The sequence below is a fragment of the Ranitomeya variabilis genome, chromosome 4 (assembly GCF_051348905.1).
Source record: "Ranitomeya variabilis isolate aRanVar5 chromosome 4, aRanVar5.hap1, whole genome shotgun sequence".
Lineage (NCBI taxonomy): Eukaryota > Metazoa > Chordata > Amphibia > Anura > Dendrobatidae > Ranitomeya > Ranitomeya variabilis.
The window spans coordinates 338,686,524-338,974,881 of NC_135235.1; the positions used below are offsets into that span (position 1 = coordinate 338,686,524).

General features: G+C 46.4%; 1 protein-coding gene across 12 annotated transcripts; it reads left to right on the forward strand.

Annotated features, from left to right (window-relative positions):
- The first annotated feature begins 16,436 nt into the window (after positions 1–16,436).
- LOC143764741 (myosin-10-like) lies at positions 16,437–241,921 on the forward strand. 12 transcript variants are annotated; one of them, XM_077250655.1, is made up of 44 exons: positions 16,437–16,593; positions 156,320–156,687; positions 166,468–166,624; positions 170,211–170,238; positions 171,913–172,015; positions 180,026–180,046; positions 182,518–182,610; positions 184,544–184,607; positions 185,720–185,818; positions 187,503–187,646; positions 188,205–188,300; positions 191,972–192,090; positions 192,165–192,317; positions 193,614–193,787; positions 193,929–194,102; positions 194,768–194,882; positions 198,419–198,487; positions 199,258–199,451; positions 200,270–200,391; positions 202,528–202,597; positions 202,779–202,939; positions 203,050–203,158; positions 204,295–204,426; positions 212,940–213,146; positions 213,317–213,454; positions 213,686–213,809; positions 213,938–214,109; positions 214,192–214,404; positions 216,179–216,323; positions 217,434–217,640; positions 218,531–218,635; positions 218,745–218,897; positions 218,987–219,235; positions 220,030–220,242; positions 220,667–220,879; positions 220,968–221,129; positions 222,057–222,185; positions 224,236–224,324; positions 225,061–225,184; positions 225,648–225,856; positions 228,131–228,239; positions 230,782–230,954; positions 236,919–236,942; positions 240,672–240,951. In XM_077250655.1, exons 2-44 carry the CDS (start codon positions 156,340–156,342, stop codon positions 240,805–240,807), a joined length of 6,039 nt encoding a protein of 2,012 aa, XP_077106770.1. In that variant the 5' UTR covers positions 16,437–16,593; positions 156,320–156,339; the 3' UTR covers positions 240,808–240,951. The 12 variants fall into 12 exon arrangements, with proteins under 12 accessions (XP_077106770.1, XP_077106776.1, XP_077106772.1 ...); XM_077250666.1 differs by lacking the exons at positions 16,437–16,593; positions 180,026–180,046 and adding exons at positions 119,172–119,310; positions 175,979–176,008; XM_077250654.1 differs by lacking the exon at positions 16,437–16,593 and adding an exon at positions 119,172–119,310.
- The last annotated feature ends 46,437 nt before the right edge of the window (positions 241,922–288,358 follow it).

The following is a 288,358-nucleotide window of genomic DNA, read 5'->3' on the forward strand; positions in this document are numbered from 1 at the left end:
ACTGCACCCCTAGATGAATTCATTGTAGTTTGTAAAATGAGTTCATATATAGGGGGTTTCTGTTGTTCTGGCACCTCAGGGGCTCTGTCAATGTAACATGGCACCCTCCAACCATTCCAGCAAAATCTGAACTCCAATACGGCGCCTCTTCCCTTCTGAGCTTTGCACTGTGCCTAAAAAGTAGTTTCCCCCACATATGGGGTATTAGCTCAGGAGAAATTGCACAACAAATTGTATGGCGTAATTTCTCCTGTTACCCTTATGAAAATGCAATATTTTGTGCTAAAAATATATTTGTGGGGAAAATGTGATTTTTATTTTTTTTTATTTTTTCACAGCATAACGTTATAAACTTCTGTGAAGCACCTGTGGCTTCAAGGTGCTCAACATGCATCTAAGTACATTTCTTGAGGGGTCTACTTTCCAAAATGGGGTCACTTGTGGAGGGTTTCCACTGTTTAGGCACATCTGGGGATCTCCAAATGGGACATGATGCCCGCTAATGATTCCAGGAAATTTTCAAAAAGTCAAATAACGCTCCTTCCCTTCTGAGCCCCGCCATGCGCCCAAACAATAGTTTTCTCCCTCGTATGGGGTATCAGTTTACACAGGAGAAATTGCACTACAAATTGTATGGTGCAATTTCTCCTGTCATTCTTATGAAAATGCAAAATTTGGGGCTAAAGTAACATTTTTGTGAGGAGAATGTGATTTTATTATTTTCACAGCTCAATGTTATAAACTTCTGTGAATAGCCTTGTTGCTCATATGAACTCGAGCGTGGGAACTTTTCCAAGGCTCCAGTTCATGAGTTCATCCACCAGAGGGCGCCTCACCGCAACTCAATGTAAGTACAGATCATCCTGCTTTCCTTTCAGCACCCGGGGTTACAGGCACGAGCGAGTGCTTTAGCGCAGCTCCTGCCTGTAAAATGAGTTAACCCCTTCAGATGGATTTACTTCGTGGGACCTGACAGTTCATCAGAAGGTATGTATATTGTTGGTTTATTATTTTGCCAAGCGAGGGTCTTCTGGTGGATTGAGAGAGCAATAAAATATTAAAACAACCTGTGTGTTTATTTCATTAAAATACTTTTTAATAATGTGTGTGTGTGTGTGTGTGTGTGTGTGTGTGTTTTTTAACCCTTTCATACAATTGGATTAATAATGGATAGGTGTCATAATTGACGCCTCTGCATTATTAATCTGGCTTAATGTCACCTTACAATAGCAAGGTGACATTAACCCTTCATTACCCCATATCCCACCGCTACACGCGAGTGGGAAGAGAGTGGCCAAGTGCCAGAATAGGCACATCTTCCAGAGTTGCCTTTTCTGGGGTGGCTGGGGGCAGATGTTTGTAGCCAGGGGGGGCCAATAACCATGGACCCTCTCTAGGCTATTAATATCTGCCCTCAGTCACTGGCTTTACCACTCTGGCGGAGAAAATTGCGCGGGAGCCCACGCCAATTTTTTCCGCCATTTAACCCTTTATTTTAGCAGCTACAGCATCCAAATTTTGCACATACACACTACTAACATTAGTAGTGTGGAATATGCAAAAAAAGGGGGATATGAGATGGTTTACTGTATGTAAACCATGTCTCATATCATGTCGGGTTTGGGAAGGAGAAATGAAAAGCAGGCAATTGAATTACCGGCTTTTCACTAACACCAGTGCGTATTTCTCGCAAGTCACACTGCTGGTCCGTGTGGAATCCGTATTTTTCTCGCCCCCATAGACTTTCATTGGCGATTGTTTTGCGCAATACGGTGACAAACGCAGCATGCTGCGATTTTCTACAGCCGTACAAGACCGTATATTACGGATGCGTAATATACGGCAGATAGGAGCTGGGACATAGGGAATCATTGGGCCGTGTGTAATGCGAATTTTACGGATGTAGTTTATGCGCTCATACGTCCGTAAAACTCGCTAGTGTGAGGCCGGCCATATGGGGTATTCACATGCTCAGGAGAAATTTCAAAACAAATTTGGGGGTCCATTTTTTCCTGTTACTATTGTCAAAATAAAAAACTTGTACCTGAAGGGTTAATATTCTTCTTGAATGTGGTTTTGAGCACCTTGAGGAGTGCAGTTTTTAGAATGGTGTCACTTTTGGGTATCTTCTATTATATAGACCCCTCAAAGTGACTTCATATGTGAGGTGGTCCCTATAAAATGGTTTTCTAAATTTTGTTGTAAAAAAGAGAAATCGCTGGTCGATTTTTAACCCTTATAACTCCCTAACAAAAAAATGTTTTAGTTCCAAAATTGTGCTGATGTAAAGTAGACATGTGGGAAATGTTACCTATTAAGTATTTTGTGTGATATATCTCTGTGATTTAATGGCATGAAAATTCAAATTTGGAAGATTGCAAAATTTTCGCCAAATTTCCGTTTTTTTCACAAAGAAACACAAGTCATATCAAAGAAATTTTTACCACTAAACATAAAACATAAAAACACCTGCGCTTCCAATGGTCGCTGTTTCTCTTATAACCACCCAATATGGTTAACAAAAGAAATATGTGAATGAAGAATCATATACTAAGAACCTATGGAACACACCTATAGGGAAACCAAAAAAATATATAGTGTGTGAGGAGGTAAAAACTTACATTTGTTCACTAGATGTGCAGAAATGGCTGCAGACTGGATTAGTTTGCAGTTTGCGCTTCACAAGGTGCCCTCAGTCGATAATTGCGCCGCTCAGCTGGAGGTGTAAGTCCGGTGGAACACCAGGGAGCATCCTCCCTGGTTGATGGATCAAGCCTCCGTGATTGCAGAGCAGCTAGATGTAACGACCAGAACTCTGGGGCACTGCACCCCCCCCCCCACGTTAACCTCTTTCTGACCTCGGACGGGATAGTACATCCGAGGTCAGATACCGCGCCTTGATGCAGGGCTCCGGCGGTGAGCCCACATCAAAGCCGGGACATGTCTAACTACTCAAGGCAACATTATCACTCTTAGGCAAAGTGCAACAAGTAAACATTCCCTTTAAGGGTAAACCCAAGTCTTTTCCTGAAGTAAGGCAAACAATCACATCATCAATATTCAAGTCAGTTCAAAGGTGACGTGATGTGATATGAGGGACCCGTTACGAACCCCCGAACTTTGGTCTTGGGTGGGCTACAAGACGTGTAATTCTGACCCGGAATTCTGCCGCACCAACGGGTTTTTCTTCAGGTCTGAAAGGCAAAGTTATTTTTACAGCATAATTAACAGCAGTTTCTGTTAAGAGGCAGTCTTTGTAAAAGCCTCCTTTGTAAAACTAGTAGGAAGCACCCTTAAGAAGGTGCAAACTATGTACAAGGACAGTTTGTGATCATGCAACAGTCCATGATTCTGCAGTTCTTTGATAAAATAGAGAACTTGTGCAAAGCAGGTGCAACCAAAACATAGGATCCCTTTAAACAGGGGATCCCTTAAGCGTTAACCCTGGACTGGTTTAAGCAGCAAAGAAACAGGAAATGTTTTTAAACTATGTACAGTCTTTTCGGATTTTTCGAGGTTTATTCAGGTGGTTTCCACCAGGGCTTTACCTGTCACGTAGCCCTTTTTGGCCTAGGGTAGGTAGAGTCCAAGATTATACCTGGCGCTGGGTAAACACCATTAGCCTGTCTTCCATGCACGGTCAGGTCGTGCGCAGCGATGAAAGTTTGGGTGGCTTGGTGGTGGTGAGCATCGATTACAGTGGGAACTGCTGCAGCTGCATCAGCAGTGAGTTCGTTCTCCTGGGTCTTAGGTACCGCCATGAGGGCTGCACACCTCTGCACATCCCGAGCCCACCAACTGTTCCCTTTCCGGTACCGGATGTAGGTCACAGCATCTCTGGGGTACAAGTCAGGGTCCGCGTTGTCTCCTCGGAGGCAGGATTCCACTTCATCCCGGGTGACGTGGACTCTCACCGGTAACCCAATCTCCTGGATGAAGCCTTTTCCCTTTTGGGGGTGGAAGATTACAACAACACCCCACTTTGGTGGAAAGTCGTCCAGCGGTTCGCCCCGAGCCTCCTGTTCCACTTCCTCTTTATACTCTGCGATCAGATGTCGCCGGTATTCTCCCCAGGGAAAGGCCCCGAGATCATGCCCTTGTGGTCCAGGGCCTGGCCGCGGGGTTGCCGGGGCTCCTGCGGTTGAGAAAGGGGCAGGTGTAGGGGGTAGACAGATCCCCGGAATGCCGCTGTACCGAGTACCTGCACGCGAGGTGGCTCTGCCGACGCCATTCCGCTCCTCCGAGGGAGGCGCCAGGTGCAGACAGTGGATCCCCCGTGAACAGCTCCCAGGGATCTATTCTCTCCAGTGGCGGCATGCCTGTGTAATCCTCCGGTGACGTGGGTCTGTGCTGGGCCATTTTCTTTCTTGGGTCTCCACCAATCTTCATCTCCACTTCTCCTGGAGAATGGCTTCGTTTTCTTGGTCTCCACCCGCCATTGAAGATCAGGAGGCGGATCTCGGTTGCTGACGGACACGTCCTCAAGGTACAGAGGTATTTGGACTGGGCGGCCATTGTTTTTCGTGCTCCTTGATAGTTCACGCCCACGACGACACACCCTTCTTCTCCTGCGCTCCTCGTGGCACTGTAATGGCGGCAGTTTTGGCGGGAATTTTGGCGGCAAATGGAAATACACAGTCTTTAAGCAAATCACAGTTCAAATACAGTTCTGGCACAGTTCTTAGGTGCACATGACCTGATTTTCAGGCTAAAGTAGATCCTGTTCGTGATACCAAGATGGAGCGCCCCCCAGTAGGGCAATGGGGTACTCGGTACCGGGTCCTTCAGTTCAGGGGATGTCACGGTGGCTGACCCGGTCCGCGGCCCTAGGGACGTCCGTTGTAAATGGGGAACGGTCTTTAAAGGGATGATGTTCGTGACGCCACCTGTGGTATTCGGACAGGGTGACCGACGCTGCTTAGGGGTGATGTGATGGCAGCCAGATGGTATACCTTTCCACAGGTGAAGTATATCCCCAGGGCTTCCCAAAAGTGTAGGTGGTGATGGTGGATGATGTAAGGCACAGTGAATAACGAGGACACAAGGTTGCAGTCTCTTTACCTTTACTGAAGGCTTCAGCATCCACAGTCCAGGGTACAGACCACAGGGTAGGCAGAGTCCGGCCGGTCTGAAGGCAAATCCAGAACCCGCTTATCCAGGTGGAAATCAGTAGCCTTCCTCTAGCGCCTGTGTGTTGTAGTACCTCCCTGCTGAGCTTCTCGGTAAGGTCCTCACAACTGTTGTAGATGTTCTAGATGTTATGTCTTCCTCTCTGTCCCCCAGATGGTATGGATAGGACAAACCCGTATGACTGGTGGCCTGAGGCTTTTTACAGGGACCCTACGACGCCCCAGCCCCCACAAGTTGCCACCGTGCCTCCTGGGTATATGGTCGGGCAGCCAACGTGGAATTGACTGTCCTGCCGGTCTCTGAAGCAAGGCTTGGAGACGATTGCTCCCTCTGTGTTCTGGCTACCGGATTCTGCGCCTCAGAAGGAGGCAGCCTTTTGCAGGGCAGAACTCCTTCTAGATTCCTCTCCTTGTGCTATGACTTAGTTTCTCACCCTCTACAATACAATTCTCTTTCGTGTCCTTCCTTAGGATGCTGCCGCACGTGGGGCAGGCGCAGCTCCGTGGCCTTCTATAGGCCTCTGACAGGATCCCACCCCTGTCAGGGACCTCTCTGTCTGCAGCTCTGATGTTCCTCCGTCCCCTCTGTCTGCCTAACAGGAACTGCCTGGGAGAAACCCAGTCAGCATCTGACTAACTTTCTATCCAGCCCACCAGTTTTACCTAATTGTGAGGAGTGCCCTAGTAGATAGGAGCAAGGCTCCCCCTGGTGGACTGGAGTGTGAAGTGTGGTGTATGGTTTGTGATACCTGGTAGGAAGATCTCCTTTATTGCCTTCAGACGTAACATCACTCTCCCTGGTGGAAGAATGACATTACTGCAACGACCAGAACTCTGGGTCGCTGCACTTGCAATACACTGTCCATCTACATAATGTCCCTCTATACACACTGCTCCTCTCCATAATGTCACCCCACACTATCCTTATCCTTAATATCTCCCCACATTGCCCTTCTCCATAATATAATATCCATTATTGCCTCTCACCATAATATTCCACCCTACACACTGCCCTTTTCCATAATATCCCCTCACACGTACCGCCCCTCGTAATACTATGCCCGCTTTCACAAATTCCCCAAATTGCCCCATAATGTGCCCTCACAGTAACACCTTACACAATAGCTCCTTCCCTCATATCCCATCTACAGTACTTAACGATGAAGCTGTAGGAGAAATCAGCGCAAAATAGGGTCTTATTTGATGGACAAATTGAGTTGTTACTCAGATTATACTAACCTGATGTATCCTTTGTTAGGGCAAAAATATATATACATCAGTATCCGCTGCAGCAGATCCACAGGTCAGCAAGAGACCGTTTTAGTACCAGAAAAAAGGGATATCTGTGGATGTTATCTACGTTGCTCAATGTAATAAATAATAATCTTTATTTTTATATAGCGCTAACATATTCCGCAGCACTTTACAGTTTGCACACATCAACATCACTGTCCCCAATGGGGCTCACAATCTAAATTTCCTATCAGTATGTCTTTTTGAATGTGGGAGGAAACCAGAGTACCCGGAGGAAACCCACGCAAACACGGAGAGAACATACAAACTCTTTGCAGATGTTGTCCTTGGTGGGGTTTGAACCCAGGACTCCAGCGCTGCAAGGGTGCTGTGCTATCCACTGTGCCACCGTGCTGCCCATGTAGCATACATGTGGCCGTATCCTAATGAAGAAGTAACTCTGTACTTCAAAATGCGTTGAATAAGCCACCATCTTTTATTTCATCATACCTGGATTTACGTCTCAGTTCTATTCAGCAGTGCGAATAACGTCCAGATATCCTATTATTCTGCTATCTACATTAAAGGGAATCTGTCACCCCAAAAATCGTATATGAACTAAGGCCACCAGCATCAGGGGCTTATCATTCTGGAATGCTGTAGATAAGCCCCCGATGTAACCTGAAAGGTAACAAAAAGAGGTTATATTATACTCACCCAAGGGCGGTCCCGCTGCGGTCCGGTCTTATGGGCGTCGCGGTCCGGGGCCTCCCATCTTCATACGATGACGTCCTCTTCTTTTCTTCCTGCCGCGGCTCCGGTACAGGCGTACGTTGTCTGTCCTGTTGAGGGCAGCGTAAAGTACTGCAGTGCGCAGGTGCCGGGCCTCTCTGACCTTTCCTGGCGCCTGCGCACTGCAATACTTTGCTCTGCCCTCAACAGGACAGACAAAGTACGCCTGCGCTGGAGCCGTGACAGGAAGACAAGAAAAGGACGTCATCGTATGAAGATAGGAGGCCCCGGACCGGACCGTGACGCCCATCAGACCTGAACCGCACCGGAACCGCCCCTGGATGAGTATAGTCTAACCTGTTTTTCTTACCTTTCAGGTTACATCAGGGGCTTAACTACAGCATTACAGAATGCATTACAGAATGCTGTAGATAAGCCCCTGATGCCGGTGGCCTTAGCTCATATACAATTTTAGGGGTGACAGATTCCCTTTAATTGTTAGGTTCAGGACATGAAATCTTCGACTCCTTTATGGCGCACTTACATTCCCCACTTCACCCTTGCCCCCTCTGTGTCGCACTGCAGTGATACCAGCAGTGTGAGGAGCTTAGCAATGTGACCTGATCACGCTGCTGTTTGTCGGGGCCGGGGCTGATGAGTGCTCTTCTGGCCCTGCACCCATGTATTCAAATATATTTGTGTTTCAGAGATGTGAATACATTTAAATATAGGAAGATGACAACTGGAGTCTCATGATTCTCTGCAGGCCGCCAGGAAACCTTTGGTGAGCCACATGCGGCCCATAGCCTGTATGTTGTGCAGGCCTGCACTAGAGACTCTCTTCCTCGCTGAAGGGACTACTTGTCAATTTTATTTCATAGGGATCATTGTATGGCCTATAAGTCTCCCTATGCCAGTTTGACGGGCTGCTTAAGGATAAATTTTACCCCCTAGCCCACCCATATACAGCCTCTCATCCTGCGTACCAGTCTCCTACTTTGCACTGATGAGGGGCAAGAACTCAGAAACATCTGTATGTAGATGGTGATTCCAGTTTGGCCTTACATCGAAAGTCACGTGGCAAGGTCCTTTAAAAGGTAGATACTGACATGGGATTGCTCCAATAGACGGCACTAAAGTGCCTGTTGTGAAAAGGCTTTATACATATCCGTTTTTCACACACAGACAGAAATGGAAGGCGGTTTCCAAGTATCTTCTAATAATCTGTCCATAAAAACAGACAGAACAAGAAAGCCGCTCATGCGCATAACATTTTTTTTAAGATCAATCAACTGGATAGATAAGTTTAGTCCACAAAACAGGCCAGAGTTGGGTATATCTCCATTTTTTTATACAGCTCATCAAATAAGTGAATTTTCTCATAGAATGTACCGGTAATGTGTTTATGTGCTCTTCATGGAAAAAACGGGCAGCACACAGGGACAAATAATGATGCATGAATAAAGCCTGAACTGTCTGCAAACTGACAGTCTGTAGATATATGCAAGAGACCAGCAATTCAAGTAGCATCAGGAAAAATATAGTAGTACAGAATGCAGAGCAGTAACGTTAATAGCAGCAGACCACGAGACGGTTCCATCCGTCGAATGTCACAGTTTTACCTGTACCTGCGCCCTCGGGATGGAGAGACAGCAGTATAGATTGGTGGACACAATGTAGTCAGCTCTCAGTTCCACCGTTCAGCTTGTGAGTGTTGGCACAACCGACGGGATTATGTCACCAGACCGTGCAAAGCCTCAGTGTGCACACAGCACAGACCGGAGCAGCACACCTATATCAGAAGAAAGTACCAATAATATTTCAACATATTCACCAGTCAATGCCAAAGAATATAAATATCCACCAAAAACAATGCATTCCAAAAGAGGCAAAATATATTGATTAAACAAAATAACTTTATTACTATAAAAGGCAGCAATAAAAACGCTAAACATAGAAGACACAAAAAGTGGGTGTATCCTGCACAGATTTAAGACACCCTGCGTCAGATGCAGCAAAGCAGCCCCAGAACATAACTGTTTCACAGTAGGTAAATGTTCTTTTCTTCGTATGTTACATTTTTGTGTTTGTGAACAGAGTTGATGTGACTTGCCAAAAAGCTAAAGTTTTGTCTCATCGATCTAAAGGACATTCTCTCAGAAGCTTTGTGGCTTGTCAATATGCATTTTGTCAAATTCCAGTCTCTCTTTTTAATGATTTGCTTTCAACAGTGGTGTCCTCCTTGGTCGTTTTCCATGAAGTCTACTTTAAGCCGAGACAGTGAGGACTGGTGCGATTCGACACTGATGGACCTTGACCTTGGAGTTCACCTCTAATCTCTGTGAGAGTTGTTTTGGTCTCTTTGGTTACCATTTGTTTCTGACTCTTCAGTTTGTCATCAATTTTACCTTATATTTCTGAATAATGTGTAACTGTAGTAAGAGGAACACAGGGCCACCATCAGGGCATTACTGCCCTTCCTGCTGTATGGGGGACTGGGTCCGGGCCACCCCTTTGTACTTCTGCTCACCAGGCCCTAGGGTGTAATAAAGTGCTGTGCACCGCGGCACTAGGAGCTTTCCCAGGGCTCCATGGCCGTCAAACCTGAATAGCTGTGCAGCTCCAGCTACCTCCACCTGTTCTGGACACCTGGTGACAGTGCATACGCATGCGCATCGGCATTTATGTGCACTACTGGCTGATGCCAGGACACCATAAGTGGACCTGCCCCTCCAGAGGATCATCAGTGAGATAAGTATGAACATTTTTTTTAAATTTAAATGAATTACATGGGGGAGGGATGAGGGAGGGGGGACTGGAAATTATGAAGGGGGGAGGGGGAATGCAATTGATGAAGTGAGGGGGGATGGGGGACTGCAAATGATGAAGTGAGGGGGAGGTGAACTGCAAATGATGAAGTGAGGGGGATGGGGGACTGCAAATGATGAAGTGAGGGGGATAGGGGACTGCAAATGATGAAGTGGGGGAGGGGAACAGCATATGATGAAGTCAGGGAGACTATAAATGATGATGTGAGGGGGTAACGGGGGACTGCAAATGATGAAATGAGGGGGAAGGGCATATGATGAAATTAGGGAGACTGCAAATGATGAAGTGAGTGGGGGCAGGGGGACTGCAAGTGATGAAGAGAGGGGGAGTGGGAATACGAATGATAAAATAAGGGGGAGGGGGACTGCAAATTATGAAGTGAGGGGGGATGGGGGACTGCAAATGATGAAGTAGAGGGGGGACAGAGCAACCATCATCGCAATGGAGGGACAAATGGAGCATGATTAGTGCACAGACATCAACCCTACTAATGAATAAGGGACATTGATATCGGTGTCTCTTTGCTGCACAAGGCATCTAGACGAAATGAAAATTATCTCTTTTGACACCCCCGTATAATGGAAATGTCGGTGTGCAGCGTTCCTACAAATGATGGCTTGGAAGGGGCTGGGGGAGAGCAAATAATGATGAATTTTGAGGGTGGTGGAAGTAAATTATGACATATTGAGACTGGAGGATAGGGACAGTAAATGGTGATGAATTGAGGGTGGGGGAGAATAAATGATGGACTGAATGTGGGGGAGAGCAGTTGATAATGAACTGAGGCTGGGGGTCGGAGAGAGAGAAGACATGACATAATGAAGCACACAGAGCGTGAAATGGCCGATGTCCATGAAGTGTCCAAGCCATTCTCTCGCTGCAATATTTTACATGAACGGTGAGTGCCACCTTTCTTTTCTTATTATGGACATTTGTTATCTTTTTTCTGGTGTGCACCTCAGTTCCCCTTTTTATCAGTGTTTTTTTTCGGTCCCATGAGGTGAAACTAAGTGGCAGCATTAAGGGATTTGGTGCCAGTTTTCTCCTCTATAAGTTTTTGCTTAGTTTCACATGTCCCCATGGTCAGATTATTTCAAGCTTTCCTAAGTACCATTGTTTTTCTCCAGACCATTTTCATTATTTTTTTTTATTTTCTGTGGAACCACAATTCTAAAGCAATGTCTGCTATTCATTAGTTGCTATTCAGTAATTGTAAATGACTTTGGTCAGTGACCATTGTGGGTTCTCTTACTGTAACACACGGTGTCCACATGCGTGTGATAGGCCATAGGATCAGCTTGGAACGGCCAGTGTATGGAGATGATCTCAAGGACGAGCGCGGTCGCCATTCTCATGTTTCTTATCATTTGGACAATTCTGGACGCTTCAAAACAAATCTGAGGCATCCTTGTAAAATAAGAAATGACAAGTGATAGTGTGGAAAGAATGCCGAGAATCATGGGAGAGAATGGACAATAATACATAGTAGCTGGTAACAATGCAATAAGAGTGCACTGTATATGTACCCAACTGTATATAACACTACAGTTATCACACGACATATGGCGTATACAACCCCTGGCAAAAATTATGGAATCACCGGCCTTGGAGGATGTTCATTCAGTTGTTTAATTCTGTAGAAAAAAATCAGATCACAGACATGGCACAAAACTAAAGTCATTTCAAATAGCAACTTTCTGGCTTTAAGAAACACTAAAAGAAATCAAGAACAAAAATGTGGCAGTCAGTCATGGTTACTTTTTTAAACCAAGCGTAGGGGAAAAATTATGGAATCACTCAATTCTGAGGAAAAAATTATGGAATCACCCTGTAAATTTTCATACCCAAAAATAACATCTGCATCAAATTAGATCTGCTCGTTATTCTGCATCTAACAAGGACTGATCACACCTTGGAGAGCTGTTGCACCAAGTGGACTGACATGAATCATGGCTCCAACATGAGAGATGTCAATTGAAACAAAGGAGAGGATTATCAAACTCTTAAAAGAGGGTAAATCATTACACAATGTTGCAAAAAATGTTGGTTGTTCACAGGTGTGTCTAAAATCTGGACCAAATACAAACAACATGGGAAGGTTGTTAAAGGCAAACATACTGGTAGACCAAGGAAGACATCAAAGCGTTCAAGACCGGAAACTTCAAGCAATATGTCTCCAAAACAGGAAATGCACAACAAAACTAATGAGGAACGAATGGGTGGAAACTGGAGTCAACGTCTGTGACCGAACTGTAAGAAGCTGATTAAAGGTAATGGGATTTACATACAGAAAAGCTAAACGGAAGCCATCATTAACACCTAAACAGAGAAAAACAAGGTTACAATGGGCTAAAGAAAAGCAACCATGGACTGTGGATGACTGGATGAAAGTCATATACAGTGATGAATCACGAATCTGCATTGGGCAAGGTGATGATGCTGGAACTTTTGTTAGGCGCCGTTTCAATGAGATTTATAAAGATGACTGCCTGAAGAGAACATGCAAATTTCCACAGTCATTGATGATATGGGGCTGCAGGTCAGGTAAAGGCACTGGGGAGATGGCTGTCATTACATCTTCAATAAATGCACAAGTTTATGTTGATATTTTGGACACTTTTCTTATCCCATCAATTGAAAAGATGTTTGGGGATGATGATAATGCATTCTGCCTTAGAGCAAAAACTGTGAAAACATTCCTTGAAAAAAGACACATAAGGTCAATGTCATGGTCTGCAAATAGTCCGGATCTCAATCCAATTGAAAATCTTTGTTGGAAGTTGAAGAAAATGGTCCATGACAAGGCTCCAACCTGCAAAGCTGATCTGGCAACAGCAATCAGAGAAAGTTGGAGCCAGATTGATGAAGAGTACTGTTTCACACTCATTAAGTCCATGCCTCAGAGACTGCAAGCTCTTATAAAAGCCTGAGGTGGTGCAACAAAATACTAGTGATGTTTTTGGAGTGTTTTTTGTTTGTTTTCCATGATTCCATAATTTTTTCCTCACAATTGAGTGATTCCATAATTTTTCCTCTGTGCTTGGTTAAAAAAAGTAACCATTACTGACTACCATATTTTGTGCTCTTGATTTCTTTTAGTGTTTCTTAAAGCCAGAAAGTTGCCATTTGAAATGACTTTAGTTTTGTGCCATGTCTGTGATCTGCTTTTTTTTCTACAAAATTAAACAACTGAATGAACATCCTCCAAGGCCGGTGATTCCATAATTTTTGGGTTGTATAATCACAAGCACACACCCCATATAACCAAACACCAACCCCCCCGTGTCCCCGCTCCCCTTGTACTTGAGGTGCTCTCATCCATTAAATTAGATTCATAATCGTTTCCAGGCTGCCTGGACTTTACCGTCACCTGTTACTGGTACCCTGGACTGTGGCTGTTCACCACCAGTAAAAGGTAAAGAGACTGCAACCTTGTGTCCTCTTTCTGGCACCACACTGGAGTACTGGGGACCCAGCTTCACCTGTGGGAAGCCATACCATCCCAGCTGCCATAAGATCACCCCAGTGGACCCCTTTAAGCAGCGTCGGTCATCCCTGACCGAATACCACAGGTGGTGTTACACTCTTTTTTTCCAAATAAACCCTTTAAAGACCTTCCCTTTAATTTGGATGCCCAGGGCCACGGACCGGGTCGCTGCTGCCGTGACCACCCCTTTAATGATGACCAGACCCGTTACTGAGTACCCCTAGGCCCTGGCGGGTGCTCCAGATACACCTCCCGCATCACTGTGCAGGCTATGAAGGAGGAAGAGGACACTGCTTGTTGTGGAAGTGAAGGCATGTGAGAACAATTGTTTATTTTTAAAGTGATCGAGAAGACCACAAAGATGGGGACATTATGACAGGATGGGGCCTGGATGGGGGTACATTATTACAGGATGGGGCCTGGATGGGGGGACATTATTACAGGATGGGGGGCCCTTATTACAGGATGGGGCCATGATGGGGGGACATTATTACAGGATGGGGCGGACATTATTACAGGATGTGGCCAGGATGGGGCACACTATTACAGGATGGGGCCAGGATGGGGGACACTATTACAGGATGGGGCCAGGATTTGGTGACATTATTTCAGGATGGGGTGACAGTATTACAGGATGGGGCCAGGATGGGGGGGACATTATTACAGGATGGGTGGACATTATTACAGGATGGGGGGACATTATTACAGGATGGGGCAATGACAGGGTTAGATTATTACAGGATGGGGGAGGACATTATTACAGGATGGGTGGACATTATTACAGGATGGGGGGACATTATTACAGGATGGGGAGACATTATTACAGGATGGGGCAATGACGGGGTTAGATTATTACAGGATGGGGGAGGACAGTATTACAAGATGGGGACATTATTACAGGATGGGGGTGACAGTATTACAGGATGGGGCCAGGATGGGGGACATTATTACAGGATGGGGGTGACATTATTACCGGATGGGGCCAGGATGGGTGGACATTATTACAGGATGGGGGAGGACATTATCACAGGATGGGGACATTATTACAGGATGGGTCAGGAAGGGGGACATTACTACAGGATGGAGTGACATTATTACAGGATGGGGCCAGGATTTGGTGACATTATTCCAGGATTTGGTGACATTATTACAGGATGGAGCCATGACGGGGTGACATTATTACAGGATGGGGCCATGACGGGGTGACATTATTACAGGATGGAGGGCATTATTACAGGGCATCGTACATCATAGCATGTTAGTGGGGACAGAAGTCCAAATGCTGCACTTGATCCCATAGGACTCTAGTTATGGCACAGTACAGGTGGGCCTGTTATCATGGTGGTAAGGGTGAGGTGCCCTTTGCCGTTGCCAGGCCCCTCTCAGCAGCCTGATACGCGCGCAGCTCCTCCACACGGCAGTCCCCATGTTACTGCGCCCCTGCGCCACGCACAGTCCGCCCTGCACCTGATGCCGTACATTCATCCTTCAGGCTCCTGAAGTGCTACCACATGGCCGCCAGCAGGGGACGCTGTTACTGGTACCCTGGACTGTGGCTGTTCACCACCAGTAAAAGGTAAAGAGACTGCAACCTTGTGTCCTCTGATTCTTTCTGGCACCACACCATTGACTATCTTCATCTACTACACCGGGAGCCCTGGGGACCCAGCTTCACCTGTGGGAAGCCATACCATCCCAGCTGCCATAACATCACCCCAGTGGACCCCTTTGAGCAGTGTTGGTCACCCCTGACCGAATACCACAGGTGGTGTTACACTCTTTATTCCAAATAAACCCTTTAAAGACCTTCCCTTTAATTTGGACGCCCAGGGCCACAGCCTGGGTCGCTGCTGCCGTGACCACCCCTTTAATGATGACCAGACCCGTTACTGAGTACCCCTAGGCCCTGGCGGGCGCTCCAGGTACACCTCCTGCATCACTGTGCAGGCTATGAAGGAGGAAGAGGACACTGCTTGTTGTGGAAGTGAAGGCATGTGAGAACAGTTGTTTATTTTTAAAGTGATGGAGAAGACCACAAAGATGGGGACATTATGACAGGATGGGGCCTGGATGGGGGTACATTATTACAGGATGGGGGGCCCTTATTACAGGATGGGGCCATGATGGGGGGACATTATTACAGGATGAGGCGGACATTATTACAGGATGTGGCCAGGATGGGGCACACTATTACAGGATGGGGCCAGGATGGGGGATACTATTACAGGATGGGGCCAGGATTTGGTGACATTATTTCAGGATGGGGCGACAGTATTTCTGGATGGGGCGACAGTATTTCTGGATGGGGCCAGAATGAGGGGGACAATATTACAGGATGGGTGGACATTATTACAGGAGGGGGGGGACATTATTACAGGATGGGGCCATGACGGGGTGACATTATTACAGGATGGGGGTGACAGTATTATAGGATGGAGGGAATTATTACAGGGCACCGTACATCTTAGGCTACATTCACATTTGCGTTGTTGGGCGCGGCGTCGGCGACGCAACGCAAAACGCATGCACAACACAGCGTTTTGTGACGCATGTGTCCGACGTTTACATGAAATTTGACGCTCAAAAAACTGCATAATGTAGCGTCGGCTGCGGCCTGACTGTTGCGCCCAAATGACGCATGCATCACAAAATGCTTGACAACGCATACCCATGTCCATGCGCCCCCCATGTTAAAGATAGGGGCGCATGACGCATGCGTCGGTATCCGTCGACGACGCTGCGCTCAACAACGCAAATGTGAACGTTACCATAGCATGTTGGTGCACTTGGTCCCATAGGACTCTAGTTATGGCACAGTACAGGTGGGCCTATGTCACCATGGTGGTAAGGGTGAGGTGCCCTTTGCCGTTGCCAGGCCCCTCTCAGCAGCCTGATACGCGCGCAGCTCCTCCACACGGCAGTCCCCATGTTACTGCGCCCCTGAGCCGCGCACAGTCCGCCCTGCGCCTGATGCCGCACACTCATCATCCTCCAGGCTCCTGCAGTGCTACCACACGGCCGCCAGCAGGGGGCGCTGTGACGTGCGGCTGCCGGGATCCTTTGCCTGGCTCCCTGCTCTGCTGTGTCCACCCTCCCGGATCACGGGACGCCGATGCTTCACCGTCTGCTGTTTCAGTGCAGGGAAGCCGCTGGCCAGACGGCAGGACTCGGCGCAGCGAGCAGGTAACGCATCACGTGATCCCGCCGCACTGTTCTGTACAGGATGATGCGATAGTAATGTGCTACCCGGAGCCCGCACAGATGCTGCACGGTGGGCACCTCCTCATCAACCGGCCGCAGTGTGGCCCTGGGGCAGACGGGGGCGCTGTGCGGGAATGTTGAGGCCAGGCCTGGTCAGGTGGCAGAGATGGCTGCAGCCTCGGGCACTGTGCTGTCACCCGGAGCCGTCACCCGGAGCTCCTGCAGACAGTGCCGGGCCGCCAGTGCCAGGTGCTGCGCGCGGTACCGCTGCGTCTGTGTGTGCCCGCCCGGTGATCTGTGCCCGTTATCTCCTGGCCCCGCGAGGCCCGGACGTGTGCGGCTCGGGATACCGGGACGGGCTGTGTTCATATCACCGTACACGGGAGAGCCCATGGTAACGGGCGGCTCTGCGATGTGTGGTGGGTGTCATTAGATGTAACCCCTTCCTGACCGCCGATACGTCTCGTTACTGACCTGAGATATAAAGACACTAGCCTCCCCATACAGGTGACCATCCAGCAGCTGTCGGCTGGACACTATAGCTGGCAACCTGCTGCATCAGCCGCGGTCAGTGTTGGCACCGTCCATACCTGTTTAACCCCTTAGCTGCTGCTGTCAGTGACTACATCATTATAAATGGGTAACAGTGTGACTTCTCCCTCTTTATCCCATCGGTGCCCTGAGATCATGATTGTGCGGCCCTGATGTTTGCCATGGCAATTCACAGCCAAATAGCGGCCTTACAGTCTGCCGGTTATAGCGGCATTTTAGGTGGTAAAAATAAACTTCTTCAATCCTGTCATGTCATTTGCATTAATTCCTGAAAATCACCTTAAGGGTTAATAAACTACCAGACTGCAGTTTTCAATGTGTGAGGAGGTGCCGTTTATAAAATGATATCACTGTTGGGGGTTTTCCAATATATAGGACCCCAAAGTCCCTTCAAACGTGGATAGGTCACTAAAAAAATTAATTTTGTAAATTTCCTTGAAAAAATAAAAAATTGCTGCTACATTTTTAAGCCTCCTAAAATGCTAACACAATAAAAGAACATTTTACAAATGGTGCTGATGTAAAGCCGACATGAGGGAAATGTTATTAATGTTTCTCTGTGGTATGACGATCTGGATTAGGGCAGAGACAGACACCCTATTTCTCCTGTGAGAATCGCGTGGTAACCCTCGGACTGTCTGCCACGTCTCCTGACCTCAGCGTGACCTCTGCATAGACAGCTGCTCGGGTCAGGAGAGGGGCCAGTCCGTGCAGTGAGATGTGATCCTTCCACGACTTGTATGGCCGTCTGACTCAGCCCTTAGGCCACGTTCACACTTTGCGGTTTTTACCGTGGAACCGCAGCAATTTTGATGCTGCGGGTCCGCAGCAGTTTCCATTGCGTTTACAGTAAACATGTAAACCAATGGGAAACCGCAAACCGCTGTGCACATGCTGCAGGAAAAACCATGCAGAAACGCAGCGGTTTACAACCCGCAGCATGTCACTTCTTTGTGCAGAATCGCAGCGATTCTGCACCCATAGGAATGCATTGATTGGCTTAGTTCCCGCATGTTGCTGTGCCCACGTTGCGGGAAGTAAGCGGATAATGTGCGGTTGCTACCCGGGGTGGAGGAGAGGAGACTCTCCTCCAGGCCCTGGGAACCATATTTGTGGTAAAAAAAAAGAAGTAAAATAAAAAATAATGATATACTCACCTCTCAGCGCTGCACGCGGCCGTCCGGTTGCAGGGTTGCTGTGCGAGCAGGACCTGCGGTGACGTCGTGGTCACATGACCGTGACGTCACGAAGGTCCTTCTCGCACAGCATCTTTGGAACCGGACCGCCGCGTGCAGCGCCGAGGAGATCCGGACGTTAGAGGGTGAGTATAAACCATTTTTTATTATTTTTAACATTACTATTGATGCTGCATATTGCTGCATATGCAGCATCAATAGTATAGGAGTAATCCCCACAGCGGAAACCGCGGAACAAACCGCGATAAATCTGCAGGGATAACCGCAGCGGTTTTGCTCTGCAGATTTATCAAATCCGCTGCGGGAGAACCTACGTGTGCACATGGCCTTAAAGGGATAATTATTGAGTTTGAAAATAGCACATTTTTTAACATTTTTCTCAAATTTCTGATTTTTTTTTGTAAATAAACACAAAACATATCAGCCTAAATTTACCATTATCATAATTTATAATGTGCCACAAAAAACAGTCTCAGAAACACTGGGATTTGTTGAAGTGTTCCAGAGTTATTACCTCATAAAGGGACACTGGTCAGATGTCAGGCTGTGTGCACACGATGCGGATTCGTAGCGTTTTTTTTCCACGCAGAAACGCTGCAGATCTGCACTGTGATGTACAGTACAATGTAAATCAATGTAAAAAAAAAAAAAGCTGTGCACATGGTGCGGAAAAATCAGTGCAGAAACGCTGCGGTTTTCAAAGAAGTGCATGTCACTTCTTTTGTGCGGATCTGCAGCGTTTCTGCACCCCTCCATTATAGAAATCCGCATTGGGAAAAACTGCAGAAAATCTGCATCAAATCCGCACAAAAACCGCACTAAATCCGCATAAAAACCGAGGCAAATCCGCAGCTGCGGATTATATGCAGAAAATTCTGCACCTCTTTTCTTACGTGTGCACAAAATATTTGGCCCGGTCACTAAGGAGTTAACAAAAAAAATTACTATTGTGAAAAAATAAATAGGTTTGTGTTGCCATTTCCTGAAATCTGACAACTTTTTTCTATTTCAGTCACTTGACTGTGAGGCTTTTTGGGCTGTGTAGTGCTCTGCGTGCGCTGTGTAGTGCTCTGCGTGCGCTGTGTAGTGCTCTGCGTGCGCTGTGTAGTGCTCTGCGCGTGCTGTGCAGTGCTCCGCGCGCTGTGCAGTGCTCTGCGCACCCTGTGTAGTGCTCTGCGCGCCCTGTGTAGTGCTCTGCGCGCCCTGTGTAGTGCTCTGCGCGCCCTGTGTAGTGCTCTGCGCGCCCTGTGTAGTGCTCTGCGCGCCCTGTGTAGTGCTCTGCGCGCCCTGTGTAGTGCTCTGCGCGCCCTGTGTAGTGCTCTGCGCGCCCTGTGAAGTGCTCTGCGCGCGCCGTGTCGTGCTCTGCGCGCGCCGTGTCGTGCTCTGCGCGCGCCGTGTCGTGCTCTGCGCGCGCCGTGTCGTGCTCTGCGCGCGCCGTGTCGTGCTCTGCGCGCGCCGTGTCGTGCTCTGCGCGCGCCGTGTCGTGCTCTGCGCGCGCCGTGTCGTGCTCTGCGCGCGCCGTGTCGTGCTCTGCGCGCGCCGTGTCGTGCTCTGCGCGCGCCGTGTCGTGCTCTGCGCGCGCCGTGTCGTGCTCTGCGCGCGCCGTGTACTTTGATGATATTACATTTTATGTTTAGAGGAAAACCAACCATTCTGGGGTCTTAGTTCCTTATCTAATGTTATAATACACATCAGACTTTTATAGACGCACCAAAGATTCTCATTTTTAGTGACTTTTTGATGAAGAATAGGTTTCCACAAGGTTCTGTTTTACCCTTCGCCATGACAGCACCCACTGGAGAGATGGGGATCTGCCCCAAGGAACAGGAAACCTACAGAGAAATAAAAGGGGCAGTCCCCCTCTCCTCCTCAGTTTAGGTTTCCTGTTCCCAGGGGACAGGATCTCTGGATTCTCCAAATACAGGAACCATACCTGGGCCAAGAGCATCCGCCTGTGCGGTCTCTGCGGGAACGGCAGGGGATGCGGTCCAGAAGCACCGTCGGGGGAGACTCCGTTAGACGGCTCCACCCTCGTCTGTCCGGCATGTGGGATGGCTGGGTCCGGAAGAGGCCGCCCGATCTCACGGAGCAACGCTGCAGGTGTCCGGCCTGGAAGGAGGCTCCGGACGCGGACCGGCATATAAAGGTCCGGGATCTGTGGCACCGCAGCAGCAGCAGCCGGTACACCGCTCCATTGCGCGGGCCGAGGTAAGATCGCGGCCGCGCATGCGCAGAGCGGTGTAAGAATCCCCATACTCGCCCGGAAGTGTTTGGTAGCACTTCCGGGTCACTCATACAGCGGTGAGGGAAAGCGCGGTTTCGCGCATGCACAGTACACCGCTGAGAGAGAAAAAAAAATAAAAAATCCAGATGTCGGCCTATAAAAGGGGGATGGTTGCAAGCGCACAGGCGATGCAACATGTCATCCCCAGGCAAGACGGTGGACCGAGCAGGTGACCCAGCCAGCAGGAGGTCCTCGGATGCCAGCCGCAGGAGCGATGCCACGGATTCAAGATCCAGGAAGGCGCTTCGGCCACCTGATCCGGTACCGTACAGCTTCACTGGGTGAGTGTTAAAACCCTCTGCCTATAAAGCTGACACTCTTTTCCACAATATCTTCTTCACCCAGGCCAAAAAGAAACAAAAATCCAAGCACAAACAGTGCATTGTGTGATGAACCTCTCCCAGATTCCTACCCTAAAAAACTCTGCAACCAGTGTGTTACTGAAACCATGCAGAGTCCATCTATGTCTGTTATGGATATATGGGCCATAATCAGGGAAGAGTTACAGGCCATTACACAAGCCAGCGCACCCCCTAAGAAATCCAGTAAAGAAAAAGTAGTATCCAGCTCTGAGTCCGATGATGAAGGCGTCATCCACTCAGACTCCTCGCATACATCATCCTCTTCTTCAGTACCGTCTGACATTGAAGGTCGGCCTTGCTTTTCCCTTGATGGGGTTGACAACCTAGTAAAATCCATCAGGAATACAATAGGTTGTGAGGATACAAAAGATGACCAAACTGCACAAGACATCATGTTTGCAGGGTTAGCAGAGAGAAAAAGAAGAGCCTTTCCAGTAATTCCTGCCGTTAAGGCATTGATAAAGAGGGAATGGGAAAAACAAGACCAGAGAGGTTTTCTCCCGTCAGCCTCCAAAAGGAAGTACCCCTTTAGTGACGATGAGCTAATATCATGGACTAAGATTCCTAAAGTGGACGCAGCGGTCGCCTCCACTTCAAAACAATCAGCTCTACCGGTTGAAGATGCAGGCCTCTGGATCAGAAAGCGGAATCGTCATTAAAAACATCATGAGAAGCTTCCACAGGCATATTCAAACCAACAATTGCCAGTACGTGCACTGCTAGATCCATGCTTGTCTGGATTGATCAGTTAGATCAACAGATCGAACAGGGAGTCTCTAGATTAAAATTGCGGGATGCGATACCATTAATTAGAGGAGCAGCAGCATTCATGGCCGATGCATCAGCTGACTCTCTACGCCTCGCGGCAAGATCAGCAGGTCTGGTTAATAATGCCAGACGTGCGTTGTGGATGAAGAGTTGGAAGGGGGATACACAATCAAAGGCCAAGATCTGTGCTATTCCATGTGAGGGTGAGTTTCTATTTGGAAAAGCTTTGAATGAGATCCTCAAAAAAGCAAAAGAAAGGAAAAAAGCCTTCCCTGATCCCTCAATTCCTTTCTATAGGAAGACTTTTAGGAGGAGACCGTTCGGAAAGAGAAGGCAAAATGAAAGACCGTCGCGGTGGGCCACAAGAGAGGGAAAACAGAGTGGTACTATGTTTAAAGGCCCCCCCTTCCGTAGAGACAATAAATATTAAGACACCAGTCACCCCAGTAGGGGGTAGGTTAAAATTTTTCTTTCCCCAATGGCAAAAGATTACGTCAAATTCCTGGGTTCTAAATATTATTAAAGAAGGAATTCAAATAGAATTCCTCCAAATTCCCCATGATTTTTTTGTTTTAACAGCCCTTAGCTCACCAATACAACAAAGGGCCCTTGAGCTAGAGATCCAAAGTCTCATAAATAAAAATGTCTTAGTTAAAGTACCAAAGGGACAGGAGGGTAGTGGGTTCTACTCTCCATTATTTTGAATCCCTAAACTCTATGGTTCATTCCGAACAATTATAAACCTTAAAAAACTCAATACGTTTATTAAAAATTATACGTTTAAAATGGAATCTATTAGATCTACCATTAAGCTCCTTTATCCAAATTGTAAAATGGGCGGCATTGATTTGAAAGATGCCTACTACTATCTCCTTATCCATAACAGATATCAAAAATACTTCAGAGTCGCAGTAAAACTCGATTGGGAGATTCATCATTTCCAGTACACGGCCATGCCCTTTGGTCTTTCCACAGCACCAAGAATCTTCACCAAAGTAATGTTAGAGGTGATGGCCTACCTTCGCCAAAAGGACACTTTAATCATCCCCTATTTGGATGATTTTTTAGTTGTAGGAAATTCGTCCCTTCAGTGTGCTGAACGTTTAGCTCACACTGTCTCATCTTTACAAAACCTAGGCTGGATCATCAACTCCGAAAAATCCAGACTTATCCCACTTTCTCTCCAGATATTTCTAGGGTTCCATCTAGATTCCACAAAACAAAAATGTCTACTCCCTCAGGAAAAAATATCTCTAATAGAGGGGAAAGTAGCGGCTGCCATTCACAAACCCCGAATGTCCCTGAGGGAAGGAATGTCCTAAAGGTACTGTCACACTCAGCGACGCTGCGGCGATATAGACAATGAGCCGACTTAAACTAGATCGCTGGAGCGTCGCTGTTTAGGTCGCTGTAGAGACGTCAAACACAGCAACTCCAGAACGATGCAGGAGCGATCCAGTGACGTAACGGCGACTCACTTCTCGTTCTCGCTGGTTGTTAGCTCCATGTCAAACAGCCGGAGTGTACCGACTGGCTAGAAGGAGACGCTGCGACGCCCCCTATGCTCGTTGCTGGCGTAGTTGCTTTTGATGTCAAACATGACGATACACGCCGACCTGGCGACGAAATAAAGTTCTGGACTTCTAGCTCCGACCAGCGATGGCACAGCGGGATCCAGATCGCTGCTGTGTGTCAAACACAACGAGATCGCTATCCTGGATGCTGCAACGTCACGGATTGTTGTTGTTCTCTTTGCAAAGTTGCTGAGTGTGACGGTACCTTTATTAGGATCCCTTTCTTCCTGTACTCCAGCCGTCCAGTGGGCACAACTCCATACCTGAACATTGCAACACCAAATTCTTCGGGAACAGGGAAAATTCCTAGGGCACCTCAAATCAAAAATAACGTTATCACAGGAGGTCCTAGCTTCCTTGGTGTGGTGGCTAGATAATAAGAATTTAACGGGGGGTGTCCCTTGGGTGATAACGCCATCCCACACTGTGACTACTGATGCTAGTCCCCATGGGTGGGGCGCACATATGGGAGATGATTTCTGCCAAGGAATGAGGAAGAGATCTTATATTCATCTAATTTAAAAGAGTTGAATGCAGTAAACTATGCACTGTGTCAATTTCTCCCACAGCTTCGAGGAAATCACGTCAGAGTCTGTTCAGACAACACTACGACGGTGGCTTATTTTAAACAAATAAGGCGGTACTCGATCAGATGCTCTAATGTCTTCCGCAAAGAATACCTTGATCCTGGCCGAAAAGCATCTGTTGTCCCTCTCCGCGGACCACATCAAAGGAGAGAGCAATCAACAGGCAGACTTTCTAAGTCAACACACTCTACATCAAGGAGAATGGTGTCTAAATCCTCACATTTTTCACAAAATAAAATTATTATGGGGCAGGCCCCAGATAGACCTGTTTGCTATGAAACAGAACAGACAAGTGCAGAAATTTGCATCTCGGTCCCGTGCAGACCACCCGGACATTCTAGATGCTCTTCAAATACCCTGGCAATTCAAGCTGGCATATGCCTTCCCTCTGATAATTCTGCTTCCACAAATAATACGGAAAATAAGGGAAGAACAGGCCAGGATAATATTGATAGCACCATTCTGGCCTAAGAGACCATGGTTCTCGTGCCTACAATCAATGTCGGTGACAGATCCATGGGTCCTTCCCTCAATCCCAGATCTACTCTCTCAGGGACCTTTCTTCCACCCCCAAGTGGACAGCCTCCACTTGACCGCCTGGAATTTGAAAGGCAGATATTAAATTCCAGAGGGTTTTCAAAAGGTCTAATTGATACACTCCTGCTTAGCAGGAAACCATCTACTACAAAGATTTATACTAAAATATGGAAGAAGTTTCTTCAGTTCCATACAGGTTCAAACCCCTCAGAAGTCCCAATAAAATCTATCCTAGAATTTCTACAGAAAGGGAAAGAGTTAGGTCTGTCGGTTAATACACTAAAATTCCAGGTGTCCGCTCTGGGTGCCCTCTATGGCCATAATATTGCTGGTAATAAATGGGTGTCCCGCTTCATCACGGCCTGTGAACGGGTTACTCCTGTCCACATACCTAGAGTAGCTCCTTGGGATCTAAACCTAGTCCTAGACTCTTTAACAGAACCTCCATTTGAGCCTATAGATACGGTATCTCTAAAACACTTGTCGCTAAAAACAGCCTTCTTAGTAGTGTTAACATCGGCTAGAAGAGTCAGCGACATTCAGGCCTTATCCATAGATCCACCTTTCCTTCTAACATTTCAGGACAGATTAATTTTAAAACCAGATCCCTTATATCTCCCTAAAGTTGCAGGGAAATTCCATAGATCACAAGAGATACATCTTCTCACTTTTTTTAAAGACCCCTCCACTCCTGGAGAACAAAAATTTCACACTCTTGATGTCAGGAGAATAGTTTTACAATATATTGAAAGAACTAGTAGTTGGAGGCAGAGTAGGGCTCTGTTCATATCCTTCCTGGGCAAAAAGAAGGGATATGGAGCTACAAGAGCCACATTATCCCGTTGGATTAGAGACACGATCCGACTGGCCTACTCCGTGAAAAATAAAGAACCTTCGGAGGGCATTAAAGCACACTCCACCAGAGCCATGGCTTCTTCCTGGGCCGAAAGGGGAAACGTTCCAATTGAGGACATATGTAAGGCGGCAACTTGGTTGGCTCCTTCTACTTTCTATAATCACTACAGGCTTGGTCTTTCATCAACTTCTGACCTACACTTTGGCAGGACTATCCTCAGCACGGTGGTCCCCCCCTAGGTGTTGGTCTCTGGAAATCTCTCCAGTGGGTGCTGTCATGGCGAAGGTTAAATAGCCGGATAACTTACCGGTAATGCTCTTTTAATGAGTCCATGACAGCACCCAGTCACATCCCTCCCTAATAAATTAAAAATTCAGTTGAATTACTTCTATAGAGTATGTAAGTTTAAAATATATTGTAAATATTTGACTAATACTGGCGGTCCTCCGGGTACTCTGAAAATTAAACTGAGGAGGAGAGGGGGACCGCCCCTTTTATTTCTCTGTAGGTTTCCTGTTCCTTGGGGCGGATCCCTATCTCTCCAGTGGGTGCTGTCATGGACTCATTAAAAGAGCATTACCGGTAAGTAATCCGGCTATTTTTAACTATTTTTTTTTTTTAAAAAAAAGTTTTTTTCTATTATATTTCACTTGTTTAGTAGATCTGGTAAATGATAGAAATGGGAGTGCACCAGTGGCAGTGGTCTTTTTGGTCCGTTCACAGCCCCCCGCATAGGCTCTTCCTCATCTGTTGGAGCCCCTCAGGGATTGACTGCAACACCTAAGTGGATAAAAAGCAGCACTGCTGGCAATCACTTGCTGGCCTTCAGATGAGACCGGTAATTGAACTATATACTGTAGTCCGCCTGTATTGCAGTATATAGTATAAGCGATCAATCACAGGTCTCAAAGTGAACAAAAGTAAAAGATGTTGAAAATAAGTTTACATTCCCCCACTTTTCTCAGCTCACAAATACAGAGAAAAACAGTCTATTACAATCTAAAATGATTTTAATCATACGTTAAATGGCATAAAGACAAAAAATCAAAGCTCAAGAATTGCTGTTTTTTGTTTTCCACACTTTCTAAATAAGTGCAATAAATAGCTCTAAAAAAGTGAAAAACATTACTGGTCTGAGAAATGGCAACAAGAAACTTTAGTTTAAACAGTTCAGTTTTTTTTTAACCACTAAACTATAAAAAAATTAACTTTTAATTTGGTAACACCAAAATCTTATTATTGATAACCGTGTTTCCAGGTCATTTGTACTGCACAATGTTAACATTTTTTTCCCATTGAGTCAATCAAAAACTACAAGGTGTTCTGCCAATAATAAGCCCTCACACAGCAATATCGATAATAAATAATAAATGTCATCTGGTGTCAAAGACAGCAATCAAGATGAAGAGGCCTCTATTATTTCTGCGTGCTACGTCCTCAGTGGTGTAGAGCAGGGATGGTGGCTGCCTGCACTTTCTACAGAGGCGCACTGTCTATACCACGGGCAGCGTGGGTCACTGTCCGCGCCGTCATGTCAGGCATTTAATAGACGGGTAAGGACCTTGCGTCTCATGTGACTTATCTAAATGGCCGGACCCCAGAGACATTTTCCCACCCTCATTGAGTGTCATCTGCCATATCCAGGTGGCCATACACACACATGTAGGGAGAGACCGGTCAATCAGGGGCAGCAGGGTAGGGAGGAGCCGTCCCAGACTAGCCTCTTGGATTGGTCACTCGGGCAGCAGGGTGGGGAGGAGCCGCCCCAGGCTAGCCTCTTAGACCGGTCACTCAGGGGCAGCAGGGTGGGGAGGAGCCGCCCCTGTCTAGCCTCTTAGACCGGTCACTCAGGGGGAGCAGGGCGGGGAGGAGCCGCCCCAGACTAGCCTCTTAGAATGGTCACTCAGGGGCAGCAGGTCGGGGAGGAGCCGCCCCAGACTAGCCTCTTAGACCGGTCACTCAGGGGCAGCAGGGTGGGGAGGAGCCGCCCCAGACTAGCCTCTTAGACCGGTCACTCGGGGAGCAGGGCGGGGAGGAGCCGCCCCAGACTAGTCTCTTAGACCGGTCACTCAGGGGCAGCAGGGTGGGGAGGAGCCACCCCAGACTAGCCTCTTAGATTGGTCACCCGTGCTCCAGTGCATTTCTGCCTTGTGATCCGTTTTATTCCTTTATCTGTATAATAGTTTTGTATTACTCCCTCTCTATGCAGGAGGCCGAGTCTCCCCCTTCTCTGGATTTTTCTGATATTTGGCCTTTTGTGTCTTTGATAATATATGTATGTATAATATTTTTATTATTTTAGTATTGTGTTCTTTTAAATTGATTAATGAAATCTTGGTGTTATTTGTAGAGGTCTAGCATTGATCCCGTCTTGTGATATTCACAGTATAATAGGCAGTGCAATAACCACAATCTTTGTCTCCACTTTGGAGTCTTTATCAGTAGCATAGTACCATATTTTTCGGACTATAAGACGCACCGTACCATAAGACGCACCCCAAATTTGGGGTGAAAATTGCAGAAAAAAAGATTTTTTTATAAGATGGGGGTCCATCTTATTGTCCGAATTTAAGATCTCTTACCTGAGGGCAGGCAGTGGCAGAGCAGGGTCACAGGAAGCATGGTGGTGGCAGAGGTGAGGTGATGCTGAGGTGCGGTGGGCGCACCTGCTTAGGTGGGCGACGCCATGGCCTGGTGTCCATGGGGAGGTTGTGGCAGTGCTGTGGCGGCGGCAGATGTGCGGTCACTTCCTCAGGTGGTGGCGGCCAGGGTCCCTTCCACATTTGAGGTGACGCCGCGGCCCGGTATTGAAGGAGAGCAGCAGAGCTGGGTGAGTCACGGTTTTCCCGGTGGCGGTGGCCATCTTCCTGAGGCCGCGCGTGCGCAGATTCAGTACTCTGCTTCCCAGGGCTTCAGGAAAATGGCCGCGCGTGCGCAGATGGAGATCGCGGTGGCCATTTTCCAGAAGCCGAGATCTCAATCTGCGAACTCGGCTTCAGGAAAATGGCCGCCGCGATCTCAATCTGCGCACGCGCGGCCTTCCGCGGCCATTTTCCTGAAGCCCCAGGAAGCAGAAAACTCAATCTGCGCATGCGCGGCCTCAGGAAGATGGCCGCCGCCACCGGAAAAGCCGTAACTCACCCAGCTCTGCTGCTCTCCTTCAATACCGGGCCGCGGCGTCACTGCAAATGTGAAAGGGACTCTGCTCACACCATATCGCTCACCGCGCCACATCATCCCCGCACCTCTGTCGCTGCCACAATGCCGGTAAGCCTGCATTCCAACTATAAGACGCACCCCCCATTTTCCTCACAATTTTTTTGGGGAAAAAATGCGTCTTCTAGTCGGAAAAATACGGTAAGTGGTAAGTACACAGGGAGCATTGCATCCGCAATCAATAACATAGAGGGTGGTAAGTACACAGAGGGCATTACATCCGCAATCAATAACATAGAGGGTGGTAAGTACACAGAGGGCATTACATCCGCAATCAATAACATAGAGGGTGGTAAGTACACAGGGGGCATTACATCCCTAATCAATAACAGAGGGTGGTAAGTACACAGAGGGCATTACATCTGCAATCAATAACATAGAGGGTGGTAAGTACACAGAGGGCATTACATCCGCAATCAATAACATAGAGGGTGGTAAGTACACAGGGGGCATTACATCCCTAATCAATAACAGAGGGTGGTAAGTACACAGAGGGCATTACATCTGCAATCAATAACATAGAGGGTGGTAAGCACACAAGGGGCATTAAATCCGTAATGACTCCGTAGTGTACTGAGTGGGATCATACCCCTGACATAAAATGCCCATACACATCGTATGTATGTTTTCTACAGTTGTTCACACCATAATACGTGATAACCATCTTCTCTGATTCATGCATTTTTAATTTTTGCTGCGTTTTCCTCTTTATTTGCTGCATTTTTGGTGGAGATTTGAAGCAGTGATTTTTTTAAGTGCATTTTCCGTGCAGGAAAACATTGGTTCTGGAATTACACAGGCTCCCCACAGTGTCAGGAGTTGTCATGTAACCACATCTACATAGGACAGTTAAACCGCAGAATTTTTCATGTGTAAAAAAACCACATTGGAAAAAATGCGGTATTGGTTCAATAAGGGAAGATGGCCTAAGGCTGTGTGCACATGATGCGGATTTAGTGCGGATCCGCAGCGGATTTTTCCGCGCAGAAACGCTGCAGATCCGCACTGTGATTTACAGTACAATGTAAATCAATGTAAAAAAAAAGCTGTGCAGATGGTGCGGAAAAATCAGTGCGGAATTGCTGCGGATTCAAAAGTGCATGTCACTTCTTTTGTGCGGATCTGCAGCGTTTCTGCACCACTCCATTATAGAAATCCCCAGTGGGAAAAACTGCAGAAAATCCGCATCAATTCCGCACAAAAACCGCACTAAATCCGCATAAAAACCGCGGCAAATCCGCAGCTGCAGATTCTGCCAGGGGATGCGGATTTTGTGCAGAAAATTCTGCACCCCTTTCGCTACGTGTGCACATAGCCTTAGTGTCCTGAATACAGCCGGGACGGGTGTACAGAACTAGGCCAAGCGAGAAGGACAGCAGGGACCATGGGGCACCCTACAGCAGGGTCTGATCGCTGGGGACTCGTGGACAGCCCCTGCCGCCATGTCCCCACACTTGGAGCCAGCAATGGACGGAATTTAGTGTCCCTCTAGCTGCAGCGTGTACCGCACCCAACATGTGCAAGGAGCGGGCACGTCTGAGGAGGCATTGCTAGGCACTGATACCGGATTGTGGCATACATTTACATACTGAATGGGGCACTCGTTGACTGGTTACATCCGACCACTGTTACAATGGGAGCTGTATTTCTGTACAGTCAGGCACAGGAGCGCTGTGATTTTGGATTACTTGGTGATGGAAGCTGCCGGTATATTTACGACCTTGCGGCCAGAGACTGTGAATCAGAGCGAAAATATTGCTGGTCTGATATGGGTGAATAAGACGCCTCCTGAAGTGCTGCCTACTGCTGTTTGTAGATCAGCAGGTAGGGGGGGCTGTAGTCCTGGCTTTCCACACCATGTGTAATACAGGAAACACTAGCCCTGTTATTGGATCATCTGGCCAGTTCAGGAAACACTAGTGCTGAGATCGATGACCCGGCGGCATGTCTGTAAGACTGCTACATACAAGGCTGCTCAGCCTGTGCAGTCATTGAGCGTTGTATCAACTGTCATATTTTTTGTTATATTTTTAAGATTTAAATAACTGCTGAAACGTACTTTTTATGTCTTCTATTGAGTCAATGGCCCATTTAGTGTGAACCTGACCGATCCACGGGCAGCATGTATCAGACACTGGCTGCATCATATAGTTTATCTCTGTAACGCTGCTGTGCTGCAGAGAGATGCATATATTAATAGTGTGTTTATAGGGAGAGATCTGTCAGCCCAGGGCAGCGGGCGAGGAGAAGCCGTCGGCACCCGCCTGTCTGACCGGTCTCACCCGCAGCGCGGTCCCCGTGGCTATCAAGCTATGGTGAAGTCACACCGTCAGTTCTCCTGCAGCGAGGTACTGATAATGATGAACTCTGATCTCCTACTTCAGGGGGTCTTCACATCTTTAGCTCTGCTGCAGCGAAATACCTAATAACGTGCTTTCCTCTGCTGTGCCTGCTACTGATCCCTCTGCTTTACAATTATAGTGATAAGCTCCATGTGTACATAGGTAGAAACCTGACCATTACCTTCACCAGCGTTGAGAAGAGTTGGCCACAGGCGGTGACGGCCTAGTCTCATTTTCTGCTGATTGGTTCCTTTTTGTGCTCCCTGATGTATATATCTGCTGTGAGTGCTTGTTAGTTAGCGCTCCTTGATAGGGTAGACACATCTTGGCGATTGCACATGCACCGCCTGTACATGTGTGCCGAGGTACGGCAGCGTAGGACCTGGTGAGACTGCTCCGGTGTCGCTAAGCAGATGGTGTGGTCCCTGTATCTCTGTACATGTGTGCCGAGGTGCGGCGGCGGAGAACCTGCTGAGACTGCTCCGGTGTCGCTGAGTAGATGGTGTGGTCCCTGCATCTCTGTACATGTGTGCCGAGGTGCGGTGGCGGAGGACCTGCTGAGACTGCTTTGGTGTCGCTGAGTAGATGGTGTGGTCCCTGTATCTTTGTACATGTGTGCCGAGGTGCGGTGAGACTGCTCCGGTGTCGCTGAGTAGATGGTGTGGTCCCTGTATCTCTGTACATGTGTGGCGGCAGGGGATCTGCTGAGACGGCTCCAGTGTCGCTGAGTAGATGGTGTGGTCCCTGTATCTCTGTACATGTGTGCCGAGGTGCGGAGGACCTGCTGAGACTGCTCTGGTGTCGCTGAGTAGATGGTGTGGTCCCTGTATCTCTGTACATGTGTGCCGAGGTGCGGAGGACCTGCTGAGACTGCTCTGGTGTCGCTGAGTAGATGGTGTGGTCCCTGTATCTCTGTACATGTGTGCCGAGGTGCGGCGGCGGAGGACCTGCTGAGACTGCTTTGGTGTCGCTGAGTAGATTGTGTGGTCTCTGTACATGTGTGCCGAGGTGCGGCGGCGGAGGACCTGCTGAGACTGCTTTGGTGTCGCTGAGTAGATGGTGTGGTCCCTGTATCTCTGTACATGTGTGCCGAGGTGCGTCAGTGTAGGACCTGCTGAGACTGCTCCGGTGTTGCTGAGTAGATGGTGTGGTCCCTGTATCTCTGTACATGTGTGGCGGCAGAGGACCTGCTGAGACAGCTCCAGTGTCGCTGAGTAGATGGTGTGGTCCCTGTATCTCTGTACATGTGTGCCGAGGTGCGTAGGACCTGCTGAGACTGCTCCGGTGTCGCTGAGTAGATGGTGTGGTCCCTGTATCTCTGTACATGTGTGCCCAGGTGCGGCGGCGGAGGAAATGCTGAACCTGCTCCAGTGTCGCTGAGTAGATGGTGTGGTCCCTGTATCTCTGTACATGTGTGCCGAGGTGCGGCGGCGGAGGACCTGCAGAGACTGCTCCGCTGTTGCTGAGTAGATGGTGTGGTCCCTGTATCCCTGTACATGTGTGCCGAGGTGCGGCGGCGGAGGACCTGCTGAGACTGCTTTGGTGTCGCTAAGTAGATGGTGTGGTCCCTGTATCTCTGTACATGTGTGCCGAGGTGCGGCAGCGGAGGACCTGCTGAGACTGCTCTGCTGTCGCTGAGTAGATTGTGTGGTCCCTGTATCTCTGTACATGTGTGCCGAGGTGTGGCGGCGGAGGACCTTCTGAGACTGCTTCGGTGTCGCTGAGTAGATGATGTGGTCCCTGTATCTCTGTACATGTGTGGCGGCAGAGGATCTGCTGAGACGGCTCCAGTGTCGCTGAGTAGATGGTGTGGTCCCTGTATCTCTGTACATGTGTGCCGAGGTGCGGAGGACCTGCTGAGACTGCTCTGGTGTCGCTGGGTAGATGGTGTGGTCCCTGTATCTCTGTACATGTGTGCCGAGGTGCAGCGGCGGAGGACCTGCTGAGACTGCTCCGGTGTCGCTGAGTAGATGGTGTGGTCCCTGTATCTCTGTACATGTGTGGCGGCAGAGGATCTGCTGAGACGGCTCCAGTGTCGCTGAGTAGATGGTGTGGTCCCTGTACCTCTGTACATGTATGCCGAGATGCAGCAGCGGAGGACCTGCTGAGACTGCTTTGGTGTCGCTGAGTAGATGGTGTGGTCCCTGTACCTCTGTATATGTGTGCCGAGGTGCGGCGGCGGAGGACCTGCGGAGCCTGCTCCGGTGTCGCTGAGTAGATGGTGTGGTCCCTGTATCCCTGTACATGTGGGCCGAGGTGCGGTGGCGGAGGACCAGCTGAGACTGCTTTGGTGTCGCTGAGTAGATGGTGTGGTCCCTGTATCTCTGTACATGTGTGCCGAGTTGCGGTGAGACTGCTCCGGTGTCGCTGAGTAGATGGTGTGGTCCCTGTATCTCTGTACATGTGTGCCCATGTGCGCGGCACCTGGGCACACATGTACAGAGATACATGTGTGCACCTGGGCACACATGTATCTCTGTACATGTGTGCCCAGGTGCGGCGACGAAGGACCTGCTGAGACTGCTCCAGTGTTGCTGAGTAGATGGTGTGGTCCCTGTATCCCTGTACATGTGTGCCGAGGTGTGGTGGCGGAGGACCTACTGAGCCTGCTCCGGTGTCGCTGAGTAGATGGTGTGGTCCCTGTATCTCTGTACATGTGTGCCGAGGTGCGTCAGCGGAGGACCTGCTGAGACTGCTCCGGTGTTGCTGAGTAGATTATGTGGTCCCTGTATCTCTGTACATGTGTGGCGGCAGAGGATCTGCTGAGACGGCTCCAGTGTCGCTGAGTAGATGGTGTGGTCCATGTATCTCTGTACATGTGTGCCGAGGTGCGGAGGACCTGCTGAGACTGCTCTGGTGTCGCTGAGTAGATGGTGTGGTCCCTGTATCTCTGTACATGTGTGCCGAGGTGCGGCGGTGGAGGACCTTCTGAGACTGCTCTGGTGTCGCTGAGTAGATGGTGTGGTCCCTGTATCTCTGTACATGTGTGCCGAGGTGCGGCGGCGGAGGACCTGCTGAGACTGCTCCGCTGTCGCTGAGTAGATGGTGTGGTCCCTGTATCCCTGTAGATGTGTGCCGAGGTGCGGCGGCGGAGGACCTGCTGAGACTGCTTTGGTGTCGCTGAGTAGATGGTGTGGTCCCTGTATCTCTGTACATGTGTGCGGAGGACCTGCTGAGACTGCTCTGGTGTCGCTGAGTAGATGGTGTGGTCCCTGTATCTCTGTACATGTGTGGTGGCGGAGGACCTGCTGAGACTGCTCCAGTGTTGCTGAGTTAATGGTTGTATGTGCAGGAGGAATCCCGCAGTGCTGGATCTCTGTCCTCTGGACACACTGTCATTGTTGGCCGTTCTGATGAATATTACCTGCAGGTTTTATGGCGTCATCAGTCTTCAGACACAGATGAAATTAAGAAAAACTTTTACATGTTCCTCCAGAATCTGTCATGTCACCTCTGAGAGAAAAGCAAACCTGCACCGTGCATACTGCAAAGTAGACTTCAGACATTCTAGGCTCGTCCGACGTATATCGGCCACATAGGCTGCTGTGCCGCTCACTACCAGAAATACCGGACATGCCGCAGTAAAGGAAGCTGTTCTTTCTTCCATTTGAACCACTCCCCGAATGTTAGTGAGCTAACAGATAATTGTATCTTTAGTTTTGTTCTTTCCTGACCTTGTTCACACAGTCCAGTTTGACGCTTTCTTTTTAGCAGAAAACAAGGAGTGGCTTCTAATAGGAGAGTACATCTTATATATCTGTTTTTAGAATTCCTTTTCTGGCTATAATAAAGTAATGGAAAATGTTAAAGCCCAAGCTGTGCTGTGTGAACCGGGCCCTAGAGGTTTGTATCAGGCATATCCTTTCTGTAAAACAATTGATACTGTTATTTTTCTAGTTAAATGTTAACGGGAGAAGGGCAAAGGTTATTTTTCCCATGTCATTGATAAGATTAACTATAGTAAAGAATACAAGATGTTGCATGGTAACATCATTACAGGTCAACAGTCAGATACTTAGCCGAAACCTGGAAAGAAACATATATTTGTTCCTCATTTTTCTGCCCCTATGCACATTGGTACTTCAGTGGGTGTCTGATTAACACAGGTTATTGTCTGATTGGGGATAGGGGATAACTTGCTGATTGGGCTGGGGGTCTAATGCTGGGACCAGTCAAGCAAAAAAGGCAGCACACTGCAGCGCTAACACATGAAAAAATGAAACACAGAAATTGAACTGCATTACTGCACTAAAAATATGAAAAATGAGAGCGTTTAGCGCATAAAAAAGGCCAATTTTATGTGTACCTGGTAGCCACTTTACGGCATCTCTCTTATACCAGGTCCTGCGCTATCCTTCCTCGCTGAGAATAAACGTCTCCATGTGAATGGGCACCTATGAAAACCTCTCATGAGACTAACATTCTCCTTCTCTGTTGGAGGGGTACTGGACCTGCTGCAATTAAGACACTTGTGACTAGGAGACGGAGTGCTCAGTCAGAAGGCTAGACAATACATTTGAAAAAACTGAAACACAGAAATTGAACTGCATTACTGCACTAAAAATATGAAAAATGAGAGCGTTTAGCGCATAAAAAAGGCCAATTTTATGTGTACCTGGTAGCCACTTTACGGCATCTCTCTTATACCAGGTCCTGCGTAGCCGTAAAGTGGCTACCAGGTACACATAAAATTGGCCTTTTTTATGTGCTAAACGCTCTCATTTTTAATATTTTTAGTGCAGTAATGCAGTTCAATTTCTGGGTTTCATTTTTTCATGTGTTAGCGCTGCAGTGTGCTGCCTTTTTTGCTTGACTGTATAGGAGTTGGTGACTCTAAGGTTCAGCACCTGTTCACACTTGATCTATGTTTGGATGTGACGGTCAGTTTTTTCAAATGTATTGTCTAGCCTTCTGACTGAGCACTCCGTCTCCTAGTCACAAGTGTCTTAATTGCAGCAGGTCCAGTACCCCTCCACAGAAAAGGAGAATGTTAGTCTCATGAGAGGTTTTCATAGGTGCCCATTCACATGGAGATGTTTATTCTCAGCGAGGAAGGATAGCGCAGGACCTGGTATAAGAGAGATGCCATAAAGTGGCTACCAGGTACACATAAAATTGGCCTTTTTTATGCGCTAAACGCTCTCATTTTTCATATTTTTAGTGCAGTAATGCAGTTCAATTTCTGTGTTTCATTTTTTCATGTGTTAGCGCTGCAGTGTGCTGCCTTTTTTGCTTGACTGTATAGGAGTTGGTGACTCTAAGGTTCAGCACCTGTTCACACTTGATCTATGTTTGGATGTGACGGTCAGTTTTTTCAAATGTAATGCTGGGACCAGACTGATGAACAGATCGGCACACATTGGTGCGGCAGTGCTTAAAACACAACCTGCCCTCCATTCTTTGGGGTCTGCAGAGTGCTACGCTCGCCTTTTGTGAGCGTAGCTTTGATCGGTTCTCCAATCTGCCACGCCATCTTGTAACAGGGTTAAAAGATCCCTGTCGGAGAAAAAAGGTGGGACACCCAACTGATTGTCAAGTTATCACCTATCCAACTTATCCTATCTAATGCAAGATTCACTAAACCATCTCAGATAGAAGCGTGTCCAGCCTCTGTTTGAAGGCTTCCATTAAAGGAGAACTCGCCACCTCTCATGGCAGCCTGTTCCACTCATTGATCACTGTCACTGTCAAAAAGTTTTTCTAATATCTAATCTGTATCTTCTCCCTTTCAGTTTCATTCCATTACTTCTCTTGTTTTCATGTGCAAATAAGAATAATGATTCTTAATAATCCCTCTACACTGTGACATCCCCTCAGATATTTGTAGACATCTATTAAGTCTCCTCTTAGCCTTGATTTTTGCAAGCTAAACATTTCCAGATCCTTTAACTGTTCCTCATAGGACATACTTTGCATTCCGCTCACCATTCTGATAGCTGTTCTCTAAACTTGCTCCAGTTTTTCAATGTCTTTTTTTAAAATGTAGTGCCCAGAACTGGACACAGTATTCCAAATGAGACCAGACCAAGGAGGAGTAGTGGGGGATAATTACTTCACATGATCTAGACCAGGGGTGTCACACTGAATTCCTCGAGGGCCGCAAACAGGTCATGTTTTCAGGATTTTCTTAGCATTCCACAAGGTGCTGGAATCATTCTGTGCAGGTGAATAAATTATCACCTGTGCAATACAAGGAAATCCTGAAAACATGACCTGTTTGCGGCCCTCGAAGAATGCAGTTTGACACCTCTGATCTAGACCATGATCCTCTTAATAAATCCTAGAACGGTTTGCCTTTTTTTGCTGCTGCATCACACTGTTGACTCTGTGCAGTCTGTGATCTATTGGTATACTCAAGTCTTTTTCACACGTGCTGTTGCTTAGTTCTGTTCCTCCAGTTCTGTTGGTGAAATGTTTGTTTCTCTTGCCCAGATGTAGAATCTTGCATTTCTCCCTGTAAAATACTATTCTACTAGTCACTGTCCATTGTTCAAATTATCTAGATCTTTCTGAATCCTTTCTCTGTCTTCTGTACTGTTAGCTCTCCCTCATAGCTTTGCATCACCTGCAAATTTAATTAGTTTACCTTCCATTCCTTTATCTAGATCGGTGCTGCATCCTGTCAGCATCTACCGGCAGCCACGTGACATTATGTCTTGTGATTGCTCCATCCTGTCAGCATCTACCATCGGGTACGTGACATTATGTCTTGTGAGTGCTCCATCCGGTCAGCATCTACTGGCGTTCACATGACATTATGTCTTGTGAGTGCTGCATCCTGTCAGCATCTACCGGCAGCCACGTGACATTATGTCTTGTGAGTGCTGCATCCTGTCAGCATCTACCGGCAGCCACGTGACATTATGTCTTGTGAGTGCTGCATCCTGTCAGCATCTACCGGCAGCCACGTGACATTATGTCTTGTGAGTGCTGCATCCTGTCAGCATCTACTGGCGGCCATGTGACATTGTGTCTTGTGAGTGCTGCATCCTGTCAGCATCTACCGGTGGCCACTTGACATTGTGTCTTGTGAGTGCTGCATCCTGTCAGCATCTACTGGCGGCCATGTGACATTGTGTCTTGTGAGTGCTCCATCCTGTCAGCATCTACCGGCGGCCACGTGACATTGTGTCTTGTGAGTGCTGCATCCTGTCAGCATCTACCGGCGGCCATGTGACATTGTGTGTTGTGAGTGCTGCATCCTGTCAGCGGCTTATGGTTTGCTACAAAGTCCCTTGAAACAAAACTCCAGAGCAAAGTACTGCTGTGTGCAGGCGCCGGACATCTCTGACCTTTCCCGGCGCCTGCGCACTGCAGTACTTTGCTCTGCCCTCAACAGGGCAGGCAAAGTACGCCTGCGCCGGAGCCGCAGCGTGAAGACAAGAAGAGGACGTCATCGTAAAAAGATGGGAGGCCCCCGACCGGACCGCGACACCCATCGGACCAGAACAGAACCGGGACCACCCCTGGGTGATTATAACCTAACATCTTTTTCTCATCTTTCAGGATACATTGGGGGCTTATCTGCAGCATTACAGAATGCTGTAGATAAGCCCCTGATGCCGGTGGGCTTAGCTCACCTTCGATTTTGGGGGTTACAGGTTCCCTTTAACCCCTTCACCCCCAAGGGTGGTTTGCACGTTAATGACCGGGCCAATTTTTACAATTCTGACCACTGTCCCTTTATGAGGTTATAACTCTGGAACGCTTCAACGGATCTTGGCGATTCTGACATTGTTTTCTCGTGACATATTGTACTTCATGATAGTGGTAAAATTTCTTCGATATAACTTGCGTTTATTTGTGAAAAAAATGAATATTTGGCGAAAATTTTGAAAATTTCGCAATTTTCCAACTTTGAATTTTTATGCCCTTAAATCACAGACATATGTCACGCAAAATACTTAATAAGTAACATTTCCCACATATCTACTTTACATCAGCACAATTTTGGAACCAAAATTTTTTTTTGTTAGGGAGTTATAAGGGTTAAAAGTTGACCAGCAATTTCTCATTTTTACAACACCATTTTTTTTTAGGGACCACATCTCATTTGAAGTCATTTTGAGGGGTCTATATGATAGAAAATACCCAAGTGTGACACCATTCTAAAAACTGCACCCCTCAAGGTACTCAAAACCACTTTCAAGAAGTTTATTAACCCTTCAGGTGTTTCAGAGGAATTTTTGGAATGTTTAAATAAAAATGAACATTTAACTTTTTTTCACACAAAATTTATTTCAGCTCCAATTTGTTTTATTTTACCAAGGGTAACAGGAGAAAATAGACCCCAAAATTTGTTGTACAATTTGTCCTGAGTACGCTGATACCCCATATGTGGGGGTAAACCACTGTTTGGGCGCATGGCAGAGCTCGGAAGGAAAGGAGCGCCATTTGACTTTTCAATGCAAAATTGACTGGAATTGAGATGGGACGCCATGTTGCATTTGGAGAGCCCCTGATGTGCCTAAACATTGAAACCCCCCACAAGTGACACCATTTTGGAAAGTAGACCCCCTAAGGAACTTATCTAGATGTGTGGTGAGCACTTTGACCCAACAAGTGCTTCACAGAAGTTTATAATGCAGAGCCGTAAAAATAAAAAATCATATTTTTTCACAAAAATGATCTTTTCGCCCCCAATTTTTTATTTTCCCAAGGGTAAGAGAAGAAATTGGACCCCAAAAATTGTTGTGCAATTTGTCCTGAGTACGCTGATACCTCATATGTGGGTGTAAACCATTGTTTGGGCGCAGGGCAGAGCTTGGAAGGGAAGGAGCGCCATTTGACTTTTCAATGCAAAATTGACTGGAATTAAGATGGGACGCCATGTTGCGTTTGGAGAGCCCCTGATATGCCTAAACATTGAAACCCCCCACAATTGACACCATTTTGGAAAGTAGACCCCTTAAGGAACTTATCTAGATGTGTGTTGAGCACTTTGACCCAACAAGTGCTTCACAGAAGTTTATAATGCAGAGCCGTAAAAATAAAAAATCATATTTTTTCACAAAAATGATCTTTTCGCCCCCATTTTTTTATTTCCCCAAGGGTAAGAGAAGAAATTAGACCACAAAAGTTGTTGTGCAATTTGTCCTGAGTACGACGATACCCCATATGTGGGGGTAAACCACTGTTTGGGCGCATAGCAGAGCTCGGAAGGGAAGGAGCGCTATTTTACTTTTCAATGCAAAATTGACTGGAATTAAGATGGGATGCCATGTTGCGTTTGGAGGGCCCTTGATGTGCCTAAACATTAAAAAACCCCACAAGTGACACCATTTTGGAAAGTAGACCCCCTAAGGAACTTATCTAGATGTGTTTTGAGAGCTTTGAACCCCCAAGTGTTTCACTACAGTTTATAACGCAGAGCCGTGAAAATAAAAATTCTTTTTTTTTTCACAAAAATGATTTTTTAGCCCCCAGTTTTGTATTTTCACAAGCGTATCAGGATAAATTGGACCCCAAAAGTTGTTGTCCAATTTGTCTTGAGTACGCTGATACCCCATATGTGGTGGGGAACCACTGTTTGGGCGCATGACAGAGCTCGGAAGGGAAGGAGCGCCATTTGGAATGCAGACTTAAATGGATTGGTCTGCAGACGTCATGTTGCATTTGCAGAGCCCCTGATGTACCCAAACAGTACAAACCCCCCACAAGTGACCCCATATCGGAAACTAGACCCCTGTTATGATCCTTAGTGGTTGAGGATCACAAATTACTCCAGCTAAGTAACAAACATAGGACAAGCTCTAGGGAGGTGGCAAACTGGACTGACCGCAAATCTGAACCTATCCAAACACACTAGAAGTAGCCGGTGAACGTGCCTAAAAATCCTAGACGTCTCGAGCCAGCCTGAGGAACTAACTACCCCTAGAGAGAAAGAAAGACCTCTCTTGCCTCCAGAGAAATAATCCCCAAAGATATAGAAGCCCCCAACAGATAATAACGGTGAGGTAAGAGGAAGGCACATACACAGGGGTGAAAGCAGATTCAGCAAATGAGGCCCACTAATACTAGATAGCAGAAAATGGAAAAGGGAATCTATGCGGTCAGTAAAAAACCCTTACAAAATATCCACTCTGAGATTTCAAGAACCCCCACACCAACTCACAGTGTGGGGGGAGAAACTCAGTCCCCTAGAGCAACCAGCAAGCGAGGAAATCACATTTTAGCGAGCTGGACTAAAAACATAATGAACACTGATAATCAAAAAATGATCAAACAAAAATTTAGCTTGTCTTGGAGAGACTGGGAGCAAGGTAGACACAAGGAATCTGAAGAGCACTGAATACATTGATAGCAGGCAAGGAACTGAGTCTCCAGGTGAGCTAAATAGGAAACCAACCAAGGATAACAAACCAGCTGATGCAGCCAACCTGCAGAAAGACAACACTACACAGTACCGCTTGTGACCACTAGAGGGAGCCCAAAAATAGAATTCACAACAGTACCCCCCCCTTGAGGAGGGGTCACCGAACCCTCATCAAGACCCCCAGGGCGATCAGGATGAGCCACGTGGAAGGCACGAACCAAATCGGCCGCATGAACATCAGAGGCGACAACCCAGGAATTATCCTCCTGACCATAGCCCTTCCACTTAACCAAATACTGAAGCCTCCGTCTAGAGATACGAGAATCCAAAATCTTCTCCACCACGTACTCCAATTCGCCCTCGACCAGCACCGGAGCAGGAGGCTCAACAGAAGGAACCACAGGTACCACATACCTCCACAACAAAGACCTATGGAACACATTATGAATGGCAAACGATGCTGGGAGATCCAAACGAAAAGAAACCGGGTTAAGGATTTCCAAGATCTTATAAGGACCGATGAAGCGAGGCTTGAATTTAGGAGAGGAGACCTTCATAGGAACATACCGAGAAGACAGCCACACCAAATCCCCAACACAAAGTCGGGGACCCACACCGCGGCGGCGGTTGGCAAAGTGCAGAGCCTTCTCCTGTGACAACCTCAAATTGTCCATCACATGGTTCCAAATCTGCTGCAACCTATCCACCACAGAATCCACCCCAGGACAGTCAGAAGGCTCAACCTGACCCAAGGAAAAACGAGGATGGAAACCAGAATTGCAGAAAAAAGGCGAAGCCAAAGTAGCAGAACTAGCCCGATTATTAAGGGCAAACTCGGCCAATGGCAAAAAAGTCACCCAATCATCCTGATCAGCAGAAACAAAACATCTCAAATAAGTTTCCAATGTCTGATTAGTTCGCTCGGTTTGGCCATTAGTCTGAGGATGGAAGGCCGACGAAAAAGACAAATCAATGCCCATCTTAGCACAAAAAGTCCGCCAAAGCCTGGACACAAACTGGGATCCTCTATCCGACACAATATTTTCAGGAATGCCGTGCAAGCAAACCACATTCTGAAAAAATAGAGGAACCAAATCAGAGGAAGAAGGCAACTTAGGCAAGGGCACCAAATGGACCATCTTGGAAAAACGATCACACACCATCCAGGTGACAGACATTTTCTGAGATATTGGAAGATCCGAAATAAAATCCATGGAAATGTGCGTCCAAGGCCTTTTCGGAACAGGCAAAGGCAAAAGCAAACCGCTGGCACGAGAACAGCAAGGCTTAGCCCGAGCACAAATCCCACAAGACTGCACAAAGGAACGCACATCCCGTGACAAGGAAGGCCACCAGAAGGACCTAGCCACCAAATCTCTGGTACCAAAAATCCCAGGATGACCCGCCAACACCGAAGAATGAACCTCGGAAATAACTCTGCTGGTCCATCTATCCGGGACAAACAGTCTCTCTGGTGGACAACGGTCAGGTCTATCCGCCTGAAATTTCTTCAGCACTCGTCGCAAATCTGGGGAAATGGCAGACAAAATCACTCCCTCTCTGAGAATACCAGCCGGCTCAGAAACTCCCGGAGAGTCAGGCACAAAACTCCTAGAAAGTGCATCAGCTTTCACGTTTTTCGAACCAGGCAGGTATGAGACCACGAAGTTGAAACGGGAGAAAAACAACGACCAACGAGCCTGTCTAGGATTCAGGCGCTTGGCAGATTCAAGGTAAATCAGATTTTTGTGATCAGTCAAGACCACCACACGATGTTTAGCTCCTTCGAGCCAATGTCGCCACTCCTCAAATGCCCACTTCATAGCCAACAACTCCCGATTACCAACATCATAATTCCGCTCGGCAGGCGAAAACTTTCTTGAAAAGAAAGCACATGGCTTCATCACAGAGCCATCAGAGCTTCTCTGCGACAAAACAGCCCCTGCTCCAATCTCAGAAGCATCAACCTCGACCTGGAAGGGGAGAGAGACATCTGGCTGACATAAGACTGGAGCTGAAGAAAACCGGTGCTTCAGCTCCCGAAAGGCCTCCACGGCCGCAGGAGACCAATTAGTCACATCAGAACCCTTCTTGGTCAAATCCGTCAAAGGTTTAACCACGCTAGAAAAATTAGCGATGAAACGACGGTAAAAATTAGCAAAACCCAAGAACTTCTGAAGACTCTTAACAGACATGACATGAGCTGGACTTAAAAACATAATGAACACTGATAATCAAAAAATTATCAAACAAAAACTTAGCTTGTCTTGGAGAGACTGGGAGCAAGGTAGACACAAGGAATCTAAAGAGCACTGAATACATTGATAGCAGGCAAGGAACTGAGTCTCCAGGTGAGCTAAATAGGAAACCAACCAAGGATAACGAACCAGCTGATGCAGCCAACCTGCAGAAAGACAACACTACACAGTACCACTTGTGACCACTAGAGGGAGCCCAAAAATAGAATTCACAACAGCTGACAGAGAGCTCACCGCTGCCAGGCTGCTCACTGCTGACAGGCTACTCACTGCTGCCAGAGTGCTCACTGCTGACAGGCTACTCACCGCTGCCAGTGTGCTCACTGCTGACAGGCTACTCACCGCTGCCAGGCTGCTCACTACTGCCAGGCTGCTCACCGCTGCCAGGCTGCTCACTACTGCCAGGCTGCTCACCGCTGCCAGGCTGCTCACTGCTGACAGGCTACTCACTGCTGCTCACTACTGCCAGGCTGCTCACTGCTGCCAGGCTGATCACTGTCCTTGGCCTCTGGGCTGTGCTTCAGCTTACACAAACAATCCTGCGCTCCCGGCTCACTCCAGGGACACACAATACTGGATATTATCTTATACACCACAATTGCCACTCAAGCAAATACTCACCATTTATTATTCTTTTATGCTAATGTGTCAAGGAGGAAAATCATGTTTTCTCAAGTCTAAGACAATAAGGTGAGACACACTGGCTCCATAAATGTATAAATATGATTACTTCAATTCACTGTCTTGGAGAGACTGGGAGCAAGGTAGACACAAGGAATCTGAAGAGCACTGAATACATTGATAGCAGGCAAGGAACTGAGTCTCCAGGTGAGCTAAATAGGAAACCAACCAAGGATAACGAACCAGCTGATGCAGCCAACCTGCAGAAAGACAACACTACACAGTACCGCTTGTGACCACTAGAGGGAGCCCAAAAATAGAATTCACAACAGACCCCCCAAGGAACTTATCTAGATGTGTTGTGAGAACTTTGAACCCCCAAGTGTTTCACTACAGTTTACAACGCAGAGCCGTGAAAATAAAAAATCTTTTTTTTCCCACAAAACTTATTTTTTGGCCCCCAGTTTTGTATTTTCCCAAGGGTAGCAGGAGAAATTGGACCCCAAAAGATGATGTCCAATTTGTCCTGAGTATGCTGATACCCCATATGTTGGGGTAAACCCCTGTTTGGGCACACGGGAGAGCTCTGAAGGGAAGGAGCACTGTTTTCCTTTTTCAACGCAGAATTGGCTGGAATTCAGATCGGATGCCATGTCCCGTTTGGAGAGCCCCTGATGTGCCTAACCAGTGGAAACCCCCCAATTATAACTGAAACCCTAATCCAAACACACCCCTTACCCTAATCCCAACAGTAACCCTAACCACTCCTCTAACCCAGACACACCCAACCCTATTCCCAACCGTAAATGTAATCCAAACCCTAACCCTAACCCTAGCCCCAACCCTAGCCCCAACCCTAGCCCTAACCCTAGCCCTAACCCTAGCCCTATCACTAGCCCTAACACTAGCCGTAACACTAGCCCTAACCCTAGCCCCAACCCTAGCCCCAACCCTAGCCCTAACCCTAGCCCCAACCCTAGCCCCAACCCTAACCCTAGCCCTAACCCTTGCCCTCACCCTAACCCTAGCCCTAACTCTAGTCCTAACTCTAGCCCTAACCCTAACCCTAATGGGAAAATGGAAATAAATACATTTTTTTATTTTTTTATTTTTCCCTAACTAAGGGGGTGATGAAGGGGGGTTTGATTTACTTTTATAGCGGGTTATTTAGCGGATTTTTATGATTGGCAGCCGTCACACACTGAAAGACGCTTTTCATTGCAAAAAATATTTTTTGCGTTACCACATTTTGAGAGCTATAATTTTTCCATATTTGAGTTCACAGAGTCATGTGAGATCTTGTTTTTTGCGGGACGAGTTGACGTTTTTATTGGTAACATTTTCGGACTCGTGACATTTTTTGATCGCTTTTTATTCCGATTTTTGTGAGGCAGAGTGATAAAAAACCAGCTATTCATGAATTTCTTTTGGGGGAGGCGTTTATACCGTTCCGCGTTTGGTAAAATTGATAAAGCAGTTTTATTCGTCGGGTCAGTACGATTACAGCGATATCTCATTTATATCATTTTTTTAATGTTTTGGCGCTTTTATACGATAAAAACTATTTTATAGAAAAAATTATTATTTTGGTATCGCTTTATTCTCAGGACTATAACTTTTTATTTTTTTGCTGATGATGCTGAATGGCGGCTCGTTTTTGCGGTACCATGGTTATTTATATCAGTCTTTTTGATCGCGTGTTATTCCACTTTTTGTTCGGCGGTATGATAATAAAACGTTTTTTGCCTCGTTTTTTTTTTTTTCTTACGGTGTTTACTGAAGGGGTTAACTAGTGGGGCAGTTTTATAGGTTGGGTCGTTACGGACGCGGCGATACTAAATATGTGTACTTTTATTGTTTTTTTTTTTAATTTAGCTAAAGAAATGTATTTATGGGAATAATAAATTTTTTTTATTATTATTTATTTAGGATTTTTTTTTTTTTTACACACGTGGAGAATTTTTTTTTTACTTTTTTACTTTGTCCCAGGGGGGGACATTACAGATCGGTGATCTGACAGTGTGCACAGCACTCTGTCAGATCTGCGATCTGCTGTGCAGGGCTGCAGGCTTACCAGCGCCTGCTCTGAGCAGGCACTCGGTAAGCCACCTCCCTCCCTGCAGGACCCGGATGCCGCGGCCATCTTGGATCCGGGACCTGCGGCGAGGAGGGAGGTAGGAGACCCTCGGAGCAACGCGATCACAGGGGTCTCAGGGAAGCCCGCAGGGAGCCCCCTCCCTGCGCGATGCTTCCCTATACATGTTTGATCGCGGTGTGCCGGGGGTTAATGTGCCGGGGGCGGTCCGTGACCACTCCTGGCACATAGTGCCGGATGTCAGCTGCGATATGCAGCTGACACTCAGCCGCGATCGGCCGCGCTCCCCCCGTGAGCGCGGCCGATCGCGTATGACGTACTATCCCGTCAGTGGTCATACGGGCCCACCCCACCTCGACGGGATAGTATTTCAGATGTCAGAAAGGGGTTAAAGCATTCCAGAATACATTTCTTGCTATGTAGTGCACTATAGCAGCATAGGCTATTATGAAGACTATTAGAGGGGTTATTCTGTAGCCCCTGTAGATTGTGAGCCCTCTCGGGCAAAGTCCTCTCTCCTCCTCTACCACTTGGTCAGTTGTATAGTTAATGATTATTGTATTTGTTTTTTATTATGTATACACCTTTTTACATGTAAAGCACCATGGAATAAATGGCGCTATAATAATGTTTTATAGTTAATGTGCCATGTCCACGTTGTCTGCCATTTTGATTCTTTCTCCACCCCCCCCTCCGATATGGTTTCCCTAATGTAGAGTATATTTCCATATTTCCAGAATCCCATCATATTGTTTTTCTCCTAATGGCAGTCAGTGATAAGAGACATAGAGTTGCTGTCCCTGATATATACAGCAGAATCTTAGTATCCTATGTGATGAATATACAGAAATCTCAGATTATCGTATGTTATGTATATGGCAGAATCTGTGTGTCTTACGTGATGTATACAGTAGTCTCAGTGTATCTTCTGTGATGTTTACAGCAGTTTCAGTGTATCCCATGTGATTTATACAGTAGTCTGTATTTTAAGTGATGTATATAGCAGTCTGTGTAGCCTATATGATGTATAAGACAGAGTATCAGTGTATCCTATCAGTAGTCTGTGTATCCTATGTGATGTATACAGCAGAGTCTGAGTATCATATGTGATTTATACAGCAGTCTCACTGTATCCTATGTGATGGATACGGCAGAGTGTCAGTTTATCCTATGTGATTTATACAGTAGTCTCAGTGTAGTGTATTCTAAGTGATGTATACAGCAGGCTCAGTGTATCTTATATGATGTATACAGCAGTAATAGAGTCTCCTATGTCAGGTATATACAACACATATAAAAGAAAAGGACGCATTGCCAATGTAAATACCAAAAATAAGTAAGGGTGTCGCACAAGTATTGAGAATGATACTAACCAAAAAAAAATACTATATATATATATATATATATATTCAGACATATATAGAAAATTTATTTATTAACAATTTAAAAAGACAATCCATCATTCAACCTAAAAGGAAATGTATTCCCCTACAGTCACCATGATTAAATATGATACACATAGTGCTTTCCAGTATGAATATGTGCACAATGTTATATATATATACACACACACAATGTATGCACAATAGAGATCAAGAAAATCAAGTACACAGTATATGTATTGGATGATGTATAGTATACAGTATGTTTGTGATGGCATATGGTATATATATGACCGTATGTAGTATACAGTATATGTATGTGACGTATATGGTGTACGGTCTATGTATGTGAAGGTGTATTGTATATGGTATATGTATGTGATGGTATACGGTATATGTATGTGACAGTATGTAGTATATGTTGTATGTACAGGGTGGGCCATGTATATGGATACACCTAAATAAAATGGGAATGGTTTGTGATATCAGCTTCCTGTTTGTGCTACATTAGCATATGGAAGGGGGGAACTAAACTCATCTGTCAAATTCAGCACGCCGATCTGGCATCAGTCGATCATCCCTTCGGCGGATATTAGCTACTCACAAATGGCACCCTTACAAAATCCAGCTGCTGCAGCATCTCCATGAGGATGACCCAGATCGCCACGCTGAACTTTTTCAGTGATTACTTGACCCCACACATACAAATAATACACCATTTGAAAGGTAAACTTGCCCCCTTCATCAAGAAAAGACACAAACAAACCACACATTTCACGGTTTGATCAATAAATACAGTTTAAACATTCATTTTCAGAAACCTGCAGAAAAAAAACAATAACCTGCAGGTGGCACCACAACCTTAAGGCATTTTTTTTAGCCTCTACTTATCAAACCAATTTATTGTATTACCAATCTACATATATAAATACCTCTCTGTGTTCATCATCTCATTATAAATACATTAACATTTGACCAGGTTGATTTTCCTGAAATTGCCTGCGCCCCCGACAACCAATGTGTGAACATTTCGCACGGGCCAACTAGTTTGCAGAATGGGCAAAAAAAAAAATTGGAACAGGACCCTCAGTTTACACAGAACATTATGCTCAGTGATGAGTCAAACTTTTTTGGGTGGGCCATTTATATAGATGCACCTAAATAACGTGGGAATGGTGACAATTTTCTTGAGTAGGGTGTCTTGCAATCTGCTGCAATGACCCGGGCACTGCGATCACCAGACATCAACGCAATGTCTATCCTCTCCTCATGTGTTAAAGGGAACCTGTCCCCCGTCGGGAACGTCTGCAAGTGTTGGCTCCAGTTTCCATACCTGAAACCTCCCTGGATTCATTAGTGGAGGACAGGCTGGAACCTGTAGTGCTTGTCAATAAGGATGTTACTGCGGTGACTTAAGAACTATTTATAACATGATCTTTTCTGAAACTCCCCCTTTAACCCTGTAAAGTCTGCTGTGTAGGTGGGAGCTATTGCACACAATGTGCAGCACAGACCACCCAGCGGGAACATTTTAGGACTTGTGTTACAAGTAATGAGTTTCAGGCTGTGTCTATGGGGAAAGTGAATGCTATTTTGATTTTATCGTTCCAGACATTTGTTAGCCAAAAAAGTGTTTTATTTGTAAGGCGTAGTTTTGTGCCTTTTGTACTCACATTCCTGAGGATTTCTTTGCGGTGTTGTAATGTCAGCTCGGGTGTCAGGTTTGTGTTGGCAGCACATTCTCGCAGGTGTGCCCACCTCATTCTGCAGCACCATGGATTAGGTCGTATTCACATGTGAGCTTGAGTTGCGGTTCCACTTTTATGACAATATACTGTATGTTTCTGGGACATACTCTTCATCGTGAGATTAAAATACTGACCAATTTGATATTTCTGGGAGCTTTATGGAGAAGAACAACAAGTCCCAGTAAGGGGAAATGCATAGGATATGGAAACTGGAGCCAACACTTGCAGACGTATGACAGTAGTTTTCTGCTTCTCTCACGGTGTTCAGATTCACCTATTTTATAGATTTGGCCATTGTGGTATTAACTGCAGTGGAAAGTCCATAGAGACTCTATATACCGCCACATACATATACTATACACCGTCACATACATATACCGTATACTATACACCGCCACATACATATACCGTATACTATATACCTCCACATACATATACTATACACTGTCACATACATATACCGTATACTCTATACCACCACATACATATAATATACACTGTCACATACATATACCGTATACTATATACCGCCACATACATATACTATACACTGTCACATACATATACCGTATACTGCCACATACATATACTATACACTGTCACATACATATACCGTATACTATCATAGTATCATAGTTATTAAGGTTGAAGGAAGACTTTAAGTCCATCTAGTTCAACCCATAGCCTAACCTAACATGCCCTAACATGTTGATCCAGGGGAAGGCAAAAAAAACCCATGTGGTAAGAGTAAGCTCCATCATGGGGAAAAAAATTCCTTCCCGACCCCACATACGGCAATCAGACTAGTTCCCTGGATCAACGCCTTATCAAGGAATCTAGTGTATATACCCTGTAACATTATACTTTTCCAGAAAGGCATCCAGTCCCCTCTTAAATTTAAGTAATGAATCACTCATTACAACATCATACGGCAGAGAGTTCCATAGTCTCACTGCTCTTACAGTAAAGAATCCGCGTCTGTTATTATGCTTAAACCTTCTTTCCTCCAGATGTAGAGCATGCCCCCTTGTCTCTGTCACCGGTCTATGATTAAAAAGATCATCAGAAAGGTCTTTGTACTGTCCCCTCATATATTTATACATTAACATAAGATCACCCCTTAGCCTTCGTTTTTCCAAACTAAATAGCCCCAAGTGTAATAACCTATCTTGGTATTGCAGACCCCCCAGTCCTCTAATAACCTTGGTTGCTCTTCTCTGCACCCGCTCCAGTTCAGCTATGTCTTTCTTATATACCGGAGACCAGAACTGTGCACAGTATTCTAAGTGTGGTCGCACTAGTGACTTGTATAGAGGTAAAATTATGTTCTCCTCATGAGCATCTATGCCTCTTTTAATGCATCCCATTATTTTATTTGCCTTTGTAGCAGCTGCCTGACACTGGCCACTGAATATGAGTTTGTCATCCACCCATACACCCAGGTCCTTTTCATTGACAGTTTTACCCAGAGTTTTAGAATTAAGCACATAGTTATACATCTTATTACTTCTACCCAAGTGCATGACCTTACATTTATCCCCGTTAAAGCTCATTTGCCATTTATCAGCCCAAGCTTCTAGTTTACATAAATCATCCTGTAATACAAAAATTGTCCTCCTCTGTCTTGATTACCCTGCAGAGTTTAGTGTCATCTGCAAATATTGAAATTCTACTCTGAATGCCCCCTACAAGGTCATTAATAAATATGTTAAAAAGAAGAGGGCCCAATACTGACCCCTGTGGTACCCCACTGCTAACCGCGACCCAGTCCGAGAGTGCTCCATTAATAACCACCCTTTGTTTCCTATCCCTGAGCCAGCTCTCAACCCACTTGCACATATTTTCCCCTATCCCCATTATTCTCATTTTATGTATCAACCTTTTGTGTGGCACCGTATCAAAAGCTTTTGAAAAGTCCATATACACTACATCCACTGGGCTCCCTTGGTTCAGTCCGGAACTTACCTCTTCATAGAAGCTGATCAAATTAGTCTGACATGAACGGTCCCTAGTAAACCCGTGCTGATACTGGGTCATGAGGTTATTCCTCTTCAGATTCTCCAGCATAGCATCCCTTAGACTGCCCTCCAGGATTTTACCCACAGTAGAGGTTAAGCTTACTGGCCTATAATTACCGAGTTCAGTTTTTGTCCCCTTTTTGAATATTGGCACCACATTTGCTATACGCCAGTCCTTTGGTACAGACCCTGTTATTATGGACTCTTTAAAGATTAAAAATAACGGTCTATCAATGACTGTACTTAGTTCCTGCAGTACTAGTGGGTGTATCCCATCCAGGCCCAGGGATTTGTCAATTTTAGTGATTTTTAGACGCCGCCGTACTTCCTGCTGGGTTAAGCAGGTAACATTTAATTGGGAATTTTTATCACTAGTCATATTGGCTGCCATGGGATTTTCTTTTGTAAATACTGATGAAAAAAAGTCATTTAGCATATTGGCTTTTTCCTCATCCTCATCCACCATTTCACCCCGACTATTTTTAAGGGGGCCAACACTGTCATTTTTTAGTTTCTTACTATTTATGTAGTTAAAGAATATTTTGGGGTTATTTTTGCTCTCTCTAGCAATGAGTCTCTCTGTCTCAATCTTTGCTACCTTGATTTGCTTTTTACAGAATTTATTTAATTTTCTATATTTATTTAATGCCTCATCACTACCTACTTCCTTTAATTCTCTAAATGCTTTCTTTTTGTCACTTATTGTGCCCCTTACAGCTCTATTTAGCCATATTGGTTTCCTCCTATTTCTAGTATGTTTATTCCCATACGGTATATACTGTGCACATGTTCTATCCAGGATGCTAATAAACGTCTCCCATTTTCTTTGTGTATTTTTGTGTCTCAGGATATCGTCCCAGTTAATTGCACCAAGATCCTCTCTCATCCGTTGGAAATTTGCCCTCCTGAAGTTTAGTGTCCTTGTCACCCCTCTACTACACATCTTATTAAAGGAGACCTGAAAACTTATTATTTTGTGATCACTATTCCCCAAGTGACCCCCAACCCTTATATTTGATATGCGGTCTGGCCTGTTGGTTAATATTAGGTCTAGCAGTGCCCCCCTCCTTGTTGGGTCCTGAACCAGTTGTGAAAGGTAATTGTCTCTCATAGTTGTCAAAAACCGATTACCTTTACTGGAACTGCAGGTTTCTGTTCCCCAATCTATTTCAGGGTAGTTGAAGTCCCCCATAATAATGACTTCTCCTTGAGTCGCAGCTTCATCTATTTGCTTTACGAGGATATTCTCCATTGCTTCCATTATTTTTGGAGATTTATAACAAACCCCTATCAGTAATTTATTATTTTTTCCCCCTCCCCTTATCTCCACCCACAGGGACTCTACATTTTCATTAGATTCACCTATATTATCACGCAGGATGGGTTTTAAGGTGGATTTTACATACAGACACACCCCTCCCCCTCGCTTATCTGTACGGTCATTTCTGAAAAGGCTATAGCCCTGCAAGTTAACAGCCCAGTCATGGCTCTCATCCAGCCACGTCTCAGATATCCCCACCATGTCATAATTATGCTCCAACAACATTAGTTCTAATTCATCCATTTTGTTGGCGAGGCTTCTGGCATTAGTATACATGCACTTGATGTTCCTCTCTGTACCTCTATTCTTTCTTAAATTACTAACTGTTCTAACCTCACCCCCCATGCCACCGCCACCCCCAACTTCCTTATTTGTGCCCAGGTCTCTATCTGCACTATCTTCCCCTCCTATAAAATGAATACCCTCCCCCCCAATCCCTAGTTTAAACACTCCTCCAACCTTCTAGCCATTTTCTCCCCCAGCACAGCTGCACCTTCCCCATTGAGGTGCAGCCCGTCCCTAGCGTAGAGCTTGTAGCCAACTGAGAAGTCGGCCCAGTTCTGCAGGAACCCAACTATATACCGCCACATACATATACCGTATACTATATATCGTCACATACATATACCGTATACTATATACCGCCACATGCATATACCATATATCAGATTCACCTATTTTATAGATTTGGCCATTGTGGTATTAACTGCAGTGGAAAGTCCATAGAGACTCTATATACCGCCACATACATATACTATACACTGTCACATACATATACCGTATACTATACACCGCCACATACATATACCGTATACTGTATACCGCCACATACATATACTATACACTGTCACATACATATACCGTATACTATATACCGCCACATACATGTACTAAACACTGCCACATACATATACCGTATACTATATACCACCACATACATGTACTAAACACTGCCACATAGATATACCGTATACTATATACCACCACATACATGTACTAAACATTGTCACATACATATACCGTATACTGTATACCGCCACATACATATACTATACACTGTCACATACATATACCGTATACTATATACCGCCACATACATATACCGCATACTATATACCGTCACATACATATACCGTATACTATATACCGCCACATGCATATACTATACACTCACATACAGATACCATATACTATATACCGCCACATACATATACCGTATACAATATACCACCACATACATATACTATACACTGTCACATACATATTCCGTATACTATATACCGCCACATATATACTATACACTTTACATACATATACCGTATACTATATACCGCCACATAAATATATAATACTGTCACATACATATACCGTATACTATATACCGCTACATAAATGTAATATACACTGTCACATACATATACTGTATACCGTCACATACATATACTATGCACTGTCACATACATATACCGTATATTCTATACCGTCACATACATATACTATGCACTGTCACATACATATACCGTATATTCTATACCGCCACATACATATACTATACACTGTCACATACATATACCATATACTATATACCACCACATACATGTACTATACACTATATAACACAAAAGGGAAAGTTCTATTAAGAAGAAACCCAAATATACAGGTCGTCATATTTTCTTTATACTACCAGATAATCTTATTTGTAGCTTTATCTAGGCCATTGCATATTTTCTATAATTTGTTTCAGACGCTATTGAATGCATCACGCAGCTTCAGAGTTGATCTAATTGCCCAATTCTACATATACTAATGTGTATATTATTGCTTGTTGCTTCAGATGCTAGTTTATGAGAGTTACACGTAGCATTATCTATGTCACTGCATTTCTTACTCAACCCTTTTTTAGGTATTGTTTTTAAGCTACAGCGCAGCGTCAGAGTTGATCTAACCAAGTTTATATGTAGCAATATTTACGAGAAATCATACCATACTTATTGCATTTAAGTTTCAGCTATTGTGTTCATACCAAAGTATTATATGTTTGCCTGTCTCCCCTATTACCATAGGGGTTTATTTTTCCCACCTTCATATCCCATCCCTTCCCTTCCCTCCCCTCCTTGTCTATCCTTCCCGGTTAAAATTTAAAATCCCAATAAAATGTTTGGAAAAAGAAGAAACCCAAATAGAGTGTAATTTTTACCTTGATTTGGTGTTTATTGTTTATGCAGATGCCATCATTTGTTACCATGTGGTGAATAGCTACCTCCCCCACCTTGCTTGGTCAGCTTTACCTTACCATACTAATTGTATTTTAATGTTTAAATAGATTTGTATATTTTCGTAAAAACACTCTATTTGGGTTTCTTCTTAATAGAACTTTCCCTTTTGTGTTATATATATTATTGGAGTTGTAGAATTATGGTAGAACAATTGGTGGAATTTTGTGGTTCTATGTACTATACACTGTCACATACATATACCGTATACTATATACCACCACATATATATACTATACACTGTCACATACATATACCGTATACTATATACCGCCACATACATATACTATACACTGTCACATACAGTTATATGAAAAAGTTTGGGCACCCCTATTAATCTTAAGCTTAATGTTTTATAAAAATTGTTTTTTTTGCAACAGCTATTTCAGTTTCATATATCTAATAACTGTTGGACACAGTAATGTTTCTGCCTTGAAATGAGGTTTATTGTACTAACAGAAAATGTGCAATCTGCATTCAAACAAAATTTGACAGGTGCATAAGTATGGGCACCCTTATCATTTTCTTGTTTTAAATACTCCTACCTACTTTTTACTGACTTACTAAAGCACTTTTTTGGGTTTTGTAACCTCACTGAGCTTTGAACTTCATAGCCAGGTGTATGCAATCATGAGAAAAGCTACTTAACGTGGCCACTTGCAAATTGTTCTCCTGTTTGAATCTCCTCTGACGAGTGGCATCATGGGCTCCTCAAAACAACTGTCAAATGATCTGAAAACAAAGATTATTCAACATAGTTGTTCAGGGGAAGGATACAAAAAGCTGTCTCAGAGATTTAACCTGTCAATTTCCACTGTGAGGAACATAGTAAGGAAATAGAAGAACACAGGTACAGTTCTTGTTAAGGCCAGAAGTGGCAGGCCAAGAAAAACATCAGAAAGGCAGAGAAGAAGAATGGTGAGATCAGTCAAGGACAATCCTCAGACCACATCCAGAGAGCTGCAGCATCAACTTGCTGCAGATGGTGTCACTGTGCATCGGTCAACTATACAATGCACTTTGCACAAGGAGAAGCTGTATGGGAGAGTGATGCGAAAGAAACCATTTCTGCAAGCACGCCACAAACAGAGTCGGCTGAGGTATGCAAAAGCACATTTGGAGAAGCCAATTTCTTTTTGGAAGAAGGTCCCGAGGACTGATGAAACCAAGATTGAGTTGTTTGGTCATACAAAAAGGCGTTATGCATGGCGGCAAAAAAACACAGTGCGTTGTATAGTTGACCGATGCACAGTGACACCATCTGCAGCAAGTTGATGCTGCAGCTCTCTGGAGGTGGTCTGAGGATTGTCCTTGACTGATCTCACCATTCTTCTTCTCTGCCTTTCTGATGTTTTTCTTGGCCTGCCACTTCTGGCCTTAACAAGAACTGTACCTGTGTTCTTCCATTTCCTTACTATGTTCCTCACAGTGGAAATTGACAGGTTAAATCTCTGAGACAGCTTTTTGTATCCTTCCCCTGAACAGCTATGTTGAATAATCTTTGTTTTCAGATCATTTGACAGTTGTTTTGAGGAGCCCATGATGCCACTCTTCAGAGGAGATTCAAACAGGAGAACAACTTGCAAGTGGCCACTTTAAGTAGCTTTTCTCATGATTGGATACACCTGGCTATGAAGTTCAAAGCTCAATGAGGTTACAAAACCCAAAAAAAGTCCTTTAGTAAGTCAGCAAAAAGTAGGTAGGAGTATTTAAAACAAGAAAATGATAAGGGTGCCCATACTTATGCGCCTGTCAAATTTTGTTTGAATGCAGATTGCACATTTTCTGTTAGTACAATAAACCTCATTTCAATGCAGAAACATTACTGTGTCCAACAGTTATTAGATATATGAAACTGAAATAGCTGTTGCAAAATTTTTTTTTTTTTTATAAAACATTAAGCTTAAGATTAATAGGGGCGCCCAAACTTTTTCATATAACTGTACATATACCATATACTATTTACCTCACTTACATATACCGTATACTATATACGTCATATACATATACCGCATACTATATACTGCCCTTTTTTATACTATACACTGTCACATACATACACCGTATACTATATACCTCACATATACTGTATACTATATACTGTTACATACATATACCGTATACTATATACCTGACATATAACATATACTATACACTGTTACATACATCTACCGTATACTATATACGTCATATATATATACCGTATACTATACAGGTTGTATACAAATAACATATAGTATATACGTCATATATCATATACTATATACCATCGTGTACATATTTCGTATACAATATACTGTCACTTACATATACTATTTACCGTCACTTACATATACCATATTGTTGTGAATTTGGATTCTGGGCTCCCCCGGTGGCTACTGGTGGAATTGAACTTGTGACATCATCTTCCCTGTTCACCTGTTCTGATTAGATCTGGGTGTCGCTATATAACCTGGTTTCTCTGTTAGATGCTTGCCGGTCAACAATGTTATCAGAAGCCTCTCTGTGCTTGTTCCTGCTCCCAGACATCTACTAGATAAGTTGGACATTCGTCCATGTTTTGTTTTTGTATTTTGGTTCCAGTTCACAGCTGCAGTTTTGTTACTGTGTCTGGAAAGCTCTTGTTGATCAGGAATTGCCACTCTGGTATTATGAGTTAATGTCAGAGTCCTAAAGTAATTTCTGGATGTGTTTTGTTAGGGTTTTCTACTGACCATGAAAGTATGCTTTCTGTCTTCTGCTATCTAGCAAGCGGACCTCAAATTTGCTAAAACTATTTTCCTGCTGCGTTTGTTGTTTCATCTCATTTCACCGCCAATATATGTGGGGGGCTTCTGTCTCCTTTTGGGGGCATCTCTCTAGAGGTGAGTCAGGTCTTATATTTCCCTCTGCTAGCATTATTTAGTTCTCCGGCCGGCGCTGGGCATATAGGGATAAAAAGTAGGACATGCTACCTGGCTACTTCTAGATGATGCGGTAGTTTTAGTTCATGGTCAGTACAGTTACATCTTCCAAGAGCTTGTTCCTATAAAGGCTTTTGCTAGTTCTCTGGCCATGGAGATCATGACAGTTTGACCGGCCTACTAAAGGGTTAAAATCCTTGGCTGAGAAAGGAGAGAAATAAGAAGTCTGCTGAGAATTTTTTTTTTTTTTTTTTTTCTCTAGTTGTGAGTGTGCTCTTAATTGGATCACTTGCCAGTCTGTCTATGCTGCAGTCTTTCTTTTTTTTTTTCTCTCTCCTTCTAATCTTTGAATGGCTCTATGTTCACCTGTCTATAATGGATCTACAGAGTGTAACTGCAGGTTTGAATAATCTCGCCACGAAAGTACAAAGTTTGCAAGATTTTGTTGTTCATGCTCCGGTATCAGAGCCGAGAATTCCTTTGCCGGAATTCTTCTCAGGGAATAGATCTAGCTTTCAGAATTTTAGAAATAATTGTAAGTTATTTTTGTCCCTGAAATCTCGTTCTGCTGGAGACCCTGCACAGCAGGTTGGGATTGTGATTTCCTTGCTCCGCGGCGACCCTCAAGATTGGGCTTTTGCATTGGCACCAGGGGATCCTGCGTTGCGCAATGTGGATGCGTTTTTTCTGGCCTTGGGCTTGCTTTATGAGGAACCTCATTTGGAACTTCAGGCAGAAAAAACTTTGATGTCCCTATCGCAGGGGCAAGATGAAGCTGAAATTTACTGCCAAAGATTCCGTAAATGGTCTGTGCTTACTCAGTGGAATGAGTGCGCCTTGGCGGCTACTTTCAGAGAGGGTCTTTCTGATGCCATTAAGGATGTTATGGTGGGGTTCCCTGTGCCTGCAAGTCTGAATGAGTCCATGACAATGGCCATTCAGATCGATAGGCGTCTGCGGGAGCGCAAACCAGTGCACCATCTGGCGGTGTCCACTGAGAAGACGCCAGAAAACACGCAGTGTGATAGAATTCTGTCCAGAAGCGAGCGGCAGAATTTTAGACGGAAAAATGGGTTGTGTTTCTATTGTGGGGATTCTACTCATGTTATATCAGCATGCTCTAAGCGTACTAAAAAGCTTGATAAATCCGTTTCCATTGGCACTTTACAGTCTAAATTTATTTTGTCTGTGACCCTGATTTGCTCTTTGTCATCTATTACTACGGACGCCTATATCGACTCTGGCGCCGCTTTGAGTCTTATGGATTGGTCCTTTGCCAATCGTTGTGGGTATGATTTAGAGCCTTTGGAAACTCTTATTCCTCTGAAGGGGATTGACTCCACCCCATTGGCTAATAATAAACCACAATACTGGACACAAGTGACTATGTGTATTAATCCGGATCACCAGGAGACTATTCGTTTTCTGGTGCTGTATAATCTATATGATGATTTGGTGCTGGGATTGCCATGGCTGCAGTCTCACAACCCAGTCCTTGACTGGAGAGCTATGTCTGTGTTGAGCTGGGGATGTAAGGGGACTCATGGGGACGTACCTTTGGTGTCCATTTCATCATCTATTCCCTCTGAAATCCCTGAGTTCCTGTCTGATTATCGTGACGTCTTTGAAGAACCCAAGCTGGGTTCATTACCTCCGCACCGGGAGTGCGATTGTGCTATAGATTTAATTCCGGGTAGTAAATACCCAAAGGGTCGTTTATTTAATCTGTCTGTGCCTGAACATACTGCTATGCGAGAATATATAAAGGAGTCCTTGGAAAAGGGACATATTCGTCCATCGTCATCTCCCTTAGGAGCCGGTTTTTTCTTTGTGTCAAAAAAAGACGGCTCTTTGAGACCATGTATTGATTATCGGCTTTTGAATAAAATCACGGTTAAATATCAATACCCATTGCCGTTGCTGACTGATTTGTTTGCTCGCATAAAGGGGGCCAAGTGGTTCTCTAAGATTGATCTCCGTGGGGCGTATAATTTGGTGCGGATCAGGCAGGGGGATGAGTGGAAAACCGCATTTAATACGCCCGAGGGCCACTTTGAGTATTTGGTGATGCCTTTTGGTCTTTCTAATGCCCCTTCAGTCTTCCAGTCCTTTATGCATGATATTTTCCGCGATTTTTTGGATAAATTTATGATAGTGTATCTGGATGATATTCTGATTTTTTCGGATGACTGGGACTCTCATGTCCGGCAAGTTAAGAGGGTTTTTCAGGTTTTGCGGTCTAATTCTCTGTGTGTCAAGGGTTCTAAGTGCGTTTTTGGGGTTCAGAGAATTTCCTTTTTGGGATATATTTTTTCTCCCTCTTCCATTGAGATGGATCCTGTCAAGGTTCAAGCTATTTGTGATTGGACGCAGCCCTCTTCTCTTAAAAGTCTTCAGAAATTTTTGGGCTTTGCCAACTTTTATCGTCGATTTATTTCTGGTTTTTCGGATGTCGTTAAGCCATTGACCGATTTGACTAGACAGGGTGCTGATGTTGCTAATTGGTCCCCTGATGCTGTGGAGGCCTTTCAGGAGCTTAAGCGCCGTTTTTCTTCTGCCCCTGTGTTGCGTCAGCCTGATGTGACTCTTCCTTTTCAGGTTGAGGTCGACGCTTCTGAGATCGGGGCTGGGGCAGTGTTGTCGCAGAAAAGTTCTGACTGCGCCGTGATGAGGCCTTGTGCCTTCTTTTCCCGTAAATTTTCGCCCGCTGAGCGGAATTATGATGTTGGGAATCGGGAGCTTTTGGCCATGAAGTGGGCGTTTGAGGAGTGGCGCCATTGGCTCGAGGGGGCCAGACATCAGGTGGTGGTATTGACTGACCACAAAAATTTGATCTATCTTGAGACCGCCAGGCGCCTGAATCCTAGACAGGCGCGCTGGTCATTATTTTTCTCTCGGTTTAATTTTGTGGTATCGTACCTACCGGGTTCTAAGAATGTTAAGGCGGATGCCCTTTCTAGGAGTTTTGAGCCTGATTCACCCGGCAACTCTGACCCCACAGGTATTCTTAAGGAGGGAGTTATCTTGTCAGCCGTTTCTCCAGACCTGCGGCGGGCCTTGCAGGAGTTTCAGGCGGATAGACCGGATCGTTGTCCGCCTGATAGGTTGTTTGTTCCTGATGATTGGACCAGTAGAGTCATCTCTGAGGTACATTCTTCTGCATTGGCAGGTCATCCTGGAATTTTTGGTACCAGGGATTTGGTGGCAAGATCCTTCTGGTGGCCTTCCCTGTCACGAGATGTGCGAGGCTTTGTGCTGTCTTGTGACGTTTGTGCTCGGGCCAAGCCTTGTTGTTCTCGGGCTAGTGGATTATTGTTGCCCTTGCCTATTCCTAAGAGGCCTTGGACACACATCTCGATGGATTTTATTTCAGATCTGCCTGTTTCTCAGAAGATGTCTGTCATCTGGGTGGTGTGTGACCGTTTTTCTAAGATGGTCCATTTGGTTCCCCTGCCCAAATTGCCTTCTTCTTCCGAGTTGGTGCCCCTGTTTTTTCAAAATGTTGTTCGTTTGCATGGTATTCCTGAGAATATCGTTTCTGACAGAGGAACCCAATTTGTGTCTAGATTTTGGCGGGCATTCTGTGCTAGGATGGGCATAGATTTGTCTTTTTCGTCTGCTTTTCACCCTCAGACTAATGGCCAGACCGAGCGGACTAATCAGACCCTGGAGACATATCTGAGGTGTTTTGTGTCTGCTGACCAGGATGATTGGGTTGCTTTTTTGCCATTGGCGGAGTTCGCCCTCAATAATCGGGCCAGCTCTGCCACTTTGGTGTCCCCGTTTTTCTGTAATTCGGGGTTCCACCCTCGATTTTCCTCCGGTCAGATGGAATCCTCGGATTGTCCTGGAGTGGATGCGGTGGTGGAGAGATTGCATCATATCTGGGGGCAGGTGATGGACAATTTAAAGTTGTCCCAGGAGAAGACTCAGCTTTTTGCCAACCGTCACCGTCGTGTTGGTCCTCGGCTTTGTGTTGGAGATTTGGTGTGGTTGTCTTCTCGTTTTGTCCCTATGAGGGTCTCATCTCCTAAGTTTAAGCCTCGGTTCATCGGTCCGTATAAAATATTGGAGATTCTTAACCCTGTTTCCTTCCGTTTGGACCTCCCTGCATCCTTTTCTATTCATAACGTTTTTCATCGGTCGTTATTGCGCAGGTATGAGGCACCGGTTGTGCCTTCCGTTGAGCCTCCTGCTCCGGTGTTGGTTGAGGGTGAGTTGGAGTACGTTGTGGAAAAAATCCTAGACTCCCGTGTTTCCAGACGGAGACTCCAGTATCTGGTCAAGTGGAAGGGATACGGCCAGGAGGATAATTCTTGGGTCACTGCATCTGATGTTCATGCCTCTGATCTGGTTCGTGCCTTTCATAGGGCCCATCCTGATCGCCCTGGTGGTTCTGGTGAGGGTTCGGTGCCCCCTCCTTGAGGGGGGGGTACTGTTGTGAATTTGGATTCTGGGCTCCCCCGGTGGCTACTGGTGGAATTGAACTTGTGACATCATCTTCCCTGTTCACCTGTTCTGATTAGATCTGGGTGTCGCTATATAACCTGGTTTCTCTGTTAGATGCTTGCCGGTCAACAATGTTATCAGAAGCCTCTCTGTGCTTGTTCCTGCTCCCAGACATCTACTAGATAAGTTGGACATTCGTCCATGTTTTGTTTTTGTATTTTGGTTCCAGTTCACAGCTGCAGTTTTGTTACTGTGTCTGGAAAGCTCTTGTTGATCAGGAATTGCCACTCTGGTATTATGAGTTAATGTCAGAGTCCTAAAGTAATTTCTGGATGTGTTTTGTTAGGGTTTTCTACTGACCATGAAAGTATGCTTTCTGTCTTCTGCTATCTAGCAAGCGGACCTCAAATTTGCTAAAACTATTTTCCTGCTGCGTTTGTTGTTTCATCTCATTTCACCGCCAATATATGTGGGGGGCTTCTGTCTCCTTTTGGGGGCATCTCTCTAGAGGTGAGTCAGGTCTTATATTTCCCTCTGCTAGCATTATTTAGTTCTCCGGCCGGCGCTGGGCATATAGGGATAAAAAGTAGGACATGCTACCTGGCTACTTCTAGATGATGCGGTAGTTTTAGTTCATGGTCAGTACAGTTACATCTTCCAAGAGCTTGTTCCTATAAAGGCTTTTGCTAGTTCTCTGGCCATGGAGATCATGACACCATATACTATACACTGTCACATACATATACCGTATACTATATACGTCATTTACATATACTATATACCACCACATACTTATACTATATACCCTCACATACATATACCGTATACTATACACTGTCACATACATATACCATATACTATATACCGTCACTTACATATACCGTATACTATATACCCTCACATACATATACCATATACTATATACCATCACTTATATATACCGTATACTATATACCATCACATACATATACCGTATACTATATACTATCACTTACATATTCCATATACTATATACCATCACTTATATACCGTATACTATTTACCATCACATACATATACCGTTTACTATATACCGTCACTTACATATACCGTATACTATATACAGTCACTTACATATACCATATACTATATACCCTCACATACATATACCGTATACTATACACGTCACATATACTGTATACAGTCACTTACATATACCGTGTACTATATACCCTCACACACATATACCGAATACTATACACCGTCACATACATATACCGAATACTATACACCGTCACTTACATATACCGTATACTATATACCGTCACATACAGATACCGTATATTATACACAGTCACATACATATACCGTATACTATATACCGTCACTTACATATACCGAATACCATACACCTTCACGTACATATACCGTATACTACATACCGTCACTTACTGTCATGAATCCACACCGCTGCCACCAATTCTCATGATTCCCACCGTGACCGTCACCCTTATGTCATGGATCGGGGTGACTTTAGGCCAACAGACGGCTATCACATGCGCAGGGGGTCACTAGTAAAAGTGAAAAGCAGAACGGCACTAGAGCTGTACAAATTCCAATAGACCGGACTGAAGGTGGACAGCTGGTAATCAGGCGTCACGAATGCTTGAGGGTTATTTGGTGCTCTGCATGAAACTGTGAAGCGAATATCCAAGTACATGAAGAAAAGAATATGCGGCACTCACCCCAAAGTAACAGTGAAGATCGTGGACTTAATTGGAAAAGAAAGTGGAATGTATCCATCAGGACATCAAAAATACAGGCATACAGGAGGGTGCAGTATTGGAGTACGGACGACGGCCGTTTCGCACACAAATGTGCTTCAACGGGTCCAGAAGCAAGGGGGGCTTATCATACACTGCTACAATGTGATGAAAAAACACACAAGGCTATTGACCTCTTAGTTTACAGCAGGGGCTTATTTTAGTTATCCCACTGCTCTTCAATATACCACAAACTGCAGGGATTTATGTATATCCTGCTTACAGTTCCACTTGAGAACTTGCAGCTCTCTGGTGCCCCCTTACCCTCAGGTCAGATTAGGTACTGCACCGAGAGTAACTAGTCGCCAGAAAGGCTGCCTGCTATGTACTGGCTATTGGGCACGCTGCAGCGAGGCGATATAACTACTCCCACTCAGGCAGGAACAATAACTATCAACGCCGCAGTCGCTACAACGACTCCCAAAGGCCCCGCACACGGTATGCTGCCACCAGCTTTGATTAAACGGGTCCAAAGCTAACCCAAAACAGTAGCGTAATTCCCTTCAGAAGACTTGGGGTACGTTTTAGAACAGGAAGAAAGAACTAGTAATTTATATATTTTGCTCCGAAAGTTTAAGGCAGTGTTTACAAAAAGGCATATAAAGATGTTACAGTATGAGACAATTGAAAATGTACAAGGTAATTATAAAATAAAGGGATTAAATGAGAAAAGGTAACACTCACATGTTCTCATCACATTGCAGGCAAAACCAGGCTGGTGGGCGGGACCCCAAATGTCCCAGTGCATCAGGAGGTCTGGATAGGAACAGCTCCTCAAGTAAGACTCTGGAGGCTGGGTAAAGTGGAGTCACTTAAATAACCACAGCCTTGTGACATCACGAACATTGCTGGCTTCCTCAGACCCTCCTATCTCTTCAGTCTTAGTAAATTTAACACAAGTTTGTCTAATGCCTGTATCTCCGCTACAGAACATGTCAGAATCATAACACACCCAGCATTCATCTTGTATTAACATTGGCATTCTAATGAGACCAAATTTGGGTTTGATGGGATGCGTAGTTCCAGAGAAATCCATACTCTGTCCCGGTTGGAACTGGAAGCCCGTGTTTACCGTGGCCGATAGATCCGCCGATGGAGATTCAGAAACTGGATGTATTATTTTCCTAGCTTAAACCGTTGGCCCAATATCTTATCATATTAGAACATAGACCCTCATGGATTTTGGAGAACTTCTATACCAGTTCTAGCTGGAGGAAAGTTTGAGCCACACAAGCGATCGTAAAAATTCTTTTGGGAGGGGCATGAAGAGTGAGTTGCTCAAAGTCAGGAATTTGCAGCAAGAAACAGTAAAAGCTCTTCTACCCCCCTTGAAAAGAAAAGCTAAATCCTGAAGTGAAGGGGGGTCAACAACCACCCTATAGGTGCTGGCAATGAGAGACTAAAACTTATATTATATTTCATACAATATCGTGACACCTCCCCCTTTTGGTCTGCGCTACGGAGGCAGAACCCCTCGGTATGCCTCCATGCACACCTCAGTAGGTTCACCCTGGAGGTCAGTCCATCTGCATTGCCATGCTCCCTGCCCGTCTTGTGTTCAATGGTGAAGTCAAACTGCTGAAGGGCAAGGCTCCAGCGTAGCAACCTGCCGTTGGTTCCACACATGGCGTTTAGCCAGCGCAGAGGGTTGTGTTCGGTCACCACAGTGAAGATGCGACCGTACAAGTAGGGCTGCAAGCGCTGCAGGGCCCAGACTATGGCCAGGCACTCCTTCTCGATGGTGGGGTAGGCCACTTCCCTCGGCAAAAGTTTCCGGCTCAGGTACAACACGGGGTGCTCTTGGTCCTCCGAGTCAACCTGGCTGAGCACAGCACTAAGGCCAAACTCGCTGGCGTCAGTCTGTACCAAGAACAGTCAACTGCTGTCGACTGCTTTGAACACAGGGGCGTTGCACAGTGCTGTTTTGAACGCCTGGAAGGCCCCCTCACAGCCGTCGGTCCAGTTGACAATGTGCGGTAGCTTCTTCCTGGTGAGGTCCGTCAAGGGTTTTGCCAGGCTACTATAGTGCTGTACGAAGCGCCTATAGTACTCTGTGGTGCCCAGGAAGGACATCACCTGTTTCTTGGTCCTGGGAGTGGGCCAGTCCACGATCGCTCCCACTTTCTCAGGCTCTGGCTTTAGGGTGCCTCCGCCTACCCGGTGTCCCAGGTAGTGGACCTCCCTCATGCCCACCTGGCACTTTCCGGGCTTGATAGTCAGTCCAGCTTGGTGAATTCGCCTGAGCACCTCCTCGAGATGCTGCAGGTGTTCCTTCCAGGAGGAACTGAAGATGGCAATGTCATCCAAGTACGCCACGGCGTACTCCTCCAGTCCCTGTAGCAGGAGGTTGACCATCTGCTGGAAAGTGGCAGGGGCATTCTTCATGCCGAAGGGCATGACCGTGGACTCGTACAGTCCAAAGGGTGTGATAAAGGCGGACTTCTGCGCCTCGGGGCTCAGGGGAATCTGCCAGTATCCTTGACTCAGATCCATTATTGTCAGGTATTTTGTGCCAGCTAACCTCTCAAGCAGCTCTTGGATGCGCGGCATTGGGTGCGCGTCAGAGGCTGTGATGGCGTTGAGCCCCCTGTAGTCCACGCAGAACCGGGTGGTCCGATCCTTCTTTGGCACGAGAACTACAGGTGAGGCCCACGCGCTCTTTGACAGTCGAATCACCCCCAGCTGTAACATCTCATCGATCTCCTGGCGCATAACCTGCTGTACCTGGTCGGAGATTCGATAGGGTGTTCGCCGTAGTGGGGCATGATTCCTGGTGTCCACCTCGTGGACTGCTAACTCAGTCCTTCCAGGTCGGTTAGAGAACCATCCGCTGATGGAGATTCAGAAACTGGATGTATTATTTTCCTAGCTTAAACCGTTGGCCCAATATCTTATCATATTAGAACAAAGACCCTCATGGATTTTGGAGTACTTCTATACCAGTTCTAGTTTCTCAACGCAAGCAATGAATAGCCAGATCTTTCACCGGGAAGGAACAACCACGGGAAGGGCAGCATCCAATAAAGGAAAACCACCTGTTCCAAAACATGGTATCCATCCACAGACTGCTGTTTCGGGGTATTTGCCCCTCATCAGTGTTGAGTAGGAAACTGGCTATTAGGAGCAGTGCCTAGTGAAAAGTTTTGATCTCCCCGAGGTCATTCATCCTTATGTTCATTGCCTCTACGTGATGTCTCCAGGAAAATGGTCACGGATACGGCGCAGATGGAGATCTCGGCACCAAGATCTCCATCTGTGCATGCGCTGCCCCGGCAGCCATTTTCACGGAGTCCACTGCATAGTAAACAATGCGGGGGCTCTGGGCTTTCACATAATGTCGGCAGAGCCCCCACACCATCGGACACCCGCAGCACCACTCTTGCCTCCTCCAGCAGCGTTTTTTGGTGCTTTTTTGCCCTGCATTTTTGACTGATTGAAGTGAAGTCCGTGGTGAAAAATGTCGGCAAAAACACAGAGAATTGACACGCTGCAGATTATTTTCTGCGCCAAATCTGCAAGTCACAAATAAGCAACGTGTGCATGACACATCAGGTTTCTCACTCGCTTTGCTGGTATCAGGTTTTGCTAACAAATCTGCAATGTGCACACAAGCTCTTAGTGTTCAGTTGGGTTCAGATTCACGCTCCTTCTAATTTTTCGTGTTTTGCTACCATACAACGTGGAATTTCACAGTTTTTTTTTTTTTTTTGAGGATTTGCATCAGTTCATATAAAGCACATGCCTACAACTGTGAAGATTTGGTTTTCTTTTTATTGAAAACAAACATCAAATAGGAGAAAATAACTGAAACCGTCAGTATGCATAACTCTTCGCCCCCTAAAGTCAGTACTTTGTGGAGCCTCCTTTTGTGGCAATAATGGCTGTAAGTTGCTTTGGATAAGTCTCTATGAGCTTTCCACATCTTGCCACTGTGTTTTTTACCCATTCCTCAAGGCAAAACTGCTCCAGCTCCTTCAAGTTAGGTGATTTCCTCTGCTGAACCGTAATCTTCAAGTCTGACCTCAGATTCTCAATTGGATTAAGGTCTGGGCTGTGACAAGACCACTCCAGACCATTTACATATCTCCCCTTAAACGACTTGAGTTTGTTTTAGCAGTATGTTTTGGGTCATTGTCTTGTTGTATAAGGTGAACCTCGGTCCCAGTCTCAAATCACTGACAGACTGAAACAGGTTTTGCTCAAGAATATCCCTGTATTTCGCACCATCCATCTTCCCCCTGACTCTGACCATATTTCCTGTCCATGCTGCCACAAAACATCCCTGCAGTATGATGCTGCCACCACGTTTCACTGTGGGGATGGTGTTCTCGGGGTATTTAATTGTGTTAGTTTGGTGCAAGACATAGGGTTTACTTTTGTGGCTAGCAATTTCAATTTTGGTTTCCTCTGACCACAGCACATTCCTCCATACATCTGGGGACTCTCTCACGTGTTTTTTGGCAAGCTCAAATCCAGCCTTACAATGTGTGTAAGTACAGGTTTTTTTTCTGGCCACTCTTCCATAAAGGCCACTTCTATGGAATGTACGGCTTATTGTGGCTGTATGAACAGATACTCCAGTCTCTGCTTGGGAACTCTGCAGCTCCTTCAGGTCTCTGTGCTGCCTCTCTGAATAATGCTCTCTTTGCTCAGGCTGAGAGTTTTGGTGGGTGGCCCTCTCATGGCAGCTTTGTTGTGGTACCGTAATTCTTTCAATGATGGATTTGATGGTGCTTCTTGGGGATGAGAGATTGGGATATTTTTTATAACCCAACCCTGACTTGGACTTCTCAACAACTTTGTCCCTGAGCTGTTTGGAGATCTCCTTGGTCTTCATGGTGTTGTTTGGATAGTGGTGCCTCTTGTTAATGGTGTTGCAGCCTCTGTGGCCTTTCAGAAAAAGTAAAGTGTATATGCTGACAGACCATGGGACACTTAGATTGCACACAGAAGGACTGCCGGTCACTAACCATGGGACTTAAGAAGGTAATTGCTTGCACGTTTTAGGGGCTTCATAGCAAAAGTGGAGAATACATATGCACATGCCAATTTTTATTTATTTGATCTTATACATTTTATTTATGCTTACATTTTTCTCACTTAGCCAACTTAGACTATTTAGTGCTGATGTATCACACAGAAATCTGATTACAAAAGTATGTAAGCACAGGTTGTGTTGTAAAATAGGTAACAAGCTAGAGGGAGTGGGGGGAGTGATGGCAGCAGCTTCTCTTTCAATATAGAATAGTACAGCCCCACATAAGGACGCTGCCCCTACCATGCTTCACTGTAGGCAACATGCTTTTTTCTAAATTCATTTTTCTAATTGTTTGATTATAATTTGGGAAATTGTTCTCGTGTTCAGTGAGATATTGATTATAGTCTTACTTTTCAAAGGAGGTGTACTTATTTATGCTAAAACTGTGTAAATGTATGTGAACTTAATTTTTCAAAATGGAACGTGTGGTTCATGAATTCTGCACAAAGAAAATGCCCTTTATTTTTATGTTTTACCTGTTTTGCAATTTTTTTTATCATGCAAAGTTGTCTGTTCTGTTAAAATGTTGCAAAATTTGAAAAAAAAAAAAAAGTTTTAATTACTTTCATGGGGTCTGGAATATGTTTTTGCAAAAAATGTTGACTTTAAAGGAGGTAAAACCATCTAAAAACCACAAACCCCGAGCACCGTGACAAACAAAAAAGAGGCAAACACATATAACATAGACTTAACCCCTTAGGGACAGGGACCGTTTTTTTTAAATCTGACCAGTGTCACTTTGTGATAATACTGGAACACTTCAACAAATCCCCGTGATTTTGAGATTGTTTTTTCGTGACACATTGTACTTTATGATAATGGTAAATGTAGGTCAATATGTTTTGTGTTTATTTATTAAAAAAGATCAGAAATTTGACAAAAATGCAAAAAATTGCAATTTTCAAACTCTGAATGATAATCCTTTTACTCTAGATAGTCATACCCTAGCAAAACATTAATAAGTAACATTTCCCTCATGTCGGCTTTACATCAGCACCATTTGTAAAATGTTATTTTATTTTGTTAGCATTTTAGGAGGTTTAAAAATGTAGCTGCATTTTTTCCTTTTTCCAAGGAAATTTTAAAATAATTTTATTTTGGGACTTATCAGGTCCTATATATTGAAAAAGAAACAAAAGTGATACCATTTTATAAACAGCACCCCCTGACATATTGAAAACTGTTGTTTATTAGCCCTTCAGGTGCTTTTCAGGAATTAATGCAAAGTGACATAACAGGAATGAAGAAATATAGTTTTACCACCTAAATGTCGCTAACGTCTGAACAGGCCTCTATAACCGGCAGACTGTAAGGCCGCTATTTGTCTGTGAATTGCCATGACAAACATCAGGACCGCACAATCATGATCACAGGGCACCGATGGGATAAAGGCCCCGTCTCACATAGCGATTTACCAACGATCACGACCAGCGATACGACCTGGCCGTGATCGTTGGTAAGTCGCTGTGTGGTCGCTGGGGAGCTGTCACACAGACCGCTCTCTCCAGCGACCAACGATCAGGGGAACGACTTCGGCATCGTTGAAACTGTCTTCAACGATGCCGAAGTTCCCCTGCAGCACCCGGGTAACCAGGGTAAACATCGGGTTACTAAGTGCAGGGCCGCGCTTAGTAACCCGATGTTTACCCTGGTTACCAAAAAAAACAAACAGTACATACTCGCCTTTCGGTGTCCGTCAGGTCCCTTGCCGTCTGCTTCCTGCTCTGACTGAGCCGCCGTACAGTGAGAGCAGAGCGCAGCGGTGACGTCACTGCTGCGCTCTGCTCTCACTGTACGGCGGCACTCAGAACAGGAAGCAGACGGCAAGGGACCTGACGGACATCAGATGGTGAGTATGTACTGTTTGTTTTTTTTACTTTTACGCTGGTAACCAGGGTAAACATCGGGTCACTAAGCGCGGCCCTGCGCTTAGTAACCCGATGTTTACCCTGGTTACCAGTGAAGACATCGCTGGATCGGTGTCACACACACCGATTCAGCGATGTCAGCGGGACCTCAACGACCAAAAAAAGGTCCAGGCCATTCCGACACGACCAGCGATCTCACAGCAGGGGCCGGGTCGCTGGTACGTGTCACACATAGCGAGATCGCTACTGAGGTCGCTGTTGCGTCACAAAACTAGTGACTCAGCAGCGATCTCGCTATGTGAGACGGAGCCTTAAAAAGGGAGAAGCCACACTGTGATAGCCATTTACATGACATAGTCACTATTGACAGCAGCAGCTAAGGGGTTAAAGAAAAATGGATGGTGCCAACACTGACCGTGGCTGATGCAGCAAGGTGCCAGCTATAGTGTACAGCCGACAGCTGCTGGATTGTCACCTGTGTGGGGAGGCTAGTCTCTAAGGCTATGTGCACACGATACGGATTTAGTGCGGATCCGCAGCGTTTTTTTCCGCGCAGAAACGCTGCAGATCCACACTGTGATGTACAGTACAATGTAAATCAATGTAAAAAACAAAAAAGCTGTGCACATGGTGCGGAAAAATCAGTGCGGAATTACTGTGGATTTAAAAGAAGTGCATGTCACTTCTTTTGTGCAGATCTGCAGCGTTTTTGCACCCTTCCATAATAGAAATCCGCAGTGGCAAAACTGCAGAAAATCCGCACAAAAACCGCACTAAATCTGCATAAAAACCGCAGCAAATCCGCAGCTGCGGATTCTGCCAGGAGATGCGGATTTTGTGCAGAAAATTCTGCACCACATTTCCTACGTGTGCACACAGCCTTATATCTCAGGTCAGTTAAAAGACGTATTAGCGGTCATTAAGAGGTTAAAAAAAGAGGCCAATGAATACATACCGTGCATATATACCGGTAAATGCAGCTGACACTCTGCCGTGGAGTTGTCTGGCCTTGGTCTAATAATACGTTTGATATTTTGTAAATGATTACTTTGCTTTTGGTTAGATAACTGTAGGTGTTTTGTTCTTCTTTCGGGGAGAGTGATTCTTGCATATTGTTAACCTTTAACTGCATTGGTCGTCTGCCAGACTATGTGTGCACACAATGACATCTACCAAGGAAAAGAATGACCTCATTCATGTGCGGGATTAACGATCGCTCATTAACCGAAGCAAACTGTGGTGTCAGCAAGGGCCTTAGCTCGCGATCATTAGTATGAATGAGCATGTTATAGCACTAATAATGACCAGAACTAGGATGTAATAGTAATGTAAGATGTCTCCAAGGAGCCCAAGCCTAGTAATGAATAGTGATGACATATTGTAGGCCGCCTGGTTAGGTGCTGATAGTGTGCAGCGTGGTCCTTACACTTGATTCATGCTGTTAGGCCATGTGCACACGTTCAGGATTGTTAGCGTTTTTTTCGCGTTTTTTCGCTATAAAAACGTGATAAAAACGCGAAAAAAAACGCTTACATAAGCCTCCTATTATTTACAGGGTATTCCGCATTTTTGGTGCAAATGTTGCGATTTTTTCCGCGAAAAAATCGCATAGCGGAAAAAAAAGCAACATGTTCATTAAAAATGCGGAATTGCAGGGATTCCGCACACCTAGGGGTCCATTGATCTGCTTACTTCCCGCACGGGGCTGTGCACACCATGCGGGAAGTAAGCAGATTATATGCGGTTGGTACCCAGGGTGGAGGAGAGGAGACTCTCCTCCACGCACTGGGCACCATATAAGTGGTCAAAAAATAAGAAATAAAATAATAAACAGTCCTATACTCACCCTCGATGTCTTGCCACCTCCTCGCACGCTGCCGTTCGGTTTCTGTACCTGGTGTGCGCTGAAGGACCTCGCCGAATGACGTCACTGTCCTGTGATTGGTCGTGAGCGGTCATGTGACCGCTCACGTGACCGTGACGTCACGGGAGGTCCTGTGCGCACAGACCAGCTATACGGAACGGACGCCGGTGAGATGTCTGGGTGAGTATAAGCATTTTTTTATTTTTTTTATTATTTTTAAACATTCTATCTTTTACTATAGATGCTGCATAGGCAGCATCTATAGTAAAAAGTTGGTCACACTTGTCAAACGCTATGTTTGACAAGTGTGACCAACCTGTCAGTCAGTTTTCCAAGCGATGCTACAGATCGCAGGGAAAACTTTAGCATTCTGCAAGCTAATTACGCTTGCAGAATGCTAAAAAAACGCGAAAAAAACGGAAAAAAAACGCAAAAAAAAAAATGCGGATTTCTTGCAGAAAATTTCCGGTTTTCTTCAGGAACTTTCTGCAAGAAATCCGCAACGTGTGCACATACCCTAAGTCTTATTATTCGTTTTATTAATCTCCTGATTGGATGTATCCAATAGTCAACAGCTGGTATTGCAGCAGGAGATGGAAATAATAGTGTGTCTGGGTCCACATACCAACCCCAGACTAGGATGTGGCAGACCGTTAGATAAGGGGAGCTGAGGAGGAGGGAGAGAGGAGTCACCACCAGCCAGAAAGCAGTGTTGGGTGGAGGGGTGTGAGCACATCATGTAGAGCATGTTATGTCTCGGCTCCAGCCCTGGCTCCGCTTCCTTCCCCTACAACCACTGACCTTTGCTGTACTTCATGTCCTTGTGTTTCACAAGTTCCCTGTGAATTCCAATGAACTCTTCACTCAAGGGCTTTTAAGACAGATTCAGGGTATGTGCACACGTCAGGATTTCTTGCAGAAATTTTCCTGACAAAAACCAGACATTTCTGCCAGAAATCCGCATGTGTTTTTTCGCGTTTTTTCATGCGTTTTTGACGCGTTTTTTGGGGTTTTTTTACGTTTTTTTTAGCGTTTTTTGTGCGTTTTTTCAAACACATAAAGTTGGTTGAAAAAAAAAAGGCTCCCATGAGGTTATTTCCTGTGTGTAAGAAAAAATATTCAAGTGAACGTTTTTTTGCCCGTCGCGTCCGACATTTTCCACTGTGCATGCGAGGCCGGCATCACACTAGCGAGTTTTACGGACGTATGAGAGGTGCAGAAAATACTGATTGCACACGGTACAATGATTCTCTATGGCCCAGCTCCTATCTGCCGTATTTTACTGATCCGTATTATACGCTCTTGTACGGCCGTAGAAAATCGCAGCATGCTGCGTTTGTCACCGTATTGCGCCCAAAAATCGCCAATGAAAGTCTATGGGGGCGAGAAAAATACAGATTACACACGGACCATGCATGTGACTTGCGAGAAATACGCAGCGGTGTTCTATAGAAAAGCCGGCAATTCAGTTCGGTGTACAGTAAAATCACACCGACAGGTTAGAATAGAATAGTGAAAATAAATGTCTACACATAGTATAGGGGGGTATATATATATATATATATATAATCAATATACAAGAGATACAAAAAGCGGCACCAACCCACATATGACTTCCACCACACACTATTTGTTGCGGGTATAACAGATGGTTTCTACGCTGCAAACCATCACATGAAACCGGGGTGCTCCTTCATAGAAACAAAGTCTTTAAATGCACATAATGTTCATAAGAAGAGATGAGGGCACTCACCGGACTGAAGTAAAAAATGGTTCCTTTATTGAAAACAATACATCCAGAAGACGATTAAGGCCGGGGGAGAGGGAGCTCGTGCGAGCAGGGGAGGACGAGCTCGCACGAGCTCCCTCTCCCCCGGCCTTAATCGTCTTCTGGATGTATTGTTTTCAATAAAGGAACCATTTTTTACTTCAGTCCGGTGAGTGCCCTCATCTCTTCTTATGAACATATATATATATATATATATGTATATATTTTAATATTTCATACAGCGCTAGATAGCAGAAAAGCCGGTAATTAAATTCCCGGCTTTTGCTATGTCCTTCCAAAACCCGACATGATTTACATACAGTAAACCATCTCATATCATTTTTTTTTTTGCATATTCCACACTACTAATGTTAGTAGTGTGTTTGTGCAAAATGTGGACGCTCTAGCTATTAAATTAAAGGGTTAAATCACGGAAAAAATGTCGTGAGCTCCCGCGCAATTTTCTCCGCCAGAGTGGTAAAGCCAGTGACTGAGAGCAGATATTAATAGCCTAGAGAGGGTCCATGGTTATTGGCCCCCCCTGGCTAAAAACATCTGCCCCCAGCCACCCCAGAAAAGGCACATCTGGAAGATGCGCCTATTCTGGCACTTGGCCTCTCTCTTCCCACTCCCATGTAGCCGTGGGATATGGGGTAATGAAGGGTTAATGTCACCTTGCTACTGTAAGGTGACATTAAGCCAGGTTAATAATGGAGAGGCGTCAATAAGACACCTATCCATTGTTAACCCTTGCACATATAAAAGGTTTAATAAAGAGACACACACATGATTTTAAATATTTTAATTAAATAATGACACCTAGATTTTGACCACATTTTATTGAACTGGTAATCCAAGGGTTAAAAAAAAAATAAATAAAAAAAAATAGCATTGGTTAACAATGGAACCGGTGCAAATGCACCAGCCCCCTTGTAAACATCACTGTAGATGACATATATCATCTCTGCACAGCCTCACCGGCTGACCGGAGATGAACTGATAGCATGGGAAAAATTTCCCACGCTCCAGAGTTCACCTCTGGTCAGCTGGGGAGTCCGCGCAGCCGCTGTGAGTACCAAACGAGTTCCCCCGAACAGCGCGAGCTGCATTCGGGAGAACTCGGTATACAGTGAACGGGATCGCTTTACGATCCCGTTCATTGTATCGGCGGCCGCGGTTTAGAGCAGCCGCATGTTATGTGGCTGCTCTAAACTGTAGATCATCGTGGGACACTCGTTTAATTGGATGCTGCGGAGGGTAGGTATACATTGTGGTTTGTTTTTTTACTTTTTTTCTGACGAGGGATTTGTGGAATTGGGTGTTTAGGTGAGTACGGGTTTGTTTTTTTTATTTATTTTAGGTGGCGATCGGCAGGGACAGGTATATATAATTTATTTCCACTGGTAACCACTGGCCATCAATGAAAATGAATTAAATGGACTATATTAAAAAATAGGGACGTGACAGGGGGAAAAATTAATTAATTTATTTTTACCACTGGCCACCAATATAAATTACTACACACTGGCCACCAATGTAAACACTGGCCACCAATGTGAATTACTACACACTGGCCACCAATGTAAACACTGGCCACCAATGTGAATTACTACACACTGGCCACCAATGTAAACACTGGCCACCAATGTGAATTACTACACACTGGCCACCAATGTAAACACTGGCCACCAATGTGAATTACTACACACTGGCCACCAATGTGAATTACTACACACTGGCCACCAATGTACACACTGGCCACCAATGTAAACACTGGCCACCAATGTAAATTACTACACACTGGCCACCAATGTAAACACTGGCCACCAATGTAAACACTGGCCACCAATGTAAATTACTACACACTGGCCACCAATGTACACACTGGCCACCAATGTGAATTACTACACACTGGCCACCAATGTAAACACTGGCCACCAATGTGAATTACTACACACTGGCCACCAATGTAAACACTGGCCACCAATGTGAATTACTACACACTGGCCACCAATGTACACACTGGCCACCAATGTACACACTGACCACCAATGTACACACTGGCCACCAATGTGAATTACTACACACTGGCCACCAATGTACACACTGGCCACCAATGTGAATTACTACACACTGGCCACCAATGTACACACTGGCCACCAATGTAAACACTGGCCACCAATGTGAATTACTACACACTGGCCACCAATGTGAATTACTACACACTGGCCACCAATGTACACACTGGCCACCAATGTAAACACTGGCCACCAATGTAAATTACTACACACTGGCCACCAATGTAAACACTGGCCGCCAATGTAAATTACTACACACTGGCCACCAATGTAAACACTGGCCACCAATGTAAACACTGGCCACCAATGTTTTTTAAGGGGACATTTTGTGGGGGAAATTTTGTTACATTTTATTAGGAAATTTAGGGTGAAGGGGCCACAACAACATTCGGGGACGTACATAACTGCAGGGACAGTTCGATGGGAAAACTGCTCCCATCGAGCTGAGCCTGCTGCCGCGACTTGGCGGTAACAGACATGGGCCGATGGGAGTAGTAGTCTCATCGGCCTATGTCCGAACACACACACACACACACTTATCATCTGCAGCACATCCAGGCTCATCCGATCATACCACTCCATGTCGGCAGCCATAATACAGGAAGACGGGAATGATCTGGGAGTTTCCTCTTCCTGGATTATGGGATGTGCATGCATGGCATGATGGGATAGCCATTATGGGATGGACATTGTGTTATCACTTCCTGTTTTACCCCATTTTTACCGCAAAAATAACACTAGAAATCCGCAAATTTTTATATGTTTGCGGATTTCTAGCGTTTCAATGCAAGCCTATGTGTGCGGGAAATCAGCGATTCCGCAAAATTAATGAACATGTTGCTTTTTTTTCCGCGATTCGTTTTTTTCGCGGAAAAAATCGCAACATTTGCACAAGTTTTGCGGAATACATAGAAACGATTGGGAACCATATGTAAGCGTTTTTTTTCACGTTTTTATCGTGAAAAAAACGCGAAAAATACTGAACGTGTGCACATAGCCTCAGACACACACATGTCTGAGTATTAAATAAGCCTTGGGTTTTTGGAGATTATCTCACTAAGGATGCTTTCACTGCATTTTTGCACCTGTTTGCTGTTCCTGTTTGAGTTTATGTCCAATCCCCCTAAAACAGGATTCGGGTATATGCACCGACAGGACCAGAGACCTTAACAGTGCGGACAGTGTGAATGTGCACTCTATTGTGCATAATTTTCTGGTGTACTCTGTTGCAGATGCCATCCAGCAAATCCTCTTTGTGCCATCGCCTTTATGTTGTTCAATCTCAGCCAGGTTATCCAGGCTAGGCGTGACCTCAGTCCTAATAAACACACTGCCTCAAACTCTTGTGGTTAAACCTCAGGACGCTCAACATGTGTCACAGCCTAATTCCTACCCCAGACAATCTGCTTTGGGAACATCTCCACATTTGTCTGTCAATGCCCATGTTGTTGGGTATCGTATCACTAGCCAGGGCTTTGTGAACCACTGCATCCTATACTTTGAAGCTTGTCCCCAGCAATTTTTTTTGATCAGTTGATTGTGACATTTATTTTTGTTCTATTTAGATGGTTTAGCTTGTGAATGGTCCGATCCTATGATGCAGTCTCTACCATCCTTTCCTTTCGCCCTGGAACCGTGACGCTCCTGGCTATCTTCTATGCTGGGCCATCCAGTCAGATCAAATATGAGCTTGCTGGCAGAGTTTTGTCATTTTTCTATGATTATCTAATTTTCCCTGCAATCCAAGTGAACTTGCAATATAAAGAAAGGTCAAAATGAAAAGCTCATGATTGCCATTTCCTATATTCTAGAGATTCTTCGAAACCTCCTCCCAGAGAGGCTTTTCTGAAGCAAAACTTTTTGGGACTTTCGTGGCTAAGGCTATAGTCTCCAGTCATTCATAGATCGTCTCCAAGTTCACACAGTGGAGATAGTCTTGTTTTCAAAATTACCTCAAAGCTCTACCTGAACCACCACCTCTGAAACTCTTCTTCCATTGTCTCCAATTTGCCTGCTCCGTAGCAGGACTTTAGAGATGTCTTTTTTAAACAGAAGGCTTAGTGTGGTTTCACATTTGCGGATGAGGGCTTTGCGGAGGGCTGCGTAGTTCCTCCGTGAAGCCCCACCCACTGCCGCACCTCTTCCTTCAGCTCCACCTATATCGGCATACGTCCTGCATACCCTATCTTTAACATTGGGTACGCAGGCCATACGGATGTATTCGGATGCCTCCGCATGCGTCGTTTTTACGCTGCGCTGACCTGCATGGAACGCAACATGTTGCATTTTTTTTGCAGTCGGCGCAGCGTGTAAACGACACGTGCGGAGGCATCCGAATACATCCACATGGCCTGCGTACCCAATGTTAAAGATAGGGTATGCAGGACCCATGCCGACGTAGACGGAGCTAAATGTAGAGGCGTGGCAGTGGGCAGGGCTTAACAGAGGAACTACGCAGTCCTCCGGAAAGCCCCCGTCCGCAAATGTGAAACTAGCCTTAGACACTATCTCCACATCATCCTATTGATTGTGTTTCCATTCTTCCAGATACTGAACCATCAAATGGAAGAGTATATCCACTATCTCTCCCTGAGACTGAGGCGATATCTGCTTACATTAAAGATTATCAAGAAAGGGGGTCCATCCAAAAATGTATATCTGCAGCCAGGCAGACTTCGCAAAAAAGAAAGACCGGTCTCTGATACCGTGTTTAGACGTTCGAGGACTGAATAAAATCACACTAAAACACCATTATCCATTTCCCATCATACAGAACTGTTTGACAGGATTAAAGCTGCCACCATCTTCACAAGATTAGGCCTGCATGGAAATTAATAACCTACTAGATGGAGGCCCGATGCTATCGCATCGGAAGGGCGGTAATGTCGCCATAGGGGCAGGCTTTGCAGCGTTGAAAATCTCACCCCCGCACCCGTGTGCTCACCCACCAATCGGCAGTTATATAAATGAGATATACACACCGCCATCCCCTGTATTATATATATAAATCTAGAATCCATATATACTTTATTTATTCAAATGTAAGAATAATACAATTAATAAATAATAGTAAGAAAGAACAAAAAATGGCTGCACTCACCAGCTCTTGACAATTCTTGACAGTACGGCACATTTCTGATTGGTCGCTCGCGGCAGGCGGCAACCAATCAGAAAAGTGCCGCGCACCACGAAGGCATATATCTTTGTCCACCCTGAGCGGGTGTAGGACGCTGGTGACGTCACTTATCTCCGGACAAAGCCACGGAAGTTGGCACAAATTGCCGGAAGTAGTATTCTAGGCAATTATATATTGGATTTTAATGTTATCAGTGTTTACCTTTGAACGTTTATATTGTATTGTCCTGTCACCAGCCATGTGTACGATTATCGGCCGAAAGCCTCTCTGGAACCAATAATCACCCCATGTAAAGGTATCTTTATAAGTTAAAGATTCAGAATACTATGACTTTTATCATATCCTGAACAGTCAAGTTTTTTTATGAACCGTTAAGGTTTTCTGGTTGAAGTAAAAAAAACTCTGAGTGTTTACAGTTTGAAACCATAAAATGTTGAAAAATTATGTAATTCTTGAGTATATCACTCAATGGTGCTCATAAACGTGTCAAATTTGATCTATAATATACTTTAATATACGTTACTTTAATCTTTAATATACTTAAGAACAGGGCCCCAGACATCACACAGGGGGTCTGAAACACCGCACAGTGGTCCAAAATATCGCTGTGCTCTGCCTGGGGCCCCATATGCTGCCTGGGGCCCCTGTGCTCTGCCTGGGGCCACTGTGCTCTGCCTGGGGCCCCATATGCTGCCTGGGGCCCCTGTGCTCTGCCTGGGGCCCCATATGCTGCCTGGGGCCCCTGTGCTCTGCCTGGGGCCCCTGTGCTCTACCTGGGACCACTGTGCTCTGCCTGGGGCCCCTGTGCTCTGCCTGGGGCCCCTGTGCTTTGCCTGGGGCCCCATGTTCTGCCTGGGGCCACTGTGCTCTGCCTGGGGCCCCATAGGCTGCCTGGGGCCCCATAGGCTGCCTGGGGCCCCTGTGCTCTGCCTGGGACCACTGTGCTCTGCCTGGGGCCCCATATGCTGCATGGGGCCCCTGTGCTCTGCCTGGGGCCACTGTGCTCTGCCTGGGGCCCCATATGCTGCCTGGGGCCCCTGTGCTCTGCCTGGGGCCCCTGTGCTCTGCCTGGGGCCACTGTGCTCTGCCTGGGGCCCCATGTTCTGCCTGGGGCCACTGTGCTCTGCCTGGGGCCCCATAAGCTGCCTGGGGCCCCTGTGCTCTGCCTGGGACCACTGTGCTCTGCCTGGGGCCCCATATGCTGCCTGGGGCCCCTGTGCTCTGCCTGGGGCCACTGTGCTCTGCCTGGGGCCCCATATGCTGCCTGGGGCCACTGTGCTCTGCCTGGGGCCCCATATGCTGCCTGGGGCCCCTGTGCTCTGCCTGGGGCCCCATATGCTGCCTGGGGCCCCTGTGCTCTGCCTGGGGCCCCTGTGCTCTGCCTGGGGCCTCATATGCTGCCTGGGGCCCCTGTGCTCTGCCTGGGGCCCCTGTGCTCTGCCTGGGGCCCCTGTGCTCTGCCTGGGGCCCCTGTGCTCTGCCTGGGGCCCCTGTGCTCTGCCTGGGCCCCATATGCTGCCTGGGGCCCCTGTGCTCTGCCTGGGGCCACTGTGCTCTGCCTGGGGCCCCATAGGCTGCCTGGGGCCCCTGTGCTCTGCCTGGGACCACTGTGCTCTGCCTGGGGCCCCATAAGCTGCCTGGGGCCCCTGTGCTCTGCCTGGGGCCACTGTGCTCTGCCTGTGGCCCCATATGCTGCCTGGGGCCCCTGTGCTCTGTCTGGGTGTAGGACACTGGTGACGTCACTTAGCTCCGGACATTAGCTCCGGACAAAGCCACGGAAGTTGGCACAAATTGCAGGAAGTAGTATTCTAGGCAATTATATATTAGATGGGCATTTCCTGAAGGAAATACATGGTGCTTGAACAGCGCTACCAGCTTTACAGCAGCACTTTTCACACACGGGACTGGGGGGCGCGCTTACTTTTGCACCCAGGGCCGGGGGCGCGCTTACTTTTGCACCCGGGGGCGCGCTTACTTTTGCACCCGGGGGCGCACTTACTTTTGCACCCGGGGGCGCACTTACTTTTGCACCCGGGGGCGCACTTACTTTTGCACCCGGGGGCGCACTTACTTTTGCACCCGGGGGCGCACTTACTTTTGGGGCCGCACTTACTTTTGGTGGGCGGGGCTCCTCGGCCTCCGATTTGGTTGGTGGGGCCCCTCGTCCTCCGATTTGGTGGGCGGGGCCCCTCGGCCTCCGATTTGGTTGGTGGGGCCCCTCGGCCTCCGATTTGGTGGGCGGGGCCCCTCGGCCTCCGATTTGGTGGGTGGGGCCCCTCGGCCTCCGATTTGGTGGGTGGGGCCCCTCGGCCTCCGATTTGGTGGGCGGGGACCCTCGGCCTCCGATTTGGTGGGCGGGGACCCTCGGCCTCCGATTTGGTGGGCGGGGACCCTCGGCCTCCGATTTGGTGAGCGGGGACCCTCGGCCTCCGATTTGGTGGGCGGGGACCCTCGGCCTCCGATTTGGTGGGCGGGGACCCTCGGCCTCCGATTTGGTGGGCGGGGACCCTCGGCCTCCGATGTGGTGGGCGGGGACCCTCGGCCTCCGATTTGGAGGGCGGGGACCCCCGGCCTCCGATTTGGTGGGCGGGGACCCTCGGCCTCCGATTTGGTGGGCGGGGACCCTCGGCCTCCGATTTGGTGGGCGGGGACCCTCGGCCTCCGATGTGGTGGGCGGGGACCCTCGGCCTCCGATTTGGTGGGTGGGGACCCTCGGCCTCCGATTTGGTGGGCGGGGACCCTCGGCCTCCGATTTGGTGGGCGGGGACCCTCGGCCTCCGATTTGGTGGGCGGGGACCCTCGGCCTCCGATTTGGTGAGCGGGGACCCTCGGCCTCCGATTTGGTGGGCGGGGACCCTCGGCCTCCGATTTGGTGGGCGGGGACCCTCGGCCTCCGATTTGGTGGGCGGGGACCCTCGGCCTCCGATGTGGTGGGCGGGGACCCTCGGCCTCCGATTTGGAGGGCGGGGACCCCCGGCCTCCGATTTGGTGGGCGGGGACCCTCGGCCTCCGATTTGGTGGGCGGGGACCCTCGGCCTCCGATTTGGTGGGCGGGGACCCTCGGCCTCCGATGTGGTGGGCGGGGACCCTCGGCCTCCGATGTGGTGGGCGGGGACCCTCGGCTTCCGATGTGGTGGGCGGGGCCCCTCGGCCTCCGATTTGGAGGGCGGGGACCCCGGCCTCCGATTTGGTGGGCGGGGACCCTCGGCCTCCGATTTGGTGGGCGGGGACCCTCGGCCTCCGATTTGGTGGGCGGGGACCCTCGGCCTCCGATTTGGTGGGCGGGGACCCTCGGCCTCCGATTTGGTGGGCGGGGACCCTCGGCCTCCGATTTGGTGGTCGGGGCCCCTCGGCTTCCGATGTGGTGGTCGGGGCCCCTCGGCCTCCGCTTTGGTGGTCGGGGCCGGGCCCCTCGGCATCCGCTTTGGTGGGCGGGGCCGCTTGGCCTTCGATTTGGTGGGCGGGGCTCCTCGGCCTCCGATTTGGTTGGCGGGGCCCCTCGGCCTCCGATTTGGTGTGTGCTCTGCCTGGGGCCACTGTGCTCTGCCTGGGGCCCCATATGCTGCCTGGGGCCCCTGTGCTCTGCCTGGGGCCCCATATGCTGCCTGGGGCCCCTGTGCTCTGCCTGGGGCCCCATATGCTGCCTGGGGCCCCATATGCTGCCTGGGGCCCCTGTGCTCTGCCTGGGTGTAGGACACTGGTGACGTCACTTAGCTCCGGACATTAGCTCCGGACAAAGCCACGGAAGTTGGCACAAATTGCAGGAAGTAGTATTCTAGGCAATTATATATTAGATGGGCATTTCCTGAAGGAAATACATGGTGCTTGAACAGCGCTACCAGCTTTACAGCAGCACTTTTCACACACGGGACTGGGGGGCGCGCTTACTTTTGCACCCAGGGCCGGGGGCGCGCTTACTTTTGCACCCGGGGGCGCACTTACTTTTGCACCCGGGGGCGCACTTACTTTTGCACCCGGGGGCGCACTTACTTTTGCACCCGGGGGCGCACTTACTTTTGCACCCGGGGGCGCACTTACTTTTGCACCCGGGGGCGCACTTACTTTTGCACCCGGGGGCGCACTTACTTTTGGGGCCGCACTTACTTTTGGTGGGCGGGGCTCCTCGGCCTCCGATTTGATTGGTGGGGCCCCTCGTCCTCCGATTTGGTGGGCGGGGCCCCTCGGCCTCCGATTTGGTTGGTGGGGCCCCTCGGCCTCCGATTTGGTGGGCGGGGCCCCTCGGCCTCCGATTTGGTGGGTGGGGCCCCTCGGCCTCCGATTTGGTGGGCGGGGACCCTCGGCCTCCGATTTGGTGGGCGGGGACCCTCGGCCTCCGATTTGGTGGGCGGGGACCCTCGGCCTCCGATTTGGTGGGCGGGGACCCTCGGCCTCCGATTTGGTGAGCGGGGACCCTCGGCCTCCGATTTGGTGGGCGGGGACCCTCGGCCTCCGATTTGGTGGGCGGGGACCCTCGGCCTCCGATTTGGTGGGCGGGGACCCTCGGCCTCCGATGTGGTGGGCGGGGACCCTCGGCCTCCGATTTGGAGGGCGGGGACCCCCGGCCTCCGATTTGGTGGGCGGGGACCCTCGGCCTCCGATTTGGTGGGCGGGGACCCTCGGCCTCCGATTTGGTGGGCGGGGACCCTCGGCCTCCGATGTGGTGGGCGGGGACCCTCGGCCTCCGATTTGGTGGGCGGGGCCCCTCGGCCTCCGATGTGGTGGGCGGGGCCCCTCGGCCTCCGATTTGGAGGGCGGGGACCCCCGGCCTCCGATTTGGTGGGCGGGGACCCTCGGCCTCCGATTTGGTGGGCGGGGACCCTCGGCCTCCGATTTGGTGGGCGGGGACCCTCGGCCTCCGATTTGGTGGGCGGGGACCCTCGGCCTCCGATTTGGTGGGCGGGGACCCTCGGCCTCCGATTTGGTGGGCGGGGACCCTCGGCCTCCGATTTGGTGGTCGGGGCCCCTTGGCTTCCGATGTGGTGGTCGGGGCCCCTCGGCCTCCGCTTTGGTGGTCGGGGACGGGCCCCTCGGCATCCGCTTTGGTGGGCGGGGCCGCTTGGCCTTCGATTTGGTGGGCGGGGCTCCTCGGCCTCCGATTTGGTTGGCGGGGCCCCTCGGCCTCCGATTTGGTGTGTGCTCTGCCTGGGGCCACTGTGCTCTGCCTGGGGCCCCATATGCTGCCTGGGGCCCCTGTGCTCTGCCTGGGGCCCCATATGCTGCCTGGGGCCCCTGTGCTCTGCCTGGGGCCCCATATGCTGCCTGGGGCCCCTGTGCTCTGCCTGGGGCCCCATATGCTGCCTGGGGCCCCATATGCTGCCTGGGGCCCCTGTGCTCTGCCTGGGGCCCCTGTGCTCTGCCTGGGGCCCCATGTTCTGCCTGGGGCCCCTGTGCTTTGCCTGGGGCCACTGTGCTCTGCCTGGGTGTAGGACACTGGTGACGTCACTTATCTCCGGACATTAGCTCCGGACATTAGCTCCGGACATTAGCTCCGGACAAAGCCACGGAAGTTGGCACAAATTCCAGGAAGTAGTATTCTAGGCAATTATATATTAGATAGTATATGGTATTTCCGCCTCTCCACAGAGGACACGCCCTGTTACAGCCGGTGATTCCTGGAGCCCCTCCTCCCTCTGGAGCCCCGCCTCTCACCGTCTCCGCCGGTCTCCGCTCCTTGCACCTCAGGAGCCCCGAGATCAGCAGCGTGGAGAGCAGCATCTTCGGGATCCATCTGCCACGCCTGCTCTCATCCATGTGATCGACGATCTGCACTCTGTCCCGCCAACATGGCCACCGCCGCTGGGATTGACGGAAGTTGTAGTTTTTCACTCAGTTTTTTTTCCCTGCCGTCAGCGGGGTGGGCAGTGTGAGGTGTGTGCGCGGTGTCCCAGCAGCGGGGGGTCCGGCGATGACCCGCTGGTGGTACTACGCAAGGGTCTGGTACCACCAGCGGGTGCCATATTGGAATGCCCATCACTTGGGTATTCCAATATGGCGGTCGGCGTAGTTTCGGTGCGGCGCGGTGGATTGTGGGATTTGAGGACGTCCAGACGGAAGTGGATGACAGACAATTTAAGGTAATTATATAAATAGATTCCACATTAAAGAGGGTGATGAATGGAAGACCATATTCAACACCTGTGAGGGTCGCTATGATTATCTAGTTATTCCTTTTGGATTATGCAATGCTGGCTGCTTTCCGGAAGGTCTTTAATGAGATCTTTCATGTTGCCCTGTACCTGTACATCCTATTCTATCTCGACATCATCCTAATCTTCTTTAGATATTTGGACTTCGTCATCTTCATGTCTGCTCCATTCTGAAGAGACTGTGATATGAAGAAATGATCTCTGCATATTATTGTCAAATAAATTCTCTCTGGCAGAATGGAATTGTTCAATTGGTGAACTTTTAGTTATAAAACTAGCTCTGGAGGAATGGAGACCTCTACATGAAGGCGCTGAATTCCCAATGATCATCCACTGTATATAGACCGCAAAAATCTGGATTATCTTCTGAATGCTAGAGACTGAATCCCCAACTGTCATAACTCTTGACAGGTGTCCCGAGACTAGGGCCTCCTTCCCTGTCCCTAACGATAGGGGCGTCCTGTTCCCCAGATTACTTCTGATGGTGAAGACGCTGGGGCCACATACGTTGACTTAGCTCCTGAATCCGCCCTCAGTCTGTACCCTTCCACCACCCAGGGAAGAGGGAAGTAGTAGTGTACCGTAATACACCACCCAGACTAACAAGGTAATGCGAATAGGGGTAACGAATAATATCAAACATACAAATATACACACATACAACAAAGGAATGCATGAGGGAGTGGAGGATGGGGTTAAACCAAAGTGGGAGAAGAAGGGGACTTATCACACACTCAAAACCAAGCAACTGTCACAGATAAATCCACCAAACGCCTTCTCCAATAACCACCAACAGCAACCTCTCACAATGAGTTCCAGCCAGGACCCAGATTATATAGGAGATGGGAGTAGCTAACAGTAGACTGCTGAGAGCCTTAGCCCCAGGAGCTCTCAACTGGGCAGATTAACCCCTGCACTGGCAAAAGAAACTTACACTATTTAATAAGAAGGTGAAGTGCTTTTAATCCATGCAGGAAAGGGAGAAATCAGACGCTGCGGTCTTCTAGCTCCTCAGTGTCGCAGTTACATAATTAAACAGATCTCTTAGACCTGATAAGCCTGGTGTATTTACTATGAAAATCCATGTCAAATTGGCAGTACAATCTTACAGTTAAAGTGATCATTTTTATGAGTCAAGCTCTAACATACATTTTTAACGTTTGCAGCATTATTGGAGTTCATGCATGTATGTATATGACTCATAATATGCTCATTTTAATATGACTTTCACAAAGGATTGTATAACTATGCTAACATATATTTAAAGAAAGCGCACCAGGCTAATCAAATCAAAGGGAACTATTTTATAATGTATGCCGTTTTGTATTGTGAACTGTGCTGACAGGTTAAGATTGAAAATATTGGACACAATTCACATAACCAAACTGAAAATGTTTGACTGTGACAAGAGTGAAAAATTGTAAAACACTTTATAATTAAAATAGCTAATTACCGCATGCATCATTTTGTTTTCAGATCTACTCGAAAAACGTTTCTGCAGTGATAAATCTTTAGTGAAATCTACTATATAATTGTCTAAGGGTCACTTCCGTCTGTCTGTCTGTCCTTCTGTCTGTCGCGGTTATTAGTTCGCTGATTGGTCTCGCCAGCTGACTGTCATGGCTGCCGCGACCAATCAGCGATGCGTACAGTCCAGAAAAAAATGGCCGCTCCTTACTCCCCGCACTCACTGCCCGGCGCCTGCATACACCCCTCCGCTCACCGCTCACACAGGGTTAATGCCGGCGGTAACGGACCGCGTTATGCCGCGGGTAACGCACTCCATTACCGCCGCTATTAACCCTGTGTGTCCCCAACTTTGTACTATTGACGCTGCCTATGCGGCATCAATAGTACAAAATGTAATGTTAAAAAAAAAATAAATAAAAAACCCCCCCCTGCTATACTCACCCTCTGTAGTCCGCTGCGCCGCCCGCCATCTTCCGTTGCAGGTTGCGGTGGCAAAGATGGTATGGCAGAAGGACCTGCCGTTACGTCACGGTCATGTGCGCTACACGGTCATGTGACCGCGACGTCATCACAGGTCCTGCGCTCAGACCAACCCTGGGACCGAAATCTGCCGTGGACTACAAAGGGCCCTCGGAAAGGTGAGTATATGTTTATTTTTTATTTTTTAACCTGTGACAAACGTGGCTGGGCAATATACTACGTGACTGGCCAATATACTACGTGGCTCTGTGCTGTATACTACTTCGCTGTGCAATATACTACGTGGCTCTGTGCTGTATACTATGTCACTGGGCAATATACTACGTCGCTGGGCAATATACTACGTCACTGGGCAATATACTACGTAACTGGGCAATATACTACGTCGCTGGGCAATATACTACGTCGCTGGGCAATATACTACGTAACTGGGCAATATACTACGGCGCTGAGCAATATACTATGTCGCTGGGCAATATACTACGTGACTTGGCAATATACTACGTGGCTGGGCAATATACTACTTGGCTGGGCAATATACTACTTGGCTGGGCAATATACTACGTGGCTGGGCAATATACTACGTGACTGGGCAATATACTACGTGGCTGGGCAGTATACTACGTGGACATGCATATTCTAGAATACCCGATGCGTTAGAATCGGGCCACCATCTAGTAGCTATATAACATGCTGCAGATGTCCACTAGTGTTTGGGGGGAATTCACTGTCCACCATGTGATGATTAGAGTGATCCCCCACAGTTACTTTTCAAGACCAATAGGAACTCATATAGTGACCAACACAAACCTTGTGGTATTACAAATGCACTCAATTATGTTAAATAAAAGTAAATTTTTAGTTATATTATAGAATATTTAGTTGTAAATAAACTTCTGGATAGAAAGATACTGCTGAACAGAGGCCAGACGGAGTCCAGAGAAACTCTGCTGCCTCACTATAGTGAATGTCTCTCTCGGGGGTTTCATCTGTTACATCACTCAGAGATTTAGATGTAAACCCCGATGTAAGTGCTCAGCGTAGAGCGCAGGATAAATGTGATCCCAAATGTTATGTAAAATGTTCCCAGCAAAAGCTTTAACTCAATCCACAAAAAAAGCAAGTCCCCACTCAGGTCCGTCATCTGTTGACGGAAATATAAGGGGCTTCCATGTTATTGGTAGTACAAAGACCCTGTAAAAGTGCTACGGCTCCTGGCCTCCCAAAAGAAATTCAGCAAATTCTGTTCTCCCACATCCAAATGTCTCCCTCCCTCCCTTCTGAGCCCCATAGTGTGCCTAAATCACATTTAGCGTCCACATGTTTTTGGCGATGAAAGCTCTCCCAATTTACGGGTGCATGTCTTCAGAAGCATGAGCTGGGCACTAGAACATACTGGTCACTACAGCGTACTGGTCACTACTACGGCAGTTTGCAATTTTCACTCCGCAATATCCAATACTGCCTGTTTCTGGAAAAACACCCTTGGAGTTAAAATCATCATTACACTTGTAGATCAATTACTAAAGGGGTATAATTTCCAAGATGGGGTAATTTGAGGGGGGTCTGTTTTTCTAGCACTTAAGGGCTCTGTATATGGAGTCTGCAAACTATTCTAGGAAAATATGTGCTCCAGGAGGCAAATAGCGCTCAATCCCTCCAGAGTCTTGCTGTGTGACTAAGCAGTGTCATTTTTACTCATTTCCCAGTGGGAAAATGTAAAATCTGGGGCTAAAACAAAAATTGTGCTGATGTAAAGTAGACAAGCGGGAAATGTTTTTTGTTACATACTGAACACGGAAAAACCTTCTCAGAATCAGGGGGATGCGTTGAAGCGTTCCAGGGTTATTACCCCATAAAGTGACAGTGGTCAGAATTGTAGAATTTGGCCTGGCCAGGAAGGTGAAAACAGGTTTTGGGGTGAAGGGGTTAATATTTCATGACAATCTTTTGTTTGTTAATCAGCAAACTGATGATGGCCTGCAGAAATAAGAGTGCCCTAATTTGCATGACAGTGTATTTTGTAGCCCAGTCATATATGCAGGTGTTTTTCCTAAGAATGCCCAGACGTGTATAGTGTCAGGAGCACAGGGGCAGATTGTGCCTTTCACCCATTAGAGCTTTTTTTTTTGTAGGGGAAGTGCTGGTGTTGTACATTGTTTGGTACAATTCTACCCTTCAGTTTCCCAGCACACAGCTTTATCTGATAGTACCTGCTGTGATTGTATCCACTCTGCCCCTGTGCCGCCCTATGTAGTTCGCTGTGCAAACAATGGTCATATGCTATCATTTCAGCAGCCATTTTTCCTAGGTACTTTGGCTCCCTGGCTCCAGGGATTTGCTCCATCGGGTGAGTATCATGGGCAGGATATATGTACATGAGACCTTTGGCCCTAACCATGATACTGCAAGCGGTTTATGTTGTTTTCTCATTATATTTCCTTGTAAAAATTCCAACCTTATCTGCAGTGACCCAGGAAGGAGATTCTTCAGATTCAACCCAGGATGGCAAAGTACAAAGATCTCATTTAGCGCAAGCGTGCACAGTGTTACCCTTTGTGGCTCATCAGAAGTCACTATATACCAGTATAAAAGTTCAGGAGCATAGTGTCCGTCAGTCCTGCCAGAGCCGACGGGTAATTGGCCGATGAAATGGAGACATTAACATGTGATGATCTGCAGCCGGGGATCAGACCGCAGTGCATGAGATGGCAGTGTTGTGTGGGTGTGGACAGGCCTGGTACAGCAGTGCTCGCGGCTAGGATGACCTCCTGATGCCTCCATCACTGACGAAGCATAGCCAGCCATGTCGTCTCATCACATCTGTTTGACGAACGCTTCCATGTGATGATTTAGCCAAAAGAAAAATAACTCCATGTCCTATTCATCCAAGAGGGGGAAACTGATAGAAAACTCCATAAATTCTGAAAACCAAGAGACCCTGATATTAAATAATTTGATAAACCCATTATCAAGTGTTTATTATTGCAAAGCCGTAATTCAGTATTTTTGCACATTTTTTGTTTGCTGTCATTTTGTATAAAATCCATTTTTTCTGCTGCAGATCTTGCAGCTCTCTAATGCAGAGCTCTGTATAACCCCGCCCACACCGCTTATTGTCTGCTTTCAGTGTACACTGTGCATAGGCAGAAAGTGGCCCATCAGGGGTGAGGACGAGGTTATACACAGCTCATGAATCTACAGGACTACTTGGTAGTAGGCTTACATGATGTCTAATGATAATCTGCTGATAAAGCATCAAAACTACACAGTGACACATCGCTGGAATCAGGGGCTCTGTCTTCACATTATGCTGTTGTCTGATTAGGTGGCAAAGACCTGGTGACAGATTTCCTTTAAATAGGGCTCCCTGGGCACATAATGGCAGCAGATTGGTCTTCTGACTGGTTTTGGTGATTGACCGGCCAGCAGAACTGACAGTAAAGCATAGCGAAAGGCCAGGAACAGAGCAGCGGGATCCGGCGGCTGTGACTGATGCTGGGGCGGGTGGATCGCTGTGATTACAGCTCTGAGTGGTGCGGCCGCCTGCCTGTCATCAGTATCTGGGCACTCACCATGTACCTGAACATCCCATGATAATAAGAATTGGCCAACACTTGGGCACAGGTCGCCGGCCTCCGGTAAGAACTTCTACTGTCATTTAATGCACTTGAGAAAGCAAAAAAAGGATGATCTAACCATTGCGTAACCTGCCCCAACAAGTAAAAGCAGTAAGTAGTGAGTAATTATTTCTGTAGTGTAGGTGTAATGTGTACATACATGTGAAAACCAGGGATCATTACGTCAGTCATCTTATTGTTGGGATAGTAGTGGAGAGATGATGGAATGATTGGAGTGGTTGTTTAGCGTTGTGGAAAGCCGCTATGTGTTGGTATTGTCAGTGGGGACAACCACGGTGATAATGGGCCGATCACATGAACATTCTTACTTACTTACATACTTCATTTATATTTGTTTGCTGCACTTAAAGATGTAGAAAGCCTAAAGGAAGGTGTCTGTTATTAGCATCGGTGGAGATGAGCTGGCATCTCTTCTGATAGAACCAGGGCAGATCCCCTAAACAGGGTTGTTAACGATAATTAAACAACTAAAAACAATAATGTGTAACTTATTCGCCACGGTTTAAATCTCGTGATCCACTGTTGTCCTATGCGAAGAGGACCAATGAATGGGCAGGATGGCTGATATTACTTGTTGTAAGTTTTGTGTATGAGGCATGACGGGCTTGGACAAGCCCACTGGAGCATGGGGTGGGCAGCTGTATAGGAGGGGGCCACCACCCTGCTATATCAGCAGTATTTGGCACTATATGCTTGGATCTCTATGTAGACAGAGGGGGCATCTTATTCATTTACATTCTGTCCAGTCCATTGTTATATAAATTAATGACTGAGGATAATGTCACGTTTATATGTAGTTGAAAAGTGGGGCCCTGGATTTGGTTACTGGTGGGCCCCGGGCACCCCAGTCTGACACTGGGCACAAATTACTGTTTGGGGGCATTTGGATCATTAATACTTTGGCACTAATATTTTAGGGTCACTGTTCTTTTCAGAAGCGCTGTCTTGTGATACTTTTTATTGGAGGTAGATTTCACAACATTACATGTCAAATACAGTATTTGGGGGCACTGTGCACACAACTGGTACAGCAGCAGGCACATAATTGGGGAAAATAGCAAGATGGGGAGTTTGTGATGGTTGGGAAACAACTGTAAGGATGCAGGAAAGTCAGTAGTCAAAGATGTGTGGACAGATAGAGGTCGGAAAAAGAGCACGACTCCAATCCAATAATACACAAAGTAAAGTGTGAGTCATTGGATTTAGCTGGACTGTGTCAATTCAAATGATCTGCAGAATGTCTGTGTATAACTAATATCTACCACTACATGCCACTGTACATACACACTCACATATACACAGTCCACATATATGTGGACACACAGTGTATACACTCGCACATACTGTAGGCACATAGTATATACACACACATACTGTAGACACAGTGTATACAGAGTCACACTTATTGTAACCACACACAGACACACTCACATATACATGCACACTCACATATACACAGTCCACATATATACATGCACACAGTGTATACACTCACACATACTGTAGACACTGTATACACTCGCACATACTGTAGGCACATAGTATATACACACACATACTGTAGACACAGTGTATACACAGTCACACTTCTGTAACCACACAGACACACTGTATACATACACACTCACATATACACAGTCCACATATATACATGCACACAGTGTATACACTCGCACATACTGTAGACACATAGTATATACACAAACATACTGTAGACAGTGTATACAGTCACACATACTGTAACCACACACACACAGACACACACACTGTATACATACACACTCACATATACACAGTCCACATATATACATGCACACAGTGTATACACCAACAAATACTGTAGACAGTGTATACACTCACACATACTGTAGACACAGTATGTACACTCACACATACTGTAGACACACAGTATATACAATCACACATACTGTAGACACACAGTATATACAGTCACACGTACTGTAGACACACAGTATATACAGTCACACATACTGTAGACACACAGTATATACAGTCACACATACTGTAGACACACAGTATATACAGTCACACATACTGTAGACACACAGTATATACAGTCACACATACTGTAGACACACAGTATACAGTCACACATACTGTAGACACAGTATATACAGTCACACATACTGTAGACACACAGTATATACAGTCACACATACTGTAGACACAGTATATACAGTCACACATACTGTAGACACACAGTATATACAGTCACACATACTGTACACACAGTATATACACTCACACATACTGTAGACACACAGTATATACACTCACACATACTGTAGACACACAGTATATACACTCACACATACTGTAGACACAGTATATACACTCACACATACTGTAGACACACAGTATATACACTCACACATACTGTAGACACACAGTATATACACTCACACATACTGTAGACACACAGTATATACACTCACACATACTGTAGACACACAGTATATACACACACACATACTGTAGACACGCAGTATATACACTCACACATACTGTAGACACACAGTATATACACACACATACTGTAGACACACAGTATATACATACACATACTGTAGACACACAGTATATACACTCACACATACTGTAGACACACAGTATATACACTCACACATACTGTAGACACACAGTATATACACTCACACATACTGTAGACACAGTATATACACTCACACATACTGTAGACACAGTATATACACTCACACATACTGTAGACACAGTATATACACTCACACATACTGTAGACACACAGTATATACACTCACACATACTGTAGACACAGTATATACACTCACACATACTGTAGACACACAGTATATACACTCACACATACTGTAGACACACAGTATATACACTCACACATACTGTAGACACAGTATATACACTCACACATACTGTAGACACACAGTATATACACTCACACATACTGTAGACACACAGTATATACACTCACACATACTGTAGACACACAGTATATACACTCACACATACTGTAGACACACAGTATATACACTCACACATACTGTAGACACACAGTATATACACTCACACATACTGTAGACACACAGTATATACACTCACACATACTGTAGACACACAGTATATACACTCACACATACTGTAGACACACAGTATATACACTCACACATACTGTAGACACACAGTATATACACTCACACATACTGTAGACACAGTATATACACTCACACATACTGTAGACACACAGTATATACACTCACACATACTGTAGACACACACACTGTATACACACAGTATTTTTTTGGCCGGCGAGTGATGGCCTGTACTGATTGGCTCCATTATTGCATTCTTGTATGTAACTAGGATGACTAGTCACAGAGGTATGACCCCGCCACATTCTCCTCGCCCCGCTAGACTGACAGGTCTCTCCCTATATACACACATACAAAGGAACAGACCTGTTCGTGTAGGTGAGCAGGCGAGGAGATTCCGGCATATCTCTGTGACTAGTCATTCTCGTACTCGGCCCCCATTTTAAGTACGCTTTCACAGAATCGGCACAGCATTTTAGTATTGAGCATAAATGTCATCAAAAACGGAGCAAGTTCAAGCCAGCTGAAAGGATCTGTTTAAGACCACACTTCTTTCTGGAGGAGAGAGCGCAGTTACTCCACAATTTGTGCAGTGTAAAATGCATCTGCAGCTTGAAGATACCGTGACCAGTGATCCTGCACGGTATCTGTATGTGGGAAACAAATCAGGAACGACCTAGTGATGAAGAAGCGGTCAGCACTGCAAACCCGAGCTCAGTAGCAAAAGGATTAGGCCCCTTTCACACATCAGTTTTTTGCCATCAGTCGCAATCTGTCGAATTTTGAAAAAAACCGGATCTAGCGACTGATGCTGCCGGATCCTTTTTTTTCTCATAGACTTGTATTAGTGACAGATTGTGACAGATGGCCTCATGTTTCATCCGTCGAAAATTGTTTGTCCGGCGGCCGGAGAAGACAGACAAAGTAATGTTTTTTATGTACGTCGAAAAAACGGACAGCGACGTCCGTCGTTTGCTACAATGGAAGCCTAAGGTTCCAGATCCGTCAAATGACAGAATCCAGCTCCGGATTCCGGTTTTTTTTAACTGAGCATGCTCCGATCCAATTAGCCAGATCCGCTAGTCGGATCCGTCTAAAAAACGGATCTGTCGCATCAGTTTTTCACAATCTGCGACAGATCCATCGAGCCAACGAATTGTGACTGACGGCAAAAAACTGAAGTGTGAAAGGAGCCTTAGCATACTGTAGGTGTTCAACTTTTACATCTACACGTTGCGTTTTTGCAGCGTTTTTTATGCAAATTTTTGGCAGTGTTACAGTATTTGGAAAACTACCATGATTTTGTAAACTGCAGCATGTCACGTCTTTCAGCGTTTTTTTTTCTGTGAATTTGCAGTGTTACTTTCACCCATAAGAAGCAATGGGTAAGTAAGTACAAAAGATTTTGCTGCGTTTTTGGTACAAAAACCTTAAGGAAGTTGCATTATGATGTTTTGGAGGCATTAAACTTTATCAGCATATACAAGAGACAACAAAAACCGCAAAAACGCAGCAAAAAAACGCAGCAAAACACGCTTTTTTTGTAGCACCTTCGAGTAGGTTTTGCCTGCAGAAAGAAAAAATGCCTCAAACGCAACGCGTGAACATAGACTAAGACTCCTGTGAAGACCTGTATTTTTTACTAGAGGTAAAGACCTTTCTCTGTAAGCAGCCGTCCTCAGCTGTTGCTTGGTTTCTTTGCTTCTATTCTTGCAGATGTATAATTCATTGTGTGATTGCACAAAATGTGACTTTGCCCTTTGACCAATACGATTCTGCACTTGGCATGTAGTCTACTAAAATACCACATTTTACATGCCAGATGCTGAGTCAGATATGAAAATCAGCAACATTAAACAATCACACATCTACTGTGGATATAAAAAGTCATCAGGTTTTAGTCATGTAAAAAAAAAACATACCAAGAAGAATCATTTCAGAGCTTTTTACACCTTTAATGTCACCCATAATCTGTACCATTCAATTGAGAAAAATAATTTTGAATGGGAAAATAAAAATAACACTAAAATAATGGGGCTGCATAAGTGTGATCACCCGTTGGGTATGTGGCATCGGGAAAGGTCAGAGAGGCCCAGCGCCTGTGCACTGCAGTACTTCACTCTGCCCTCAACAGGACAGACAAAGTACGCCGGAGCCGCAGCAGGAAGACAAGAAGAGGACGTCATCGCATGAAGATGGGAGGCCCCGGACCGGACCACGACGCCCATCGGACCAGACGCCAGCGGGGACTGCCCCTGGGTGAGTATAATATAACCTGTTTTTCTTACCTTCCAGGATACATTGGGGGCTTATCTACAGCATTACAGAATGCTGTAGATAAGCCACTGATGCCGGTGGCCTTAGTTTATAGGCTATTTTTGGGGTGACAGATTCCCTTTAATTTGCCACAGCTATATATGATGTTAATTGGTGGCCTGGCAAGTGTAGCCTAAAGCCAGTTTCAAACGTTTGCAATCATCATATTAAATAGCATTGTGCACTTACAATTGCTCATTTTGCCTTTCTACCCAGTTAATTCTTCTCTTTTCACTGCTCTATATAGAAACAGGAAGTCTCTTTTTCCTTGCATTTATCATTTCCCTCTTCACCTCCTGACCCAGCTGCCCCTCCTTCTCCCTGCCAGCTATTTTTGCAGTGACTCATAACTCATACAGGGAAAATTCAAAAAAGGATTCAGCTCCTCAGTTATTAAAGGGAATCTGTCACCCCCAAAATGGAAGATGAGCTAAGCCCACCAGCATCAGGGGCTTATCTACAGCATTCTGTAATGCTTTAGATAAGCCCCAGATGTATCCTGAAAGATGAGAAAAAGAGGTTAGATTATACTCACCCAGGGGTGGTCCCGCTGTGGTCTGGTCCGATGGGCGTCGCGGTCCGGGGCCTCCCATCTTCATACGATGACGTCCTCTTCTTGTCTTCATGCTCCGGCGCAGGCGTACTTTGTCTGACCTGTTGAGGGCAGAGCAAAGTACTTCAGTGCACAGGTGCCGGGAAAGGTCAGAGAGGCCTGGTGCCTGCGCACTGCAGTATCTCCTGACGAAGGCATTAGCGCCGAAACGCGCGTTGGAGTGGACGCTGTCCTGGAGTTTGGGTCCCACTAAATACACTGTAAGTTGCTTCGTACTTCTGATACTTAATTACTATCACATTTTTGACCCTCTGACTGCTACTTTTACTGCACTATTCCATTAGTATATCATGCACATTTGGCAGCATAATTCATTTTATATATATATAAAAAAATATATACATTTTGTGCCTGATTTTTCACAGTGTGAATCGTTTTTACAAGTTACACTTTGTTTTAAATTTTTTTTGGTGTGTCACTAAATTTTCGGAGACACTTTATTTGCTGTTTCACTTCCATTTATATTATTATGTTACTCAGGTTTTTTAACAGCAATATATATATAAAAAAAGCAGGCTTAATTTTATATATATCATTCACTGTGTCTTTTAGATATATATATTCAACCTTGGTCAGCGTCCTTTTTTGACATCCTGTAGTTTTCCCTTTACTCTAATATTTAAATTATTTTATTTTACATAATAAAATTGTATTTTAGTGGATTTTATGGTCGGTTTTGGTGCTTTTTTTAGGTGTTCAATTGAATTATTGTCCGATTGTCCACGTTATCACTTACAGGTCCAGTCTCAAGGGCACTGATCACTTTTATATCACTTTGAGTTATATATATTTCCACGTGAGCATTCTCTTTGCAATTCCTTTATTGATCGCAGGCGTACTTTGTCTGACCTGTTAAGGGCAGAGCAAAGTACTTCAGTGCGCAGGTGCAGGAAAGGTCAGAGAGGCCCGGCACCTGCGCACTGCAGTACTTTGCTCTGCCCTCAACAGGACAGACAAAGTACGCCTGTACCGGAGCCGCAGCAGGAAGACAAGAAGAGGACGTCATCGTAAAAAGATGGAAGGCCCCGGACCGGATAAAGGTCCTTCGCGGCGCGCAATGCATCCCTGGGAACGGAAGCCGCTGTATGCACCGCTGAGAGACGGGAGAACTCCGGGGGCCGTCGGAAGGTAAGTATATCCAAATTTTTTATTTTTATTTTTAATTTTTTACACGAATATGGATCCCAGGGCCTGAAGGAGAGTCTCCTCTCCTCCAGACTCTGGGAACCATCCGGGACCGCTCCCTGCACACGCCGTATAAGACGACACCCAATGTATAAGAGAACCCCCGAAAAGTTGGGGGTCGTCTTACACGCCCAGTCGTCTTATACGCTGAAAAATACGGTATATATGTAATGTAATGTATATGTGCTAATATCCTCCCTTTTCTGCCTTCTCTGGGATCCAGTGCCGCTCCTCGTCTCGGTGACATCACTGCTCGGCAGGCTCTCTGGGTCACACTGCGCTCTGTGTGAGGCGTAAGTGGCTTTTAGGCTACAGTCACACATTCAGTGTTTATTCCACTCCTGGTTTTGGCTTACAAATACTGAGGTAAAATACTGACCAAATACTGAGCGTGTGACCGTAGCCTTACAGTATAACCCTGCGGAGCATCAGAACAAGGCTCAGAAGAAGGCTCCATAGGCTTATGTTGTAAAAGCCACTTCTGGCTCACACATAGTGATCCAGCTAGTCTAAAGAGTAGTGACGTCACTGAGGAGAGGAGCAGATCGGCTCTGGATCCTGGAGAAGGCAAGTATATTACACTGCGCTATATACACAGATTTATTTAAAAAAAAAAAAAAAAACACTTCATGGGAAGGCTTCTTTAACATCAGCTCAAACACTGTGCTTTGTGACGTGTTTCCAAGGCCAAACGGCTACAGGCAACCTTACATCAGCAAGCACAATGCCAAACGTCAGATGAAGCGGTGTAAATCAGCTGGCTCTGGAGCAGAAGTGTGTTTGTGGAGCAAGGGCTCACACTTCTTTAGCAGGCGTCTTATGGAAGCATTTGGGACAGGTGAATGTCGGGAGAACGTTACAATTTAACAAGTGTAAAGCATTATACAAGGGGGAAATATTGTGACAGTTCATGTAAACACTCTGCATATCTATATATAATCTATAAACACACACTCTTCACCTAGACCACATATGTCAAACTCTGACCCGCAGGGTGAGGGCGTTTGTCCCTCAAAGCAGGGCGTTCCCCCACCCGGCATTGCACTTTCAACTGTATCAACATACTGTATGGAGGACTATGTGAAGCTCCCCAATACTGTAATGAGGACTATGTGCGGCCCCATCATACTGTAATGAGGACTATGTGAGGCCCCATCATACTCTATGGAGGACTATGGGAGGACCCAGTGGCGTAACTACAAAGTGAGGGTCCCCGATGCGAACTTTCAAATGGGGCCCCCCCCGCGCCAAAATATTTCCCACCGAAATTCACATTTTCCCTATTAATTTCGCACACTATATTTTTGTTGCTTTGTTGTATAGTCTGACCTAATACTGCCCTGTAATCGCTGAGAAAAATGATTTTAAAACTAACAAATACCTATACTAATTATGGTGATGTCTTCGGAAGTGCAGACCCTGGGCGTTCATGTCCTTCCTCGCTCTAATTCCAAGCGCACTGAAATCTGTGTGCTGTTTCTTCCTGGTATGACGCTGCAGTGCGTCATTTCCGGGCCTGTGCAGTGTGGGGGTGTATTGGGTGTACTGGTCGGCTCCGGAGCATACGCACTGCACATTCTGACACTGGCGAGTACACCCAATACTCCCCCACAGTGCACATGCTGGGCTCTGCCCACAGCCGTGTACCATTCTTCCCGACTCGGAAATTTACAGCCCGTACACACACGGCTTCGCTCCGTGAACCCCGTACACACGCGGCTCTACTCCTTACACCCGCGGATCTGCTCCGTACACCTCATACACACGCGGATCCACTCCGTACACCTCACACACACAGCTCCGCTCCATACACATGCGGCTCCGCACCGTACATACGCGGCTCCGCTTCGTACACTCCATACACACACGGCTCCGCTCTGTCCACCCCGTACACATGCGGCTCCGCTCCATACACCTCATAAACACGCAGCACCACTCCATACACCCCATACCTACACGACTCCGCTCACCTCTTTCACACTCGGCTCAGCTTTGTACACCTCGTACACACCTGACTCCGCTCCCTACACCTCGTACACATTGCTCCACTACACACATACACGGCTCCGCTCTGTACACCTTATACACACACGGCTCTGCTACATCCACACTATAAACCCCTCCTGACCCCACACAAACTTCCCCTCATTCAGCACCATGACAATCAGCACAGCAGAGTCCTGCATACAATTAATTGAGACATCAGTAGGTTAAGTGTTTTTGAATATCCATATTGAATCAGGAGCCCCATATAATGCTCCATAAAGGTTAATAATGGCCCCATAAGATGCTCTGTAGACACATTTGCCCAATATAGTGCTGCAGAAACGTTGATTATGGCCCCATAAGATGCTCCATAAAGATATTTGCCCCATATAGTGCTGCAGAAACATTGATTATGGCCCCAAAAGATGCTCCATAGAGACACTTGCCCCTTATAGTGCTGCACAAACGTTATGGCCCCATACAGACACTTGCCCCTTATAGTGCTGCACAAACATTATGGCCCCATAAGATGCTCTATACAGACGCTTGCCCTATATAGTGCTGCACAAACGTTATGGCCCCATAAGATGCTCTATACAGACACTTGCCCCATATAATGCTGCACAAATGTTATGGCTCCATAGATGCTCCATACAGACACTTGCCCCATTATAGTGCTGCACAAACATTATGGCCCCATAGATGCTCCATACAGGCACTTGCCCCATATAATGCTGCACAGATGTTATGGCCCCATAAGATGCTCTATACAGACACTTGCCCCATTACACTGTGTTCCAAATTATTATGCACAAAGAGTTTAGGAGTGATAAGGTTAGATTTTTTTGTTTGTCATTTAAACTCCTTGATGGTGATGTGTCAGGGCTCTTTATATCACTGAAAGCAATTGCAGATACCTGTGCAAATTAGTTTGGCAGGTGTGTCCAAATAAAGGCAAGACTACTTAAGAAGGCTGTTCCACATTATTAAGCAGCCTACATTTTTTGCCAAAATGGGAAAGAAAAAGGATGTGTCGGCTGCTGAGAAGCAACAAATTGTGGAGTATTTAGATCAAGGCATGACTACAATCAACATTGCCAAGACACTTCATCGTGATCATCGCACAATCAAGAAGTATGTAGCTGATTCCCAGCACGCACGTGTGCGTGCTGATAAGGAAAAATTGAGGACTCTTTCCAACAGGCAATTGCGTAAGGTTAAAAGAGCAGCTGCAAAAATGCCTTGTCATAGCAGCAAACAAGTTTTTGAAGCTGCTGGTGCCTCCAACATCCCCAGAACAACAAGATGCAGGGTCCTTCAGAGGTTTGCAGCTGTGCATAAGCCATCCTGTTGACCATCTCTATCCACTGCACCCAAGCAGAAACGGCTCCAGTGGGCCAAACGATACATGAAGACTGACTTCCAAACTGTTTTGTTCACCGATGAGTGCCGTACAACGCTCGATGGTCCAGATGGATGCAGTGGAGGATGGCTGGTTGATGGACACCCCATGAAAACACGGCTAAAGCGCCAACAAGGAGGAGGTGGAGTAATGTTTTGGGCTGGAATCATGGGGAGAGAGATTGTCGGCCCGTTTATGATCCCTGAAGGGGTAAAGATGAACTCCATAATCTATGTGGAGTTTCTAAAACAATACTTACTGCCATGGTTCAAGAGGAAGAACCGTGCTTTCCGCAGCAAGATCATTTTCATGCATGATAATGAATTGTCTCATGCTGCAAAAAACACATCTGCATCTCTGGCTGCTATGGGCATAAAAGAGGACAAACTTATGGTGTGGCCACCATCTTCCCCTGACCTCAGCCCCATTGAGAACCTCTGGAGCATCATCAAAAGGAGTGTCTATGATGGCGGGAGGCAGTTCACATCTAAGCAACAGCTCTGGGAGGGTATTCTGTCCACATGCAAAACAATTGAAGCAGAAACCATCCAAAAACTGACAAATTCAATGGACGAGAGAGTTCAGAAGCTTCTTTCGAACAAGGGGTCCTATGTGCAAATGTAACATCACCTAGAATAAAGTTTTCACTTGAAAACTGTTTGATTTCATTTTGTAATAAGCTGATAATGCTTATAACTTCACAATTGACGATTTTTTTTGTTCAAAATAAAAAAAAAAAAAGGTTGAAAACTCTGCTGTGCATAATAATTTGGAACATGCATTTTGAGTGTTTATTTTTTTTAAAAGATACTGTTTTCATAGGCAATTTGTTCCAAAACATTGCAATTATACTAGAATAGTAGATGACTGGAAAATAACAATGACTGCAATTCAGATAGGTAATTTAGAGAAAATATGAGGAAATATTATTTGCATAATAATTTGGAACACAGTGTATAGTGCTGCACAAATGTTATGGCCCCACAGATGCTCCATACAGGCACTTGCCCCATATAATGCTGCACAAATGTTATGGCCCCATAAGATGCTCCACACAGCCACTTGCCCCATTTGCTGTTGCTGCGATAAAAAAAAAAAAAACCACATACTCACCTCTCCGTCGCTCAGGCCCCCGACCATTTCAATATTCACCTGCTCCTAGTTCCAGCCGCCGCTCCATCTTCCGCCTCCTCCGCACTGACGCTCAGGCAGAGGCGCGCACTAACTACGTCGCCGCGCCCTCTGACCTCAGCGTCACTGCAGAAGATGGAGCGGCGGCTGGAACGAGGAGAGGTGAATATCGCGCAGCGCTCCCCTCCCTGGAATACTCACCTGCTCCTGGTGCGGTGCAGTCCCTGGTTTCCCAGCGCTGCTGCTTCCTGTTCTGAGCGGTCACCGTTACCGCTCATTACACTAATGAATATGGGGCTCCACCCCTATGGGAGGTGGAGCCGCATATTCATTACTGTAATGAACGGTACCATGTGACCGCTCAGTACAGGAAGAAGCTGGGGCGACGGGCAGCCAGGGACCTGCAGGGACCGCGCCAGGAGTAGGTGAGTATAATTAGACAGCCCCCCGCTCCCTGGCCCTGAAAACCCCTGGATACGCCACTGGGCGGGCCCCTAAGCACTCCGGGCCCGATCACAGCTGCGACCCTCGACCGCGGTTGTTACGCCCCTGGGAGGACCCATCATACTGTATGGAGGACTGCTGTATTGAGGACTATATGAGGCCCCATCATACTTTATGGGGGACTATGTGAGGCCCCATCCTACTGTATGGAGGACTATATGAGGCCCAGCCATACTGTATGGAGGACTATGTGAGGCCCCATCATACTGTGTGGAGGACTATGTGAGGCCCCATCATGCTGTATGGAACGCTAAGTGGGGCCCCACCATACTGTATGGAGGACTATGTGAGGCCCCATCATACTGTGTGGAGGACTGTGTGAGGCCCCACCATACTGTATGGAGGACTATGTGAGGCCCCATCATACTGTGTGGAGGACTATGTGAGGCCCCATCATGCTGTATGGAACACTAAGTGGGGCCCCACCATACTGTATGGAGGACTATGTGAGGCCCCATCATACTGTGTGGAGGACTGTGTGAGGCCCCATCATGCTGTATGGAACACTAAGTGGGGCCCCTTTGTATTGTATGGAGGAATTATACTGTATGGAGCACTGTGAGGCCATTATACTGTATGGAGGGATGTGTGGGGATTACAGTTGATGGGGTCACCCCACTGTACGTTTGTAGGCTACCGAGGAAGAATTTACTGTGGGGGTATCTTACTGTTATTCTAAGATCTATTTCCGTATTTTTCAGACTATAAGATGCACTGGTCCACAAGACACACCTAGGTTTTAGAGGAGGAAATTAGGAAAAATTGAAGCAAAAAATGAGGTCAATTCTGTACTTAATATCCCCTACCTTGGTATATATGGTCCCCTCATCCCCATCCTGGTATGCATGGCCCCCTCATCCCTACCCTGGTATGCATGGCCCCCTCATCCCAACCCTAGTATGCATGGCTCTCTTATCCCTATCCTGGTATGCATGGCTCCTCTCATCCCTACCCTGGTATGCATGGCCCCCTCATCCCTATCCTGGTATGCATGGGCCCCTTATCCCTATCCTGGTATGCATGGCCCCCTTATCCCTACCCCCTGGTATGCATGGCCCCCTCATTCCCATCCTGGTATGCATGGCCGCCTCATCCCCATCCTGCTATGCATGGCCCCCTCATGCCTATCCTGGTAGGAATGGTCCCCCTCATCCCTATCTTAGTGTGCAGGGCCCCCATCTCCGTCCTGGTAGGCATGGCCCCCTCATCCCTAGCCTGGTATGCATGGCCCCCTCATCCCTATCTTAGTATGCATGGCCCCCTCATCCCTATTTTAGTATGCAGGGCCCCTATCTCCATCCTGGTATGCATGCACCCCTCATCCCTATCCTGGTATGCATGGCCCCCTCATCCCCATCCTGGTGTGCATGGCCCCCTCATCCCCATCCTGGTGTGCATGGCCCCCTCATCCCCATCCTGGTATGCATGCACCCCTCATCCCTATCCTGGTATGCATGGCCCCCTCATCCCCATCCTGGTGTGCATGGCCTCCTCATCCCTATCCTGGTGTGCATGGCCCCCTCATGCCTATCCTGCTAGGCATGGCCCCCTCATCCCTATCTTAGTATGCAGGGCCCTCATCTCCATCCTGGTATGCATGCACCCCTCATCCCTATCCTGGTATGCATGGCCCCTTCATCCCCATCCTGGTGTGCATGGCACCCTCATCCCCATCAGGGCCAGACTGGGACTAAATTTCAGCCCTGGCATTTGAAGGTACACAGGCCCACTTGTCACATGGTGGCTGTATAATATCTTTGTACACTTGTAGGTTACAAGAAGTGAGGGGAGTGTAACACAGCTCAGTCCTATTTATGGCTTTTAGTTGCAGTACCAAGAAAAGCCGCTACTTTACCTACATAACTGGATCTCGCAGATAATGAAGGGATTGAGACGACGAAGGCTATGGAACCTCATTCTGATGCTCCACATACTTTGCCTACAGCCACTTTTGGTTCCGCTGCGTAGCACGAGACCCGGTGACTCTGAAGAGCGGTGACATCAGTAACGTCACCGCTCTTCAGATATTCCGGGTCTTGCGCTGAGCTCGGCGACTGTGAAGAGCGGTATTGTTACTACCGTCACCGCTCTTCAGAGTCGCTGGGTCTCACCAGGTCTGGGCTAGTAGTGGGGGTATCTGATAGACACATCTCCATTACTTACACCAGGGATTGATAGCTGACATTACGCAGCTGACATCAACCCTAAAAATCATTACACATACCAGAATTAAATACTTTGGTGGCTGGGAAAAGCAGTAGAGTTAGCGCTATTCCCAGGCGCCGGGTGCTAACTACAGCTGTCATCATCCTTGCCTGGTCTCCCTTCGAAGCATTTCTGTTGTATTTACATGCGCTGATCTCAGGCCACTAAACAAGTGTGATCGACAATACTGAAGTCGTTCGCTTGTTTCCCGGCCTCTTTACAGCAACTGAGAAAGAATGAAGGGAACAGAACAATCACAATTAGATCAATCTGTCCCCATACAGTATCATGTTATCAGCAGCACAACTACAGTTTACACCGGTGATGTGCTGCTGAGATCAAGGATTTCTGTCCCCACATAAACAATCCAATCATTCGATGAATAGGCAGCATTTTGCTTGTTTAGTGTAATACACCCCATAGTCCTCCATATATTATAATCTGCACCTCAGTCCTCCATATAGTATAATACACTCCTCAGTCCTCCATATTGTATAATACACTCCTCAGTCCTCCATATAGTATAATACACTCCTCAGTCCTCCATATAGTATAATACACTCCTCAGTCCTCCATATAGTATAATACACTCCTCATAGAGCTCCATATAGTATAATGCACCGCCATAGTCATCCATATAGTATAATGCACCGCCATAGTCATCCATGTAGTACAATTCACTTCCCATAGTATAATGCACCCCATAGTTCTTCATATAGTATAATGTATTCCCCATAGTCCTCGATACAGTATAATGCAGCCCACATATAGTGTAATGATGCCACCCCAGAGTATAACGGAGCCACCCCACAGAATATATTGTAGCCCCGAGTATAATGTAACCATTGAATACATAGAATACATTTAATATAGAATATAATACAGCCTACCTCCCCATAGAATATAATGTAGCCCCATAAAAGAGTATGATGCAATCCTCCCTCATAGAATGTAATACAGCCCCCCATAGAATGTAATACAGCTCCCCCCCATATAATATAATACAGCCCCCCAGAGAATATAATACAACCCCCCATAGCCTGTAATACAGCCCCCCATAGAATGTAATATAGCCCCCCATAGAATGTAATGTAGTGCCCCCGTCCCCCAATAGCCCCACAATCCAGTTATCACTCATTGATATATTTAAAAAAACCAAAACACTCTCCTCGTGCCTCGCGCTGCTCCTGGCTCCGGTCTCAGCAGCTGCAGTCTGTCCCGCACACAGCAGGTACGTGATGATATGACGTCATCGTGCACCCATAGTGTCAGCGCCAGGCAGAGCGGGGAATGATGGGAGAGGGAGTGTCAGCAGACGCTCTCTCCTCCATCATTGCATTCAACTGTACCGGCGTCATAGACGCGCTGATATAGTTGAATGCGGCGGCGCTGGCGGGAGGGAGGCGGCGCTGGCGCCGCTGACAGCGTGCTCGGATCGAGCGGCCCACTACTGGCATCGGCCCTTCTGGCATTTGCCAGAAGTGCCCGATGGCCAGTCCGGCCCTGATCCCCATCCTGGTATGCATGGCCCCCTCATCCCCATCCTGGTGTGCATGGCCCCCTCATCCCCATCCTGGTATGCATGGCCCCCTCTTCCCCATCCTGGTGTGCATGGCCCCCTCATCCCTATTCTGGTGTGCATGGCCCCCTCATCCCCATCCTGGTGTGCATGGACCCCTCATCCCCATCCTGGTGTGCATGGACCCCTCATCCCCATCCTGGTGTGCATGGCCCCCTCATCCCTATTCTGGTGTGCAATGCCCCCTCATCCCTATTCTGGTGTGCATGGCCCCCTCATCCCTATTCTGGTGTGCATGGCCCCCTCATCCCCATCCTGGTGTGCATGGCCCCCTCATCCCCATTCTGGTGTGCATGGCCCCCTCATCCCCATCCTGGTGTGCATGGACCCCTCATCCCCATCCTGGTGTGCATGGCCCCCTCATCCCTATTCTGGTGTGCATGGCCCCCTCATCCCTATTCTGGTGTGCATGGCCCCCTCATCCCTATTCTGGTGTGCATGGCCCCCTCATCCCTATTCTGGTATGCATGGCCCCCTCATCCCCATTCTGGTGTGCATGGCCCCCTCATCCCCATCCTGGTGTGCATGGACCCCTCATCCCCATCCTGGTGTGCATGTCCCCCTCATCCCTATTCTGGTGTGCATGGCCCCCTCATCCCTATTCTGGTGTGCATGGCCCCCTCATCCCCATCCTGGTGTGCATGGCTCCCTCATCCCCATCCTGGTGTGCATGGCCCCCTCATCCCCATCCTGGTGTGCATGGCCCCCTCATCCCCATTCTGGTGTGCATGGCCCCCTCATCCCCATTCAGGTGTGCATGGCCCCCTCATCCCCATTCAGGTGTGCATGGCCCCCTCATCCCCATTCTGGTATGCAGGGCCCCTCATCCCGATCCTGGTGTGCATGGTCCCCTCATCCCCATCCTGGTATGCATGGCCCCGTCATCCCCATCCTGGTGTGCATGGACCCCTCATCCCCATCCTGGTGTGCATGGCCCCCTCATCCCTATTCTGGTGTGCATGGCCCCCTCATCCCCATCCTGGTGTGCATGGCCCCCTCATCCCCATCCTGGTGTGCATGGCCCCCTCATCCCCATCCTGGTGTGCATGGCCCGCCCCCTCATCCCCATTCTGGTGTGCATGGCCCCCTCATCCCCATCCTGGTATGCATGGCCCCCTCATCCCCATCCTGGTGTGCATGGCCCCCTCATCCCCATCCTGGTGTGCATGGCCCCCTCATCCCCATCCTGGTGTGCATGGCCCCCTCATCCCCATCCTGGTATGCAGGGCCCCCTCATCCCCATTCTGGTGTGCATGGCCCCCTCATCCCCATTCTGGTGTGCATGGCCCCCTCATCCCCATCCTGGTATGCATGGCCCCCTCATCCCCATCCTTGTGTGCATGGCCCCCTCATCCCCATCCTGGTGTGCATGGCCCCCTCATCCCCATCCTGGTGTGCATGGCCCCCTCATCCCCATCCTGGTATGCAGGGCCCCCTCATCCCCATTCTGGTGTGCATGGCCCCCTCATCCCCATTCAGGTGTGCATGGCCCCCTCATCCCGATCCTGGTGTGCATGGCCCCCTCATCCCTATCCTGGTATGCGTGGCCCCCTCATCCCTATCCTGGTGTGCATGGCCCTCTCATCCGCAGGGCCCCCATCTCCGGCCTGGTATGCATGGCCCCCTCATCCCCATCCTGGTGTGCATGGCCCCCTCATCCCCATTCTGGTGTGCATGGCCCCCTCATCCCCATCCTGGTGTGCATGGACCCCTCATCCCCATCCTGGTGTGCATGGCCCCCTCATCCCTATTCTGGTGTGCATGGCCCCCTCATCCCTATTCTGGTGTGCATGGCCCCCTCATCCCCATCCTGGTGTGCATGGCCCCCTCATCCCCATTCTGGTGTGCATGGCCCCCTCATCCCCATCCTGGTGTGCATGGACCCCTCATCCCCATCCTGGTGTGCATGGCCCCCTCATCCCTATTCTGGTGTGCATGGCCCCCTCATCCCTATTCTGGTGTGCATGGCCGGCCCCCTCATCCCTATTCTGGTATGCATGGCCCCTTCATCCCTATCCTGGTGTGCATGGCCCTCTCATCCGCAGGGCCCCCATCTCCGGCCTGGTATGCATGGCCCCCTCCTTATCCAGGTATGATAATGTGGAAAACCGTGAGGGCCAAACAATGGCATCCACTCTGGTCACATGAGGCGCATTGCTAGGGACCTAGGCCCACTGCATCCTGGTCCTAACAGCAGTCAGGGTACTGTGAGGTAACGTGAGGTTGGGGCGCCCCTGTGAAGAATATACCTCCTTGTAAAGCTGGACAATGTTACAGGCAACTTAACATTCTCGATTTCTGTCACATCTTTTCTGTGTGAACAGTAGCCGGTGTCGCCAGCACCTGGGGCAAGGCAAGAATTTTGCACCCCCCTCTAACCCATGTACCTTTAGCACTCTCTGTGTCACTTCCAGCCCAATATTGAACTCCTTCTTCCATAAATATATGAATTATATATCAAGAAAATACTGATGTTACAGTTTGCCCTTTGGCTCTATATTTTCTCAGATTTTTTTTGTGAAATCTGGCATAAAATTTGAAAAGCAAAAACGTAGACGTTGTTACAATATTTTTTTCCTTTTTAAAAACTTTTTGTATATTACAATTTGAGTGTATTTTGGGTAACTCGAAACCTTTTTCATTGGCAATGAATAAGCATTAGGCCATGTACACACGATGCGGATTTAGACTATGTGCACACGTAAGAAAAGAGGTGCAGAATTTTCTGCACAAAATCTGCATCTCCTGGCAGAATCCGCAGCTGCGTTTTTTATGCGTTTTTTGTGCATTTTTAGTGCGTTTTTTGTGCAGATTTTATTTCTATAATGGAGGGGTGCAGAAACGCTGCAGAACTGCACAAAAGAAGTGACATGCACTTCTTTGAAATCTGCAGCGTTTCTGCACAGATTTTTCTGCACCATGTGCACAGCTTTTTTTTTCACATTGATTTACATTGTACTGTACATCACAGTGCAGTTCTGCAGTGTTTCTGCTGCAGAAAAATCTGCTGCAGATCTGCACCAATTCTGCACTAAATCTGCATCGTGTGCACATACCCTTACTGCGGATCCGCAGCGGATTTTTCCGTGCAGAAACGCTGCAGATCCGCACTGTGATGTACAGTATAATGTTAATCAATGGGGTAAAAAAATAGCTGTGCAGATGGTGCGGAGAAATCAGTGCGGAATTGCTGCGGATTTCAATGAAGTGCATGTCACTTCTTTTGTGCGGATCTGCAGCGTTTCTGCATCCCTCCATGTTAAAAATCCGCAGTGGTAAAAAACGCAGACAATCCGCATCAATTCCGCATAAAGAACGCACAAAATCCGCATAAAAACTGTGGCAAATCCGCGGCTGCGGATTTTGTGCAGAAAATTCTGCTTCTCTTTTCTTACGTGTGCACATAGCCTTACAATCCAAAACGTGTTTGCTGATTTTGCTGATTTATGTCACCCCATGCACAGAGCTGCAACATTTATGGATTTTTATACTGACTAATAAAGTTTCTATTTTTACTGAAGACCTATACGCTGGATTTTTCTCCAATTTTTGTCAGCGCTCAGATGTCACCCAACTGCAGTGTGATATTTCCCAGGCACCCATAGACTTGTATGGTCAAGTATGATCCGAATATTGAGCATGTGCACGACCCCATAAAATATCATTGGTCTGTGTGATCCAATGTTGTGTCGGAGAGTACGCTGCCGAAAATACGCTGGTGTGCCCCTGCCCTTACACTGTGATGTGCCCCTGCCCTTACACTGTGATGTGCCCCTGCCCTTACACTGTGATGTGCCCCTGCCCTTACACTGTGATGTGCCCCTGCCCTTACACTGTGATGTGCCCCTGCCCTTACACTGTGATGTGCAGGCGGTCCCTTCATTTCCTCAGCAGTGTGGATCTCTCCCACTCATGAGGGGACAGTTCTTCTGATACCTGGCAGGGCGTTGCTGTGGTGCAGGCTCCGTATGGAGCACTCAGCGCTGATCTCTTGCCTTATATCAGTGTGTGCTCTTTTATAGCCATATAATGACAGCGCAGGATCCTGCTATTTTATATATATACTGTAGATTTATAGCATCTTTTAATAAGAAATTAAATAAAACCCTGTGTAAACACCCCAAATAAAAGATCTCAGGTGAGACTCAGGAGCCGTTGCTATTAGAGACAGTCTGTACTCTGCGCTCCTGTTTGATATGGAGCTGCTCAGTATCTCCAGCTCTGTAAATCCGCATCATTTAACCCCTGATTTTCCTTCCGTAAAGGTGAATTCCTGCGCCATTGTGCATAAGGTGTGACTTCTGGCAGACGGTTGCTACCATCCTGCCCCACCCTGCAGATTGTCTCTGTCATTGTCCAGGTATTTGAGTGCACATACAGAACACACCCTACCTGAGTGACGGCACCTCCTGTTCCTGGCATGGGGCCATGGGGTGGTGAGCTGCTGCGCTGCATTTTCTGCCCTTTTTTGGAAGTGGGTAAAACCTGTGTTTTTGCTCTCCTCCTCCTCCTCGCAGTCCCATTTAGAAGGCTTGCGTGAGCTGAGGGTGTGGGTGAAGGAGTGTCATCGGTATACTTCACCTCTTTGTATCATTTTATTTGGATTTTAAGGGTTTAAAAAAAAATGGCAATTTTGCATCAAACTCTGGGCAATGCTGAGCAGCTCCTATAGTTAATCTCTTATGTCCGCTCAGCAACCTCCGAAATATTGGACGTGCCAATTCCAAACTGGTTTTTGTTTATGTTAATAAATGAGATAATGTATTCACACCCAAATAGTGTGGCAAATGGAGCCGGGCAAGGTGACTTTATAGATCCTCACAAATAAAATCTGAATTTGTGTAGAATATGACTTGGAGTCAATCCTCCGCAGATGGATCCGCTTATCTGTAGTCTTTTATGGCCTTCTGTAGATTGGGGCAGGCCAAGCGTAACCCAAGGTGGTACCCTGCAGACCCCTCTAAAGGGAGCACATTCCCTCAATGATCTGTAAAATGTGAGAACCTGGCGTTACCACATATCTGCTTTCTGCTGTCATGTCTCCTCTCGGCGGTGATTGATCAGTTTTCCGTTCATACTGTTGACTTAGGTAAGCAGTGTTTGCTCTGGAGCCTCTGCATATGGGTGCAATGGTTAGTACAATAGTCTGCCGGCCATATAACGCCGCTGTGTGTGTGATAATGGATCAGTAGTCCTGTGCTATAGACTGTACAGATGGACTGCAGTCAATGCTATCGTCATCATATGGCGATTAGGGACTATGCGCACACCCTTGGGCTGTGTACTCTCCAGGGCATACAGTCTAATGTTACACAACTTAGTGCGGAAAGCCAGGAAGTATTGGAGCCTTCCACAGCTCTCATCTCACCCCAGTATTCTTAATGACCCCTTTAAAGGAGGCCTTTAGTTTGTGAAATTTGTTGCTTTTAGTATGATTTAAAGGGAATGTTTCATCAGGTTTATGTTCCCTCTCTGGGGAGGGCAGCAGTATGAGACCCCGATCCCAGAGCCGTATTACTGGCCTGCGAACAGTAACGCAATTTTCCCTGCTGCAGCTCTGCTAGTCCTCTCAGTGAGGAGCGCAGTGTATCTCTGCCCACATCAGTGATTGACAGATTTATCCTACGCTGTGCATAGGATACAAAAACTGGGGGCAGCACTCCACATAATCATGGGGAAGCGAGTGGTTTATTAGCCCATAGTGGCCATGTTTCGGCTCTGAAGTGCTAACCTTCAGACCTGCAGAACCGAAATGTGGCCACTATGGCCTAATAAAGCACTCTCTTTCCCATCATTTTTTTGAGTACTGCCCCCAGTTTTTGCTTTTGATCTGGATGGTGTGGTTTTTGCCAGAAGCTGTGCAGCCACACTTCTCTGGTGCTGCTCCTATTTATCTACACTGTGCATAGATAGGAAACTGCTCGCTACCCGTGGGGCAGAACAGACAAATCTCGTGAATATCAAGAACTACATAGCGCCGTCATTGAAAGGACTAGCAGAGCTGTAGCAGATTAATCAGTGTTGTATCAAAACTACAGCAAGTAGCCCAGTTTTTTTAAGTCCATAGCTCCTCAGTAATTGTCATTGTTGAAATCACCGGACAGATTGGGAAGCAGTGATTTGATGATCTGCCACGAAGCTGAGCATTGGGAGCAGCACGGCGGCCTTCTGCATGATGGCTGTCAGTCAGTGGTGGACTGCGGAGGGGAATGCAGACTGTTATGTGAATAATGGAAGGTATGCAGCTATGTGATGGATGCCTGGCCACTGTGCTGCACCTTGCCATCCTAGAGGTTTCTGATGACAGCTTGGCCCAGGTTTTTTATCTACCGCTGGTAGGAATGATATTGACTGCTGCAGTGTTACTGGGACTGTATAATCACTACACCTGCTTGGTGTAAAGCTAGAGCATGTCGTCACACTGCAACCAGCAACTTGATAAGACCGCTGCATACAACTCACCAAAAATCTAAGGATGGTATTATGGTCGCAGCAAAATGCCGATCACTGAATAGCCACATTCACTTACACTGAGCTTCATTGTAGCAAGCGCCATAGTCCGGTATTTGGACATGTGGCGCAGCTCCACTCTTAAAGGGGTTGTCCCAGACCTAAACATTGATAGCCTATTCTTAGGAAAGGTCATCAGCGTCTGATCAGTAGGGGTCTGATTCAAATCAATAGGGAGCGAATGTGCAGTACCCAGCTGCGGCCACTATTCCATCGATGGAGCTGTGCAGCTCTGCAACTGACCGTGCCAGACACTTAAAACAACAAGAAAAGAAGCCGACCGATAGTCCAAATTTCAGAATAATAAAATATATTTATTAGTATAACAGGTTTAAAATTGAGGTATGGTCAAATAATACAAAATAGTAAAATGTCTATACATATCTGTATGCCATCAAAAAAAGTTCCGGACACTGCAGATGCCAAGAATTGGCCCTGATTGGCAGGGAAGCTGGATGTCGCATCCTCTCCAGTCTGACATTGATGACCCATCCTAAGGCTACGTCATCAATGCTAAAGTTCTGGACAACCCCTCTTAATATTTCTACTCAAAGATAATATTAAAATATCTTGAAAATAATAAACTGAAGTACCGAGTAAGGCCATGTTCACACATTCAGTATTTGGTCAGTATTTCACATCAGTATCTGTAAGCCAAAACCAGGAGTGGGTGATAAATACATTAGTGATGACGTGTTTCTATTAGGGTATGTGCACACGCTGCGGATTTTGCTGCGGATCCGCAGCGGTTTTGACGCTGCGGATCTGCAGCTGTTTTCCATGTGTTGTACAGTACCATGTAAACCTATGGAAAACAAAATCCGCAGTGCACATGCTGCGGGAAAAAACACGCGGAAACGCAGCGGTTTACATTCCGCAGCATGTCAATTCTTTGTGCGGATTTCGCTGCGGTTTACACCTGCTCCGTAATAGGAATCCGCATTTGTAAAACTGTAGGTGGAATCCGCACAAAAACCATGGTAAATCTAATTCCGCAGTGAATCCGCAGGTAATCTGCAGTGTGGTTTAGCTGCAGATTTACAAAAACAGGTGCGGAAAAATCCGCAGACATCCCACCTACGTGTGCTCATACCCTTATACTTTTCCTGTGATTGTTCCACTCCTGGTTTTGGCTTACAAATACGGAGGTAAAATACTGACCCAATACTGAACGTGTGACCGTGGCATAAGGGCTCATTCAGAGGTCCATTTTACTAGTACAAGTGCTAGCCATGTTTTTCATGTTTGATATTCTATGGGGCTGTTCCCATGTCTGAATATTCCTTGGACAAAGTGGTCCGACTCCTCACAAAACCATGGAGTCTTTTCCAATATTGATCGAAGTGTTGGATCAAACTCGCCAGTGCAAGTCTGTGGATCTGGGAGCAAATCGAACAGCATTCAGAAGCCAACTGTCTCCTCTTAGTTTTTCACGGACTGTTTGATAGGAGATGCTTGGGAAACCTTCATCAGTTCTTTTTTCATCCAAGTAAAACTGATCAAACTCTGATGACACTCTAATCGAGAACACTGATGACACTCTGATCAAGAACACTGATGACACTCTGATCAAGAACACTGATGACACTGATCAAGAACATTGATAACACTCTGACCGAGAACACAAATTACACTGATCAAGAACACTGGTGACACTTTGATCGAGAACACTGATGACACTCTGACGAGAACACAAATGACACTGATCAAGAACATTGATAACACTGATTGAGACCACTGGTGGCACTCTGATCGAGACCACTGGTGACACTCTGATCGAGGACACTGGTGACACTCTGATCGAGAACACTGGTGACACTTTGATCGAGAACACTGATGACACTGATCGAGAACACAAATGACTCTGATTAAGAACACTGATAACACTGATCGAGACCACTGGTGACACTCTGATCGAGAACACTGGTGACACACTGATCGAGAACACTGGTGACACTGATCGAGAACACGGATGACACTCTGATTGAGAACACGGATGACACTCTGATGAACTCTGATGACACTCTGAGAACACGGATGACACTCTGAGAACACGGATGACACTGTGACCGAGAACACTAGTGACACTGATCGAGAACACTGATGACACTCTGATCAAGAACACTGATGACACTCTGATCGAGAACATTAATGACACTGATCGAGAACACGGATGACGCTCTGAGAACACGGATTACTCTCTGATCGAGAACACTGGTGACACTCTGATCGAGAACACGGATAACACTCTGAGAGCACGGATTACTCTCTGATCAAGAACACGAATTACACTGATCAAGAACATTGATAACACTGATCGAGACCACTGGTGACACTTTAATCGAGAACACTGATGACACTCTGATCGAGAACACAAATTACACTGATCAAGAACACTGGTGACACTTTGATCGAGAACACTGATGACACTCTGATCGAGAACACAAATGACACTTATCAAGAACATTGATAACACTGATCGAGAACACTGGTGACACTGAGAACACGGATGACACTCTGAGAACACGGATGACACTGATGAGCTCTGATGACACTGATCGAGAACACGGATGACACTCTGAGAACATGGATGACACTGTGACCGAGAAAATAGATAATGGCTGCACTCAAGTTTATTGTGCTAAAGCAAGGAAATGTGCAATACATGAAATGTGAACAGCATAATGGCTTGTGAAATTTATGAAAAAACACATGAGATTTTTAGCACAAAATTTGGCCAAATGTTGTGAGCCCATTCACCAAACGTCAAGGTAATCTCAGATCGAATGGGTAACTAACCTGTCTGCCTAGTGTGAACACTTACCTATGGCTAATAAAATGGTAAAGCCTGTATTTATAGAGGAGGTTAGAACCAACTGTGTTTGGATGTAATTAAAAGCAATTTGCTATGTAAGACTTTTTGGTTATGCACCAGTTCAGACTAGATGGCTGTTCAGTCAGTTTTTCTATATTTACTATGTATTGCTTTTTCTGACTTGAACGCCCCGCCCTTCACCATGCTGTGATTTTAACTACATCCAAACACAGTTGGTTCTAACCTCCTCTATAAATACAGGCTTTACCATTTTATTAGCCATAGGTAAGTGTTCACACTAGGCAGACAGGTTAGTTACCCATTCGATCTGAGATTACCTTGACGTTTGGTGAATGGGCTCACAACATTTGGACAAATTTTGTGCTAAAAATCTCATGTGTTTTTTCATAAATTTCACAAGCCATTATGCTGTTCACATTTCATGTATTGCACATTTCCTTGCTTTAGCACAATAAACTTGAGTGCAGCCATTATCTATTTGCTATGTAAGACTTTTTGGTTATGCACCAGTTCAGACTAGATGGCTGTTCAGTCATTTTTTCTATATTTACTGTGACCGAGAACACTGGTGACACTCTGATCGAGAACATGGATGACACTCTGAGAACACGGATTACTCTCTGATCGAGAACACGGATGACACTGATGAACTCAGATGACACTCTGAAACGAATGACACTGATCAAGAACACGGATGACACTGATCGAGAACATGGATGACACTGATCGAGAACACAGATGGCACTCTGATCGAGAACATGGATGACACTGATCGAGAACACGGATGACACTGATCGAGAACACGGATGACACTCTGAGACAGATGACACTGATCGAAAACAGGGATGACAGTCTGATCGAGAACACAACACGGATGACACTCTGATCGTGAACACGGATGATAATCTGAGAACATGGATGACACTCTGATCGAGAACATGGTTGAAATTCTGATTTATTTTTTTTTACGTATGTCTATCTCCGCAAGGAGAAACGATACTTCTTGGATATTTTAAGTATGATAAAATTCTTGTTTGAATGAGGCCATTAGAAAGCTACAGAACCTTTCCCCTATGATTGCTCATCACATAAAACCAGAATACTTCTTTAACATAAACCCAAGAAGGTTCTCTGTGCGGAGTAGACCACATGTGATGTGCGCAGAGCTGGGATCGGGTCAGTCCCAGTTTAGCATCTGTTCTCTATCACAATACACAAAGGTGAAATAAATGAAGGAAAGGAGAAAACTAGGAGCAAATAGGTGTTTACGTGATACAAAATACTTTATTAAATAACATACAGATTACATGCTTAGTAGCAAAATACATAAAAGCATATTATAAATAGATACAGTGCCCAAGGATGTAAAAAAGAGAGGGAGAAACCCCCGGTGTGCGCTGTCAGAGGAGACCACCGACTACATATATACAGTGTATACGGTCTGCTGCTATGAGTACCAGGCTACCTATGATAGCAAAAAGACGCCATGTGGCTTAAAGATGAGAATTTAGGCTAGCAGCACTTACCGATAAGAGTCTCCAAGGCAGGGCACACCGGATGGGATCCACAGAACGCGTTGCGGGGTTGCGGGGGTTGCGTTCTGTGGATCCCATCCGGTGTGCCCTGCCTTGGAGACTCTTATCGGTAAGTGCTGCTAGCCTAAATTCTCATCTTTAAGCCACATGGCGTCTTTTTGCTATCATAGGTAGCCTGGTACTCATAGCAGCAGACCGTATACACTGTATATATGTAGTCGGTGGTCTCCTCTGACAGCGCACACCGGTGGTTTCTCCCTCTCTTTTTTACATCCTTGGGCACTGTATCTATTTATAATATGCTTTTATGTATTTTGCTACTAAGCATGTAATCTGTATGTTATTTAATAAAGTATTTTGTATCACGTAAACACCTATTTGCTCCTAGTTTTCTCCTTTCCTTCATGTGTGTCATGGAGTTGGTTTTTCTTTTAGGTGGGGGGTCGTCTTGCACTATTTAGCGCTCTCACCCCCTCCCTGTATCTGATATGTTGCCTGGTTTTGTTACCAAAGGTGAAATAAATGTAGAAAGTTTTATTTGGCAGAAAGTAGTGGAACAAAGTAACAATGAGGAAGCATTTGACACCTTTGTCAGAGTAGGTTGGCAGTGTGTTGAGCCTATCCCTTAGTGTAGGTATGATGTGTGGCTACATGGAGCAGAGCCTGCCCCTCCTGGCAGTGACATCAGGGACTGCTGCCTCCTCTTCTCCTTCCGGACATGCAGTGACAGTGGTGTCTAGATGCACTGCGGGGCACTTTGGAGTTAACTACCTGCTCTGCGGCCGGGGGAGTAGATTTCTTCTTTTTCTGGTTCTGCAGGAAAGCTGCACATTCCGTGAGAACAGGTAGGATTCCTAATCCGCAGGCTGGCTGTAGGGTGGTGTTTAGGCTCCAGATTGTGGAGGATTTCCTAACGTTCTGATATATTCCGATATTATTATTATTATTTATTGTTATAGCGCCATTTATTCCATGGCGCTTTACATGGGAGGAGGGGTATACATAATAAAAAGAAGTACAATAATCTTAAACAATACAAGTCATAAGTGGTACAGGAGGAGAGAGGACCCTGCCCGCAAAGGCTCACAATCTACAAGATATAACATTTCCCGTGAGCAGAGGTTATATCTGTAAGTTACCGTTTCTCGCCATATAGTCCTGGGGTACAGGTGTACTAATATTCATTTCTTCCGATGGTTGGTTACCAAATGTAATGCTGTAAGACGAAATTCACATTATACCAGTACCAGTAGTTACCTTCTGATCTGTTCTGCACAGGATCTATAATTGTACTTATCATATTGGTTTTATGTAGAGCAGTGGCTCTTCAACGGTTGTGGAACTACAGGTACCAGCATTCCCTAAGACTTACCCCTAGTTTACAGGCTGGGAACCACAGATGTGGAGGGTAGCTCAATGATGATAATACGTTTAGCCTATTGTGTAAAGATCGTTTTGTAAACTAATTGATTTTTTACTTTATATGATTATCGCTGGATATTATCAGAATTTTTGCAATCACACAATCTTTCTAGTCGATATCTATTTTGCACTCGTTTGTAGAGTAAATCGCACTCGGTCAGAGAAATGCAGTGGACAGCAGCTCTTTACATTGTTTCATGATACAGATAGCGGCTGGTCACTATGGCGCGTCCATGGTACAGATAGCGGCTGGTCACTATGGCGCATCCATGGTACAGATAGCGGCTGGTCACTATGGCGCATCCATGGTACAGATAGAGGCTGGTCACTATGGAGCATCCATGGTACAGATAGCGGCTGGTCACTTTGGAGCGTCCATGGTACAGATAGCGGCTGGTCACTATGGAGCGTCCATGGTGCAGATAGAGGCTGGTCAGTGTGGAGCCTCCATGGTACAGATAGAAGCTAGTCACTATGGCTCGTCCATGGTACAGATAGAGGCTGGTCACTATGGAGCGTCCATGGTACAGATAGCAGCTGGTCACTATGGAGCGTCCATGGTACAGATAGCGGCTGGTCACTATGGTGCATCCATGATACAGATAGCGGCTGGTCACTATGGCGCATCCATGGTACAGATAGAAGCTGGTCACTATGGAGCGTCCATGGTACAGATAGCAGCTGGTCACTATGGTGCATCCATGGTACAGATAGCGGCTGGTCACTATGGCGCATCCATGGTACAGATAGAAGCTGGTCACTATGGAGCATCCATGGTACAGATAGCAGCTGGTCACTATGGAGCGTCCACGGTACAGATAGCGGCTGGTCACTATGGTGCATCCATGGTGCAGATAGCGGCTGGTCAGTGTGGAGCGTCCATGGTACAGATAGAAGCTGGTCACTATGGCTCGTCCATGGTACAGATAGCGGCTGGTCACTATGGCGCATCCATGGTACAGATAGAGGCTGGTCACTATGGAGCATCCATGGTACAGATAGCGGCTGGTCACTTTGGAGCGTCCATGGTACAGATAGCGGCTGGTCACTATGGAGCGTCCATGGTGCAGATAGAGGCTGGTCAGTGTGGAGCCTCCATGGTACAGATAGAAGCTAGTCACTATGGCTCGTCCATGGTACAGATAGCGGCTGGTCACTATGGAGCGTCCATGGTACAGATAGCGGCTGGTCACTATGGAGCGTCCATGGTACAGATAGCGGCTGGTCACTATGGCGCATCCATGGTACAGAAAGAGGCTGCTCACTATGGCGCATCCATGGTACAGAGAGAGGCTGGTCACTATGGAGCGTCCATGATACACATAGAAGTGTCCCGGGGCCGTACACGAGACGTCTGAGGAGTCGTTATAGTCAGTGCCTCTTGCTGCAGCACCTTTATGAGCGTTTCTCCGAGTTGCCTGGAGTGTGAGGCTGGGACAGTGATGTGGGTGCACATAAAATCATGGCCAATTCATTGGCATGAACATGTTTCCTTGGCACATTGTGTAAAAAGAAAACTAATAAACCCATGTGAGTGCGACTAACTGATGTTTTTCTTGGCGGAGCGGTGAATACTTTATTATTTGATAGTAATAGATTACAACTATTTAACATAAGGCAGACAATAGGGTGTTTATGAAGCCCATAAACATGACGCCCCGTCACACGAGTTCCGACCTGAGCGTCACCTCCGTAAGTGGTTACTGACAATGCTGCATGCGGGGAGCACATTAATGGCTGCTGGACTGGGCCTTATGGCTATTTACCTACCATACGGATGACAGGTGGGAAAGGCATGGGCTGTGCACTGCCAGCAGGGGTGGACAGGCCTTCTGTCTTAAGACATTGTGCATTTTCTTCATATAGTTTCTTCACATATTGCAGTGAATGAAAGGTAACTGAAGGGGGATATGATGGATCTGTAGCTGAAATGGGCTTTAGTCTGGATATTGCATCAAGTAATTTATTTGCTTTTCTCCAAGCTGTTAGAAGGTCATGGGTGTCTCTTGGCTCTAGTGTGAGGGTCCATCACTTTTATGGCCTCAGTGGCATAACTCGGATAACCTGGGTTATAAAATGCATTTATCACCTTTTCACAGGTGATAAAGGTCTGATCGCTGGCTGTGAAACCCCCACCAACATCAAGATTTTTGCTCCCACAGTCCTCTCTATGAATGGAGCAGCAGTGCTTACTTTTCTATTCACTTATGTTAGACTTATGGAGGAGTTATCTACATCCGTATCATAGAATGATGGTCATGCACATGTGCTAGAGCTCCATTCACACAAGAGTCTTTGGACCGCCAAGTCACAGAATTGTTGAGTGTCCTAACAGTTGGACCCTCAGCAATCATACTTTTATCACCTGTCCTGTTGAGAGGTGATTAATGGGTTTAGTAGGAAATCCAAGCTGCATGAACCATAGGAACAGCTGAACAGTTGAGGAGGAGACCTCCATAGTGCTCCGGCCGCAGTGGAGGAGACCCTCCGTGGCTGTGCTACCCATGGGCCTCTCGCTAGTCCTGGGAAGCAGTGGAGGAGACCCTCTGTGGCTGTGTTACCCGTAGGCCTCTTGCTAGTCCTGGGAAGCAGTGGAGGAGATCCTCTGTGGCTGTGTTACCTGTAGGCCTCTCGCTAGTCCTGGGAAGCAGTGGAGGAGACACTCTGTGGCTGTGTACCCCGTGGGCCTCTCACTAGTCCTGGGAAGCAGTGGAGGAGACCCTCTGTGGCTGTGTACCCCGTGGGCCTCTCGCTAGTCCTGGGAAGCAGTGGAGGAGACCCTCCTTGGCTGTGCTACCCGTGGGCCTCTCGCTAGTCCTGGCAAGCAGTGGAGGAGACCCTCTGTGGCTGTGTTACCCGTAGGCCTCTTGCTAGTCCTGGGAAGCAGTGGAGGAGACCCTCTGTGGCTGTGTTACCTGTAGGCCTCTCGCTAGTCCTGGGAAGCAGTGGAGGAGACACTCTGTGGCTGTGTACCCCGTGGGCCTCTCACTAGTCCTGGGAAGCAGTGGAGGAGACACTCTGTGGCTGTGTACCCCGTGGGCCTCTCGCTAGTCCTGGGAAGCAGTGGAGGAGACACTCTGTGGCTGTGTACCCCGTGGGCCTCTCGCTAGTCCTGGGAAGCAGTGGAGGAGACACTCTGTGGCTGTGTACCCCGTGGGCCTCTCGCTAGTCCTGGGAAGCAGTGGAGGAGACACTCTGTGGCTGTGTACCCCGTGGGCCTCTCGCTAGTCCTGGGAAGCAGTGGAGGAGACACTCTGTGGCTGTGTACCCCGTGGGCCTCTCACTAGTCCTGGGAAGCAGTGGAGGAGACCCTCTGTGGCTGTGTACCCCGTGGGCCTCTCGCTAGTCCTGGGAAGCAGTGGAGGAGACACTCTGTGGCTGTGTACCCCGTGGGCCTCTCGCTAGTCCTGGGAAGCAGTGGAGGAGACCCTCTGTGGCTGTGTACCCCGTGGGCCTCTCGCTAGTCCTGGGAAGCAGTGGAGGAGACACTCTGTGGCTGTGTACCCCGTGGGCCTCTCGCTAGTCCTGGGAAGCAGTGGAGGAGACCCTCCGTGGCTGTGCTACCCGTAGGCCTCTCGCTAGTCCTGGGAAGCAGTGGAGGAGACCCTCTGTGGCTGTGTTACCCATAGGCTTCTCGCTAGTCCTGGGAAACGTGTAGGTTATGGTTGACGTCACACTTAGAGATGAGGCTCCAGCTGTAGGGTGGGGCAGAGCTGTGCGTGACTTTGTACTTGAAAGATCAGAAAGCACATTACAAAAGGCGTCTTCACACCATTTTGAAGTTATTTTCCCATTTTTGTCTATATGCACCAAAGCTTGCAGAAGACATTTTTACTTCTAAAACAGATAGTAATAAAATGGAATGGTTTAGCTGGAGAAACAGATTGGACTCTTCAGGCTGTCACTACCACAAAGACTGTGCCAACTCTTGCAAGCAACAATTTTGTATTGCTCCAATGCAAAAAAAACCCATTTTGGAAATATCACAAGTTACTCTGCGTTCCTTGCGTTGCCGCCTGTAGTCATTGAATGTCCTCAAATATGAACAGTTTCTTCTATACGTCACGCGGTGAGGCAATTTTCCTTCACTCTCTTGGATTAGCAATTTTGGGCAATAATACTATTATGGCTGCAGGGTCTGACTACACCAGCTTCAGCCATAATCTTCAGGATTTTTAATAAAGATTATTTTTACTATTTATTAAGGTTCAGTGTCAGAGACATGTGGCAATTACCTGGGATGGAGCCGCTTGTGATAATGTCCACTGCAGGTGACGTCTAGTGTTACGTTCCAGCCCTTCAGATAAATGCCCAGACCAGGCTCCCAGAAAGAGCCGTGCTCACGGCTAGTGGCCCTCTATTCTGGATAACAGAGGGTCCTTTGCAGGAGACACCATCTTTGATGTCCAAATGCCCCAGAGAAAACCACTCTGAGTATAATGGTCTTAGTTTTGCTAATAAAACTTTTTTTTCTGCACTATACAGCTGTTTTATAGAAATGATAGTTTGTAAGAAACTAAGACATTATTATTTTACAGTATTTCTATTTAAGCTGTAAAGATAGACACCTGTTAGGAACCAGAAAGCTATGGCCAACACGGCGGCTCAGTGGTTAGCACTGTGTTAGCACTTTGCATTGCTGGGGCCCTGGGTCTAAATTCCACCAATGACAACATGAACAAGGAGTTTGTATGTTCCTTCTGTGTTTGCGTGGGTTTTCTCCAGTTTACTTCAGTTTGCTCCCATACCAATAGCGAATTTAGATTGTGAGCCCAATGGGGACAGTGATGATGTCTGTAAAGTGCTGTGAGATTAATGATGCTATATAAGTATTATATTTTAGGCAACGTGCCCATTATCCGGAATAGCAGCTTTTTGGACACGGCGTATTTTCTTGAATTACTGTAAATGTTTGGCCCCAATAAAATAATAAAGCTTCTACTCACCTCCCGTCCTGTTGTTGTTCCATCGGTGTCAGCAGTCAGTCCCAGTGTCAGCAGTCACAGTGCCAGTGTCAGCAGTCACAGTGCCAGTGTCGGCAGTCACAGTGCCAGTGTCGGCAGTCACAGTGCCAGTGTCGGCAGTCACAGTGCCAGTGTCGGCAGTCCCATTCCCAGTGTCGGCAGTCCCATTCCCAGTGTCGGCAGTCCCATTCCCAGTGTCGGCAGTCCCATTCCCAGTGTCGGCAGTCCCATTCCCAGTGTCGGCAGTCCCAGTGTCGGCAGTCCCAGTCCCAGTGTCGGCAGTCCCAGTCCCAGTGTCGGCAGTCCCAGTCCCAGTGTCGGCAGTCCCAGTCCCAGTGTCGGCAGTCCCAGTCCCAGTGTCGGCAGTCCCAGTGTCGGCAGTCACAGTCCCAGTGTCAGCACGCACAGTCCCCGTGTCGGCACGCACAGTCCCCGTGTCGGCACGCACAGTCCCAGTGTCGGCACGCACAGTCCCAGTGTCGGCAGTCACAGTCCCAGTGTCAGCACGCACAGTCCCCGTGTCGGCACGCACAGTCCCCGTGTCGGCACGCACAGTCCCCGTGTCGGCACGCACAGTCCTCATGCGGTATTGTGACAATCAGGGCTGGCCTCACTGTCCCCGCCTTCTTACGGATTGAACATGAAGAGGAAGCCAGGGTTGCAGCTGATCTCTGGTTTCCTCTTCATGTTCAATTTGTATGAAGCTGGGGACAGTGAGGCCAGCCCTGATTGGGCTTCGCGCATCACATGTCACATCATCGCTGGAACGGCATTGGCACGGGAGGTCACTATGGGATTTTTATTATTTTATCGGGGCCAAACATTTAGTTCAAGAAGGGTTCATCCTTGTATTGGACAACCCCTTTGGAGAAAAAAAAATGATGCTGCAGGAACTTGTACGTTTTTTGTGTGGCTTTTAACGACCGATACAGATCACATATAATCTTTATAATTTATTTTGGGCTTTCTAATACTTTTTTTTTATACTTTCTCCCTCCCCAAAAAATTATATAATTAGGTTGGCCTGTTTTAATTAATTGGGTCTCTATTAGTGATGAGCGAATATACTCGTTGCTTGGGTTTTCCAGAGCATGCTCGGGGGTCCTCCGAGTATTTTTTAGTGCTCGGAGATTTAGTTTTCATCGCCGCATCTGAATGATTTACAGCTATTAGTCAGCATAAGTACATGTGGGGGTTGCCTGGTTGCTAGGGAATCCCCACATGTAATCAAGCTGGCTAATAGCTGTAAATCATTCAGCTGCGGTGAAGAAAACTAAATTTCCGAGCACTAAAAAATACTCGGAGGTTACCTGAGCGTGCTCGAGAAATCTCGAGTAACGAGTATATTCTCTCATCACTAGTCTCTATAGTTACACTGAGATGAGAGTTTGTAAAGTTGCTCATTCCCAGTTACTAAAACATGCTGTTCGTTCAGGAAACAGATTGCATAAAATCTTATGTATCAGCAGTACATTGTGTGAGCTGGAGCTGTGCTGCCGATAACATGACACCGTGTGGAGACAGAATGGTCGTATTAATGTTTCTTTTCCCATCGCTTTCATGGCGTCCTGTGTAAACAAGCGCTGATGGACTTATACATGGTCAATTGGCTGATGTAAATGGGCCGTATACTGTGCGTTGTGCACACAGGTGGAGTCTGCATGTACCATCCTGTAGACTGGCTGCATGGACGTACGTCTGAACGCACAGCATAAATGGACATGCTGCGGACTGGAGATCTGCAGGCACAGATCACTTCCCATTGTGGATGAGATTTCCTCAGATCTCTACTTCGCTGGTACTATGATATGCCTGACATTGTATATATAATATAAGGTGGAAGATCTGCAGTTCTGTGTGAACACAATCTTTAGAGGAATCTGTCACAAGGCTTTTGCCACCTAATCTCAGAGCAGCCACCCTGATTCCAGCGATATGTCACTTACTCAGCTGTTTTATGCAGTTTTTATAAAATCAATGTTTTATCATCAGCAGATTATTACTAAAGAGCTAGTAAACCTACTGCTATGAAGCTCTTAATATTCATGAACTCAGTATAACCCGCCTCCACCACTGATTAGCAGCTTTCTGCCTATGCAGAATGTACACAGAAAGCTGTCAATCAGTGGTGTGGGTGGAGTTATATAGAGCTCAGCATTCAGAGCACTGCTAAATCTGCAGCAGAGAAAATGGGGATTTTATCAGTACTGTAGCAAGCAGCCCAGTGAGTGATAAATCATTGGAATCAGGGCCTCCTCCCCTGCGTGGTGCTGGTCTGCTGTTGATACATTTCAGATGACATATTCCCATTAAGTAAATTGTCTCCTTGAGGTGTTTCTGGCCATGAGGGAATGCAGGTGGCGAATGTCTCACTAGTGTAAAGCTGCTCACTTTCACCGCACTCTTGTCATGTTGATGGCAATAACAAACACGTACGTTCCAGTCTGCTTCATGTGTCACAAAGCTCCCGTGCTTACATTTGGTGCAGCACAGAGCGGCGTTAGTAACCACACCTGTCCCCGACTGACAGCCGACCCAATGTAGAGCCAGTGTCAGTCAGCAGTGACTGAACCTGCACCGTCAGTCAGGGACAGGTGTGGTTACTAACGCCGCTCTGTTTACTCAGCGGTGACTGAACCTGCACCGGCACAGCACCCGTGACTGACACTGGCTCTACATTGGGGCGGCTGTCAGTCGGGGACAGGTGTGGTTACTGACACCGCTCTGTATACTCAGCAGTGACTGAACCTGCATCCGCACAGCACCCCTGAGTATACAGAGCGGCGTTAGTAACCACACCTGTCCCCGACTGACAGCCGACCCAATGTAGAGCCAGTGTCAGTCACGGGTGCTGTGCCGATGCGGGTTCAGTCACTGCTGAGTATACAGAGTGGCGTCAGTAACCACAACTGTCCCCGACTGACAGCCGCCCCAATGTAGAGCCAGTGTCGGTCACTGTGAGGGTATGTGTCCACGTTCAGGAAACGCTGCGTTTTTGACGCAGCGCTGAGCCGCAGCGTCAAAAACGCAGCGTCCAGATGTTACAACATAGTGGAGGGGATTTAATGAAATCCCGTCTCCACTGTGCATTATAAAATGCATGCGTTTTTTTCAGAACGCAGCATGTTGCTACAATGAGCAAAACACGCAGGAACACCGCAGGTGACCTGCCAGTGACCTCAGGTGCATTTTTGGTCAGGATTTTACCTGCATAAAATCCTGACCAAAGCCTGAAGCAAACCTGACCGTGGACACATACCCTAAAGGTGCCGGTGCTGAGTATAAAGAGCGGCCACTGTAGCTGCACCCCCGGCCCTGACTGACAGCCGCCCCAATGTAGAGCCAGTGTCGGTCACTGTAACGGTGCCGGTGCGGGTTCAATCACCGCTGAGTATAAAGAGCGGCCACTGTAGCTGCACCCCCGGCCCTGACTGACAGCCGCCCCAATGTAGAGCCAGTGTTGGTCACTGTAACGGTGCGGGTTCAATTACCGCTGAGTATAAAGAGCGGCCACTGTAGCTGCACCCCCGGCCCTGACTGACAGCTGGCCCCAATGTAGATCCAGTGTCGGTCACTGTGCCGCTGCAGGTTCAATCACCGCTGAGTATAAAGAGCGGCCACTGTAGCTGCGCCCCCAGCCCTGACTGACAGCCGGCTGGAATGTAGATTTAGTGTCTGTCAGGGCCGGGGGAGCGGTTACAGCGGCTGCTCCGAATACTCAGAGCAATGACTGAACCAGTGTCTGCCCTGCCCCCTGGGGAGCCGTTTGGCTTAGGCTACTTTCACACTAGCGTCGTATGACGAACGTCGCAATGCGACGTGCCGACGTACCGACGCATACTGTGCAAAACAAACACAACCGGGGCAGCGAATGCAGTTTTACAACGCATCCGCTGCCCCTTTGTGATGTCCGGGGAGGCGGGGGCGGAGTTCTGGCCGTACATGCGCGGTCGGAAATGGCAGACATGATGCACAAAAAATGTTACATGTAACGTTTTTTGTGCCGACGGTGCGCCACAACACAACGCATCCGTCGCACGACGGATGCAACGTGTGGCAATCCGTCGCAATGCGTCGCTAATACAAGTCTATGGAGAAAAACGCATCCTGCAAAATTGCTTGCTTGTTTTTTCTCCAAAACGACGCAGTGCGTCGTATGACGCTAGTGTGAAAGCAGCCTTATCCAAACAGTAACATATCAGTTTGCTGTCAGTGCCCCCTAGTGGTGACTTCAGGAAGGAACAGCATGTAGTTGGCCTTTCATTCTTCCGATAATAACTCATGAATATGAATTTAATTAATACTTACAGGAATTTGCTCCAAGTATTTAGGTCTAAGGCTGCTTTCACACATCAGGATCACAGATGAGATATATATATATATATATACACAGGAGACGTTTTCGGATCCAGCACAAAACGGATGAAATGCATGTACTTCAGGCACAATCCGGCGCTAATACAACTCTATGGGAAAAAAACGGATCAGTTTTTTGCCGGATTGTGCCTGAAACAAAAAACCTGATGTGTGAAAGCAGCCTAAGGCTGCGTGTCCACGATCAGGATGGCCGGCGGTATCGCCGCAGCGGCGAAGCCCCGCCCCCTTTCTGGGACGCAATGATGCCGGATGTGTACTGTACACATCCGGGATCATCGCACCCCACGCCATAGGGCCCTGTGATATTACCTGCGTCGCCGCAGGTAGCACGGACATGCTGCGATCTGAAAAGACGCGCAGCATGTCCGGAGTCGCAGGCCCGCCGCGTGCGGGTTTCCACGCATAGTGGACACGGGATTTCAAAAAATCCCCTCCACTATGCTGGAACATCTGGACGCTGCGTGTTTGACGCTGCAGCGTCAAACACGCAGCGTTTACTTACCATGGACACTCACCCTTAGGGTTATATTCAGATAGTGATTTCTCCATACGAGCTGCAGTGAAACTAACACCCATGAGGAAATCTCTGGCTAGATGCCTCCAGAAGGTGTGGCGGTAATTGGTTGTACAGCAAGGCTTTGTATTTTCTAGCATCAAAGAAAGGCATCTCTTGATGTTCTCAAGCTCTGGGGAAGAAAAGTCGATTGCACACAAGTTTTAGCTCCTCTCTGGAAAAAAATGTATGCAAATAGGTTTTAATTTACTAAAAGGGAATCTGTCCGTAGTATCCATCCTCCTAAGATGTCTATATGGGCATGTTGGTCATAGGCAGCTGAATAAAATGGTACCTTGATATCTGATGTTTTATTCCAGAGAAGTCCATGTTTTTTTTATATGTAAATGAGCTGGTCAGGGCTATGGGCCGGAGATGGATCTGTATGAGACTTCGCCTCCAGAGATTATGGATGTCGTGCTCTGCTTACATATGCATTTGTATGGCTTATGATAGGTCACTGATCCCTCACTGACCTGCCTCCTATTTTACATAATGCATAGAATAATGTTGATAATGCATATAATACTGTTTTCTATAGTAAGGCTTAGAAAAAAAATACCTCCTATTATTCATACTGCATAGAATATGATTTGAAAAAAAAAAAATCACATTCATCATACAGCAGGCCTTTGGCAGCGCCTGTGCTGTAGCATGATGCGGTGGATAATATGACTGTTCTCATGTTATTTAGACATATAGTTTTGTTGTTAAAAAAAATAAAAAATAAACATTTCTTAATCAAAATGGTGGCGGTGCCTGCACAGTAGCCTCTATTGCGTTCTGACAGATGCTACTGCACAGGTGCCGGCGTCATTTTGCTAGAGGAAAAAAAAATTAGGCTTCATGAAGATGACGCTGGTGCCATTTGGCTGGATGTAAATTTGTTTTTCTAAGCTTCACTATAGCCAACAATACTCTATGCATTATCAACATTATTCTATGCAGTATGTAAAATAGGAAGGTCAGGGAGGGATCAGTGACCTGTGATAAACCATAATGATGAATAGCTAATCCGAGCACCACATGGAGACCCCCACAGGCCGCCCCTGGAGCACGGGAATGTCATTAACTGAAAACTGAAAATAAAGATTACACAACAACCACAGGACGGATTTCATCCCCAGGTCTCATTAATCAGTATAACGGCGCCGACTTGACACAGTCTGTGGGTTACTGTGCACAATCCCGCTGACAGAGGCACATTAAGGGTATGTGTCCATGGTCAGGATGGCTGGCGGTATCGCCGCAGCGGCGAAGCCGCTTGGCGCTAAGCCCCGCCCCCTTTCGGGGACGTGATGATGCCGGATGTGTTAACTGTACACATCCGGGATCATCGCTCTCTCCCATAGCGCCCTGTGATGGCGCTGCGTCCCCGCAAGGTGTACGGACATGCTGCGATCTGAAAAGACGCGCAGCATGTCCGGAGTTGCAGGGAAGACGGATGCGGGTTTCCACGCATAGTGGAGACGGGATTTCCTAAAATCCCCTCCACTATGCTGGAAAATCTGGACGCTGCGTGTTTGACGCTGCAGCTCTGCGCAGCGTCAAACACGCAGCGTTTACTGACCGTGGAAACTCACCCTAAAGGGACTCTGTCAGCACAGAATGACTGTTCACACCAAATACAGGCGCTCGGTGCGTCACGGCGGAGCCAATCCTTTATATACACCTTCCCACCTGCTTGATTCCCTCTATCTCCATCCTTCTCTGACTCTATGAAGCCAGAGCTGTTGATCAATGCTGACGCGGACAAATATATTTAGGGCAAACAATAAACAAGCGTGTGGGAACGTGTATATAAAGAATCAGCCCCACCATGAAGCACAGAGCGGTTGGGCTTACACACCAGTCATCCTGTGCTGACACTGTCCCTTTAATAACCGCTTGTGACATTCTGATTGATGAGGAATGGGTGACGTCCTGGCTGTAGCCCACAGCACTGCTGCGTCAGTTGCCTGTAATATTAATGGAAGCATTGGAAGAGCAAGATAATGGATCTGTCTATATGGAATATTGATATCTGAAATATAACCCTTACGTCTGTGCTTGATGCTATAAAATCAGCAATGAAGATAAAAGAGCCATCATAACTCAGTTTCTGGACAAATGGGGAAAATATGATTTTAGAAGTAGTTGCCATGTGGTGTGACAAACAGTTGATTTTAGGGCCTATCCCCATGTATTCCTCAAAGCATTGTATCCCCTGTCATTAGTTTATATTGTCCTGTTAGTTATTTATTACTAACATTTAGGGGCTGTGTCAGGATTGCGTTCAGAAGCACACTGCTCCCCAACCTCCCATCTTCCTGTTTATGATGGGTGGACGCTGTGCTCCTGAATGACTGACCATTCCATCAGCATGGCTGCACAAAACTGTGTTCCCCCATGCTGACAACACAGGCAGGTTTGCCTCTGTAGCATCGGAGGAGTACAGGGGTACTGAAGCTGGCTGGATCCGGGCTTTGGAGAACACTTACAAGTTCTATAGGAAAGAGCTTGTAAGCACTGCACTCCTTAGCTAGGAGAACCGCCACTGCTGACAGCCCGAAGAGGAGGCTGGTAACCTAGACAGCAAGCAGCAAACAATATAATCCAAATCCCTCCTTTCTTGAGAATAAGAATGAATTGCAAAGTTGCTTTCATAGGAAGTAAATTCCAACACTGCGTGTTTTTTGCAAGCACTTTGCAATTTTACCTTTAAGCACTTGAGAATAACCGTGAAAATATTTAATTTTATGTCAATTGTTGTAACTTATTCTGGAAAGCTCTTGGGTAGAGAAGTGTGCAGGATTACCGTGAGCAGACAGGGATGGACACAGTGATTCATGGCAAAGTGACTGTGGCCGTAAGATCGAGAACTCTGCTGGCAGGAATTGGTGCTATACTGTATGTGGCTAGGCATGTGTCTGTGCGGCTGTCGGGTAGAATATGGTTGTGTTCCACATCTAGTCCTGGTTGTTCTCGTGATCCCTTCTTGCTGTCAGTGAATTGAAGTAATCATATTTATACATTTATGGAGCCAGTGTGTCTCACCTTATTGTCTTAGACTTGAGAAAACATGATTTTCCTCCTTGACACATTAGCATAAAAGAATAATAAATGGTATTTGCTTGAGTGGCAATTGTGGTGTATAAGATAATATCCAGTATTGTGTGTCCCTGGAGTGAGCCGGGAGCGCAGGATTGTTTGTGTAAGCTGAAGCACAGCCCAGAGGCCAAGGACAGTGATCAGCCTGGCAGCAGTGAGCAGCCTGGCAGTAGTGAGCAGCAGTGAGTAGCCTGTCAGCAGTGAGCAGCCTGGCAGCGGTGAGCAGCCTGGCAGTAGTGAGCAGCCTGGCAGCGGTGAGCAGCCTGGCAGTAGTGAGCAGCCTGGCAGCGGTGAGCAGCCTGGCAGTAGTGAGCAGCCTGGCAGCGGTGAGTAGCCTGTCAGCAGTGAGCACACTGGCAGCGGTGAGTAGCCTGTCAGCAGTGAGCACTCGGCAGCAGTGAGTAGCCTGTCAGCAGTGAGCAGCCTGGCAGCGGTGAGCTCTCTGTCAGCTGTTGTGAATTCTATTTTTGGGCTCCCTCTAGTGGTCACAAGTGGTACTGTGTAGTGTTGTCTTTCTGCAGGTTGGCTGCATCAGCTGGTTCGTTATCCTTGGTTGGTTTCCTATTTAGCTCACCTGGAGACTCAGTTCCTTGCCTGCTATCAATGTATTCAGTGCTCTTCAGATTCCTTGTGGCTACCTTGCTCCCTGTCTCTCCAAGACAAGCTAAGTTTTTGTTTGATCATTTTTTGATTATCAGTGTTCATTATGTTTTTTAGTCCAGCTCGCTAAAATGTGATTTCCTCGCTTGCTGGTTGCTCTAGGGGACTGAGTTTCTCTCCCCACACCGTTAGTTGGTGTGGGGGTTCTTGAAATCTCAGAGTGGATATTTTGTAAGGGTTTTTTACTGACCGCATAGATTCCCTTTTCTATTTTCTGCTATCTAGTATTAGTGGGCCTCATTTGCTGAATCTGCTTTCACCCCTGTGTATGTGCCTTCCTCTTACCTCACCGTTATTATCTGTTGGGGGCTTCTATATCTTTGGGGATTATTTCTCTGGAGGCAAGAGAGGTCTTTCTTTCTCTCTAGGGGTAGTTAGTTCCTCAGGCTGGCTCAAGACGTCTAGGATTTTTAGGCACGTTCACCGGCTACTTCTAGTGTGTTTGGATAGGTTCAGATTTGCGGTCAGTCCAGTTTGCCACCTCCCTAGAGCTTGTCCTATGTTTGTTACTTAGCTGGAGTAATTTGTGATCCTCAACCACTAAGGATCATAACAGTATAGCAGGCCGAAAGTGTTTAATGCATCGCAGAAGTGGGATAAAAAGAAGACCTGAGTACATTTTTTTTTTTTCCTCCCGCTTTTCCTTTGCTGCAGTCTGTTTAGCTTCTTTCATCCCCTTGAACTCTGGGTGGTTTTGAGCTCAGCTGCAGACATGAATGTTCAGACTCTGACTTCTAGTGTGGATCATCTTACTGCACGGGTGCAAAGTATTCAGGATTTTGTTATTCGTAGCCCTATGTCAGAACCAAAGATACCCATTCCTGAGTTGTTTTCTGGAGATAGATCTAGGTTTCAAAATTTTAAGAATAATTGTAAGTTATTTCTATCTCTGAGACCTCGTTCCTCTGGTGATTCCGCTCAGCAAGTTAAAATTGTTATCTCCTTGTTGCGTGGCGACCCTCAAGATTGGGCTTTCTCTCTGGCGCCAGGAGATCCTGCTTTGCTTAATGTAGATGCATTTTTTCTGGCTCTTGGACTGCTTTATGAGGAGCCTAATCTTGAGAATCAGGCAGAAAAAGCGTTGTTGGCTATCTCTCAAGGTCAGGATGAAGCAGAGGTGTATTGTCAAAAATTTCGGAAATGGTCGGTGCTTACTCAGTGGAATGAGTGTGCCCTGGCTGCAAATTTCAGAGAAGGTCTTTCTGAGGCCGTTAAGAATGTTATGGTGGGGTTTCCCACCCCTACAATTCTGAGTGATTCTATGGCTTTAGCCATTCAGGTTGATCGGCGTTTGCGGGAGCGCAAATCTGCTCATCCTTTGGCGGTATTTTCTGGACAGAGACCTGAGTCTATGCAATGTGACCGAACTCTGACCAGAATTGAGCGACAAAGTCATAGACGTCAAAATGGGTTGTGCTTCTACTGTGGTGATTCTACTCATGTTATCTCAGCATGCTCTAAACGCTTAAAAAAAATCGCTAAACCTGTCACCATTGGTACTATACAGCCTAAATTTATTTTGTCTGTTACTCTGATTTGTTCTTTGTCGTCTTACCCGGTTATGGCTTTTGTGGATTCGGGTGCTGCCCTGAATCTGATGGATTTGTCGTTTGCCAGGCGCTGTGGTTTTGTCCTGGAGCCTTTGGAATTTCCTATTCCTCTGAGGGGAATTGATGCTACGCCATTGGCTGAGAATAAGCCTCAGTATTGGACGCAAATGACCATGTGCATGACTCCCGTACATCAGGAGGTGATTCGCTTTCTCGTTCTGCATAATTTGCATGATGTTGTCGTTTTGGGTCTGCCATGGCTGCAAGCTCATAATCCAGTTTTGGATTGGAAAGCTATGTCTGTGTCAAGTTGGGGTTGTCCGGGAATTCATGGCGATACTCCGTTGGTGTCTATTGCTTCTTCCACTCCTTCTGAGGTCCCTGAGTTTTTGTCTGACTACCAGGATGTATTTGATGAGCCCAGGTCCAGTGCCCTGCCCCCTCATAGGGATTGTGACTGTGCTATAAATTTAATTCCTGGTAGTAAATTCCCTAAGGGACGACTTTTTAATTTGTCTATACCAGAGCATGCCGCGATGCGGAGTTATATAAAGGAGTCGTTGGAGAAGGGACATATTCGCCCATCCTCTTCCCCTCTTGGTGCAGGATTTTTTTTTTGTGGCCAAGAAGGACGGTTCTTTGAGACCTTGTACAGATTATCGTCTTCTGAATAAAGTTACAGTCAAATTTCAGTATCCTTTGCCACTATTGTCTTATTTGTTTGCTCGAATTAAGGGTGCCAGTTGGTTCACCAAGATAGATCTCCGTGGTGCGTATAACCTTGTGCGCATTAAGCAGGGAGATGAATGGAAAACAGCGTTTAATACGTCCGAAGGCCATTTTGAGTACTTAGTGATGCCTTTTGGACTCTCTAATGCTCCTTCTGTGTTTCAGTCCTTCATGCATGACATCTTCCGAGAATATCTGGATAAGTTTATGATTGTTTATTTGGATTACATTTTGGTCTTTTCTGATGATTGGGAGTCCCATGTGAAGCAGGTCAGGATGGTGTTTCAGGTCCTGCGTGCTAATGCTTTATTTGTGAAGGGTTCAAAATGCCTCTTCGGAGTACAGAAGGTCTCCTTTTTGGGTTTTATTTTTTCTCCTTCTACTGTGGAGATGGACCCAGTCAAGGTCCAGGCTATTCATGACTGGACTCAGCCCACGTCTGTTAAGAGTCTTCAGAAGTTCTTGGGGTTTGCTAATTTTTACCGTCGTTTCATCGCTAATTTTTCTAGCGTGGTTAAACCTTTGACGGATTTGACCAAGAAGGGTTCTGATGTGACTAATTGGTCTCCTGCGGCCGTGGAGGCCTTTCGGGAGCTGAAGCACCGGTTTTCTTCAGCTCCAGTCTTATGTCAGCCAGATGTCTCTCTCCCCTTCCAGGTCGAGGTTGATGCTTCTGAGATTGGAGCAGGGGCTGTTTTGTCGCAGAGAAGCTCTGATGGCTCTGTGATGAAGCCATGTGCTTTCTTTTCAAGAAAGTTTTCGCCTGCCGAGCGGAATTATGATGTTGGTAATCGGGAGTTGTTGGCTATGAAGTGGGCATTTGAGGAGTGGCGACATTGGCTCGAAGGAGCTAAACATCGTGTGGTGGTCTTGACTGATCACAAAAATCTGATTTACCTTGAATCTGCCAAGTGCCTGAATCCTAGACAGGCTCGTTGGTCGTTGTTTTTCTCCTGTTTCAACTTCGTGGTCTCATACCTGCCTGGTCCGAAGAACGTGAAAGCTGATGCACTTTCTAGGAGTTTTGTGCCTGACTCTCCGGGAGTTTCTGAGCCGGCTGGTATTCTCAGAGAGGGAGTGATTTTGTCTGCCATTTCCCCAGATTTGCGACGAGTGCTGCAGAAATTTCAGGCGGATAGACCTGACCGTTGTCCACCAGAGAGACTGTTTGTCCCAGATAGATGGACCAGCAGAGTTATTTCCGAGGTTCATTCTTCGGTGTTGGCGGGTCATCCTGGGATTTTTGGTACCAGAGATTTGGTGGCTAGGTCCTTCTGGTGGCCTTCCTTGTCGCGGGATGTGCTTTCCTTTGTGCAGTCTTGTGGGATTTGTGCTCGGGCTAAGCCTTGCTGTTCTCGTGCCAGCGGTTTGCTTTTGCCTTTTCCGAAAAGGCCTTGGACACACATTTCCATGGATTTTATTTCGGATCTTCCAGTATCTCAGAAAATGTCTGTCATCTGGGTGGTGTGTGATCGTTTTTCCAAGATGGTCCATTTGGTGCCCTTGCCTAAGTTGCCTTCTTCCTCCGATTTGGTTCCTCTATTTTTTCAGAATGTGGTTCGCTTGCACGGCATTCCTGAAAATATTGTGTCTGATAGAGGATCCCAGTTTGTGTCCAGGTTTTGGCGGACTTTTTGTGCTAAGATGGGCATTGATTTGTCTTTTTCGTCGGCCTTCCATCCTCAGACTAATGGCCAAACCGAACGAACTAATCAGACGTTGGAAACTTATTTGAGATGTTTTGTTTCTGCTGATCAGGATGATTGGGTGACTTTTTTGCCTTTGGCCGAGTTTGCCCTTAATAATTGGGCTAGTTCTGCTACTTTGGTTTCACCTTTTTTCTGCAATTCTGGTTTCCATCCTCGTTTTTCCTCGGGTCAGGTTGAGTCTTCTGACTGTCCTGGGGTGGATTCCGTGGTGGATAGGTTGCAGCAGATTTGGAACCATGTGGTGGACAATTTGAGGTTGTCACAGGAGAAGGCTCAGCGCTTTGCCAACCGCCACCGCGGTGTGGGTCCCCGACTTCGTGTTGGGGATTTGGTGTGGCTGTCTTCTCGGTATGTTCCTATGAAGGTCTCCTCTCCTAAATTCAAGCCTCGCTTCATCGGTCCTTATAAGATCTTGGAAATCCTTAACCCGATGTCTTTTCGTTTGGATTTCCCAGCATCGTTTGCCATTCATAATGTGTTCCATAGGTCTTTGTTGCGGAGGTATATGGTACCTGTGGTTCCTTCTGTTGAGCCTCCTGCTCCGGTGCTGGTCGAGGGCGAATTGGAGTACTTGGTGGAGAAGATTTTGGATTCTCGTATCTCTAGAGGGAGGCTTCAGTATTTGGTTAAGTGGAAGGGCTATGGTCAGGAAGATAATTCCTGGGTTGTCGCCTCTGATGTTCATGCGACCGATTTGGTTCGTGCCTTCCACGCGGCTCATCCTGATCGCCCTGGGGGTCTTGATGAGGGTTCGGTGACCCCTCCTCAAGGGGGGGGGTACTGTTGTGAATTCTATTTTTGGGCTCCCTCTAGTGGTCACAAGTGGTACTGTGTAGTGTTGTCTTTCTGCAGGTTGGCTGCATCAGCTGGTTCGTTATCCTTGGTTGGTTTCCTATTTAGCTCACCTGGAGACTCAGTTCCTTGCCTGCTATCAATGTATTCAGTGCTCTTCAGATTCCTTGTGTCTACCTTGCTCCCAGTCTCTCCAAGACAAGCTAAGTTTTTGTTTGATCATTTTTTGATTATCAGTGTTCATTATGTTTTTTAGTCCAGCTCGCTAAAATGTGATTTCCTCGCTTGCTGGTTGCTCTAGGGGACTGAGTTTCTCCCCCCACACCGTTAGTTGGTGTGGGGGTTCTTGAAATCTCAGAGTGGATATTTTGTAAGGGTTTTTTACTGACCGCATAGATTCCCTTTTCTATTTTCTGCTATCTAGTATTAGTGGGCCTCATTTGCTGAATCTGCTTTCACCCCTGTGTATGTGCCTTCCTCTTACCTCACCGTTATTATCTGTTGGGGGCTTCTATATCTTTGGGGATTATTTCTCTGGAGGCAAGAGAGGTCTTTCTTTCTCTCTAGGGGTAGTTAGTTCCTCAGGCTGGCTCGAGACGTCTAGGATTTTTAGGCACGTTCACCGGCTACTTCTAGTGTGTTTGGATAGGTTCAGATTTGCGGTCAGTCCAGTTTGCCACCTCCCTAGAGCTTGTCCTATGTTTGTTACTTAGCTGGAGTAATTTGTGATCCTCAACCACTAAGGATCATAACAGTCAGCAGTGAGCTCTCTGTCAGCAGTGAGCTCTCTGTCAGCAGTGAGCACTCTGGCAGCAGTGAGCAGCCTGTCAGTAGTCAGCAGCCTGGCAGCAGTGAGCAGCCTGGCAGCGGTGAGTAGCCTGTCAGCAGTGAGCTCTCTGTTAGCAGTGAGTAGCCTGTCAGCAGTGAGCAGCCTGACAGTAGTGAGTAGCCTGTCAGCAGTGAGCAGCCTGTCAGCAGTGAGCACTCTGGCAGCAGTGAGTAGCCTGTCAGCAGTGAGCACTCTGGCAGCAGTGAGTAGCCTGTCAGCAGTGAGCACTCTGGCAACAGTGAGTAGCCTGTCAGCAGTGAGCACTCTGGCAGCAGTGAGTAGCCTGTCAGCAGTGAGCAGCCTGGCAGCGGTGAGTAGCCTGTCAGCAGTGAGCTCTCTGGCAGCAGTGAGCTCTCTGGCAGCAGTGAGCACTCTGGCAGCAGTGAGCAGCCTGGAAGCGGTGAGCACCCTGGCAGCGGTGAGCACCCTGGCAGAGGTGAGCACCCTGGCAGCATTGAGCACCCTGGCAGCAGTGAGCACCCTGGCAGCAGTGAGCAGCCTGGCAGCAGTGAGTAGCCTGTCAGCAGTGAGCACTCTGGCAGCAGTGAGTAGCCTGTCAGCAGTGAGCACTCTGGCAGCAGTGAGTAGCCTGTCAGCAGTGAGCACTCTGGCAGCAGTGAGTAGCCTGTCAGCAGTGAGCACTCTGGCAGCAGTGAGTAGCCTGTCAGCAGTGAGCACTCTGGCAGCAGTGAGTAGCCTGTCAGCAGTGAGTAGCCTGTCAGCAGTGAGTAGCCTGTCAGCAGTGAGTAGCCTGTCAGCAGTGAGCACTCTGGCAGCAGTGAGTAGCCTGTCAGCGGTGAGCACTCTGGCAGCAGTGAGCAGCCTGGCAGCAGTGAGCACTCTGGCAGCAGTGAGTAGCCTGTCAGCAGTGAGCACTCTGGCAGCAGTGAGTAGCCTGTCAGCAGTGAGCACTCTGGCAACAGTGAGTAGCCTGTCAGCAGTGAGCACTCTGGCAGCAGTGAGTAGCCTGTCAGCAGTGAGCAGCCTGGCAGCGGTGAGTAGCCTGTCAGCAGTGAGCTCTCTGGCAGCAGTGAGCTCTCTGGCAGCAGTGAGCACTCTGGCAGCAGTGAGCAGCCTGGCAGCGGTGAGCACCCTGGCAGCGGTGAGCACCCTGGCAGAGGTGAGCACCCTGGCAGCATTGAGCACCCTGGCAGCAGTGAGCACCCTGGCAGCAGTGAGCAGCCTGGCAGCAGTGAGTAGCCTGTCAGCAGTGAGCACTCTGGCAGCAGTGAGTAGCCTGTCAGCAGTGAGCACTCTGGCAGCAGTGAGTAGCCTGTCAGCAGTGAGCACTCTGGCAGCAGTGAGTAGCCTGTCAGCAGTGAGCACTCTGGCAGCAGTGAGTAGCCTGTCAGCAGTGAGCACTCTGGCAGCAGTGAGTAGCCTGTCAGCAGTGAGTAGCCTGTCAGCAGTGAGTAGACTGTCAGCAGTGAGTAGCCTGTCAGCAGTGAGTAGCCTGTCAGCAGTGAGCACTCTGGCAGCAGTGAGTAGCCTGTCAGCGGTGAGCACTCTGGCAGCAGTGAGCAGCCTGGCAGCAGTGAGCACTATGGCAGCAGTGAGCAGCCTGGCAGGAGTGAGTAGCCTGTCAGCGGTGAGCACTCTGGCAGCGGTGAGCACTCTGGCAGCGGTGAGCACTCTGGCAGCAGTGAGCACTCTGGCAGCAGTGAGCACTCTGGCAGCAGTAAGCAGCCTGGCAGCAGTGAGTAGCCTGTCAGCAGTGAGCACTCTGGCAGCAGTGAGTAGCCTGTCAACAGTGAGCACTCTGGCAGCAGTGAGCACTCTGGCAGCAGTGAGTAGCCTGTCAGCAGTGAGCACTCTGGCAGCAGTGAGTAGCCTGTCAGCAGTGAGTACTCTGGCAGCAGTGAGTAGCCTGTCAGCAGTGAGTAGCCTGTCAGCGGTGAGCACTCTGGCAGCAGTGAGCAGCCTGGCAGCAGTGAGCACTATGGCAGCAGTGAGCAGCCTGGCAGGAGTGAGTAGCCTGTCAGCAGTGAGCACTCTGGCAGCAGTGAGCATTCTGGCAGCAGTGAGTAGCCTGTCAGCGGTGAGCACTCTGGCAGCAGTGAGCGCACTGGCAGCAGTGAGCATTCTGGCAGCAGTGGGCAGTCTGGCAGCAGTGAGCAGCCTGGCAGCAGTGAGCAGCCTGGCAGCAGTGAGTAGCCTGGCAGCGGTGAGCACTCTGGCAGCAGTGAGCATTCTGGCAGCAGTGAGTAGCCTGTCAGCGGTGAGCACTCTGGCAGCAGTGAGCACTCTGGCAGCAGTGAGCATTCTGGCAGCAGTGAGTAGCCTGTCAGCGGTGAGCACTCTGGCAGCAGTGAGCGCACTGGCAGCAGTGAGCATTCTGGCAGCAGTGGGCAGCCTGGCAGCAGTGAGCAGCCTGGCAGCAGTGAGCAGCCTGGCAGCAGTGAGTAGCCTGGCAGCGGTGAGCACTCTGGCAGCAGTGAGCACTCTGGCAGCAGTGAGCACTCTGGCAGCAGTGAGCACTCTGGCAGCAGTGGGCAGTCTGGCAGCAGTAAGTAGCCTGGCAGCAGTGAGTAGCCTGTCAGCGGTGAGCACTCTGGCAGCAGTGAGCGCACTGGCAGCAGTGGGCAGTCTGGCAGCAGTGAGTAGCCTGGCAGCAGTGAGTAGCCTGTCAGCGGTGAGCACTCTGGCAGCAGTGAGCACTCTGGCAGCAGTGAGTAGCCTGGCAGCAGTGAGCACTCAGGCAGCAGTGAGCATTCTGGCAGCAGTGGGCAGTCTGGCAGCAGTGAGTAGCCTGTCAGCGGTGAGCACCCTGGCAGCAGTGGGCAGTCTGGCAGCAGTGAGTAGCCTGTCAGCAGTGAGTAGCCTGTCAGCGGGGAGCACTCTGGCAGCAGTGAGCACTCTGGCAGCAGTGAGCATTCTGGCAGCAGTGAGTAGCCTGGCAGCAGTGAGTAGCCTGTCAGCGGTGAGCACTCTGGCAGCAGTGAGCACTCTGGCAGCAGTGAGTAGCCTGGCAGCAGTGAGCATTCAGGCAGCAGTGAGCATTCTGGCAGCAGTGGGCAGTCTGGCAGCAGTGAGTAGCCTGTCAGCGGTGAGCACCCTGGCAGCAGTGGGCAGTCTGGCAGCAGTGAGTAGCCTGTCAGCAGTGAGTAGCCTGTCAGCAGTGAGTAGCCTGTCAGCAGTGAGCAGTCTGGCAGCAGTGAGTAGCCTGGCAGCAGTGAGCACTCAGGCAGCAGTGAGCATTCTGGCAGCAGTGGGCAGTCTGGCAGCAGTGAGTAGCCTGTCAGCGGTGAGCACCTTGGCAGCAGTGGGCAGTCTGGCAGCAGTGAGTAGCCTGTCAGCAGTGAGCACTCTGGCAGTAGTGAGCAGCAGTAAGTAGCCTGGCAGTAGTGAGCAGCCTGTCAGCAATGAGCAGCCTGTCAGCAGTGAGCAGCCTGGCAGTAGTGGGCAGCCTGTCAGCAGTGAGCAGCCTGGCAGCCGGCCATCGTTCCGTGGGCTGGATTGTGCGGCTGCCGTAGCCGGTGCATGCCAGGCTGGCCCTCCGGCACTGTCAGGCTTTATCCCACCAAGCATTTGTAGACAGTTTTTTTCTTATTATTTTTATGAACAATACACTCTTCATAACATTCCATTGGGTTTAATAAAAAACTCACTTTGTGCATTTTGGCTTTTATATATTTAATGAAATTAGTAGTGGGAATGAATAGTTGGGATATTTCTTGTGGGCTGCACTGTGTTCTCCAGGAGATAAATACATCGCTGGTGAGGAATGAATTCTGTTGCCATGAAAATACTGTATCCTTTGTCTTCACCACATTTGCAGAAGCAAAACTGAGGCTTCATTCAAATGCTAATGTGGTAAATCACAGGCGGCATGAGGAATCCTGGCACACTGCTGCATATACTGTACGTCAGGACGGGTGCAGGATATGTCCTCTACACATATCTGCTCTCACTATAAGGCTGTGTGCACACAATGCTTTTTTGATGTTTCTTTTTTCCATGTGGAATTGGTCCAAAATGCTATGGAACCCTTATGCCAGCAAAGTCTATGACAATCCGGAAGTGCTGTGCGCATGATCAGTATTTTTCCTTTCAGGATTTCCTGTGTGTTTAAATCCGCAGCATGTCAATTCTTTGTGTGTTTTCGCATGCATTTTTGACCCATTGAATGCACAGGAAAAAAACGCATGCAAAAACGCCTCGGAATTTTCCTCAGCGTTTTTGCTGCCAAGACATGCAGAATCCTTGCAGAAATTTCTGAAAGAAATTACTCAATGTGCACGCAGAGCTTAAGGCAGTATTTCCATCTCCGTCATTCATGGCCAACATATGAATAAGCCAAGTGGGCGTTGTTATTCTGCTTCTGTAACCTCCTTGTGAATTGGTGCTAAGGAAACAATGTAGCATGGTGAGCTGCCCCAAGACGGGAAGAAGCATTAAGCCGGGGTCACACTTGCGTGTGCAATGCAAGAAACTTGCGCAAATCTCACATCAGTACCCGGCACTGCCGCCAGCACTCGGGACCGGAGCGTGTGGCTGCATGTATGTCTGTACAGCTGAGCGCTCCGGTCCGGACCGCCGGTGGCTGTGCCGGTATTGATGCGAGAGATTCGCTTGAGTTTCTCGCATTGCACACGCAAGTGTGACCCTGGGCTTAGGGTGTCTCTCCATATTGAATGAATGTCCGCTGAAACCCCCCAGCAGATGTCCGGGAAGTGAAGGGTGAGGCATGTTGAACTTGTACATGCCCGATCTTTTTGATGTGAGATAATCTGCCCCCCGAGCTGTCTGTCAGCAGTTTAGTTCCCATATGCGAGCATGTATGTGTGATGCAGGAAGCATGGCCGTCACATATAGCAAACTTTACTTATCATGGAATAAAAATTACCAGATCAATTATAAAATGTGTGAGATTAAACTCCCCCCCCCCCCCCCCCCCGGATCAAGGTGCTGACCTTAATAGTAGACCCCCACAATGGCGATTACTCTCGGATCTTACTCCACACCTGTGGTCACCAGATCCTGAGACAGACACTGCTCTATTGGAATCTGGCGGAGCAGCACTTATGGTGCAGAGCTTTCCCAGACCTGCTAACCTCTGGGGAAAAATTGGTCTCCAGTATCTCTCCCAAGTACTTGGACACCATTTTCCTGAAGACCACCGGAGGTTGATCTGCACATGCGCCGGTGCCATTTTCATGAAGACCGCCATCTGGTAAATCTGTGAGAGCAGCGCCCACTGCTAAGATGACGCCAGCCCAGAATATAAATGACAAAGATGATGAATACAACAGGGGCAGCAGAGGGGCGATGGCTGAGCCCTCTGAGCCGAAGACCCTACCCACAGCCCTGCCCACAAGTCCCGCCACGGGGAACTGAGGAAACCGAAATTTATCATGATGACTTAATGAGAACCAGGCTGCAGATATTTACACTAAAAGTTTTTATTAAATCAGTATGAGCGCCATTCTGCCCATGCATTTAATGTAACATATATAGCATATTCCTTCTGACAGGTTCTCTTTAACAAAATGCAAATTGAATGAGCAAAATAGAAACCTAAATCACATTGATATGTGACCGCCCATTGGCTTCAAAACAGCATCAGTTCTAACGTTTATTTGAAGGAACTCGTCAGGGAGATTGTTCTAAACATCTTGGACATCTAACCACAGATCTGTGGGTGTCGTTTGTGTAATGTAATCCCAGACAGCCTGGACTGTGAGTCCTTTAGCCTTCTTTCCATGATCACGGTGTGTCTTTTTGGACACAATTCTTCCGTGCAGACCACTTCTGGACAGCTTTCTCCTAACAGTAGATGGGTGTAGCTTGGTACCATTGGTTGCTGACGGTTCTGAGCTGATGACACTGCTGGACATCTTCCAATTTGAAGGGAAGTAATAAACATGATCTGTCTTTTTTCAGCTGCACTAAGTTTCCTTGGCCGATCACTGCTTCTACTATTCCCAACGTTGTGAATTTCTTGTTGCTTCCGCAATAGAGCTTGGACAGCACATCTTGTAACCCCAGTCTGCTTTGGAATGTTTGCCTGGGAGAGACCTTGCTGATGCAGTGTAACTACCTTGTGTGTTGTTGCAGTGCTCGGTCTTGCCATGATGAATGACCTGTGACATAAAACAGTCTTTGTCTAAATCACTTTTGTGGTAGTCTGGTTGATCCTCACAAATTGTTAAGCCTTATACAGTTTGTTTCTGTTTTAACTAATGTCTGTGTTGCACTGTACATTTGAAGATGATCTTTATCACCTATTTGGTGTCATTGGTTACTCATACACCTGACTATAATTTTGCAAAACCACTGACATTTTCCCTTTACTCCAGAAACAAGGAAACCCCTATTTCAATGTGTAGAGTGACTGCTTGACTGTGCACACTTATGCTTTAGGCTCTGCCCACAGTAGGGCGCAAGCACATTTATGTTTTACGCATTGCCCACAGTAGGGTGCATGCACACTTATTAGCTGTCGGCGCTCATAGCAAGTGAGCATTTCTGCTACACACAGGTGATCTGATCATCGCCTGTGTGTAGCAGAGGTGATTGGATTATTGCAGCTTCTAGTCTCCCATGGACTATTGAATTAATTGAAAGTAAAAAAAAAAGTTTTTAAGAATATTTAAAAAAAATATATAAAATTTCTAATCACCTCCCATTCGCCCCATTCAAAATAAAACAATTTAAAAAAAAATACATATTTGGTATTGCAGCATTCAGAACTGCCCTATCTATCAAGATATAAAAAGAATTAAATTGATTAATAAACGGTGTAGCGAAAATAACTAAACGCCAGTATTACGTTTTTTTGGTCGTTGCTACATTTCATTAAAATGCAATAACAGGCGATCAAAAGAATGTATCCACACCAAAATGGTACCATTAAAAACGTCAGCTCCGCACACAAAAAATAAGCCTTCACCCAACCCCAGATCACGAAAAATGGAGACGCTATGGGTATCGGAAAATGACGCTTTTTTTTTTTCCTTTAACAACCTAGATTTTTTCCACCACTTAAATAAAAAACAACCTAGACATGTTAGGTGTCTATGAACTCGAAATGACCTGGAGAATCATAGTGACAGGTCAGTTGTAACATTTAGTGAATATGATAAAAAAAAAAAAGAAACAATTATGGGATTGCACTTTTTTTTACAATTTCACTGCACTTGGATTTTTTTCCCCGCTTTCCAGTACACGACATGGTAAAAACCAATGGTGCTGTTCAAAAGTACAACTCGTCCCGCAAAAAAACAAGCCCTCACATGGCCATATTGACGGAAAATTTAAAAGTTATGGATCTGGGAAGGAGGGGAGCAAAAATCAGAAAAACTGGGCTGCGGCGTGAAGAGATTAAGGTTCTGTTATGATAACTTGTATGGCCCACTCATTGTTAAGGTGTTTAGATATTACTACAGAATTGCCCACACAGGGCGACAATAGTGGGAATATGCAGACACATCTGTACTATGTGGTGTATTTGTAAAGTGTAAAGACCCTGAGCACAGCCGTCATGGGTGTACACGCTGCAGCACAATTCTGGCTTTTGAGCACAAATAATATACAGTGGGGCAAAAAAGTATTTAGTCAGTCAGCAATAGTGCAAGTTCCACCACTTAAAAAGATGAGAGGCGTCTGTAATTTACATCATAGGTAGACCTCAACTATGGGAGACAAACTAAGAAAAAAAAATCCAGAAAATCACATTGTCTGTTTTTTTATCATTTTATTTGCATATTCTGGTGGAAAATAAGTATTTGGTCAGAAACAAAATTTCATCTCAATACTTTGTAATATATCCTTTGTTGGCATTGACAGAGGTCAAACGTTTTCTGTAAGTCTTCACAAGGTTGCCACACACTGTTGTTGGTATGTTGGCCCATTCCTCCATGCAGATCTCCTCTAGAGCAGTGATGTTTTTGGCTTTTCGCTTGGCAACACGGACTTTCAACTCCCTCCAAAGGTTTTCTATAGGGTTGAGATCTGGAGATTGGCTAGGCCACTCCAGGACCTTGAAATGCTTCTTACGAAGCCACTCCTTCGTTGCCCTGGCGGTGTGCTTTGGATCATTGTCATGTTGAAAGACCCAGCCACGTTTCATCTTCAATGCCCTTGCTGATGGAAGGAGGTTTGCACTCAAAATCTCACGATACATGGCCCCATTCATTCTTTCATGTACCCGGATCAGTCGTCCTGGCCCCTTTGCAGAGAAACAGCCCCAAAGCATGATGTTTCCACCACCATGCTTTACAGTAGGTATGGTGTTTGATGGATGCAACTCAGTATTCTTTTTCCTCCAAACACGACAACTTGTGTTTCTACCAAACAGTTCCAGTTTGGTTTCATCAGACCACAGGACATTCTCCCAAAACTCCTCTGGATCATCCAAATGCTCTCTAGCAAACTTCAGACGGGCCCGGACATGTACTCGCTTAAGCAGTAGGACACGTCTGGCACTGCAGGATCTGAGTCCATGGTGGCGTAGTATGTTACTTATGGTAGGCCTTGTTACATTGGTCCCAGCTCTCTGCAGTTCATTCACTAGGTCCCCCCGCGTGGTTCTGGGATTTTTGCTCACCGTTCTTGTGATCATTCTGACCCCACGGGGTGGGATTTTGCGTGGAGCCCCAGATCGAGGGAGATTATCAGTGGTCTTGAATGTCTTCCATTTTCTAATTATTGCTCCCACTGTTGATTTCTTCACTCCAAGCTGGTTGGCTATTGCAGATTCAGTCTTCCCAGCCTGGTGCAGGGCTACAATTTTGTTTCTGGTGTCCTTTGACAGCTCTTTGGTCTTCACCATAGTGGAGTTTGGAGTCAGACTGTTTGAGGGTGTGCACAGGTGTCTTTTTATACTGATAACAAGTTTAAACAGGTGCCATTACTACAGGTAATGAGTGGAGGAAAGAGGAGACTCTTAAAGAAGAAGTTACAGGTCTGTGAGAGCCAGAAATCTTGATTGGTTGTTTCTGACTAAATACTTATTTTCCACCATAAAATGCAAATAAAATGATAAAAAAACAGACAAAGTGATTTTCTGGATTTTTTTTTCTCAGTTTGTCTCCCATAGTTGAGGTCTACCTATAATGTAAATTACAGACGCCTCTCATCTTTTTAAGTGGTGGAACTTGCACTATTGCTGACTGACGAAATACTTTTTTGCCCCACTGTATATCCTTTCTGAAAGAAGTATATGAAGTTACCTCAAAATGTTTAACACTCTTAATGCAGTCAAGTTATCATCCAAAACATTTTAGATGGAAAACCACATTGTGCTGAGGGCTCGTACAGTATATGTGAAGCTTTATGTCTTACAATTAAAGGGCCACTGTCACCCCCTCCAGCCGTTATAAACTAAAAGAGCCACCTTGTGCAGCAGTAATGCTGCATTCTAACAAGGTGGCTCTTTTAGTTTTAGGTTCAAGTATACCCCAAATAAAGCGTTTTTATACTTAGCCACAATTCCTGTCTCTAGCCAGGGAGGCGGGTCCTCACTCCCCAGCTTGACCAGCTCCTCTGCTGTCACTCCAATCTTCCTGCGCTTTCGGCGCCGCCCCCTCAGCGCTGTTATCGTTTCAAAACCGGCACCTGCGCTGTGTACTGGTGTCCTGCGCAGACGCAGTAAGCTCTGGCCATCTGACGTCCCAGCCAGGCTTGCACACTGCGCCTGCGCCAGCCACCTTTGGAATCCCCGCCCCGCACTGTGCATAATGCATAACACATAGTGCGGGGCTGGGATTCCAAAGGTGGGTGGCCGCAATGCCCGCGCAGGCGCAGTGTGCAAGCAGAGGAGCTGGTGAAGCTGGGGAGTGAGGACCCGCCTACCTGGCTAGAGACAGGAATTGTGGCTAAGTATAAAAACGCTTTATTTGGGGTATACTTGAACCAAAAACTAAAAGAGCCACCTTGTTAGAATGCAGCATTACTGCTGCACAAGGTGGCTCTTTTAGTTCATAACGGCTGGAGGGGGGTGACAGTGGCCCTTTAAGGCTACTTTCACACTAGCGTCGTACTCGGCCCATCGCAGAGCGTCGGGCCGACGTACCGATGCTAGCGTTGTTTGCGCCGCACAACGGGTGCAGCGGATGCTGTTTTTCCACGCATCCGCTGCCCTATTGTGAGGTGCGGGGAGGAGGGGGCGGAGTTCCGGCCACGCATGCGCGGTCGGAAAAGACATTCCCGACGTACCAAAAAACGTTGCAAGCAACGTTTTCTGCTGCCGACGGTCCGCCACAACATGACGCAACCGTGGCACGACGGTTGCGACGTGTGTCAATGCGTCGCAATGCGTCGCCAATATTAGTCTATGGAGAAAAAACGCATCCTGCAAGCACTTTTGCAGGATGCGTTTTTTGACCAAAATGACGCATTGGAACGGAGGACAAAAAACGCCAGTGTGAAAGTACCCTAACAGATACCAGCAAACGATAACGTGTAGGCAATCACTAAGGATGAGGCCATGACTGCGCCTGACGACACGGGGTAATAATGGGTAAGGAATCGCTGCTCTCCCTCTGTTACAGGATAACTGCTCATAAAGAGAACCTGTCCCCTCATCCATGCCGCCCTAACCACAGGCTGTGCGGGTACAGTCGTGTATAGTTTACTCTGAAATAATGTGGTGTTTCGGAGAAAGCATACTTTGAAAAAGTCAGCCGGGTGCTATGGCCCTCACCAGCCAGCTCCATGTGATTGACAGGTCCCTGTGTATGTGTAGGGGGAGACTTGTCAGCCATAAGGATTCGTTCAGAGAGAGGCTGATGGGACTATTCAGCCAAGACACACAGTCACAGGATGGCTCTTCAGAGTGCGTCTTCCCTGTAATGCTGTCTAGTCATGCTGCTCACAGTTCAGACAGCGCTGATCAGATGACCGGTCCCCTGCTGACCAGCTATGCGCCTCTCCCTGCAAGGCACGCTGCCCTGATGTGTGCAGAGGACATGGCTTCTTGCAGCCCAGGCGTGGTGGAAGCTGCGAGGCTCGTACGTCTCACTCCTGTCTGGATGTTTTGCACTGTAGTCATTTACTTTCCAAACTTCATTTGTTCTTGGTCAGACATCATTCATCTCTCCACACTGTTGGTTTTTCACTATGCAGCATTCTCCAGCGAATCCAGTGTTGGCTGAAAAAAAAAGTGTAAATGTTTTGCACATATTAACCTGTATGTGTGTGCAATTTAGTGGGTGTGAAAGGTAAAGGGTGTAGGTAAAGAAAAATAATCATCTGGCAATGTTCACACTGAGGTTTTAGACTCCTACTGCCTTCATGCTTCCGCTGATCAGCACTGCCCCATAGAACATGATGGTCCTAGTGTGGTCCCATAACCATCAGGCCCTCAGTGATACTGCCAGAGCGGTCCCCCCAGGCTTAGCGCCACTCATCCTGCAGCCTGCAGGCCCCGATCACTGGGGTGTGCTGGAGCCTGGTGGTGCGGTAGTGGCCCCACATCCAGGCTCTAATGAAGCCTGGACCCAAACACCTGGTAGGTAAGATACACGGTGACTGGTATCATCACTGGTCCAGGACTTACACCTCAGAGCGGCCTCAGTGCCACATATGGTACCTGCCGTCCGCCATCTTACCTCCTGACTACATAAAGCCGCACTGTGTGGTCACGGTGATACAATATCTTACCAGTAAGTATTCTTCATATTTATGATGTGACTGAAACCAATGTTGAACTTTTATCAGCGATATTGAAAGCAAATGCCACCATATTGTGTAATGATTAACCTGTGAAGTCCCGGACAGTGTTGAGGAATGTGAATTACCCGCACTATAGTCTTCTACGCTACCTGTTAGCTGTGTGAATGCACCCTGTGGCGGCAGGTGTGCTCTGGGCAATGTGTAGATGATAGGAGAGCGTAGCCAGACGTGGACAGTCCAGCACGTCTAGTGGACAGCACTCACCGTATTCCTAGTGGGATTAGGCAGACTGACCCCACAGAAGAATATGGAAACGTGGCCTAAGTACAGATGGCAATGTGTGGCCCAGCCGTGACTATACAGGTCCTTCTCAAAAAATTAGCATATAGTGTTAAATTTCATTATTTACCATAATGTAATGATTACAATTAAACTTTCATATATTATAGATTCATTATCCACCAACTGAAATTTGTCAGGTCTTTTATTGTTTTAATACTGATGATTTTGGCCTACAACTCCTGATAACCCAAAAAACCTGTCTCAATAAATTAGCATATCAAGAAAAGGTTCTCTAAATGACCTATTACCCTAATCTTCTGAATCAACTAATTAACTCTAAACACATGCAAAAGATACCTGAGGCTTTTAAAAACTCCCTGCCTGGTTCATTACTTAAAACCCCCATCATGGGTAAGACTAGCGACCTGACAGATGTCAAGAAGGCCATCATTGACACCCTCAAGCAAGAGGGTAAGACCCAGAAAGAAATTTCTCAACAAATAGGCTGTTCCCAGAGTGCTGTATCAAGGCACCTCAATGGTAAGTCTGTTGGAAGGAAACAATGTGGCAGAAAACGCTGTACAACGAGAAGAGGTGACCGGACCCTGAGGAAGATTGTGGAGAAGGACCGATTCCAGACCTTGGGGAACCTGAGGAAGCAGTGGACTGAGTCTGGTGTGGAAAGGCGTGTGCAGGAAATGGGCTACAGGTGCCGCATTCCCCAGGTAAAGCCACTTTTGAACCATAAACAGCGGCAGAAGCGCCTGACCTGGGCTACAGAGAAGCAGCACTGGACTGTTGCTAAGTGGTTCCAAGTACTTTTTTCTGATGAAAGCAAATTTTGCATGTCATTCGGAAATCAAGGTGCCAGAGTCTGGAGGAAGACTGGGGAGAAGGAAATGCCAAAATGCCTGAAGTCCAGTGTCAAGTACCCACAGTCAGTGATGGTGTGGGGTGCCATGTCAGCTGCTGGTGTTGGTCCACTGTGTTTCATCAAGGGCAGGGTCAATGCAGCTAGCTATCAGGAGATTTTGGAGCACTTCATGCTTCCATCGGCTGAAATGCTTTATGGAGATGAAGATTTCATTTTTCAGCACGACCTGGCACCTGCTCACAGTGCCAAAACCACTGGTAAATGGTTTACTGACCATGGTATTACTGTGCTCAATTGGCCAGCCAACTCTCCTGACCTGAACCCCATAGAGAATCTGTGGGATATTGTGAAGAGAAAGTTGAGAGACGCAAGACCCAACACTCTGGATGAGCTTAAGGCCGCTATTGAAGCATCCTGGGCCTCCATAACATCTCAGCAGTGTCACAGGCTGATTGCCTCCATGCCACGCCGCATTGAAGCAGTCATTTCTGCCAAAGGATTCCCGACAAAGTATTGAGTGCATAACTGAACATTATTATTTGATGGTTTTTTTGTTTTGATTTTTTTATTTGATTGGACGGGTGAAATATGCTAATATGCTAATTTATTGAGACAGGTTTTTTGGGTTATCAGGAGTTGTAGGCCAAAATCATCAGTATTAAAACAATAAAAGACCTGACAAATTTCAGTTGGTGGATAATGAATCTATAATATATGAAAGTTTAATTGTAATCATTACATTATGGTAAATAATGAAATTTAACACTATATGCTAATTTTTTGAGAAGGACCTGTACACAGATATGGGTGCTGAGTTGGGGCCAGTAGACCCGCAGCCAGTTTACACATTGCACTCCATACTTGGACCATGGTTCATGGATTTCTGTATTTGGGATTAGACACCTATAGCCATTGGAAGATGGCCAACAATTAACATACTTGGGAACAATGGCAGAATCTTCACTTCTCTGTACTAAGATGTTAAAGGCAGCCTGCTAAAAGGTGTTTGCTCTGCAATGCCCCACAATTACCTCGTAGTTTTCTCCTGCAGTCTTTAGAGGTGTCCTTGGTAGCTTGAGTCCATGTGTCTTTTTGCTAGCCCAATCTGTGCCATGTGTTTATTAGGTCTCTCACACACTGAAGTCCAGTGGACTCCATCTTATTCAGAGTCTTAATAGCCTGAACAGTTTCCTAAGATCATGTAGAGGGAATGCACCGCACCTAATTTAACACTTGTGTGTTTGACCCAGTAATGACCATGCTCCATGAATTTAGGGCACTTGGTCCTAGACTTCAGTCTTGCGCTGTTGTAAACTTACTGCTAACAATTGAAGCTCCTTTCCTGCCATCTAGAAGGAGCAGGTCTGGTCCCTGATCCTCTGGGAATCTGGGGAGAAGGCAGAAGCGGTTCATTGTCACTTCTGGCTTCTATTTCACAAAGCCGATGCTTCTGGAAGACATGGCCATTACATGATGGTTGTCTGAACACAGACAATGGCGGCAGGTGCACTGTGGGGCAATGTGTGGGTGACAGATGTGTCGTTGGCAGACTGAAGAGTATAGTGAGACACTCACATTAAAGTCTAGTGTTACATACCGGTAATAAGAAAAAACTTACACATATTAGATATCCACATGACCTTAATAACCTGGAGCATTCATTCAATGGCTTATTTGTTGTGAAACTTGAGCAGGAAAAAAATGAAAGAACTGAAAAAAAAAAATTTCGTATAAAAATATTATTTAAATTTTATATGTCCAGTACCCCAAAACAGCGCTTATAACCCAAAATATTTCAGGGGCCCTAACGTGATTAAGTGGGGGTTGGCCAGTAGTGGACAGCCCCTGTGAGGGGTAAAGAAATATGTATCATTTTGCTCTGTACTCTTATTGATTGTGCAGCCGCTTCCTTCTCTGACGCCCTCCGCACTTCTACCGCTATAAATGCCTGCATACGTCACGTGCTGATGTGTGATTCCAGCCTGATACTTCTACCTTCTGTTCTGCAGAGAGTTGTCCTGTACAAATAAACCGCCGGTAATGTATGTGAACAGCGCCCACACACCCCACGCTTCTACCACTGAACTCAGGCTTATTGCAATATTTGGCACTGATATATATGAGTGGTAATAACGTGACCTGGAACTGGGATCTGTTGGAAAACTGTAAATTTAGCGGCTCAGTGAGTGTTATGGGACCACTAAACTTCAAATATGTTTTCAGGGGAATGTGTCATGTATATATGTCATTCATTAAATGTAAATCCTCAGTTGAGAAATAATGTACAATTAATTATTTCATGCATTTATATTTTTGTTTTACATTTTAATTTTTTTATGCTTTCCTTTGGGGCGGCCTTATTTCAGATGATAACTTCTTTCCTGCATTCTCTGCACATCAGCATGTGCTATATGTCAGCAGTGATGAATGGGAGATAATGGTCAGAACATGTTCATAGACTTAGGGTATGTGCACATGCGGCGGATTTTGCTGCGGATCCGTTGCGGATTCGCAGCTGTTTTCCCTGAGTTTACAGTACCATGTAAACCTAAGGAAAACAAAATCCGCAGTGCACATTGTTTACTCCGCAGCATGTCAATTCTTTGTGTGGATTCCTGAGCGGTTTACACCTGCTCCTCAATAGGAATCTGCAGGTGGAATCCGCACAAAAACCGTGGTAATTCCGCAGGAAATCCGCAGTGCGGATTTCCTGCGGATTTGCCAAAATCAGTGAGAAAAAATCCGCACACCTTTCCGCAACATGTTCACATACCCTTAGGCCCCCATTCATCGAAAGACCGCCATTGTTCTTGATGAGGGGAGTGTTGAAATCAGAACTAGAGTAACATTTGTGGGCCGCCGCTGCTCATCATGAATTTGATGGGGGTTGCCACTCCCTGTCCACCCACCTTGCCTGACCTAGGCGATAATGGTGTGAACCTGTCAAGAGTCGCTAGAGTCTAGCTTAGCCTCATGTTGCTTCAAAATTTTGCAACTTCTCAAATATTTTTACAACAGAATTCTGGTACAAAAGCTTTGATAAATAAGGGCTTATGACTTTCCAGGAAAAAAAACAGGAGCACCCTGGTAGGAGTGTTTGGGGAATATTCAGGATCTCCATGCTTAGTTATCATCCATAGAGCAGTGTGGGGACTTTCTTGCAGTGTAGTGAGTGGACTTTTTATTACCATTTGTGATGCACGTATGATGTTCTGAAAGCCTTTCATTGCATTTATTAGAGGGCCTGAAAAGCGCTACATCTGGCATTTTTGTTGTACACAGTATTTACCCCACTGATTTATGTAAAAAGATTTTATATTTTGACAGATGTGATTTTTACTTATTTTACTTCTTTATTTTTTGTAATCTTTAGGGGGTGATTAGACTTTTTATACATAATATTATAAGTTGAGACACAGTAATGTGCAGCTTTTTTTTTATAACAGAATATTGCTGTAGCTGGAAGTAATGTGCAATATACAAAATAATTATTGATTCTGAACATAGGGCAGCATGGTGGCTCAGTGGTTAGCACTGCAGCCTTGAAGCTCTGGGGTCCTGGGCTGAAATCCCACCAAGGATAACATCTGCAAGGAGTCTGTATGTTCCACCCATGTTTGCGTGGGCTTTCTCCGGGGTCTCCGGTTTCCTCACACACTCCAAAGACATACTGATAGGGAATGTAGATTGTGAGCCCCAATGGGGACAGTGAAGTTATCTGTAAAGTGCTGTGGGATTACTGGTGTTACGTAAGGGAACATAATTATATAATGTCACACACTTCAGCCTAGAAAGGTCTTCCCAAGCGAGCGGTATAATGCTTGTGAGCTAATTATACTAGAGCTTGATTCATCGCCCCTACAATATTCCGATGTCTCGGAGGTTTGTCATAGAGGCGCCTAACGTATGGAACGTGCTACGGTAATGACTAGAAACTGGAGAAAGCCAATCATTACTGGGAGCTGCTATTCTCCTGGAAGGTTTCTCTTTACATTGCCGGTCCTGGTGCCATGGTGGGTGGGCACCCTGCAGATGTAGCCGCTTTTCCATCATGTAATGCCAGCTTGCTGTATCTTGTATTTGATCTCCGCACACATCGGTCATTGTTACAGGAGGGAACGGGCACTTTCCTGCTCATAACAGACTGACTTAGATTTTCCATGAAGTTTCCATTCATTTTCCAAGACTTTTTTTTATCACTTCCCTTACTCATGTAGTACTACTGGCAGAAAACCAAATGCAGTTTATTGCCTTTCTGACTGCACTGTAGCATCATGTCATAGCAGAAATCCTGGGATTTTTCAGACGGGCTGGCATGACCTATTTGTAATGAAGAGTTAATGGCAGAAACATATACTTCAATGGTACCATATTCTGCATATATTGATTGTTATCTTTTTATTCTAGGGCCCTGATCAGCTTCCAAGATGTCATCTCGAAATTCACATAGAGATGATGCTGAACGCTACCTTTTTGTCGACCGTAACCCTGTGAGTATCACTGCCACACAGGCTGACTGGACAGCGAAGAAGCAGGTCTGGGTACCCTCTGAAAAGCATGGCTTCGAAGCGGCCAGCATCAAAGAAGAGCGGGGTGATGAGGTGGTGTTGGAACTAGCAGAAAATGGCAAAAAAGTAGTGGTCAACAAGGATGACATCCAGAAAATGAACCCACCCAAGTTTACCAAGGTGGAGGACATGGCTGAATTAACGTGTCTGAACGAGGCATCTGTCCTGCACAACCTGAAGGATCGCTACTACTCTGGACTCATCTATGTGAGTAACGCTGACATTAAGTTGTGTTGTTTAGCATTGTTGTGGAGATGAGCAGATAACCTTGCTGAACTTTAGCCCAAAGGACAGGTTAGTAATCTGTGGCTGCTAGATCGGAGCCCTGCTGACCACCTCATACCTCCTGGCATCTACAGCTCCGCTTTAGATTAGACGGCCTGCAGAAACTTTGTGTGTCAGTCTGCCATGATGTCATGCCAGGCCGGCTGATCAACAGGAGCAGCTAATGAGGCGGTGTGCTGAGCTCCTGTCCAGTGGCTGCAAAACACTGACACGTCCTCTGGACCAGGGTCCTGCAAATCAATTCGTTCATCTCTAAAAGTAAGTTATTGTTACATGCGTGAAAAATGCAAAGGAAGCCAATGTATTTCATGCTACCCTCTAGCAGTATGTGTGCGTGTGTATGTATGTGTATGCCGAGCCTCTCCGTCCCATTCTGCCCTCTACCATTAGTACGCACATTAGGCCGAGCCTCTCCTTCCCCTTCTGTCCTCTACCATCAGTAGGCACAATAGGCCGAACCTCTCCTTCCCCTTCTGTCCTCTACCATCAGTAGGCACATTAGGCCGAGCTTCTCCTTTCCCTTGTGTCCTCTACCATTAGTAGGCACATTAGGCCGAGCTTCTCCTTCCCCTTCTGTCCTGTACCGTTAGTAGGCACATTAGGGCAAGCCTCTCCTTCCCCTTCTGTCCTCTATCATTAGTAGGTACTTTAGCCGAGCCTCTCCTTCCCCTTCTGTCCTCTACCTTCAGTAGGCACATTAGGCCGAGCTTCTCCTTCCCCTTCTGTCCTCTACCATTAGTAGGCACATCAGGCCGAGCCTCTCCTTCCGCTTCTGTCCTCTACCATTAGTAGGTACATTAGGCCGAGCCTCTCCTTCCCACTCTGTCCTTTACCATCAGTAGGCACATTAGGCCGAACCTCTCCTTCTGTCCTCTACCATCAGTAGGCACATTAGACCGAGCCTTTCCTTCCCCTTCTGTCATCTACGATTAGTAGGCACATTAGGCCGAGCTTCTCCTTCTGCTTCTGTCTTCTACCATTAGTAGGCACATTAGGCCGAGCCTCTCCTTCCGCTTCTGTCCTCTACTATTAGTAGGCACATTAGGCCGAGCCTCTCCTTCCGCTTCTGTCCTCTACCATTAGTAGGCACATTAGGCCGAGCCTCTCCTTCCGCTTCTGTCCTCTACCATTAGTAGGCACATTAGGCCAAGCCTCTCTTCCGCTTCTGTCCTCTACCATTAGTAGGCACATTAGGCCGAGCCTCTCCTTCCGCTTCTGTCCTCTACCATTAGTAGGCACATTAGGCCGAGCCTCTCTTCCGCTTCTGTCCTCCACCATTAGTAGGCACATTAGGCCGAGCCTCTCCTTCCCACTCTGTCCTTTACCATCAGTAGGCACATTAGGCCGAACCTCTCCTTCCCCTTCTGTCCTCTACCATCAGTAGGCACATTAGACCGAGCCTCTCCTTCCCCTTCTGTCCTCTATCATTAGTAAATAGATAATGGCTGCACTCAAGTTTATTGTGCTAAAGCAAGGAAATGTGCAATACATGAAATGTGAACAGCATAATGGCTTGTGAAATTTATGAAAAAACACATGAGATTTTTAGCACAAAATTTGGCCAAATGTTGTGAGCCCATTCACCAAACGTCAAGGTAATCTCAGATCGAATTCGATCTGAGATTACCTTGACGTTTGGTGAATGGGCTCACAACATTTGGCCAAATTTTGTGCTAAAAATCTCATGTGTTTTTTCATAAATTTCACAAGCCATTATGCTGTTCACATTTCATGTATTGCACATCTCCTTGCTTTAGCACAATAAACTTGAGTGCAGCCATTATCTATTTGCTATGTAAGACTTTTTGGTTATGCACCAGTTCAGACTAGATGGCTGTTCAGTCAGTTTTTCTATATTTACTCTCTACCATTAGTAGGCACATTAGGCCGAGCTTCTCCTTCCCCTTCTGTCCTCTACCATTAGTAGGCACATTAGGCCGAGCCTCTCCTTCCGCTTCTGCCTAGTTTGCACATTCCATCACCGGCTCCATAACCCTGGCTGGTGGTGACCTCAGGACAGCATTGTGCTCAGGAGACAGGTGGATGCCTGCCCAGGCTTGTACTTCAGGCAGGTGGATTAGTTTGCTGTTGTCTAAGATACTCAGGAATGTAATGAGCTTGTGCGAAAACAGGATCTGAAATAACACCTGTGCTTAGAATTCACAGCTAGTATCGGGAATAACGTCACATGACAATATGTTTCTTATAACTCATTCCCATAATATTGTATCTGTCTTTAGGTTTCATTCCTTGTTTTGTCTTAAAGATAGTCCGTCACCAGGTTTGTGCTTCCCTGTCTGAGAACAGCATGGTGTAGGGGCAGAGTCCCTGATTCCTGCTATGTGTCACTTACTTTACAAGTTGCTACAGTACTGATTAAAAATTGTATTTTCCGCTGCAGATCTGGCAGTTCTCTGAACGCTGAGCCCTGTATACCCCCCCCCCCCCCACACACACACACACACCACTGATTGTGTGAATTGTGTGAATATAACTTGTCACCACATTTGTACACAGTCCTCGCCCTAAGAAATGGCTGCTCTCACAACTGTGACCAGCCTGAACCCACTCTGAATGTCTTCTATCTAAAGCTAAGGTTTTGCTGACTCCATGGAATTGTCACACTGCCGGCTGAAGATTAGAAGCTATGTCCTACTTTGAGGCGTGTCCTCGGCTGTCATAAACCATTGTGAAGAGCCCTTTGCTTAGGTGTAGACACTGGAAATAGAAACGGAGGAAGGTGTGCTCCGATCTCACCCTGCCCCTGCTGGATGTAGACCCTGAGGGAGCAGTACGGGGGAAACGGTGCACTTCAGGAGACCTTGTAGAAGAGAAATGTCACCGTAATTACAGAGGCCAAGATGTACAGCTGTAAGATTAGTCAAATTTCATGGCACCTATGCGATCAGGGATGCAGGGCTATCAAGCAGTTACTGGGTAGATGAGCTTGTTCTTCAGAGTACATTCACACTGGACTTTCTGCAGTGGAAAATGTGCAGCAGAATCCTCACCAAATCACAAAGGATAAAATCCGATCAACTTCATAAAATCTCAGGTCGCTGGTACCGTAATAAGTAGATTGGAAAATCTGCAGCCTTTGTGACTTGTGTGAACAGACTCTTGGATCTCTGAAGGATACTAAGTACCCAGCCCACCATTGATGATGGCTCTGGGGGGCCTGTAACCCCTCTGTACCTGTCACGTGGTAGGCCTTGCCCTAGGTTATCTGCCCCTTTCCAGAGTAAATATTACCATTTTCTGATAATGACAGATTTTTTATGTTGAACAATACAATCGCAGAAAGGAGGACATTAACCTCGGACTTGTCTCCTAATCAGGACGCCAAGGAACCCAAGAACCAGCTACATTACACTTAGAAAAATCCGGCCCATCTGGCCGTCCATACAGAGAGGAGAGTAGAAAGGCCTGCCTGTTCTGTGGCTTCTCCGCCATTATCACGCCTCTGCAGGAAAGTAAATGCTGACTCCTCCGCTCTGCAGCATCGTGATGTCTGCATTACTGCTGGATGTCTTCTATCTCCAGCACAGTGACTGGGGCCTTGTAGGAAAGAGTTAAGTCACGTGCAGGACATAATCATAGTCTGCCCTGCCGGTCTTTCCAGAGCTTGCAGAGTGCAGCGGCCATTACTGTACCGCACGCTCATGGGTGTACTCGTCATCATCTTTCGGGATCATACGTAGAGAAATGTTTCTTGTTCAAGCAAGTAGATGTGGGAATGAAAAGGGCAGAGGAGTCACCGTGTGCCGCTGCACCCATTGTTATAGCCCACTGTGTATGTCTATACACATTAGATGTTTGCTGGCTGACTGCACACCATTCATGGGGTCTGTGGGCAATCTATGTATGGACACCGCTCACGTATTCCCATCTTCTGTTTCTAGGCTCTGCCACTTCAGTACCTCACAGCCAGCTTCATCAGGGGACACCAGATAATGATGGCCTGACACAACAATCATGGCATCTTGTCTGACAGGGAGACATATCCCCGACGTTTCAGAAGGAATCAGGGGTGCAGAGCAGGAACCGCCAATATAGATCTCACCGCTCTGCACAACCTCATCCTGCCCCTCCTGTGTGACCCAGACACCACTGGGGCTTGTTCACATGTAGCATTTCAGGCCTTTTCCCCCTGTAACACACAGCATCTTACTAACATGTTTCACCTGCGGTGTGCTTTTTTCAGGACACATCAGGTCAATTCTTTCAGCGTATTTTCAACATTTGTCAGCCATTGAGGTCAGTGAAGGTGTTAATAAACATAGTAAGATTGTAGTTGAAAGATTACAGACATTTTTCAATGCTTTTTTTGTTGCATTTTTACCCTTTAAAATCTGCAACGAAAAACATGAAAAAAAATTATGCTAATGTTCTACAAAAAACGCTGCATCTGAAAATGACCCTGTACATGTTTTATATCTGTTATTATCCATTGGGTTAAGACAGAAAGGAGTGTGGCCCAAAGGTGATAACAATCTAAGGCTATGTACACTCAGTCTTTTTGCAGAGTTATTGGAGCAGAAACTGAGCAGAGGTTTGGAAGAGTTTTCAGTTTTTGCTAAGGATTTGGAGAATTTTCATTCATTTTGTGCTACAAAACCTCCAAAAACGTAGTGTGCACAAAGCCTACAACAATGTCATTATATGGCATTCCTCCTGCCTCTGTCTTCCCACTCACATCTCACACACAGAATACACATAGAGCTACTGGACCGTGCAGACTGGTGAGGGAAAGCTACAGATGAAGACCACTGAAGAGAAAGCAAGCCTTCAGCTGTACAAGTAACAGACGTTGTCTTTGGAGCAGAACAATGAAGATCACAGTAGTTGTGAATCCCTGACATGATTCTTACCAGTGGTGCCAATGGCTGTAATGGAGTCCATTGGGTTTCTGTCATGGAGCTCGGCATTTTACTAGCCAACATAGTAGCCAACCCACACCAAGGCCTAGACGAAGATTGCCACCTCTGCCCTGGCCGTGTCCCCTGTTCTTCCAGTATCATGGTTATCTATATGCCTATGGCAAGATTAGTGAGTGACGGACCAAACAAGACATGTATTGCCCTAATGACCATCGTGTGCGCTGGGGCAGTGTGCTGGAGAAGACATCTGTGGGAACTGTATTGTGTCTGCCACTCTGATGTGTTAATGAGTATATGGCTCATATATTTCCCATGAGTAATAGTGGGAAGTGTCCTTTTCCATTTCTCATTAGAGAAGACATCATTATTGTGTCTGGCATTACTTTAATATTGTGATGCAGGCAGAGTAAGGCTTTATTACCATTATTATTAGCATTCTTATTACCATTAATCTTTCTGACTTGCCGGTGTTCTCATTAAGAGCAGGAAAGCCCCAGATTTCTTGGCACACGTGGAAATCAGACACAGTTTGTGATGTAGGCAGACGCCTCACATAACCCAGTGCCACAGGGTGTTATCTTATATGATGGTGGTTGTGTGGAGGCCAAAGCCTTAACAATCTACCAGTATGAGCCATTATGTTCCTCAGCAGGTGGTACAGTTCCCAAGCTGGCATTTGCCCCCAGGTTGTCCATGTGGTTTGTCCGTCCCTGCCATGTGTGTACACGGCCTGATACAATTTTCTAGGAAGCGTGCTCTCGTCTGGATGAGGTGATCATGGTATTAAGGCTGTGCCATCAGCATTCTATAGACCAGCACCATGTTATTTGCCTAGTGAGAGTCACTGGGGCCGGGCCTCACTCTCGAATGATCTGCCGGAGAAGCTGGAGCAGACGCCTGTAATTGTAGGAGTTGTTCCACCACTCGCTCTTTAGGAGACTTATGAGCGCTAGGTGTGGTCGCTTTGGCTTCTGCTGCAGGAAATTCATTTTGTTTCACTTCCTTTCCCATTTTATACCAGTGTTATTTCCTCAGCAGAGATGTCGTTGTAGTCTGCACATACATGGATGTGTGCTCTATTGTTGCACCCGCATGATTCATTTTCTTGTGATAAGAAAGAATTCCAGAAGAAACCGCTCTTTCCTCACGGACTCTGAACGTAGAACATGGACGTCCTTCTCCTGTCAGGCAGACCTTCCACAGCTTATGGCCTGCTCAGTGTAGCCCACTCCTACGAGCTTCAGTGAACATCATGGTATACTGCTTGCTGACAGTTTACCTGGCAGTTTGGCAGCTTCTATATCATATTATGTACATTGAGGTGCTCCCAGACTCCGGAAGCACAGTACTCTCATGACCAAAAAGCTTTGCACCTCATACACATTTTCTGCTCCAGTGGTTTTAGATCTTTTAGTCAGATGTTTCTATTGTTACTGAAGTACAATTATCAGCACCTCATGAGATTTTACACCTTTAGTCACAAATCCATCAAGTTTATGCAGAGACTCAATATTTACAGTGTTGATCCTTATTTTTTCCTCCGCCCTGACAGCTGGATGTCAGCTTCTTTCACACATCAGGTTTTGCCATCAGGCACAATCCAGCAAAATGTGAAAAAAACAGATCCAGCAAAAGTAGCCGCCGGATCCTTTTTTTTCTCATAGACTTGTATAAGCGCTGGATTGTTCCGGATGGCCTCACGTTTCATCTGTTTTTTGCCGTATCCGTCAAAAATTTGCTTTCCGGAGGCCAGAGAAAACGTACAGAGGAACTTTTTTGTGTGCGGCGATAAAACGCACAGCGATGGATCCGACGAAAAACTGATGAAACGGGAGGTGAAATGATGAATCCAGCAACCGATTTCCAGTTTTCTTCAAGAAATCTTGCATTTACCATTCTGGAAAAAGTCTCTCTCTCTCTCTCTGACAGATCATCGCAGGGCAGAACAGGCAGATAGTTAGAAATTACCTTGCCAGCAAGTTGTTAACCTCATAATAAAAAATATTTGGATAGCCCCTTTACGTTTATCACAGTTTGTGTGTTTTTGTTTGTACACTAGCTTTTTTGAGGATTGACCACAGGTTCTGAATGGGATTATGATCTGGGGAGTTTTCTGGCCATGGTTCCAAATCTCCATGTTTTCTTGACCAAGCCACTTAGTTATCACTTTTGGTTGTGGCATTGTGCTCCATTCATCATTCAGGAAGAAGCATTGTCCATTACCACATTGCTCCTGAGGGGAAATTGCTCTTGGAGGATGTTTAGATCCCATTCTTTATTCATTCCAGAGCATTTAGCCAAAATTGAGAGTGAGCCCCCTTCCTTGGATGAAAAGCCCCCACACGTGAATGGTCTCTGGGTGCAGAATGTCGGTCTGTCATTGATGTTTTTCTTGGAGAGAATCCTCTTTAGGAGACAGTCCTGGCACGCACCTTTAGTCTATGTGCAAACGTTGCGGATTTGGCTGCGGATCTGTAGCAGTTTTCCATGCGGTGTACCGTACCATGTAAAGCTATGGAAAACCAAATCCGCTGTGCCCATGCTGCGGAAAATTCCGTGCAGAAACGCAGCGGTTTATTTTCTGCAGCATGCCAATTCTTTGTGCGGATTCCGCAGCGTTTTACACCTCTTCCATTATAGGAATCCGCTGGTGTAAAAACGCAGGCGAAATCTGCACAAAATCCACAGAAAACCCGCAGGGATTCGCAGGTAAAATGCAGGTCATTCTACCTGCGGATTCTGCAGAATACGCGCTGAAAAATCTGCAATAGAATCCACAACGTGTGCACATACCTTCAGGGGCATCCTGAAGCCTTCTTAACAGCAATTTTTTGCTGTTTTTAACGATACGATCAGTGGCTGATTTAGGGGCAACTTCGCAAGCAGCAATGTCCATGCCTTTAAAGCCCTTTAGATAGATGATTTCAGGCACCAGCCCCTTTTAAAGTATCTGTCTGCTGTCATAGATCCTCAGCTTTGCAGATTGACATCAGCTGCTTTGCCTCCTAAGGGTATGTTTCCACTATCCGGATTGCTGGCGCTTTGGACGGAGTGTAAAACTCGCTCCGCCCAAAGCGCCGAACCCTTCTATACGCGCAGTGATTCCGGGTGTGTTCATTGCACACATCCGCAATCTCCGCACCCCATACATAGGGCCCTGTGTTTTACCTTGCGGCGATGGAGCGTCGCCGCAAGGTAAACAGACATGCTGCGATCTAAAAAGGCTCGCCGCATGTTCCGTAAACGCAGAGCCGCCGGGTGCGTGTTCGCACGCATAGTGGAGACGGGATTTCATAAAATCCTCTCCACTATGCTGTAACATCTGGACGCTGCGGGTTGAACGCTGTGGCTGTACACACAGCGTTCAATCCGCAGCTATTCCGGATGCTATCCAGCCTGTGGACACGCACCCTAACACGTTCTCCTGAGCTTACCAGAAGATCACTGACATGACTGAAGCAGCTCATTTTGTGGCACAAATGAAATTCATTGGGAATGGAGTTGTAGTGATTAATGCAATTTTCATGGCATGACTTTTCAGTTCATCAGATAACTCTTCATAACAATGTACTTAATGCAAATTGGCACTGTAAAAACTGAAGCAGCAAACTTTGTGAAAACCAGAATTTGTGTCACTATCAAAACTTTTGGCCAGGGCTGTGGAATCTGAGTCAGTCGTGGAGTCGGTGTCATGGAAATTGAGGAGTCGGAGGTTTGGCTTACCGACTCCACAGCCCTGCTTTTGGCCACAACTGTAGATAAGAATGGAGACTTAAAGTGCCAGATGATTCACGCTGATGCTGAAATTTCATAAAAATTGTGACTTTTCACATGGTTTTGCACAAATTACAGCTTTTGAAATCTGCTAAAGAGTACAGTCCTAGTGTTAGAAAAGAGCTCTAGACCAATGTGCCAAGTGTCTCATATTAATGTAAGATTTAGGCAAATGTGCACACGCTGCGGAAAAAAAACGGGCGGAAACGCTGCGTTGTTTATTCCACAGCATGTCAATTCTTTGTGCGGATTCCGCTGCGGTTTACACCTGCTACAAAATAGGAATCCGCAGGTGTAAAACCTCAGGTGGAATCCGCACAAAAACCACATAAAAACCATGGTAATTCCGCAGTAAATCCGCAGGTAATCCGCAGTGCGGTTTACCTGCGGATTTACAAAAACAGGTGCGGAAAAATCCGCAGACATCCCACCTACGTGTGCACATACCCTTAGTGCAAATCGAGACTTTACTGCAAAACTTCTGCACTACAAATCTATTTCCCACGCTGTTTTAAGACCGCTAGGACCTGTCTAGTATATGCAACTTTTTTTGTGACTTTATAGCATTGCAATTATCAATATTCTGCACTTCACTTAACCACATTCTCCTTTCTCATACTTTTTAAGTTTTGGCATAAGTGCTTAATAATAATGTTATACTGGCTTAAAATATTGATACATTTCACTGCAGTATTTAGTGCAAACATTAGGTGTAAGCCTAAGTTTACATGTATTTCTGAATGTATCTGATTACACAGGTACAGAACCTCTGGTGCAGCCACACATTGCAGGGAAAATCTGCAATCTACATTCACGGGTGCTGTGAATGTGAAATCCACACCAGGTCCATCTATGCTGCACACGTCGCTGTTTGTAATGGGTAAAATCTGCTGCAAAATGACCGTATTTCTGCAGCTGATTTTCCTCTTCAGATGCAGATACATTCAGGGAATTTAATTTACCAATCTGCGATTACTAGTCCAGGCTGAATGTACAACTCGCTGTATGCAGTCTGTTATTAATGGCAATATTTCCCCTCTACATCCAGACATATTCAGGTCTCTTCTGTGTTGTGATTAATCCGTACAAGAACCTGCCCATATATACGGAGCAAATAGTGGAAATGTATCGAGGAAAGAAACGGCATGAAATGCCTCCACATATATATGCAATATCAGAAGCCGCATACCGGAGCATGCTACAAGGTGAGACACAAAACAATGAGCAATTCTCTCACCCACCCGTCATATATTTTAATTGGTTAAGACTAGTGATGAGCGAGCGTGCTGGGATAAGGTGTTATCTGGGCATGCCCAAGTGCTAATAGAGGGTCTTCAGCGTGCTCGAATACTATGTTTGAGTCCCCGCGGCTGCATGACTTATGGCTGTTTGACAGCTGCAACACATACAGGGATTGCCTGTTTGTTAGGTAAACACCCTGCATGAGTTACAGCTGTCGCACAGCCATGAGACATGCAGCCGTTGGGACTCGAACAGAGTATTAGAGCACAGTGAAGATACTCTATTAGGACATGAGCATGCTCAGATAACACCTCATCTGAGCACGCTCGCTCATCACTAGTTAAGACCCTATCGAGCCATTGTTTTCTCCCATCTCTTCCACGTAATAAAGAGCTGTTAATATTTCTGGTGGTTCTCAGACCTGCGCACATGTGGGATGAAGGTGTGATCTTGGGGGCAGCATTTGCCTGGATTTCTTATGTACAGTCCAACTAAAGAACATAAAGGCTTTCTTTTCCCGTAGATTTGATAGAAATAGACGTAACGAGCCGTTACAAAGGCACACTATTAAAGAGGTTGTCCAGGAGGTTTAGATTAATGGCCAGATACTGTAGCTCCAGCTGTTATTGAGTCAGTAGAGGGTGGATGTGCAGTCCCCGGATGTGTCAGACCCCCACGATCAGCTATTCATCGCCTATCCTAAGGATAGGCCATCAATAGAAAATTCTCAGACAACCCCTTTAACCTCTGTATCAGTGGCTCTAGAGCTCTGAATGCGTAGTTGCTTCTCATAACCATTTATTTGGTTCCTTGCCTGATGAAGGGGCTTCTATGCTATATCACATTTCTGGTCAGCCAGTAACATATCACTTCTCTAATGCTTTTGTTTTTTTTTAACAAAAATAAGGAACATCACATGACTTTTTTTTGAGGCTTTTAGGAGGTAAAATGTGTCCTTATTGAGAGCACCAAGTCAGGAAAGGGAGACCTGTAGGCCATGCAATGCCCCCTGGGAATTACCGTAACATTTGCAAATAGCCTCTTCAGAGAGCAATGTAACACAGAATCTGGCGCCATCTACTGGAGTTAGCAAGCTTAAAAGTCAATACTGACCCCTTATACGTCCCTGCCAAATGACTTGGGAAGGAAAGCCAAGTGATAAGACCATGCCCTTTATCTAGTTACATTCTATAATGTCCATTTATAGCATAGGCCGCTAAACAAAGTATGAAGCGGGCTCAGGAGCTGATCCTACTTCATGGCAGCAGGTGTAGCTGTGTTACCTAGCCAGCATCTATCTGCCTGTGAGTACAGAAACCAAAGCATGCTCCAATCACAGTACCTTAACCACTTCACTACTGCTATTAATTACTTACAGCAGCATTTGAAAGGGTGTTTCCATCTCCAAGATCCTATTCCAATGTGTAGTAGATTTAAGCATCATAATAATAGCAAATACCTCCAATTAGAAATATTACCATTACCATTGACCCAAAGAAGTGTGCCATAGGGAACAAGAAGGGAAACTACTTGGGCTACATCGTCGGAAAAGGCAAAGTAAAGCCGCAAGTTAATAAGGAGGAGGTAATCCAAAATTGTCCCAAACTGGTCTCCAAGAAACAGGTTCAGGCATTTCTAGGAAGGTGGGATACTTTCAGCAGGATATCCCGAATGTCACCGTGACAGCCGCTCCCCTGACCGATTTTCTTAAGGGCCCGAAGACGTCAATGGCCAAGTGGTCTCTTGAAGCAGAAATGAAGTTCCAAGAGTTGAAACTTCGGGCTACAAGACTTCAACTTTCATGTGGACCACAGGCCTGGGAAGCTGCACGGTAACGCAGATGCCCTGTCTAGACTTCCCTGTTTGGTTACTGAAGGTGCTAAAACCACCAGCTTTGGGCAGAGGGGAAGGATATATGACAAAGTCACTGGCAAAGTACTAGAGGGCAGATATGAACCACTAAGGTTGTTAGCGTCAGTAATATAATCCTAGGAAAAATCATCCAGCACACTAAGTGATGAGAGGGGTTAATCATCCATGTTTAGTGCTAGGATGATTGGACAGCTGTAGAATGAAAGGAGTCCAGAGGATGAATACCCAGCTTCCTGGAGCATTTGGGTGTGGGTGGGTCTGGAGGTGCAAGCTCTGCACATGTGCTTTTGTGGTAAGGAAAGATGGAGGTATGGAGATTGCAGGTCTCTTGGATTGAATGTCCTTTTGATAAAGGACATGGAAGCTGGAATCTAAGCAAAGTGGGCTAGCCAGCACCATTGTATGGACTTGTTTCTTTGTTTTACGTTCTGCCGGACAAACACTTTATTTATGTTTCCTGGTGACGTGGTTTATGAGGATTGCAATAAACCAGACGGACTTTAGATAGAAACGGTTCCTAAAACCTGGAACCAAAATTCAGATCCATTAAAAAGCCTCTCAGCATTATCTGTACTGGAGCCTGCTGGCCGAGTTTCACATCACCGAGGCTAGGCACCTCAGTGACACGTATACTTCATCCAGGACGTGTCCGGCTGCAACCTTACAATGTGTGCAAAAGTTTACATAATCACCCTTTTCCCTGCTCAATAAAAAAATTAAAAAAATTACAAAAAATAAACATATTTCATGTTGATATTAAAAAGTCTAATCTTTAAAAATATAAAATGATTTAAACCATATGTTGAACAGCAACAAAAAGAAAAATATTGTAACTCAAGTATTGCCATTTTTTGTTGCCCACATTTCCCCCCAAAATGCAATAAAACATATCAAACTGTCATATGTAACCCCAAATAGTATCAATAAAAATGTCAGCTCAAGGCACAAGTATCAAGCTTTTATCCAACTCCAATCATGGAAAAAGAAAAAGAAAAAAGTTCTGAATCTCGGAGATTTGCAACATGATCATTGTTTTTTATTTATTTATTTAGTTTCAGAATATGTTTTGCTAATAATAATAATAATAATAATAATAATAAAGACTGGATCATTTTTGCATTACCATAATGAAGCTGACCTGAAGAATCATGTTGCAAGGTCATTTTTGAATGAAGTCCATAAAAATAACACAAACAATGTTAAAGGCGCAAAAACATAAAAATGCCATCTGGTTAAAGGGTAGATATTGACTTTTAGGATTGCTACCTCCAGTAGGTGGATGTAGAGTCCCTGCTCCCTTCCTCTATGAAGAGGCTGTTCGCATGGACATTACTGACAGCATAGGGCACAATATTTTTGCCGTACAGCATGGCACCATCAGTTTAGTCTCATATGATGGGGCCCTGAGCCATGGACACGGTTATGTAGGTCACATCAGATCCGTGGATCATTATGTCCAGACTGACAAGTAAAGCCAAAGACTTATTGCAGGATATTAATCTTGCACCATCTACTGTAGCCTCACACCCACATCACAAACACGAGACTGCAAATATTGCACAGCTTCATGATTGCCTCACCCAAGAACAAATCAACCTGTGGCAAATAATGAATAATATTGGCATTTGTAATGGCCTGTTTATTTATTTACCTGTGTCTTTTATTTCTTCCCTCTAGATCGGGAGGATCAGTCAATTCTGTGCACGTGAGTGACGATTCCTACCACATGTTGCATTATGATGTCTAGGACAGGCTTGTGGTAGCTGCTTACTCTGTTATGTTCTTCTTCATGTTTTTACCTTACCTGAGCTCTAATTGAGGGTTTTTGTTTTGTTTGTTTTAGTTTTTTTTTTTTCATTTTTTGTGCTGATGTGGATTACAGCCCATATTATAGCCGAGGACTACCGTATTTTTCGGACTATAAGACGCACTTTTTCCTCCAAAAAGTGAAGGAAAATGGGTGTTGCGTCTTACAGTCCGGATGTCCCTAATCTGGCTGAGGTGGGGGAGCAGCAGCAGGTTACAGTAGGCTGGAACCAGCTGCTGCAGCTAACTCCTGTGCCCGCTGCTAAAGAGAAATGAATATTCACTCCATTCCACTCCCATGGGCGTGGAAATGAGTGAATATTCATTCCTCTTTAATAGAGAGCACAGTGTCAGCCGCAGCAGCCGGCTTCTTGCAGCTTCCAGGTTTTCTAGTGTGCCGGCAACTTAAGGCAATGAATATTCACTCCATTCTCCTCCCATAGGCGTGGAATGCAATGAATATTCCTTCCCTTTAGTAGCGGCACATGTGACAGCCCGGCAGCATCAGGAACCCGGCGGCTATGGCTTACACTGCTCGCTAAAGAGCAATGAATACTCGCTGCGCTCCACGGACATAGTCCCAGTGTGGAGAGCAGTGAGTATTCCGGCAGCGGTCCTCAGCGGCTTGTAGGCAGCGCATGATGCCACGCGCTGCTTACAAGCATAAAGCAGCTGCTGGCACCAGAGCAGGACGCTACGAGGGCACACAGGGAAGGGTTTTTTTCTGTTGGGGGCCATGCATACCAGGATAAGGATGGGGCCATGTATACCAGGACAGAGATGAGGGCCATGCATACCAGGATAGAGATTTGGGCCATGTATACCAGGATGGAAATGGCCACCCTGCATACCAGGATAAGGATCGTACCATGCATTACATAATAAGGAAGGGGCCATGTGTACCAGGATAGGGATGGTACCATGCACACCGGGATAAGAATGGGTCTCTGCATATCAGGATGGGGGCCAATCATACCAGGATAGGAATGGGGCCATGCATACCAAGATGGGGATGAGAGGGCCATGTATACCAGGACATAGATGGGGGGCCTGCATGCCAGGATAGGGATAAGGAAGCCATGCATACCCTGATGTGGGATATTAAGTATAGAATTAATCACGTTTTTTGCTTCAATTTTTTTTTATTTCCTCCTCTAAATCCTTGGTGTGTCTTATAGTTCGAAACATACAGTACATTTATTAGGCTTATTGTGATTGGAAATGATTGTTCTTGGGGACGAGGTGCCAGCAATAAATGCTGTGCGGGTTCAGCTATGAAGCATGCACATTTATAAGTGTAGCTCCATGGTAAATACAGGCTGAGAATCCGTGGAAGAAGTAAAACAATGTAGTCATTTCCTGTGTGTCCAGAGGAACCACAAGTAGAGACCAGTAGGGAACCCAGGAAACATTGGATCAGCTGGTGGTCTGATAGGGTATTACTTATTTTGTATGCTATTCTGACCCTTTAAAAAGATTTCAAAATGGATAACCCTTTTAAGGGAATCTGGGGTATAAGTTACACTCATGGATTTATTATTTCACCTGTTTTGCTTATGTTTTGTATATGCAGTGGAGAATCGGGGGCTGGAAAAACCGAGAACACGAAGAAAGTGATCCAGTACCTGGCTCACGTGGCCTCTTCACACAAGGGCCGTAAAGAGCACACCGCGCCGGTAAGAGCTCTGTGTGTGGCTGTGTTACCAGTAATGTAGATAGCAGACGCACTCCACCACAAATGCTGACAGTAATTACATATTACATGACCATTACAAAATTACCTAAGCCCAAGGTAACGTGAAGATTTCATAGGATTAAGCCTGCTTCCCTAGTGGTGCACTGCAGTCCTAACATCACTGCAATCAGTATACTGTGGCCTCTTTCACGCGTCCTGATATTTCCAGTACAGGAAAAACACATGCCGGAGATGTCCGTGTGTACATGTGTGTCATACTTGTGGCATACGTGTGGCAACCGTGTGCCGCCTGTGTGTCGCATCAGTAGCACACGTACTGGCTCCTGGGAAGCAGCGGTACATTCAGCGTTGTTCCCCACTGCCGGGAGCTGAAGACTGCTCTCCTCTTTCTCCCCTGCTTGCACTGAGATCAGCGCTAGCAGGGAACAATGTCGAGAATTATATTCAACTCATAACAGCGAGAGCAGGCTGTGGCTGGCTGGTGGGAGTATTCATCAGCTGCCGTCTGTGCTATAAATAAATAGGGTTCCCCTGTATTTTTGATAACCAGCCAGGCAAAAATGACAGCTGTTGACTTCAACCCTCAGCTGTCAGTTTCAGCAAGGCTGGTTATCAAGAATAGAGGGGTCCCCACGTTGTTTTTTTTAAATTAATAAATAATTTAAAAAAACGACGTGGGATCCCCTTCATTTTTGACAACCAGCCTTGCTAAAGCAGACTGCTGGGTGATGGTATTCTCAGGCTGTTAAGGGCCATGGATATTGACCCCTCCAGCCTAAAAGTAGCAGCCCGCAGCCGCCCAAAAAAGGCACAACTATTTGATGCCCCAATTCTGGCGCTTTGCCTGACTCTTCCCACTTGCCCTTTGGTGGTGGCAAATGGGGTTCATATTTGTGGGGTTGATGTCACTTTTGTATTGTCTGGTGACATCAAGCCCATGAGTTAGTAATGGAGAGGCATCTATTAGACACCTATCCATTACTAATCCTATAGTTGTATAGTAAATAAAGACACAGCCAGAATAAAGTCTTTCATGTGAAGTATAAACAAAACACACTTTTCCATTTTTATTTAAAAATAACAGTTATACTTACCTAACGCCATTGAATCCCTCTTCTCCTGTAATAAAACAAAAAAAAAACAACAACACTATCCCTCACCTGTCCGACATTCTGTCCCACGCCGTAATCCATGTCTAGGGATGAATAGTTTTGAACCTGGATGGTGCAAAGATGCGACCAAGTCCACACACGGTCGGTAGAAACACACTAACGTGCGCAGACCCATTCACATGTCCCATTCACTTTTATGTGTGTAAGTGTCTCTGGTATGTGTGAAAACTGTCACCACATGTACCAGACACACTGACATCTGAAACAACAGGCCTTAATATAGAACCTTTAAAGGGAACCTGTCACTCCCAAAATCGAAGATGAGCTAAGCCCACCGGCATCAGGGGCTTATCTACAGCATTCTGTAATGGTGTAGGTAAGCCCCCGATGTATCCTGAAAGATGAGAAAAAGAGGTTATATTATACTCACCCAGGGGCGGTCCGGTCCGCTCCGGGGCCTCCCATCTTCTTACGATGTCGTCCTTTTCTTCCTGCTCCGGCTCCGGCGTACTTTGTCTGTCCTGTTGAGGGCAGAGCAAAGTACTGCAGTGCGCAGGCACCAGGCCTCTCTGACCTTTCCCGGCACCTGCGCACTGCAGTACTTTGCTCTACCCTCAACAGGACATATAAAATACGACTGCGGCGGAGCCGCAGTGTGAAGACAAGAAGAGGACGTTATCGTAAGAAGATGGGAGGCCCCGGACCGGACCACAGCGGGGACCGCCCCTGGGTGAGTATAATATAACATGTTTTTCTCATCTTTTAGGATACATCGGGGGCTTAGCTACAGCATTACAGAATGCTGTAGATAAGCCTCTGATGCCGATGGGCTTAGCTTCGATTTTGGGGGTGACAGGTTCCCTTTAAAGGGAGGTTGTCATTGCTTTAGGATTAATCAGTGATCCCCTCTATATTATAGGATATATCAGTGATCCTTTATATTATAGGATTAATCAGTGATCCTCTATATTATAGAATTAATTAGTGACCCCCGCTATATTTTATTTGACCTTCCCCGATACATAAAATCTGCTTTCATTGCACATATATAATATATACTGATATACTTTCATTGTGTAATCTGTCCCTCTATGAACACTGTCCCCGGATCCTGCATCTCCACCGCTGACTGCTTGGATAAGGGGGAGGGTTTCCGCTCTTTCACTGTGAGGACACATTGCCAGTGTTGTGTAGGAAGGGTGCTGGCTGGAGGCTCATTTTGCTATGTAAGCCATACCCCTCCTGTCACAAGTGTCACTGTAACAGAGGAGAGGACTGGTTTAGCTATTGGCTAAAGATACTGTAGCACACTGCTCCGGAGGCGGAGAAGGCTGTCCTGTCTGGAGGAGACAGCAGGAGCGGGGCTGGGAGCAGGACGCTGACGTGCCTTAGTCAGTTGTACTATATATATATTTTGGTTTTATACATAAAAACACTACTTGTAGGTTACTGTCCTAAAAAAGCTTATATTGTCCTGGGGAACTGATAGAAACAGCCATATTATGGAGTGCACACACCGCTCCGTCCTCCTTAGGCTACTTTCACACTAGCATCGTGCACTGCACGTCGCTGTGCGTCGTTTTGGAGAAAAAACGCATCCTGCAAAAGTGCTTGCAGGATGCATTTTTTCTCCATAGACTTTTATTAGCGACGCAGTGCGACGCATTGCCACACATTGCAACCGTCGTGCAACGGTTGCGTCGGACCGTCGCCACCAAAAAACGTTACATGTAACGTTTTTTGGTGCGTCGTCTGCAGCATTTCCGACCGCGCATGCGTGGCCGGAACTCCGCCCCCTCCTCCCCGCACCTCACAACTAGGCAGCGGATGCGTTGAAAAACAGCATCCGCTGCCCCCGTTGTGTGGCGCTTCCACAGCTAGCGTCGGTGCGCCGCAACGTCGCATAGCGACGTGCAGCGCACGACGCTAGTGTGAAAGTAGCCTTACTGGAAATTATGGTGGCTGGAGGCAGTGGGATCCTGTACCCATGTGCACATCCTCATAGGCTGCATAGAATTAAAGCGTTTGACAGCCCCTTCTGAATCCCCGTGTTTTTACCCCAGCAAAATAATAACACTAATACTCACCTCTGGTGCCATTCCACGAATGTCTGCACTGACTAAACGGAGATCGTGTGACTTAATGGACATCACTGACATCTGGAGGGGCCGAGAGGGCAGCAGCAGCTCTGGCTTCCTCCCAATGTTTTGATTTCTCTGAAGGAGAGGAGCGTGCAGCCAGTTCTGATTGGCTGCAGGGCTCTCTTGACATAATGTCACGTGATCCCCGGGAGAGCCAGTGCTGACAATAATGGAGGTGAGTATAGGTGTTATGTTACTGGGGCGTAACATAGGGATTTAGAAGGATTTGTGAGTAGTGGACAAAGCCTTTAAATAGCATCCCATAAAATTACTTGAATGATGTCAGAAATATAATTGGGGTCCAAGAGGACCAGAACCCACCTCTGTTGTATGTTATTGGTGATATATGGAAAGCGCCCAGTGTGACAACATGCACGCCCAATAAATGTATGATCTTTATGTTGGTTCAGTAAAAGGTTTACCAGCCGGCATAGACTCCGGGTTCTTCTGGGACGAGTCCCCCAGACCAGACCGCAAACATGAAAACATCTCACATGTAAACAGTAATTCCTTTTTGATTTCCTATGTCCGCACTTCTCACAGGTAGATCACACACGTTGCATGGTATTTGGTGTACCTTAGTATGACGCTGTGCATAGCCATGATGCAGCCCACATTGTAGTGCAATGCTCTGCCGTCTCGGCTACTAACAGTCTTTGTTGATTATCTTGTGCACTTTACTAATACCAGATGGAATCTTACAAATCCGTCAAACAGAAGGCAAGTGGAGATTGTGTGCACCCTGCATGACCCGTGTAATGCATGTTTTAGCACCCTGTAGCCGTATCACTGTGCCACCAATATCCGCTCACTAGTTTAGCAGCGTAGAATTATTTTACATGGACGTTCCTAGATATGAAGCTAACACAGGATACTTACTGAATACTACCTATGGGGTAAGTCAAACGTTTGGAACATGATTACAGCTTTGGCGATGTGTTCAGATCGTCAGCTTTTATGATGACAGAGCCAGGATAGTGTGTGTTTATGTGCTGACTTCTAGTGATGAGAGGACGCTAGCTCTGCTGGCATTGCCTCCCTATAAACTGATATACTCCGTGAAGCACAAAGTGCACAGGAACCCAGTAAAGCAAGAATTGGCACAGCCAGAGAGAGGTGTGTGCTCTGTATATTCCCAGGTTATCTCCCCAACAACTAGGGGTGCCACACAAATTAGGATCACTGGACGCAGAGATCTTGGGGCCGGCTCATCACTTCAGGACTTTAGGCTTCTATTTTAGTGTTCTGTTATTCTCTGACTTTTTGCACTAAATTCATACAAATGGCACATGTGGTTCATGAATTTGACACAAATCCAAAATGGTCCTTTTTTCCTGTCTTTAACCCTTTTTTGCAATTATTTAGCTCAAAAGGTTGCAAAAATTGTGGAACCTTTTCTTTCTTTTTTTAAATTTGTTTATTAAACAGCAGGAAAAAGATGAAACACACATTCTTTACATATAGCCAAGCCAACACAATCACACCATGTCATATTAATGAAGAAAATATAAATGTATACAAAAAAAGGGGAAACATTTTCCTTGGTGCAAAACTGGTTATTTAGGCCCGGTCTAATAAAACTTAAACTATTATGTTATGTTTCGAATATTTGCATTAAAACCTTAATAAAACCTAAATAAAAGAAAAAAAAGAACCACAAAACCTTAACTTGCTGCCAATAACCATCCCCACCACAGCAATTATTTGATAGTGAATCAAGGCGCGAGTCAATGCATGTTTCACCCCCACCACTTATCATGACGGAAGCAAGCTATCTGACACGTATCGACATAGTGGAATATGATGAATTCCAAACATCCCAGATCCTATTAAACTTTCCTAGACAGCCCCTATTTTGGTATAAAGTTCGTTCATAAGGTATAATTCAATTTATTAAATCAATCCAGGCCCTGAGAGACGGGTGAGTGCCCCCCATCCAGCACAAAGTGGAACCTTTTCTTGCATATATGAGATCACACCAAGGGGGAAACTGGATTTGCGGCAAATTTTTGCCATTCTTCTAACAATCACAAATGATGAATTGGGCAAAACATCTGGAAAACAATAACCTATGCCCACAATCTTACACAAAGAAAATGACAGATGAACACTTTAAAATAGACTTAAAAAAGTCACAAATGGAAAGATAAATTGGGTGGAAACGCAAAAAAGCATAACACATCAAAAACTCAACTAAAAAAATAAAAAATGTGATATTGATTGGTACCTCTAGTGTATACTGTATATCTAGAGGTGGGAACGTGTTTTTGGTGGCTCCTCACTTTTGACTTACCCTGAGTTTAGCATCATTTAGTTCTTAATTAATTTGATAATGATTATACTGACTATGGGAAACTATTATGCTTTTAAATGAGGCATAAATGTATATATTCATGTATGTAGAAATAGGTATATTAGATAGTTGAGAGATCTTTGTAATGACTGTGGATAGTTTCTAATACAGTGAAATAGCATTTATGCCCTGCATACTACCCCAAAGTATGCCAGACAGAATGCATCCAGCTCTGTGGCCTATGGCCATGTCTTGTGTATGTCAGAGATCTTTGGTGTTCCCACCCATTAGGGCATAGCCTGTGTAATAGATAACGCTGGTCTCAGTAGACGTGGACACTCATGAAAGGAGACAGAATAAAAATTGATGCCTTTGAGCGTTTGTGCTAGAGAAGACTTCTACAAAATCCCATGCACAGCTAGGATGACCAACAAAGATGTTCTTGACCATATAAACCCAGAGCTATTCCTGGAAAAAAAGAATAACTAACACAAAGTGAGATGGTGTTTGTACAAGTGATGAAGGCCGATCCATAGAAGAGATGCTCCTCAGAATGGTCTCTGGTAAAAGAAAGCGGGAGAACAAAGTGTCCGTGACTGTCTACCATCAAGAATGACATGGAAATAAACGTCAAGCATTTACAAGAAACTGGAAAACAAGGAAACCTGCTGAATTTTGTCCTACAGTGTATCCGAAGGTGAAACACGACTAAATGGATAAATCAGAATAAATGAGAGAATCTCCTATAGAGATGAAAGTCTGGCCTGAGGTGGCCATCAGAATTAAACTTTCATTTTAACATAAAAAACGGATCCATTGCATAACCGATGCAAATGAAAGCAGATGGACCCCATGGATTATTATGGGGTCTGCCAGGGTTTCATCATGTCCATTTATTGCAACATAAGAAAAGCTTCTGCATGCCACGCTTTTACGTCTGTTCATTAAATGGACATGTAACAGGCCCAGTCTCCATAATAATCACTGAGGTCTCTTTGCCTCCATTTACATCAGTTACGTGACACATCTGGTTTTGACATTAATATATAATTTGTTCCAAAAAACATAACAGACAAATAGTATATTAAAGCACAGGTGTGAACATAGCCGAACAAAGACATAATATAAAAAAGTATAAAGACAAAAATTAACATAAAAGCAAAAGTGTACTATGGACTTCCAACAATAATCCTCAATAACACGAGAAACAATCAGCTGCCTGCATATAAGCAGAAGGTGATATGTAATACCAGGTATGCTGTATCCATCCAGTGATGGGCGGCTCAGAAGTGACCCCATGCTGGGCCAGAATAGATGTAATATGACGTAAGCAGTGGTCGAGCGGAGAGCCGTGCCTCTTTGGCTCCCGGGCACAGTTTTGCCGCAGTTTCCGTGAAGTGTTTAGATGTAGACTGGAGTCAGACATGCTGTATTTGATGTCGTTTTTAAGCCAAAGCCGGGATTCACAAGAAATAAGAAATCAGTAAGAAAGGATTTCGACTTCCCATTCCTGCTTGATCGATTTCTAACTTCGGCTCAAAAAAATCTCCATCAAAATGAAATAATACAAGAAATGACTCCATATTGAAAATGGCACGTTTGGAATGTGTGACACATGGCTCTTATATATGTTCCTCCATGTTATACTCAATAAAGACCACAAAACACCCAGCTAAATCATACAGTGGTGATAGGAAACGTCCACAGCCCCTATATTGTGGCCTCTGCGGCCCAGCCTTCAGTCGTCCTACAGTTTATTCTATACGCCCATACACATTAGATCAATGTCGGCCGAACCCATCGATATCCATGAGTTCATTCGTCAATCTAATTTGTATGTGATGGCGTCCGACTGATGGTCGGGGAGACGATGATTAGGGATGTCCGATGTTGGACTGATGATTACGTTGTTGGCCAGGAGATAAGCCGCCAGCTCAAGTGTCAGATAGTGGTTTTCTCCTGGAGGACACAGGCGCACGAGATGGATGGTATGAGTGCTCCGGTGTATGGGAGACCCGGCCGAGATGGCTGGTGGATGAATGTTGGACCCAAGCTGTTTCTGCCGGCAGCCATGTAATGTGTTGGGGGCCTGAAGTCTCCAGTTTCTGCCACATATGGTTGAGTGGAATTCATTCATTGGAGGTCTTCCATTGTGTTCATCAGATAGCGGGGTGCAGTAGTATTGTGGCCTCACTCTCGCGGTCGCTCTTGCTTATATTTGCCATCACTTAGTTTATTAGATGTGACCTACTCACCTATTCCACTATGTAGTCACAAGTTTTGTCTTTGTTCTTTTTCCTCCTATCACAAACTTCACCATGAACATCAATCATTAGACGTTTAATCTTTATTTATCATGGATTTTATATTTCTGTTGCCTTTTTGGCTGTCATTAACATCTGTTTTATGTTTCTCCATCCCTGTTGTGTGCGGTCCTCCCTCAGAATTCCAGTGCTGTGTCATATGTGAGTAACACTCATTTTGTTTGACTTCCATTTTGCTACTCCTGTTTTCTCTTTTTTATTTTATGCTTCTTGGATTATATCAGCCTGTATTTCATGAGTTAAATGACATTGACGTGATTGTGTCATCAAATATCTGCATGTCTGGGGCCTCCGCTTTTATTACCTTTTTGTTTTTGTGCTAGCAGAGAACTTTAAAGGGAACGTGTGAGGCGATTCATGGCGCCCAAACTGCGGCCTCTTCAATCAGAGCCTGGTAGCACGATTGCAGACAGGAATACTTGTTTCTGAAACACTCCGGCAGTTCACGGAACATGAAGGGGACAATTTATTTATCAAAGCTTTTATGCCACAAAAGAGTAAAAGCTTTGAAAAGTCTCAAAAATATTGTGTTGCATGCAATTGCCCCAAAATGTTTCAATTTTTGAAGTTTACATGCCACTTTTCATCAGCTCTGCTGAAAAGGATGCACCTGTGGATGAGTCGGGGCGTTGTCATGCCCACTGGTCGGATTCATGATGCGTAGCAGCGTTTTTTTTACACTAGAAGTATTACTCTGGTCGCTGACTGGAGTAACATTTCTGGCTCAGTGCATGGAGGTGCATGCCACTCAGCTTAAGTGTCAGATTAAGTGGAGTGTGCTGCTTAACGGATTTGGTGCCTGTATGACACCATCAAGACTGCTATGCTCCAACATGCGTTGCACCTGTCTTGGGGAATCTGGCTAGAATTCTAAGGAAAGATCAGACTGCTCTTACGCACGGCTTCAGTGGTTGACGCGTCTCTCTCCATGTACACACATAGGACAAACCTGTCAATCAGCTACTGCGATGCCGGGAGCAGCTGGATTAGGGCTGCAGCAGATTAGTCCTATTCTGGTCCCGGGGCGGATCTCACAGCTATTTTCTATGTACCTGACTGCAGTGTGTAGCCAGGCTCTGATTCAGGCCCCTCTTGGTTTAGGAACATGGATCGCCCAACAGGTTCCCCTTAAGTTACAGGTTATTCCTCAGCACAGATGCTTATGCTATACCTATACCTATGCTATAGCTGCAGGTTTATCGTGGATAGATTACTAAATAAATAAAACCGCTTCCCAAGTAATCAGATTTGTCCAGGAGTGAACACTGCAGGTGGAGATTATATAACATAGCTCGGTATACATGGACCTCGCAGGAACTGAGTTTGCTCTATGGATGCCACATTTCTGGGTGACCATCATTGAACAAGCAATGCTCCTCAGGTTTCCCTGCTGGTTTTCCTGGACACGTGATTCCCTGCAGTGTCTATAAGGGTTGTCCAGGAGGACTTTATTTTATAATGCTGAAGATGGTGTTATTCTGGCAGGTGGGCCCTACCAGGGAAGAAGCCATATTATTGACATATTGCACTTGGCAAGGAGCTAGCTAATTCTAACCTGAGCACAATTTTGTACATGGCCGAAATCCCTTGTAGCAGGAGAGACTCATGGATGGGCCTGGTGGAGCCTTTCCAATGTCCAGGGCTGGGGCAGCTCCACTGTGTGTTTTGTACGCTGCGGACTTCTCAGGGTAATATGTGGAATAACCACGTCACTCAGCCGTGGACGCTCAGGTTCCAGGGTTAGTGTCGGGTTCCTGGTCTGTTCTTGAGTTACGAGGTGAGAGCTCCGTGCAGTGTGTGTCTCTACAGCCCAGCCAGACGTTTCCTCAGGGGCTACAGGCTGCTTCCTTAGGTCTGTGGGAAGATTCTTGGGTGCTGAGCCTCCTTAAAATCATTGTGACATAATAGAAATGTCCTTATCTATTGTAAATGTCCCTGTTTCCCTGAAACACCTAAATATGTCCTGGTTTATCAGAACTTCTCCTGTCAATGGACAGCACCCAGATGTCCCGCAGATGGAAGCCAAGTCCCCATTCCCTTGAGTGGAAGACTTTGGTCTGTAACACAGATCATGACACGTCGTCTTTTTTTTTCAGTGGACACTCGGGCCACAAGAAAAAGGACATGCTTAATAAACGGGTAGCAAACTGCTGTGTGAATGAGCCTTTAGGCTGACATATAAGATCTGTCAGTACCGGGCACTAGCAGTGTCACTGTACTGGTGTGGGGAGACGTCCCAGTGCTGATTGGTGCAGTGGGTGGTGAGCGAGGGGGATCTGACGATCCTCGGCCCTCACTGACCTGACCGCAGGGCTCATGGGCATCTCCTCCTGGCTGTATAGTGGACACCGTGAGTTAACCCTTTATCGATGTCAGTATGTAAAGATTGTGTGTCTCGCACCTGCTGGCCATGTAATGTTATTGCTTTGCATGCAGGTGCTCTCTACTATGTTGGTTTTTTCCATACTTGAAATGTTTTATCTATACATATCCCAAATATTTTCATTGTGAATTGGTTGTACCCTGCCACCACTTCTGTCTGTGCTGTGAGGGCACTATGTAATGACGTGTCCTGTATCGCCACTTGCCCTAATAATTGCTTCTACTCTTAGGGAGAGCTCGAGCACCAACTTCTACAAGCAAACCCCATATTGGAGGCTTTCGGTAATGCCAAGACTGTGAAAAACGATAACTCTTCACGATTTGTGAGTGGGCAATCATTTCATTTCTCCATGCTTTACTTCTAGAGTATCAGTCCCGTAATAAATAACAGAGACGCCTGTAGCCTCATTGGGAGCATTCAGTTTGGGGGGTTACAAGTGCATTTGATTGCACCCATTAAAAGCTTCCCCAGATTGTGATCAGTATTAACCCTTAGGATATTTGACTGTTATCCTCTCTATGGGGGCTGTATATAGAGCCCTGTGTGCCGATGTTTAGGATTCATTAATTTCACTGCTCTGTCCCACTTTGTAGTTTCTCATTAAATGTCACCAAATTTGGGTTAGGCCTCGTGTACCCCAGCATATGGGCCTGACTGTAGTATGGTGGAAGATTAGAGCTATCCTGGGCTAAATGTGGCTGTGAAATGATGATAGGATAATGCAGACCTTTGCTGTTGGCACTTACATAACCTGTTTTATCTTTCACATTCCTCTGATATTCTATTCACTAGTTATATACAGAAAGCCCAGGGAGCAAGCATGGTTCTACCCAGGGTGACCATGACGCACAGCAGCTTCTCATATCCCATCCCACATTACAACCATCTCTGAGAAGATGGGTGTGGGAATGTGACTGGATGATACGGACACACTGACCCTTTTTTGATCATCTGTATTTTAAGGGTAATGTGCCACCTACCTTTATAAAGAGGCTAATTGCTGTGCCCAATCGACTCTTTAACCTCCAGTTATTTCCTTCCTCCTGAACCTGTGTAAATGTTAGAGCAGTGTCAGTGTGCCAATATTGTCACCGATCACCATCGTCTCTGGTGTCCAGCGCTGCTCTTCTGTGTACCATGATGGCGATCCCGGCGCTCTGTGTGTGAGCTGGAGGCAGAGGTGTATCTAGCGTTTCTGGCACCCGGGGCAAGAATTCATTTTGGCGCGACCCCCCCCCCCCCCCTCCAAGGACATATGCCCCCCGTCAGCCCCATCATTGCCCTCTCCTCCCCCCACACACACACCATTCACTTCTCTGCACATTCCCCTGCAGCGCGATACACACACACACCCAATACTGAGCCACATACACACACATATTCACACATATTCACACACATTCACACACACATACACACACACACACATACACACACTCACATACACACATTCACACACACACACACATTCACACACACGCACACACACATTCACACACACACTCACACACACACACATTCACACACACATTCACACACACACTCACATACACACACACTCACATACACACACATACACACACACCTTTCACCTCTCCTCACGCTCTGCCGCAGCAGCTCCATCGCCTTCCTCTGACACAGCCGGCCGCTGAATGATGACGTCATCCAGCGGCGCGTCTGTGTGAGAGGAAGCAGGAAGACAGATCGCTGGGCAGCGGAGCTGCAGGGATTTCTCCCTGCCTGCAGGAGCTCCCCTCCCCCTCTGCACACATTGGGAGCCGGCACTCTGCAGCTTCTCTGTGCCGGCTGTTAGCTTGACAGTCGGCACAGAGAACAGCTGACTCCCAGACCGGGGGCGGCAGAATGCAGCCGCCGGGGGAGACACTGCGGACCGCCGAATTAGGCAGCCCGACTGCGCCCCCCTGCCGGCTGCGCCCGGGGCACATGCCCCGGCTGCCCAAACACCCCCCCCCCCCTTGGTAAGCCACTGGCTGGAGGTCTCTTTTATAATGTAAGTCTACGGAGTCTCGTTGTGACGCACACAGTGCAGCGTGACCTGAAGAGTGTGAATCGCGGTCACGCAGAGGAGCAGAGCGGCGCTTCTGTACAAGGTGGCAGTCACAGGGTATAGTAATACACTGACACTACACTCACAATAACACAGGTCTAGGAAATAAAACCTTAAAGGGAGTGACTGTTTAAGGCGCCCTAATCTTATTTCAGTGTCATTTACTTCTTACTTCTACTTATTTCAGGGAAAATTTATCAGAATCAATTTTGATGTAGCCGGATACATTGTTGGAGCCAACATCGAAACCTGTATCCTTTCAGCAAGTTATCACAACGTCGTGTAAAGCCAAGATCTGCACTTCTAGTGTGCCTGGTATTAATAATGGAAACTGGTGGTCATTACATAGCGAAAGGTCCTGCACCTTGTCATTTTCCTACTCACATTGTGTATTAATAAATCACAGGCTGAACACCACTACTGAGCCGGCCATGCTTACACTAGAGGCATTAATATATACCGGTATATTAATCTATATGTATGTGCATATATATATAAAATAAATATAAATATATATATATATATATATATATATATATATATATATATATGTGTGTGTGTGTATTTCTGATGTCCATTCCAAATGATTGGACCATGTTGTATACCGTGTTTTAGCTTTTTCAGCTCTAGCTTTCTTACGATATTCACACAAAAAATGAAAACGAAGACAAATATTAATTTGAAGCCAAACAATTGACCAATCTTCCCCAAATTTGACATATTACTAAATCAGTCACTTGATCGGTTTTAGACCATGTTTATGCTGTCTTTGTCTTAACATTCTTAAGATATTTGCCACAAAAATGGCAAACAAATGCAATGATTAATTTACAGCCAAACTATGGGACCAAGCTGCCCCAAATTTACCACATAGGTAAATCAGGCTTTACTGACAGTTTTACCTCAGGTTTCAGCTCTCAAAGTCCTGAAATCAAATATTAATTTATGGCCAAACGATGGGTCAGTCTGCATCACATTTGGTATTCAGGTAAATCAGGCTCTTCCGAAGGCTGTCAACTGGGTTTCAGCTTTAGACCCTACCGTCCTCGTGATAGTCACCCAAAAATACGGATCATCAACACAAATATCAGTAACAAAGAAAGGTATTACTCACAGTTACACAACAGTGTGGAGCCAGGTAATTGTACGAGAATATAATTAGTGCAGCACAAGTTTTTACCCTTTCAGTAATCAAGGTTGTTTCTTTCTCTGACAACAAACGACGGTCTTAAAATCAGTAAGGAGCTGAAGCACAAGCGTCATTTTACATCAAGTGATTGCGCTTCTCTACGAGTATCCAGAAAGTCTGTAAAGATAAAAACCTTTGTGTATAAGCTTGTATCATTCCTTATCAACTCCAAAGATTTACTGGAAAAATCTCGAGCAATCCGCCAAGCCAAGGATGAAAGAACCTTCCATGTTTTCTATCAGCTTCTTGCTGGTGCAGGAGAGCACGTCAAAAGTAAGCCCGAGCTGTGTAATACAGGGTGGAAGGACCTGCTGCCCACTCATCCCTCTATATGCCCACATGTATGATGTCATTTCTCATCAGATCACACAGAACAGGTTCTCAGTGGTTTGTACTGACTTTGTAGAGTGAGCTTGGGGGGGGACCGTGAAGTTCTATTTATGAGTGCTGGAAGAGTTTTTAACATCCAAAGGTTACAACCTCAGGGATCAGTTGATTTGGGGAAAAAGGTTTGCAATGATAACCTGACTCTCTATACCTAGGAGTGGCCAAAAAGATTGGATCATTGTGTGTATTCAGCTATTTGTGCTCCCCTGTGCAATTATCAGGCATGTTTTATTAAAGGGGTTTCCATAACAAATACATGTATGTATTCACAATCGCATGATAAATCATTTATCACTGATCATTCCCTTACATATAGTTGTCCACTTTAAATTATCACTAATTGTGAAGGCTTCCATACAGTTTATAAATGTCATGGCACACTGCGAGTGCAAGACTACCCAAAAGAGTTTCCATGGGCAGGCTTTGCACCAGCCCCTCTGTCTAGCAGGTCCTACGGGAACTCTGGCCTTCATCCGTTCACTCTGCTGATCGCTACTGTGTTATCTGAGAGAGCCGCTGCGAGACATCTCCAGCGGTAACTGACAGCTCAGAGAATAAAGTTATTGGGAGTCCAAAATCATTTGGGGAGTGGGATAGTGAGGGTCCCTCGTACCCATTAGACAACCGGCCGAACCTGTCGATATCGGTGGATTTGGCTGACGTTATTCTGATGTGTACGGGGCCTTTTGATGCATCCCTGTACTATATGCTGTGCCCCTATTAGGATCCCGAGCAGTCTGCTACACCCGGAGTGACACCTGGCAGTAAGCTTTGTCACAGTAAAATCAATGTATGGTGTATGTAAGGTACGACGGGGGGACAGCTCTAGTCTGTGGCCAAGAGATGAGGATCCTGGTATGAAAATCTAAAACCCCGAGCATATAAAAATGGGGTTTGTAGACTAAATAACTCCTCCAATGGAGGCATCACATTGCACGCATATATTCAGGCCACAATTCCTCAAAGGTTTTTACGTGATAATTCTGGTGTAAAAAGCTTTGAAAAGTCACAAAATTTTGGCACAACACGAGGCTGTGCTAAGATCTTTCCTCTTTTGGCAGTCTTACGCCATTTTCTCCCAGTTCCGACACAGTGGGTGGAGCTGTGACGAGAAGGAAACATGGCATTCTTCCACATAGTGAACTCTATGATGAGCAGTCTTTGAGTAGAGTAAGACTTGTGGCAAGGCGCACGTCAATCCTCAACTACGCTGGATTCTTCTGGAGGTGTCCTCCTGTTCATGAATTCTGAGTGTCTGACTCCAGCACGTTCCTTCATCAAGCCCAATGGAAAAACTTACCAGACATGCCAAACTCTCAGCACAAAGATACATGAGTACCTGAAATAAGTTTTGTGTAATTTTTGTTGTTGGAAATATTTTACTTTTCTAATATGGTAATTGTTGTGCCTGCTCAAAATGAAAAGCACACGAAGAAGGTATCATCCGGGTGTACAGGTGCCTGAGGCTGGCCATGAGTAGTATGCCCAGATGTTCCTCTGTGCGGAAAGATTAGCCTCACATAATGTTCCGGGATAACAGCAGTGATTCTTCTCTTGCCTCCGTCTCTAGCTGACTTGTTACTGGAGGGCTTCAATCAATACCGCTTTTTGTCCAATGGGAACATAACCATTCCTGGACAGCAAGATAAAGAGATCTTCCAGGAGACAATGGAGTCAATGAAAATCATGGGAATTAATCATGAAGAAATCATGTGTAAGTAACAAGCTGTCCCCAATTTGATGGCAGTGGAATGTCTACCACCATCACATCCTGAAAGACGGCTATTGTTGAGCGCTTCCCATTACTGAGGGGAAAAGTCTGCGGAGTGTGCCACTCCGGCTTAAAGGGCTAGTACATGAATTATATCTCCTCTATCAGATTAATGACATTTACTGAATGAGCGTTATGTAAAAAATGCATAGCAGGCAAAACTGTTGTGAAAGTCGTGTCTGTTAGGTCTTTATTATATCAGAGGTTCCAGAACAGGGACTTCTATCCTGTCGTTAGAGACATTTATGGAAACTTCTGTGAGGCTGTTCATGGCTGGTTTGTGCAGTGCTTGGAAACAATAGTTCTGTGGGTTCGGGGAGCGCCCAAACATAGTCATCAGCAGGTGATAAAGGACTAAAATAGTTTAGATGTGGCTTGAAAGAAGCTTTTCTCCCCTTCCCCATAGAGCGCTGTCAGTGGCCGCACACTTTCGATCTCATATCCAAGAATTTGGGCGTAAAATAAATATATCTGTGCTAAAATGTCTGTGTTTTCTTGCAGCTATGCTGAGGATGGTGTCAGCAGTGCTTCAGTTCGGCAATATTGTGTTCCGGAAGGAGAGGAACACAGACCAGGCTTCCATGCCAGACAACACAGGTGCGCCATTCTTTATAAACTCATAGATATATCGTTATCAGTATTAGGCTACTTTCACACTTGCATTTTCTGCTGTCCTTCGTGGTACAGTAAAATGACGTATCGACGGACGTCATGAAAATAGGGGGAAAATGTGTGTGACGCATCCAGTGTAATGATGGATGCGTCGTGCACAAATTTCCAGGATTTAAAATAGAGAGAGAGGAATCCAGCGACGGATCCAGTTTTTCTCTGTGTGTGACGGTCAGCGGCGGATCCTGCATCCATAGGCTTCCATTGTAGCCGACGACGGGCAGCGCAGGATGCGTCGCTGACCGATTTTCTGACGTGCACAAAAAACTTTCCTATGAACATTTTCTCTGCACGACGGACCGCTATTTTACAAAAAACGACGGATTGTGACAGATTCAAAAAAACGCTGTTTAAAATATTACCAGGAAGAATCGTTACAGAACTTTTTACACCTTCAATGTCACCTATGACCTGTACAAGTCATTGAGAAAGAAACTGAAACCATTTTGGCTGGAATAAGGAATGTAAGGAACTAAAATAATGTGGTTGCATAATTATGCACACCCTTACACTAATACTTTGTCGAAGTACCCTTTGAATTTCTGACAGCACTTTATCTTTTTGGGTAGGAGTCAGATTTTCAGTTGGAATCATGTCGGGGGTCTGGCGTCCCATTCTAAAGGTTTGATATTATTTTATCATAGCCATTCTTTTCTTGATATGGAGGTATGCTTAGGTTGGTGCTTGTGCTGAAAGGTGAAATTCTTCTCCAGCTCTTTATCAGAGACCTAAAGGATTTTTTTTCCTGAATTGATATTTGGAACTGTCCATAATTCACTTCACCTTTAGGGTATGTGCACACGTTCAGGAATTTTCGCGTTTTTTCGCAATAAAAACGCTATAAAAACGAATAAAAAACGCATAGATATGCATCCTATCATTTAGAATGCATTCCGCATTTTTTGTGCACATGATGCGTTTTTTTCCGCAAAAAAAAAGCATTGCGGGAAAAGAAGCATCATGTTCATTATTTTTGCGGATTTTTTGCGAATTTCCCATTGTTTTGGAGTGTCAGGAAAAAACGCAAAAAAACAGCAAAAAAAAAAGCGTCAAAACCGCGCAAAAAATGCTAAAAAAACGCATGCAGAATTCCTGCGGAAAACCTCAGGTTTATCTCAGGAAAATTCTGCATGCATTCCGGACGTGTGCACATACTCTTAGTAAAGCCCCAATTTCAACTGCTGAAAAACAGCCCCAAAGCATAATGCCTCCTCCTCTGTGGGCACTGTGTACAGACTAGAACACATTTTCCCACATGCTTTTGGCAGAATTAATGTAGGTTTGGGCGAAACATAGCCAGGCTTGGATGCTTTTCTTTACGTTCAGGTGGCAAGACGGAAGCCTTTCCGTACAAAGACCAGACATAGGAAGAATACGGAAAATTGTCACATGCAGTTCACAACCAGTACTTGCCAGAAATTCCTGCAGCTCCTTCCATGTTGCTGTAGGCCTATTGAGAGCCTCCCAGGCCAAATGTATTTTTATTTTTTCATTTATTTTTGAGGGACTTCCAATTCTAGGTAATGTCACTGTTGTGCCAAAATTAAAGGGGTTGTCCACTACTAGGCCAAACCGTTCTTAGGCTAAATGTTCGGCCAATATTAAATAATAAAGCCTATACTTAAGTGCCTCCTGTGGCGGCTCCATTCCAGCAGTGTCGGCACTCGCTGTCCTGGGGCTGTGATGCGGTGGAATGACATCTGATGCCTGGCACCCAATCAGCGCCTTTTGACAACAGAACATGAAGAGGAAGCCAAGGATGAGCTGATCCCAGGCTTTCTCTTCATGTTCAAGTCGTACGAAGGCGGAGACAGTGACGCCAGCTCTGATTGGGCGCCAGTGTCAGGTGTCACATCACCGCATCACGGTCCCAGGGATAGCGAGTGCCTACACCGCGGGAACGGCATCGGCATGGGAGGTGAGTATAGGCTTTATTATGTTATCATGGCCAAACATTTAGTTTAAGAAGGGGTTGTCCTAGTAGTCGATAAACCCTTTAAGCTACTTCTCATGATGTCTTCACAATGCTTCATAGTATATCTAGTACCTTGAAAATCTTTTTTTACCCTTCTCCTGGCTGATAACTTCAAAATTAGATCCCTTTGCTGTGTTGTAAGCTGTTTACGGAACATGGATTTTTCTGTAAACAGCAACTAAGAAAATGTCAGGAAAATCCTACTACAACAGATAAACTTTACATGGGGTTAATCAGAATCTGTAAATGATGGCGACTGTGCACTGACTAGTGTTTAACATGAGTGTCAATGTGATTGGCTTATTCTGAACACAAAAAAGTCCCCAATTATAAGAGGGTGTTCACGCTTTTGCAACCATATTATTTTAGTTATCCCTCAAAATGATTTCAGTTTTTTCCTCAATAGATTTGTACAGCTTGTGTGACATTAAAGGTGGAAAAAGTTGTGAAATTAGGCTACTTTCACACTAGTCCGTCGGTACGGGCCGTCGCAAACCATCGGCCTGACGGACAGTGTGTTAATTAATCACAACGTGGGCAGCGGATGCAGTCTTACGACGCATCCGCTGCCCAGTGTGATGAGTAGGGAGGAGGGGGCGGAGTTCCGGCCGCGCATGCGCGGTCGGAAATGGCGGACACGACGCACAAAAAAAGTTACATGTAACTTTTTTTTGTGCTGACGGTCCGCCAAAACACGACGCAACCATCGCACGACAGTTGCGACGTGTGGCACTCCGTCGCAATGCGTCGCTATGTATAAGTTTATGGAGAAAAAGTGCATCCTTCGGGCAACTTTGCAGGATGCGTTTTTTCTACATAACGACGCATTGCGATGTGCGTCGAACGACGCTAGTGTGAAAGTAGCCTTATTCTTCTTGGTAATATTGTTTTCCATGACAAAAGCCTGGCTTTTTAACAGGGGTGTGTATACCTTTTATATCCACTGTAAATGTAATAGAGGGTAAATGGGAAACTGGCCAAGATGATATGGATAGGATATTTTTTACTTATTGAACCAAAATGAGAATTTGTTGCAAAGTTGTGTATTTCCTTTATAAAGTAGCACATGGATAAAAAAATGTTATTGCTCGTACAGACAGATCTTGTGACCATTTTTGCACTATGTACAGTAACTGTAATTGTTAAAATGCTCCTTTCTTGCTTAAAATCCCTTCTGATGGGTCACGTAATTGTATACTGACCCTGTGCGACTCTTTTCTGTGCTGGTCAGCAGCACACCTCAAGGGGCAGCAGATCCAGTTGAACACAAGCTGATGAAGAAGAGGGGTCCACACAGGTCACAGGAAAAAGGCCGGCGCTAATGATTGGAAAAATGCCTTTTTTTCTTCAGAATTTAAAAATAATGTGTTTTCTCAAGGAATGAATGCCTCCTGTGAATGATTCATTCTGCACCTCTTCCCAGCGCTGGGCAGATATGTTCGGGCTCTGACTTAATTGTGCTCTTTGTAGACAGGCAGCATCACCCACTTTTCTGTCATGGCTTCAGGCCCTGGAGTAAGACCCCCAGAGCAGTAATTTGTGTTAGCTCACTACTACCAGCTACTCGGCCAGCCATAGACAATGTGCATGCTGTAAAAGTTCCCATGTTCTTTGGTTTTTCTAGCTGCCCAGAAACTGTGTCATCTCCTGGGACTCAATGTCACAGAATTCACCCGTGCCATCTTGATGCCAAAGATAAAAGTGGGGCGTGACTACGTCCAGAAAGCGCAAACTAAGGAACAGGCGAGTGATAATCTGAGGACTCACACCTCGGACACCTCCATGCTACACGCTGACGCCTTTCTTCCTCTCCACAGGCGGACTTTGCAGTGGAAGCGCTGGCTAAAGCCATGTACGAGCGGCTTTTCCGATGGCTGGTTCATCGCATTAACAGAGCTCTGGATAGGACGAAGAGACAAGGTGCCTCGTTCATAGGAATTCTGGACATAGCTGGCTTTGAAATCTTTGAGGTAACTATCCCAGTTTAGGTCAGGTCTACGTTTTACCTCTCAGAGACCCGTATGTAAGACGGGTGATGTAGACCTGCAGCTGTGAACGGGCGCCATCTCTGGGATAGTGGACGGAGCAGCGCACCGTCCTGTGTACACTGCTGATGGCACCTGGAAGGCAGCGCTGACCACTTTTTGCTTCATGCCTCTACAAGGAAACGAGTCTTTTCTTCAACAGCAAAATAAGACTCTTGATTTGTCCTCTGCCGAGGTAATGAATAGTTATTTCTTGTGTGAAGCATCCACAAATGCTGCAGGGTTTTAAGGTGTAAAATCTTCTGCAGGTCACAGAAGCAGCAAAGTAGCTGAGATTTCACCATCTCATTCACGTCCTGCAGAAAATTCTGCACAGCAATGAACCTTGCTCCATTCTGTTTCTGAATGAATAAGGAGGTGCTGCAGATATTCTCTTGAATACAAACCTGAGCTTCTGTAAAGTCCACAAAGTTCAGAGTTTAAAGATTAAAGCCCTATATTCACCTGCCATGTCACCTACACAGCTTTGGGTGACTGGTTCCCCGACGGTCTCTGTACGCCCATTCTGAAGGGATGACTTACCAACACATGACCGCTGCAAACAATCACAGACATGTGATCACTGAGTATATGGAGACCGGTGGAGGACCAAGGGAGGAGATGATTATAGGGGCTTACGCAGACATGAGTGTGAAGGATGAACCATTGCACAACACAGTGTCTTTACCTGGAGGGTGAACACAAAGTTTTCCAAGAGAAAAACATTTCAGGAAATTCCAGTGTTTTTTTTTTTTTTTCTTTTTGCTAAAGTGACATTTTTGCATCTTTGGGTTGTTGCCATTTTTTTGAGCCGTCCCAAAGTTTGCGTATGAGAGTGCTTCACAATGAAAGCCGCCTGACGACTGATCGGGTCACTTCTGTTAACCCCTTGGTATCTTTGGAAGGATGAAGCAATTATGAGGTATAAAGGCTAAATATATGAACAAGTCGTCTTTACGTAGAGATGCTTCTGTTCATTCTTTTGCACTTTCGGGTAGCGCTGTTTCAGACGGGTTTCAGAGCAGACACACCTGGAAACAACGTCGTATGCACATTCCCGAAGGTCTCTAGATATGTAATGAAGATGACGGCCCCTGTGAGAAGCATATGGGTAATCACATTGGCGGTCGGGCAATTTTCAAAGAAAAAGATATAAAATATGAAAAGATAAGGATGGCGTAATAGGGACGCTGCATGTTTGATCGAAGTATTAATTCTTGGCTTGTCTGTAACTATCCACAGCTGAACTCATTTGAGCAGCTCTGTATTAATTACACCAACGAGAAGCTGCAGCAGCTCTTTAACCACACCATGTTCATTCTGGAGCAAGAGGAATACCAGCGTGAAGGCATCGAGTGGAACTTTATTGACTTTGGTCTGGACCTTCAGCCTTGCATTGATTTGATTGAGAGGCCGGTAAGATGGCACTATAGTGAATCAATATATGTCCTGTATGCGAGATGCTAATTCTCCCTATACTTCACATTTGTTACTATTTCATTCTCGGCTGCTGTACATCCATCCATGTTATAATCTGGGGTCTCTTCTGTTATTTAGGCGAATCCTCCCGGTGTGCTGTCACTTCTAGATGAAGAGTGCTGGTTTCCAAAGGCCACTGATAAAAGTTTTGTAGAGAAGGTCATCCAAGAACTTGGCACTCATCCGAAATTCCAGAAACCGAGGCAACTCCGAGACAAGGCTGATCTGTGCATAATCCACTATGCTGGAAAGGTGGGGGCTCTGCAGGACTACGGTCCCTGTATACATGCTGACCTCCATTACAGATCATACAGTGTGGACATATACATTGTGTTACATTAATGCCACAGATTGATAATGAACCTATGATGCAGGCTCTAAGGATTGGGAAGTATCCACCATTCCTGGACCTGTGAGTGTTACTCGGGCCAGGCTTAATCTGTGCTCATTGTGCACAGTTTTGTGTTACTTTCATTAGCCCAGCTGAATTAAGTAAAAGCCCCTATACACAATACGTGACGCTGTCTGAACCCAGCAAACCTATTTGCTAGAAAGCTAAACGAAGAGAAATAGAACATGGTGATAAAATTTGACCATATGACTACCAATTTTTGGGACCTTCGCTGATGTTAAGTTAGAAGTGCCCAGTCCCTCCTGATTATCACTCATAGAAAACAAAGCGATATCCCAGCGAGTGTGCACGTCTCCGACTTCAACACAGTAACCTGGCACCTCCATGTAGAACAATGGCGTGCCAGCAGACCTTGATCAGAGGTTTGTGGCACAGCCAATGGACATGTCTATGGGAATGGTCCGTTGTCAGCAGCCAGCATCACACGTTTAGGTTGTGCTCGGACTATTGATTGTAGTTGTAGAGAAGTGTTGTTTATGATCATGTCATTTCTTGGTGTTGGTAGGTGGATTACAAAGCTGACGAATGGCTGATGAAGAACATGGATCCTCTGAATGACAATGTTGCAACTCTCCTTCACCAGAGTACCGATAAATTCACAGGAGAGCTCTGGAAAGATGGTGAGTGCTAGGAAAATTAAAGAAGAACGGTCACTGGTTTAGAGGAGTCCATTTTTTGCTCTTTTATTTCCCCTGCTCCCCAAATATTCAATTTTGTGTTTTTCTTAATCCACAATACATTTTTACAGATGCAGGCCTTCTTATTTAATGCTGCTTTTTCTGGTCTTTGCAAGGGGGTGTGGCTTACAAGATAATTATACAGAGCAGCCGTAAGACACGCCCCTATATAACCTGTTTCCACACCCCCTTGTAAAGACATAATTGTGGAACCGAATGGCAGATTTTATAAAACTAAACGGTAAACTCTGAAACGACGGGAATAAAATAAGAGCCTATCTGTCCACTTTGGTCCTGGTGACAGGTCCTGTTTAGTGAACGTCTATCGTTAGCATAGACACCAATATTTGACTGGTGGGGGTCTGACTCCTGAGCACTCCACTGATCACCAGAGTGAAGAGGTGTCCATTGTGCACCCGACCCTGCATGGAATACACGGCTGTGATTATGCCTGGTATGTGGGATGTCTCTGATGGCCCATTCTAAGGGTTTCCCAATATCATGGTCTTTGTGGTTGGTGGATCCTTCCTGACCTCTGCTGCATCAGCAGGAGCACTCCTGGCGTTAGGTGTCGGTGTGGCATCTTATTGTGAATGGCAGCTTTACCTTTTCACAGTGGGCAGCTCATGTGTCCATTCTGTATCAGCTGTAGGTATATGTTCGATATTACTATTCGTGTTAACTCTAGTAGGTAGATGATATCATTCCTGTGATGTGTGATACTATGTGTATCATAGAGAATTCATCTACTTTCTGTTACTAATTCCCTGCTCTTTTGACTGCACTGTATCTATCCTCTACAATGTAACTTTCTCTGTTCGCTTTGCTTTTCCTTCCTTATTCTTTCCTTAAACACCATTTTATCTACACAATAATATTGGCACATCCTGAAATCTCTTTACCTGCAATGCCTTGTATTCTGTTCTATTATGATTATATTATATTTTACATACTAAACTAATATACCGACTATTGCGCACATCACTACTCTCCCACACATTCATAACATCTCATTGATAATCCCACTCCAACAATCCACTGCCATCCCATACTGATACCCCCAACTAATGCAACGTAACACCCTGCACTATCCCATACTGATAACCACGATTAATCCATCCAAACACCCTGTACTATCCCATACTGATACCCCCAACTAATGCAACGTAACACCCTGCACTATCCCATACTGATAACCACGATGAATCCATCCTAACACCCTGTATTATCCCATACTGATACCCCCCCTAATCCATCCTTACCCCCCACTAATCCATCCTAACATCCTGTACTATCCCATACTGATACCCCCCACTAATCCATCCATACCCCCCACTAATCCATCCTAACACCCTGTACTATCCCATACCGGTAACCACGATTCATCCATCCTAACACCCTGTACTATCCCATATTGATACCCCCCCAATCCATCCTTACCCCCCACTAATCCATCCTAACATCCTGTACTATCCCATACTGATACCCCCAACTAATGCAACGTAACACCCTGCACTATCCCATACTGATAACCATGATCCATCCTAACACCCCTGTACTATCCCATACTGATACCCCCCACTAATCCATCTCAACACCCTGTACTATCCCATACTGATACCCCCTACTAATCCATCCTAACACCATGTACTATCCCATACTGATACCCCCAACTAATCCATCCCAACATCCTGCACTATCCCATACTGATAACCACGATTAAGCCATCCTAACACCCTGTACTATCCCATACTGATACCCCCACTAATCCATCCTTACCCCCCACTAATCCATCCTAACACTCTGTACTATCCCATACTGATAACCCCCACTAATCCATCCTAACATCCTGTACCATCCCATACTGATACCCCCCACTAATCCATCCTAACACCCTGTACTATCCCATACTGATACCCCCACTAAACCATCCCAACACCCTGTACTATCCCATACTGATACCCCCCACTAATCCATCCTAACACCCTGTACTATCCCATACTGATATCCCCCACTAATCCATCCTAACACCCTGTACTATCCCATACTGATACCCCCACTAATCCATCCCAACATCCTGTACTACACCATACTGATACACCCCACTAATCCATCCTAACACCCTGTACTATCCCATACTGATACCCCCCTAATCCATCCTTATCCCCCACTAATCCATCCTAACACTCTGTACTATCCCATACTGATACCCCCCACTAATCCATCCTAACACTCTGTACTATCCCATACTGATAACCACGATTAATCCATCCTAACACCCTGTACTATCCCATACTGATACCCCCAACTAATGCTACGTAACACCCTGTACTATCCCATACTGATAACCACGGTTAATCCATCCTAACACCCTGTACTATCCCATACTGATACCCCCCCTAATCCATCCTTACCCCCTACTAATCCATCCTAACACCCTGTACTATCCCATACTGATACCCCCAACTTATGCTACGTAACACCCTGCACTATCCCATACTGATACCCCCCACTAATCCATCCTAACACCCCTGTATTATCCCATACTAATACCCCCACTAATCCATCCATACCCCCCCACTAATCCATCCTAACACCCTGTACTATCCCATACCGATAACCACGATTCATCCATCCTAACACCCTGTACTATCCCATACTGATACCCCCCAATCCATCCTTACCCCCCACTAATCCATTCTAACACCCTGTACTATCCCATACTGATACCCCCAACTAATGCAACGTAACACCCTGCACTATCCCATACTGATAACCATGATCCATCCTAACACCCCTGTACTATCCCATACTGATACCCCCCACTAATCCATCCCAACACCCTGTACTATCCCATACTGATACCCCCAACTAATCCATCCCAACACCCTGCACTATCCCATACTGATAACCACGATTAATTCATCCTAACACCCTGTACTATCCCATACTGATACCCCCACTAATCCATCCTAACACTCTGTACTATCCCATACTGATACCCCCCCTAATCCATCCTTATCCCCCACTAATCCATCCTAACACACTGTACTATCCCATGCTGATACTCCCCACTAATCCATCCTAACACCCTGTACTATCCCATACTGATACCCCCCACTAATCCATCCCAACACCCTGTACTATCCCATACTGATATCCCCACTAATTCATCCTAACACCCTGTACTATCCCATACTGATACCCCCACTAATCCATCCTAACACCCTGTACTATCCCATACTGACATTCATATTCATACCCACAATTGTCCCATACTGATGCCCACTAATATTTCATACTGACACATACATTGATTCCCATATCTCTCCCATGGTGGCACTTACAATGTTCCCATATCGCCACCTACACTGGGATTTTATATTAATTTCTCATATAATGTTATGACCCTCCCTTCTCCCATTTCATATCATACATGAAATGACCCTTCCCTTCCTGGCAATGCTATATTTCTTCAGATATCCAGAATATTCAGGCGGTTTATTTCTTTGACACCTACGCTGTGCTGCCCCAGGGCCCTGGTGAAAGTAGGTGATCCGTTCTTCTGTGTGTTCTCCATCCCCAGTGTCCATGACTCACTCATGCAGTGTAGAGACGCTTGCTTCCCCGCCTGCATCATTGCTTTTGACTCTGACTTTCCCTCTTGCTGTCATATTGAAGGCATGCTATATAGCCCGAAACTTATTAGCGCTACCTAATTATCAGTATTCTGTAATATGTGACATTAAGCAGCACAGAGTTTGGATTGCATTACAAGCCTTGCAGTGTGGTGCCAAGGTGGACTGCAGCCTGCATATTCTCCAAAGGAGCCATCCCGAAGGCCTGAGTATCAGCTTGTATCTCCAGAATACAGGCCGCCATGATGGCTGTTTGTCTTCTGCTATAACAGTGTTTGCAGGGCAGTGGCAGTGCAGTGATTCCTCCAGCCCTGCTTTTACAGGGGTCATTCTGAACTCTAGTTTAGGGAATTGCTATTTGTACAGTTACATGAAAAGTGTCTCCACCCTGAGATCCAAGGACCATGGAAATGTAGCCTGCCTTTGATTGTGTTGGTCTTGTGCCGAGTGACGTGGGTGCTGTATCACATCCCTGTATGAGAAGGATTTCTGGCCATATAGTGACCATTGTGTCATGTTCGGCTGCGTGCTTCCTTCCACATTTTCCATTTTGTGTCATTATTATGGTGGAGTAATTGATATGCCTACAGTAGAGACGTGTTCATGAAAGCTCCAGGTCTGTGAGATACTTTAGACCTTCGTGCATGTCGTCTTCATCACTCTCATTGATTGTCCTTCAGTGGATAGAATTGTTGGACTGGACCAGATGAGTGGCATGGCCGAGATGTCCTTCGGGTCTTCCTACAAGACTAAGAAAGGAATGTTCCGCACTGTTGGACAACTCTACAAAGAATCTCTGTCTAAGCTGATGTCTACACTAAGGAACACCAATCCCAACTTTGTCCGCTGTATTATCCCCAACCATGAAAAGAGGGTAAGAGCACCGAACTTTGTGTTTATAAATATTTATCAGAAAAATTATAGAATCTGGTGCAGAAGAGAAGCCGGTACAAGCACCTTGCTCCACGCGGGCCTTTATCCTAAGTCTCCCTAGTGATTTCATCATACTGGTGATAGTGGGTTTATTCTAGCGCCATATTGCCCTCTACATTTTACCAGCTCTGGATTGGCAATATGAAGGTTTTAAAGGGGTTGTCAACTATGGGATGCCCCTTTACAACATCACTAATAAAATTACAAAAACGCATACTTACCCCTGGACCAAAGGTCTGCTGTTCTGCGAGTGCTCTATCCCCCAGCATGACACTTACGTGAGCGCTGCAGCCGATCAGTGACCGCGCATGGTTGCAGCCTTCACACTTGTATCTGATAGAACTGTGATGGCTGGAGCCGGTCAGCGAGGTTGTAGGGGGACACAGCACTTGGAGCAGAGGAGCAGTGCCGGGTCGGGACGTAAGTACACTTTTATATGTTACTAGGCACAATAAGGTAATTGAAAAGTGGATCCAGTAGTGGACAATCCCTGTAATCGTCCTCCTGGTAGGCGTCTTATATAGGCAATGAAATCCACTTATGTCAGGGGCACTGTCATGGAGGAATTGAAACTTGTCACGCTATTACTAATTAGCAAGAGCAAGGTGGATTTCTGACTAGAAGAGCCGCCATTTACATGATGTCCTATATAACAAAGATGTGTATATAGCTTAATGACCCAAACACGGGAAATAATAGGAAATGTAGAGAGTTCTAGTTCCTCCTGTGTCTGTAGTTACTATTGGCTTTATTCATTAGGCTGGAAAACTGGAGCCTCACTTGGTGCTTGACCAGTTACGGTGTAATGGGGTCCTAGAGGGGATCCGAATCTGTAGACAAGGCTTTCCGAACAGAATCATCTTCCAGGAGTTCAGACAGAGGTAAGTGCAGCTTTCCTTACTTTTTCAGTATTTTCACCCAAGCATATCATTACTTTTAGAGCACACAGGGAATACCTGGCATACTGGCTGTAGTATCCAACACACCAGCCTGGCTAGCTCACAAGCACCTGGAAGCCTATGTAATGGATCCTTGTCACACTGGAGGGTTATCTTCTCCAGTGGTGACATTGCCTACGGTGCCAGCGTACCATGTGCTGAGGCCACCTGCACATCAAAGCATTTATCCACATTTTCAAACATTTGTATAAGTTGCTGCCAATACTCATGATTTCTTCTCAGACCCCACCCCTGATCCAGCATTGATTTTCTACTGGTCCTCCTAGTCTTTGTTTTAATCTATTGGCGCGTGACCGCTGCTTCCAGTCCGTGGCTTCAGCGGTCATTTGCTGTACTCATGGCTCCACTAGCCGACCGGTGATGCCAGTACAATAACTTCAGGGCTGCGGCCATTTCTGGACTGTAGCAGCCATATTATTACCAAAAAGACCTCCAGGACCCCCGAAATACCAATGCTAGCTATGGGGATGGAGGGAATTGCTTTACTTCATAGGTGTGAAGGAAGCCCAGTTCCTCCCACGTCACCAATCCGTGACGTCACTACACAGGCACAGCTCTCCGGTGCCCCCTTTGTCTCTCAGGTCAGTAAGGGAACTGCACCTAGAGCAAATGGCCGCCGGGGAGACTGCCCTGTTACCCACGCTGGGTATTCTAAGATTCGCAATCAGAGTAAAAGGATCAGCCCAAAATTAATTTATGATTTAATTGCCTTAAGGGCGCACTAGGTAATTACAAGAAATATAGAGTCAAAATATATCAAGAGTTACAGTCAGAGTAAAATATAACAATCATAAGACAAGGCTTAGAGGTATAAAGCTGGAGGTCAATTTACCAGGTTGAAGGTCGCTTGTGGAAGCCAGGGGGCTCAGCATTCCGCAGGTCCAAGACTTAGTTGCCGGGCAGCCCCCAGAAAGGGTGTGCTTTCTCCCCTCTGGCTGGCATATGCCCTGTTCCTTAGTTCCTTAGTTAGTCATCTTCCTCTGTTCTGCCCCACTCTCCAAGTGCCCCAGCTCTTAACCCTGCTGTGTCCCTCCCCCTGTAGCTGGGTGGGCTTAGCAATCTCCACCCCTCTGCCTCCCTGCAAGATTTATTCCACTCTCTAATACCGTAAATGGGGTAACTTCTCTCAGGATGATCGGATCAGTACACGGGCAGTACCAGCGCATGTGGTTTGTTCTGCCGGTCGTACAGGGATCAAACCTGGACCCATTCGGTCGCTGTGGGAGGCTGATCTCTATATCTCGGGTTTCAGAACTCCCACAGGCCCGGGAGTCGCACTGTCAGATGCGCAATTTCTTTAGGGCGAGGGGGATATTTTTTATGAGCCGGTACCTCGGACGATGCGTCCATAATTCACGATTCCATGTTGAAGACGGTTCGACTGGACGGCCATAATAGATGTGTATCCTGTGGCCACTTGACATGCGTGCTTTAATTAAGCCCCTCAGGCACCTCTATGTCCCCTGCTGGTGTGGCTTCCTCACTCAGGCTTTGAAATGCCAACTGCCTGCTATATGGCACTCAGCCCATTACCATACTAAAAGGAACTTTATTCATTAGAAAAGGTGGGGGCCAGGAGCGCTTCTCTCTGCAGACCTGTGACCAGGGGACAAAATGGAGTCACGCCAATCTCTGTTAGTATGCCCGTCCAAGATGGCGGCTGTTCCCTCATCACAATAGGCCCCCGACTTTTTGTAGCTTGTGAGACATTTTAAATATGACAGAGGGTCTTCAGCTTACAACACATTACTGGGAACAATCTATTTAAGATGTGAAGAATAATATTACCTCGATTGAAATTTCTATGATTTTGAACGTAGTGCCAAGTTCTTCTGTGAGCTTGCTGGTCACAGTAGTGTTCTGGAGCTGCCACGGTAAGGTGGAGTGTCTCATGGGGGACTCGAAGGCCAGCAGCTTCATAGCAACCATTGTTTTATAGTATGTTTGTAATAAGTGTCGGTGTAGAAGCTGCAGCTGAGGCACGGTCCAGATTATAAGTGACGGTAAAGTCATGTTAAATAATGTTTTAACTAGCAAAAAACATATATTTTTCTTTAGATACGAGATCCTGACACCAAATGCTATCCCCAAAGGATTCATGGATGGCAAACAAGCATGTGCAATAATGGTGAGGATGTATTTCACTTATACACCAATTATGTAACCAGATCTGGTGGCTTTTCCTGGATAACATTAGCGGATGGTGGATATCCAGCTCATCAGTGGACTTCATTCGTCCTATAATTGTAATGAAAGCTTGTAGGACTTTTGAGGAACCATTTTATGTGACAATTATTTTTGGTTTGCAGATCAAGGCTTTGGAGCTGGACCCCAATCTATACCGCATAGGACAGAGTAAAATTTTCTTCCGGGCTGGTGTGTTGGCTCACCTGGAAGAAGAGCGAGATCTGAAGATCACAGATATAATTGTCCTCTTCCAGGCGGCGTGCAGAGGCTACCTGGCCAGGAAGTGAGTTATAGCATATTGGTCCACGGGACCCCGGCCTTGTGGCAGCCAGAGTATATGTGGTTATGTTTTACATACTGAATAGTACATTGAAAATGTTTTCTTCATCTCAGAGCTTTCTTCAGAAGGCAGCAACAAATGAGTGCACTGAAGGTGGTTCAGAGAAACTGCGCTGCGTACCTGAAGCTGAGGCACTGGCAATGGTGGCGATTATTTACCAAGGTTTGTAGTTATCTAGGTGTCTTTCACCTGTCCACTTTTCAGGATCCACGCCACTGTGTTGTCTCTTATAAAGAACATTGGAGATATGTCTCTTCTCCAGTCCCTGGTGGTTGTGGCACCACATATACACATATAATCACACACACATGCGGGTAAGTGTACAGGGACTGGATTAGGTTACACGGCCACTGGTTGTTGCGTTCTGCATGACTGTGGATCAAACAGAACACAATATCATTCAAAGAGGTGGTCCCCATGTTTATTAAAGGGGTATAGCAAGTTCTCACCTATCCCCAGGATATGTCATAATTGTTAGTTTGGTCTCACCACTAGGACCCTCACTGATCTCCAGATTGGCGTCCCATATCCCCCATTCAAGTGGAGTGGCGGCTGTGCCTGTGCGCTGCTGCTCCTTTCACAGTTGATAAGGCTAGGTTCACATTGCGTTAGTGCAGTCCGTTCAACGCATGCGTTAAAAGGACTGCGTTAACGCAAGTGCCGAAAAAGATCGCGCTAGCGCAGATGCTTCATCTGTGCTAGCGGTGACGGACCCGAAAACGCTGCAGACCGCGTCTGAAGGTCCGTCACAGAATGACGGCACATCGCTAACGCATGCCGATTATGACATGCGTTAGCGATGCGCTACATAATGGCAGCTAATGGGTGCGCTCACGCATCCGTTACATAGCGTTTGTGCCACTATGTAACGGATGCCGTCAGCACATTGCCATTAACGCAATGTGAACCCAGCCTAAGTCTGATTGGGGCTAGTGTCATGCCTCACTCACCACCGCCATCTGCTTCATATAGACTCTGAAGAGAGCGGCAGCGCACATGCAGGGCCACATCTCCATTTGGACCGATATGGCTTTTGATACAGGTTCCCAGTGGTCTGACTATCTAGCAGTTATAACCTTTTTGTGGACAGCAGATGGTTTATCTGATTAGCCCCGTGATTTTGACTTCATCCTGTAAGCATGCCCTCTAACCTTTCGGCTATATGCTACCTGCAGTTTTCCATCCAGCCCCCTCTGTCTAAATTCTATGGAAATGTTGCTTCATCTGTTAATAACTATAATAATTAATATGCAAATATTTCTTTCCATAAATGACAGAAGAAATATTTCTTTCTGTAGGTGAAACCCTTACTACAAGTAACACGGCAGGATGAAGTAATGCAGGCGAAGGTAGTGGAGCTGCAGAAGGTCAAAGATTCCCATCTGAAGACTGAGATGGAACTTAAGGACATGGGAGGCAAATTCCAGCAGGTGAGAGCGAACGAGCAGTAGGACCCCTATGGCCCTTTGTCTTCGGACCCTGATTTGCAGACTATTGACTGCTGCACTCAGCTCTGCGGTGAAGCTGAGTGCTGGCTGCCACGTTGTACTGTATGATGTGATGTCTTCAGAAATGGTGGTCTTTCTATATAAAGACTTTTCTTTCACTTGCAATTTTATTTTTATTACTGAACGACATATGAAACTGAAGTGCCAATGATCCTGCCGTCCTGTATACAGATGTGGTCACAGAGTACAGCAAGCGATGTGCAATCTGTTCCTTCTGCCCTTCCTTCTTACTAACCAATACCAGCATAAAAGACTGCGCAAACAAGAGGAAAATATTAGAGACACACTCTGAAACTAATCTACTAACCAACATCTGAAAACGAGTTCACACAAAGGTCTCATAAAAACTAACAGTTTATTAAATACTAGATGGTGGCCCGATTCTAACGCATCGGGCATTCTAGCATATGTATGTATGTATATAGCAGCCACACAGTATATAGCACAGGCCACGTAGTATATAGGAGCCATGTAGTATATAGCAGACAAATACTACGTGGCCTGTGCTATATACTATGTGGCTGCTATATACATACATACATATTGTAGTATACCCGATGCGTTAATACAGCCCAAACAGTATATAACACAGCCCACGCAGTATATCGCAGCCACGCAGTATATAACACAGGCGACGTAGTATATAACACAGGCCATGCAGTAAATAACACAGGGCACGTAGTATATAACACAGCCCACAAAGTATATAACATTGCCCACATAGTATGTAGCACAGCCCACGCAGTATATAGCAGCCCACGCAGTATATAGCAGCCCACGCAGTATATAGCAGCCCAGGCAGTATATAGCAGCCCAGGCAGTATATAGCAGCCCACACAGTATATAGCAGCCCATGCAGTATACAGCAGCCATATAGTATGTAACATTGCCCACACAGTATATAGCACAGCCCACGCAGTATCTAGCAGCCATGTAGTATATAACACAGGCCTCATAGTGTTTAGCAGTGTGGGCACCATATCCCTGTTAAAAAAAAAATAATTAAAATAAAAAATAGTTATATACTCACTCGCAGGGATCCAGCGAAGTCCTGGCAATGTGCGCGCGGCTGCCACCATCTTCCGTTCCCAGGATGCATTGCGAAATTACGCAATGCATCTCTGGGAACGGAAGATTGCGGCAGGCGCGAGCGCATCGTCCGACGACGGAGGGTGAGAATAGCCGTTTTTTTCTTATTTTTAACATTACATCTTTTTACTATTGATGCCGCATAGGGAGCATCAATAGTAAAAAGTTGGGGACACACAGGGTTAATAGCAGCGGTAACGGAGTGCATTACCCGCGCCATAACGCGGTCCATTACCGCTGGTATTAACCCCGTGACTGGAGGGGAGTATGCGGGCGCCAGGCACTGACTGCAGGGGAGTAGGGAGGGACTAATTGGACTGTGCCCGTCGCTGATTGATCGCGGCAGCCATGACAGGCAGCTGGCGAGACCAATCAGCGACGCGGGATTTCCGTGACGGAAGTTGCAGACAGAAAGACGGAAGTACCCCTCAGACAATTATATATATATATATATATATATATATATATATATATATATATATATATATATATATATATATATATATATATATTCTTAAAAATGATTTAAATACAAAAGACACACGCATATACCAAACCGAATTTCTCCTACGTATCATTGGGGGACACAGGACGAATGGGTGTTATGCTGCTGCCACCAGGAGGACACTAAGTTAAACACACACAAAAGATTAACTCCTCCCCTGCCGTATACACCCACGGGCTGGAGAATCCGGAGCCAGTTCTTACTTAGTGTCTCAGGAGGCACTTGGGTCCTCAGGACCCCACCAATTTTTAATTTATCGGAGAGAAGGGGGCGACAGGCAAATTTTCAGCTCTGATCTCCCCCGCACCAACAACGGGCAAGTACATGGAGCGTTCCTCCTGTATCCTTTCCCGCGACGATGGATGCCAGCCCTGGCTCACTTTTCAGTGTGGCGACGGTTCCTTAGCGTTCCGATCTCCCTCCCTCCCTCTCAGGCGACCACGGGGACTAATCATCCACCTAAGTTTCCTGGAGCCAGGGCACAGCCGGACAGAATGACATGGCGTCCGTGCAGCCGCCCACTGCATCACCACTGAATATAGCGGACGACGCATGGCGGCAGAAGCTCTCCACCCTCTCCCTACCAAGGTGAAGGTGGATGGAGCATTGGTTCCATCGCACAGGGTAAGTGCGGGGGCCGACGAGCTGACAGGGGGGGGCCCCTTACTCTCTTACTAATGCGGCTCTGCAGCCGCGGGGCAGCGTTATAATTCTGAGGGGGCACGGCGGTCTTTCCGGCGCTCCGTTGGCGCGGTGGCACCTCGGCCCGGTCCGGACTTCAGCGCCCGCCTACATGCACGCCTACGTCCGCCCAAGACACGCCCCCTCCCTGGGCGCTTCTCGCTCCCGAGAAGCGCCCTTCTCACATCTCGGCGGCCATCTTGGACCAGGAAGTGCGCTGGCGGCTTTGCAGCAACGCAGTGCACAGGACATCAGGATCTCCCTGCCAGGCCACCGCAGAACTTTGGTGAGACGCACTCAGTAGGATTGTCTCCCCCCCTGCCAGTACGCTCACTTAATCACAAATATGTCACAGTCTAAGCAAAAACGGGCTGGAAAGACCCACTCCGTTATTTTTGCTGTGTGCACCTCCTGCAAGGTATCTCTGCCCCGAGGTCACACTGACCCGCTGTGCACCGCCTGCGATATGTCGGCGGCTCAGGTTACTCCGGCCTCTGACCCGGAATGTAGCGAGCCTAGTACCCCCGCATGGGCGTCCTCCCTCGCTCGATCTGTGGCAACCTTGGAAAGGACGATACAGTCTCTCCGTGAGCCGTCCCTTAGCCAGGGCACTTCCACGGATGATATAACGCGGTCTAAGAACCCCTCTCGGCCTAGAGGTCGTACCGTTTCCAGAAGCCCTCACTCATCCAAAAAGAGGTCCAGGGTAATATCTCCGGTCCGGGATCAGCCTTCCGGCTCAGAGAGCGAAGTCTCTCGTCACTCATCCCCGACTCATAGCAGAGAATCCCTCCTGGACGACGCGTCCAACGCGTCCTGTTCCCCAGAGTATCATCACGATCAAGAGACTTTAGATTCTCTCATAGACTCTGTAAGTCAGACACTACAGTTAGAGGAGGAAACCCCGTCCAAGGCGGTTCATCCCGTATCATTCGGGCGAACCACAAAGGCTCATAAATTTTTTCCTACGCAACTTCAATTTAAGGACATAGTCGATCACCATAGAGTCCGTCCGGATAAACGTTTCTCAGGACAGAAGGCTATGCAATTGAAGTATCCGTTTGCTCAGGCACCCTCCGTGGACCCGCCAGTGTCGCGGCTAGCCACCAAGGCGGTTCTATCCTCCTCTGAGGGTGCGTCCATCAAGCATCCCACTGATAGACAAATTGAACAGATGGCTCGCTCGGCCTTTGAAGCCTCCTCGGCTTCTCTCTTTCCCTCTTTTGCCGTCACGTGGGTTGCAAAAGCTATGTCCCATTGGGCCGAGTCTTTATCCTCTACAGCACTACGTGCCGACTTACCCCCAGAGATTTCACACCTGGCCACTCAGATCGCTAGAGCGGGGGACTTCGTAGTTTCCGCATCCTTAGACGCGGCCAACTGTGCCTCACAGGCAGCGGCCAATGCTGTCACGATCCGCAGATCCCTTTGGCTCAGGGACTGGAAAGCGGACTCGGGATCCAAAAAATCCCTCACGTCTCTTCCATACCAGGGCGAACGCCTATTTGGGGACAAACTAGACAAAATAATCGCAGACTCCACAGGAGGAAAGAGCAAATTCCTTCCCCAGCAACAAACTTTTCGTCCCTTTCGCAACCAACAGGGCCGAGGCCGATATTTCCGTTTCGGCTCCAATTGGTCCAATCCCTCCTCCGCGCCACCCGGCGTCGGGAGAGGTCAGCGCAAGGACAGAGCCTCCCAGCCGTCTTACAAACCTTCTCCCACTTGGAGAGGCAGACCCAGACAACAGGGATTCCGAGGGTCCAGACCTAACAGGTCTCCACCTCAATGACTCTTGGCAAACGCCGAAGGACACCGACAGAGTAGGCGGCCGCCTACTCTTCTTTCGGGACGCGTGGCTCTCGGTAGTTCCCGACCGATGGGTCCGCGACCTAGTGTCCTCCGGTTACAAGATAGAGTTTGTCTCTCTGCCCCCATCTCGTTTCTTCCAGTCCCCTCCTCCCAGAGCAAGGGTCTGTCAGTACTTCCAGGCCATAAGGTCGCTATGGGAAGACGGGGTCATCATCCCGGTACCTCAGAACGAGAGGTACCAAGGTTTCTATTCCAATCTTTTCATCGTACCAAAAAAGGACGGCTCAGTACGTCCAATATTAGACCTCAAGCTTCTCAACAAGTACGTCCGCGTACATCGATTCCGTATGGAGTCCCTCCGCTCGGTAATTGCCTCTCTGGAAGAGGGCGAGTTCCTTGCATCTCTGGATGTTCAAGACGCTTACCTGCACATTCCCATCCTACCGTCTCATCAGCGTTTCCTCCGCTTCGCGGTCCAGGGGCACCATTTCCAGTTTGTCGCCCTACCCTTCGGGCTGGCCACCGCTCCTCGGGTATTCACCAAGGTCATGGCAGCTGCCGTGGCCATTCTCCATGCTCGAGGCATAGTGGTGTTGCCCTACTTGGACGACATTCTCATAAAAGGCTCCTCTTTTCGATCCTGCTCAGAAGCAGTAGACGTCACCATAAATACCTTTTTGCGCCTGGGTTGGAAAATCAACTTCAAGAAATCTTCCCCAGTCCCGGCTCAAACCATATCCTACCTGGGGATGATCCTAGACTCCTCTCAGGGTCTAGTACTCCTACCTCCGGAAAAGGTATCCACGCTACAGAGAGAAGTCCGAAAGCTTACCCAACCTCGCCCTCACTCCCTACGCTTCTCCATGAGGGTACTCGGCAGGATGGTGGCGGCAATGGAGGCAGTGCCTTTTGCTGTATTTCACCTCCGTCCCCTACAGCACGCCCTTCTAGCAGTATGGGACAGGAATCCTGCCTCGCTCGACCGCCGTCTCCTGCTCTCTCGCCCAATCAGGCAGTCCCTCAGGTGGTGGACCAAGAGGTCCTCCCTGACTCGGGGGAAGTCTTTCCTTCCGGTGCACTGGCTGGTTGTCACAACGGACGCCAGTCTCTTCGGCTGGGGTGCTGTGTTCCAGCGCCACTCGACTCAGGGTCGCTGGTCCCCGCAGGAATCCCAGCTGCCCATCAACATCCTAGAGATTCGGGCAATCAGACTGGCACTCCGCCATTTTCATCCGTTTCTTTCCGGCCGCGCGGTCAGAGTCCAGTCCGACAACGCCACTGCGGTAGCCTACATCAACCGCCAAGGGGGCACTCGCAGCAAAGCGGCCATGGTCGAGGTAACGCTCATTCTCCGCTGGGCCGAGACCAACCACTCCATACTTTCAGCAGTTTACATCCCAGGTGTGGAAAACTGGGAAGCGGACTTTCTCAGTCGCCACAGCCTCGATCCCGGAGAGTGGTCTCTTCATCCCGCAATCTTTCACCAGATATGCTCTCGATGGGGGACTCCGGACGTGGATCTAATGGCATCTCGCCTCAATTGCCAGGTTCCCGTCTTCATGGCCAGGTCTCACGACCCCTCAGCTTTCGGAGCCGATGCTCTCGTCCTCTCATGGCAGGGTTTCAGACTCCCATACATCTTTCCCCCAATTCCCCTTCTGGCAAAGGTAATCAGGAAGGTCAGGGCAGAACGGATTTCAGTAATTCTCATCGCTCCGGACTGGCCGCGCAGGACATGGTACGCCGAGATGGTGCAACTGGTCTCAGACGTACCTTGGAGGCTGCCGAGCCGCGCAGACCTCCTGTCTCAAGGGCCCATTTACCACCCGAACTCAGAGGCCCTGTGTTTAACGGCGTGGCCGTTGAGTCCTGGGTACTGAGGCAGAAGGGTCTGCCCCAGACGGTTATATCTACCATGCTCCGCGCACGCAAGTCTTCTTCCATGCGCATCTACCACCGCGCCTGGAAGGTATACTTCGCCTGGTGCAGGGATCGGGGACGTTTCCCCCTCCAATTTTCTATTCCTCACATTTTGGAATTCCTCCAATCAGGCGTAGACTTGGGCCTTGCCCTCAGTTCTCTTAAGGGCCAAATTTCTGCTCTCTCGGTTCTTTTCCAGAGAAGGATTGCAAACAGACTGCAAGTCAAGACTTTCATCCAGGGAGTTTCTCATATGGTTCCGCCTTACAGAATGCCCTTGGAACCATGGGACCTGAATCTGGTCCTCTGTGCTCTTCAAGAGCCCCCTTTTGAGCCCTTGCATGAGGTGTCCTTGCTGCTCTTGTCGTGGAAAGTTGCCTTCCTCGTGGCTGTCACGTCTATTAGACGTGTCTCTGAGCTGGCAGCTCTGTCTTGCCAACCTCCTTTCCTCGTGTTCCACCAGGACAAGGTAGTTCTACGGACATGTCCGTCTTTTCTTCCGAAGGTCGTTTCCTCCTTCCATCTTAATGAGGAGATTGTCCTTCCCTCACTGTGCCCTGCTCCTTCTCACCGCACGGAAAGGGCTCTCCACACTCTGGACTTAGTGAGGGGTCTCAGACGTTATGTCTCCAGAACTGCGTCTCTCCGTAGGTCAGACGCCTTGTTCGTTCTTCCGGAAGGGCCACGGAAGGGACTTCCCGCTTCCAAGGCCTCCATTGCCAAGTGGATTCGTTCCGCCATCCAAGAGTCCTACCGTGTCAAGGGTCACGCCGCACCTCCGGGGATCAAGGCTCATTCTACCCGGTCAGTCGGCGCGTCCTGGGCCATCCGGCACCAGGCATCGGCAGCGCAGGTCTGCAAGGCTGCTACATGGTCCAGCCTGCATACATTCACGAAGCACTACCATGTGCACTCTCAGGCCTCGGCAGACGCGTCCGTCGGTAGGCGAATCCTACAAGCGGCAGTGTCTCATCTGTAGCTCGTAGGCACGCACAGCATTTATAACTTCTTGTTGCCCACCCAGGGACTGCTTTGGGACGTCCCATTCGTCCTGTGTCCCCCAATGATACGTAGGAGAAAAGGAGATTTTTGTGTACTCACCGTCAAATCTTTTTCTCCGAGTCAATCATTGGGGGACACAGCACCCTCCCTGTTAGCCTAGTTTGGCTCGGTTATTCTTTTCAGTCGGTGTTTTGACTGTAACATGTTTACTGTTATTATCTGGTTTACTCCTACTGCTTTGTTACCGAACTGGCTCCGGATTCTCCAGCCCGTGGGTGTATACTGCAGGGGAGGAGTTAATCTTTTGTGTGTGTTTAACTTAGTGTCCTCCTGGTGGCAGCAGCATAACACCCATTCGTCCTGTGTCCCCCAATGATTGACTCGGAGAAAAAGATTTTACGGTGAGTACACAAAAATCTCCTTATTCCTAGAAGTGGCACCAGTGACATGTACCAGTGACATGTACAAAGTGAGAGATTTAAAGTAACACAACAGATTCCAAATAGGACAAAGAACCCCATCTACGTAATAATTTCAGTCAACTAACAAGTGTCATGACTGGTACTAAATAGTTTAGTGAAAAAAGTGCATTATGTAAGTACTTACACACAAGATGGTATGTCAGCGAAAAAGGGTGTTCTTGTACTTGCGTCCTGGTCCACCAGCCCCAACGCACGTTTCACCCAGAGGCTTCTCGCCTAGCCAAACCCGATCTCACACTTTGCACTGACGAGGGGCAGTACCCCGAAACACACTCTGCAAATTGAGATTCTGGTTTGCCTTTTATCCTATATCATGTGACAAGGCTCGTTAAAGGTTCGACATTGACTTTTAGGATTGCTGCTTCCAATAGGTGTCACTAGAGTTCTAGTCCTCTTCCTCTCTGAGGAGACAATTTGCATATTTCCCAGAGGAGCATTGCGGCTTTAAGACTCCTCATCTCTGCATGCTTAACCTGTCACTCTCCGCAATGAGAAATGATACTTCTTGGAATCTATTCGCTAATAATTTCCCAGCTTTATTGTCTTGAGAATAATAATATATATACATTTATGTCAAGCACAGTTTATAGTGGTGTCCTAACATACAATTTAAGGGATTTGGTCAGAAAATATGTCTCATCTGGTTTCCCATGTGCCCCACTTTCATGGGACTATGATGAACAGTCTTACGTTGCAGACGAGCACCATTGGTCAAACATATCATATCAATGTGCCACCAATGTTCTTGGCAGAAAACCACAGGAGAATGCTGCTGCTGCTAATCAGAAGTACTGCTGCCCTCCGTATCGTGTAATCTCAGCCATTTACAATCTCATACTATAGCGCCATCTTTGTGGTGGTATTCTCCAGCTGAACAGAAACAAAGGACATAAGTCTTCGTTTTAACGATAATATTGCATATTTCTCATGTTTCCTTATTCTAGTTGGTGGAAGAAAAGAATATTCTGGCTGAACAGCTTCAAGCAGAGACAGAACTGTTTGCCGAAGCAGAGGAAATGCGTGCCAGACTAGCCGCAAAGAAGCAGGAGCTGGAGGAAATCTTGCATGACTTGGAATCTCGGGTGGAAGAGGAGGAAGAGCGGAATCTACAGATGCAGAATGAGAAGAAGAAGATGCAGCAGCACGTGCAGGTAATGCAGGAGCGGGACCGTGGCCTGCAGCAATCATATTGTGTGACTTTAGTGTGTATTCATTTATTACAGACTTATCTACATATATATGCCATTATACATATAGAATATTCAGAATGATACCGCTATATTACATGTGTCCATTTTCTGCTGTTTTTTGTAATATTCAGGACTTGGAAGAACAGCTGGAGGAAGAGGAGGCCGCTCGGCAGAAACTACAGCTGGAGAAAGTAACAACAGAGGGGAAATGTAAGAAGTTGGAAGAAGATGTTCTCCTATTGGAAGACCAAAATGCCAAACTCGCTAAGGTATGGGAACCTGGTGCACTCAGCCGCCGTGGACTATATGGTGGAGATGCAGAAATATTAAGACGTCCTGCATCAAAGTCTTGACCAACAATTTGGTACAACGTAATAGTTGGCATGGAGGACCCAATTGACTGCACAAGGCCTGTGAACACTGACAATACAGAGAAAACCTTGCTGGTTTTTTACAACACAATATGCTAGACAACAATGTATTGCTTTTTATTGTAACAGGAGAGGAAGTTGATGGAGGATAGAATTGCTGATTTTACTTCAAACATGGCTGAAGAAGAAGAGAAAATAAAGAGTCTAAGCAAACTGCGCACCAAGTATGAAGCCGTCATTGCCGATATGGAAGGTACAATGTCTCCATTAATGGTTTGGCTTAGAAGCCATGAGATGCTTAGCACTTGTGTTCCTTCATAAAAGACAATGACTAATAGCAAAATATTATCTAATGTTTGTGCTTTATGACAAACATTTCAGATCGTCTAAAGAAAGAAGAAAAGGGCAGGCAAGAGATGGAAAAAATGAAAAGGAAGTTGGATGGAGAAACATCAGATTTACAGGATCAGATTTTAGAGCTTCAACAGCAAATTGAGGAACTAAAACAACAACTGGCCCGTAAGGAAGAGGAGCTGCAAGCCGCACTCGCCAGGTACCCCAATCACTGCTCTGTCTCTTCAGTACGTCTAATATTTACCGATAGGATGATTTCATTGGTCTTGTTCCTTGTGTAGGATTGAAGAAGAAGCAAGTCAGAAGAATAATTTGCTGAAGCAGCTCCGGGAACTCCAATCTCAGATCTCAGAATTTCATGAAGACTTGGAATCTGAAAAGGCTGCAAGGACAAAAGCGGAGAAGCAGCGGCGGGACCTAGGGGAAGAGTTGGAAGCACTGAAGTCGGAACTTGAAGACACTCTAGATTCCACTGCCACACAGCAAGAGCTTAGGTGAGAGTGACCAGGAGGGCTGCAGCGGCAAGCATTGCACACATTTCTAATAAGTGACCCTTCATGTGCTTATTATTGTGTATATCCTTATACCATATATATCCATATCGGCCACAGCAGCTAGCACCTGTTTCACACTTGCTTTATTCTGTTCGAAGGTGCAGGTCAGTCTTTTGTTTCTTGTAGTATACTGTCGGAAGTGATGACTGCCTCCATACTTGGCTCCCACTCTCAACCCAAGGCTGGTTCTAAATGGTATTAGATGCTACCTGCCAGGCGTTTGGCCTGGGAGACGCATGTTTGTAGTTAGGGTCCCATCAGAGAGAGATTGCCTGGTCGCTAGCACTTATTGTGCGCGGCCGTATTCGTTTCTATATATATATTGCACAGACAAGTTGTCATATAAATTTATAAAGCTTGGTGATTATATTATTAGGAGAAGTTGTATTCTGGATATAGATCCTATTTCCCTATCTGTAGCAACACTATACATTTTTAGAAACCTCCATGATCATTAAAAATTTGTCTTGAAGAAAATCAGTAGATAGTAGAAAGGTAGGAGGGGGATGCAGCTGCAGGTTCTTAGTATTTCCAGGTAAAGGAATGATCCTGCTAGGTTGATCTTTCCAACTTAGCAAGCATGTAGACATGAAGGGGAGAGACAAAAGCAGAAATTTAGCCTTAAAGGCTAAGGTGTATAGGACTGATGGAGATAGCTGAGCAGTGTACTCACTGAAACTTGTTAGTCTTGACATTCAATGGAGATGCTTCACCCAAGGCTGTTCATCGCTTTGTCAAACTTCCACAGAATAGGGCCCTGGGACCCCTGAATTTGTCACAAGTAGTGGTCCCAGCAGTGAGCTCCCACTGATCACACATTTATAACCTATTCCTTAGATAGGTGATAGTGTTTTTCATTATTTCTTTTCTACAAAATTGGTAATATCCTTTAGATAGTTTCACAGTATCTTCTCTATATCAGTCATACAGGCTATAATCTGACATATATAGGTGGGAAATGTGAAAGGCCCACGCAGGCAAAGAAGCATAAAACAATGTTACATCTCCGATATGCGTCGTTCTGTAGCCGTTGTGTAGGTGGGACATAGAACTGATCAGTCATGGCTGTGCTCCGATGTGAGCGGTGCTCTGATGTGCGCGGTGCTCCATGCGTGGTATGCTCCGATGTGCGGTGTGCTCCGATGTGCGGTGTGCTCCATGTGCGCGGTGTGCTCCATGTGCGCGGTGTGCTCCATGTGCGCGGTGTGCTCCGATGTGCGGTGTGCTCCGATGTGCGTGGTGTGCTCTGATGTGCGCGGTGTGCTCTGATGTGCGCGGTGCTCCATGTGCGGTGTGCTCTGATGTGCGCGGTGCTCTGATGTGCGCGGTGCTCCATGCGCGGTGTGCTCCGATGTGCGCGGTGTGCTCCGATGTGCACGGTGTGCTCCGATGTGCGCGGTGTGCTCCGATGTGCGCGGTGCTCCATTTGTGCTGTGCTGAAGCCCACTGGTAACTTCACTGACTTCCTACTCAGCCTGTAAATGTGCTTAGTGGGTCGTCAGTGAAGTGGTCCTGATTGCAGCGCAGGCTTTAGGCTGCTTCTGTGCCCCGTCCACATAACTGGATCTGAGCAGTGCACATTGGAGACAGAAAATTATTTCTTACCGAAAAATACAAACATGATAGTGTAACATTTTTTTGGCTACCTACATCCTCTTGTGGGACAACTGCACAAAGTATTCAAGTAACTTCTGATTTTTAAATTATATTTAAGGGCAAAACGTGAACAAGAAGTGACTGATCTGAAGAAGAACATTGAAGAAGAATCTAAAGTACACGAGGCTCAAATTGTAGAAATGCGTCAGCGGCACACTCAGGCTCTGGAGGATGTTTCAGAACAGCTTGAACAAGCACGGAGGGTGAGTAAAAAATCTGGGAACTAAAGTACTTTTCCCATTGATAAAGGAAGTAGTAGCACAGATACGGAGGAGGCAGACATGTATAGGCAAGTGAGTGAATTCCCAGGATAGCATGAAACACTGGTAAGACTTGTAAGGGTAGGTGCACACAATCAAAAAACGCTGCAGGTTGGACTCTGTGTGCTTGTGCAGCATCCAACCTACAGCATCCAGATGTTACAGCATAGTGGACGGGATTTCAAGAAATCCGATGTCCAAAGATGCCTGCGGCCCACCCGCAGAGACGGACATGCTGCTCGTCTCTCTAGGCGCTAGTCTCTGTAAGAGAAATGTCACCCATAGAATGTATTGAACGGTTCAGTGATCACAGCGGATTCACCTGCGCTCAGTAGCCGGCTACGCTTTCGATGCAGCAGACATGTGCTGTGTCCAAAGCGCTGCCAATACCTGATCGTAGGCACATATCCTAATTGATTGTGTGGAATAGATAGTCTGCTATTCGATTTGCATTTTATCCATAATTAGATTCAACAGGGAATTACAATTAGAGCTATGAAAAAAGGGATTAAAGCTAAGGCAATGTAGGAAGATGAGCTGTACTTATGGTATCTATCACAAAGGGGAGTCATTGGAAAATTCCTCAGAAATCTAGTGGAAGGGTTGAGTAAAGAGCTTTGAAGTTAATAGTGCCAAGATCTAAATGGCTCAAGAAAAATTATTGCATTTCCTAAAGAAGTTATCGTATGTGAATGCCAAGGAGTTTAACAATAGATCTTACCATCTTTAATAAATCTGAAGTAGTTGAAAAAAAAGATTAAGCTAAAATATGTCATCTGTACCAAGGCAAACAGTTCTTATGGTGGCCATGATGCATATGTGCATATCTTTTCATTGGAAGATGGGATTAAACCGTTGCCTCTTTTTCCTGGCTGCAACACAATGACTATGTTGAAATCTCACATGCCCAATACTTACTTCCCCATCATCTGACGTTAGGGAGTGTCAGACCACCCTCTACAGTTTAGATGATTCAGCCATCCCCCCCAAACTCGATGGCATACATCTCCGGTGTGTGGCTACCTATGCTACATCTGTTTTTTATCTTTTTAGTTCAAAGTGAATTTGGAGAAAGTGAAACAGACTCTAGAAAGCGAGAATGCTGATCTAGTGAAGGAAGTCAAGAATCTTCATGGTGCAAAACAAGAATCAGAACAAAAGCGAAAGAAGCTGGAAGGGCAGGTGTCTGAACTTCAAGTCCGAGTCTCTGAAAGTGAGAAGGCAAAGTATGAACTGGCGGAAAGACTGCAAAAAGTGCAGGTAAGGCTGACGTGTAATATCTGACTGGTGTCCTTTGGTTTCTGATTTATATAGTTTATGAACATTCTTGTCCTTCCTCCACTTGTTTCTACACTCATCATATGCCAAGATGTTACACAAACATGAATAAATGTGGACTGTGAGATGGCAGCTGGACAAGTCCTGAATGGAGTATATGTGTCACTGATATGCCTAACCTTGGTGATGTAAAACCAAGTGAGAAAGCTCTAGCACTGATAGTGCTGAGAGATTTATTTAATGAGACTAGATTCTGGGCCCAGGTTTTAGGAACAGTTGGGAGAGATGGGTGGGACTGGCTGCTCCCATGTTTCCTATCTATGCCTAGCAGCTGATATAAAAGGGCCTCTGGTATGCTGGTCAGACTGCCAGAAGCTGACCAAGTGTAGACGTCTGTTGCTGGTGAGTCTCGGCCAGTGACAAAAGGTGTGTTAATGGTCTAGGAAGGATTCTGTGTTTCCGTCATTGTGTCTTCTTATAGGATTTCCGTTTATGCCAAATAAGGGCTTGTTATCTTCTTTTGCTGGAAGTGTCATGGGCTTTTTGTGTAATAAATCCTCCTGTGTGAACAAGACAGTTCATGCTTGTGTGTATCTCAGCTGCTGCCAAGAGTGAATGAATCCCTACATAATGGTTGCCAGCCATCTCACCTATAGTGCCCAATGTCACAGACATAGCTTACCTTTAATATTTCCAGTTTATGATGTCAGATTGTATAGAACTGATATGTCAGTTTGTGTATTCAAGAGAAGAATATCTGTTCTTGTCCATATACTCCTGACTCCATCACTTTCGCCAGCCATAATAAAATGCATTAGATTAGACTCTGGGATCTTTTTCTCCTGTAACACTTGTGTTTATTATGTTCACAGGCTGAACTAGATGGTGTATCTGGTGCCTTGGGATCCACAGAAAGCAAATCCATAAAACTAACCAAAGATTTGTCCAGTGTCCAGTCATCACTGCAGGACACCCAGGTACGTAGCATCACCTTGTCACCTTGTACTGCACATGTTGATATTCAGCCCCTGCACTTCTTTTATTTCCCTCTTAACCATTGTACCTTTCTGGTTAACCCTAATCCAGGAATTGTTGCAAGAAGAAACCAGACAGAAACTAAACTTCAGTTCTAGAGTAAAACAGTTGGAAGATGAGAAAAATAACCTTCTGGAAAACCTTGAGGAAGAAGAGGCAGCCAAGAGTCAGCTCAGTCGTCAGATTCAGGCACTGCAACAACAGGTAATCGGCGGACCTAAACTCGGATCTCTTCATGAGATGACTAGTCGCCATAACTGGATCTGTCTGTACACATGTTTTATTCTTCTCAGCTACTTGACTCAAAGAAAAAGACGGAGGAACACGGAGGTGCAGTGGAGGGTTTGGAAGAGGCCAAAAAGAAAATGGTTAAGGAGCTAGAGCTTATGCACCAGCGCTTTGATGAGAAGCATCAAACCAATGACAAGCTGGAAAAGACCAAGAATCGTCTGCAGCAAGAGCTGGATGACCTTATGGTTGACTTGGATCACCAGCGGCAAATTGTTTCAAATCTGGAAAAGAAACAGAAGAAGTTTGACCAGGTAAATACAGTGATGGGTATTCGCATATTGGGAATTCACGTGGATGTGTTGCTGCTGAGTAATTACAATGGTTACAAGTGCAATGGCTTCTAGCTAAAAGTGTCACCAGAAAATGGCCCACCGGTTAACACATCTTTGTTCAAGAATGTTTGGTGGGTTTTTTTCATGCCCTTATCTATCTAATAAAAAAAAATTGAAATCTGGCAAATTGAGCCTCATATCGGAGTGCCACTTCCTGCTCTGTAGGGGTGTCTTTTTATAACAGTCATCTAGACTGGATTACCATTCACAGTAGGTGACGGACACCATCCTCTTCCTCCCTGTAGGTCCAATGGTCCGTGTGATTGCTGTAAATGACCTCTCTGAATGTTGCTAACAGCAGCTCAGACACGGGAGCAGGCCTCATAATCTTATACAGAAAATAGTAAAAAATATATACAATAAGAAAGTCCATACATATTGGAAAAAATTATGTATCAGTATCTGGTCTTCATTAGTGAGGCACTGGCGATAGATTCCCTTTAAATGTTTACATCAGAATCAGTTGTGATGTCGGATTGGTCAATGTTGGTGAATATATACATAGACACTTGGAAATTGTACCCATAAAGCTGAAGAATTCTCCATGACAATGTCTTGGAATTGTCAGCGGTGATACACAATGGGGCTTAGTAGGGTGCAGGGTAATTCTGTATGTTCTGGATGCTCCTATGGGCCAGCTGGCGGTATAGGAAATGAGTGCTGGGAACTATTGCTTGTAAACCATTTCACAACTGTTCCTGTGAATTTCTTAGATGTTGGCTGAAGAGAAGAATATATCAGGACGTTATGCTGAGGAAAGAGATCGGGCAGAAGCCGAGGCGCGGGAAAAGGAAACTAAGGCCCTGTCTCTAGGTCGAGCACTGGAAGAAGCACTCGACCAAAGGGATGAATTCGACCGACAGAACAAGTTGCTGCGGGCAGAGATGGATGACCTGATCAGCTCCAAGGATGATGTTGGCAAGAATGTAAGGACTCTCTATACCACTGTCATCTCACAGATTTTAGTGTCATTTTCAAACATTTTGCTGCTTTTCTGATGTTATTCAATGGTGAACATAGAAGATAGGAGACGCTATGACACAGATCCAGGTGTTCCTGTGTAGGAGCGTTCAGTTTTGTTACCTGGGTCTTTTGGACTCTCTGGGATTCCACTCAATGCCTTTTCCATAATCTTAAGGACAGTTTTCTATCATCTTTGTTATTAGCAATGCTGCTCCTCCTGTGCAAATTCAGACTTCTCAGTAGCAAAGGGTATGGTGCTCACCAGGGCTGGATATCCTCTCTAGAAAAGGCTCAAAAAATGAATGAAAATATAGATATTTATATATATATATATATATATATATATATATATATATATATATATATCATTAACATGTGCACTTACAGGTTCATGAATTGGAGAGGGCCAAGAGAGCTCTGGAACAACAAGTCTCGGAAATGAAGACCCAGTTAGAAGAACTAGAGGATGAGCTTCAGGCCATTGAAGATGGAAAACTCCGTGTGGAAGTTAATATGCAGGCCATGAAAGCACAATTTGACAGGGATCTTCAAAATCGTGATGACTCAAATGATGAAAAGAAGAAACTCCTGATTAAGCAGGTGCTTTATATTTCAGGTCTGGATTTCTGCCCGGTGTTATGCTGATCTATGTACATCACCTAATATTTTTGGTTATCTGTTATTTTAGGTGCGAGATCTAGAGGTGGAGCTGGATGAAGAACGCAAGCAAAAGGCTCAGATTGTAGCTGGCAAGAAAAAACTGGAGATTGACCTTCAGAACATGGAAAGTCAAATTGATGCCGCAAACAAGGGACGAGAAGAAGCAGTGAAACAGCTGAAGAAACTACAGGTGATAAAGACATTGCTTGTCTACAATCATAGCGTGGATTTGTTCCTTTTCCTTGGGCTCTGCAATCATTATAACGCTACTTATTTTCTACATTGCTACAAAATTAATTGATTAGGGCCATAAAGACATAATTTCTTCTGTCACCAAATGTTCTGTCACATATTGTGTGATATTAAAGGGGCTGCCCAACTAATGGGAACCTGACCGCCGATCCATGCTGCCTGACCACGTGCAGTATGTATCGGCACTGGCTGTATGGTCTCAGCCATACATGTTTGACTCTGCAGTGTTTCTGAGAAAAACATACTTTTAAAAACCACCAAGGACCAAGACGTATAGGAGTCCAGTCTTACAGTCGGGTCCCCGGCGGCTTTTCCCCACCTATTGTCAGTGACTGACAGGTGTCTTCCTGCGCGCGTATTTAGGGTGAGACCTGTTGATCCAGGGGAGAAAGCAGGGAGAAGCAGTAACTTCTAAAGTATGTCTCTCACTGAAATGCTGCAGTGTTTCACAGTCAAACCTTCCTGGCTGAAATCGGGCTGCTCTTGTCTGATGCCTGCCCCTCTATAATTTGCTGATCAGTGGGTGTCTGACCATTGGGAACCGCACCTATTGGAAAAAAGTAGAGAATTTATCCATGTTACAAAAGTGTGAGACCAGATGCCCTGCTGTCGCTCCACTCATGGTCTATGGAGCTGGCCATGCACAAGGCTCAGCGCCTCCATAGGGAATGACTGGAGCAGTGGTCGAGCATTTGCACTCTGGGTCCATTCTAATGGGGATAAAAGTGCCCCTTTCTGCTGATCAGGTGGGTCCCAGGGGTCAGACCTCACTGATCAATAAGTTATCACCTATCCTGTGGTTTTACGGTATTTTTATTTGACAGTGGAAGTATGTAGTTGATGGTAGATATGATTTATATTACAGCTCCAACTGAAAGAAGTATGGCGTGAAGTGGAGGAAACCCGGTCATCTCGAGAGGAAATGTTCATCCAGTCTAAAGAGAGTGAGAAGAGGCTGAAGAGTTTGGAAGCAGAACTTCTCCAGCTACAAGAGGTTTGTCCCATATGAAAACTTGCCTTCTAAGAAATAAGGAGCCGGGCTCCAATGCTGGGCTTACAACTAGGCTAGGCATGAGTCCATGGTCATCAGGACCCTATTGATAGGGAGCCATGGAGGGTTTCTGATACAAGCTCTCCTTATCACACAAGGAGAACTCCTGCTGGTTTTGGTGGTGAGCCGATGTCTTAGGCCATGTGCACACGTTCAGTATTTTTCGCGTTTTTTTCGCGTTTTTTCGCTATAAAAACGTGATAAAAACGCGAAAAAAACGCTTACATATGCCTCCTATTATTTTAAGTGTATTCCGCATTTATTGTGCAAATGTAGCCTTTTTCTCCGCGAAAAAATCGCATCGCGGAAAAAAAAGCAACATGTTCATTAAAATGCGGAATTGCAGGGGATTCCGCACACCTGGGAGTCCATTGATCTGCTTACTTCCCGCACGGGGCTGTGCCCACCATGCGGGAAGTAAGCAGATTATGTGCGGTTGGTACCCAGGGTGGAGGAGAGGAGACTCTCCTCCACGCACTGGGCACCATATAAGTGGTCAAAAAATAAGAAATAAAATAAAAAATAGTCCTATACTCACCCTCGATGTCCCGCGCAGTGTTCCCGCCTCACCGCTGCACGCTGCCGTTCGGTTCCTGTAGCTGGTGTGCGGCGAAAGACCTGCCGATGACGTCACTGTCCTGTGATTGGTCGTGAGCGGTCATGTGACCGCTCACGTGACCGTGACGTCACGGAAGGTCCTGCGCACACAGACCAGCTATAGGAAGAGGAGCCGGACGCCGGTGAGGAGATGTCTGGGTGAGTATAAGCATTTTTTTATTTTTTTTATTATTTTTAAACATTCTATCTTTTACTATAGATGCTGCATCTATAGTAAAAAGTTGGTCACACTTGTCAAACGCTATGTTTGACAAGTGTGACCAACCTGTCAGTCAGTTTTCCAAGCGATGCTACAGATCGCTTGGAAACTAGCATTCTGCAAGCTAATTACGCTTGCAGAATGCTAAAAAAACGCGAAAAAAACGGAAAAAAAACGCAAAAAAAAAAATGCGGATTTCTTGCAGAAAATTTCCGGTTTTCTTCAGGAAATTTCTGCAAGAAATCCGCAACGTGTGCACATACCCTTACCATGTCACTGCTGACCATGTGTGACTATCTAAGCTTAGCCTGAGTAAGAAACCTCTGAACATACAAGAATAAAGGTACTGTCACACAGTGCAATTTTGATCGCTACGACGGGACGATCCGTGACGTCGCAGCGTCGTATGATTATCGCTCCAGCGTCGTAGACTGCGGTCACACAGTGCAATCACGGCGCTGGAGCGATGCTGAAGTCCCCGGGTAACCAGGGTAAACATCGGGTTACTAAGCGCAGGGCCGCGCTTAGTAACCCGATGTTTACCCTGGTTACCAGCGTAAACGTAAAAAAAACAAACAGTACATACTCACATTCCGGTGTCTGTCCCCCGGCGCTGTGCTTCTCTGCACTGTGTAAGCACCATAGCCGGAAAGCAGAGCGGTGACGTCACCGCTGTGCTCGCTTTCCGGCTGGCAGGCGCTCACAGTGCAGAGAAGCTGAGACGCCGGAGGACAGACACCGGAATGTGAGTATGTACTGTTTGTTTTTTTTTACGTTTACGCTGGTAACCAGGGTAAACATCGGGTTACTAAGCGCGGCCCTGCGCTTAGTTACCCGATGTTTACCCTGGTTACAAGCGAACACATCGCTGGATCGGTGTCACACACAACGATCCAGCGATGTCAGCGGGTGATCAAGCGACGAAAGAAAGTTCCAAACGATCTGCTACGACGTACGATTCTCAGCAGGGTCCCTGATCGCTGCTGCGTGTCAGACACTGCGATATCGTAACGATATCGCTAGAACGTCACGAATCGTACCGTCGTAGCGATGAAAATGGCACTGTGTGACAGTACCATAAGATTTTCCATTTGTCTGCCACTGAGTAATGGCAAGCAATGACATGTGCTATGTCGTGTGTAACAGATAATGGATGATTTTCTTACATTATTATAGGACTTGGCAGCTGCAGAAAGGGCAAAACGACAAGCTCAACAGGAAAGAGATGACCTGGCAGATGAACTGGCTAATGGCGTCAGTGGCAAGTAAGTGTCCGCATTCCACCTCCATGATGAACATTTTAGCTGTAGAGTAAAGGGACTGAGAGTGTCACCTGAACATGATCATGCACGACAAGGTTATTGATGGAGTCGAGCGGGGAGCACAATGTCCTACAACACAGATTTATTGTGACCGAGAAGTTATGTCTGATGTTAAGGTGCTCCGTGTTTTCTGCAGGGTTTAACAACAATCAGCTTGGCATAGGCGTGGACACAAGTGTAATCGATTGACTACATTCTGATGTCAGGCCTACAAGACTTATCTGCACTGATTCATTTCAGATATATTAAGCCTGTCAGCACAAAATGACTGTTCAAACCAAGCACAGACACTTGGTGCACCCTCAGTGTGGCCAACAGTTCAGTGCACCATCCCACCCACTTTTTGCATCTATCTCCACCCCTTCTTTCTTGATTGACAGCTCTGACATTAGAGGAGCCAGTGGAGGGTGGAGATGGATGGAAAATAAGAGGATTGAAAGGCACGCTGAACTGTTCGGCCACTCCAGGGTGCACCGATCGTCACTACTTGGTGCTGACAGAGTCCCTTTAAAGCTACTGATTTGCTTATCTCGCAGAAGATTGTATAAGCTGACCACATTGAAGCAAACTCTCAGCTGTGAGAGGTATCGAGTCTATACAAACAAGGCTGAAAATGGTCATCCAAGAAGTACATCACAGAAAGGGATTCCAGTGTTAACCTCGTCTTATTCCCTGACAGGTCAGCCCTGTTGGATGAGAAGCGTGCTCTGGAAGCCAGGATTGCTCAGATGGAGGAGGAGCTGGATGAGGAGCAGAGTAATATGGAGCTTCTTAATGATCGATATCGGAAGTATACCCTACAGGTAAGATGAGACAGTAATAGGACTAAGGTGCAGACGTAAGAGAGCACGATTCAATGACTATGATGGAACTAACATGGCAGCCAAATACCCAACCAGCCTGTATGGAGACCTGCAGCTGCACCTCTGCCCTTCTATACATGCAGGCATACAGTCTCCAGTACACTAAGCACCGGCACTAGCACACAGTCAGATTTGTGATGGCAGTGTGACATATCAGAAATAGCAATTAATGTTTCTCGTCCTTCTCTTTTCTATAGTTATATGAAACTGGAGCAAAGGACAAGAGGCACTTTTACTAGTAGTATCATGTTTAGCATCTCCATGTAGCTAATGCTCTATGAATTGTACACAGGTTTGGTTGGTTGCATCACTCTGGATATTTGGATAAGCCAGTATTATGTCCCCCTTTATAACCTCCGTACCCCGGCTCATACACGGCTCCAATGCTTGATGCTTCCCACAGGTGGAGACAATGACCACGGAGCTGGCAGCAGAGCGGAGCTTCTCCCAGAAGGCAGAGAACGCACGCCAGCAAATGGAGAGGCAAAACAAGGAGCTCAAAGTGAAATTAAATGAGATGGATTCTAGTGTCAGGTCAAAATACAAGATTGCCATCGCATCCCTGGAGTCTAAGATTGCTCAGCTGGAGGAGCAGATGGAACAGGAATCCAAGTAAGTAGACGGATAGGACCTTGTGTATTGCTGCTGCCTCGGAGAAAAAGACTTATCTACCGTCTCCAGTCCAGGTCCAGGTCCTGATCAGCATATATTGCACCTGCTAAACTGCTGCAAATCTATGTTTTATGTTATAAAAGTGAACAAAAGAGAATCAGTAACATTGGTTCCTTTACAAGTAGGGACTCAAGAAGCAGAGCTTAGGTGGCCAAGGAAATGCAGACAGATAGGGACTCCTTACAGGGCCTTACTACCATTTATTTATTTTACTCACTTGTATAGCACCATTAATTCCACATCACTTTACAGACATCATCACTGTCCCCTTTGGGCTCACAATCTACATTCCCTATCAGTATGTCTTTAGAGTGTAACAGGAGACCGGAGAACCTGGAGGGAACATACAGACTCCTTGCAGATGTTGTCTTTGGTGGGATTTGATCCCAGGATCCCAGTGTTTCTGGCTGTTGCGGCATAGCCACCATGTCCGAGGACGTGCATTACTGCTGCATGGCAGTCTGTTCTAACATAACACATTTCTCCTATCCTGAGAATCTACCCACGCCCCCCAAAATGTGCTAAACCTTTGGTTGCCAGATGGTTGACATGTCCTCCATACGTCCCCTATCAATCACAATCTGTCACCCCACAATACCTTGAAGCCACATCTCCACATTCTCCAAAGTAAAGGCTTCTTTGTGAATTGATAATTGAATTTCATTAATAAGAGACATTATAAGGTATATAACTTTTTCTTACATTTCTACTGGTAAATTTGCATACAGTGGCATGTAAAAGTTTGAGCACCCCTCTTTAAAATTACTGTTATTGTGAACAGTTAAGCAAGTTGAAGATGAAATGATCTCTAAAAGCCATACAGTTGAAGATGAGACATATCCTTTCGTATTTTAGGCAAAAAAATATATATATTGTCATTTTTTTATTTTTTTTTTCATTTTAAAAATTACAAAAAGGAAAATGGGCCAATGCAAAAGTTTGGGCACCTTATACATTTGTGTTCTCAGATAACTTTGATCAAGTTTTCAGATATTAATTACCCTGTTAGGGTTATGGCTTGTTCACTATCATCGTTAAGAGAGGTCAGGTGATTCAAATTTCACAGCTTTATAAAAACCCAGAGCAGCCATAGAATCTTCTATGCAGATGCCTAGAACTCTGACAATTAAATTGGTGGAGGCCCACAAACCAGGGGAAGGCTATAAGAAGATAGCAAAGTGTATTCAAGTTGCCCTTTCCTCAGTTTGAAATGTAATTAAGGAATGACAGTTAACAGGAACAGTGGAGGACAAGATAAGGTCTGGAAGACCAAACAAAATTTCAGTGAGAGCTGCTCATGGCTTTGCTAGACCGGCAAATAAGAACTCCCTCTCGACTGCAAAAGACCTTTAGAAAGATTTAGCAGACTTGAGTTGTGGTACATTCTTCTGCTGTTCAGAGACACCTGCACAAATATGGCCTTCATGGAAGAGAAACCTCTCCTGCTTCCTCACCATAAAATTTGCATTCAAAAGAACATCTAAACAAGCCTGATGCATTTTGGAAACAGGTCCTGTGGACCGATGAGGATAAAATAGAACTCTTTGTCCAGAATTATCAAAGGTATGTGTTGAGAAAACAGCCAAAGATTTTCAGGAAAGAACATCTTGCCAACCATCAAGCAACGGGGGTGGATCAGTCATGCATTGGGTTGTGTTGTAGCCAATGACATGATCTGAACATCATTGAAAATCTGTGGCTAGACATCAAAATAGTCGTCCATGCAAGTTGACCCAGGAATCCCAAAGGTCTGGAATAATTTTCCAAGGAAGGATGAATTCAATGAAATGTCAACAAATTATTCATGCAAACATAACACCATCAGTAAAAAAAAAAAATCTGAAGTTGAAAATAGGATGGCTTCTACAAACGGAAAATGATCCTGAACACACATCAAAATCCACAATAGACAACCTCAAAAGGAAGAATGGATGAAATTCCCTCAAACAAGAATTGAAAGACTCTTGTCTGGCTACAAAAAGCGTTTACAAGCTGTGATAGTTGCAAAAGGGGATGCTACTAAGCACTAACCATGCAGTGTGCCCAAACTTTTGCTTCGGCCCATTTCCCTTTTTAGAATTTTTAAAATGTAAAATATGAAAACATAATTTTTTTGTCTAAAATTCAAAGGAAATGTGTTCATATTCAGTTATATGTCAAAATGTGAATGTTTGGAAATTGAGTTAAGTCAGCATTATGACATTTAATTGCCAGGGAGCGTGTTTTGGCTAACAAACTGGTACGACGTGCCGAGAAGCGGCTAAAAGAGGTCATCATACAAGTGGAAGAAGAGAGAAGGAACGCCGATCAGTTCAAGGATCAGGTAAACTCACATTTTTGTTGTTTTTTTGTTTTTATTACTTTTTCATTATTAATTTTCTCATTCTGTGCTGGATTGGCACACCAGTTTGTGTTAGTGGAATAATGTAGAAATTCCTGTCAAACTCATCCGTATATACCAGGGGTGGGGAACCTTTCTTCTGCCAACGGCCAGGTATTTATACCATCCTTCAGAGGCCGTACAAAATTATCAACTTGAAAATTACCCTTCTGCATTTGGTCAAACTATTAATTAACTCACCCCTTATGTGATAAAGCTGCTTCTCTCTGGTGCGGCTGTTATGTTAGGAGATATTAATGATGTTGCTACATGTAACTGCTTTTCCAGATTTGCATTGGCTCAAGAGCAGGCGATGATAACATGATAACCTTTATAAAGAACTCGCAGCAATAAGTTGTTCCAAACACCGATGTATATTACACTGCAGGTCTCCTCACAGGGGGAAATACATCATTACTCACGTTACATTTATAAAATTCAAGCAGTATGAGGCCTGCAGTATATACATCACCTAGGAGGCGCTGTGACTGCTGTATATATATCATATAGGATACACCAAGACTGCGGTATATACATAACATAGGATACAACATACTAATCCCACAGTTGAATAGACTGTGGTCAAAGAAGTGTCACATAGATCTATTTAAAAAACAGAATACTTTTATTATAAATGGTTAGGAGGTTCAGCGTGCCACTTGGCAGAGCATTTTTTGGGAGCGACACAGACCCAGGTAATATGTATATGGCGTGGGGTGGTTGGAATTTACTTGTCTTCAATTGTAATGACATTGTGAAACATTGATGGCACTTGAATTATGACAGATCTATAATTCAGGTTTTGTGCAAGCCCTGCCACTGCATCTGGAGGATTGCATTGAGTCATATGCATCCATCTTTGATATAGTTATAAATACATGTAAATGTATTTGCCTCCTCACTGCATAGCAGGAATATTGCATTTTTTTACATTTTGATTGAGAATGCTGAGAGGTGGCAATGTTAACTAGTCCTATTATTCTTACAAACTTGTTCTTACGGCTTATTGGCAGTGGCAGTATACCACTATAGATGTGCTCGCATGACCAAAGGATAGCCGCAATATGCCATTGAGCTATAACAGTTCATGATTATTTTTCAGTAACCTAACACCCCATGCATGTGTATTGTCCATTTAGATAATTTCCTGTGTATTTATCACGTGTCTTGCTCCAGCTGACCTTATTTGGATTTTTTTCGTTTGTTTGAGGCACCTTGTTTATTGTTTATTTATGTACTTATATGTATTTTAACCATTTATAATAAAAATACTCTGTTTTTAAATATATCTATGTGACACTTCTTTGACCACAGTCTATCCAACTGTGGGATTAGTATGTTGTAACATTATGTGAAGTGTTGCCCATTCGTTGTTCAGGGAATATGGGCTTGGGTATTATGTTTACAACATAATATAGGATACACTGAGAATGCTGCATACACCACATTGGAGACACAGAGACTGCCGTATACACCACATGGGGCACACCAAGACAGATTAGATTTTAGAAAACAAATTGTAACAGTGAGGGTGTTCAATGAGTGGAACAGGCTGCCACGAGAGGTGGCGAGTTCTCCTTCAATGGAAGTCTTCAAACACAGGCTGGACAGACATCTGTCTGAGATGGTTTAGCAAATCCTGCATTGAGCAGAGGGTTGGACACAATGACCCTTAAAGTCCCTTCCAACTCTAACATTCCATGACTGCCATATACACCACATAGGAGACACCGAGACTGCTCTATACATCACCGGGGGTACAGAGACATCCATATACATCACATAGGAGACACCGAGACTGCCATATATATCACATAGTAGGCAGCGAGACTGCTCTATACATCACCAGAGGTACCGAGACTGCCATGTATATCACATAGGAGACACCAAGACTGGTCTGATCATCACAGGAGACCCCTAGACTGCCATATGCATCACATAGGAGGAGACACAGAGACTGGTGTATACATCACATAGGAGGCATGGAGCTGCTGCATGGACATCACAGGAGACATAGGGCTGTGGCATAGACATCGCAAGAGACATGCGTCTGTGGTATAGTCATCGCAGGAGACGCTGGGACTGCGGTATAATCATCACAGGAGACACTTGGGGCTGTGGTATAATCGTCAATCACAGGAGATGCTGCCACTGATGTCTTCTACTGTTGGATGGCAGTGCATTGCACGCTAACTTCATCCACGAAGTACATTGTACAAGTACATAATGTTTCATTGCACACTCTGCAAAGTTCAATATTGAACGCTGCGTGCACTTGCTCGCAGAGTAAGAAGAAATTAGAGGGCTGGCAGCTGCTGGCACGAGCACTGCAGTTCCCGGGAATCTGCCCACGGGCTGGTGGTTATCCACCCCTGGTGTAGAGAAATCACAGGTGCCATACTCGTCTGTGTAGACAAATCACATGTCTTGCTCCCGCGGCACCAGTGAATTGATGCATTATAAGAAATGTGCTTTCCTTTTCTAGCTGGAGAAAGCGCATATTCGCATGAAGCAGCTGAAACGTCAATTGGAGGAAGCTGAAGAAGAGGCGTCAAGAGCGAACTCCAACAAGCGCCGCCTGCAGAGGGAACTGGAAGATGCGACGGAATCTGCAGAATCCATGAACCGAGAAGTGACCACACTCAGAAGCCGGTTAAGGTAAGAGGGAGAGGTCTTTGTAATTAGTTAAAGTACAGTGGAAATCCCGTCAAAATACTCATCTAAGATCTTAACCCCTTTCTGACATTGGACGTACTATCCCGTTGAGGTGGGGTGGGGCCCGTATGACCACCGACGGGATAGTACGTCCAGCGCGATCGGCGGCGCTCACGGGGGGAGCGCCGCCGATCGCGGCCGGGTGTCAGCTGACTATCGCAGCTGACATCCGGCACTATGTGCCAGGAGCGGTCACGGACCCACCCCGGCACACCGCGATCAAACATGATCGCAGTGTACCGGCGGTACAGGGAAGCATCGCGCAGGGAGGGGGCTCCTACCTCCTTCCTCGCTGCAGGTCCCGGATCCAAGATGGCCGCGGCATCCGGGTCCTGCAGGGAGGGAGGTGGCTTACCGAGTGCCTGCTCAGAGCAGGCGCTGGTAAGCCTGTAGTGCTCTAAGTCAGATCGGTGATCTGACAGAGTGCTATGCAAACTATCAGATCACCGATCTGTGATGTCCCCCCCTGGGACAAAGTAAAAAAGTTAAAAAAAAAATTTCCACATGTGTAAAAAAAAAAAAAAAAAAAAAAATCCTAAATAAAGAAAAAAAAAATATATATATATATATTATTCCCATAAATACATTTCTTTATCTAAATAAAAAAAACAAACAATAAAAGTACACATATTTAGTATCGCCGCGTCCGTAACGACCCCCTATAAAACTATATCACTAGTTAACCCCTTCAGTAAATACCGTAGGGGGGAAAAAAAAAAACGAGGCAAAAAACGACGCTTTATTATCATACCACCGAACAAAAAGTGGATTAACACGCGATCAAAAAGACGGATATAAATAACCATGGTACCGCTGAAAACATCATCTTGTCCCGCAAAAAACGAGCCGCCATACAGCGTCATCAAAGAAAAAATAAAAAAGTTATAGTCCTCAGAATAAAGCGATGCCAAAATAATTATTTATTCTATAACATAGTTTTTATCGTATAAAAGCTCCAAAACACAAAAAAATTATATAAATGAGGTATCGCTGTAATCGTACTGACCCGAAGAATAAAATTGCTTTATCAATTTTACCAAACGTGGAACAGTATAAACGCCTCCCCCAAAAGAAATTCATGAATAGCTGTTTTTTTGTCATTCTGCCTCACAAAAATCGGAATAAAAAGCGATCAAAAACTGTCACGTGTCCGAAAATGTTACCAATAAAAACGTCAACTCGTCCCGCAAAAAACAAGACCTCACATGACTCTGTGGACCAAAATATGGAAAAATTATAGCTCTCAAAATGTGGTAACGCAAAAACTTTTTTGCTATAAAAAGCGTCTTTTAGTGTGTGACGGCTGCCAATCATAAAAAACTGCTATAAAAAATGCTATAAAAGTAAATCAAACCCCCCTTCATCACCCCCTTAGTTAGGGAAAAATAATAAAATTTAAAAAAATGTATTTATTTCCATTTTTCCATTAGGGTTAGGCCTAGGGTTAGGGTTAGGGCTAGGGTTAGGGCTAGGGCTATGGTTAGGGCTAGGGTTAGGGTTAGGGCTAGGGTTAGGGATAAAGTTAGGGTTAGGGTTGGGGCTAAAGATAGGGTTAGGGTTGGGGCTAAAGTTAGGGTTAGGGTTTGGATTACATTTACGGTTGGGATTAGGGTTGGGATTAGAGTTAGGGGTGTGGTTAGGGTTACCGTTGGGATTAGGGTTAGGGGTGTGTTTGGATTAGGGTTTCAGGTAGAATTGGGGAGTTTCCACTGTTCAGGCACATCAGGGCTCTCCAAACGCGACATGGCGTCCGATCTCAATTCCAGCCAATTCTGCATTGAAAAAGTAAAACAGTGCTCCTTCCCTTCCGATCTTTCCCGTGCGCCCAAACAGGGTTTTACCCCAACATATGGGGTATCAGCGTACTCGGGACAAATTGGACAACAACTTTTGGGGTCCAAGTTCTCTTGTTACCCTTGGGAAAATATAAATTTGGGGGGCTAAAAATAATTTGTGTGGGAAAAATTTTTTTTTTTTATTTTCACGGCTTTGTGTTATAAACTGTAGTGAAACACTTGGGGGTTCAAAGTTCTCACAACACATCTAGATAAGCTCCTTGTGAGGTCGTTTCCAATATGGGGTCACTTGTGGGGGGTTTCTACTGTTTGAGTACATCAGGGGCTCTGCAAATGCAATGTGACGCCTGCAAACCAATCCATCTAAGTCTGCATTCCAAATGGCGCTCCTTCCCTCCCGAGCTCTGCCATGCGCCCAAACAGTCGCTCCCACATAAGGGGTATCAGCGTACTCAGGACAAATTGGACAACAACTTTTGGGGTCCAATTTATCCTGTTACCCTTGTGAAAATACAAAACTGGGGGCTAAAAAATCATTTTTGCGAAAAAAAAAAAAAACAATTTTTATTTTTACTGCTCTACGTTATAAACTGTAGTGAAACACTTGGGGGATCAAAGCTCTCAAAACACATCTAGATAAGTTCCTTAGGGGGTCTACTTTCCAAAATGGTGTCACTTGTGGGGGGTTTAATGTTTAGGCACATCAGGGGCTCTCCAAACGCGACATGGTGTCCCATCTTAATTCCAGTAAATTTTGTATTGAAAAGTCAAATGGCGCTCCTTCCCTTCCGAGCTCTGTCATGCGCCCAAACTGTTGTTTACCCCCACATATGGGGTATCGGCGTACTCAGGACAAATTGCACAACAACTTTAGTGGTCTAATTTCTTCTCTTACCCTTGGGAAAATAAAAAATTGGGGGCCAAAAGATAATTTTTGTGAAAAAATATGATTTTTTATTTTTATGGCTCTGCATTATAAACTTCTGTGAAGCACTTGTTGGGTCAAAGTGCTCACCACACATCTAGATAAGTTCCTTAAGGGGTCTACTTTCCAAAATGGTGTCACTTGTGGGGGGTTTCAATGTTTAGGCACATCAGGGGCTCTCCAAACGCAACATGGCGTCCCATCTTAATTCCAGTCAATTTTGCATTGAAAAGTCAAATGGCGCTCCTTCCCTTCCGAGCTCTGCTATGCGCCCAAACAGTGGTTTACCCCCACATATGGGGTATCGGCGTACTCAGGACAAATTGGACAACAACTTTTGGGGTCCAATTTCTTCTCTTACCCTTGGGAAAATAAAAAAATAGGGGCGAAAAGATAATTTTTGTGAAAAAATATGATTTTTTATTTTTACGGCTCTGCATAATAACCTTCTATGAAGCACTTGTTGGGTCAAAGTGCTCACCACACATCTAGATGAGTTCCTTAGGGGGTCTACTTTCCAAAATGGTGTCACTTGTGGGGGGTTTCAATGTTTAGGCACATCAGGGGCTCTCCAAACGCAACATGGCGTTCCATCTCCATTCCAGTCAATTTTGCATTGAAAAGTCAAATGGCGCTCCTTCCCTTCCGAGCTCTGCCGTGCGCCCAAACAGTGGTTTACCCCCACATATGGGGTATCAGCGTACTCAGCACAAATTGTACAACAACTTTTGGGGTCCATTTTCTCCTGTGTTACCATTGGTAAAATAAAACAAATTGGAGCTGAAATAAATTTTGTGTAAAAAAATTTAAATGTTAATTTTATTTAAACATTCCAAAAATTCCTGTGAAACACCTGAAGGGTTAATACATTTTTTAATGTGGTTTTGAGCACCTTGAGGGGTGCAGTTTTTAGAATGGTGTCACACTTGGGTATTTTCTGTCATATAGACCCTTCAAAATGACTTCAAATGAGATGTGGTCCCTAAAAAAAAATGGTGTTGTAAAAATGAGAAATTGCTGGTCAACTTTTAACCCTTATATCTCCCTAACAAAAGAAAATTTTGGTTCCTAAATTGTGCTGATGTAAAGTAGACATGTGGGAAATGTTACCTATTAAGTATTTTGTGTGACATATCTCTGTGATTTAAGGGCATAAAAATTCAAAGTTGTAAAATTGCGAAATTTTCAAAATTTTCGCCAAATTTCCGTTTTTTTCACAAATAAACGCAAGTTATATCGAAGAAATTTTACCACTATCATGAAGTACAATATGTCATGAGAAAACAGTGTCAGAATCACCAGGATCCGTTGAAGCGTTCCAGAGTTATAACCTCATAAAGGGACAGTGGTCAGAATTGTAAAAATTGGCCCAGTCATTAACGTGCAAACCACCCTTGGGGGTGAAGGGGTTAAAGGTGTGAAAAGTGTATGATATCGGGCACGACAGGTTTCCAGGATGAAAAGGCTTAATAGAAACAGTAAAGAGGTACCATCGGTTTAATTTTTATTCAATAAATGAATAGTACCGTACTCATGACAAGAGAAATCTGCTTCTTTCACCTCTTGGACTGATCTTTTATTCTTAGTTCTCAGGTCAAGGCTATATTAAAGGGGTTGTCCACTAGGACAAACCCTTCTTAAACTAAATGGTCGATCCCAATGAAATAATAAAGCCTATACTCGCCTTCCATGCTGGTGTCAGCACTCGTGGTCCTGGGGCTGTGATGCCCGGTTCCCAATCAACGCTGGTGTCGCTGCCTCCACCTTCGGACAAACTGAGCATGAAGAAGAAGCCTGGGATCAGCTGCAGCCTGGATTTCCTTTTTATGTTCAGTTTTTCCAGAGACATTGACACCTGTGCTGATTGGGTGCTGGCGTCACAACACTGCATCACAGTGGGACAGCGACTGCCGACACCGCGGGACCTGGGACAGCATGAGAGGCGAGTATAAGTTTTATTATTTTATCGGGGCCAAACATTAAGTTTAATCAGATTTTCACATTGCTGAGAAAGGAGGTGACAGTTGGTGCTTTTAGAATTCTATGTAGTGAGGAGATGGAGGCAGACACACATTCTACTGCAAGGTCTCCTGAATTGACAGTAAGGGCTCATCCAGACATCAGTGCAAATCAGTCTGAGCTTGGCCCGCAATATACAGACTGGCCACAGGTCTCCGGACAGGAGCATGGCATCTTCATATATTTCTATGAGGCTGTCACGCTCAGTGAACCCTTACAGTTCTCCATAGAACTTTATGAGCACCAACGACCCTCTACTATCTCAGTAATGTGAAGGTCTCTATTGGCTGAAGACAGATTTTAACCATGAATTAAGAAATTTTCAGAATGATCAGTCTTGGTAGAGAAAGAAGCAGATTTTCTTATTTCCATGTGTACTATTGACTTCTGGACACTGCTCCGTTACAAAATAATCTTTCACAAATTGTTAAGGCTGGGTTTGTTACTTCTTAGCATATATGTCAGCAAAGCTCTGGACAGACAAGCTAAACCTGTCCAGAGGGTTTAGTAGCCTTTCACCCTCCCTCTGCCAGTAACTGCCGCACTGCTAGATCAGCTGCCGAGCTGTGATTGGTGGGAGCGGTGAAAGTGCCCACCCCCTGCGAAGACTGAAAAACGACCAGTTGGTTTGCAAGCAGAAATGTCACATACTGCGCTGCAAAGGCAACAGATATGAATATCTCTGTAAAGGAGGGATGCAGCACAAGACTGAACAGAGTGGCAGAATCAGGGGAGCGCTGCAATGATTACATTAGTATTTAGTTTTAACCTAAAGTGCCAGACATAGTATAAACAAACATATACTGACATCCCGGAGTGGCGATCTTACTGCAATGTCAGCTCTGTGATTTCTGGCAGTCACTGACCTTGTTACGTCATATGAGTGCTGCAGCCTGTCCGTAGCTGTGTGTCATCTTCTGATGCTTCATATGCACAGTGCAGGTAAAGGGAGGCCTTTTGTGTCCTTCTTGTAGTGTAGAGTGTGTGAACTGGACAGTCCTGACCGGAGCCTAGACTGCTTGGCGGGTACAAGGTTCCGGGAAATATGTGTTGTGGGGTCACTATAATGGGTGTTTGCATAGTAGTGTCCCGAAGCGGCCGGTTGCACTTCTGGTTTCTATAACTTCTCTTTTTCTTTTACTGTTTCTTTCTGTTTTCCAATCACAGCAAATTAGAGCGTCAGCAACGCAAGTACGTGTATGTGCATGACCCTGTGTGACCGCTCATTTGTTTTCCTGTTGCTTTACAGTTCCTACCGGCCCCTCATAGTGCCCTGTGTATTGGCAGTAGCACTCTTCCCTTAGTTCTGCTGCCGCCCATTTCCTTGGCTATCAGACTTAATTATTACTTTGTTTGTACAATGCAATCTTGGACAGAGCATCGTATATATTCTAGAAAAGAGTGCCACTCTCGTCTGCGACATTGTAAGCTGTGTTTTAGTGACCGGCATCATGAGCTATTCCCAGATGTAATGATGCTCTGACATTTCAGCAATGTGCTGCTGCCAGCATTGCTGCTGGTAAATCAGCTGGACCGGACGGAGACTCACCAGAGCTCCGGGCCTTGGACTAACATGGATCCTGCTGTACAGGGAGCACTTCTAATAACATTGGACCTTGTTAATATCCTGCAGTTTTTATGATTCTTTTTTTAGAGATAAAACTAAGAAGCTGTTTCCCAAAAAAAGAAAAGATAAATGAGACGACGAGTCCTCAGGACTATGTGTTGTAGAACAATGTACTTTACCATGTACATGGGGCATAAGTCTTGCCTTTATATTACTTTTATAGGGTTAATCACATTAATTTGTTTTTTTTAAAGTGAGGAACTCATACAAGCCAGGAGCGCGCTGCTTGTAGTGGCAAGCAAGCTTTAGGCCCCTTTCACACATCAGTTTTTTGCCATCAGTCGCAATCCGTCGAATTTTGAAAAAAAATGAATCTGGCGACTGATGCCACCGCATCTGTTTTTTCTCAAAGACTTGTATTAGCGACGGATGGCTTCACGTTTCATCCGTCGTTCACCGGATCCGGCGAAAATTGTTTGTCCGGTGGCTGGAGACAATGGACAAAGTAACATTTTTCGTGTCCATCGAAAAAATCGGACAGCGACAGAACTGTTGCCCTCCGTTTTTTGCTCGAATGGAAGCCTATGTAGACGGTTTCCGTTTTTTTAACTGCGCATGCTCCGATCCAATTAGCCAGATCCGCTAGTCGGATCCTTCGAGCCAAAGGTGATGGCAAAAAACTGATGTGTGAAAGGAGCCTTATGGGGATAAAAGATGCAATCTTTCTTTATACTTTGAAGAATATCTTTATTGTTGCAGTAAAAATCTCCAAGTTATTTTTAATATTAAGGATAATTACATTTTCAGTAAATAATGACATTCTTCCCAGACATTTGAATGTAATAAGAGCGATTGCATTTTTGGCTGTGAAGCATAACTAATCCTTTGTAGTGCTGTGATGTGAAGTGTGCGCAGTAACGGACAGACTTAGGGTACCGTCACACATTGAAATTTTCATCGCTGCGACGGCACGATTCGTGACGTCGCAGCGTCGTATAATCATCGCTCCAGCGTCGTAGACTGCGGTCACACGTTGCAATCACGGCGCTGGAGCGATGCCGAAGTCCCCGGGTAACCAGGGTAAACATCGGGTAACTAAGCGCAGGGCCGCGCTTAGTAACCCGATGTTTACCCTGGTTACCAGCGTAAACGTAAAAAAACAAACCGTACATACTCACCCGTCGGTGTCCTTCAGGTCCCTTGCCGTCTGCTTCCTGCTCTGAGTGCCGGCCGGAAAGTGAGAGCAGATCACAGCGGTGCTGCGATCTGCTCTCACTGTACGGCTGCACTCAGAGCAGGAAGCAGACGGCAAGGGACCTGAAGGACACCGACGGGTGAGTATGTACGGTTTGTTTTTTTACGTTTACGCTGGTAACCAGGGTAAACATCGGGTTACTAAGCGCGGCCCTGCGCTTAGTTACCCGATGTTTACCCTGGTTACAAGCGAAGACATCGCTGGATCGCTGTCACACACAACGATCCAGCGATGTCAGCGGGTGATCAAGCGACGAAAGAAAGTTCCAAACGATCTGCTACGACGTACGATTCTCAGCAGGGTGTCTGATCGCAGTAGCGTGTCAGACACAGCGATATCGTAACGATATCGCTAGAACGTCACGAATCGTAACGTCGTAGCGATGGAAATTTCAATGTGTGACAGTACCCTTAGATAACCCACTGCTTATTTGCTTTTTTTTACATTCCCCTTTAATCTCTGGCATGTTTTGGCTGTGTCTCCTCCTGCCCTGCCGTCCCTCTTATATGACTGAAAACCTTGTGTGTCTCCATAGCTGTGTGAACAGCCAAAAAAACCTGTCCAAGTTTATTACAGTCCAGGTGCCAGGAGCACAAAGGAAGCCTGTGTAAGAGTGGGATCTGTTCTGGCCGGTGGCAGCAGCCGCCGGACCCCTCCTGGGCAGAGCCATTACTGAGGACACAGTGCACACTGACTCCCTGTGTTAAACCTGCTGAGTTATCAGTGCCCCATGGTGGGCCGGCCGGGCCGCACGTTACAGTTTACTCACATTAACTATGTGCAGAGCACATCTATGTATCATCACATATGGTGCAGGGAAATTGTGTAATACATTCCACCCACCTCTAATAACTAACGCCAAGCTCTGCTTTATCCATCCACTGTCCATGATCACAATGGGCCTGCCAGGGGGCTCCGACGTCCTCCTCTCTGGAATCTATAAAAGTAGAGGGATATGGAGTGACATAGAATGGGTGAGAAGATGGCCATGGCATAGTCTTGTAGATGTAGATCTCATGTACTGTGCACCATTATGGATGCGGGGTGCACGGTTATATTACACTGCCCCGTACCCTAAGAGCCGTTCTCTTCCTCCGTCTGCAACGTTATGTGGAATCTGTAAGAAGTAAATCCAATTGTGCGGCCATTCTTTCCTGGAAACATTATTGCTGCAGAGGAGCCATAGGGCATCACATCAGCACCTATAGGTCCACACTACATGTCCCCTAATCCAATCCTGTGTGTATTGCCATATTATAGACTCGCCCGTCTCCTTGTACATCATCAGTATTATTACTGCTGCAGAGGAAGTGTAGGGCATCACATCAGCACCTATAGGTCCACACTACATGTCCTCTAAGCCTGTGTGTATTGCCATATTACAGCCTCTCCCGTCTCCTTGTACATCATCAGTATTATTACTGCTGCAGAGGAAGCATAGGGCATCACATCAGCACCTATAGGTCCACACTATTTATCCTCTAAGCCTGTGTGTATTGCCATATTACGGCCTCTCCCATCTCCTTGTACATCATCAGTATTATTACTGCTGCAGAGGAAGCGTAGGGCATCACATCAGCACCTATAGGTCCACACTACATGTCCCTAAGCCTGTGTGTATTGCTATATTACAGCCTCGCCCGTCTCCTTGTACATCATCAGTATTATTACTGCTGCAGAGGAGCCGTTTTACGGCCTCGCCCGTCTCCTTGTACATCATCAGTATTATCACTGCGGTCACTATTAACCATTGCCGGTACAGGACTGCGTTGTGTCACAGCAAATGTTCAGTAGGTAGCCGCAGACATTAGGAATATCTCCACTTCACAATGTGCGGAGCCTTTTTATCACTTATGACAGAGAAGCGATGCGGATTATTATTTGGGTCTTGCTTCATGATGAAGTTTCTGCGATTGAAGCTTTTTCCGGAGTGTTCAGTGTGAGGTGTTCCTACAGCTATTACGGAAATGTCAGCTGCTTAGCATTGCTCTGGCAGGTTTTACAATATTCTCCTTTGGTTATTATGTTCTCTAATTAAAAGAAAACCATATGAGATCTCCCCATTGTGTGTGCTGTAACATGTTCTAACCTCTTGCAGGAGGGCACCGATGCAGTTTACTACCCGAACCATTCGTCAAGTATACCACCTTGAAGCTGTTTCTGATGAGGAACCAGAGGCGAATAGTGGAGAGCCATCAAGCAACCACCAGCAACAGCAACCTCAGCCCGAGTGAGGCCCCGACACGGCGATAGGAAGGTGGTGGTCCTAACACCGCCGCAAACTGAAAGACAGACTGGTTTAACAGAAACGGACTAAATGACGCATCACTTCACATAATTCACAGACCACTCACCTCAATTACAATGACCTCTGAATGACTACACACTCCATACGAGTGCACTTAACCCCTTATTTCCTTATCTCAGCCATGATCTCACCGAGCACTTTATATGAGAGTAGTTCAAGCTTTTGGCGAGTTGTGAGAATGCTGGTTTCTTGGCATTTAGCTACAACAGGTGGCGCTCCATGGAGCACATAGACATATGGATATACATATGTATCATACAGACCCAGCGCTGTTAGTATTAGCGAGGCTGAACGCGTCCTCGGAGATCTCATCACACTTATTAGCAGCTCACATATGCTCTGGTAGATTTCTTCATAAAATTTTTCTTCTCTAAAGAAGCCGCAATGGAATGTGTGATGGGAACAACAACTGTCACTCGCCACGACTAACTCTGTACATTGCTAAACGGGTTGTATGGCGAGGAAAAGTTTTTACAAAAAGCTAAGAATTAAAAACAATAAATAAAATGCAATACAGATGTTACCGTTTTCCGAAGACCCCATCCCGATGCTGCCTGTTCCCCCTCCAGACCACACACCCTCTTGTTAGGTCTGAGATCACGCCCTGCACAAAGTGACGCTGATGTAATAGGAGCTCACACTAAGCTTAGCTCGTACCGTCACAATCTCAAGGAAATGATTGGAGGACATGATCTCTGCGGTTGAATCCTTTCCTAAATCACTCTAATTACTAGCTGATAACCTGCAGCACGGTGCGCCCGGAGTCTGGGTAGACACTACACTAAACCAAGCAGCCTCCCACTCGTCACGTCTAGCTGCCATCTCCAGTGCCGAACGAGTGCTGCAAGATCCTATGACGCTCAGTGCACGGTGCCGAGCGACTGCTGTAAGATCCTATGACGCTCAGTGCACAGTGCCGAGCGAGTGCTGTAAGGTTCTATGACCCTCAGTGCACGGTGCCAGCGAGTGCTGTAAGATCCTATGACGCTCAGTGCACGGTGCCAGCGAGTGCTGTAAGATCCTATGACGCTCAGTGCACGGTGCCAGCCAGTGCTGTAAGATCCTATGACGCTCAGTGCACAGTGCCAGCGAGTGCTGTAAGGTTCTATGACCCTCAGTGCACGGTGCCAGCGAGTGCTGTAAGATCCTATGACGCTCAGTGCACGGTGCCAGCGAGTGCTGTAAGATCCTATGACGCTCAGTGCACGGTGCCAGCCAGTGCTGTAAGATCCTATGACGCTCAGTGCACAGTGCCAGCGAGTGCTGTAAGGTTCTATGACCCTCAGTGCACGGTGCCAGCGAGTGCTGTAAGATCCTATGACGCTCAGTGCACGGTGCCAGCGAGTGCTGTAAGATGCTATGACGCTCAGTGCACGGTGCCAGCGAGTGTTGTAAGTTCCTATGATGCTCCGTGCACGGTGCCGAGCGAGTGCTGTAAGATCCTATGACGCTCAGTGCACGGTGCCGAGCGAGTGCTGTAAGATCCTATGACGCTCAGTCCACGGTGTCGAGCGAGTGCTGTAAGATCCTATGACGCTCAGTGCACAGTGCCAGCGAGTGCTGTAAGGTTCTATGACCCTCAGTGCACGGTGCCAGCGAGTGCTGTAAGATCCTATGACGCTCAGTGCACGGTGCCAGCGAGTGCTGTAAGATCCTATGACGCTCAGTGCACGGTGCCAGCCAGTGCTGTAAGATCCTATGACGCTCAGTGCACAGTGCCAGCGAGTGCTGTAAGGTTCTATGACCCTCAGTGCACGGTGCCAGCGAGTGCTGTAAGATCCTATGACGCTCAGTGCACGGTGCCAGCGAGTGCTGTAAGATGCTATGACGCTCAGTGCACGGTGCCAGCGAGTGTTGTAAGTTCCTATGATGCTCCGTGCACGGTGCCGAGCGAGTGCTGTAAGATCCTATGACGCTCAGTGCACGGTGCCGAGCGAGTGCTGTAAGATCCTATGACGCTCAGTCCACGGTGTCGAGCGAGTGCTGTAAGATCCTATGACGCTCAGTGCACGGTGCCAGCGAGTGCTGTAAGATGCTATGACGCTCAGTGCACGGTGCCGAGCGAGTGCTGTAAGATCCTATGACGCTCAGTGCACGGTGCCGAGCGAGTGCTGTAAGATCCTATGACGCTCAGTCCACGGTGTCGAGCGAGTGCTGTAAGATCCTATGACGCTCAGTCCACGGTGTCGAGCGAGTGCTGTAAGATCCTATGACGCTCAGTGCACAGTGCCGAGCGAGTGCTGTAAGATCCTATGACGCTCAGTGCACAGTGCCGAGCGAGTGCTGTAAGGTTCTATGACCCTCAGTGCACGGTGCCAGCGAGTGCTGTAAGATCCTATGACGCTCAGTGCACGGTGCCAGCGAGTGCTGTAAGATCCTATGACGCTCAGTCCACGGTGTCGAGCGAGTGCTGTAAGATCCTATGACGCTCAGTGCACAGTGCCGAGCGAGTGCTGTAAGATCCTATGACGCTCAGTGCACGGTGCCAGCGAGTGCTGTAAGATCCTATGACGCTCAGTGCACGGTGCCAGCGAGTGCTGTAAGATCCTATGACGCTCAGTGCACAGTGCCAGCGAGTGCTGTAAAGTTCTATGACCCTCAGTGCACGGTGCCAGCGAGTGCTGTAAGATCCTATGACGCTCAGTGCACAGTGCCAGCGAGTGCTGTAAGATCCTATGACGCTCAGTGCACAGTGCCAGCGAGTGCTGTAAGATCCTATGACGCTCAGTGCATGGTGCCAGCGAGTGCTGTAAGATCCTATGACGCTCAGTGCACGGTGCCAGCGAGTGCTGTAAGATCCTATGACGCTCAGTGCACAGTGCCAGCGAGTGCTGTAAGATCCTATGACGCTCAGTGCACGGTGCCAGCGAGTGCTGTAAGATCCTATGACGCTCAGTGCATGGTGCCAGCGAGTGCTGTAAGATCCTATGACGCTCAGTGCATGGTGCCAGCGAGTGCTGTAAGATCCTATGACGCTCAGTGCATGGTGCCAGCGAGTGCTGTAAGATCCTATGACGCGCGCTCGTGCACTGAAGACGGTGGACAAGCAGCAGGAGAAGGACGTTGCTTATTTAGTGTATCCCACAGCACAGAATTCGGGTGCTGCATGCTGCGGGTGATCTTCTAAAATGTGTAATCAAGTGATCTAGAAAAGTGACTAAACTGCAGTTTTGCACATTTTCATGTGAAAGTGGAGGTGCTCTTTAAGAATGATATAATATATCCCGGCGTCCCCAGGCATTCCTTCACTGAATGGTGTACAGAACATTTATACTGTTATCAGATGTATTCTGCATTTTATTGCATCCCTATGGAAGTCCTGCACAACAAGCATGTGGCGTTACCTAACTCTTCTAACCCTTACTGAATGTATTGTCGTCGGGTATTTCTGCTGTCATTGCGTGGAAATGTACTTTACCATTTTCCTCTGGCAACTTTACATATAAAAAGGCAGCAAATATATAATATTCATATGATGACATGGCCGCTTCTCACAATGCAGTCTTTCCATGTCACTGCTGTGTAGGATAGTTCTTCTTATAATGCCCAGATCGTGGTCAGACAGTCCGGACACTGGCTATGCTATTATTGGGATGTTACTGTTTGGCGACCGAGACTCCTTCATTTCTAAGCCATGACTTTATCATTTCTTTTTGAATGTGACTAGAACAAGAGCTGCTTAAAGGGAACCTGTCAGCCAGTTTTTGCTTTCTCATCCGAGAGCAGCATGATGTGGCACACGGGAGCCTGATTCCAGCGATGTGTCACTTATTGGGCTGTTTGCTATAGTTTTGATAGAATCCCTGTTTTCACTGTTGTAGATGTAGCAGTGCTCAGCATTCTGAGCTCTGTATAACCCCGCCCACACCCCTGATTAGCATCTTTCTGTGTACAATGTCAACAAGCTGCCAATCAGTGGTGGGGATTAGTCTGACTGCCATGCACGTGACTTAAGGTACCTTCACACTGAGCGACTTAACAACGATAGCGATCCGTGACGTTGCAGCATCCTGGATAGCGATATCGTTGTGTTTGACACGCAGCAGCGATCTGGATCCCGCTGTGATATCGCTGGTCGTTGCTGAAAGTCCAGAACTTTATTTGGTCGTCAGATCGGCGTGTATCGTCGTGTTTGACAGCAAAAGCAACGATGCCAGCAATGTTTTACAATGGTAACCAGGGTAAATATCGGGTTACTAAGCGCAGGGCCGCGCTTAGTAACCCGATATCTCCTGCTGATAAAACTCTGATTAATATTAGTGCCTTAGCGATAGTTGGTATTCCCATGTAAGGGTTCTTCTCATACAAAATGACATGGATACGGCATAACATAAAGAAGTTTTAATATGATCCTACAGTCAGTAGGGCATCATTATCAAGGCAGAATTATGCAGAAATATTGTGACTTTTAGTTAACGACCAGATAAATTCACTATGGTTTATGATGGTAAAGGGAATATGTCATGTCCCCAAATGCTATTTAACTTAATTTCTCCTGGGAGCTACCAGCCTTCAGTAATAGAGGCGTGAACAGAGATGCTACAGGCACCACTGTGCAGAGAGAGCCGTCAATCACAGTGCCCGGGCATGTCACAATTCAGTGCATCTAAGCAGCGGGAGTTGTGAACCACAGTGGTTGGGCGGGCTAGTCACCACTCAGTGCACAGTGCATCTGAGCAGAGCGAGCAGTCACTCACAGTGTTGGGGCATGCCAGTCAGTGCATGTGAGTAGAGGGAGCCGTCAATCACAGTGCCGAGGCATGCTAGTCACCATTCATGGCACAGTGCAGCTGAGCAAAGCGAGCTGTGAATCAGTGCCGGGGCGTGCCAGTCACCACTAAGGGCACAGTGTATCTGAGCAGAGCGAGCAGTCACTCACAGTGTTGGGGCATGCCAGTCAGTGCATGTGAGTGGAGGGAGCCGTCAATCACAGTGCCGAGGCATGCCAGTCACCATTCATGGCACAGTGCAGCTGAGCAAAGCGAGCTGTGAATCAGTGCCGGGGCGTGCCAGTCACCACTAAGCGCACAGTGTATCTGAGCAGAGCGAGCAGTCACTCACAGTGTTGGGGCATGCCAGTCAGTGCACAGTGCATCTGAGCAGAGCGAGCAGTCACAGTGTCGAGGTGTGCCAGTCAGTGCATCTGAGCAGAGCGAGCCGTCAATCACAGTGCCGAGGCATGCTAGTCACCATTCACGACACGTGCATCTGAGCAAAGCGAGCTGTGAATGACAATGCCAGGGCGTGCCAGTCACCTCTAAGGGCACAGTGCATCTGAGCAGAGCGAGCAGTCACTCACAGTTCCGGGGCGTGCCAGTCAGGGAGCGAGCCGTCAATTACAGTTCCGGGTCGTGCTTACAGCCGCCGCTCACAATATTCTATGATCCTCTAACTGAAAGCTGGCAGATCCTGGGAGAAATAAAGCTCATGTTCTTTCTGTAGCTGCACTTTCAGTAAATGGACAGACAGTATTGCAACGCTATTCTCCTGCACAGTAACCCTAAATCTGCAGGTTAGTAGTATTGGAGGATGTGACTGGATTTCTGTAACTGTTATAGATGCACAGCCAGGTCAAATACAGCTCTGACAAAATTAGAGACCACTGCAAAATGTTCAGTTTGTCTGATTTTTCTCTTTATAGGTATATTTTTGAGTAAAATGTAAATTTTTCTTTTATTCTATAAACTTCTGACAACATGTCTCTGAATTTCCAAGCAATAATTGTAGTTTTTTTTCTGAAAAGGAGAAATGGTCCAAATTAAAAAAAAAACAGTGCTTTCAGACTTCAAATAATGCAAAGAAAACAAGTTCATAAAATCATTTAAAAACAACAATACTAATGTTTTAACTCAGGAAGAGTTCAGAAATCAATATTTTGTGGAATAACCATGATTTTTAATCACAGCTTTCATGCGTCTTGGCATGCTTTCCACCAGTCTTTCACAAAGCTTCTGGCACAAAAATGTAAGCAGTTCTTCGTTGTTTGATGGCTTGTGACTATCCATCATCCTCTTGATTACATTCCAGAGGTTTTCAATGGGGTTCAGGTCTGGAGATTGGGCTGCCCATGACAGGGTTTTGATGTGGTGGTCTCTTAATTTTTGCCAGAGCTGTATACATAAAATGTATGAAGAGTTGTTCCCCTCGAAAAATATTTGGTACATCTGACTCCATTGGGACTTTAGTTTCAGACAGGCACATGAACTGGCAGTCTTGATTAATTCCTCCAATATAGTTGACAACTAAATGAGGCCTGGTATAGGCTCTATGGCTAATTGTTCCTAAATGATCTTCGCAGCTCGTAGTTATTGTACGATTAGATGGCTCCGATGTCTGTACATTTAATGTATCGGAGTGTGACTTGGAAATAGAAAAACCGGCCAAGGCCCTAAACCTCTGACACACATGAAATCAGTGGTTGTACTGGTTTTGGAAGACTAGCATGCTGGATAAAAACTGGGCCAGACTACTATTAGGTTTTCTTCTTAATGGAGACACAATTACACATTTAGATTGTTTTTTTCTCTAATCATTTTCATAGCTAGCATCTCAGACAAAAATGCTTGAGAGCTTCATGGCCTGACATCCAAAGCATAAGGTTACTATAGGGTATCCCAGAACCAAAATGCACAGAATTCTACTCAAGCCCATGATGTGTAAATGACGTGTTCACCGGGCTTACAGGTTCATTTTTAAAATAGTCTTATATTTTTCTGTTAAAATCTAAAGATGTATTTTTACGACAGTTCAAGAAGCTTCGGTTGGTCTTTCCTTGTGTGTTCTTTATTTTTCTTCCTATTTTTTTTAAAGAATAGATTGGCATTGTGCTACTTGGTAAGCCATTAGTCAGACATCTCTCCAGCTTCACCATCTGGAAGAGATGTATGGCTGTGATTAAAGTGTCATCTTAAACCTCTGTTTGTCTCTCTGCTATGTACAGTATAGACAATAACTGACATTCAACCTCCATGTATTAAAAATTTTACATTCATCATATAGTTATAAATGCGGCGACGCAATAAATATTTTTTAGGATTTTTGTATGTTAGATCCATATTTAAATAAGTCATTTAGGAAGCTCAATACAGAAGTAAGCTATGATATCTTGGAACCAAATGCTAAGATTAAAACATTTCTATTGAAAGCTATGAGATGTATGTATGTGCCTGGAAATTAATAAAAAATTATAGTCAAATAATCAATTTTGAACACAGTATTGTGAAAGTGAGTTATCAGCAGAAAAACAGCTTTTGATCACTGCATAGCCTACCTGATTTTCCTTCTTCCCAACAGTTAAGCATCCTACTTGCTTCTAATAGACACCATCTTTTAATTCATCTTGCTTTTCCTTTATTTTTGCTTTGCTATCAATACCAAAATGACAGCATTACATGAGCTGGTGGAGCCAGTAACATTTCTGCTGGCTAGATGAACATTTTAATTATCATTCAGAGAAATATGCTTCTCTCTTCACTTTTTGAGAGTGTTCAGTGGTTACCTTTTAATGGCTAACTGAAAAGAAGGTAACAAGTTGTTGGGCATAAATATGTTACTCTTCAGATTTTGGGTTAGTCTATGCCCGATGAAGAGACCTGGGTAGTCTCGAAAGCTTGCAATTTGTTACCATCTTTTCAGTTAGCCATTAAAAGGTATCAACCACTGAGGAATCTCAAATTTTAATATTTTTCTATCTACTGACTAACGTACAAAAATTTATATCTTTACTCTTTATTTACTTATTGTCACAATTTGGGTAGGAAAGGGAACCAAACACTAGGGAAGTAGGGAGTGGAGACCCCTAGACAGATCTAACATCACCCTGTCTGCCCTAATGTCTCTATAGGTTCCGCACCTATTCCCAAGCATGATACCTAATCCCTGTCTGACCCTGGCGATAAACCCTGGACTGGGAAGGACAGGATGAGCGCTAGTCAATCGCACTAACACTAAAGACAGCTAGTATACGCAAAACAACAGGAACACTTAGCTTGAGTAGACTCGGAGAGAAACACTGTCGTCCTACAAACTCCAAAGAGGACGCTAGCTGACTGCTGCAGCTCCAAGCCTCTACAGGGAAGTGCAAATAGAAAATATGACCCGCATCTCCCAACAGGAAGTTGGGAGTTATAAACAGCCAGGTACAGTTGTGGCCAATAGCATCGGGGGAGGTGGTCACTAGTCTGCAAAGCAAACTACTGAGACCTTCTGCAGACGGATGCAGTGCAATGGTCTTCACCCTCTTACACATCCGTGACAGTACCCTCCTTCTACGAGTGGCCTCCGACACCCAAGACCAGGATTCTCAGGATAAAGAGGTGTGGAACGAACGAACCAGCCTGGGAATGTTCACCTCTGATGCAGAAATCCACATCCTTTCCTCTGGAGTGGACCATAAACCCACCAATGCACCAAGCATTGTAGGGAACGATGTTGGAGGCGAGAATCTACACATCGAAATTTGAAACTCTCTAGGTTTCCATCATCCATTATTGAGGGAGGCGGTAGGGTTGAGGGCCCAAGGGGTTCCACATATCTCGAGCAAAGACCTGTGAAAAATGTAGATCATAAGAGCCTGAGGTAGCTCAAGACGAAATGCTGCTGGATCAATGACAGTGGTTATCTTATAGGGACCAATTAATCTAGGCCCGAACTTCCAGGAAGGAATCCTCAACCTGAAATTTCTGGTAGTGGTAGAGAACCACACAGTTATTCACTTTTGGGTCCGGGCCTGGCACGGGTTTGCTCACAATCATACATTTATACCCGTCTTCCCTAACCCTGTTAGGAACAGGTAGTGCCGAAACAGGACTAAATGGACGGGTATGCAGTACCTTAGAACGTGCGCAAATACTGCAGGAAGCCACTTGTTCAACCATATCCCGATGCAACCCCGGCCACCAAAAACAACGAGTAAGGAGGTCCTTGGTTGCCTTACCACATGGGTGGACAGCAAGTTCAGAGTTATGAAATTCTCTAGTTACCTTGCGGCGCAATTTAAACTGCACAAATAACCTCCCCGAGGGCAGGAGGCAGGGGCCGTCCCCCTGAGCCTTCAACACCTTACCCTGCAGGTCAGTGTACAAGGCAGAGATGCCTACCTCCTTTTGCAAAATTGGGGCAGGGTCCTCCAAGTCAGATAAAAATGCTGGTAAGGACCCTGTAGATACAGCAGAAGGTGAAACGTTTAGGCAGTTACCATGACAGTAATCTCCCCACTTCACAATCTCTCTGGATTGCCAATCCACAATTGAATTATGCTTCACCAACCAGGGCAAACCCAGAACCATTGGAGTGTGGAAACCATTCAGGACATAACAAGGGGTTACTTCATAATGAAAAGACCCCACCTTCAGTCTTATGTTATGAACAATTTGTGTCCGTGTTCTCTGTGCAAGTGGTGCTGAGTCAATGGCGCAAATAACCATAGGTTTAGCCAAGTTAGAGCAGACAAAACCATGAGTTCTAGCAAACTCAGCATCCACCATACTGACTCCAGCTCCACTGTCTACAAACAGACATTTTTCAGTCCTGGACTTGGCAGTCTCCAGTGACATAGGAGTTTCATACACTGCTAGTGCATTTTTAACCTTTTAGTGAGGCCCTGAAGGAGTTGGTTTCTGAGAGCCAGGTCCATTTATTTAGTATCAGATGACCACCTGCAGAATTCAGCTATACTGAACAATTCCCTTGCTGAATGCGACGCAGCCTGGATTCAGCCAAGGAAATACGGTCAGGATCATCATAGATAAGGGCTAGGGCCCTAAATAACTCTTCCACAGACTGCAGACACATAGAATCTTGTGGTAGAGAAAAAGCCCAGGACTGAGGTTCCCCCTGCAACAGTGAAATAATAATTTCTACTCGTTGCTCCTCAACTCCAGATGAGTAAGGATGCAGTTTAAAATACAATTTGCATGCCTCTTTAAACCCAAATAACTTGTCCCTAGCCCCAGCAGACCTGTCAGGGCGGGCAAATTTGGGTTCTAGCTGGACCCGCCTACCTGCAGTATCCCCCACAATAGGAGCCTCCAGCCGCTGCCGTTGCTGCTGAACCTCAGAACAAAGGTCAGTCACCTCCAGTGCCAACCTCTGCAGCTGCTCTGTCAGCATAGAAACAGGATCCATGAATCCAGCAAAATAAAAAAGCGTGTCAGTTTTTTTCTCTTTTACAAACGTGAACGGTGGGTGATAATGTCATGCAATGTGTAGGAAAGGCTAAGTGCAACAACAAGGGATAAGGGAAAGGGAATCAAACTCTAGGGAAGGAGGCAGTGGAGATCCCTAGACAGATCTAACATCACCCTGTCTGTCTTAACATCCCTATATAGGTTCCGCACCTATCGTCGAGCAGGATGCCTAGTATCTGCCTGACTGGCAATAAGCCCTGCAGCAGGAAGGATAGGGGAGCGCTAGTCAATCCCACTAACACTAAAGACAACTAGGACACACAATACAAGGGGAATATGGAACTGAGGGAACAAATAGAGCGCAACAGGGCTTTAAATGATAACACCACAAGATGCAGGACAAGGAAACTGCTCACCTGATTGAGTTGCCCCAATGCAGCATGTTTTAACACATCAAACGCTGCATGACACATATCCAAAAGGAAAGGCAGGTACACTTCGCTTGAGTAGACTGAGAGAAACACCGTTGTCCTACAAACTCCAAAGAGGATGCTAGCCGACTGTTGCAGCTCCAAACCTCAACATGGAAGTGCAAATAGAAAATATCACCAGAAACTCCCAACAGGAAGTTGGGAGTTATAAACATCCAGGTCCAGGTGTAGCGAATAGCATCAGAGGAGGTGGTCACTAGTTTGCAAAATAAACTACTGAGACTTTCTGCTGACAGGTTGTCAGCTCTTTCGGAACTCCTAAGGTGAACCCACAGAACCACGACAACGAACCTCCCAAGGGCGAGCTGGCCAGGTAGTCCACCCCCAATACAGGGAGCGTTAGGGGCAGGCCCGAGGGAGACTATTGCCGCGAAACTGATACCCGGGGACAGGAAGTAGGAGCGGAAAATACGCAGAACTGGCTATAACGGAGACACAGGACTGACTGGCAATAACCGAGACAAAGAATAGGCAGGGTATGGCGGACGCCCAGGAGAGACTGGATATGATGGGAACACAGGACAGGCAGCGTATGGCGGAAACACAAGACAGGCAGGTTATGGCGGGAACACTGGACAGGCAGGGTATGACGGAAGCGCAGGACAAAGCAAGGTATGGCGAACGCACAGGACAGAGCAAGGTACAGAGAGACCTGGGTCAAATTAGGACAAATGACAATAAGGCATGGAGCAGAGGAAGGAGTTACCTTAAATAGGAGAGATGCAGAAGGACTTCCGGGTCAGGGTCCTCCAGGGTCAGAGAGAGGAGGAAGGTAGCGTCTGTAGAGCAGAGGAAGGAAGTGCGAACGCGCACCCGATGGGAACCAGGGACCGGTGGCGAGATTGGAGGAGAAGAGACCGGAAGGCGCGCGCACACCGCAGGAGCGCGCCGGGTCGGGTAAGTATGCCGGCGAACAGGGGGTGGAGCGGCGGCACTGAGTGGCGCCGTCACACAGATGCAGCGCAACGGTCTGCACACTCTGACACATCTGTGACACTTATGAGCCTCTTCTCGGTCATACTGAAAGAACGCACTACTCAGCTCTGAAAGAAGCAGCTCAAATCCATCTGTCCATCTTGACCAAGGCAAGACAGGGAGGAGTCTGTTTACACCTCCTATTATACTCTATGATGAGAGGGAGGAGTAGTGAAAAACATTCAGCTCCGTGCAGGACCGTATTTAGAGTTTCTGCTGCCCTAGGCACTTTTAGTGCTGCCTCCCCCATTGTTGAGTATGACACTATCGGCAGTGACTTTGTCAAAAATTGCTGATGTGAAAGTAGCCTGTTGCAGCAGATCCGGCAGTTTTTGCGCATCTGCCGTGTAACAGATCACTTACGGCAACACTGCGTTTGGCTTAATTCATTCGCTATGGGACTTGTGGACATGTGCGGCACATGTGGTATTGTCGCAATCCGGCAAATGCGGTATTTGTCTCACCGCAAGTGCTGCACATGTCCCCAAGTAGCCATCACTACCTGTCCCTGCACCTTGCTAGCTCATCCCTAACCATCCCTCCCTGACCTAAAACTACACTATAAAACTTTAGAAAAACAATTTAACTGACATATTCCTACGATAATGAGGGCTCCAGGCTACGGTGTAGACTGGGCCGGGCAGTCTCCAGGTCTTCATTCTCTCTCTGTGCACACCCTCAGTCCCTGCCTCACTGCCTGTGCTGCACTGTGCACAGACCTCCCTCCACCGGACCCTACCGGCAGAGGTGTATCTACGTTTTCTGGCACCCGGGGCAAGAATTCATTTTGGTGCCCCCCCAACCAAGGACATATGCGATTTGCACACTTAGTCATATACCCACGAGCTCCTCTCCCTAATGCTCTCATTGTTCAGTGAAAAACTGAGAGAAGCTCGTTGTCACAGGACCATAAGTATGAAAGTCGTATATGAGTGAAGTGTCCATGTGATGACTCCTGGAACCTGCAGAGCTGAATCCTGGCATCGCAGGCTTCTGAATTCTCACAACGAATGCACTGCACACTTTTAGGATTCTCCTTTGCCGGTGGACAATCATGTCAGCACAAGCATGTGATTTGTATACTTCTGACCACATTCCGACTAGACGTGCCCGACCTCGCTCAGTTCACTTTCATTGAGTGAGGCCACTCATGTCTAGTCAGCACGTGATCGCATGAATGTAAATCGCCAGCACGAGAGAATCCTGACAGCGTGCAGTGCGCACTGTGAGAATTCAGAAGTCTGCAGTCAGAATGACAGTCAGTCATTACAAACCTGTACATCCCCTTTAATGCTCCTAACATAAATAAACATGAAAGTTAGTATCACAATTAACATTTACATCCAGGTACCTTATAGATGACATCGTCTCTGGAGTCGTTCTCCTTCTTTTCTTCATCTTGTCCAGACCCCATGATGAGTTTTCTCATCCACAGCCGTCTCTGCAGATTTTCATCTTCTCCGTTCTTTTGCAGAAAATTTCCACATGATGCCCTTAACCCCTTCACCCCAAAGCCTGTTTTCACCTAAGTGACACGGCCAATTTTTACAATTCTGACCACTGTCACTTTATGAGGTCATAACTCTGAAACGCTTCAACGGATCCTGGTGATTCTGAGATTGTTTTCTCGTGACATATTGTACTTTATGATAGTGGTAAAACTTCTTCGATATGACTTGCATTTATTTGTGAAAAAAACAGAAATTTGTCGAAAATTATGAAAATGTAGCAATTTTCAAATTTTTCGTTTTTATGCCCTTAAATTAGAGAGTTATATCACATAATATAGTTAATAAACATTTCCCACATGTCTGCTTTACATCAGCACAATTTTGGAAACATAATTTTTTTTTGTTAGGGAGTTATAAGGGTTAAAAGTTGACCAGCGATTTCTCATTTTTGCAACAAAATTTGCAAAACCATTTTTTTTACGGACCACCTCACACTTGAAGTGACTTTGAGGGGTCTATATGTCAGAAAATGCCCAAAAGTGACACCATTCTAAAAACTGCACCCCTCAAGGTACTCAAAACCACATTCAAAAAGTTTATTAACCCTTCAGGTGCTTCACAGGAATTTTTGGAATGTTTAAAAAAAATTGAACATTTAACTTTTTTTTCACAAAATTTTTACTTCAGATCCAATTTGTTTTATTTTACCAAGGGTAACAGGAGAAATTGGACCAAAAAAGTCGTTGTACAATTTGTCCTGAGTACGCCGATACCCCACATGTTGGGGTAAACCATTGATTGGGCACATGGCAGAGCTCGGAAGGGAAGGAGCGCCATTTGACTTTTCAATGCAAAATTGGCTGGAATTGAGATCGGAACCCATGTCGTGTTTGGAGAGCCCCTGACGTGCCTAAACAGTGGAAACCCCTACAAGTGACACCATTTTGGAAAGTAGACCCTCTAAGGAACTAATCTAGATGTGTGGTGAGCACTTTGAACCTCCAAGTGCTTCACAGAAGTTTATAATGTAGAGCCGTAAAAAAAAAATTAATATTAATTTTCACAAAAAATGATCTTTTTGCCCCAAATTTTTTATTTTCCCAAGGGTAGCAGGATAAATTGGACCCCAAAAGTTGTTGTGCAATTTGTCCTGAGTACGCTGATACTTCATATATGGGGATAAACCACTGTTTGGGCGCATGGCAGAGCTCGGAAGGGAAGGAGCGCCATTTGACTTTTCAATGCAAAATTGGCTGGAATTGATATCGGAACTCATGTCGTGTTTGGAGAGCTCCTGACGTGCCTAAACAGTGGAAACCCCCACAAGTGACACCATTTTGGAAAGTAGACCCTCTAAGGAACTAATCTAGATGTGTGGTGAGCACTTTGAACCTCCAAGTGCTTCACAGTTTATATTGTAGAGCCGTAAAAAAAAAATAATATTAATTTTCACAAAAAATGATCTTTTTGCCCCAAATTTTTTATTTTCCCAAGTGTAGCAGGATAAATTGGACCCCAAACGTTGTTGTGCAATTTGTCCTGAGTACGCTGATACTTCATATATGGGGATAAACCACTGTTTGGGCGCATGGCAGAGCTCGGAAGGGAAGGAGCGCCATTTGACTTTTCAATGCAAAATTGGCTGGAATTGAGATCGGAACCCATGTCGTGTTTGGAGAGCCCCTGACATGCCTAAACAGTGGAAACCCCCACAAGTGACACCATTTTGGAAAGAAAACCCCCTAAGGAACTTATCTAGATGTGTGGTGAGCACTTTTAACCCCCAATTGTTTCACTAAAGTTTAGAATGTAGCGCTGTGAAAATTAAAAAATAATTTTTTCTTTCCACAAAATGATGTTTTAGCCCGCAATTTTTTTTTCCCAAGGGTAACAGGAGAAATTGGACCACAAAAGTTATTGTCCAATTTGTCCTGAGTATGCTGATACCCCATATATGGGGGGAACCACTGTTTGTGCGCACGGCAGAGCTCGGAAGGGAAGGAGCGCCGTTTGAAATGCAGACTTAGATGGATTGGTCTGCAGGTGTCATGTTGCATTTGCAGAGCCCCTGATGTTCCTAAACAGTAGAAACCCCCCACAAGTGAACCCATATTGGAAACTAGACCCCCCACGGAACTTATCTAGATGTGTTGTGAGAACTTTGAACCAACAAGTGTTTCACTACAGTTTATTACGCAGAGCCGTGAAAATAACAAATATTTTTTTTTCCACGAAAATTATATTTTAGCCCCCACGTTTTTATTTTCCCAAGGGTAACAGGACAAATTGGACCCCAAAAGTTGTTGTCCAACTTGTCCTGAGAACGCTGATACCCCATATGTTGGGGGGAACCACTGTTTGGGCGCACAGGAGAACTCGGAAGGGAAGGAGCACTGTTTTAGTTTTTCAAAGCAGAATTGGCTGGAATTGAGATCGGACGCCATGTCGCGTTTGGAGAGCCCCTGATGTGCCTAAACAGTGAAAACTCCCCAATTCTAACTGAAACCCTAACCCCAACCCTAACCCCAACCCTAACCCTAGCCCTAACCCTAGTCCTAACCCTAGTCCTAACCCTAGCGCTACTTTCACACTAGCGTTTGCATATGTCGCAATGCGTGGTTTTGGCGAAAAAACGCATCCTGCAAAGTAATCTGCAGGATGCATTTTTTCCCCATATACTAACATTAGCGACGTATTGATACACGTCGCAAGCGGCGTGCGACGGTTGCGTCGTGTTGTGGCGGACCGCCGGCAGCAAAAAACATTACATGTAACTTTTTTTGTGCCGACGGTCCACCATTTCCGACAGAGCATGCGCGGCTGGAACTCCGCCCCCACTTCCCCGCACCTCACAATGGGGCAGCGGATGCGTGGAAAAACAGCATCCGCTGCCCCCGTTGTGCGGCGCTTGCACAGTATGCGTCGGTATGTCGGGCCGACGCAGCGCGATGGCCCCGTACCGACGCTAGTGTGAAAGTAGACGGGAAAATGGAAATAAATATATATTTTTAAATTTTATTATTTTTCCCTAACTAAGGGGGTGATGAAGGGGGATTTGATTTACTTTTATAGCGTTTTTTGGGCGGATTTTTATGGTTGTCAGCCATCACACACTAAAAGACGCTTTTTATTGCAAAAAATAGTTTTTGCATCACCACATTTTGAGAGCTATAATTTTTCCATATTTTGGTCCACAGAGTCATGTGAGATCTTGTTTTTTGCGGGACGAGTTGACGTTTTTATTGGTACCATTTTCGGGTACATGACATTTTTTGATCGCTTTTTATTCCGATTTTTGGGAGGCGGAATGAACAAAAACCAGCAATTCCTGAAATTCTTTTAGGGGGGGCGTTTATACCGTTCCGCGTTTGGTAAAAAGGATAAAGCAGTTTTATTCTTCGGGTCAGTACGATTACAGCGATACCTCATTTATGTAATTTTTTTATGTTTTGGCGCTTTTACACAATAAAAACTATTTTAGATAAAAAAATAATTGTTTTTGCATCGCTTTATTCTGAGGACTATAACTTTTTTATTTTTCTGCTGATGATGCTGTATGGCGGCTTTTTTTTGCGGGACAAGATGACGTTTTCAGCGGTACCATGGTTATTTATATCCGTCTTTTTAATCGCGTGTTATTCCACTTTTTGTTTGGCGGTATGAGAATAAAGCGTTGTTTTTTGCCTCGTTTTTTTTTTTTACGGTGTTCACTGAAGGGGTTAACTAGTGATATAGTTTTATAGGTGGGGTCGTTACGGACGCGGCGATACTAAATATGTGTACTTTTATTGTGTGATTTTCTTTTTATTTAGATAAAGAAATGTATTTATGGGAATATTTTTTTTTTTTCTTTATTTAGGAATTTTTTTTTTTTTTTTACTCATGTGGAAATTTTTTTTTTTTACTTTTTTACTTTGTCCCAGGGGGGACATCACAGATCGGTGATCTGACAGTGTGCACAGCACTCTGTCAGATCACCGATGTGACAGGCACATTGCAGAGGCTTGCCGGCGCCTGCTATGAGGAATTCTCAGCAGACGCCGGCAAGCAGGGTCATCTCATGACCCGGAAGGAGTCCCGCGGCCATCTTGGATCCGGGGACTCCTTCCAGGTCACCGGAGCAGCGCGATCTCATCGCGCGCTGCTCTGGTGGGAGAGCGCAGGGAGCCCCCGTCCCTGCGCGATCCCCCTCTATGCCGCTGTCACTATTGACAGCGGCATCAGAGGGGTTAAATGCCCGCGATCGGCGACAGCGCCGATCGTGGGCATTGCTGCGGGGTGTCAGCTGTCATATACAGCTGACACCCGCACCCGATGACCGCGGCGCTCAGCGCGAGACCGCGGTGATCCATGCGCCGTACTAGTACTGCGGCTGGCACTAATGCAGTGCCGGCAGTGCCGTACTAGTACAGCGCATGGCACGAAGGGGTTAAAGATACAAGTGTCATTAAAATGCCCCTGAGTAAAAATTGCCCCTCACTATATTGTCTGCACAAAATATGACCCCCACACTGTCCCTCTTATGGTACAGGCTCTTCACTCTTCACACTGATCTCTCCTTTCCATACCAGCAGCCTCTTCACACTGTCCTCTCACACTGTGTCCCCACTATAGGGCTCCGTCTCTATACTATACTCTCTCATCACACTCCCCCTCCTTGGTATACTGTCCCGCCCTGCTATGCCCTCACACTGTCCCTCCATGCTATGCCCCCACTACTCAGTTTCTATTCTGTGCCCACTCACTTTTCTCCCCGATACTGTCTCCTCACATTATTCCCCTCCCTCATACTGTCTCTTCATATATTTACCCCCTCATTTTCTATACTGCCTGCTCACACATACCCCCCGACTCCACATTCTGTGTCTATACACATCCCATCTACCTCACTCCCCGAACTCTGTCCACATACATTTTTCACATCGCTACTCATACTGTGTCCGCATACATTCACCCATTTGCTCCTCATAGTGTCTGCACCCATCCCCATACTGTTTCCTCATATATGCCCCCATTCCCCTGTACTGTTTCCTCATACATGCCCTCATTGTTCCATATTGTTACTTCATACATGCCCCCAATCTTGTATGCATGGCTCGGCTCCCCCCATCCCATCTTGCATGCATGGCTCGGCTCCCCCCGTCCCATCTTGTATGAATGGCTCGGCTCCCCCCTCCCATCTTGTATGCATGGCACTTCTTCCCCCCTCCCATCTTGAATGTATGGGTTGGCTCCCCTGTCCGATCTTGTATGTATGGCTCTGCTCCCCCCATCCCATCTTGTATGTATGGCTCTTCTCCCCCGACCCATCTTATATGCATGGCTCTGCTCCCCGTCCCTTCTTGTATGCATAGCTCTGCTCCCCCCTCCCATCTTGTATGCATGGCTTTGCTCCCCCGTCCCATCTTGTATGTATGGCTCTGCTCCCCGTCCCATCTTGTATGTATGGCTCGGCTCCCCCCATCTTGTATGTATGGCTCAGCTCCCCCCTCCCATCTTGTATGCATGGCTCGGCTCCCCCTCCCATCTTGTATGTATGGTTCTGTTCCCCCATCCCATCTTGTATGTATGGCCCTGCTCCCCCCATCCCATCTTGTATGTATGTCTCCGCTCCCCCGTCCCATCTTGTATGCATGGCTCTGCTCCCCCGTCCCATCTTGTATGCATGGCTCTGCTCCCCCATCCCATCTTTTATGTATGGCTCTGCTCCCCGTCCCATCTTGTATCTATGGCTCTGACCCCCCATCCCATCTTGTAGGTATGGCTCGGCTCCCCCCTTCTATCTTGTATGTATGGCTCGGCTCCCCCCTCCCATCTTGTAGGCATGGCTCAGCTCCCCCCTCCCATCTTGTATGTATGGTCGGCTCCCCAGTCCCATCTTGCATGTATGGCTCTGGTCCCCCATCCCATCTTGTATGTATGGCTCTTCTCCACCCGTCCCATCTTGTATGCATGGCTCTGCTCCCCCGTCCCATCTTGTATGTATGGCTCTGTTCCCCCCATCCCATCTTGTATGTATGGCTCTGCACCCCCCGTCCCATCTTGTTTGTATGGCTCTGTTCCCCCCATCCCATCTTGTATGTATAGCTCTGCTCCCCCCTCCCATCTTGTATGCATGGCTCTGCTCCCCCGTCCCATCTTGTATGTATGGCTCTGTTCCCCCCATCCCATCTTGTATGTATGGCTCTGCACCCCCCGTCCCATCTTGTTTGTATGGCTATGCTCCCCCATCCCATCTTGTGTGCATGGCTCTTCTCCCCCATCCCATCTTGTATGCATGGCTTTGCTCCCCCGTCCCATCTTGTATGTATGGCTCTGCTCCCCGTCCCATCTTGTATGTATGGCTCGGCTCCCCCCATCTTGTATGTATGGCTCAGCTCCCCCCTCCCATCTTGTATGCATGGCTCGGCTCCCCCTCCCATCTTGTATGTATGGCTCTGTTCCCCCATCCCATCTTGTATGTATGGCCCTGCTCCCCCCATCCCATCTTGTATGTATGTCTCCGCTCCCCCGTCCCATCTTGTATGCATGGCTCTGCTCCCCCGTCCCATCTTGTATGCATGGCTCTGCTCCCCCATCCCATCTTTTATGTATGGCTCTGCTCCCCGTCCCATCTTGTATCTATGGCTCTGACCCCCCATCCCATCTTGTAGGTATGGCTCGGCTCCCCCCTTCTATCTTGTATGTATGGCTCGGCTCCCCCCTCCCATCTTGTAGGCATGGCTCAGCTCCCCCCTCCCATCTTGTATGTATGGTCGGCTCCCAAGGCCAATCTTGCATGTATGGCTCTGGTCCCCCATCCCATCTTGTATGTATGGCTCTTCTCCACCCGTCCCATCTTGTATGTATGGCTCTGCCCCCCGTCCCATCTTGCATGTATGGCTCAGCTCCCCCATCCCATCTTGTATGTATGGCTCGGCTCCCCGTCCCATCTTGTATGTATGGCTCTGTGCCCCCCCGTCCCATCTTGTATGTATGGCTCGGCTCCCCCCTCCCATCTTGCATGTATGGCTCGGCTCCCCCCCTCCCATCTTGTATGCATGGCTCGGCTCCCCCCTCCCATCTTGTATGTATGGGTCTGCTCCCCCTTCCCATCTTGTATGTATGGGTCTGCTCCCCCCTCCCATCTTGTATGTATGGCTCTGTTCCCCCCTCACATCTTGTATGTATGGCTCTGTTCTCCCGTTCCCTCTTGTATGCATGGCTCTGCTCCCCCCATCCCATCTTGTTTGTATGGCTCTGCTCCCCCATCCCATCTTGTATGCATGACTCTGCTCCCCCTTTCCCATCTTGTATGCATGGCTCTGCTCCTCCCGTCCCATCTTGTATGTATGACTTTGCCCCGTCCCATCTTGTATGTATGGCTCGGCTCCCCCCTTCCATCTTGTATGTATGGCTCGGCTCCCCCCCTCCCATCTTGTATGTATGGGTCAGCTCCCCCTCCCATCTTGTATGTATGGCTCTGTTCCTCCCATCCCATCTTGTATGTATGGCTCTGTTCCTCCCATCCCATCTTGTATGTATGGCTCTGCTCCACCCGTTCCATCTTGTATGTATGGCTCTGCCCCCCCATCCCATCTTGTATGTATGGCTAGGCTCCCCCCTCCCATCTTGTATGTATGGCTCTGCTCCCCCATCCCATCTTTTATGCATGGCTCGGCTCCCCCCTCCCATCTTGTATGCATGGTTACATATGCATGGTTCCCCCTGTCCCATCTTGTATGCATGGCTCCCCCATCCATCCCCCATCCTCCTCTGTCCTCCCGTCCTCCTCCTCCCTCCCCTGTCATACTCTCCTTTCTCCTCCACTCCGAAAGTCCCGCCTGCATCTCTGTCCCAGGGCTGCAGCTTCTTCCTGTGTGAGCTGTCACGTGGTACCGCTCACTAAGGTCGTGAATATGCATCTATATTCATGACCTTAAATGGGCCGTACCATGTAACCGCTCACACAGGAAGAAGCTGCAGCGCTGGGACACAGATGCAGGGATTTTCGGCGCGGAGGAGAAAGGTAAGAATTTTGTCTGCAATAAGGGAGGTGGGTGGGTGGGCAGTCTTGAGGTTTGGGCAGGCGGTGACCCCGGACTTGAATTTAAAAAAAACCCACACAACTTGCTCAGGTGCCGCCCCCCGCATCCTGGCGCACTAGGCACGTGCCTGTTGTGAATTCTGCTCTTGGGCTCCCTCCGGTGGTTATAAGTGGTAGCGCTGCTGTCTGTCTTTCACAGCAGTCATTAGGTGTGGCCACTTCAGACTGGGCTATTTAGTCTGGCTTCACTCTTTAGTCAGTGCCAGTTGTTCATTGTTTCTGGAGGATTCACATCCCTTCCTGGTCTCTCCTGCTTGCTGTTCATGTCAACAAAGATAAGTTCTGCTTGTTTTTGCAGCCCACATGTTGTGGGCCTTATTGTTCAGTGCATTTCATGGTTTTTTCTTGTCCAGCTTAATCTGTGTGAGGATTTATGCAGCCAAGCTGGAATCTCTGGAGAGGCAGATATACCCTCCATGTCTTTAGTTAGATGTGGAGTTTTTGTATTTTCTGTGGTGGATATTTTCTAGTATTTTAATACTGACCGCATAGTTCTCTGTCCTATCCTTCCTATTTAGCTAGATTGGCCTCCTTTGCTAAATCCTGTTTTCAGTCTGTGTATGTTTTCTCCTCTCCTCTCACAGTCAATATTTGTGGGGGGCTGTCTATCCTTTGGGGATTTTCTCTGAGGCAAGATAGTTTTCCCTTTTCTATCTATAGGGTTAATTAGTCCTCCGGCTGTGTCGAGGTGTCTAGGATTGGTAGGTACATTCCACGGCTACTTCTAGTTGCGGTGTTAAGTTCAGGGTCTGCGGTCAGTACAGATACCACCTTCTCCAGAGTACGTCTCATGCTGCTCCTAGGCCACCAGATCATAACAGTACAACTGGCCAACAATGAGTTAACTGCATCTCAGAAGAAGGGAAAGAAAGTGCTGAGCCATTTTTTTTTTCTGTACGTTGTATTTTTTTCCCTCTTTACCTCTGGGTGGCTCAGGAGCTTTGCGCTGACATGGATGTTCAGGGACTTGCTTCTCATGTGGATCAACTTGCTGCTAGAGTACAGGGTATTTCTGATTATATTGTTCAGACTCCGGTTTTAGAGCCTAGAATTCCAACTCCTGATCTGTTTTTTGGGGACAGGTCCAAATTTTTGAGCTTTAAAAATAACTGTAAACTGTTTTTTGCTCTGAAGCCCCGTTCCTCTGGTGATCCCATCCAGCAGGTTAAAATTGTCATATCTCTGTTGCATGGCGATCCTCAGGATTGGGCGTTTTCCCTGGAATCTGGGAATCCGGCCTTGCTTAATGTAGACACCTTTTTTCAGGCGCTTGGGTTATTGTATGATGAACCTAATTCTGTGGATCATGCTGAGAAAACCTTGTTGGCCCTGTGTCAGGGTCAAGAAGCGGCAGAATCGTATTGCCAGAAATTTAGAAAATGGTCTGTGCTGACTAAATGGAATGAGGATGCTTTGGCGGCAATTTTCAGAAAGGGTCTCTCTGAATCCGTTAAAGATGTTATGGTGGGGTTCCCCACGCCTGCTGGTCTGAGTGATTCTATGTCTCTGGCCATTCAAATTGATCGGCGCTTGCGTGAGCGCAGAGTTGTGCACACTATGGCGTTGTCTTCCAAGCGGAGTCCTGGGCCTATGCAGTGTGATAGGATTGTGTCTAGAGCAGAACGACAAGGATTCAGACATCAGAATAGGTTGTGTTTTTACTGCGGCGATTCTGCTCATGTTATTTCTGATTGCCCTAAGCGTGCCAAGAGAATCGCTAATTCCGTTACCATCAGTACTGTACAACCTAAATTTCTGTTATCTGTGACCCTGATCTGCTCATTATCGTCATTTTCTGTCATGGCATTTGTGGATTCAGGTGCCGCTTTAAATTTAATGGACTTAGAATTTGCCAGACGTTGTGGTTTTCCCTTACAGCCTTTGCAGAGTCCTATCCCTTTGAGGGGCATTGATGCTACACCATTGGCTAAAAATAAACCTCAGTTTTGGACACAGCTAACCATGTGCATGGCACCAGCCCATCAGGAAGATTGTCGTTTTCTGGTGTTGCATAATTTGCATGATGCTATTGTGCTGGGGTTTCCATGGTTACAGGTGCATAATCCGGTGTTGGATTGGAAATCTATGTCTGTGACTAGTTGGGGTTGTCAGGGGGTTCATGATGATGTTTCTTTGATGTCAATTTCCTCCTCCCCCTCTTCTGAAATTCCTGAGTTTTTGTCAGATTTCCAGGATGTTTTCGATGAGCCCAAATCCAGTTCCCTTCCACCGCAAAGGGACTGTGATTGTGCTATTGACTTGATTCCAGGCTGTAAGTTCCCTAAGGGCCGACTTTTCAACCTGTCTGTGCCAGAACATGCCGCCATGCGGAGTTATGTTAAGGAGTCTTTGGAGAAGGGGCATATTCGGCCATCTTCTTCTCCATTGGGAGCAGGTTTTTTTTTTGTTGCCAAGAAGGATGGCTCCTTGAGACCCTGTATTGATTATCGCCTCTTGAGTAAGATCACGGTCAAATTCCAATACCCTTTGCCTTTGCTTTCTGATTTGTTTGCCAGGATTAAGGGGGCTAGTTGGTTTACTAAGATTGACCTTCGAGGGGCATATAATCTTGTTCATATTAAGCAGGGTGACGAATGGAAAACTGCGTTTAATACGCCCGAGGGCCATTTTGAATATCTTGTGATGCCATTCGGACTCTCTAATGCTCCATCTGTGTTTCAGTCCTTCATGCATGATATATTTCGGAATTATCTTGATAAATTCATGATTGTATATTTGGATGATATTTTGATTTTTTCAGATGATTGGGAGTCTCATGTGAAACAAGTCAGGATGGTATTTCAGGTCCTTCGTGATAATGCCTTGTTTGTGAAGGGGTCTAAGTGCCTCTTTGGAGTAGAGAAGGTTTATTTTTTGGGCTTCATTTTTTCTCCCTCATCTATAGAAATGGATCCGGTTAAGGTTCAGGCCATTCATGATTGGATCCAGCCCACATCCGTCAAGAGCCTTCAGAAATTTTTGGGCTTTGCTAATTTTTATCGCCGTTTCATTGCCAACTTCTCCAGTGTGGTTAAACCCCTGACCAATTTGACGAAGAAAGGCGCTGATGTGACGAATTGGTCCTCTGCGGCTGTTTCTACCTTTCAGGAGCTTAAACGCCGATTTACTTCTGCCCCTGTGTTGCGTCAGCTGGATGTTTCTCTTCCTTTTCAGGTTGAAGTTGACGCTTCTGAGATTGGGGCAGGGGCCGTTTTGTCTCAGAGGAATTCTGATGGTTCCTTGATGAAACTGTGTGCCTTCTTTTCTCGAAAGTTTTCGCCTGCGGAACGCAATTATGATGTCGGCAATCGTGAGTTGTTGGCTATGAAGTGGGCATTTGAGGAGTGGCGACATTGGCTTGAGGGGGCCAAGCACCGTATTGTGGTCTTGACCGATCATAAGAATCTGATTTACCTCGAGTCTGCCAAACGGCTGAATCCTAGACAGGCCCGATGGTCCCTGTTTTTCTCCCGTTTTGATTTTGTTGTCTCGTATCTTCCGGGTTCTAAGAATGTTAAGGCTGATGCCCTCTCTAGGAGTTTTTTGCCTGATTCCCCTGGGGTCCTTGAGCCGGTCGGCATTCTGAAGGAGGGGGTGATTCTTTCTGCCATCTCCCCTGACGGGTTCTTCAGGAATTTCAGGCTGATAAACCTGACCGCTGTCCAGTGGGGAAACTGTTTGTTCCTGACAGATGGACTAGCAAAGTGATTTCTGAGGTTCATTGTTCTGTGTTGGCTGGCCATCCTGGGATTTTTGGTACCAGAGATTTGGTTAGTAGGTCCTTTTGGTGGCCTTCTTTGTCACGGGATGTGCGTTCTTTTGTGCAGTCCTGTGGGACTTGTGCGCGGGCCAAGCCTTGCTGTTCCCACGCTAGTGGGTTGCTCTTGCCTTTGCCGGTCCCTGAGAGGCCTTGGACGCATATTTCTATGGATTTTATTTCAGATATTCCTGTTTCCCAGAGGATGTCGGTTATCTGGGTGATTTGTGACCGGTTTTCTAAGATGGTTCATTTGGTACCTTTGTCTAAATTGCCGTCCTCTTCTGATTTGGTTCCGTTGTTTTTTCAGCAGGTGGTTGGTTTGCATGGCATTCCGGAGAATATTGTGTCCGATAGAGGTTCCCAGTTTGTTTCTAGGTTTTTGGCGGGCCTTTTGTGCTAGGCTGGGCATTGATTTGTCTTTTTCTTCCGCATTTCATCCTCAGACAAATGGCCAAACCGAGCGAACTAACCAGACTTTGGAAACTTACTTGAGATGCTTTGTGTCTGCCGATCAGGATGATTGGGTGGCTTTCTTGCCATTGGCCGAGTTTGCCCTTAATAATCGGGCTAGTTCTGCTACCTTGGTTTCACCCTTCTTTTGTAATTCTGGGTTTCATCCTCGTTTTTCTTCAGGGCAGGTTGAGCCTTCTGATTGTCCTGGGGTGGACTCTGTGGTTGACAGGTTGCAGCAAATTTGGGCTCATGTTGTGGACAATTTGGTGTTGTCTCAGGAGGTGTTGTGAATTCCATTCTCGAACTCCCTCCTGTGGTCATGAATGGTACTTCGGTGAGTTCTGTCCTTGGACTCCCTCTGGTGGCTGTGAGGGGAGCTGCTGGTTCTGAGATTCCTTCCCCAGCTGCCCTCGTTTAGGGCTAGGCTAGGATTCTCTATTTAACTCCACTCAGATCGTTACTCCATGCCAGCTGTCAATGTTCTAGTACTGGTTCAGATCTCTCCTGGATCTTTCTGAGGACCTGTCTACTCCAGCAAAAGCTAAGTTCCGGCTTGTTCATTTGTTACTTATGGTTTTTCTTGCTAAGTTCTAGTCCAGCTTGCTATCATGAAACTGCCTGGCTAGCTGGAAGCTCTGGGGGTGCAGAGTGGCACCACCGCACCGTGAGTCGGTGCGGGGGTATTTTTTGCACACTCTGCGTGGTTTTTGTAGTTTGTTGTGTTGACCACAAAGATCCCTTTTCTATCCTCAGTCTGTTTAGTTAGACTGGCCTCTCTTTGCTAAAGCCTATTTCATCCTGTGTTTGTGATTTCCTCTTAACTCACAGTCAATACTTGTGGGGGGCTGCTTTTACCTTTGGGGAAATTTCTCTGAGGCAAGTGAGGCTTTGTTTCCTTTCTTTAGGGGTAGTTAGCTCTTAGGCTGTGAAGAGGCGTCTAGGCAGAGTCAGGCACGCTCCACGGCTATTTCTAGTTGTGTTGATAGGAGTAGGGTTTGCGGTGAGCAGAGTTCCCATTTCCCCAGAGCTCGTCCCGATTCCGTGTTTAACTATCAGGTCATTCCTGGTGCACCTAACCACCAGGTCCATAACAGTACAGCTGGCCCACAAAGTGTTAATGCATCTCAATAGAGGGAAAAGAGAAGTTCTGAGACCATTTTTTTTTTCTCTGCAGTGTGTTTTGCCTTTCTTTTCCCCTTAAACTCTGGGTGGTTCAGAACTCAGGTGTGGATATGGACATTCAAGGTTTGTCCTCTAGTGTAGATCAACTCGCTGCAAGGGTACAAAACATTCAAGATTATGTAGTTCAGAATCCTATGTTGGAGCCTAGAATTCCAATTCCTGATTTGTTTTCTGGGGATAGATCTAAATTTCTGAATTTCAAAAACAATTGTAAACTGTTTCTTGCTCTGAAACCCTGCTCTTCTGGTGACCCTATTCAGCAAGTGAGAATCATTATTTCTTTGTTGCGTGGCGACCCTCAAGACTGGGCATTCGCCCTGGCGCCAGGAGATCCTGCATTGCGTAATGTAGATGCGTTTTTTCTGGCGCTGGGATTGCTTTATGATGAACCGAATTCTGTGGATCAGGCAGAGAAAGTTTTGCTGGCTTTGTGTCAGGGTCAGGATGAAGCGGAGGTATATTGCCAGAAGTTCAGAAAGTGGTCTGTGCTTACTCAGTGGAATGAGTGTGCCCTGGCAGCAATTTTCAGAAAGGGTCTTTCTGAAGCCCTTAAGGATGTTATGGTGGGGTTCCCCACGCCTGCTGGTCTGAATGAATCAATGTCCTTGGCCATACAGATCGATCGGCGCTTACGTGAGCGCAAAACTGTGCACCATTTGGCGGTATCCTCTGAGCAGAGGCCTGAGCCTATGAATGTGATAGGACTTTGACCAGAGCTGAACGGCAAGAACATAGACATCAGAATGGGCTGTGTTTTTACTGTGGTGACTCCACTCATGCTATCTCTGATTGTCCTAAGCGCACTAAGCGGTTCGCTAGGTCTGTCACCATTGGTACTGTACAGCCTAAATTTCTTTTGTCCGTTACTCTGATTTGCTCTTTGTCATCCTATTCTGTTATGGCATTTGTGGATTCAGACGCTGCCCTGAATTTGATGGACTTGGAGTTTGCCAGGCGCTGTGGTTTTTTCTTGGAGCCCTTGCAGCATCCCATTCCTTTGAGGGGAATTAATGCTACGCCTTTGGCCAAGAATAAGCCTCAGTACTGGACCCAGTTGACCATGTGCATGGCTCCTGCGCATCAGGAGGATATTCGCTTTTTGGTGTTGCATAATCTGCATGATGTGGTCGTGTTGGGTTTGCCATGGCTGCAGGTCCATAATCCAGTATTGGATTGGAAATCAATGTCATTGTCCAGTTGGAGCTGTCAAGGGGTACATGGGGATGTTCCATTGTTGTCAATTTCTTCCTCCACTCCTTCTGAAGTCCCTGAGTTTTTGTCGGATTACCGGGATGTATTTGATGAGCCCAAGCCTAGTACCCTACCTCCTCATAGGGATTGTGATTGTGCTATTAATTTGATTCCTGGTAGCAAGTTCCCTAAGGGATGACTTTTCAATTTGTCTGTGCCAGAACACGCCGCTATGCGGAGTTATATAAAGGAGTCCTTGGAGAAAGGGCATATCCGCCCGTCGTCGTCACCATTGGGAGCAGGGTTCTTTTTTGTGGCCAAGAAGGATGGTTCTCTGAGACTTTGTATAGATTACCGCCTTCTTAATAAAATCACGGTCAAATTTCAGTACCCTTTGCCTCTACTGTCTGATTTATTTGCTCGGATTAAGGGGGCTAGTTGGTTCACCAAGATAGACCTTCGAGGGGCGTATAATCTCGTGCGTATTAAACAGGGCGATGAATGGAAGCTCTGGGGGTGCAGAGTGGCACCACCGCACCGTGAGTCGGTGCGGGGGTATTTTTTGCACACTCTGCGTGGTTTTTGTAGTTTGTTGTGTTGACCGCAAAGATCCCTTTTCTATCCTCAATCTGTTTAGTTAGACTGGCCTCTCTTTGCTAAAGCCTATTTCATCCTGTGTTTGTGATTTCCTCTTAACTCACAGTCAATACTTGTGGGGGGGCTGCTTTTACCTTTGGGGAAATTTCTCTGGGGCAAGTGAGGCTTTGTTTCCTTTCTTTAGGGGTAGTTAGCTCTTAGGCTGTGAAGAGGCGTCTAGGCAGAGTCAGGCACGCTCCACGGCTATTTCTAGTTGTGTTGATAGGAGTAGGGTTTGCAGTCAGCAGAGTTCCCATTTCCCCAGAGCTTGTCCCGATTCCGTGTTTAACTATCAGGTCTGTTGTGAATTCCGTTCTCGAACTCCCTCCTGTGGTCATGAATGGTACTTCGGTGAGTTCTGTTTGTGGACTCCCTCTGGTGGCTGTGAGTGGAGCTGCTGGTTCTGAGATTCCTTCCCCAGCTGCCCTCATTTAGGGCTAGGCTGGATTCTCTATTTAACTCCACTCAGATCGTTACTCCATGCCAGCTGTCAATGTTCTAGTACTGGTTCAGATCTCTCCTGGATCTTTCTGAGGACCTGTCTACTCCAGCATAAGCTAAGTTCCTGCTTGTTCATTTGTTACATATGGTTTTTCTTGCTATGTTCTAGTCCAGCTTGCTATCATGAAACTGCCTGGCTAGCTGGAAGCTCTGTGGGTGCAGAGTGGCACCACCGCACCGTGAGTCGGTGCGGGGGTATTTTTTGCACACTCTGCGTGGTTTTTGTAGTATTTTTGTGTTGACCGCAAAGATCCCTTTTCTATCCTCAATCTGTTTAGTTAGACTGGCCTCCCTTTGCTAAAACCTATTTCATCCTGTGTTTGTGATTTCCTCTTAACTCACAGTCAATACTTGTGGGGGGCTGCTTTTACCTTTGGGGAAATTTCTCTGAGGCAAGTGAGGCTTTGTTTCCTTTCTTTAGGGGTAGTTAGCTCTTAGGCTGTGAAGAGGCGTCTAGGCAGAGTCAGGCACGCTCCACGGCTATTTCTAGTTGTGTTGATAGGAGTAGGGTTTGCGGTGAGCAGAGTTCCCATTTCCCCAGAGCTCGTCCCGATTCCGTGTTTAACTATCAGGTCATTCCTGGTGCACTTAACCACCAGGTCCATAACAGTACAGCTGGGCCACAAAGTGTTAATGCATCTCAATAGAGGGAAAAGAGAAGTTCTGAGACCATTTTTTTTTCTCTGCAGTGTGTTTTGCCTTTCTTTTCCCCTTAAACTCTGGGTGGTTCAGAACTCAGGTGTGGATATGGACATTCAAGGTCTGTCCTCTAGTGTAGGTCAACTCACTGAAAAGGTACAAAACATTCAAGATTATGTAGTTCAGAATCCTATGTTGGAGCCTAGAATTCCAACTCCTGATTTGTTTTCTGGGGATAGATCTAAATTTCTGAATTTCAAAAACAATTGTAAACTGTTTCTTGCTCTGAAACCCCGCTCTTCTGGTGACCCTATTCAGCAAGTAAGAATCATTATTTCTTTGTTGCGTGGTGACCCTCAAGACTGGGCATTTGCCCTGGCGCCAGGAGATCCTGCATTGCGTAATGTAGATGCGTTTTTTTCTGGCGCTTGGATTGCTTTATGATGAACCGAATTCTGTGGATCAGGCAGAGAAAATTTTGCTGGCTTTGTGTCAGGGTCAGGATGAAGTGGAGGTATATTGCCAGAAGTTCAGAAAGTGGTCTGTGCTTTCTCAGTGGAATGAGTGTGCCCTGGCAGCAATTTTCAGAAAGGGTCTTTCTGAAGCCCTTAAGGATGTTATGGTGGGGTTCCTCACGCCTGCTGGTCTGAATGAATCAATGTCCTTGGCCATACAGATCGATCGGCGCTTACGTGAGCGCAAAACTGTGCACCATTTGGCTCCTGCGCATCAGGAGGATATTCGCTTTTTTTTTGTTTAAGAAGTTTTTTATTGAAGGGTATAATATTCATGTACACAAACTATGCAATACATAGATCAATGTATTAGAATGCAATACAACATCTCTTGGGCATCCTATAATTAAAACATGTAAAGTTGCAATCAGGGTCCATGAGATCAATAAAGTCAATAGCATTACACAAATGAAAAGGAAATAACCTTCATTTTTAACTTATTTTGTTTCTTTGTTTTTTTAACACCAAAATAAAAATAAAAGAACAAACAAATAACTTTACATTCTTGGAATCACATTAATCTCCTAGTAACAGTTATTAAGTGTATTGTCGCTTCAGTCAAGGATATTCGCTTTTTGGTGTTGCATAATCTGCATGATGTGGTCGTGTTGGGTTTGCCATGGCTTCAGGTCCATAATCCAGTATTGGATTGGAAATCAATGTCGGTGTCCAGTTGGGGTTGTCAAGGGGTACATGGGGATGTTCTGTTGTTGTCAATTTCTTCCTCCACTCCTTCTGAAGTCCCTGAGTTTTTGTCAGATTACCGGGATGTATTTGATGAGCCCAAGTCTAGTACCCTACCTCCTCATAGGGATTGTGATTGTGCTATTAATTTGATTCCTGGTAGCAAGTTCCCTAAGGGACAACTTTTCAATTTGTCTGTGCCAGAGCACGCCGCTATGCGGAGTTATATAAAGGAGTCCTTGGAGAAAGGGCATATTCGCCCGTCGTCGTCACCATTGGGAGCAGGGTTCTTTTTTGTGGCCAAGAAGGATGGTTCTCTGAGACCTTGTATAGATTACCGCCTTCTTAATAAAATCACGGTCAAATTTCAGTACCCTTTGCCTCTACTGTCTGATTTATTTGCTCGGATTAAGGGGGCTAGTTGGTTCACCAAGATAAACCTTCGAGGGGCGTATAATCTCGTGCGTATTAAACAGGGCGATGAATGGAAAACAGCATTTAATACGCCCGAGGGCCATTTTGAGTACCTGGTGATGCCATTCGGCCTTTCTAATGCTCCCTCTGTGTTTCAGTCCTTTATGCATGACATCTTCCGAAAGTATCTGGATAGATTCATGATCGTATATTTGGATGATATATTGGTCTTTTCGGATGATTGGGAGTCCCATGTGAAGCAGGTCAGAATGGTGTTCCAGGTCCTTCGTGCTAATTCCTTGTTTGTGAAGGGATCTAAGTGTCTCTTTGGAGTTCAGAAGGTTTCCTTTTTGGGCTTCATTTTTTCCCCTTCTAATATCAAAATGGATCCTGTTAAAGTCCAAGCTATTTATGATTGGACTCGGCCTACATCTGTGAAGAGCCTTCAGAAATTTCTGGGCTTTGCCAATTTTTACCGTCGCTTCATCGCTAATTTTTCTAGTGTTGTTAAACCGTTGACTGATTTGACCAAGAAGGGTGCTGATGTGGTGAATTGGTCCTCTGCGGCCGTTGAGGCTTTTCGGGAGTTGAAACGTCGTTTCTCTTCGGCTCCTGTGTTGTGTCAGCCAGATGTTTCGCTCCCTTTTCAGGTCGAGGTTGATGCTTCTGAAATTGGAGCAGGGGCTGTTTTGTCTCAGAGAAGTTCTGATTGCTCTGTAATGAAGCCATGCGCTTTCTTTTCGAGAAAGTTTTCGCCTGCTGAGCGTAATTATGATGTTGGCAATCGGGAGTTGTTGGCTATGAAGTGGGCATTCGAGGAGTGGCGACATTGGCTTGAAGGAGCCAAGCATCGCGTGGTGGTCTTGACAGATCACAAGAATCTGACTTATCTTGAGTCTGCCAAGCGGTTGAATCCTAGACAGGCTCGTTGGTCGCTGTTTTTCTCCCGTTTCAATTTTGTGGTTTCGTACCTTCCGGGTTCTAAGAATGTGAAGGCTGATGCCCTTTCAAGGAGTTTTGTGCCTGATTCTCCTGGGGTTCCTGAGCCGGCTGGTATTCTCAGAGAGGGGGTAGTTCTGTCTGCCATCTCCCCTGATTTGCGGCGGGTGCTGCAGGAGTTCCAGGCTGATAGACCTGACCGTTGTCCAGCGGAGAAACTGTTTGTCCCTGATAGATGGACTAATAGAGTTATCTCTGAGGTTCATTGTTCGGTGTTGGCTGGTCATCCTGGGATTTTTGGTACCAGAGATTTGGTGGCTAGGTCCTTTTGGTGGCCTTCCTTGTCGCGGGATGTGCGTTCTTTTGTGCAGTCTTGTGGGACTTGTGCTCGGGCTAAGCCCTGCTGTTCTCGTGCCAGTGGGTTACTTTTGCCCTTGCCGGTCCCGAAAAGGCCCTGGACGCATGTTTCCATGGATTTTATTTCAGATCTTCCTGTTTCTCAAAGGATGTCGGTCATTTGGGTGGTTTGTGATCGCTTCTCTAAAATGGTCCATTTGGTACCCTTGCCTAAATTGCCTTCTTCCTCTGATTTGGTTCCATTATTTTTCCAACATGTGGTTCGTTTGCATGGCATTCCGGAGAACATCGTGTCTGACAGAAGTTCCCAGTTTGTTTCAAGGTTTTGGCGTTCCTTTTGTGCTAAGATGGGCATTGATTTGTCTTTTTCTTCGGCTTTCCATCCTCAGACAAATGGCCAAACCGATCAGACTTTGGAAACTTATCTGAGATGCTTTGTTTCTGCGGATCAGGATGATTGGGTGACCTTCTTGCCATTGGCTGAGTTCGCCCTTAATAATCGGGCCAGTTCGGCTACTTTGGTTTCGCCTTTTTTTGTAATTCTGGTTTTCATCCTCATTTTTCTTCAGGGCAGGTTGAGCCTTCGGACTGTCCTGGTGTGGATTCTGTGGTGGACAGGTTGCAACAAATTTGGACTCGTGTGGTGGACAATTTGACCTTGTCCCAAGAGAAGGCTCAACGTTTCGCTAACCGCCGTCGCCGTGTTGGTCCCCGACTTCGTGTTGGGGATTTGGTTTGGTTATCATCTCGTTATGTTCCTATGAAGGTTTCTTCTCCTACGTTTAAGCCTCGTTTCATTGGTCCTTATAAGATTTCTGAAATTCTTAATCCTGTATCATTTCGTTTGGCCCTTCCTGCTTCTTTTGCAATCCATAATGTGTTCCATAGGTCGTTGCTGCAGAGATATGTGGCGCCTATGGTTCCCTCCGTTGATCCTCCTGCTCCGGTGTTGGTCGAGGGGGAGTTGGAGTATGTGGTGGAGAAGATTTTGGATTCTCGTATTTCGAGACGAAAACTTCAGTACTTGGTCAAATGGAAGGGCTATGGTCAGGAGGATAATTCCTGGGTTGTTGCCTCTGATGTCCATGCTGCCGATTTAGTTCGTGCCTTTCATTTGGCTTGTCCTGATCGGCCTGGGGGCTCTGGTGAGGGTTCGATGACCCCTCCTCAAGGGGGGGTACTGTTGTGAATTCCGTTCTCGAACCCCCTCCTGTGGTCATGAATGGTACTTCGGTGGTTCTGTTTGTGGACTCCCTCTGGTGGCTGTGAGTGGAGCTGCTGGTTCTGAGATTCCTTCCCCAGCTGCCCTCATTTAGGGCTAGGCTGGATTCTCTATTTAACTCCACTCAGATCGTTACTCCATGCCAGCTGTCAATGTTCTAGTACTGGTTCAGATCTCTCCTGGATCTTTCTGAGGACCTGTCTACTCCAGCATAAGCTAAGTTCCTGCTTGTTCATTTGTTACATATGGTTTTTCTTGCTATGTTCTAGTCCAGCTTGCTATCATGAAACTGCCTGGCTAGCTGGAAGCTCTGGGGGTGCAGAGTGGCACCACCGCACCGTGAGTTGGAGCGGGGGTATTTTTTGCACACTCTGCGTGGTTTTTGTAGTTTGTTGTGTTGACCGCATAGATCCCTTTTCTATCCTCAATCTGTTTAGTTAGACTGACCTCCCTTTGCTAAAACCTATTTCATCCTGTGTTTGTGATTTCCTCTTAACTCACAGTCAATACTTGTGGGGGGCTGCTTTTACCTTTGGGGAAATTTCTCTGAGGCAACTGAGGCTTTGTTTCCTTTCTTTAGGGGTAGTTAGCTCTTAGGCTGTGAAGAGGCGTCTAGGCAGAGTCAGGCACGCTCCACGGCTATTTCTAGTTGTGTTGATAGGAGTAGGGTTTGCGGTGAGCAGAGTTCCCATTTCCCCAGAGCTCGTCCCGATTCCGTGTTTAACTATCAGGTCATTCCTGGTGCACCTAACCACCAGGTCCATAACACAGGTCATTCCTGGTGCACCTAACCACCAGGTCCATAACAGGAGGAGGCTCAGCGTTTTGCTAACTGTCGTCGGCGTGTGGGTTCCCGGCTTCGGGTTGGGGATTTGGTCTGGTTGTCTTCCCGTCATGTTCCTATGAAGGTTTCTTCCCCTAAGTTCAAACCTCGGTTTATTGGTCCTTATAGGATTTCTGAGATTATCAATCCAGTGTCTTTTCGTTTGGCCCTTCCAGCCTCTTTTTCCATCCATAATGTTTTTCATAGATCTTTGTTGCGGAAATATGTGGTGCCCGTTGTTCCCTCTGTTGATCCTCCTGCCCCGGTGTTGATTGATGGGGAGTTGGAGTATGTTGTTGAGAAGATTTTGGATTCTCGTTTTTCGAGGCGGAAGCTTCAGTATCTTGTCAAGTGGAAGGGTTATGGCCAGGAGGATAATTCTTGGGTTGTTGCCTCCGATGTTCATGCTGACGATTTGGTTCGTGCCTTCCATTTGGCTCGTCCTGATCGGCCTGGGGGCTCTGGTGAGGGTTCGGTGACCCCTCCTCAAGGGGGTGGTATTGTTGTGAATTCTGCTCTTGGGCTCCCTCCGGTGGTTATAAGTGGTAGCGCTGCTGTCTGTCTTTCACAGCAGTCATCAGGTGTGGCCACTTCGGACTGGGCTATTTAGTCTGGCTTCACCCTTTAGTCAGTGCCAGTTGTTCATTGTTTCTGGAGGATTCACATCCCTTCCTGGTCTCTCCTGTTTGCTGTTCATTTCAACAAAGATAAGTTCTGCTTGTTTTTGCAGCCCACATGTTGTGGGCCTTATTGTTCAGTGCATTTCATGGTTTTTTCTTGTCCAGCTTAATCTGTGTGAGGAATTATGCAGCCAAGCTGGAATCTCTGGAGAGGCAGATATACCCTCCATGTCTTTAGTTAGATGTGGAGTTTTTGTATTTTCTGTGGTGGATATTTTCTAGTATTTTAATACTGACCGCATAGTTCTCTGTCCTATCCTTCCTATTTAGCTAGATTGGCCTCCTTTGCTAAATCCTGTTTTCAGTCTGTGTATGTTTTCTCCTCTCCTCTCACAGTCAATATTTGTGGGGGGCTGTCTATCCTTTGGGGATTTTCTCTGAGGCAAGATAGTTTTCCCTTTTCTATCTATAGGGTTAATTAGTCCTCCGGCTGTGTTGAGGTGTCTAGGATTGGTAGGTACATCCCACGGCTACTTCTAGTTGCGGTGTTAAGTTCAGGGTCTGCAGTCAGTACAGATACCACCTTCTCCAGAGTACGTCTCATGCTGCTCCTAGGCCACCAGATCATAACACGTGCCCTCACGTGCCTTGTGGCAAACACAGCCCTGGCTCTGTGAGAAACAAGGCATACACAGGCAAATCAAAATGCAGCTGTTTTACATCACTCCAGTGCAGGATTCACAGGCACACAGATCGCTACTGCTGTATAATATCTTCCATTCTACTGCAGAAATACATTTCTCTGTGTGCTATGTTATAGGAGACATCTTAGCAGCTACACTTCACCCACCAGCTCTGAGAGATCAAAAAAGTATACATAAATCCTGCCAGGGCCGGACTGGCCATCGGGCAGTTTTGGCAAATGCCAGAAGGGCCGGTGCCAGTAGTGGGCTGCTGCACGCTGACTCACCCTCCCCCCAGCGCCGCCACTGCCGCATTCAACTATACCGGCATCTATGAATGCAATGATGGAGGAGAGAGCGTCACCTGACGCTCCCTCTCCCATCATTTCGCGGTGCTCTGCCTCACACTGCGGGTGCGCGTGCACTCACTGTGTCCCAGGCAGTGCAGCGGCAGCCGCAAAGACAGGAGCAGGGAGCACCGCAGGCACGAGGGAGGTGAGGAGTGTTTTTTTTTTTTACTGGACTGTGGGGCCATTCTAGGGGGGGGAGGAGAGATGTGGGCTCTGTTGTATACTACTATGTGGGCTCTGCTATATACTACTATGTGGGCTCTGCTATATACTACTATGTGGGCTCTGCGATATACTACTATGTGGGCAGTGCTGTATACTACTATGTGGGCTCTGCTATATACTACTATGTGGGCTGTGCTGTATACTACTGTGTGGTCTCTGCTATTTACTACTATGTGGGCTGTGCTGTATACTACTATGAGGGCTCTGCTGTATACTACTATGTGGGCTGTGCTGTATACTACTATGTGCGCTGTGCTGTATACTACTATGCGGGCTGTGCTGTAAACTACTATGTGGGCAGTGCTGTAAACTTCTATGTGGGCAGTGCTGTATATTACTATGTGGGATGTTCTGTATACTGCTACATGGGCTGTGCTGTATACTGCTACGTGGGCTGTGTTATCTGCTATGTTGGTTGCGCTATATACTATGGGGGGTATATTATATTCTATGGGGGAGGCCGTGTTATATACTATGTGGCTGTTATATACTATTGTGGGGGTATATTATATTCTATGGGGGAGGCTGTGTTATACGGGGGGCTGCATTATATTCTATGGGGCTACATTATATATTATGGGGAGGTGGGCTGTATTATATTCTATGGGGTGGCTGCATTATATTCTGTAGGGTGGTGGCTGCATTATACTATATGTGGGCTGTATTACACTGTATCGAGGATTATGGGGAATACGTTATACTATATGAAGAACTATGGGGTGCATTATACTATGGGAAGTGAATTGTACTACATGGAGGACTATGGCGGTGCATTATACTATATGGAGCACTATGAGGAGTGTATTATGCTATATGGAGGACTATGAGGAGTGCATTATGCTATATGGAGGACTGAGCAGTGTATTTTAATATATGGAGGACTATAGAGAGTGTATTATACTATATGGAGGAATGTGGTGCACATTATAATATATGGAGGACTATGGGGTGTATTATATAAACAAGCAAAATGCTGCATATTCAGATTTTTTTTGCTGGAACAAAAATCATTGTTCTCAGTAGCACATTGCCGGTGGAAACTGTAGATGTGCTGCTGATAACATGATACTGTATGTACTGTATGTATGTACTGTATGTACTGTATCTGTTAGTGATCGTTCTGTCCCATCATTATTCCTCAGCTGGTGGAAAGAGCCCGGGAAACAAGTGTTAAACAACTTCAGTATTGTTGATCAAACTCATTTAGTGGCCTGAGATCAGCGCTTGTAAATACAACAGAAATGCTTTTGTGTGATGTGCAATATGTTAGCATTTGGGGCTCCATTTTAAACTTTGCCTAGGCGTAGGGCCCCACTTTCCCTAAAACCGGCCATGCCTATAAGTGTACAAAGATATTATACAGTCACCATGTGACAAGAGGGCCTGTGTAACTTCAAATGCCAGGGCTGAATTTTAGTCCCAGTCCGGCCCTGCCTGAAAGGCAACAACTGACAGACTTCATTCAAATATTTTGCACTGTAGTTGATGTACTCCAGTCTCCTACACTCATAAAAGTTTGGCACAAGGTGCAAGGCTAGGAAAAAAATATAAGGAGGCTAATGCAGCAATCATCTTCTGGTGTCTGCTTCTTGCCCTTCCTCGGAGGCTGGGGGGGGGGGACTGCCGCCACCTGCTTTCTGGAGCCCAATTCCCAGGTGCATGTGCTGTAAATTACCTTGCTTCAGGCAGTGCCGGAGCCCCTGACATGTAGAAATAACATGGTGTGACTGTCAAAGTCTGTGAAAGAGTATAAGAGCATGTTATCTGAAATGTCTTCATCAGCCAAAGCCAGAGCATTGAGTAAGCAACAGTGAAAAAGATAACTGCACCTAAAGTTGTCAGTGGGCCATCGGTTGGTGGAGAAGCCCAGCATTCCACTGGGGTCTGATCTGGTTGTGTGGAGCTGTGAGGACAAGGGCCTGGAGGGCAGAGAGCAATGAGAGAGTAGTTGTAAGTAATGGTGTGAGAGTAAGTCTTGGAGAGAGCCGGGGTCCTGACAGTGTGGCGGCCTGAAGTGTAGTTGCAGTTCCAGTGGTGTTAAAGTGGGTGATGCAATCTCAGGTAGACAAGGAAGGTAGAGAGACCAGGGACTGTGTTCAGAATTGCACATAATTTTGTAAAAGTTGTGCTGCTGTGAGATGTGAAAAGGTAAAATAGCCTCCATGTGGAAGGTCTGTAAATAAGAGCACATTGAGCTGTATCCATCACATTGATTAACTAACTGCGGGGAGTATCAATTGACATGACAACACCAGTTGCGCCCCTGGAAGTGACACTTCTAACCTTTTTAAACCCCCTGCTCTTGAACACTCGCTATGCAATTGTTTTTTTCACTTGAAAAAGACGCTAGTCCAGCGTTGAAACACGTTGTGTAAATAATAGGCATTCAACTCATCTTGGTCCTAAGGATTCTTCATTACAGCAGCGCAGAACAATATCATGTTATCATCCAACCTGGGAAAATGTTCAGGTATTGTCAACTAATAAGATCATGAATACTTAAAAATTACAGAACCCATTTCAAAGTCTACCAGACTTTATGAACCATATACAAGTTCAATCTGTAAACTACTGTTTTGAAATTACATATACAGTAGAATTACATAGGGCCCAGTATGCAACCAGCAATTATCAGACTTACGGGATATGATGGCTTATGGTCATGTCCGTCACATGAGGAGTTTTAGGGTCAGGTGCAGAGATTTGTGACATTAATCACTTCCATTGTCCACTGTAAAATCTTCAAGGAGGGAATTCTGCAAATCTTGACAATAGGACATATAATGATGATGGCAAAAATGTGTTTACTTCAGAATTGTATGTAGGCAGGACTTACATGGAATAAATCAGGTTATCAGACGTGTGTGAAATAAAAAGATAAAGACAAAGCAAGAAAAGAATTTAAATTAAAATCTAAAGCTTTTGCCAGTCTGAACCTCTGTTTCTCGATCTTGACTCCCCCTGAAGAAAAAATATATATCTCCACTGCAGCATTTTATTAAATTAATTGTAAAAGGTGATCAAAATTTTAAAATGTATTGAAGTGGCCCTTTGTTGTCTTTAAAACATATGATAAATAGTTACAGACACATATTTTCTTTATTTCCCTTAAAATTTCCCCCAGTGACACAAAAATTAAAATTAGAAACATAAAAACCATTAGCCCCACATATGAAAGTAGAGGTATATTTGAATAGCTGGATGAAAAATAACTTTAGAGATCTTAGGCCATGTGCCCCCGCAGCGGATTTGATAAATCCGCAATGAAAAACCGCTGTGGTTTTTACTGCGGATTTATCGCGGCTTCTAGTGCGGTTTCCTCTGCGGGTTTTCACCTGCAGATTTCTATTGGAGCAGGTGGAAACCCGCAGCGGAATCCGCACAAACAATTGACATGCTGTGGAAAATAAACCGCTGCGTTTTTTCCGCAGCATGTGCACTGCGGATTTAGATTCCCATAGGTTTACATTGTACTGTAAACTTATGGGAAACCGCTGCGGACGCACAGCTGCGGTTTCGTAGTGAAATCCGCAGCGTGTGCACATACCCTCAGACCTCCAGGTGGGAGCAAAAAGATCTCAATGGGGAAACATGGTGTGGTCATGAAGGGGTTAAGCACAAAATACTTCAGATAGATATAAAACAGGTTTCCATGGCTCTCACCAACATGCTGCAATTGGTTAAGTTACAGATGACAGAGGAAATGATGATTATATGGAGAAGGGGGATGGCGGTGTTTGATTCAGGATTAGTGATTGCAATGAAACCTTTGTTGACAGATATGCAACAGATACAGACTTATTTGTGTGCAGGAGGAGTTTGCACTTTTGTGACAGTAGATGGCGATGTTGTTACTGTTATATGCTTAGTTGAATGTAATGCATATACTTGTACCTTGGTTTCACTTGGTAAAAGGTCCTTCAGACTTCCTGTTATGCCGTATTATGACTCGGGCGCCGATGGGCAGGATTAGTGAAATGTTTCAGGTGCAATCTCGTTAAATGCAGCTGTCAGAGATTGACAGAGGCATTTAACAGGTTAACAGCCGCAGGTGGATTGCTGTTAGGGGCACATGTCAGTTGTTTAAATCCGCTGTCATGTTCCAGGAAAGATGTGGGCTCAGCGCTGGATCCACATCAAAGGGAGGAGACTCAACATGTGCTGTACATATACTGCGCATGTCGTGAAGGGGGTTAAACCCACGATGAAGAAACCAGACAAGTGTGTAAAACGAGCCATTTTTTGTAATGTTAAGGCTAATGTGCACACGTTCAGGATTTTTCACGTCTTTTCGGCCATTTTTCGCCGGAAATACTCTTTAAAAACGCATACATAAGCATCCCATCATTATTAATGCATTCTGCAATTTTTGTGCACATTATGTGTTTTTTCCACGAAAAAAAAACGCATTGCGGTAAAAAATGCAGCATATTCATTAATTTTGCGGATTTTTTGCGTTTTCCTGCTATTTAATGCATTGGGAAGCTCCTTAAAAAAACGCACAAAAAACGTGCAAAAAAGTGTCAAAAACGCCAAAAAAACGCATGCGGATTTCCTGCAGAAAAAGTTCGGTTTTGTTCAGGAAAATTCTGCAGAAAATCCTGACTTGTGCACATAGCCTAAAACTTATGTACAGAGGGTAGCAGGAAATAAGCCTGCTATTTTCTTCTGCATCACACAGAGGCACATTCTTGGTGGTCATGGACAGCAGCACAATATTTGAATGAACAGCAGGACAAATTGGATAACTCCATCTTCTTGGTACAGGGTCACAAAGGTCGATGTGTTTCACTGTGACCACTGCATCCAAACTGCACTCTAGGGCCCCACAGATCAATGTATTTTTCTCTGTCAGAAATGAAGAAAGAATTCCAGCTCAACGAGGCGATGAAAAGTAAACACTTGGTACTTTATTCACTTCATGTCAGAAGCAGAGGATAAGACATCAGCACAATACAATTAAAAACACTATCTACGCGTTTCAGGTGACAGAGCACCCGTTATCATGATTAAGGGTGCTCTGTCACCTGAAACACGTAGATAGTGTTTTTAATTGTATTGTGCTGATGTCTTATCCTCTGCTTCTGACATGAAGTGAATAAAGTACCAAGTGTTTACTTTTCATCGCCTCGTTGAGCTGGAATTCTTTCTTCATTTCTGGCCTCCTCACGCCCTGACACAGCGTTTCCGTGCTCCGAGCTTCCTGGGATAACGACTATGGTGAGCTGGACTTTTCTTTTGCTATGATTTTTCTCTGTCGCCTATGACGGCACCACGGAGAGAGAGGGGATCCGCCCACCAAGGACAGGAAACCTACAGATAAAAAGGCGGTACCATTCTCCCGCATCAGTTGGTTTCCTGTCCTTGATGGGAGACCTACAGACTTACCAGAAGAAGATCGTTGTGGGATTCCGGGGCCAATCAGTCTGACTCAGTCAGCGGGGGTCCCCCTGCCTCGGCTGGTGTGGTGACCCGAAGCGCCACCACTGGGGCTAGTGGGCCTCTAGGGTGTGCGGGGGAGGTGACATGGAGTTCGCGGTCACCTCCCCAGGTAAGATGCAGCAGCGGCAACATCCAGGGGGGTCCCTCTGTGGTTGCGGGAGGAGCGGCACGGCTCTCCCTTTGGAAGCGTCAGCCTGCACACTGCATAGCCGGCCGGCGTACAGGGAAACGCGCGTTAAGGAGGCTGCAGGCTGCAAAGAGACCAGGAGCTCTGGTGGGCAGCGTCTCATGCGCGCCATGCGCGGCACCATCTTGGGCCAACTGCGCGTGCGCAAGATTTGGGAAAGACACGCGATAGCGGCCCACTGTGCAGGCGCCGGCAGGCTGCGCTTCTGCACGGGCGCCGGTAGGCAGTGCTTCTGCGCAGGCGCCGGCAAGAGGCACTTCTGCGCAGGCGCCGGAAGAGGCGCTTCTGCGCAGGCACATATTCGAATCAAGCGGTGGGAATCACCGCCGCATAAAAAGGGAGCTGCTTCAGTTAGCGGTGGGCAAAAGGAGCAGCAGCACAAGCCGCCTCACCAGCCGCAGCACCAGCCGCAGCACTAGCCACAGCACTAGCCGCAGCACAAGCCGCAGCGCTAGCCGGAGCACTAGCCGGCCGCAGTACAAGCCGCAGCCTAACAGCAACCTACTGTCACAGCTATGAGTGACCTGGCATCACCCTTACCAGAGTCACCACCACCACCAGCATCGCCGCAGCAGCAGCAAAACGGCGACAACAAAAAAGACACCAGGATACCACCGGTAAAGAATGCCAAAGGTCCCAGCATAGCAAGGAGTGCAGTACGGTGTCGGGGAAAAAAGACAGATGCAGAGCATCCCCAACCGGTATTTATGGGTCCTTGAGGTGGTAAGTGATCTTCGTGAAAGTTAGAGACAGTAAGGGTATTATTTTGTCTATTTTTACTCTGGGGAAGAAAAGCTTAGGGAAAACTAAGCATAGGATTTGTGCCCTTTGTAGAGAAGACCTTCCAATTACCTGGGAGAAGAGACTTTGTAATATATGTATACAGCAAACAGTATCAGTAGGGCTTCCCGGGTTTGCAGCCGATCTTAAAACCCTGATTAAAAATCAGGTAGAAAACACCTTTAGATCTCTTAAGAGTGGGAAAAAACCGTCTCCGGTGTCTAATACAGACAGTTATGATGCGGACTCAGATTCGTCTAATTCCTCCTCTTCTTCTTCATCATCTTCTTCTTCCTCTGGGGGTCACAGCTGTTTCCCCTTGGAAGACACCGATGGCCTCATAAAAGCAGTCAGGAGCACTATGGGGTTAGTAGACTCTCACCCCAAAAGGTCGGTTCAAGACATTATGTTGAGCAAAAGAAGAAGAGGGCTTTTCCGCTTAATGAGACTATTTCCGCACTAATCAAAAAAGAGTGGAAAAAACCCATAAGGAAGGCGTTATTAACACCAAAGAGAAAGTACCCTTTTGAGGATGAATCCTGCTCCTTTTGGGAAAAAGCCCCCAAACTAGATGTCGCCATATCTAAGGCATCTAAGAAATTCGCCCTCCCTTTTGAGGACATGGGGGTCTTGAAGGACCCTATGGACAAAAAGGCGGATGCCTTTCTCACAAGTTCCTGGGATCAGCTGGGGGAGGTCTAAAACCGGCAGTCGCCGCCGCATGCACGTCCCGTTCAGTAATGATTTGGTTAGACCAACTGGAGGGCCAGCTAAAAGGAAAAACGTACCGTGACTCTATACTAAGCACCTTGCCTGTATTAAGGGGAGCGGCCGCATTTTTAGCAGATGCTTCTGCTGATTCTATTAGATTAGCTGCTAGATCAGCAGTCTTCTCTAACGCGGCTAGGCGCGCCCTCTGGCTTAAGTGCTGGCCGGGGGACTTACAGACAAAATCTAAATAATGTACCATTCCTTGTGAGGGGGAGTTTTTGTTTGGTCCCACCCTGGATGACATCCTGGAGAAGGCGGTAGATAAAAAGAAATCGTTTCCCTCCCTGGGCTTCCCAATGAAGGTTGGCCCCAGGTGGGGGGGGAGGGGAGATTGTCACTCTTTCTCCCGGCCTGGGAAAAGATTACCTGCAGCCAATGGATCCGGGGTATAATTAAATCAGATCTGAAACTAACATTTCTAAAAAACCCTTTCCCCTCCTTTTCGATAACATCTCCAAGGTCTTCAGTGGAAGAGCAATTGGCATTGGAAAACGAGGTCATGGGACTAGTAGACAAGGGAGTTCTTCTGGAAGTTCCCCCACAAGAAAGAGGGCAAGGTTACTATTCCCCTCTGTTTCTGAGAAAAAAAACAGATGGGTCATACAGGACTATCATAAACTTGAAAAGCCTAAACAAATACCTGGAGGTTCAACCGTTCAAGATGGAAACAATAAAGTTATCTATAAAAATGCTGTTTCCTCGGTGTTTCATGGTAGTCCTGGACCTGAAGGATGCCTACTATCACGTCCCTATCCACATAGATCACCAGAGGTTTCTCAGGATAGCAGTTCATATCAGGGGGATATTATGCCACTTTCAATTTTCAGCCCTACCTTTCGGACTAGCAATAGCCCCGAGAATATTCACAAAACTAATTGCGGAGGTGATGGCTCATCTCAGAGAGCAAGACACCTTGATTGTACCATATCTAGATGACTTTTTGGTGATAGGCTCCTCTCCCCAACACTGCAGCAATCAGCTGGAAACAGTAACGAGATCTCTAGAGGAACTGGGCTGGCTAATAAACTTAAAATAGTCCAGATTGGTGCCTTCCCAGGTCCAGGAATACCTAGGTCTCACTCTAGACTCTGTAAAGGAAGAATGCCGGCTTCCCGGGGAAAAAATACGGAGAATAATAAGGCTAGTGTCCAAAATACAAGCTCTCCCCTCTATAACCCTACGCCAGGCTATGTCCCTCTTGGGATCCATGACTTCATGCATACCTGCGGTCCAATGGGCTCAGCTCCATTCGAGACACCTTCAATGGCAGATTTTGTCAGAGGAGATCTCTTTGGGAGGGCGTTTAGAAAGTCGGTTGAGATTATCTCCAAACACAACTCGGTCACTAATCTGGTGGGCATCGCAAAAGAATCTTTCCCAGGGAGTCCCGTGGGTAATCCTAATCTCAAAAATACTGACAACAGATGCCAGCCCCAGCGGGTGGGGGGCTCATTTGGGCGACCTAGTAGCTCAAGGCACCTGGTCGACGTCTCTGGGAAAAGAATCTTCCAATATAAAAGAACTTCTAGTGGTCAAGTTCTCCCTGCTGGAATTCTTGGGGGCCCTTCACTCTCACCACGTCAGAGTCATGTCAGACAACAGGGTTGCAGTGGCATACCTAAATCGCCAAGGGGGTACTGGCTCCAAAAACCTGATGGAAGTATGCAGCGCCCCAGAGTCCTGGTCATTGCAGTACTGATGCTCCGCCGCTAAGGGGGTGTTGGTATGTCTGATGGCACTGAAGGAGTTCACCTGACCAGGTATCACAGACACCAATACACTTCACAGTCTGGCCTCCAGGGGGAGCTAAGGGTGCTATGTATTAGGCCACTCCTCAAAATCTGGTAAAACTGGGGGTTAGATAGGAGGTGAGACAGAAAGCTGACTGGGTTGGAACCAGGCAACATCCTGTGGCAGAGGGTGTTGCAGGGGAAGATTCAGGGGGGTCCCTGTCAGGGGTGGGATCCTGACAGAGGCCTAGCGAACAAAAAGAACGTTATGGGACCGCGCCTGCACTTCATTGCGGCGGTACCCCAAGAAAGGACAAGAAGCGAGGTTTATTGTGAAGAGTGAGAAACGAGATCAACGCAACAAGGAGAAACATCAGTAGGAGTCATGCTGTAAGACCGAGGCAACATCCTACTGAGGCGCGTAGCCGGTGGCCGGAAACGCTGAGGAAGTATTGAGCTCCAGGCCTTACTTCAAACCTATGGCAGGACAGTCAGTTATAGGCGGGCTGTCTCACCCAAATCACCTAAGCAGACATAGGGGGCAACAGTTGGAGAGGGGCGACTCTAGGGTCCCGGAAGACCTCCAGGCCTACCCATCATACGGGTGCATCCTAGCCATATCATCTGGGGGACGGAGAAGAACATCAGAAACAGTTGTGAGGGAACTTCAGAAACAGACACAACAGTTGTGAGGACTATCCCGTGGTGCTAAGCAGGGAAGGACTACAACACACAAGCGCTAGAAGGTAGGCACAGATTTCCACCTGCAAAGGGAACCCTGGAGGTGCCATCGGACCGGCCGGTCTCAGACAGCCCTGTTAACCATATTCCGGATTGAGGATCCTGAAGCCTTCAGTAAAGAGGTAAAGAGACTGCAACCTGGTGTCCTCGTTATTCATCGCGACCTGCACCACACCACAACATTCTCAACTTTCACTGGACGCCCCTCAGCAGGGTCACGGACCGGGTCCAGCCACCGTGACACTCCCAGAACCGAGACAGAGAGGCCCGGTATCGGGTACCCCTCGGCCCTGCGGCAGTGGGGGCGCTCCAACTTGTGTCACGAACAGGATCTACTTAAGCCTGAAGAATCAGGTCATGTGTGCCTTGGAACTGTGATTTATTGTGCTTGGACTGTGACTTATTACAAAGACTGTTGATTGTCACTTGCCGCCAGAAGCTCCCGCCAAAATCACCGCCATTACAGCGCAGGAGAAGAAGAAGGGTGTGGAGGTGGGCGTAGACAAGTTGAGGAGCGCAAAAGACAATGGCCGCCCAGTCTAAGCATTTCTGTATCCTGAGGACGTGCCCGTCAGCAGCTGAGGTCCGCCTTCTCATTCTCTTTGGAGGGTGGAGACCATAGAGACGGGGCCGCCCACGAAAGAGACCGCGGGAAGAAGATACCAAGGAGGAGGCAAAGATGGCGACATCGGAAGCACTGCATGGGGACGACCCGACCCAGCATGAGGCTGCACTACCCGTCACAGCCCCAGACTCGCCATCGTTGCAGGGACTGGCCCTCACAGAGTTACCGCCGGGCAGACCCAGCTGGCCGCCGTCTGAGGAGTGTGTGGCTGCAGCTGAGGCCCGGCAGGTAGCACGCCGCCGGGAGGCCGACGCTCGTGTGACCGCTCGGTTGGGCCAGCCAACGGAGGTCCGCCTATCTCCGGTGTCCCCTGCTTCCTCCATCCCGGCCGCGGCAGAATGTGAGCTGCAGGCACAGGGCCTGAGGATCCTGCCGGAGGCAGAACACCTGCGGCGCCGGATGACGGTGAAGAGCCCCCCACTGCCGCAGGGTCGAAGGGTACCCGGTACCGGGCCTCTGAGTCTCTGCTCTGGGGTTGTCACGGTGACTAGACCCGGTCCGTGACCCTGCTGAGGGGCGTCCAATGAAAGGTGTGGATGGTGGTGTGCGGTGCAGGTCGCGGTAAATGACGAGAGCACCAGGTTGCAGTCTCTTTACCTCTTTACTGAAGGCTTCGAGGTACGCAATCCAGAGCACTGTTAACAGGGCTGTCTGAGACCGGCCGGTCCAAAGGCACATAAGGAGTCCCCTTAACAGGTGGGGATCAGCGTCTACCTTCTAGCGCCTATGTGTTGTAGTCCTTCCCTGCTGAGCACCCGGGATAGTCCTCACAACTGATTCTGTCTGTCTCTGATGTTCGTTCTCTCCGTCCCCCAGATGATATGGCTAGGACGCACCCGTATGACTGGGTAGGCCTGGAGTTCTTCCGGGACCCTAG

Excerpts from the sequence above, each read along its gene's own strand:
- LOC143764741 (XM_077250666.1), top strand. The coding sequence starts at position 156,340 with ATGTCATCTCGAAATTCACATAGAGATGATGCTGAACGCTACCTTTTT. Across the intron at positions 200,392-202,527 it reads TTCCAGGAGTTCAGACAGAG|ATACGAGATCCTGACACCAA; the intron begins GTAAGTGCAGCT and ends ATTTTTCTTTAG. Across the intron at positions 202,598-202,778 it reads AACAAGCATGTGCAATAATG|ATCAAGGCTTTGGAGCTGGA; the intron begins GTGAGGATGTAT and ends TTTGGTTTGCAG.